This window comes from Mesoplodon bidens (assembly GCF_964165515.1).
Source record: "Mesoplodon bidens genome assembly, chromosome: 1".
Taxonomy (NCBI): domain Eukaryota; kingdom Metazoa; phylum Chordata; class Mammalia; order Artiodactyla; family Ziphiidae; genus Mesoplodon; species Mesoplodon bidens.
Genome location: NC_138176.1, coordinates 183,337,148 through 183,593,310, shown reverse-complemented (window position 1 = coordinate 183,593,310; position 256,163 = coordinate 183,337,148). Strand labels below are relative to the sequence as shown.

The window sequence follows — 256,163 nt, the reverse complement described above, 5'->3', positions numbered from 1 at the left end:
AGCTGAGAAGGGGAATTTTCCAGTAGACAGAAATGTAAGCATTTCATCCTGTTGACCACTTTGTCTGAAAGGAGAAATGGGCTGAGGTGCATGTCACCAACTAATGGTCAGCAGCTGTAGGCTTAGCTTAGTAGCCAGAGACTTGGAAGGATCAAGAATGCAGGGATAGTGACAAAGAGATTTGGGAGAAGAGGTGTACAGGGGATCGCTCAGAATGGATCCAGAGTATGAGAGTATTTGGTTCTTTGTGAATACCCACCAAAGGACCTCCACTGTAGAGCAAGCGCTCAATAATCAGATGAAAAGCTTGACCTATCCTCTGCATGCCAGCCCGCTTCTTTCTCCAGAAGTTCCAGTGTTGCCCAGTGATCTCATGAGCGAAGTGGGCATGGAGGCAGAAATGCAGGCTCCACGTGGGTTCAGCAACTTGGATTTCCCCTCACGAAGGCTGACCTGGCTACTGCTTCTGTGGAATAATTGTCCAGTAATTAAAACCAAACTTGAGTCCCTGATATGAATTAGGCTTGAATGTAACAAAGCCAGGAACAACGTGTCCAGGGAAAGAAATGAATTCTCTCCAGACCACCGCCAACACCATCTTGGCTCAGCACTTGAATGTCAGAATCCTGCCCCAGCTTGCCTGGTAGACCTGGATGCCGCCTCTGGGCTCTCAGGCTTTGGGGCTCCCATGGGCTACCATGTGGGCAGGTATGACAAGTTGAAACAGCAAGGGAGTCAGAGGAAAGTGGCCTGACTAGAATAGCAACCTATTCTGCAATTGGATTTGCTTTCCTGCTTAACAAACTTCTGCCCACACCAACATTCCTACACTTCCTGCATGCTCGTTCACCACCATGGTATCCCACTCAACACTGAAACTCATTTCACAGCAATGGGCTGACACTATGGGTTCATTGCTTCTGTCATGTACTCCATCACCCTAATGTGTCCAGATGCATAGAGTGTATAGTAAAGACTCACTTACAGCCTACAGATTATTGAAATGGGATCATGACAGACCCAGAGGATGAAAGGTCATCCATCACCCAGAGATTCTGTATTTGAAGACAAATACTATAACTGATAAAACTTTGGGATCCAATATCCTTTTAATAAATTCCTTTGATTAAATTATCCAGAGTGTATTCAGAGGGAAAGATCTGGAGGGATGCATTCCAATGAGTAAAGAGTGGTTACTGCTGACTCTATAGGAAGTATTTGTATTTTCTAGGTTCTTTTTGTTAGTCTATATTTTCTAATTTTCCTAACATGAGCATTAACATGTTAAATAAAATAATTTTTAAAAATTTAATGTAAAAATATGTCATCTTGAGTTTCCATTAAACTTTAGGACCCATGACATTATATTACAGGTACATATTTATTATCAAGATTAACATGCCAAAAAACCCTCAGTAAGCTTAATTCAAAATGAAAGAAAATTATATTGTAAAGAAAGAGTAAAGGAGCTATTCACTCAAAACCAGGGAAAATAATACTCTGGGAAAATGAAATAGAGCAATTCTGCTTTTTTATGGTTTTATTTATTTTTACAAATAGTTGATATAACTATGTAATATTGACAGTGCTACCAAAATGTTAGATTACCAAATATGAAAGTGATCTCACGGTTGATAAAATATATAAAATATTGATTAACTGAAGCAGAAGACTATTCTGAAATGTTTGTAAATATTAGTTATAAATTTTATGGATGTTGCCAAGTCAAAATTGTACAACTATGGTGGGACATTCATTATAAATTTTGTTTAATGTTTAAAGAGAGAGAGAAATAGCCAAGTATATAGTAAATGAAATCTGTCTAATCATCTTCCCAAGATTCTTCCGTGCTTGAGTTATTTTACAGAAGTCTTGTTACATTCACATTTACATTCCTTCCTCATATACATCTTCTCAAGGAACTAAAAAAAAAAAAAAAAAAAGATGAGAGAAACTCCTTTAAATTGGCAAACGAAAATTGTAGTCTAGTCACAACCACTACCATACCCGAATTCACAATCTCACACTCTGATGTATATCCTGATAGGACCCAAAATCTCATGTCGATGATAGACCACGCGAGATGGTGGACTTTGGAAGGTAGTTGCACACCATCAGAAATATCTAGATATAATTCACACTTTTTCTGTGGCCAAGTCCAGCCCGGCCCAGCTCGGCACAGCCTTGTGCTGCTCATCTCTGCTATTAAAGGCCTGGGACTTCTGTGTAGCTGAGGGAATGAAGCTGTAGGTAATGCACAGAGCAGTTAATCCAGCAGCAGATACTGGAATGTGTATGTAAGTATGTATGCTCATGTAACATACATAAACATGTATGTATACAAGGTGTACATAGACATTTAAGGGGGTAAAAAGAGAATGAATGCTCACATATAAATTTAAATAAGTAATGATTTTATATATAGATAGATAGATAATTTACCATCATAGATTCCCCCCTCTCTTTTAGTTGAAATCCTACTGATTAAATAGAGGATACAGGATGTAAGAATAAAGGGAGAAAATATTCCAGGGTTTTGAGTGACAGGTGTTCTCAGGGGACTCAGCCATAGCCAGGGGCATCACCTCTCTTTAGTTGATGCAGCTAAAAGAGTAACCAGTGAGTCAGGCATGCTTCCTTTTGCCCAAAATTGAACTAAATGTTCAGCAACAGAATGGATTAAACCAACAGGGGACAAATCAAAATGAATAAAACATCCTCTTTTGCCACTAAAGAAAAAACTATGAGTCACTATAATGTCAAGAGCAAATAGGGATATATATGTATATACATATATCTCCTTGGCAATAAGGATATATATGTCTGTGTGTGTGTGTATATGTGTGTGTGTATATACACATATATGTCACATAATTATATTTATGCTTAAGTATAATTTTGTGTATATTATATAAATATATAATCATACATACAATTATGTTATATAAAATATCTAAGCATATTTTATATATTATTCATATAAATATATAAAATATACTTATGTAGGCCATATATGCAGATAAGGCAGGTACATAAATACATAAGTACAAAAATGTGTGTAAGTATATTAACTATACCTTATATCTAAGTATCTTATATCTAAGTATATAAAATATACTTATGTAGGCCCACTGTTGATGCTCAGAGCTATTGGAGAGATTTCATCCTAGTTCTATAATGGAATCTTCAGGCCCATTAGTCTATTATCGTACTCTAGACTTTCCCTTCACATCGCCTGATTAACTTTGAACAAGTCTGGATCTCAGATTGGTCAATATATCTATTTGCCAGTAAGTGTAAGCTGTTGTTAGTTCTATCGCTCTTAGAAAAAAAGAAATCCAGTATCCTAGTTCCAGGAACTTCTACCATTTTGGCTGCATGCCCTCCTAAGGACTCCACGGGCCGTGAGCACAGGGGACGCTGGACAAACACGGAACTTATCAGCCACGACTTGGGCCCCAGGCCTAGCTGGCTTCCTGCCATGGTGACAGAGCTGGTCTGGGGACAGATCTCCAGGCTGCAGGCCCTCCTGCTAAACGGTCCGCTCTGCCAGCCTCCCACCCCACTCTCGTTATCTGTGGCCTCCCGGGGGAGCCCTCCATGTGGGAGGCCGGGTGGGGGGGAAACAGCAGCACAAGCTCAGGGAGAGGGAAAGACAAAGTGGGAAAAAGACAGAAGTGGCCGCAGGGCTGTCCGGGAAGTGACCTTTTGCCCTAGTCTGCGTCCTCATGTACCCCGCAAATAGCACAATAATAGTCCCCAGCATGGCTCCTTAGAAGTAGAAGTGAAGGAGGCTTGACACTTCTGGAGAATTCATTGTTTTAGTAGCAGGCTCACGCCCTGCACATGGATCCCTTTCACTTTGGCCCCGTTAAGGCCAAACTCAAGGAAGGTGAGTCAGCAGGGAGCCAGCACCTCTGACGGCAGGAGCCAAACAGGCAGAATGAAAAGAGCAGAACGCCAAATCCCATCTGTGGGCCCCTGTCTGGGGAAAGCACACCCCTTCTCCCAGGGCTGAGTCCTGGTGTGTCCCTGTAGAAGAAGTATTTTGATTTTGTCAGGGCGCTGACCCCTTCCCATCAACAACTGTGAGCCCCTCAGCAGGTCTTTCTGACCCTTTACTCACACTCGGCATTCTGTAGCCCCTGCTCAGAATGAAATCCTTAAAGGCAACTGGTCCATGAAGGTCTGCAAGTAACTCCTCCTAAAAGAGGGTCCACACTTTAAAAAACTGGTCAGCTATCAGAAGCTTGATTTCATATTTGTCCTAATGAAAAGCACTTAGCCATTTATCAAGTATGTTATTTTAAACGACTTCCTTCTCATTTAGGAATATGTGTGTAAATAACGTTCAGAAGTTGATGAATACAAAGGCTTTCAAAAGATATCCAACCTTCTCTCCTTTCTCTGTTCTTTTTCTTACCCTTGTATCAAGGATAAGCAACACATTTTACCAATTAGATCATTATTGACCTAGGATGTCCGGAATCTAATCTATTTGAGATTAATAATTGTGATACTGTGATTTATAGTAAGAGACAGATATTTGGTCTTCTTCCCATTCCTGGCACAGAGGCCTTAAACCCTTGGAATTTCCTAAGTGACGAGAGCTTTCCTTATTCATAACAAGCCCCTTTCAACCACATTGCAATTTATCTTAATGAAGTGTTTTTTGGAAAGCCCCTAGATAGCTACTAGATGTGGGCTGGTTGCCAGGGAAACCAACCACGTGATTAGAGGGTTGGCACTTTCAGCTGAACCTCCCTAACTCCAGGGAGGGGAGAGGAGCTGGAGGTTGAATTAATCACTAATGGCCAATGATGTAATCAATTACACCAATGTAATGAAGCCTCTATACAAACCCAAAGGAGGGGGTTTGGAGAGCTTCCAAGTCAGTGAACATGTAAAGGTACCCGGAGAAGGCAAGGAAGCTCCAAGCCCCTCCCCACATACCTTACCCTATGCATCTTCTCCATCTGGCTGCTCCTGAGTGTACCTCTTTATAATAAACTGGTAATCTTACTAGATTCTAAGTAAACTGTTTTCCTGAGTTCTGTGAGCTGTTCTAGCAGATGATCAAACTCAAGGAGGGTGTCATGTGAACCTTTGATTTATAGCCAGTCAGCCAGAAGCACAGGTGACAACCTGGACTTGAGACTGGCATTTGCAGTGGGGGCAGTTTTGTGGGACTGAGCCCTTAACCTGTGGAATCTGATGCTCTCTCCAGGTAGGTGGTGTCAGAATTGAGTAAAATTGTAGGACATCCAGCTGGTGTCAGGGAATTAGAGAATTGCTTGGTGTGGGGAAAAAAACCCGACACATTTGCTGACCAGAATTGAGAGTGGTAGAGGAAGAAACGGGAGTGTTTTCCTACTCAATATATATCCACAAATTTTAGATCTTAACTCCAAAGGGCATGATAATCAAAAAAGATTTGATCCAGTCCCAACATCTTAGGGGTATTCATGCATTCATTTGGCTTTTCCTTTTATTTATTGGAATTTAAAATTTGGGATGTAGAAGTTTATATCATTGTAATTCAGTTAAGACCATTTCACCTTCCAAATGAACTCAATCAAGAATCGTCAAAAGTCATGTGTTTCCAGCAAGACAGCCATGTCATCATAGTGTCCCTTACCAGCACACAACTGCACCCATGTCTTGTGAATTGACTTCAATATGAGGTGGCACTTGCACTGTGACCACCTTCAGCTCAGATGATCAAGTCTCAGCATATACACATACCTGTTCCCATAGCTCCTTTTTAATATTCTCATCTTGAGCTTTATGTAAGACCTTGGGGTCAACCAAAGGTTCATCGGCTCTTTGCTTTTTCCACAACTTGGTGTTCAGATACCATGCTCCGTACCTCATCTTTACCCACTTTGGTTTATGAGGATTCTGTAGAAATAACATAATTCCCAATTTCATTAGTTTGTTTGGTTTGTCATTTCAATAAACCTAAGATTTAGCTTATGAAAGCAGTATCATTTATTTTTAATTTATGGTTACTCCTTGCCAAAGTATTTTATGAAGTTTCAGTGTGCTTTGATTTACAAAGGTAACATGAAAAGTTCATGACTGAGAAAATAATGTGGTAGTTAAGCATGGCTTTCGGATTTAGACAAACCTGGGCTCAAATCCAGCCTTCCCCACTTAGTAGCTATGAGTCCAAGGACAAGTTAGTTAAATTTTTCATTTGTAAAATAGAGATAATAGTATCTACCCCATAGGGTTGTTGGGAAGACTAAATGAGAGAATTATGTAAAGCAGCTAGAACTCATGTAAGAATCACATATTTCAGTGAAGGGTAATGACCTTCAACAATACTCAGTCAACCAAAATAATAAGTTATCAGCCTCTCTATGAGCCCAGCTCTGTACTCAGCTTTGTAAATGGTACACTACTTTTGATCCAAATGCTATTCAACACCAGTCTCTTGCCTCTTTATTTTTTAACTTTTAAAAAATATGTATTTATTTATTTATTGGGCTGCACCACGTCTGAGTTGTGGCACGTGGGATCTTCACTGCCGCCGTGTGTGGGACCTGCAGTTGTGGCATGAGGGATCTTTTTAGTTGCAGCATGTGAACTCTTAGTTGCAGCATACGGGATCTAGTTCCCTGACCGGGGATCGAACCCGGCCCCCTGCATTGGGAGCATGGAGTCTCAACCACTGGACCGCCAGGGAAGTCCCTCTTGCCTCTTTAATTGGAAAAGAGAAAGAGGGGGAGGAAGAGAGAAAGAGGGGGAGGAAGAGATGTCTTTCCTTTCTTTCTCCCATTCCTCAGGAGTGCATCTGTTGGTTCACAGCCTGATGCTGTGATGCAACACCCGCTCATTGTCTCATCATGAAAGGAGGTCTAATGCTTGTGTAGGACAAAGAAACATGAAACACAAAGACCCTGCTCCTCCCTCTTCTCACTCATATCTAAGCTATGAGGTGGAACGTGTGGCCATTCTAGAGTCAAGCCAGAAACACCTGCCTGAAACAGAGATGATGGGACAGAGCAGAGGGGAGGGAAGTCCCTTCTCAGAGCTGGATTCAGCATTATGATCCTTCCATTCCAAGCAGACTGACCTCCTTGCCAATTTCTAGAGCACCTATCACACTGCTGCCTCAGTGCCTTTGCACTCACTGCTCCCTCTCCATAATGCTCTTCCCCAAGAAGCCCACATGGCTCACTCTCTTACCTATTTCAGGTCATCTTTTCAGTTGTATCTTCCCTGACCACCCAATTCAAAAACTGTAACCCCTCACAACACTGCTTGTCTTCTTTCCCTGCCTCACTTTTCTGAACAGCACTTATCACTGCTTGATATGCTGTATATTTTTCTGACTGTTTGTTGTCTCACCTCTCACCTTCTAAAATGTAAGTTTCTGAGCTTGTTCCCTGCTACATCCCCCTGGCATCTAGAACAATACTTAGGACACAACAGGTGCTCAATAAATATTTGTTGGGTTAAAATCAGGTTTCTTAACTTCAGCGTTATTGACATTTTGAGTTGGATAACTCTTTTGGAGGTGGGGGGCAGCGGTGCTGGCCTATGCATTGTAAGATGTTGAGCAGCATTCCTGGTCTCCACCCACTAGATGCCAGTAGCCTCTCCAAATTGTGACAACCAAAAACGTCATCTCCAACGTTGCCAAATATCCCTGGTGGGGTGTGGGGGTAGGAAGGGGGACAAAACTGCCCTGGCTGAGAACCACTGAATTAAAGGAAGGAGGGTAGTAGAGGAAAGAGAGGAAAAAAGAAAGGAAGGGAGAGGAACGCAATCTACATACTGCTCCACTAAAGAACTTGAGCTCTGGAATACGTTAGGTTGCTGGGTACCTGGTGATCTTTCAAGATTCAGTACAAACATAATTTCTTCTGTGAAGTCTTACCTGTACCCACCCTCAGCCCATGACTTGTGGAACTGGTTACTTCTTCCTACAACCCGGATGAACCATGACATCATTTCATTATAGTTAGTCATTTATCCCTTGACCTCACTAGACCGTAAGCTCCTTAAATGCAGGAAACAGTCCTTCATTTGCTCCCAGCACTTTTTGGCACATAGTAACAGATGCTCAGAAGTGTTTGTTGAATTAATGTATAAATAAATGGATGCATGAATATACAGGGCAAAGAGAAACATGCTACAATAGAGGCACAAACTGCTGTGAGAGATTAGAAGTAAGAATAAATTAATGTCAACCGAACGACCTGGAGAAAACTCCACGGAAAAATTGGCATCTGACCTGTGTCTAAAGGAAGATGTAAGAGTGTAGACATGAGAAGAGGGGGACATCAGGCAGAGAGAATAGTGTGAGCAAAGGTAAGGTAGTCGAAAAGCTCAGAGTTTTAAAGAACATCAAAGAGCAGAGGATAACAGGCCTGAGAGTATGTGGAATAAGAAAATAAAGATGGAGATTCCATCCCTGGAATAGGGACCAGATTTATCCTTCTACCTGCAACAACCAAAAAATGAAATATAGATATATATTGCATACATATATATATATATATATATATATAATATTTATAAGACACTAGACATCAAGTAGCAAAGGACAGTGATCCCTGAGAGGCAAAAAGTGAATGAGATAAGCCCCCCAACTGCCCCAGTTCACTGTCTTCAGAGAGTTCCCAGGCCACAGAGCAGGAGAATGAGCCCAGGAGGAACCTAGTGGACCTTCTGAGTTGAGAAGACAGAACTGAGGGACCAGGAAGACCAAGGCAGCTAAAGTTTGCAGCACAGAGTAACAGAAAGGAAAGAGCTGCACAGAGAGGGGACTACAGAGGTTTGCAGAGGGTCTCCATCTGTGTATGTTTGGGAGGAAACCACCTGAGGTCTGGGAAAGAACTAACCAAAAGGATTAGAGAGAACAGTGTCCTGCATGCACACAGGGCCAGGGCCAGGGCCTGTTCCCTCCTGGGAAACTCAAAGGTTCACAGGATACTGGGTAGAAGACACAGAAGGGTCTTGCATCAGTAGTAGGGAGTTAGCCCTAGACTAAACATTATTTTGACCCTTCTCAACAGTTCTTAAAAGCAAGACCCAAAAGGATCAAACTTTTCCAGGCACAAGAAACACGAAGACATATACACCAATGTGTGTAATAATCACAATACTCAAAACCAGTGACAAAGAGAAAGTATTAAAAGCAGCCAAGAAAAAACAGGTCCAGAAAAACAAAGATAAGGATGACATAAGATTTCTCATCAGAAACAACACAACCAAGAGGACGGTGGAGCAACATTTTTAAAGGACTAAAAACAAACAAAAAAACTTTGAACCTAGAATTCTATACCCACAAAAATATCTTAAAAAATGAAGGAAGAACAACGATATCTTCAGACATAGAAAAGCTGGAAGAATTCATCACCAGCAGATCTACACTAGAAATATAAAAGGAAGTCCTCTAGGCGGAAGGAAAATGATACTCTGTGGAAATCTATTTGAACTTTTGCATAGTGATCCTCCATCGGCCAGTCAAAAGTTCGATTTTGGCAATAACCACCATGCTTTATAAAGCAGCATTTGTGCAATTATTTGTAAATACAGAGAATTGAGCAATTTCATTCAGCCCAGATTCAGAACAAGCAGTGGTTCAGGCCCCATGTGTCTGAACCACATGGATATAATTTCCCTGTCCAGCATCATTCTGCATTTTACCCTTTAGAAAGATGAGAGGAGAATGGAAAATGTAAAGTGCTGAATTAGTGATGGAATGCATAGTTTTCATAAACTTTATGCAACAGAGTCAAAGATGGGAAACATCATGAATGTAAAAATAGGTCAGCTGATCATGTTCAATTATGAAAGGACAAAGTTAGTTTGTCAAAAATATTGGAAATATAGTATCAAAGATTATGTGTAAAAGACAGAGGGAATTTATTATCTTCACTTCCAGAGAAACTAACTCTATAATCTCCCTGCTTCCCACCCACACTTAGGCATGTAAATCTGTTGTTGGACTGGCACAATTTGACTTGTGTATATAAATTTGCACTAACACATTGTGTAGAAAAGTACTTAGGGGCCCATAGTACTTCCCTTTAGAACATAGCTTGTTTTTTCTCATCTCTGCTTCCTTGTTCTGTCTTCACAGGAAATTGGTACTGGGAAACTGAGCGATTTGTTAATTATCAGGCAAGCATATGGTCAAGAATGATGGTCTGTGGTCGAAAAGACCGCCGTAAAAATTCAAGAATTCTTTGGACATACACAGTGTTCACAATTGTTAACTGCAGCATTTTACTCTTGCAATTATAAACATTCATGTATATTTCTACTGACTATTAGAATTTCAACATGTAAAACACATAAAGAGATAGATTTCAACATATAAAACACACAAAGAGGTTGTCTCAACATATAAAACACATAAAGAGAGAAATAATGACTGTTCAGATATTAACAGTAATGCTGAATGGCCTGCCTTGTTTGTATAAGTGAGTTTTTAAGATGTACTAAATATTCATTCATTTAACAAATGTTTATTTATTGTATTTTTTACAAATATTAAACATCAAAAAAATTTCAAGAATTTTACTGAAAAAGGTCAGTGCCTTCTGAAGTACCAGAAGTCAAGAATATTTAATATTTTAATACAATTTAATTTCCTTTGATTCTCAGTTCTTCTCCCTTTTTGCAGTTACCTGTGGTTTCTGAAGTCTCTGCTCATAGTGTAGTTTCTGGAAAAACTGTGGCTCCTGCAGTTTATTTAGCCCAATCCTTTTCTTGAGCTCCAGAGGAACCTGGTTGAGTTTCATGGTATGCAGCACATTATAGCTTGGTTTGCTCTGACAGTCAATGTCAAACTGTTTCAGGATGAACTCCTCATCAATGTTCAGGCCCCCCTGGAAGAGTAGCACAGGGCATGAGTCAAGGACAAATGGTGACATGTTCCTTCTTCCTTCTTTAATCTACAGGAGGTATTCGACCATGGCCGGAGAAGAGAGAGGTAGTTTAAAGGAGAGGTAGAAAGTGCTCAGTCACCATTTGTAGGAGACAAGAAGTATTTGAGGTCTGGAGAGCTTTGTCAGTGCATTAAGAGACAACTTAGGACCTACAAGATGCACTGAGTCCTGAGGGAGATAGTGGTGCTGAGGAAAATTCAGTCTGTTTGATCAAAAGCAAACATCTCCAACACTTTATAGTAGGAACATCTTTAGAGGTATTTTCCAGACATGTCTAGAAATGTTAGTGTGTGTTCTTCCCACAGCCCCTTATACAGGAAGCTGCCCTGTTCGGGGCTCCTACTGAAGCCATGGGCTCATTTTAGTCAGCCATGTTTTGTGCACAGAACAAACCCGCCTCCCGTCCCCCAGCCATAGCTGGCAGGAGTACAAATGGTCACATTAAGAGCCCCTAATCTGTAGACTGACCGTGGATCTATGATATGGCAGAAAGATAACTTAGATTTGAAGGATAGTAGAATATAGCACCCCAAAATATGCCTCTGGCTTAAGGCTTATTTTGAGCTGATGATTTTGAGAAACAGCAGACAACACAGGAAATGATCTAGAAATGGAGTAGAAGTCACCCTTTAAGTGAAATTTACATTTATTTTAAAAATCTCCACTTGTAAGGCTGTTTCCCTCTCCATTCCAGGAAGAGAAGGAAGACTTTAAATCATAAGACACTCTTAGCAAAGGAAAAGGCACCCACTTAAATCTGCATAATAAACCATACTCTTGTTCTCCTAGTTCTTCCTGGTCACCTCCCCATTACTGACTCCCCACACCTTTCTCTCTTTGTCTTTGGCAGAAGTTGGTATTTGAGCCTGAATTCTAAGCCACCTAGCAGAGTTAGTCATTTTTCCCTGGGTATCTCCCATGTATATATGAGGTATACTTGTTAATAAACTTCTGTTTGTTTTTCTCTTGTTAATCTGCCTTTAGTTATAGAGATCCCAGAGAGAACTTAGAAGAATAAAAGGAAAATTATTTTTTCCTGCTCTACAGGCTCAACACAATCCTACTTTGGAATATGTAAGTTGGGGAATACAGAGAATGAGGCCATTAGCAACTGAAGCTGATGTTGGAGTGAAATTTATAGACAGGGGTCATTAAATCGAGCCAGGGGTATAAACTAGAGCAAGCAGAATCAATGAGGTAAAAAATAAATAAATAAACAACATGGAAGGAAAGTATAAACTAGTGCTATAGAGAAAATACCACAGGGTGATGTGATCGGGACCAAAGTAGTATGACAGTTATGGGACCTTGGTCATAAGGGACTGAAAACAAGGCTGGTTACCACATCAGTTAAACTATTATCCTAGGGTTCCTTACACTTCCTGCCTTGAAAGAGGAATAGTCTCCAGCAGTAGGAATGGGAGAAGTGGAAGGGCTGGGACTCCGGCAATCCTGTCCAGTCAGCTTGTAGACAAGCAGTGGTAGAGTGGGCATCACCTACCCTGTCCAGCAGCCCTACTCCAGTCACACTCTGGGGAGCCTCCCTCCACCACTTTCAGTCAATCTGTTGCAAATGGGCTGGACATGCCCACCTCTTGGCCTCAGGGTTGGACGTGTGACCTAGACCAGTCAATGAGCATATTCCATCTCCTTACTCATAGTGGATAATTCAGGCACAGGTGTGCCCCAGGTTAGTCTGGTGAGAGTAAGCCCTGGATTTTTCCCTATGGGAAAAAGGTTGTTCTTTTCCCATGTTAGGTTGTTGCCTGGTGGGATATAAGCTTGGAAAATTTAGTGAATACTTTTGATATCTCTTAGGGAAAGACTACAGGAATGTGAAGTCAGAAGAGAGTAGCTAAGTGATAGGGAGAGCATCTAAAAACATTTTAGCACCCAGATCCAGCTGTGCCTGAAGCTCTGAATACTTCTGGTTGATTCCCTTTTCTCACTTAATCTAGTCTGAATTATATTACTTGCCAAAGAAATTGTCCAAAATAATCTATTGACTAAAACTGACTAATACACTCAAAAAATGGGGGGAGGGGGACTGAAAATTCTAGAGAGTCTTAAATTCAGGAAAAAGCATCAGGAATCTAGACATCTACAGGGACTCAGGGACAGGAATAGGTAACTAAAAAGGTTCTTAGAAGGAGAGCAAGAAAAGAACTTGATAACTGAGTCAAAAGTCTCCTCCTGTCAAATATTTTTCGTTAACGACTGTAGTCAAGCATAGCTTTCCAAGTACTTACAGACAAATATAACTGAGAAAAATGAATTGAAGAAAGAGGGAAGGACAGAGAGAAAAGAAGGTCCTAACACTGAAATGAAAGATTAAAATATGAAAAAATGGGGTGGGGGAAATGGGGAGATGCCCAAAGGGTACAAACTTCCAGTTATAAGATGAGTAAGTTCTGGGGAATCTAATGTACAGCATAGTGACTCTAGTTAACAACGCTGTAGTATATACTTGAAAGTTGCTAAGAGAGTAGATCTTACATGTTCTCACCTCACACACACAGAGGTAATTACGTGAGGTGATGGATTTGTTAACTAACCAGATCATGGTAATCATTTTGCGATATATACATGTATCAAATTATTACATTGTATACCTTAAACTTACACAATGTTATATGTCAATTGTATCTCAATAAAGATGGGTGCAGAGAGCCACTTTTTAAAATATATGAGGGCAGAGAGCAGAAGCAAGAAGAACTACAATCCTGGAGCCTGTGGAACAAAAACCACACTCACAGAAAGATAGACAAGATGAAAAGGCACAGGGCTATATACCAGATGAGGGAACAAGATAAAACCCCAGAAAAACAATTAAAAGAAGTGGAGATAGGCAATCTTCCAGAAAAAGAATTCAGAATAATGATAGCAAAGATGATCCAGCACCTCGGAAAAAGAATGGAGGCAAAGATCGAGAAGATGCAAGAACTGTTTAACAAAGACCTAGAAGAATTAAAGAACAAACAAACAGAGATGAACAATACAATAACTGAAATGAAAACTACACTAGAAGGAATCAATAGCAGAATAACGGAGGCAGAAGAACAGATAAGTGACCTGGAAGACAGAATGGTGGAATTCACTGCCACGGAACAGAATAAAGAAAAAAGAATGAAAAGAAATGAAGACAGCCTAAGAGAACTCTGCAAAAACATTAAATGCAACAACATTAGCATTACAGGGGTCCCAGAAGGAGAAGAGGGAGAGAAAGGACCCAAGAAAATATTTGAAGAGATTATAGTCAAAAACTTCCCTAACATGGGAAGGGAAATTGCCACCCAAATCCAGGAAGCGCAGAGAGTCCCATACAGGAGAAACACAAGGAGAAACACGCCGAGACATATAGTAATCAAACTGGCAAAAATTGAAGACAAAGAAAAATTATTGAAAGCAGCAAGGGAAAATGACAAATAACATACAAGGGAACTCCCATAAGATTAACAGCTGATTTCTCAGCAGGAACTCTACAAACCAGAAGGGAGCAGCATGATATACTTAAAATGATGAAAGGGAAGAACCTACAACCAAGATTACTCTACCCAGCAAGGATCTCATTCAGATTCGATGGAGAAATCAAAAGTTTTACAGACAAGCAAAAGCTGAGAGAATTCAGCACCACCCAACCAGCTCTACAGCAAATGTTAAACGAACTTCTCTAAGTGGGAAACACAAGAGAAGTAAAGGACCTACAAAAACAAACCAAAAAATAATTAAGAAAATGGTAATAGGAACATACATATTGATAATTATCTTAAATGTGAATGGATTAAATCCTCCAATCAAAAGACACAGGCTCTCTGAATGGATACAAAAACAAGACCCATCTATATCCTGTCTACAAGAGACCCACTTCAGACCTAGGGACACATACAGACTGAAAGTGAGGGAATGGAAAAAGATATTCCATGCAAATGGAAATCAAAAGAAAGCTGGAGTAGCAATACTCATATCAGATAAAATAGACTTTAAAATAAAGAATGTTACAAGAGACAAGGAAGGACACTACATATTGACCAAGGGATCAATCCAAGAAGATATACCAATTATAAATATATATGCACCCAACATAGGAGCACCTCAATACATAAGGCAACTGCTAACAGCTATAAAAGAGGAAATTGACAGTAACACAATAATAGAGGGGGACTTTAACACCTCACTTACACCAATGGACAAATCATCCAAACAGAAAATTAATAAGGAAACACAAGGTTTAAATGACACAATAGACCAGATAGATTTCATTGATATTTATAGGACATTCCATCCAAAAGCAGCAGATTACACTTTCTTCTCCAGTGCGCATGGAACGTTCTCCAGGATAGATCAAATCTTGGGTCACAAATCAAGCCTCAGTGAATTTAAGAAAATTGAAATAATATCAAGCATCTTTTCTGACCACAACACTATGAGATTAGAAATCAATTACAGGGGAAAAAACACAAACACATGGAGGCTAAACAATACATTACCATATAACCAAGAGACCCCTGAAGAAATCAAACAGGAAATCAAAAAATACCTAGAGACAAATGACAATGAAAACATGATGATCCAAAACTTATGGGATGCAGCAAAAGCATTTCTAAGAGGGGAGTTTATAGCTATACAAGCCTACCTCAAGAAACAAGAAAAATCTCAAACAAACAATCTAACCTTACACCTAAAGGAACTAAAGAAAGAAGAACAAACAAAACCCAAAGTTAGTAGAAGGAAAGAAATCATAAAAATCAGAGCAGAAATAAATGAAGTAGAAACAAAGAAAACAGTAGCAAGGATCAATAAAACTAAAAGCTGGTTCTTTGAGAAGATAAAATTGATAAACCGTTAGCCAGACTCATCAAGGAAAAGAGGGAAAGGACTCAAATCAATAAAATTAGAAATGAAAAAGGAGAAGTTACAATGGACACCGCAGAAATACAATGCATCCTAAGAGGCTACGACAAGCCACTCTATGCCAATAAAATGGAAAACCTGGAAGAAATGGACAAATTCTTACAAAAGTATAACCTTCCAAGACTGAACCAGGAAGAAATAGAAGTATGAACAGACCAATCACCATGAGTGAAATTGAAACTGTGATTAAAAATCTTCCAACAAACAAAAGTCCAGGACCAGATGGCTTCACAGGTGAATTCTATCAAACATTTAGAGAAGAGCTAACACCCATCCTTCTCAAACTCTTCCAAAAAAATTGCAGAGGAAGGAACACTCCCAAACTCATTCTATGAGGCCACCATCTCCCTAATATCTAAACCAGACAAAGGTACTACAAAAAAAGAAAAGTACAGACCAATATCACTCATGAACATAGATGCAAAAATCCTCAATAAAATACTAGCATAAACAGAATCCAGCAACACATTAAAAGGATCATACACCATGATCAAGTGGGATTTACCCCAAGGTTGCAAGGATTCTTCAATATGTGCAAATCAATCAATGTGATACACCATATTAACAAATTGAAGAATAAAAACCATATGATCATCTCAATAGATGCAGAAAAAGCTTTTGACAAAATTCAACAGCCATTTACGATAAAAGCTCTCCAGAAAGTGGGCATAGAGGGAACCTACCTCAACATAATAAAGGCCATATACGACAAACCCACAGCAAACATCATTCTCAATGGTGAAAAACTGAAAGCATTTCCTCCAAGATCAGGAATGAGACAAGGATGTCCACTCTCACCACTATTATTCAACATAGTTTTGGAAGTCACAGCCACAGCAATCAGAGAAGAAAGAGAAATAAAAGGAATCCAAATTGGAAAAGAAGAAGTAAAACTGTCACTGTTTGCAGATGACATGATACTATACATAGAGAATCCTAAAGATGCCACCAGAAAACTACTAGAGCTAATCAATGAATTTGGTAAAGTTGCAGGATACAAAATTAATGCACAGAAATCTCTTGCAATCCTACACACTAATGATGAAAAATCTGATAGAGAAATTAAGGAAACACTCCCATTTACCACTGCAACAAAAAGAATAAAATACCTAGGAATAAACCTACCGAGGGAGACAAAAACCTGTATGCAGAAAACTATAAGACACTGAAAAAAGAAATTAAAGATGATTCAAACAGATGGAGAGATACACCATGTCCTTGGATTGGACGAATCAATATTGTGAAAATGACTATACTATCCAAAGCAATCTACAGATTCAATGAAATCCCTATCAAATTACCAATGGCATTTCTTACGGAACTAGAACAAAAAATCTTAAAATTTGTATGGAGACACAAAAGACCCCGAATAGCCAAAGAGGTCTTGAGGGAAACAAACGGAGCTGGAGTAATCAGACTCCCTGAGTTCAGACTATACTACAAAGCTACAGTAATCAAGACAATATGGTAGTGGCACTAAAACAGAAATACAGGTCAATGGAACAAGATAGAAACCCCAGAGATAAACCCACGCACCCATGGTCAACTAATCTATGACAAAGGAGGCAACGATCTACAATGGAGAAAAGACAGTCTCTTCAATAAGTGGTGCTGGGAAAACTGGACAGCTACCTGTAAAAGAATGAAATTAGCACACTCCCTAACACCATACACAAAAATAAACTCAAAATGTATTAGAGACCTAAATGTAAGACCAGACACTATAAAACTCTTAGAGGAAAACATAGGAAGAACACGCTTTCACATAAATCACAGCAAGATCTTTTTTGATCCACCTTCTAGAGTAATGGAAATAAAAACAAAAATAAACAAATGGGACCTAATGAAAGTTAAAAGTTTTCGCACAGCAAAGGAAACCATAAACAAGAGGAAAAGACAACCCTCAGGACGGGAGAAAATATTTGCAAACGTATCAACGGACAAAGGATTAATCTCCAAAATATATAAACAGCTCATGCAGCTCAATATTAAAAAAACAAACAACCCAATGCAAAAATGGGCAAAAGACCTAAATAGACCTTTCTCCAAAGAAGACATACAGATGGCCAAGAGGCACATGAAAAGCTGCTCGACATCACTAATTATTAGAGAAATGCAAATCAAAACTACAATGAGGTATCACCTCACACCAATTAGAATGGGCATCATCAGAAAATCTACAAACAACAAATGCTAGAGAGGGTGTGGAGAAAAGGGAACCCTCTTGCACTGTTGGTGGGAATGTCAATTGATACAGTCACTATGGAGAACAGTATGGAGGTTCCTTCAAAAACTAAAAATCGAATTACCATATGACCGAGCAATCCCAGAGAAAACCCAGAGAAATATACCCACAGAAAACCATAATTCAAAAAAGACACATGCATCCCAATGTTCATTGCAGCACTATTTACAATGGCCAGGTCATGGAAGCAACCTAAATGCCCATCGACAGATGAATGGATAAAGAAGTTGTGGTACAAATATACAATGGAATATTACTCAACTGTAAAAAGGAATGAAATTTTGTCATTTGTAGAGATGTGGATGGATCTAGAGACTGTCATACAGAGTGAAGTAAGTCAGAAAACAAATATTGTATATTAACACATGTATGTGGAACCTAGAAAAATTTTACAGATGAACCAGTTTGCAGGGCAGAAACTGAGACACAGATGTAGAGAACAAACCTATGGACAGCAAGGGGGGAAAGCCGTGGGAGGTGGGGTGGTGGTGTGATGAATTGGGAGATTGGGATTGACATGTATACACTGACGTGTACAAAATGATGACTAATAAGAACCTGCTGTATAAATAAATAAATAAAATTCAAAAAAAATGTATTGATAATGGCACATTAATTTTTTCAAGTGTACCATACTAATTATTAACACGAGAGATGTTATTAATAGGAGGAACTGGGCATGTGAAATATGGGAAATTTCTTACTATTTTTGTAACTTTTCTGTAAATCTAAGACAATTCCAAAATAAAAAGCTAATTAAAAAAATTATAATGATAAAAAAATTTTAAAAATTTTAAAAATATATGAAACAACAGCAATGTACATATAAACAATAAACATTCAAACATTGGTTATAAGCTTGCAAACTTTCCAGAAATTTCACCTACAAGAAACATTTCTATTTTAAACAGTGGGAGAGTCAAAAGATTCCTTTACGACTCTGCCTATTTGACTTAGATTATATCCAAACACTGTTTTTTAACAAAAGCAACTTTGAGCTCGACTTGTAAGTATTACCAGTAACTTACAAACTTAGTAGCCCAGCTGCAGAAGTCGCTAACTACTTTGCGTACGTTTTCGTGAAGAAATGGACCATCATTGCAGAGCAGATCTGTTTCACTTGGCTTCTTTTCTTCATAAAGCCATTGGCCTGGATGTGACACAGGAGTCTTCTTGGGACTAAAGTTAGTGAGATCATCAAAGAATCACAATATAAAGCACCATGAATCCAGGTGGATTTCAAATAGTATCTTGGGGAGGAGCTCATAATGCAAGTACGTTTAACAGGCAGGCTCTTGCAAGCTGGTACAAATTCTATGTTAATATTTTTCAGAGATCATATTCTCATCAATATCATAAAGACAAGTATATCATATTTATTGAGAACAATTAAAGCTGATATAGAATTTTATCACTGTAAGTTAATTTTTTTTAATTATGAGTACCATTTATTAAGACCTATTTCAGGTAAAAACACAAATTACAGTGCTTGGAATCTGTCAAGACTATCTTGACAAGTAGGAGATATCCTTGCCTTCTCTCTCCCTCAGCCCTAAACTCCAGCCTATTAGTAAATCTGGTAGATTTTAACTCTGTCTCCTTCTCTGGACTGTTGTAAAAGGCTCCTTGCTGGGGTCTCTGCATTTTCTCTTAAGGCCCTAACTGCTAATCCCTAATCCATTCCCAAAATGTAAATCTTGTCTTATCAAATGCAGCTACCCTTCATCCTGGATTAAGCCTCTTCAATAGCTTCTTTTTAAAAATTGAGATATAACTCACACACCCTAATATTTACCATTTCAAAGTATACAATTCAGTTGCTTTCATGTATTTACAAAGTTGTGCAACCATCACCACTAATTCTGAAAAATCTTCGTCACCCCAAAAAAGAAGGCCCATAACCATTAACAGTCACTGTTCATCTCCCCCCCCCACCATTCTCTCTGCTCTTAAAAACCACTAATCTACTTTGTGTCTCTGTGGATTTGCCAATTCTGGGCATTTTATCTGAATGGAACCATATAATATATGATCTTTTATGTCTGACTTCTTTCACTTAGCATAATGTTTTCAAATTTCATACATGCTGTTGCATGTATCAGTAGTTTCTTCCTTTTTATGGCTGAATAATATTCCATTGTATGGAGAGGCCACATTTTGTTTATCCATCATCAGTTGGTTGATGGATATTTGAGTTGTTACCACTCTGGCTATGATGAATAATGCTGCTATGGACATTCAGGTACAAGATTTTTGAGTTCAATAGCTTCTTGTTACTCCTCCAGTAAAGATCTAAGTCTAAAATCAGTTTTCAGGGCTCTTCATGGCCTGTTCCTTGCCTACCTCTCCAGATTCTTCTGTAACTACACACTCCCTCACTCTCTGAGCTCCAAACATAGTGGCTCCCGCTCAGTCCCATGAATTTATCATGCTCCCATCCAGCCACAGGGCCTTTGTACATGTTATTCTAACTGACTGCAATGCCAACTCCATTCCCTCATCCCCATTATGTCTCAACATACATGCCACTTGCTCAGGGAGGTATTCACACAGTCTGTCCCCAGAACCCACATTTTATTCATAGCACCCTGTACCTTTTATTCATAGCACCTATATATTAATTCATCCACCCATCCATTCAACAAATATTTATTAGGCACCAACTATGTGCCAGGCACCATTCTAGGCATTTGGATTCAGCTGTAAATAAAGTTAAGACCCTGTCCTCACAGAGCTTACAATTGAGTAGGGAGAGACAGATAGGAAAGAGCTAAACAAATATGTACCAGCTGATTATAAGTGGTATAAAGAAAAATAAAACAGGGCAGGAGGGATGGAGAATGATGACAGGGGGCTCTTATTTATACAGAAAAGTTCTCTCAAAGTGATCTTTTTTATTTTTTTATTTTTTTTATTTTTTTCGGTATGTGGGCCTCTCACTGTCGTGGCCTCTCCTGTTGCGGAGCACAGGCTCTGGACGCGCAGGCTCAACGGCCATGGCTCACGGGCCTAGCCGCTCCGCGGCATGTGGGATCTTCCCGGACCGGGGCACGAACCCGTGTCCCCTGCATCGGCAGGCGGACTCTCAACCACTGCGCCACCAGGGAAGCCCCTCAAAGTGATCTTTGAGCAGAGACCCAAAAGAAGAAAGGGATTAAACCATGTAAATATCAAACAATGCAGACACCAGGCAGAAAAGAAAAGCCTGTGCAAAGGCCCTGAGGTTGGTGCTAAGCATGTATGAGACACACAAAGAGGTCAATGTGACTGGAGAGGAGTACTTAAAGGATATAATAGTAGAGGATGAGGCCTGAAGAGATAACGGGAACCTGATCATAAGGAACTTGAGAGGCAACTGTAAGGACTATGGACTTTACTCTGAATAAGTAAGCAACTGGAGAATTTTGAGCATAGGACTGATACTGTATGACTTAAGTTTTTTACAGAATCACTTTAGCTATTGTGCAACAAACAAACTGGGGCAGAGGATGGGGGCTGGGTGGAGGCCATGAGGCCAGTTAGTAAACTATTCCAATAATCCAGGCAAGAGATGATGGTATCTTGGAATAGACTGACAGTAGTAGAACAGGTGAGATTCTAGGTATATTTCAAAGGTAAAGGCGTTAGGATTTTTCGGCAGATTGCAACCACTGTTTCAAAAGCCACTGGAAGAATGGAGTTACTATTTACTGAGCTGGAGAAGACAGAAGCGGGTGTAGGTTTGGGGAAGAAATCAAGAGTTCAGTTAGGACTTGTCGAGTCTGAGATGCCAATTATACACTCAAAGGCAAATGTTAAACATCCATACATAGACAGACTGAATGAGGTGACTTAGATTGCATAAACATGCAGAAAAGAAGACGCCAGAGACTGACACACTTTAAGGTTAAAAAGAAGGTGAGGAAGGACCAGCAAAAGAAAACTGGGGGGCTTCCCTGGTGGCACAGTGGTTGGGAGTCCGCCTGCCGATGCAGGGGACACGGGTCGTGCCCCAGTCCAGGAAGATCCCACATGCTGCGGAGCGGCTGGGCCCGTGAGCCATGGCCGCTGAGCCTGCGCGTCTGGAGCCTGTGCTCCGCAACGGGAGAGGCCACAACAGTGAGAGGCCCGCGTACCGCAAAAAAAAAAAAAAAGAAAAGAAAGAATGAAAGAGGAAGTGAGTATGGTCACCTCTTTCAAGGAGTTCTGCTCTAAAGGAAAGAAGAGACTATATAGTTAAAGAAAGTTGTTTTAAAGATGGGAGATATTACCTCATGTGGGAGGCTGCTAACGTCTCTCAGAGAGATCAGGTGCTGATCTTTGCAACCTCTAAAGGTTACTTTATGTGGAAAAAGAGTCTTTACAGATATGATTAAACTAAGGAGTTTGCGATGGGGAGATTATCCTGGATTATCTGGGTGGGCCCTAAACGCCATCACAGTGCCTTATAGGAGAGAGGTAGAGGAAGATTTGACACACACAGAGGAGAAGGTGATGTGAAGACAGGGCAGGGAGAGATTTGAAGATGCTGTCCTTTGAAGAATGGAGTGATATGGCCACAAGCCAAGGAAGGCTGGCAGCCTACAGCAGCTGAAAGAGGCAAGGAATAGATTATTCCCTAGAGCCTCTGGAAGAACATGTACATGCAGATACTTTGATTTCAGCAAAGTAATACTGATTTCTGACTTCAGGCCTTCAAAACTGCAAGATAATAAATTTCTATTGTTTTAAGCCACCAAGTTTGTGTTACTTTGTGTAGCAGCCATAGGAAACTGTGAATACACTGACAAAAAAACCCTCGCCATTATACAATTATACATTCATTTTGTGATATGACAATTTATTATCACATTAATTTTGTTCATTTCCTCTATACTTTACCTTCTCCCCTCTTAAGTAGATAACCCATTAGCTTGAAATTTCTTGCCCTGGAGATTTTTGCAGGGTTGACCAAGAAAACTGCCTAAGTGAAAGACAGATCTTTTTTTTTTTTTTTTTTTTTTAAGATACTCAGGGCTTCTTTTTTTTAGAAGATGTTGGGGGTAGGAGTTTATTAATTAATTTATTTATTTTTGCTGTGTTGGGTCTTCGTTTCTGTGCGAGGGCTTTCTCTAGTTGTGGCAAGCGGGGGCCACTCTTCATCGCGGTGTGCAGGCCTCTCACTATCGTGGCCTCTCTTGTTGTGGAGCACAGGCTCCAGACGCACAGGCTCAGTAGTTGTGGCTCACAGGCCTATTTGCTCCGCGGCATGTGGGATCTTCCCAGACCAGGTCTCGAACCCGTGTCCCCTGCATTAGCAGGCAGATTCTCAACCACTGCGCCACCAGGGAAGCCCAAGACAGATCTTATATTGTGTAGAAACCCAAGCTCACTGAAGTAATTATGTAGGTGTTGAGATGGGATGGGGAGAGTAGGGTGGATGCATAGAGCGTGACAGAAACAGCAAAGGGTTGAGAAAAGAAAGAGTCCCCCAAACCAGAAAGAAATTAAATATCAATTTAATTGCCTCTGCAATTGCTAGAGGCCTATTCCACTTTCTTACACTACAAAAAATGACCACGACTGAATGTTTGCTATTCAGTGGGATGAGGGCTTGGTGTCAGATATAAATAGAAATAAAAGAAAAGTAATATTTCATAAACATATGGCTTTGTGAACAAAGACTTGATGCCCTTGATATTTAATGCCTTCTTCTACACCAGTCTGCAATCACCACGAAGATGGGGTCCTAACTTGTTTACCACTGTGTCCTCAGAACCTAGCACTGACCATGACCCATAGTAGGTGCTTGATAAGTACTGTTGATCTTTTTGCATAAATAGAATGAGCTAGTGGTCCCTGAGGGTCAAGAATTCAAAGATGCTCACAGGGCCACACTGACCCACACACTGTTGGAGTCTCCAAGGGGACCCCCTACTTACAACACTCCTCCCTCTTCCCCACCCACATTCTAAGCACTGAAAAATAATACAAATAGCAAAGCCAAAAGCCAAAATGTCCCCTTTATCACTGGCAGCAGCCATGTTCGAGCACTTGGGTTCAGGTCCAAGAGGACTTGCTAACTGAAATCCAGAAATGGGCAGACTGTCCCATCCAGGCAGCAGTGGCATGGACCAGGGTGGGGCTCCCCTCAAGAAGGAAGGAAAGGGCTTCCCTGGTGGCACAGTGGTTGAGAGTCCGCCTGCTGATGCAGGGGGACGCAGGTTCGTGCCCCAGTCCGGGAAGATCCCACATGCCGCAGAGCGGCTGGGCCCGTGAGCCTGTGCGTCCGGAGCCTGTGCTCCGCAACGCGAGAGGCCACAACAGTGAGAGGCCCGCGTACCGCAAAAAAAAAAAAAAAGAAGGAAGGAAGAGAGGAGAACTCGTGCTTCCATGGGCCATCTTGCTTTGCAGTAGAAGGGGAGAGTTGAGAGGAGTGTGCCCAGTTGTTCTCCCTAAACTGACCAGGGGTACCCTAAGGGGCCAGAACAGTGGGGTTCCTGTCACCTCGTGTCCCACCCTAACCAACATGTGTAATTAATCAGTGGATTCTCTCTCACTCCACTTCCATGTAGCTAACTCGTGTGACTAGCAAGGCTCTCCGTGGCCCCTTCCAAACACCCTGGCCGTGGTCCTGGGTGCTATGTAAGTGTCCTGGGTGCTGTGGCTGGGCTGCCCTCTAGTTTATCCATACGCTTCAGTGCCTGCCAGTGATCTCGTTAATTTCAACAGTCAAATGCATATCCCAAATCTGTTTGTGTCAAGTATACTTATCATGGCATTTACATTTTAAATTAAATAATGCGTGAATGGGGAAAACAAAAGTGTGATATGAAAGAGAGCGGTTTCTATGAAAATTTAGCTTAGTGCTTTGGAAAGGTTCAATGAAGGTGGCATTACTGGTGTAGTTTATGCAAAAAAGATGACTGGGAAACTCCAAGCAGCAGACCCATACTCCAAAAAAAGGCTTTATATTAAAAGACTAGCAAGTGAATGTACAGTTATGTTTTAGGGTAAAGTAAAATGTGTCAAGTACTAAAGTATTATCTTCTACAATTCCCTATGTTAGCCTCTTGGTTGGCTGGTTTGGTTGATTGGTTATTCAACCAACTACTGGTCGCAGTCGTGTTGAATAAAAGGGCTTCTGCCACAGTAATGCAGAAAGCCATTGTGGGCTAATCAAAGTCAATCAGGTTTTCTGCAGTTTTCTTCTTCTCTGACAGCTGTCCTAGAGTCGCACAGATACACCCGTACTCGCTCCATAGCTGGCTATTTCACATCCATTTATGAAGTAAACACTATTCAGAGTGGGACCCAAGGCTCCCTTCCCGCCTCCTCAGGAACTTAGTTACTTTTGCTTCTCTTAATTATTCCTAAAATATTCTAAAGGTGAGAAGCTTTGAGAAGGTAACTACAGATAGTCACTGACTTATGATGGTTTGACTTACAATTTTTCTACTTCATGATGGAGTAAAAGCAAGCAACGTTCATTCACTAGAAAATGCACTTTGAATTTTGAATTTGGACCTTTTCCTGGGCTGGTGATATGCAGTGATGATACTGTCTCGTGATGCTGGGCTGTGAACCACAGCTCCCCGTCAGCCATGTGATCACAAGGGCAAACAGCCAATACACTTACAACCATCCTGTACCCACACAACCATCCTGTTTCTCACCTTCAGTGCTGTATTCAATAAATGACATAAGATATTTGACACTTTATTATACAATAAGCTTTATGTTAGATGATTTTGCCCAACTGTAGACTAATGTAAGTGTTCTGAGCACGTTTAAGGTAGGCTAGGCTACGCTATGATGTTTGGTTAGGTTAAGTGTATTAAATGCATCTTTGACTTATGGTATATTCCATTTACCACGGTTTATGGAGACATAACCCCACCGTAAGTCAAGGAAGATCTGTACTAGAACGTTTTCATCATGGGACAGGAATGAGCGAGAGGTTAAGAACGATACTTACCACCCCAGGTAGACTTGGGTAGAACGTTTTTTTAAAAGTTTTGTGGGTTCCTTCATTCTTTTCCGGATGTCCTGACAATAACCCCATGTGTCCTCCAGCTTCCTGTCAGGATCCAGCACTTCCAGCACCTTTAATAAGAGTTACAAACAGAAAACAACTTTGGAGGAAAGAAAGATGAGCTGAAAAGGGTGCCCCTTGATCCTAAAACAGAATGGACCTAGTCGTCCCTTTTCCTTTTCCTTTCCAGTTGGTCAATTCTGTTCAGCAATTCCAGTGCAAATACAGCACTGGGTGCTGCAGGTAAACGTCGATCACCTAGACATTAGCTATGTGGCCTTTTTACTGAAGTTCCATCTCCTCTAGATGGAACAGTGCCTCTGGACCCACCCGGACCCCACTGCCCTACAGAAAAAAGTGTCTGTAGAGGATTTCTGTTTATTTGACTGCCCACCATCCATTCTTCCTCCTATGAGTAACAGTATCTAGACTTTTCTTTGGAGAATCATGTCTCTCTCCAGTCTCAGTCCTTGTGATCTGAATTGGCCTGACCACTAGTCACTCTGCAGGCTGACCAGGTTAATCAGGCCTACAGTGACTGGCTTAGGAATGGGTATGAGACCCAAGTGAGACCCAGGGAAATTTGGTCCTGGAATTTTGCTGGAACCGTGCAAAAAGAGGTGGTGTTTTTCTGGGTAAAATTTACATCTAGAGCTGCTGGTGGCCATCATAGCACCACAAGAAGAGACCCTGCTTCAGAAGGAAGCCAACACATCTGTTTGAGGAGGTCAGACATGAGAATAAGAGCCACAGTCCCATGTGCCCTCTAAGGAGGTGTGCAAACAATCTCTTTGTCATGGACTCAGAAGCTCTGGCCCGCAGGAGGCAGTGAAGGAAAGCCCAGGGGGCAAATCATTGATTAGAAATTCCAGTTGTCCTTTCTACAGACTTCCCTGACACTAATCCCTTACTCATTCATTCATTCATTATCCATAAATATTTATTGAGTGTCTACCATATGCCAGGCATTGGTGGTACACAGTGAAAGACACAGATAAAATTCCTGCCCTTGCAAAGCCCTGCCCTTGTAGAGCTTTTATTCCAGTGAGCAGCCCAGCGCTGACAACTGCTAGGATGGAAATAGATCATGGTAAGGCACAGAGGATGAGGGGGAGGGGAGTGCCATTTTATGTAGGCCTCTCCAGTGAGGAGATAATTGAGGAAAGAGCTGAAGCAAGTGAAGGAGTGAGCCCGGCAGACATCGGGGGCAAGTGCTCCAGACAAAGGAACAGAGACTTAAACTGGACATGCTCGTTCACGTTTGCTGAGCAGCCAGGAGGCCAGAGTGGCTGCAGCAGACTGAGGAGGGCAGAGGAGTAGGCGGTGAGGTTGGAGAGGGAGCAGGGCAGGAATGGGCTGGAGCACAGAACACGCAGGGCCTTCCAGACCATGGCAAGGACTTCACTCTGAATGAGAAGCTTTGAGCAGAGGCGTTTACCTTCTCAACAACTGTCATGCTTGCTGACATAGGGAACAGACTGCAGTGGGTAGGGGGGTAGCAGGCACTGTTAGTTCCCTGTCCAATACCCATCCTGCCCCCTTTCCTTAAATCTAATAGAATTTTGTCCTGGATTTTGTTCAGTGCTGCAATACCCACCCAAGACATTCACTTTTCTAGACTCCCTAGCAGCTAACAGTGGTCGGATGAAGGAGGTGTTTACTGGGAAAGCTCCTGTTTGCCTCATTGAAAGAGTCAGCTGGCACGCAGCTTGTAAACTCTGCCCTTTCCCCTTCTTGTCTGAAAGACAGACTCGATGCCTGGAGGTGTGGAAGCCGTTTTGAGCTATGAGGACAAGAGACATATGCTAAGGACATTAGACCTGCAAGTTAAAAGAAGCCTGGGACAGAGGTGACACATTGCAGCTGCTGCCCAGCCCTAGTCTTGGCAATCTGGTGAAATTTCCCATGACATTTCAGGTGCTCAGGTGCCTTTCTAGCCATCACTTAATAATTCTCATGGACACCTCCCAAGACCAGGCTAACGTGACAGAAGCAAGACTGAACAATTCCTCCACTCTGTTGTCCCTCTAAAAAGTCACAAGCAAAGTAGACTGGTAGAGCTTCATGGGTAAAGAAGTCAGACACTTCTGGTTTGCTGGGCCTTTATAAGTTGGATGGCCTCATAGGAAGCACAGGGAGAGGGGGTATGTTGCTGCCATTTGCATGTCTTAGAAGGCTGCTCCAAACCCAAGGAGAACTGGCCCCCTGGGGACACATTCATCACCCTCACCCCCTGAAGGGAACTCCCCAGGCATCTAAGGAGCAATATTCCCCAGGCGGTCACCTCTGCGAGCATGTCTTCCTCCAGGTCCGGGTAGAGAGCCAAGGGGTGCGGGGTCGGATGGGCCTCAACGTCCACCCGGAAGTCCTTCCGCGCCTGGCGGGCTGGCGAGAGCGTGGAACACAGGGCTGCTTCCCTAGGCAGCATGTTCTTCTGGCTCCTCTTCGGGGCAGGTCGGGGAGCTCTGTGATAAATCTGGGGGAGAAAGCCCTCCTCAGGGCCCTGAGTGATCACACCTCCGCAAGGCGGGCAGCCTTTCCGGAAGTCATCCAGTCGCGTTCTCACAAATCTCCACCGCCGGCTGTTCAGTGACGTGGGGCATGGCGACCTGCGCCCGTGCTTTGTGAAGCACTTGGGCGTCAGATCTTCTCTGTACCTGCAAGACAACATGCCGGTGTTATGGACCACAAGGGTGGGAGAAGGAGGCTGTGAGCAGGCTGGTCTCCACCTGTTTCAGGAGGAGAGGTGGGGGAAGGGAGGGTCACGTGGCGAAGCCTGAGTTAATCATAGTCCCGGTTCATGGCACGTTATCGCTGGTCTGTGCAAGCCCCCTCCCCTGTTTTCTTTATTCTACGTTATTCCCATATCCCACCATCATTGCCCTCCCCTGCACGAGCAAAACCACTCTAACAGATTTGGAATGTACCCGTTGTTTGCAGACATCCTTCTAAGACCTGTGTATCTTTCATGTACATAAATGGTACTATTCTGTTACTTGCTTACCAAGCAGGATACCAGGAAGGCTCATCCGTGTCACTCTGTGTAAATGTAATCCATTATTACATTTGGTGGTGCTGTTACCACCATCCAGCTATCCAGTCTCTTTGTGAAGAATACTCACAAGTTGTGACCCCTCCTGGGACTCTTTCTTATCCTTTAAAGGGATACAGGGCAGTGGGAAGAACTTGGACACAGTGACAACTCGCCCCTAACTAGCTGCATGACCTTCGCCCTTCATTTAACCTTTGTGGACCTCGATTTCTCCTCTAAACTCAGGGGGTCAAGGGTTGCAAACTGGTTGTTCATGGACTGTAACAGGCCCACATACCTGTCATTTGATCCCATTTGTGTTTTAATAAGAATCATAATAGTTCACATGTATTGAGAACTTTCTATATAACACGTATTGTTCTAAGTGCTTTACATGAATTAACTTATTTTAATCTCATAACAATCCTATGAAGTAGGTACTAATATTATTCCCATTTACAGATAAGGAAATTGAGGCACAAAGAAGTTGAAAAACAAACCCTTGTCAAAGTTCCCACAGCTAATAAGGGGGAGAGCTGAAATTTTAATCCAGGTAGTGTGCCTCTGGAGAAAGGTGTTTAACCACTATGCCAGAGCTTCTGACATATAAAAAAAGTTCACACAAATAATCTGGAACAAAAATCAGGAGCTCTGGGGACACTGGGTCCACCTATCCATGGAGCCATTATTGGTATAAGGGCTGCCATCTTTAGACAAGTCCTATGCTCTCTTATTCACAGTCTCTACCACTCCCGACTGCCTTATATGCAGCCTGCTTCACTCTGTTTCTTTACCCATCAGACCCCTGTTTGCACTGAGTAGTTAGGGCATGAAGCTAAGATGGAAGAGACAGATGGACAAATAGGAAGGAAAATGGGACCTGGATAATCTAATATATCCAGCCATTGCCAAAGTCAGGACTTGGAACCTGAGCAGCTTAATGGCAGGTCTCTCATTATCCTAATACATCACACTGCCCTAGTCAGATATTTCTATATTATTGGTGTCTTTCCTTGAAGCCTCTTCCACCTCCAGGCCCTTCTCATCTATAATTACTCGTTACAGCAAATCTACTCCTTGTTGAACTCATAGGCACAAAACGTTTTTAAGAGGTTCCAGCTTGATCTCTATTCTTTTCTTATGAGTCCTAGAAACTTCTTGCTTGCTGTGCGTGCATGTGTGTTTTAAGGGCTTAACCCATCTCTACTGCGAAGATCTAAATGAAAGGATATAAAATCATGAGTTTACAAAAAGTTGCCCTTTGCAATTAATAAATCACTCAAATAGCTAAGTGGTGGGAATGTCGAAATTCCATCTAATCTTGAGATTTGATGACCCACTCAGTATGACCTGTTAGCAAGTTACCCTCCACAGTATTAAATATCTTTACCAAAGTGTATTTTCCACACATTTACAACAAATTCAAACACCCAAGCACTTCATAAAATCAAATCTGATAACCAATATTTTTACTTAAGGACAGTCATACAACTCAAAATGGGGAAAGTGTGGCAGCTAGCTCAAACCTCATAGATTGTTAGAGCTGGCAGAAACTTTGAAAGAAATCTAGTTCACCTTCCTCAATTTTCAATGAGGAAACTGAGTTCCAAAGAGGTGAATAAGGCAACCAATCTGGCCGGAGGGCTTCCCATGACCCCACTTTACCTCTCATAGCTGATAAGCTTACCACTCTGCATTCTGTTAAGTTCATGAAAAATTTTGCTTGACCCAGAAAATAAAACACTTTTTCTAAACATTTACTATTTTCACAGTCACTATATGATACTTGGATATTTCCATTTTTAAGAATTGCAAAAGAGTGTCAGGCATTTATCCTAAAGAAATGAAAACTTATGTTCACACAAAAACCTGTATGCAAATGTTCATAGCAGCTTTATATGTAATAGCTAAAAACTAGAAACGACCTGAATGTCTTTCAGCACATGAATGGATAAGCCATGGTACATCCATGCCACGAAATACAATTCAGCAGTAAAAATGAACTAACTGTTGATGCACACAATCTCTTGGATGGATCTCAAGGGCTTTCGCTGAATGAAAAAGAGCCAATCTCAAAAGTTTTATACCTTTAATAAAGGTGTTATTCTATTTATCTAACATCCTCAAAAGAACAAAATTATAGAAATGGAGGCCAAATTAGTGGTTGCCAAGGGTTGTGGGTGGGAAAATGCATGATAATAAAGGGATAGCATGAAGCGGTTCCCTTGCGGTGAGGAAACAGTTTTGTATCTTGATGTATACATATGGCAACATTTTACTGAGACACACACACACACACACACACACACACACACACACAATGAAAACTGGTGAAATTCAAGTAAAGTCTACTGTCTAATTCATGTACTGCACCAGTGCTGATTTCCTGCTTTGGTAATGTACTATCATTATGCAAGATGGTACTACTGGAAGCATCTGGAGGAAGGGTATATGGGGCCTCTGCACTATATCTGCAACTTCTTGTGAGTCTATAATTATTTGAAAGCAAACAGTTTGAAAATAGGGGTGGGGAGAGATTCTCAAAGAGTTCATAATTGCTGACATGTATACAGTGCATGTATGTGGCAGTAACTGCTTCACAGGTGATATGTCAGTAAATCCTCACAACAATCCTATAAAGCTGATTCCTTTTATTGTCCCCATTTTCCAGGTAGGAAAACTGAGTCCAGAAACAGCAACTAAGTTGCCTAAGGTCACCAGTCAAACAAGAGGAAAACTGGCCTTCAACTCCAGCCTTTCTGATTCTAGACTTTGTAATCTTAACCACCACATCGTGCTGCCTCCAAGAGAGCCGAATTCCATTCTCATAAGCAGCTCGAGGAATCAGCAAAGGCAGAAAGCCTCAGCTTCCTGTCCTGCGGCAGTGACACTGAGGTAGGAGACAGATGGGCCCCTGGGCTGGACAGCTGGTGTCTGTCACGTGGAGTAAAATTGAAGCTTTGTTCTCCCCCAGACACTCCAAGGACAAAGCTAGTGGCAGAAGCTGAGCTCTGCTGAAGTAAAGAGATAAGATGACCACTCCTGAGGTCAGGAAAACTTCCCTTTCTGCACATGCGCAGGAAGGCTCCTTGGGGGTCAAAAAGGGAGGGGGCGCCACCCCATAGTAAGTGTGGACATGCACCCACAGGCCTCTGCAGTGGGATCCATCTTAGCAAAAAGTTGCACACGCATGTTGGGGAGCATCCTAGGACCAGTCAGGTGTGAAGGAAGAAGCAAGAGCATTGGCCAGATGTAAATAAACAAAGACCTGGAAGGACTGTCCTATAGAAGGGATTTAAATCACCTCTTCACTTCTTTTCTCAATCAGGAGGCCAGCACTCCTCTCCGGTTGTGCACTTCCGCCTAGTTTCTGACTTACTGCCTCCTCCTCATTAAGAGAGGACGCCCATACCCTTTCTCTCTGGGTGTGTATTTCTGCCTAGCTCCTGACTTAAATAAACTGTTTCAGTGTGTGCTCTCCCATACATTGTGCTGTGTCTCTAATAATAAACGCTGTACCTGTTTTTACAGTGTTTTCAATGGGGGTACTTTGCTTCTAGCCTCTAGCCCCTGGTGGCTAGGAGTCCTGGTTTTCATCCAGGCTACCCGGGTTCAATTCCTGGGCAGGGAACTAAGACCTCTCTTCAGGGCAGCTGACTGCTGTCTCTCCCAGATCAACACATTCAAAACGGCAGCAGACCACCCCAGCACCCGAGGTACTCTCCAAACACGGGCTCAGCTTGGCCACAGTTACCAGCTGGGTGGCCAAGGCTCCAGGTGCTGTCTAACACGGAGAAGGGCGGGTCGCAGGCTAAACCAGTCTCCGCAGAGGACTCTATGGCCATCAGTTTCCCATCTGGAATGGGTATATTCATCTACATCCTCTGGGGGACTCAGGATAACAACAACAACAAAAAGTGTCCTTGGCGTTGAGGACCGTCGCGCGCTGGTTATGGTCTATTTTTGCGGGGGACCATGAGGAGGAAAGGGAGTTGGGTCCACCGCGGCCCCTGGCCATCCCCCGTCCCCAGCCGCAGCAAGCAGTGGGTGCAGGCTCCCCCCACGCTCCACCCGCAGGATGCGCACTCGCGCGTGCGCGCGCTTACCAGGGCCTGCAGTCCGTGCGCACCGACACCCGGGCCCGCGCCGGCGAGGCGAACAACTGCTTGCGGTCAGCCGTGCTTCCCCGGCTGCCCACCCGGCCTCCGGTGGTGTGTTTCCCCCGCCTCTCGGGTCGCTAGGAGACCCGCGGAGCTGTGCGCTGCCCAGACTCGCTCGGGGCGCCCCCCTGCTGCTAGCGGGGAACACGCGTCCCCGGGGCGTCCCTGCGTTCCCCAGCCCTCGCCTCACCAGAGCCTTCTCCAACGCCCCGGGGCGTGGACCGTGGCAGGGGAAGCGCGAAGGATCAGGTTCTTGGTTTAATTATGTTTTAATCTGTTGGGAAGGCGTGTTCATGTTTGTTTTGTTCACCACCGTTTCAAAAAATGTGTTGAAGAAATCAGCTGGAGAGAGAGCAAGAGAAGGAGTGGAAAGGGGGCGAAAGGAATAGACTGATTTCTAATGGTGGGAAGGCCTTTTAGCACAGAATGCTTTTCTGGAGGTCTTGGAACTCCGTGAATCTCACCGCCTCAGTAAATCGGGGGCTACGCACTGGTATCTAGCTAGTCACCAGCTGGTTTCCAGAGTCCCTCCCAGCTCTTGTGTTGCTTGATTCTTTTGCCTGGACTCACTTCAGCAGTAAAATTGCCATCCAGTTGGCCGTGATAGGCAGTTGCCCACGTAAATATGGATTGCATGAGGATGTATTTGGAGTTTGCTAAGTTCTCTTGCTGCTTCTGAATGTTGCTGATTTAAATAGTGAGCATTGCTTCTAGAGGAAATAGCAGCAAAGCATTCTCTTCTCTCAAAATTATTGCAGGAGTTAAATTGTGTCTATTATGGTGGGATACTTTTTGTAGTCATTTAAAGATGAGTCTTCTCTTTAAACTCTCTGGGAATAAATTAGCTTCACCTTTGGGCACCTGTTAAATATCTGGATGGTAATAAAGGTGCCCCGACTGGCACTAGCTCTAGCATCTTCACCTACTCTGTGTGTTCAGCTGCCTTTTCTAGGCACAGTGGAAAACCCTGGAGTCCCACCGCTTGAGATAGATCATGATTCTGCCACTTAATAATTATGCACTCCCCACCCCCCACCACCACCCGCGCACAGTTGCTTAAATTTGTTTTAGCTTCATTGATTTCCTAGTCTGAAATGAGGGAAATAGTAGTATCTGCCTATGGGGTTATTGGGGAATTCAATGAGATAATGAATGTAAAGCATTGAATGCTATGCTGGCAAGTAAGAATCCCTCAACAACTACTGAGTAGTATTATTATTATCTCAGCTGTGAACTGGGGATGTTAATATTTGCCCGGCTACTCCACAGAGTTGTTATAATAGGTGATAGAGAAAGCTATGAATGTAATCATGAAAAGGAGCCCTGTTAGTTGTTTTCATTATCTTTGATAATATCGTTAATATTTGTTTGATTCCAAATTCCAGCTTTTATCACTTTGAGGAAGTAGGATTTCTCCTTAGGACTGAGGATTAGGGTCATGTCCACCTTGCTCCTAGTACTGTGCACAGCACCCAGTAGGTCCTCATTCACAAATATTGTTTGTTATGGCCATGCTAGGCACTGGGGAGGCAATGGGGGATAAAACAGACTTGGTCTTTGTCATCTTGTTACTTAGTTTGTAGTGTTGTATGAATTAATAAAAAAACACCTATTTTTCATGACTCCTGTATCCTCACAAGTTGATATTTGCTCCATGTAGTAAGTCTGATTTCATATCTGGTAGGAAATAACTAAGATTCTTTTTATTTCACCACATTCCATGCCTTAATTATAGTCATTACTCAGAATCTCTCATTCATTCTCTTCTCGCTCCCCTTCTTTCTCTTTTGCAACTCAAAGGTAAAATACGTTACGTATAGTAATCCAACAAGCAGATGTTATTTAAGAGGGAGGATGATGGGGTTTTGTTTTGTTTTGTTTTGTTTTTAGCCCTATTGGCAGATAGTGTGATCATTTTATTTCCAAAGAGGGTTACTCAAATACCCATAACAGGGTTGCCAAACACTGGTACTGGATCTTTCCCACTCAAGGACTAATTACTATCTCTGTAACATTTTACTACATACTCAGCAATACTTAGTGCATGGTACTTTCCAGAAAAAAAGCATTTGAACAACAAAAGCCACAGAACTTTAAGCTGAGATATTATAAAATGGTATTGGATTAGTAGAAACCCTTGGCATCTGGACAAGATGTTAGGTTGCTTCCATATGTTGGCAATTGTAAATTATGCTGCTATGAACATTGGGTACATGTGTCTTTTCAAATTAGTGTTTTTGTTTTCTTTGGCTATACCCAGGAGTGGAAATGCTGGATCATATGGTAGTTCTATTTTTAATTTTTCAAGGAACCTACATATTGTTTTCCACAGTGGCTGCACCAATTTACATTCCCACCAACAGTGTACGAGGGTTCCCTTTTTTCCACATCCTCGCCAACATTTGTCATTTGTAGACTTTTTGATGATAGCCATTCTGACAAGTGTGAGGTGATTTCTTATTGTGGTTTTGATTTGCATTTCTCCAACGATTGATTAGCGATGTTGAAAAACTTTTCATGTGCCTACTGGCCATCTGTATGTCTTCTTTGGAAAAATGTCTATTGAGAGGCAATATTTTAAAAGATAATGGCTAAGAATTTTCCAGACTTGATTAAAGATACAAAGTCTCAATTTCAGGAAGGACAGTAGACCCTGAATAAGATAAATAAGAATAAAATCTCACTTAGCATTTCACCATGAATACAAAAGACAAATATTTGACATTAAAAATAGCCAGATAGGAAAGATAGATTACTTACAAAGGAACAAAAAATAGACTGAAAGCTAACTTCTAAAGCAATTATAGAAGTCAAAGACTTTAAATAATCAGGGTTTGAGTAAAAACAACTGTCAATTTAGAACTGCATACTTAGCAGAACTATCTTCCAATAATATGGCTCAAAAACATTTCAGACAAACAAAAAATGGCAGAATTTATCATCAAAAGGCCATAACTAAAGAAGATTATAAAGGTTGCACTTCAGATAAAAGGGGAATGATCCCCAAATTTATATCAACGTGAGATGGAATGTTGAACAAAGAAAACTATAGATACATTGGTATTCTTTTAAAAAGTGGGTTGTATAAAATCATAATACATTCTAATCAGTGGATATTAACAAAAATAACTTATCTAAAATACTGAATTATTTTATTTAATCAATAAGAAGATAAATACATTGATTGAAGAAATATAAAGAAAGATGTACCAGGTAGATATTAATCAAACGAAACCTGATGTAACTATATTAATATCAGACAGAATAGACTTTAAGGCAAAAAAGATCATTAGAGATATATAAAGAGTATTAAATGTATCATTATGCAAAATGATAAAATGTTCAATTCACACACACGCATACACAGTAGATAGAGATACACAATTCTAAATTTGTATGCACGTAATAACATAGGTTAAAATGCAAAAAGGAAAATTGATAGACTTACAAAAGAAATTGATTAATACACTATCCTGATGGGAAGATTTTAGTACAACTCTCAGTAATAAATCAAAGAGACCAAAAAAATCAGTGAGGACAAAGAATTTAAAGCTTGATCTAATGGATATATGCTGAACTTTGAACCAACAATCATAGAAAACATTCTTCTCAAGAACATATACAACATTATATTTGCAAGTTCATAAAACAAGTTTTATACATCTCTGACTTGGTATCATTTAACCCACAACCCTGATCATATAGCAATTAAGTTAAATAATAATAAAATCATATTTAAAAGCACTTATATGAAAATAAAACAAGACAAATACTTCATAAGTCAAGGAATATATCAAGACAGAAACTTAAAAATAAATGTAAAATTATCAAAAACTGGGAAATGAAGCTAAAATGATACTTAGAATGAAATCACCTTTAATTATTAAACTAAAAAAGGAGAAAGGTTAAGACCTAAATAAATGGAAATATCAATATCTCTCATGTTCACGGTTTGGAAGACAACAGTACTACCCAAAGTGATATACTGATCCAATGCATCCCTATCAAAGTCCCAGTGATGTTTTTTGAAGAAATGGAAAACTCTTCCTAAAATTTATATGGAATTTTGGGTTAAGAGACCTAAAATAATCAAAACAACTTTGAAAAGGAACAAAGTTTCCTTATTTCAAAACTTACTAAAAGCTACAATAATCAAAAGCATCTGTATAGACCAGTGGAATAGAATTTAGAGCCTAGAAATGAATGGTCAACTGATCTTTGACAAAGGTGCCAAGACCAGTGAGGAAATAATAGTCTCCTCAGTAAATAATGGATAGCCACATGCAAAAGGATGAAATCGCACCCTTATAGAATATACCAAAATCAACTCAAAAATGGATTAAAGACAATTTTAAGAGCTAAAACTATAACAATCAGAAGAAAATACAGGAGCAAATTTGCATAACCTTGGATTTGGCAATGGTTTCTTATATATGACATCAAAAGCAGAAGTAACGAAAGAAAAAATAGATGAACTGGACTTCATAAAAATTACAGACCATTGTATTGTGCATCAAAGGAAACTGTCAAGAGAGTAAACAATCCACAGAATGGGAGAAAATATTTACAAATCATATATCTGATAAGAGTATAATATCCAGAATATTTTTTTAAAAACTCCTACCACTCAATAACAAAAAGACAAACAACCCAATTAAAAAATAGGCAAAGGGCTTGAACAGATATTTCTCCAAAGATATACAGATGTCCAGTAAGCCCATTAAAAGATGCTCAAAATCATTAGTCATTAGTGAAATATAAATCAAAGCCACGATGAGGTAGTACTTCACATCAACTAGAATGGCTATAACAACAAAGAGAGGGACTTCCCTGGGGGTCCAGTGGTTAGAACTCTGCTCTTCCACTGCAGGTGGCGCAGGTTCAACCCCTGCTCAGGAACTAAGATCTCACATGCCACACGGTGCAGCCTAAAAAAAAAAAAAAGAAGAAGAAGAAAAAAAATTAAAAGGTTGGCAATGATGTGGAAAAGTTGGTACACTTGTGCATTGCTGGTGGGAACGTAAAATGGTGCAACTGCTTTGAAAAGCAGTTTGGCCATTCCTTAAAAAGCTGAACATAGACTTGCTGTATGACCCAGCAACTCCACTCCTAGGTATATACCCAAAAGAATTAAAAACAAGGACTCAGTTATTTGTACAGTATGTTCATAGCACCATTATTCACAATAACCAAAAGGTAGAACCATCCCAAGTGTCCACCAAAAAATACATGGATAAACAAAATGTGATATATGCGTACAGTGGGATACTATTCAGCCATAAAAGGAATGAAATTCTGATATGTGCTACAACGTGCATGAACCTTGAAAATATCATGTTAAGTTAAATGAGCCAAAAGCAAAAGGACAAATATTGTATAACTCCACTTATATGAAATATCTAGAAGAAGCAAATTCATTGAGACAGAAAGAGGTTACCAGGAACTCAAGGGGGAGAGGAATAGGAAGTTATTTCTTAATGAGTACAGACTTTCTGTTTGGGGTGATGAAAAATTTTGGAAATAATCATGATGGTTGCACAACATTGTGAATGTAATTAATGCCACTGAATTGTACACTTAAAAATGGTTAAAATGGTAAATTTTATGTTATATGTATTTTGCCACAATTTTTAAAAATTGTAAAAAATGCAAAAAGAAAGAAAAAAGGTTGAAATTAATGAGCTAAGAATCCAACTTAACAATTTGGAAAAATAGCCAAATAAATCACAAAGGAAGAACATTTTTCATGTTGAGCAAAAGAAACCAGACTCAAAAGAGTACATACCCTATGCTTCCATTTACAGAAGTTTTAAAACAGGCAAAATTAAGTCATAGTGATAGATGTTGGTATTATGGTTATTTGGGGTAATTGATGGAAAGGAGGCAGGAGGGGGCCAGCTGGGAGTCTAAAAATGTTCTATATATTGATCTGGGTGGTGGATACATGGGTGTACACATGTAAAAATTCAATGAGCAGTACACTTCAGCCTTGTGCACTTTACTGTGTATGCTGTAAATGAATAGAAAAGCAAAAAACATATGGAGCATTTTCTATCAGGAATATAATCCTGGAGAATTTTCTCTGCCATCATCACACATAGAAAGGAGTCTCCTGGGAGTCATAGGACACCCAAAAGTCTACAGACTTTCCCCTATGCTTCTTTTGTGATACTCCTCCAGGGGAAGGATATTTAAAATATTTAACAACCAGTAAGCCATATGCAAGAACCAATTGGGAAAGTGGCAAGCCAGATTGCAGCAGCAGAGTTCTAGAGTCCCCTGGCCAGGCCAGACATATCCCTTTAGTTGCTGATCTTGGAGGGAGGGGTGCTTCCAAGGAAGTGGCTGAGGCAGTCAGGGCACAGTGGTCACTTGGCATTGCTCAGAGCAGAGCCTATTTATCAACAAACACAGTGTTTTGACAACCATTATGGTCTTAAACTATGCTTGTTGGCTGAGTATCAACTGTCTCCCTCACCCACAGGCTCTCCCTAGAGATTTCCCTCCACAGTGCCACAAGTGGCTTGTTGAAGACTGCCACCAATGCCGTCTGCAAGCCAAATCATAACAATAAGGGGTAAGGCATGACACCAATAATCAACAAGTATATTTATCACTTGGTCAGTAGCATTGAGCATAATGACAAATAAAACTGATGAGGTGGGGCTTCCCTGGTGGCGCAGTGGTTAAGAATCCGCCTGCCAGTGCAGGGGACGTGGGTTTGAGCCCTGGGCCGGGAAGATCCACGTGCCATAGAGCAACTAAGCCCGTTCGCCGCCACTACTGAGCCAGCATGCCTAGAGCCCATGCTCCACAACAAGAGAAGCCACCACAATGAGATGCCCACGCACCGCAATGAAGCGTAGCCCCTGCTCGCCACAACTAGAGAAAGCCTGTGTGCAGCAACGAAGACCCAACACAGCCAAAAAAACCCAAGAAAAACCAAAAACTGATGAGGTTGCTGCCCTCAAGAGACTATGGCCCAAGCGATGGATGGGTTCCCGAGCTCCAGGAAGCTGCTAGATTTAAGGAGCTACCTGAGGCATCTGCAATAGGCTAGACACATACAAAGGAGGATGGAAGAGATGTCTACTGCTACTTTCTGGAGTATAGTAGACCATGAAGGGTAGATGGTACGTGGGGACATGCTGCTGAGAGGAGTATAGCTGGTGCTAGTTACTATGGAGAGCAGTCTAACAGGACTTAGTCAAATCAAGTATAGGGTGTGCTTACAACTGTCTGCCCTCTCTTTGTTCCTCACCTGTCCCTGCTCTGCTCTGGCACCTGCAGGATGCATTTGGGAATGCAGCAGAAAGCACTGATAGGACACTGGGGATGGGAGAAGGGAAAAGTCAGGGTATTTCTCTCTTTCCCTCTGTCTCCAAGGGGGTATCTATATTTTTTCCTTCTCTTTCAGCTTCCACCGGACCGCTTCCATCAGACTCAGGCTCCTATTACAAGTAATTCGTGCAGTTTGGTTGTGGTAATCGTGTTCCTGCTATTGCTAATCTCTCAGTTACCTCATATCCCCAGTTTGGCTCTCAGCACTTCCATCACCTCTGCAACATGTTCTTTGCATTAAAGTCCCTTGGTTTTGCCTAATTAGAGTGGGTTCTGTTTTCCTGGTGGGAACCAGACTGACACATATATTACCTATACCCCAGTATTTCTGCTGCTGGGGATGGTATAGGAATCCAGAGGGAGTCTCATCTGTAAGGGAAGATGTACGAGGATGTTTGTCGCAGCATTATGAGCAATATCGGTGAGTTGAGGACAATGTGCATGTCCATTTTTGTGATGTAGATGGGTAAAATGGACGGATAACTAGGTATCAGATGCAACAGTCTAGATTTTACTTGAAAACATGGTTAGACTTTTAAAAAATGTAGTAAAGAAAGAGAGTGAGATTTTTTACGATATGATTTATATAAATTAAAAGTGTATGCATCAAAACAAAAATATACATTTTACAGAACGCATACACTTAAGAATGATTGCTTACGGTGAGAGCAGAGGAATAGAAGTAGAAAATGGAGAAGAAAAGGAGTATATAAATGAATGATTAAGAGAGGGCCTTATACACCCAGTTGTTAATGGAGTGCCACCAATTAAAGGATAAGATTAACCAATGTGCTGTACCTGAAGTTGAAGAAAAACGGTTGCCAGAAAAATAGTTACTAGGTGGCACTGAGACATAATTTCCAAGAACACATGGTATCTTGTGGAATGTTGAAACTGCTTCAAAGCCAAGTTAGTCGCAGTAATAAGAACACAGGACAGATGATGAAGCAAGGAGCCAGAACTAGTGACAAGTACTGGATAAAGTGGGGCTGCTATCGAAATTCTGTGGCAAAGTTATGTGATCCGAGCTTGAAGAGGATTCTAGGTCAGATTTTTTTGTCAGTTGCACTCAAGCATGAGCAGAGATTATGACTTGGAGTCTCACAATGGAATATAAACGATACCAAAAATTTCTCTTTCATGCTTTTAAGGATCAGCTGTGGCCTTGAAGAGTGAGCTGCTTTCTCAAGTGGGGCTCAGATTATGATCAGTATATGCACTAAAAAATTAGAAACAAGATGCATTTGGAGTGTGTTAGGGAGGACATGAATTCTCACCAATGTAATTAAATTAAAATGTGACAATAACAGAAAAGAAATACTTTTGCATGGCACCAGGTTTTCCTTTCCCTTGCTTTTATGTTTAGAGTTGGTATGATTTTCTTAGTCCAAAACAATTCAAGTTCTGGAAGATTCTTTGTGTAAGAGGTTGTAAGAATACTTGAAAAATGATCATATGTAAAACACCCAATCTAGTCAATATTCAAAACCATAATGTATCTGTTATTCATTAAGCTTAAAGTGAGCGTTGCTCTTCTCTTTTTACAACTGGAAACGTTAAAGTGTGTTTTGTTCATTCATTCTGGTGTTACTCCAAACATAATTAACTCCCTCTCAGGAATTAACATATTTGATGGTGTTTATTTGGGCTTTTTCACAATTGTACATAGTGATGTTAAGGAGACATTTGCTAAGTTGAACTGAATCTTTGTTTCCATAGATTGTGAAGCCAAAGAAGTGATTCAAACAAGACAATAATGCATTATTGACTTATTAGAGGTATTAGGCTCCTGTCTAATGACATGAAGAGATTAAGATAATCACTCAAGCTCATGCAAGCAATTAGCGGGGGAGACCACATTCTAACCCAGAGTTCTACACTTGAGTCACCCAGAAAAATACTGACATAAAGCAAGCTGAAGAGGCAGTTTATTATAATATAGTGGTTAAGACCAACCCTGGTTTGAATCACAGCCCTAGCACTTAATAATGCTGGACAAGTACCTTGCAGTCTCTACACCTCAGCAATTTCTTCTTCAATAAACAGACCTAGTAATAGTCTATGTTATAAGGTTGTTATGGGGATGCAGAATGGAGATCATCTAAAGCTGTGCTCTCCAATAGAAATACAATGCAAGCCACAAGTGTGAACCATTTATGTAACTTTAAATTTTCTAGTAGTCATATTTTTAAAAGTAAAAAAAAAAGATAAAATTAACTTGAATAACATATATAACCCAGTATAGCAAAAATATTATGATTTTAAGATGCAATCAATGTAAAAATATTAATGAGGTATTTTACATTCTTTTTTTCATACTAAGTCTTCAAAATTTAAGCACATCTCAGTTTAGACTAGCCACATTTCAAGTGCTCAGTAGCCACATGTGGCTGGTGGCTACCATATTGGGCAAGACAAATATTAAGTATTTAGCCAAGTGCCTAGCACAGAGGGAGCACTCAGGGAGTACTGACTCAGAAACATTCCCTGGGTTTATCCACAGATTGGTTGCATTCCTTACTGTTATAAGCATAGAAAATATTTGTTAGCAACACAAGCTTGAAATCACGTACTTCCTCCATTTCAGTTATTCTTGTACTGTTTACTCCAGGGAATTTTTCCTTCTGACATGGGCTGAGGGTTGCTAGCCCTGTTAGCTTTTTCAGATGAGGGACTTTCCCTGAGAACCAAGATGAAGAGTGTAGCCTCCGTAAAGGATTTCACAGGACTTTTGTCCTAGTGAACAAACTGTATTTGGCCGGGTAGTTATTTAATGTGCTCTTATTACCACTGGAGTATGCCTAGAGTCAAAATTATAACATTTATTTCTTTGAACCTGACATGGGTAAACACCTTCCTTTTATCCTTCTCGTCAGATTTCTCCTAGGCTTCCTTGGGAATCTGGCCCCAAACGGTACCATTAATTCATTTGAATTGCCTCTTTTACGTCTGCTTGTGACGTCATTGTTGCCTTTACCTGCTGAATTCATGGTGATCAGTAGGCTGAGCTAGGAACCCTGCCTTCTGCTAGTGGCTCTGCTGAAGACAAGTGTAGAATGAGGGGCCAGACTCCCCATGGCCCTGGCAGGATCTCTCAGAAAGCCCACAGGGCAGTTTCCAGGTGTCTTGGAAAAATAGCATTTATATTTGTAGCATGGTAGAAACAGGTTCCCCAAGCAAGATCCAAGTGTGCAGGCAAAGGAAACTCTGTCCCTAGTCCCTGAAGGCTGAGCCAGGCTTGGAAACATCATCCTACACAGGGTGACCTGGAGACATTCAGCCTGACCCGGATCAACGGCTGATGCAGAAAAATCTTTAGAGTCTTGGCAAGCACAGACTAATAATGCCATAACCTTCCTTAAAACCTTGCACAGCTACCCATTAGATACAGAATACATTCAGGCCGACCTTCAAAACCTTCCAAATCTGGCCTGCTCACATAGTTCTCTTCTCTCCCACTATATTATTCTACTTTCTATTTTTCCCTTCCATATTCTTTTTTTCTTAATGTTGTTCATGTTGTACTTTTTACCTAAAAATCCCTTAGTAGTTGCTCTCCACCATTATCTTTGAAATCCCACTGTAATCACACATCTTTCCAGAGATGGAATCCTTCCTTCCCCCTTTGACCTCCAACAGAGCTCCCTTCTATTAAGTATCAAGCATTTAGCGTTCTTATTGGACATTATAGATGTTTCTTCAGTAATTATCCTACCCCTTCCCCATTATGTAGCCGTCACTCATTTGCAGAGAATGACTGCACCAGCTCTAATGATTGACTCCGATGGATAGAAACCACTATAATTGAATTCTACCTATGACTGATTCAGGTATGGACAGTAACCCAGTCCGAGTCAATCAGTGCATGGCATTCCCTAAGGGTCTGGTTCAGACTGATCCAGTGTTTGATGTAAGTTCAATGGCTGGGGGAAGGGAAGACCTTTCTCATGCTCCCAGTGGTATTTGTCGTTATAATTGTTTTATGGAAGCATAGTTGACTCACAATATTGTGTTAGTGTCAGGTGTACATCAAAATGAATCCAGTTACATATATTTTTTCAGATTATTTTCCATTATAGGTTATTTTAAGATATTGAATATTATTTGCTGTGTTATATATAGTAAATCCTTGTTGCTTACCTCATTATAATTTATAATTAATTTTTTTATTCACCAAAAGTGTTTGGGATGGTTGACTTTACCATTGAATTTGAGCCATCAGAGGCCATAAAGCATTTACCATCCTTCCTAGCTCCTAGCAGAGTAGCTTACAAGGAGCTCTACAAATGTTGGTTGAATTTACGTGCAGTCTCTGTGGACTTGGAGGACACATGCCAAACTCATCTGTGGACCCAAACTCCTGGGTCTGTCCTTAGAATGGCTGGACTTTACTTTCTGTGATACTGGCAATAGATGGAACAGGATTGTGACAGACAGGCATCTAAAGGACTAAAATTAACCCTGAGTCATACATACTTTGGCTCTTTTTCCTACCAAGTAAGCCAATTTTGACCTAAATGTGGACTCTACCAAGCTGTAGCAGTTTCTAACCTGTGTTATTACATGTCACCTTTGATCATCTCATTACATGAAACAAAGATAATGTGGAAAAGCTCCAGACTTGGTCAAGGTCACAAGACATCTAGATTACTACAGAAACAAAGGAATGTAGATAATTGTGCTTATACTGGGGTGAATCATCTAATGCCTATTTGTTTTCATTATTTTCCTTTAAAATTCTTGTGATAGCTAGAAAGTGACTTCACTTGAATAGACAGCCTGACAGGTTTCTGTCGGTTTGGGACAATAATTAAAATGTTCCTCAATCTCTCCAAACCACTCCATATATGTACAACGTTCAAACTGATTGTTCCACTTTGTTTTGGTGTCAGAGCTTATAAAGAAGAGTGCTGAGAGCACGAACGGTGGTTCCAGACGGCCTAGATTTGAATCTTGGCTCTACTGTTTACTAGCTGTACAATCTCAGGAAAGTTATCTAAACTCTCTATACCTTATAAAATAGATAACTAATAAGGACCTAAAGTATAGCACAGGGAACTCTATTCAGTACTTTGTAATGGCCTGTATGGGAAAAGAATCTTAAAAAGAGTGGATATATGTATAAAAAATAAAATAAGTAAAGAACTAATAGAACTGGAGTGGCATGGACATATATACACTACCAAACGTAAAATAGCTAGCTAGTGGGAAGCAGCCGCATAGCACAGGGAGATCAGCTCTGTGCTTTGTGACCACCTAGAGGGGTGGGATAGGGAGGGTGGGAGGGAGGGAGACACAAGAGGGAAGAGATATGGGAACATATGTATATGTATAACTGATTCACTTTGTTATAAAGCAGAAACTAACACACCATTGTAAAGTAATTATACTCCAATAAAGATGTTTAAAAAAGTAAATAAATAAATAAATAAAGATGTAAGGACTGGAAAAAAAAAAAGAACTGGAAAATAAATAAACTGACTCTCTATACCTTGGTGTCCTCATCTGGAAAACTGAGAATAGTACTAGCACTGTGAGGATTAAATGAGTTATCACATATAAAGTGCCTGGAACAGTGCCCAGCATGTAGTTAAGCTCCCAGTAAATACTAGGGCTATAATTCAGAGGATTTCTGAAATGGGGACTCTAAATAGAACTAATCAGTGAGTTGCAGTGATCTGTGCATCTGGAGATTCCCAGGCCAGTTTTGTTCAACAGCAGGACACGGTAACAAGGGAGTAATATGAAAACAAAAACCACTTTCTTTCCCTCAGCAGGTTGACAGTCTCTCTTGAGCCCTTAACTGGGAATCCATATCTGTGCCTAGTTACTAGCTTCATGATCTTAGGCAAATTATTTAATCTCTCTGATATTACCCCCGTCTTTTTCAAATGTAAAGTGGGGATATAATCCCTACCTCACAGGATTCCTGTAAAGGAAGGAAAATATGGGGAGTGCCAACCACTGCCCCTGGCACACAATAGAGGCTTCTCTCCTCCTAATGCCCACCTTAAATTTATGAAGGAGAGATAGCTTGAAATTATATATTTAAAACTATTTCCCTAAAATGAAATTGATCTTAATTTAATTTTACTATTTGAATCAGCCACAAGACAGTTTTAAAGAGAGACTAACATTCCCCAAAATGAAATAATGTTGGGGCATCATTTAAAATTATTCACTTAAACAAATCCCAGTGGTCCATCGTATATGAACAAAAACTATTTACACATACACACACACAAAGATTGTAACTATTGCTTAATTGACTTTATAATTCAGCATTTTATTTTTTTTCCCTTTTTAAAAAATTTATTTACTTATTCATTTTTTTTTTTTTTTTTTTTTTTTTGTGGTACGTGGGCCTCTCCCTGCTGTGGCCTCTCCCATTGCAGAGCACAGGCTCCGGACGCGCAGGCTCAGCGGCCATGGCTCATGGGCCCAGCCGCTCCGCGGCATGTGGGATCTTCCCGGACCGGGGCACGAACCCGTGTCCCCTGCATAGGCAGGCGGACTCCCAACCACTGCGCCACCAGGGAAACCCTCATTTATTTTTTATTTTTGGCTGCATTGGGTCTTCTTTGCTGCGTGCGGGCTTTCTGTAGTTGTGGCGAGTGGGGCTACTTTTCGTTGTGGTGCATGGGCTTCTCATTGCAGTGGCTTCTCTTGTTGCGGAGCACGGGCTCTAGGCATTTGGGCTTCAGTAGTTGTGGCACGCGGGCTCAGTAGTTGTGGCACACGGGCTTAGCTGCTCCACGGTATGTGGGATCTTCCCAGACCAGGGATTGAACCCATGTCCCCTGCATTGGCAGGCAGATTCTTAACCACTGCACCACCAGGGAAGTCCCAATTCAGCATTTTAAAAGAAAGTTTCTAAGTTATTTCATTTCGTACCTATTCAGCATTTCTATGTGTCAACTTTTTAGGAAGGCATAAAAACAATTTGTCTTATCTAAGTGAAGCTTCTTGCCTTTTATAAAGTTTCAAATGAGAGCACCAGCAAGTTTTGTCCCGCCTTGTAAACCTAATTTCTGTCCTATATAGAATACTTAAGAATGGTAATAATATTTATTGAACACTTATATAGTGCCAGGCACTTTATATGCTTCATCTCACTTAGTCCTTAAAACATCTCCATCAAGTAAGTACTATATATTATTCCCATTTTATAGATGAAGAAACTGACACACAGAGAGGTTAAGTAATTTGCCTAAGGTCACACAGCTTCTACATGATGGAAGTAGGATTCAAACACAAACGGGCTTTAGTGTCCACTGACAACATTGAACTTTGTCTGAGCCCTGTGCTCCTAAAAAGCAATTGAGATATCTCCCGGCCTTTTTGCATTTCAGCTAACCGCAAAGGACCACCCTGCCTATGGGTGATAAGACCTGTCATCACCCTTCCTCAGGATTCTCTTGTTTACCTGCCTCTACAAAACTCCCGACATTCTTTCTTTCTTCGAGACATTCATTCCTCCTTGTTGAGCACTTTCCCCATTGCAATAGCCTGAATAAGATGATCTCTTTAATTTTCCAGTGCGTTTTGTCTTCACACTAGAAACTTACCCACTCAGGACAAGTTCCCCAATACCTGAGAAAATAAAATCCAGTTGGGAGAGTTCTAAACTGTTGTCAGGTACATAATGCCTTTTCTGGTAGAGTGGCCTACACACATTTCACCCAGCCTCTCATGATCAATTCAGAAATTTTTACCAACCGGGAGAGAAGGCAGATCCCTGGGATCCCCCTAGAGAATCTGGTGATTACACAGGACCTGAGAGGCCTGTCCAGGACAAAGCTGGGGTGCAGGGCAGGGGGGAAGGGAAAAGCTATGGAGATGACCAGAGAGATATCCCCAGAGGTCAACGAACTGCATTCTGTTTGGAAGAACTAGAGACTCAATTTAAAAAGTAACATTTTGCACCATCTAATTTTAAGATTTTATTTCAGGGAAAGGATTGGGTCTGCTCAGCCTTCTGAAGTCCTATTTAAAACTCTGGCATTATATTTGGCTAGGACCCTCATTCCTTTTTTTAAAACCACTTTATTGAGGTATGATCAACTACAAAAAGCTGTACATATTTAATATACACAACTTGATGAGCTTGGAGATAAGTATACACCCAGTTACCATGATCTGTGCCGTAAAAATATCCGCCTTCTCCAAAAGTTTCCTTCCTCCCTGTTTATTATTATTATTTTTCTGTGTATGATAAGAACACTTAACACAAGATCTGCCCTTTTAACAAATTTTTAAGTATCCAATTGGACTGTTTTAAGGAACAATCCAAGTATTGTTAACTCTAGGCTCCATGCTGCTCAGTAAATCTCTAGGATTTATTCATCTTGCGTAACTGAAACTTTGTACCCTTGGATTAATATCTCCCTGTTTCCCCATCCCACAGCTCCTAATAACCACTGTTCTATTTTCTGCTTCTATAAGTCTGACGATTTTAGATTCTTCATATAAGTAGTATCATGTGGTATTTGTCCTTCTGTGACTGGCATATTTCACTTAGCACAATGCCCTCCGGGTTCATCCATGTTGTCTCAAGTGTCAGGATTTCCTTCTTTTTCTTAAGGCTGAATAATAATATATCCATTGTGTGTGCATACCACATCTTCTTTATCCATTCAGTGATCAATGGACACTTAGGTTGTTTCCATGTCTTGGCTATTGTAAATAATGCTGCAATGAATATGGAAGTGCAAATACCTCCTTGAGACCCTGATTTCAATTCTTTGGTATATAACCCAGAAGTGTGACTCTTGGATCATATGGTAGTTCTATTTTTAATATTTTGTGTAACATCCATACTGTTTTCCATAGTGGCCGCACCAATTTACATTCCCACCAACAGTGCACAAGGGTTCCCTCACCAACACTTGTTATTTTTGTTATTTTGATAATGGCCAAGGGCCCTCATTCTTTTTTTAAATTAAAGTGTAGTTGATTTACAATATTGTGTTAGTTTCAGGTGTACAGCAAAGTGATTCAGTTATATATATTTTGTTTTCAAAATAAGTTCTTACAAGATAATGAATATAGTTCCCTGTGCTATACAGAAAATCCTTGTTGTTTATCTATTTTGTATATAGTAGTGTGTATCTGTAATCCCATACTCCTAATTTATCCCTACCCCCCTTTCCCCTTTGGTAACCATAAGTTTATTTTCTATGTCTGTGAGTTTGTTTATGTTTTGTAAGTAAATTCATTTGTATTATTTTTTAGATTTCACAAATTAGTGATATCATATAATATTTGTCTTTCTCTGACTTCACTCAGTATGAGATTCTCTAGGTCCATCCATGTTGCTGAGAATGGAAAAATTTTATTCTTTTTATGGCTGAGTAATATGTCATTGTATATATATATACCACATCTTCTTTACTCATTTATCTGTTGATGGACACTTAGGTTGCTTCCATATCTTGACTACTGTAAATAATGCTGCTGTGAACACTGGGGTGCATGTATCTTTTCAAATTAGAGTTCATCTTTTCTTGATATATGCCCGGGAGTGGGATTGCTGGATCCTATGGTAACTCTATTTTTAGTTTTTTGAGGAACCTCCATACCGTTTTCCATAGTGGCTGCACCAATTTACATTCCCACCAACAGTGTAGGAGGGTTCCCTTTTCTCCACACCCTCTCCACCATTTATTATTTGTAGGCTTTTTGATGATGGCTCTTCTGACTGGTGTGAGGTCATACCTCATTGTAGTTTTGATTTGCATTTCTCTAATAATTAGCGATGATGAGCTTCTTTTCATGTGCCTCTTGGCCATCTGTATGTCTTCTTTGGATAAATGTCTATTTAGGTCTTCTGCCCAATTTTGGATTGGGTTGTTTGTTTTTTGTATTTTAATTTTTATTGTTATTTTTATTCTGACTGCGTTGGGTCTTTGTTGCTGCGCGCAGGCTTTCTCTAATTGCGGTGAGCGGGGGCTACTCTTCGTTGTGGTGTGTGGGTTTCTCATTGTGGTGGCTTCTCTTGTTGCAGAGCACAGGGTCTGGGTGCTTGGGCTCAGTAGCTGTGGCTCGCAGGCTCAGTAGTTGTGGCGCATGGGCTTAGTTGCTCCACAGCATGTGGGATCTTCCAGGACCAGGGCTCTAACCCATGTCCCCTGCACTGGCAGGCAGATTGTTAACCACTGTGCCAGCAGGGAAGCCCGGGTTGTTTGTTTTTTTGAACAATTTCTCTTTTTTTTTTTTAATATTTGGCCATGCTGTGTGGCATACGGGATCTTAGTTCCCCGACCAGGGATTGAACTGGTGCCCCCTGCAGTGGGAGTGCAGAGTCTTAACCATTGGACTGCCAGGGTAGTCACTGGTTTTTTTTGACATTGAGTTGTATGAGCTGTTTGTATATTTTGGAAATTAAGTCCTTGTCGGTCACATCATTTGCAAATATTTTTTCCCATTCTGTGGGTTGTCTTTTCATTTTGTTTATGGTTTCCTTTGCTGTGCAAAAGTTTATAAGTTTGATTCGGTCCCATTTGTTTATTTTTGCTTTTATTTCTTTTGCCTTGGGAGACGGACCTAAGAAAACATTAGTAAGATTTATGTCAGAGAATGTTTGCTTATGTTCTCTTCTAGGAGTTTTATGGTATTATGTCTTATATTTATGTCTTTAAGCCATTTTGTGTTTATTTTTGTGTATGGTGTGAGGATGTGTTCTAACTTCATTGATTTACATGCAGCTGTACAACTTACCCAACACCACTTGCTAAAAAGACTGTTTTCTTCCCCATTGTATATTTTTGCCTTCTTTGTCAAAGATTAATTGACCGTAAGTGTGTGGGTTTATTTCTGGGCTCTCTGTTCTGTTCCATTGATTCACATGTCTGTTTTGGGGCCAATACCACGCTGTTTTGATTACTGTACCTTTGTAGTATGGTCTGAAGTCTGGAAGGGTAATGCTTCCTGCTTTTTTCTTTTTTCCTCAGGACTGCTTTGGCAATTCTGGGTCTTTTATGGTTCCATATAAATTTTTTTTTTCGGTATGCGGGCCTCTCACTGTTGTGGCCTCTCCCATTGTGGAGCACAGGCTCCGGACGCGCAGGCTCAGCGGCCATGGCTCACGGGCCCAGTCGCTCCGCAGCATGTGGGATCTTCCCAGACCGGGGCACGAACCCGTGTCCCCTGCATCGGCAGGCGGACGCTTAACCACTGCGCCACCAGGGAAGCCCATGGTTCCATATAAATTTGAGGATTATTTGTTCTAGTTCTGTGAAAAATGTCATAGGTAGTTCGATAGGGATCATATGTACTAAATCTGTAGATTGTTTTGGGTAGCATGGCCATTTTAACAATGTTAATTCTCCCAATCCAAGAGCATGGGATATTTTTCCATTTCTTTGAATTATCTTCAATTTCCTTTATTAATGTTTTATAGTTCTCAGCATGTAAGTCTTTCACCTCCTTGGTCAGGTTTATTCCTAAGCATTTTTAAATGGAATTTAAAAAGCTATTGTTTTTTACACTCCCTTTCTGATATTTCATTGTTAGTGTAAAGAAATTCAACCAATTACTGTATGTTAATCCGTGTCCTGCTACCTTGCTGAATTAGTTTATCAGTTCGAATAGATTTTGTGTGGAGTCTTTAGGGTTTTCTATATATGGTACAATTTGCATACTTTTTTTTTTTTTTTTTTTTCTTTTTTTTTTTTTTTGCGGTATGCGGGCCTCTCACTGTTGTGGCCTCTCCCGTTGCGGAGCACAGGCTCCGGATGCGCAGGCCCAGCGGCCATGGCTCACGGGCCCAGCCGCTCCGCGGCATATGGGATCCTCCCAGACCGGGGCACGAACCCGTATCCCCTGCATCGGCAGGCGGACTCTCAACCACTGCGCCACCAGGGAGGCCCCAATTTGCATACTTTTATTTCTTCTTCTTGTCTGATTGCTGTGCCTACAACTTCCAATACTGTGTTGAATAGAAGTGGTGAGAGTGGGCATCCTTGTCTTGAGGCCTCATTGTTTTGTTTTGTTTTGTTTTTTGGCCAAGCCACTCAGCTTGTGAGATCTTAGTTCCCCAACCAGGGATTGAACCCAGGCCCTGGCAGTGAAAGCATGGAGTCCTAACCACTGGACCACCAGGGAATTCCTGAGGACCCTCGTGGTCAAATGTGCAGTTTTTTTTTTTACGGTTTCACACATAGATATTAGCATGCCAGATAGATCCCTTCAGGTTGTCACCTATTATTAAAGAGTTTGGAACTAATTCCACAGTATCACCCAGCATAGGTTAAGGAATAGGCTTTATTGGTGAAAAGGAAAACTCACAACACCAGGGTGAAGGCTGTTGGACAGCTTCTCCCCACCACCTTCCCCTAAATCCCCCTCACCCTCCACAATGGATCTCCCTTCCAGTAAGGCAAGTGTGAGAAAGTGGCCTTTATTCTCTGTAAGGGAATAAACAGATTGCTTGGTGTCAGGCAGTCAGGATTTAGGGCACTGGCTCTCTACAGGAGTTGATTAGCAATGCCAGCTGCCTTGCCTCCTGGGGACCTTGGGACATACATACCTGTGGGATGTACAGTGCCCCGTGGGGAAGTAAGGAAGGCTTAGAAGAAGTCACCAGTCTCATGGAAAGCAGAGTACTGAGTGCCATCTCTGCTGAGAGAGAATGAGGGAGCCCCCTTTTATTTTCTCCCTGAAGAAAAAGATGCTAGACCTTTCCAGAATTCTCTACCATCACTGAATTTTCAAAAGATCATATTCCAAGAGTGATTATCACTGAAATCAGAAATGGTATATGAGAAATAAAAAAAAATCCTTGGAAGTATTTGATATCTATACATCTCCTTCTTATACACTACCATCTCCTCATAAAATTCCCCTGTGATTTGCAGTTTTTATTGAAGTGAAATCCACATAACATAAAACTAACCATTTTAAACTGCACAATTCAGTGACAGTATAATTGCATTGTTGTACAACTACCATCTCTGTCTAGTTCTGGAACTTTTTTTTTTGTTTTGTTTTGTTTTGTTTTGTTTTGTTTTTTTGCGGTACACGGGCCTCTCACTGTTGTGGCCTCTCCTGCTGCGGAGCACAGGCTCCGGACGCACAGGCTCAGTGGCCATGGCTCACGGGCCCAGCCGCTCCGCGGCATGTGGGATCTTCCTGGACCGGGGCACGAACCTGTGTCCCCTGCATCAGCAGGCGGACTCTCAACCACTGCGCCACCAGGGAAGCCCTAGTTCTGGAACTTTTTATTACGCCAAAAGAAAACCCCATACCCATTAAACAGTCATTCCTTATTCCCTCAACCACCAATCTGTTTTCTGTCTCTAAGGATTTATGTACTCTGGATATTTTACGTAAATGGAATCATACAATATATGGCCTTTAGAGTCTGTCTTTCACTTGGCATACTGTTTACAAGATTCATCCATGTTGTAGTATGTGTCAGTACTTCATCCCTTGCTGTGGCTGAATAATAGTCCATTGTACATATTCCCACATTTTGTTTATCCATTTGCTGGCTGATAGACATTTGGCTTATTTCCACCTTTGGCAATTGTGAATAGTATTGCCATGAACATTTGTATACAAAGATTTGTTTGAGTACCTGTTTTCAATCCTTTTGGGTACCTACCTAGTCATGGAATTTCTGGAATATATGGTCATTCTATGTTCAACTTTTTGAGGAACCATGGTTGGTATCTTTGTCTCCTCTGGTTTAATTAGAAATGCAGAAAAACAGTGCTGCTCAAGATAGCCTGTAATGCAGTTGAAGCAATCCCTTATCCTGAATATCCTGAAACATTCTTCACTGAGGCTAAAAAGAGAGAGTGTTTGTTGTTTATCAGAGAATTGGAAATGTTTCTAAACCAGTAGTTAACTGATTAACAATCTTCTTTGAAGTTGGACACTTACAGGAGGCTTCTGAGTGATAATTTCAGAGAGACTCAGGGAATGTGGTCAGTGCAGTGGCCAGGAGTCCTGTGGGCACTAGGCTAGAGGTGAGATGCAGCTCTTATTTTTACCCTTTCCATAGGCTAATTCCTTGACCTGCACCCCCACCCTTACCGCACCCTGTCCCCAGCCGAACACTGACCCTCACGCAGTCCCCTCTTCACTGCCCGTTGCCCTGTTCTACTCCCACTCAGAGATACTGAGTAAAGTTGACTTTCTCATTTAAGATAACTTCTAACCATGGAATACATCATTAAGGAATAACTGTAAACTTTTGTGTGGTTTACTTAGCACGGATTTCATAATGTGCAGGAATCAGACGGCCCTGATATTTCATAATACACTGGCTTGCCACACTGAGTTGAACGGCTATCTAAACACACAACCCAAGCTTCGTTTGCTTATAGAAAGTCCCACCAAACCACCTAAAGTGACGACAGATTAGAATGCTTTTCACATGAGAGCATGCGTTGAGGATTATATCTTTAGCCATTTTGTGGTTGAGGGGAACCTGCGGCTCATTCCTGGCTCGCTATTCTAGTCCATCACGTCCAGGCAGGCGGAAGTATTGTCTCTCAAACCGTGAATTCTGATCCACTGCCGCCCCTGAGGGGCATGGTTGCCCCTGTGACTGAGAATGATGGTACTGCCACAGCTTCTTCAATTTTCCCTGCTTTCCTTTTGCTCTTAGTAAACACGAGGCCAGAAATCCCAAGCAATGGTTAAGTGGCTAAGAGCCCAGCTTAAGTGTCTGACAGACTCAGACTTCAGGACTAGTTGGCTTCATACAAGCCATGTGACTTTGGACCACTTTGTCAACCTCTCTTTGCTTCAGCTTCCTCATCCTGACAAAAGAATGTCTGCTTCAGGGGGCATTATGCGTGTTAAATGAAGTAACGCGAGTCCAGGATCTAGCACAGTGCTTGGCACATTGTCCAAGCAGCAGGTCGAATTGTTGACACAGTAACCAATTTTTGCTCAATATTTCTTTTTTCTTATTTTGCTCCCCTGCCTCCCCCTCTACCCACCCCGCTGCCCCGCCAGCCAGTCTCAGTTAGAAGAGACTTCGATTATGGTTTCAGGGGAGGGAAGGGAACAAGACAAAAAAGTTGTCTCTTCCTAGTTGTTGTTTCAAATACTCTGCAGCCTTAGAGGAACAACAACAACAAAAAAGAAACATGGATTTGAAGAGGGAGGTTTTTCCCACAAACCCCAACAGAATCAGACCCAAACCCAAACCCAACAAACTAGAAAAGATTCCCCTCACTTGGGGTACAAAGATGATAACAGGGAAGCTGTAAGATTTCTTGGTTGGATGAGGCAGCAGAGGGGCCAAGGACAACCTCCCGGATTCCCTCTGCCTTGGTTTGCTGTGTGATAGCATATGAATGGTAAAGCAGCTCTAATCCAGGAGCCTGTAACTTGTCTCCTAAAGAAGTTGTGCACATGTGAGAAGTTTGGGGTGCTTGTTAAGTGGGAAGGAAGGTGACAGAAGTTCTTTCTTGTGGATCCAACATTGCTCAGGGTTAAGGATGCTCCACAAACATTTAGAAATAAAAATACCAGATCGGGGCTTCCCTGGTGACGCAGTGATTGAGAGTCCGCCTGCCGATGCAGGGGACACGGGTTCATGCCCTGGTCCGGGAAGATCCCACATGCCACGGAGCGGCTGGGCCCGTGAGCCATGGCCGCTGAGCCTGCGTGTCCGGAGCCTGTGCTCTGCAATGGGAGAGGCCACAGCAGTGAGAGGCCCGCGTACTGCAAAAAAAAAAAAAAAAAAAAAAAAAACCCAGATCACTAGGGTGTCATGGTACCTTTTCTAGATCATCTTCAAATCATAGTAAGAAAGCTAAGAGTTTAGATACCTCTTGGAGCCAGGCCGATCACAAAGTAAGTAAGGCCTAGGGCCACCTGCATCCTTTTTCAGGCTCCTAAAATAATGAATAGATAACAAAATATGGTATTTCAGTTATCCATTATGGCATAACAAACCACCCCAAAACGTAGTTGCTTAATACACAGCCATGCATTGGCTCCCAATTCTGCAACGTGGGCAGGGCTCACAGGGACAACTCATCATCCCTGTTCCATGTGGCATATGCTGTAGTCATCCGGGAGCTTGGATGAGCTGTGATTCCCCTCTCCTTCTCCAGGGTCTCTTTCCATGTGGCTTCTCATCACCCAATGGTCTAATCTGAGCTTCTAACATGGCAATTGGATACCAAAAAGGTAAAGGAAGGAGCTGCCTAGACCTAGAATGGGCACACTCCCATCAATTCTGGCACATTCTACTGGTCAAGGCAGGGCACAGGGCCAGCCCAGATTTAAAGGTAGGGGAATAAACTCCACCTTTGACTGGAGGAGCTGCAGGAGCCTACAAAGAAGGGAAGACTTGCTGACAGTCATATCTAGAAATTATTTCCCACACAGGTTTGGAAAAACTGTGGTATATTCTAAATGTTTACATTTAACACATCTACACTTTTAACATAACCGTGTACAGTGACTACATAATTAACCCCCTTTGAGTATAATATCAATATTTTAAATTTAAGGTGGGGCCCAAAGAGTCCTTCTTGCTTCTCCCTGAGTTGTCCTGGCGCCTGTCTTAGACTCTGTGAAGGAAGTTCTTTCTTTTCTGAGTCCTGAATGATTGTGTAATTTGCAGCGGGCACCAACAGTCATTCATTCACAAAGGCACTTGTTCTTCTCAAGTTCTTGTGCTTCTGATTTTAGGTGTAGAGGGGTCACTGGGAAAATTCCTGACTGTCTCCCTGCAGGGCATCAGTATCCCCATCCAACCAGTAGCACCAGTAACCCCTTCCTCCACCGTCTGACCCTCCAGAGTGTGAGAGGAGCTTAGTAGTCTGTGTACGTGCCATGCAGCAACTACCCCTTGTATGTAGAGATGAGGCTCATCTGGAAGGAGAGATGATTCAACAGCACAAAAAAAACCCAAATGTAAGAGTGCCAATGAGCAAAGGAGGTGACACATCCTACAGATCAGAAATGAGGAGGAGGTCTCAGGAGCTTTGGAAGCTTGTATGAGAATGTGGGGGGCTTTGGGCAAAGTCCCTGTCAGTAGCTGCCACAGGATGGAGAAGATGAAACCGAACAGAAAGACAGCCAGGCCAGGAGCTCAAAAGTTTCAGCTCTTTACATTGCGAAAGAAATTGCTGTGGGATCACAGATTGCTATTTTGGGAACATGAGTTTGTTTGTTTAAGCTGTTTATATTTTCTGTAATTTAGGTCCTTTTTGTTCTCTCTTAGTGTTTAGTACATTTTAAAAATGCTAGTCTGGTCAGCTGTGCTAAGAGGAGCCAAGAAAGAGGTTTTTGTCCAGTTTGGACCAGAGTTTTAAAGGGGAAGCAGCTTACCAACCACGTGACAAGGTGGAGACAAGTGCCGTTGCCCGAGTGAGAGAGCCTCAAAGGGAAGGTAAACCGAGAGCAACTGAGTTGGAAACTGTGGTTTAGATGCTCCCCCCACCCTGAGATGTGTTTATCAAATCTGGGTCCATCTCTCCATCCCCGCTGTCTGTTACTCCCCTAGTGGCCCAGACAAGAGGCAAGAAGAGACCTCAATGAACAATGAGAAGGAACAGCACCCTGGGATTGGTGGCCCAGGGCTGGAGTGGGCGGGTCACCATGGAATTTGCCTTCCAGAATGCAACCAGCAAACAGAAAAGCTGGTCTTAGTCTGGAGACGGGGGAGGGGTGTTCAATGTTAGCAGGAACCGCTGGGTGCCAAGTACTCAAGCTAGCAGGTTACCAAATCTTTTTTCTAGTTAATGCAGGAGAGGACACACACAGGCTGCAGAGGACCCCAACCAGTGCCTAGGAAGGGGATGAGTGAGGGTTACTGGGGCACAGGGCAGAGCTCAGGTAGATAGGTGGAATCTAAAGCAGAGACAGGGTCAGAACAGGCCATGATCACGGCAGAACTGGGGGTAGGGAAAGGCTGCTGATGGTGGCGTGAGGACTGGGGACCACCCAGGCATCCTGGCCATGAGGTTTGGAGGAGCTGAGTCATTCCAGGCTCCACCCAGGCCTGGTTCTCTGGGACTGCTGCTCGAAGACCTTTGGTAGCTACAGATGGGTAGAACTGGGAGTGGGCAGCCACTGTCACTGCCAGAGTCATGGGCTCAGGCCTGCCCTCACGGTCTGCTCCAGTTATCTAAAACCTAGTAACATGCCGAAACATAGTGGCTTAAAACAATAATAGTCCTTTATTTTGCATTTCAAGCAGGGCAAGGCGGAGACCATCCGGCTCCACGTGTCTGGGGCCCATGACTCAAATGGTTGGCGACAGCAGGGGGCTGGCAGGGCATCTCCCTGTGGTCTCTCCCCTGTTCTCTCCAGCATGGAGGCCTCAGGGTAGCTGAGCTTAGTGGTGGCTCAGGGCACCCAGAGCTACCATTTCCAGAGGCCCAGAGAGAGGCTGCAAGGTGTTTATGATCTATCTTAAGAAGTTCCAGGATATAGTGATTTAGTGCTTTGCATCCCTAAATCCAGCCCAAACTCAAGGGAAATAGTATAGACCCCACTTCTCCACAGAAGGAGTGTCAAAGAATTTGCCACCATTTTTAATGCATCACAGCATCTCACCAAGTCATCAGCAAAGTCTCCCAGCTGAACCCCCTGTTCCCAGATTCTCACTGATGGCAGCTGGGAGGCAGCAATGCACTGGGTAGAAAAAGTGAGGGCTTTGGAAGTCACCGGGCCTGCATTCTGGTCGAGGCAGGATTCACCACTCAGCAACTGGTTGAGCTTGTTAGGTTACTCACCTCTCAGAGCCACGGTTTCCTTGTGTGTAAAACGGGAATAATACTACCATAGTGGCCAAGAAAACGTACTCTCAGAACTTGCAGGGCAGAGCATAGCTGACCAGTGGCCCTGTCCCAGCTGCTGAGCCCTAAAATCTATCCTTTGATTCTCATCCCCAGCTTGGTGCAGAGGCCAGTTTCCTAGGGCTGCTGCCAGCCCATGCCTGATGACAAGAAGCCTGTAACTGGGGGATGCTGGACTCCTGGGACAGGGCAGCTTGGCTTAGGATCCCCGAAGGCCTTGCTGAACTTTCTTACAGCTTCACTGTAGCATAAGATGCTTCCTTCCATTCAGCCTTCCCTCCTCACCTCTCTCCTTCACAAAGGCCACACCTGCATCCCAGGTCCAGCTTCCTGTCCAAGTGCCCTCATAAATCTCTGGCACAGTGCTCCCATCTGGCACTGCTTTGGGGGAACTGGGACAAACAGCCACAAGGCTGCTGTGGGTATTAAATAGGTGTGTGTAAGCACCTAGCCAAGGCCTGGCATATAATTGATGTTCATTCAACTAATACTTACTGAGTCCCTGCTGAGTGCGGACTTTAGCCTGGCTGCCTTGGGACATATTGGTGAGCAAAGCAGATGAGAACATCAGGGCCACCTGCGTGAAGCCTCTTGCTGACCCCACTGAGCAGGGATAAAGTCTCAACTCTCCTATAGGACACAAGAGCCCTTCAAAGTCTGACCCCAAGGGGCCTCCACACCTCTCATCCTACACTGCACACCTGAGTCTAGAGTCAAAAGTAACTTCTTTCCTCCTACAATCTTGCTTTTTCACCCCCAGTGTCTGAACACAGCTTTTTCTTCTCCTCCAAACGCTTCTTCCCTCCCTTGCACCCCCCTCACGTGACAAACCCTTACCCATCCCCCAAGGCCCAGTTCAACTGTGAGGTCCTAGGTCGCCGGGGCAGAGGTGTGGTAGGCACAGATCTCAGCACGCACCTCGTAAAAGCACTTGTTACGTTGCGCCTTAATTGCGGTTCCCAGTGTCCCCGCTAACTTGTGAGCTCGTTTAGAGCAGGCGCAGTGTCGTATCCATCCTGAATCCCCCGTGCTTGGCCCGCAGCTCGTATCTGAGGAGGGGGTAGAGCCGGGGAGGGTAAGCGATTTTCCGGGGTGGCCGCGGGGCCTGCGACGAGGGGGCGGGGGGCGCTGCCGGGCGGGGATCAGGGAGCCGCTGGCGCTGGCGGGCCGCCGGGACTGGCCGCGGGTCGCGCGGGCCGAATCGCGGCAGCCGCTGCGGGGCACATGACTGCGGGCTCAGCCTCCGCCCCTCCCGCTTCCCCGCGCAGCTGCCGGCTGCCGCCTCCCGGGGCTGCGGAGAGCCCGGCTGGCGAGCGTCCCCGCCCTGCGCGCTCCCTTTCCCTCGCGAGCTGCGCCACAAGGGCGTCGCAGCTGCCCCGGCCAGGGAAAGCGAAACCAAAGCGGGCCTTCCACTCCCCATCGGCCGGCCGGGGGCAGCGGGGCCGCGCTCGCTCGGCCGCGGAGCCGGGCGCCGGGCGCATCGGCCGGGCCGCAGGCGCCCGAGGGTCCCGGGTCTTCCGGCCGCTACTGCGGCGGCGCCTCCCTCCCTCCCTGCTTCCCGTCCAGTCGCCGGCCGCCCGGCCCGTGAGCGGTGCGCGGAATGGGCAGGTGCTGCTTCTACGTGGTGGGGACGCTGTCCCTGCTTCTGCTGGTGACCAGTGTCACGCTGCTGGTGGCCAGAGTCTTCCAGAAGGCCGTGGACCAGACGATCGAGAAGGTGAGGCGTGGCCGGCTGTGTGTGTGTGTGTGTGTGTGTGTGTGCGCGCGCGCGCGTGTGTGTGTTGGGAGGACACTTCAGCCCACCCTCCCTCTGCAGGGGGAGGATCTGCATCCCGGCGAACCCTCTAGACTAGAGCCCTGCTTTCCTCCTTGTCTTCTTGGGGTGGGTTGGTAAGGGTTAAAGAAGGAGGAGAGGAATGAGAACGCTTCTGTTCCTTTTAGAATAATAAACGAGACTAATGATCTAGACTTTTAAAGAATTCACTTCTGTCGTTTGCATCCCCGCCCACCCCGGGCCCTCCCTACGCCCCGATTTCTGTTGGGCCCAAACTCATTTTCCTCCCACTTCTTGAAGAAACAAAACTAAATGAAAGACCCCACAGGTGTGTTGGCTGCTTGCTGTGGCCTTGGAAGCGATGTGGGGTGGGATGAGAAGCGGCTGTGTGGTCTATTGTGTCCTTGCCTTCCTGGGCTGAGCCCACGCTTGGTAGCCAGGCCAGGCCTCTGGGCTGGGTGACTTTCCAGTCCATCAGAGTCTGTGCTTACCGGCCGACTTAGATGTTTGATATCTTGTACCAGCAGCCTGTGTTGCTTTGTTTCACCGTGGATTCTTGCTCTTCTCAAGCAGCCGTAAGCTTCAGGCAGAGATACATTTAGATCCTTAAAAGAATCTGAGCCCATCTCTTCCCCCTAGATGTGTATGCTGGAGAGCTGGTCATTTCAGATTTCTCCATCCTATGATTTCACCAGTAGTCATTTCTCCTGCCCTTTCACCCACACCCACCAACCTGTGTGGAAAGAGGAACCAGAGAGAGTTAATGGGATCGCTTTTTCCTTTAAAAAAAGATTATTGGAGCAGCCTTTCTTGTTAGCACCCATAACTGCATGCCTAATTTCTTCCACTGGTTGACACTTGCTGTTGGCCAGATAATAAAAGCCTGGGGCCTCCTCCAAGATTGATCACTGCACTCCCAGTTAGCAAAACTGGTTCGTTTCAGGTGGCAAAAGACATATTCCTTTAATAGAGGCTTTTCTAAAGGCCATCAATTACTTGAAATCTGACGGTTAAAGGCAACTTAAAAAAAAATGCCATGGCAAAGCATAGTTTAATTTTTTAAAAGTTCACATTGCCATTGGGAGACAAGGCCCACTGTCTGAGCTTCTCAAAGGCCATTGTTTTCTCTGAGCACCCACGTTCAAAGAAAAAACTAAACTGAATCTCTCCACGCTTGTCCACCTGCAAATCCATGGCGAGATTGTTTAAGGATGTAACCTCTTGCTTGGGTGACTAGAGTTAAGCAATCCAATTGCAGTCAATTGAATTTTCTTGTGTGGCTTTGAAAGGCTGTTTCAGGAGAGCCCTGTAGGTTGAGTGATCTCTGCCGTGGCTCAGATATTATCAGCCTTCTGATGCTCTGTGGGTCAACATTCATGGGCGGTGCGCAGGGAGGATGCCGGGGGATGTGGGCTGTAAGGCAGCTTGGCTGGGACTTGAGTTGGTGTTGATATTTGGTAATTGGCTTTTAAAGGTGGTTTTCTCCATGAGGAATGGACTCTGATCTGACTGATAAATTATAGTGCAGAGGAAGTGAACTTTCAGAATTGCCTCACCCTGTTAAGGAATATCGCACCATGTGGTGTGTAAAACTAAACGACAGGGCTAGTTTCTGTGGACAGGTGTGGGAATATTGTAAGGCAACCAGAGGTCACGCATTACCATCATTACCATTCTGCTTTCCTGGATCACCTGTAGGATGGTAGCAAGAGATGGCGGGAAAGAGTAAGGTCTCTGCAGGTCAATTCGTGGGCATGAATCCTGGCTCCACTGTCTACTAGCTAGGTTACCTCTGGCTGGTGCTTAACCTTTCTTGATTTTAGGTTCTTCCATCTGTAAATGGGGATAATAACAACTCCCATAGACAGAAGGACTATAAGAATTATTAGAGAAAATGAGTGTACTTATCATGGGGTATAGTTAATATGTATAGTTATTTGTAAATGATAACAGTTTTAGTTTCGTTAGAAGGCATGTAAGCAAAGAAAAAATACATGAGATTTGAGGTCAGGCACCCTATGTTCAAATCCTAGCCCTGACATTTCCAAGCCTTTTGACTTTGGGCAAGTTACTTCTCTGAGCCTCAATTTCATTCCTTGGAGAAGTGAGGATGTTAGCCATCTTGGGCACAGCGGTGCATTTCCCATGAAGCTCACAAAGCTCAAGCTTTGGGTCCCTCACTTGCATAGGCTCTTCCAAAGCCTTCTACCTAATTCTGTATCCAAAGTTTTCTTTTCTTAGGGAGGGCCTCCACACCATGTATAAGCTTCACACAAACCCAGGATCTGCCTCTGTGTGTGCTGTTGCGAGACTGAGTGAGGTCATCTGAGCACAGTATCAGGCACGGAAGAGGTGATCAGTTATGGCTGCCGTCATTCATTCCGTTAATGTTGTTATGGAAAATTCATTCATAACTTGACTTTAATATACTTGCAATATAATCCACTCTGATACTCCCAGTTCTTCATTTTTTCATTTGAAGACTGTGTCCTGTCTTGTCTACATCAAAAAGAGAAGAGAGAAAAAGGATGAAAATCCAATGAGTAGGTTGGGTTAATTGTGAGAAGCTTAGTCACATAATTCCTATGAGAAGAAGTTGTCTCATGTGATAATTATCTTTGATCCCACAGTAGCCAGGGGTGACTGAAGGGAGATTTTAATTTTGGCCATTGAATAGAGTGGAAGGAACCAAGGCAGTTTGGTTCCATTCTTGGCTTGTGATATTATGCCTCGCATTGGGCAAGCCCTGTAATTGTTTCTCTTTACTTTTCTCAATTGCAGAAGTGGCAGAGTAATGCTTCCCTCCTTGGCCCACACCCGCATCCTGGGGGATACTCTGAGCACTAACCAGGCCTTCCCTGTCGAGCATTTTAACCTCCGTGAAGACAGAGCTTTGCAGAGACCTAGCAACCTCTTTTCCTCCCTAGAACCTGGAAGGGCAGGATTTTCTGTGACATTTCACCTGGTAACCCTGCTAATTGTTCTGGCACCTAGTGGAGTGCCTGGTACATGGAAGGTAGCTAAAAAGCTTGCTGCCTCACTTTTGATCATTTTCCTTGAAAGAACAGTGTCCTAAGAATCAGCAGAGCTTGGTTAAAACTCCTTCTTCTGTCACTAACAAATACTTGGATTAAACTGGACAAGCCAAGTAGCAAAGTATTGAACCTCTCAAACCCTTAGTTTCCTCATCTTGAAAATGGGGGTAATAAGAATGCCTACCTTTGGGTTGGTGCAAGAATGAAATAAAAGGATTGATGGAAAGCATATAGCACGGTCCCTCCCAAGCACCTGACTTTGTTATTGTTATTTGTATAGGCAACATATTTGTACAGACAACAGTAAACGTTTGTTATTGTTTCCAGCTATTCGCTTCTCATCTAGGAACTGAAGCTTATATAGTAGATCAGTTTCCTTCTAGCTTCAAATTTCTGAGATTCTCTGACACAGGCATACGACCTGTGCTTGAGAACAACTCTGCAGCTCAGGATATTAAATTTGCCTTTAGGCTTGTTGACGGTTTAAACATCTCCCAGAAATGAGGACACAGAGCTGGCCAAAGTCAGGGCTGGCTAATAAGAGATGGGCTGGCAAGGGAAGCAGTGAGAGGGCAAGAGACTGTTGACACTTTGCTTCCTATTCACAGACCAAGGACGAACGATAGCCTTAGGTCTCAGCGATGAGACAAACAGGACAGATTCCCTTACCCTTTGCCAGAACCTGAGGCTCTGGGCAGGTACCAGCTGGCCTCCACTGGGAGCCAAAGCAACTTTGGAGTTGTTCTAGTGCCTCAAGAAATAAAATATAATCACTGATAATTTAACCAACTAACATTGATTGGTGAATATGTGGGGTCTTTTTAAAAGTCAAATGAGTAAAACATCTTCATTGTTGTTTATGTAAAGACAATCAAGTATATGTAATCTTAAAGGGCTCCTTCTTGCCCGGCTACCTCATCTCCTTACCTGTCTCTTTTCAGAGTTAAGAAGACATAGAATCTTAGATTAAGAAAAAAACCTTAGCCATCACTTAATCTGTTATTTTCTAGTCAAGGAAACTGAGACTGTGTCAATTTTGAAATGGATGGTGGTGGGTATCGAATTACCTTTCACCTATATGGCACTGGATACGTAGATAAGTGACTTACCAAAGTCCAAATGGAGAGGCTTGGGGGGCAAGCTGGGTCTCCTAATTCACTTTTCCCATCCTGAGGATGACCCTCCATCCCATTGCCTGTGACAGTTCTGGCTTATTTACACCTGTTATCCCGGAGCAGTTACTAGCACCTTCTTTCCTTTCAAAAGATTCCTGGTGACAGTAAATTCTACCCTCACATATCACACTATCCTCCACTTCTTGGCATTAAAGAGGAGCAATGCTCTCTGAGGAAACGAGGCACCCTCACGCTAGCTCAAGAAAGAGCTAGCCGTAGGGGCTTCCCTGGTGGCGCAGTGGTAGAGAGTCCGCTTGCCGATGCAGGGGACACGGGTTCGTGCCCCGGTCCGGGAAGATCCCACATGCCGCGGAGCGGCTGGGCCCGTGAGCCATGGCTGCTGAGCCTGCGCGTCCGGAGTCTGTGCTCCGCAACGGGAGAGGCCGCAACAGTGAGAGGCCCGCGTACCGCAAAAAAAAAAAAAAAAAAAGAAAGAAAGAGCTAGCCGGCTTTTTATAAAGCCGGAAGAGGAAGCTCATAGAAAGGGTGAGAACCACAGCACAGTCAGGCCTCCTCCTGCCAATCCAGTAGAAACTGGAAAGCCAGCAGGACCAGGCACACTCTGTGTCTCCCACGCGTTCCTCTGCTTTCCCCACCAACCAGCTTCCTCTGTTTCCTCGGGCCCAGGCTGTTTCCTCATCTGGAGCTTCCCCAGCCCTGACCCTATATGACTCTTCAGCTGCTGAGCCTCCCATGAACATGCTTCATCTCCCAGTTCCTTCTTTCCAGATTCGTGATAGAGTCATGTGATTGGCTCAGCACAAGCAGAAACCATAGATCTGTAAACAGAGGCCGTATCCTTGCCAGATTCTTTAACTCGTAAGCAAAATTATCCAACTCCTCCCTGGCTTTTAGAAACATGATCTGGTGACATCAAAATCATATTATGTTTCTTTCAGCTGTTACTAATTCATGGTGACCGTGCGTGCATTCATTACTAATGGTTAAGACAATGGAGTAAACCAGTAGTTCTCAGTGTTGTCCCTAGACTCTAGGGAACCACATCAGAATCACTATGGCAATTTAAAAAATAGAGACCCCACCAGCCCTGCTGAATCAGAGTCCTTAGGAACAGCACCCAGGTCAAAGAGCTAACCATGAAGTCTATGACTGGTTTGGATGGTGATTACGTTAACCCATGTCTTCACTCCTTGGGATGGCAATTCTTTTTTTTTTTTTAACTTTGTATTTTATTCTTTATTTTTGTTTATTTTTCTGGTAAAAAAAATACATGCCATTGTAAAAAGACAACAAAAATTAATAAAAGAAAGATAACCACTGTTACATATATTGTTGATTAATCCACATTTTTTCATTGTGCCTATATAGTAATACATATACTTTACAGAAATGGGGTGCTTCTATTTATTTTTAATTTATTTTTAATTTGCCGTATTTATTTTTAATTTCAACTGGTATGACTAACATATAAAAGGGTTGATAATTCTAGTTGGGGCTATTACTCTTAGTAATTACTATTATTCTGCACGTTTACATTAAAGGAGATATCTTTAGGGAGGGAGGGGAAGGTTCTAGCTTGTGAGAATTGTTTTTGTTTTCTTGTTGAATAAAGTACAAGATTTCATTGTCAGGCCGCAGTGAAGGGGCCATCTGTTCTGCCAGACACTTGCTTGTTTCCCAGGGAAGAATCGGCGGGTGGGATTATAAGATCATTAATGAAAACACAGGATGTTGGCCAAGTGACTGGGCATTAATGGCCTATATCATCAAGATATATACTCTAGGGGCTTCCCTGGTGGCGCAGTGGTTGAGAGTCTGCCTGCCGATGCAGGGGACACGGGTTCATGCCCCAGTCCGGGAAGATCCCACATGCCACGGAGTGGCTGGGCCGGTGAGCCATGGCCGCTGAGCCTGTGCATCCGGAGCCTGTGCTCCGCAACGGGAGAGACCACAACAGTGAGAGGCCCGAGTACCTAAAAAAAAAAAAAAAAAAAAGATATATACTCTATATACATGATACATTACATGAAGCGACTGTTTTTTATCAAAGCTGGTAACTAGTCAGAAGCAACTGAGGAAAATAAAGGCTACTTTCAGTGTTGCTCTCTATATCCAAAAGCACTTTTAGGTATATTCTTTGGCAGTCATCTGTTTATTTAGCAAATATCAATATTTAATGAGTGTGAACCATTTGTGAGGCAGTGTGCTAAGAGCTACAGATACAATAGTAAATGAGACACAGTCCTTACTCTTACGGAATTTATGATCTAATTCAGACTTTTGGGGCTCAGACCCTTTTATTCTCTTAACAATTATTGAAGACCCCAAAGAACCTACATTTCTGTGGGTTATATCTATTGATATTTACAGTATTAGAAATTAAAACGGATACATTTTTAAAACACAAGAGTACACAAACACATATTCCGTTAGCTGTCAGAGTGATGACATCATTACAAGCTGTGCGACCTCTAGAAAGCTCCTCTGTATGCTCATGAAAGAATGAGAGTGAAAAAGGCAGACTGTGTCTTAGTATTATTATGGAAATAGTTTTGACCTTGGGGAACCCCCTGAGAGGGTCTTGGGGACCCCCAGAGGTCCTCAGACCACCCTTCGAGAACTACTGATCTGGTTTTCATTTAATTAATTTTGTTGATTTTTAGAATAATTTAAAAAATAGCATAATGTCTCTGCTTTATTTCTGTAAGGCCAATTTGGAAGCTATATTATTAATGTTTTCAAACCACCAGGATTTTGTTTAGTTTGTTATTGGGTTGGCCAAAATGTTCATTTGGTTAGTGAATGTTCAATAAAGTTCTTGGTGAAAATGAAAAATGTGTCTTTTATGTGTACTTAAAACCGAACGAACTTTTTGGCCAACTCAACATACCTTCATATGTCTTTTTAGTTTCATTAGTCCAGTGTGAAGGATAGTAGTTTGGGCCATCGGTGATGCAGGTTCAGCAAATCTCCTGTCTTTTCCTGCATGTGAAACAAACTAGACTAGAACATAAGTAGCTCCATAATTGAATTCCTTGATAATTCCCCTCTAACCTCAGCCCTGCCAGGGAGTTTCTATTCATATGACACAATTTAGTATTTAAAGCTAGCCTGAAAGCTCTCTTTGAAGGTAGGGAGTCCTGCCTTATGTAGCTTTGTATCCTCTTCCCAACCTGCTGAATGAATGTCATACAAAATAGGTGGTCATTAAACATTGCGTGGATGAATGGAAGAACGAAAACTTATCTTCAGGATGATTTTGTTTCTATATTGTTATTTAGCTTCACATTTTTGTTCCGCTCTGTAGGCCAGTGGTCACGTTTGCCTCACTAATAGTTTATACCTTTAAAATCTGGAAAATTCACCAAATAATCCAGCTTACCAGCTTCTCCGGAAACATGTGGCTGTTTTGCAGTGCTGACCCCATCACGGTCCTGTGTGTAGCAGCCTGGGCAGAATAGAGGCTGCTAACCTCCCTCCCTGTTCCCACCACGGTCACACGCCTGTTGTCCCCTGGCTGCAAGGCTCAGTGAAGGTGCCCTTTGTCATGGTGCTTGCTCTGCTGTCTTTCATAGAGTAGAGAAATATCTGTTTGTGTTTGATGCTGTTTACCAAAAGAAGGAAAATGAAAGATAGCCTGTGTTTAGCAAAACGTGTTTAACAAAAATGGGAGAGGGCATATTTTTCTGTAGAAGTGAGTATTATTGCTGGGATTTGGCTTGCAAATATGTACAAACCTGTACCTGCTTCACTCATTGACCTTTCCCACGGGGCTCCTTTGGCATCTGAGTTTTATACTCTTTCTAGAGAAAGCAAGGCAGAATGCCATTGTTATGGGAATGTAATCATTACTCTTGCAAATCCCATTTGAAGGATATTACTTTTAATACTCTATTTCTGATAGTCCACAGTAATGGAGGGAAGAGGAGACGTAGAACATTACTTATTTCATCTTTGAGAGATATAATCACAACCAAACAGGTTGTAAAAGAATGACTGGCTCCACAGGTTATACACAGAACCCAGCATTATTGTCATGGCCACACTTCTTATTTATTCACATCTTAAAATACTTTATCTCATCCACTCCTTCAGCCTCTTCCCCCCAACACCCCGCTGGCTGGAATCCACATATATTTCCCCAATTTTCACCTGGTCCTTTTGATTAAGTTTCTGTCTGGTGGCTGCTTTTTCTTTAGGCTGGCAGGTCTCAACCTTGGTTTCACATTTGTAATTATCTGGAAGCGTTTAAAAAGTACTCTAGTGTGTATTTTGAGGCAGGAGCTTTTTCAGGATAACTGTTCCACCTTCTTGTCTTGTATGTAATTTTTTTTTAAGGGTCAAGTTTTTTTTTTTATAAATTACTTATTTGCTTATTTTTGGCTACATTGGGTCTTCGTTGCTGCGCGCGGCCTGTCCCTAGTTGTGGCGAGCGGGGGCTACTCTTCATTGCGGTGGCTTCTCTTGTTGTGGAGCATGGGCTCTAGGCACGTGGGCTTCGGTAACTGTGGCTCACGGGCTCAGTAGTTGTGGCTCGCGGGCTCTAGAGCGCAGGCTCAGTAGTTGTGGCGCACGGGCTTAGTCGCTCCGCGGCATGTGGGAATCTTCCCGGACCAGGGCTCGAACCCGTGTCCCCTGCATTGGCAGACGGATTCTTAACCACTGAGCCACCAGGGAAGCCCCCCTTGTATGTCATTTTATAGTCAGAGTGGCAGCTTACACGTAAACTAACATTTGAACCTCAACTGTCAGATCTCGTTAGCCGAAGTCCTTGGAGTTGCAATTAAAGCAAAATGAGTTCAACAACCGTGACATTAAAAAAAAAAAAAAGCCAAGGCATTTGTTCTTGAGTTAAAATAAGGTCAGAGAACAAGGGTAAAATGTTAATGGCAGCGTATTTCTTTTACCTCAACAGAGAATTTAAAAAGGTAAATTCTCTGTTGCATTGAGTCTGCATTGGGTTTGCTTAATTTCAGGGAGAAATTTTTAAAATAATGCAAACCAACTGGTGTTTTGATATATGGTGAGTTTTATTAATCTGGAATCCAATGAGAATCATCCACATGCTATTGGATGAGGTTCTCAAAGTTGGTCTGCATCATCTCTGGGTGAATTTAGACGGTGTAGATGGCAACATGGATGCTGAGTTTGTGTTTAATTATTAAGTAGCACTTTGTTGAACTAAAAGAACCACCAGCAGTGCTCTTGAAGCCTGAAAGTTTCCTTTAAAGTATTACTTACTCCCATCAAGCCCAATGCAATTCCCTGAGTGCTTATTTTGATCATCTGGACGTGGCTTATACCAGGACAGCCGGTTCAGCAGCCATCGTTGTGCTGCCTTCCCAAAAGATCTCTGTCAGGCTGGCTTGGATGTGTTGTATCTTGTGGCTGTACCAACTCATGTCAGCTCTCAGCAGAAGCAGCCAATCCAGCCCATACCTGGGGGAAGGTGGGCAGTTGAGTGTTGCTGGTGCTTAAATGATCTGTCAGGGGATGACAGAGGATGGCAGGTGATGGGCTGCGTCAGGTCAAGAACCTCAGACTTTATCCTGGGAGCAGTAGGGAGAGTGTCTGTCCTGATAGAACTCTCTGGAAGCTGATGTGGATAATAGCTTTGACAGGGCCAAGGCTGGAGAGAAGGAGACCAGTTAGGAGACGACCTGTTACCTAATTACCTATTAGGAGACTAGCTAATACCGAACAGTATTGTCTCAGTCCAGGCCGGTGATGAAATAGGGACAGGAATAGACGTGGAGAAGAGGACGAGGTAAACTCAACAGGACTGAGTGATTGATTAGGGGAGAAGATCATGAGTCCCTTTTCTGGTCGCGTTGATGTTGAGCAGCCTGTGAGGTATCCAGATGGGTGTTTTAGGATGAATCCATACAATTGAAATGATCCAAATAATTTCAGGCATAAGCCCCTCTTTGGGCCCTGCACTGTTACATACAGGTCAATTTTGTGTCCTTAGCTAAATGTCTTCTTGAAACAGGGCCTATGCTTGTTGGGCACAGAGAAAGCTCTCATTATATACATATTGGCTAATTAACTGAAAGGTAAGTTTTTCAGTCCAAATGATTAACCTGGCTGTTGACACTACAGATTGACCACGTAACTTGATCATCTTTCCAATACCTCTTTTGATGGTAGTGCTACCATATTATGCCTGGAACAATTCATCGTGTTTTGCAGTATCCAAAGTCACATTGTAAAACTGATTTGGGACCTTACGCTGATGGCTAATTTAGCACAAGTGGAAAACTCTGCTGGCTACAGGGTTGCCTAGTGGCCCAGGAAGGTCTCGGGGTGCAAGTGATGGTTCCTCTATACAGTTTCACGGTCTTTCTGGGGTAGGTTGCCAGATAAAATACAGGATGTCTAGTTAAACTTGAATTTCAGGTAAACTACAAATAATATTTTAGTGAGTATGTCTGTGCAATATTTTGATTCATTTCAATTTATCAGTTGTTAGTATCCTCCTACACAGACATCATCTCTCTGTCATACACTTTTTCTTGAATTATTTGAATGCAAGTTGCACTTTGCCCCTGAATCCTTCAGCATTGCATCCTAAGAATTAAAGCAGTTTTGACATGGCCTATGCAATATTTGGGACATCCTTGGGCATCCTTTGTTTTTATTCACTAAATCTGGCAGCTCTACCCTGAGGGTGTGATGGTGGGGCAGCTGCTAGAGTGGCCAAGCATGGGCTTTGCAAACCCACAGACCTAGACTTGCTGGGATTTCACTTGACTTACTGGCTCTGTGAGTTTGGGAAAGCCGGTGCCAACATTTCCTTATCTGCAAAATGGGAATTCTTACCTTGCAGGGCCAGCGTAAGGCTTAGAGATCCTGTCCATAAAGCCCTAGCACAACACCTGATTCCTGGAGACTTCCAGTAAGTAACATTTTAGCAATGATAATTGTCCTTCTCTGAGCTGAATGTCAGGGAAGGAGATAAAAGTAAAGAAGCAACTGTTTTAGAAATGTTGGCAGCTGTATTTATAAACTCCCCTCTGTTCTCTCATTCCCCTTCCCTACTTAATGTGTACACACACACACACACACACACACACACACATGCACACGCACCACCCCCACACCATCCACTCTGGGGTTTACAGTGGGTTCCGTAACAGCTGTTTAGTAGGGGAAGAAAAGAGACATGTTAAAGGTACAGGAAAAACCAACACTCTTGAGAGCAAGATTTGAATGGAATCAAAGGTGGTCTGAGACTTGTTTGAGTGTTGACTCAGCTAAGAGTAACCAGGGAGAGGCCGGTGATCGGGGTGGAGGAGAATCCCGGGTTGTCACAGCACCTGCTGTCACTGTGGCTCTGGCAAGCTGCCAGGGATCGTTCCTGTTAGTAGGTTTTCATTTGCTTTGTTTAGCGAAGGACTCCAGTCTACCAGATGTTTATTTCCATCCCGGAACTTCGTCATCCACTTGAAACTTGGAGGAACAAGTTCACATCAGACTGTCATGAGAACAGCTAGTCTTACCCTCCCTTCTGGGAAAGATTTTGCCTTCCTTCTTTCTGGGAACTCTTCCCCTTGTCTTTGGACTTTTTTTTTGGCTAAGCTGGATACAAACCAGGCAAGATAAACTTGGGCATTTAACCATCTGTTCACTCACACTGACTGGCTCTTTTGGGGTTCATAATTCTGAGATGATTTTCTTCACTCTAATAAATAAATGAGGTTGCAAATCCTTTTTTTTATTGAAGTATCATTGATTTACAGTATTGTGTTAGATTCAGGTGTACAACAAAGTGATTCAGTATTATATATATATATACATACACACATATATATATCTATATTCTTTTTTTCAGTTCTTTTCCATTATAGTTTATTACAAAATATTGACTATAGTTCCCTGTGCCATACAGTAAATCCTTGTTGTTTATCTATTTTATATATAGTAGAGTGCATCTACTAATCCCATACTTCCAATTTATCCCTTCCCACTCTGCCTTCCCCTTTGGTAACCATAAATTTGTTTCTATGTCTGTGAGTCTGTTTCTGTTTTGTAAATAAGTTCATTTGTACTACTTTTTAGATTCCATGTGTAAGTGAAATCATATAATATTTATCTTTCTCGGACTTACTTCACTTAGTGTAATAATCTCAATCTCTAGTTCCATCCATGTTGCTGCAGCAAACCCTTTCTCACTGTGAAGTTCTTCACACACTGTGACGCTTGTCAGGAAAAGCTGGCGAGGAACACAGAGTGTTCCATCAACCGTTCTGACAATAATAGGAAAAGAAATACTGTACAGCCCAGTGTGGCGGGTGGAGGCCCTTGGCGCTTGTGAGGGAGAACTGACCACAGCTGAGGAGGCATCAGCCTTACCTCTGTTTTACAAGGACAGAGGAAAAGCTAGATGAAGCTGGTTCTCTGTATCTGCTCCTTCTGCCTTCCCTTGGGGTCTATTAATACATTTTGTGGAATCTGAGTTTCTTTCTTAGATTTTCACTTAAAAAAATGATAAGGGAACAGTTATTTTTTCTGCTTACAGAATTAGTTTACTTCTGTTGTAAAAAAAATCCAAACAATGCAGAGAAACATCACAGAGAGAATGCAAGACCCTTCATAATCCTGTTGCATAGAGATAAATGCTATTAGACATTTAGTGTGGAGGCTTAGTGATTTTGAGGGTAACTAAAAGATTGAAATTGTAAAATTATCTATATATCACCCCCCTGGTTTCATGTTTGCATTTTATCTGCTAGTCTTGTCCACATTTATGCATATTTTACATTGTCTGCTTTTACCATTTAACATAGGTTATGAACATGTTCCTTAGGTCTTTGTAGTTTTTATAATTCTAATTGCTTTCTACTCCAGCCTGTGAATTATCATAATTCCCTAAGTCATTCTTGTCCTGTTCAACATTTTGGTTATTTCCGATTTTGTACTACTTCCTTGCTGTTTCAACCTAAACTGAATTTTATGTAGGGCTGGAAGAGAGAATCATGACTAAAGACTTTTTCTTTCCCCCTCTTTCATTGTTAACATTTGTTGGGTTATCTGTATTTGAGCAGACTCATGGAAGCGACATGATTCCTTTTTTCCTTTAGACTAAGTCCTGGAACCCTCTCATCCCCAACCTGAAGATGGTAATAGTCAAGATCGCAGTCACCATTTACTGAGTATTTTGAGCATGGCCTGCGATAAGCGCTCTGCTGAATCTTCATTTCATCCTTACAACAATCTTAGCCAAACCCTCCTTCCCACGTATGCCACTGTAACCTTCTGAAACACCTCTTGCCTGTGTCAATGCAAAATAGGCAACGTGGCACAATAGTTAGGAGTGTCAAATAAAAAACAAATCTGGGGCTTCCCTGGTGGCGCAGTGGTTGAGCGTCCGCCTGCCAATGTAGGGGACGCGGGTTCGTGCCCCTGTCCAGGAAGATCCCATATGCCGCGGAGCGGCTGGGCCTGTGAGCTATGGCCGCTGAGCCTGCATGTCCAGAGGCTGTGCTCCTCAACGGGAGAGGCTACAACAGTGAGAGGCCCGCATACTGCAAAACAAACAAACAAACAAACAAAAAAACCCAAATCTGATTGTAAAGGGGAAAAGACTTTGCAGTAGGGGCAAGGGGACTTGCATTAGGGAGAACCTCTGTGTGGTCTGCAGGGCCTCAAGGCTTAGCCAAAAGGGTCTTCCTTTTATAGGGAGGAGTTCATGGGGCTGGGAAGGAGGGAAACCTAACCAAAGTTTGGTTAACAAACATTTTTCCCCCCAGCTTTATTGAGGTATGATTGACAACTAAAAATTGTATATATTTCAGGTGTACAATGGGATGCTTGATAGGCACCGTGAAATGATTACAACAATCAAGCTAATTAATATATCCATAACCTCACGGAGTTAATTCTTTGTGTGTGTGGTGAGAACACTTGAGATCTACTTTCTTAGCAACTTTCAAGTGTCCAATACAATGTTATTAACTATGGTCACCGTGCTGTACCGGCATTTCACTCCCATTGATCAGTGGGGTCAAGCTGTTCAGCTAATCATGGTGAGGCAAAAAATGGGAATCTGGAGGGTCATTGCCTAGCCTTGTCTTAGGGAAACAAGAGAGACATCTGAGAATCTAAGTCACTGGGGGAAGGGTGTTTCTTTTCAGTCAACCATCTCCCGGAACACGGAAGCAGAGATTCCCGAACCATTACTGTTTTCCAGGGGCATGAGGCTCTGGTAAAATTCAGCCTTGCCAGAAGCACTGGTTTGCAGTGAGTCCTGGGGTGGGAGGCTGGCTGCACCCTCTGCTAGCAAACCTCAGGCATTCACCTAACCTCTTTGAGCTCTGGTCTCCTAAGGTGTAAAATGGGGACGATGATTTCCCTCTTGTAGACTATGAAGGGGATTCGATGAGATAAAGTGGCAACAGAATGCCTGGCTCTTGATAGTATTCTGCAGCTCAGAAACCTTCCATACCCCCTCCTTATATATCATATAAAAGCTAGACTCCTGGGACCCCAACCTACCTCTCTAAATCAATCTCCCTACTCCCTAGAAAACCCACACCCAGTCACATCTAATACCACCTCTCCTCTGTATCTTTTACTGTCTCATTCTCCACATCCACTCTCTCTGATTAAGCAGAGGGCTCCAGGAGAGATGGACGTGGAACAGGCAGGGAGGAAGGGCTCGCTCTGTCCAGCCACACAGGAGAGTCGAACCAACCCCAGCTATCCATGAGGAACCCACCCCCATGACCTCCTCTGCTCGCCAAATTTTTGTTCATTCTTCCTCGCTCACTTTAAGCACTACCTGTCTCCACCTCAGTTCGTAGAATCCATTGTCTGAACACCACGGAGACCATTGCCTGGTATACTCATTGACCATTTATTACGGGCTACTTTCCATTGTTGGTTATCTTGCATGTGTGAATCACCACACCACAAATAGAGTAAACTCCTGAAACACAGAAACCATATCTGTGTTGCTGGGTATCTCCTACCTGCAATGCCTGGCACAGACAGTGTTTGGATGATTTGCATGTATAGTTCTACACTTTGCAAGAAAACCATGGGTATAGCACTGCTTTAAAAAGTTGTTAGGGGCTTCCCTGATGGCGCAGTGGTTGAGAGTCTGCCTGCCGATGCAGGGGACACGGGTTCGTGCCCCGGTCCGGGAAGATCCCACATGCTGCGGAGCGGCTGGGCCCGTGAGCCATGGCCACTGAGCCTGCGCGTCCGGAGCCTGTGCTCCGCAACGGGAGAGGCCACAACAGTGAGAGGCCCTAGTACCGCAAAAAAAAAAAAAAAAAAAAAAAAAAGTTGTTAGGAAAAGTTGTTAGAGACACACAGATTTTTCTTTCCACCCACAAAAGGAACTGGCTGCACTTAGCTCTTTAGTGCTGGATTACCGATAAGACACACAAACTAATAGGTGCTAGATCTATGTGTTTCTGATTCTAGTGAATCTGTATCTGAATTGCTTTCTCTGTATCTGAATGTGGCTGAAATGGCTAGGGAACAACCACTTCCTCTGGGTACACGTTAAAGGCTCCCTGGACTTGTAGCTGTCGAGCTGCTGTTATAGGCCCTTGACCGTGGCTTTGCCTTTGACTGATCATGCCTTTCTTCTGCTCTTCTCTGGTTGTCTCACATCAATTTCTTCTCTCCCAGCATCTTATAAGCAAAGTTGACGGAAAATATAGTTTTCTAGTACTACATTTTGTTGATTGAACCAATATTTCTCCAAAACCTGCATTGTCCTTGTGGAGTGGAGAGGAGTAAAGAAAAAAGAAAAAAAACCTACTCTTTTTTTGTAGGTCAGCACCTTCCATTTTGAGAAGCCAACTGTTAACCTAATATGTTCCAATATAGTAGCTGCACTTTCCTTCTAATTTTTGGTTGCTAATATCACTGCTTCATGTAGATTCCAATTAACCTCAATTTTTGGAAGATGTTTTCTGTCCTGAGCACTTTTTTTCCTAAGAAATTCCTATGTAATTGTGTTATAGGGTTCAAAGGAAGGGATGATCCATCCAGTTAAGGGGAGGGTACTCAAGGAATTCATGGAGGAGGAGAAATTATTGCCCTGCCTTTTTCTGGAAATTTCTGGATAAGAAAAAGAGGTTCTTTTTTTTTTTTTAATGTCTGTCTGTCTGTCTGTCTGTCTGTATTTATTTATTTATTTATTATTTGGTTGCACTGGGTCTTAGTTGCGGCAGGTGGGGTCCTTAGTTGTGGCATGCGAACTCTTAACTGCAGCATGCGTGTGGGATCTAGTTCCCTGACCAGGGATTGAACCCAGGCCCCCTGCATTGGGAGCATGGAGTCTTAACTACTGTGCCACCAGGGAAGTCCCAAAAAAGAGACTCATTTTAATGAAATCAGATGACTTTGAAGGTATCTGTGGGCCTTCAAAATCCTCTAGAAGACAAATAATTATTATTTATGTGTTACACTTCTCATAGTTAACATGCTAGTTTTAGGTAGGTTATATTCATGTTACTGAGCTGTTTCGAGGTGCTGTGTGTATACCTATACCAGAGAAACTCTACCATATAACTTGTATAACTAAAATGTGTAGTAGGTTTATACCCATTTTATTAAAATGTTGTATGCTGAGGTGGGGTGGGAGAGTGGAGTAAAGGGGCACTGGGTTCCAGACCCAGTTCTGACATGAAGCAGCTGTACAGCCTTGACCACAGGCCCTCCTTACCCTGCCAGGGCCTCTGGGTTCCATCTGGTAAGCCTCTCCAGTTATGCTGCCCTCTCTCTCTCTCTGGGCCCGACTCTCTCCCTTGTTCCTCCTCAAATAGCTAAGACTCCTGTTTAGAAGATAAGATAAAAGACCACGAAACTCTTTAAAAAAACTGCCTAAAATGATCGGTTAGGCTGCTTTATGGCCAGGGCAGGGAGAGAGTAATGTGTGCAGGGGCAGGTGGGGAGGGCTTCACAGAGGAGAGAGTCTGAGCTGGATCCGGAGCTTGGAGGAAAGGGGTTTCGTGGTTTGTCTTTAAATTTTTCTATCTCAACAATCTGACCTCAACTCAGAAAATCAGTACTGATAGTAAAGGCCAAGAATATTTCAATAATGTGTTGTTTGGCTAGAAATCTGATGATTAGATGTTCCGAACTGATGCCAAACCACAGAGAGTGCCCAGTTCTATGACACGGCTGACTCATGGATGTGAATTGACTTCCAGCCCTCCAGATGACTGTTTTTGCTTTGACAAGCTTAGGTTTTCTGCATCCATTTATTCCGGTGCCACTTTGTTTTTCCCTGCAGAGATTCTTGGGATATTTTCCATTGAATAATAGAGTTATATCATTAAGTTCCCTTGCGACGTTGCTTCTATTAAATTGGAGGCCTGGACTATTAAAAATTGGCATCCTGTTGTGTTCTGTGTCACAGGATGTTTTAGCATGTGATTTCTGTCATGTTTTGAAGCGGTCCCTCTGTTGTTTGTCATACAAATCCTCACCGCTAGAGGAGTGACAGGTGATATCAGGGGATGCTTCTCTTGCAATCTAGTTATTGTTTCACTAGTGGCCCTACATTGTCTTTATCAGCAGATCCCATTTTCCTCTTGTAAAAATTTTTCTCAGTGTGAATTTTTTTTATTCATTATAAAAATTTGGAAAATACAAAATCTCATCCAGGAGAAAATAACAATGATCCAAATTCCAACATGCCGAGTTAGTCACTGTTTGCGTTCTGGTTTATTTATTCTGTCTATGCTTTTATCCTTCTCAAGTACTTCAGTAATCTTAACTTTAAAAATGCAGTTTTTCTTTAGTAACAAGTTAACTACTAGATATTAGCTTTCTGTCTATTAACTTTGGATGCTGTATTAATCAGGCTTCTCTTGCAATGCTGGATAACAAACAACCCCCAAATCTCGGTGGCTTATAATAGTAACATGTACTCCATACTCCTTACGGCCAGGTTGGCTGCAATTTGAGCTTAGCTGGGTCAGCCGACTTAGGCTGGACTCCTGGCTTCATGTCTGGTCTACACATTACCATTTTAGGGCCTTGGCTGAAGGATCACCAACTACCTGGGACAGGGCAACAGAGGGTGGCTGGTGGAAACTTGCCATGCCTCTTAAGGCCTCAGCTCGAAGTTGGCGCTTTGCCATTCCACTCACGTTCTGTTCATCAAATCAAGTCACTTGCCACATCTGAAGTCTGTAGGGTGGGAAGGATTCTTCTTCCATAGAGGGGCCGTGGTATATTAGTTTGCGAGAGCTGCCATAACAAATACCACAGACTGGGTGACTTGAACAACAGAACTTTATTGTCTCACAGTGTTCTGGATGCTAGAAGTCTGAGATCAAGGTGTCAACAGGGTTGATTTCTTCTGAGGCCTCAGTCATGTTGGATGACAGCCCACCCTGATGACTTCATTTAACCTCTAATTTCTCTTTAAAAACCCTATCTCCAAATACAGTCACATTCTGAGGTACTAGGGGTTAGGACTTGAATATATGAATTTTTGGGGGGGTGAGGGGGGTGGCAGGGACACAATTTAGACCATAATCCATGGTAAGGGTGGGAAACAAAGGAAGGATTGTAGACAAAGAATACCCTAAGCACTTAACCTCAGTGTGGCTTAGCTTTCTCACCATTAAAACAAGGATATGCAAACCTATGTTAGGGGTTTGTTGGGGATTAGATGAGAAAATGCGTGTGAAGGCCCTGGTGGTGAAAGTGGTAGAGCTGGGTGTGGTTCTCCCTCAAATGGAAGAAGCAAAGTAACCTTCTGGGGCCTCTCTTCCTGGTCGCTCACGTGGGCGAGCTGGGAGTGCGTGGAGCTTCTCAGAGTGGCCTGACTTCCACGGAAGCTGTCCGATCAGTGGACTATTTGTGACGAAGCAAATAAGGCCTTTCAGGTACTCAGACTGTGGCCTTGGTTTTGGTGACACCATGTTTCCACCCATGAGCTAGGGCTCTAGCATCCTTTCTTTACCACAGATATTTATAGAAAACCTGTTATGGCTTCTGAGGGCTGTGGGCTTCATATTGGCCTAAGGCATGTCCCTGCTCCCAAGGGACAGCAGCTGAATGCCTGTGGAAAAAATAAGTGAGCCGGGAGGTCAAAGGACAGGGTGTCCCTCGTTCTGCCTCTGTGTTCAAAGCCAACTGCCTTACACTACGTAAATCCCCTTTTGGTTTTCTCCCCCAGAATATTGTGTTAAGGAATGGCTCGGAGACCTTTGAGTCCTGGAGGAAGCCCCCTGTGCCCGTGCACACCCAGTTCTATTTCTTCAATGTCACCAATCCAGAGGAGGTCCTCAGAGGGGAGACCCCTCGGTTGGAAGAAGTGGGGCCCTACACCTACAGGTGAGTCCCGACCCCCTCCCTGCCATACCAGCGAGAAAATGGAGCAACCCCCTGCTGTGGCCTGAGCCCCCGTCTCTTCCCACGAGCATCCTCCGTGTGCTGCGTGGGGGGCACATGTTCCGGCTACAGTTGTCTGAAATGCTGCTGGTGTTTGGCACACGTGTGTCAGTAGCTTTGTGGACCTGGCCAGTCTCAGCCTGTTACGTTTAGAAACGCAGCTGCTTGCTCCTAAGGTGGCAGAATGTGGTTACTAAGCTACGGAGAGCTGCCCTCCACTCCCTACCCTTTTAAGGTCGTCCTGCGATTTTCTTTGGTGACTTTTAGGGTCTTTTCCTATTTCTCTCCGCCACATACCTAGTTTTAGACCAGGGCCTAGAATTCATTGTTGGCCTGGAGACAGGACTTTCTGTCTCTTCTTTTTCTTTTTTTTTTAACTGAGGTATAGTTGACTTACAATGTTGTGTTACTTTCTGCTGTACAGCAAAGTGATGCAGTTATACATATGTATGTACATTCTTTTTTATATTCTTTTCCATTATGATTTATCATGGGATAGTGAATATAGTTCCCTGTGCTACACAGTAGGACCTTGTTGTTTTTCTGTCTCTTCATATTCACTCCTTTTGCCACTCCTCCAGAGTACAAGAGATAACCAGGTGGCGGGGTGGGTTAGAGTCTTTGGCAGTGACCGTCAATTCCAAACGCTGGGGGAGTTAGGAGCATTGCTTTAATCATTTTTTGGAAAAGATTAGTAGAGGGAGGTGCTGGGGGATGTTATGGTCAAAGTATTTTCCCCACTGTTGCCGTATCCCTGCAACCCGCTAGGACAGTAAACTGCCCCACACGCCTTGCAGTCATCTTTCCAACAAAGTTTCTCCTTACCAAGTTAAAAAAAAAATAGTAGAGGAAGCAGACAGCGAGATCTTTCTTCTTCAGAACTGCTGCATGGTAAAAATGCCTCACAATTCTATTGTAACCGATTGCTCAATAAATGGTTGCCAACTGAGTCATTTACTGTGAGTCAGCACTATCTCAGCGCTGGAATTGAGAGATAAAAATCCTGATCCCTGCCTCAGGTGCTCATGGTTTGACTCTGGAGTCGAATGACCTGTTGTGAACCTCACCTCTGCCACTTACTAGTCCTCCATGCCTCAGTTTCCTTATCTATAAAGTGGGGATAAAAATAGGACATCCACCATGGGATTGTTATGAGGACTAAGTGAGTCAAGTATCTATAAAGTGCTTAGACTAGTGCCTGGCACAGAATTAACGCTAATTAAGTGTTTGATGTTATTATTAGTCTTAGGGGATTGTCTTAGTCCGTTCTGTGGAAATCAGTACCCAGAATTGTAAAGATGAGCTTTATCATTATATAGTAGAATTTAAAAAAATAAACAACACTTGGGTCCTCATTTTCAAAAGCATTTTTATACCTTGAAAGCCTCGAGAAACTCCAGGAACTGGGTAGAACCAGGCTTGCATTTGAGGCTGTCCAGCTGGGTGACAATTAGAAGTTGAGCCAGAGTTAGGCTCTGAGCGTCCTGTTTGTTTGTTTTGCAGTTTTAACCATTTTTACGGTGATTAAAAAAAAACCCACATAAGATGTACCATCTTGGGCTTCCCTGGTGACGCAGTGGTTAAGAATCCACCTGCCAATGTAGGGGACGTGGGTTCAAGCCCTGGTCCGGGAAGATCCCACATGCCACGGAGCAACTAAGCCCATGTGCCACAACTACTGAAGCCCGCACGCCTAGAGCCTGTGCTCTGCAACAAGAGAAGCCACCGCAATGAGAAGCCCACGCACTGCAACAAAGAGCAGCCCCCATTCGCCACAACTAGAGAAAGCCCGCGTGCAGCAGTGAAGACCCAATGCAGCCAAAAATAAAAGAATAAATTAATTAATTAATTTAAAAAAATTATTAAGTAAAAAAAAGATGTACCATCTTTACCATTTTTAAGTGCAGTTCAGCAGTGTTAAATATATTCACATTGTTGCAAAACAGACCTCCAGAACTTTTTCATCTTGCAGATCTGAAACTGTATAGCCATTAAATAACTCCTCTTTTCTCCCCACCCTCAGCCCCTAAGAACCAACATTCTACTTTGTTTCTATGAATTTGATTGCTGTAGATATCTCATATAAGTGGAATCGTACAGTATTTGTCTTTTTCTGGTTTTGTTTTGTAACTAAATTCCTTCTGGCGAGACGGATGACTTCCTCCCTGCAAGAATAAACTCACCTGAGAACTAAAGGAAAACCCCAACAAACAGTCTTCCCTCTGGGTCTCCTGGGCCTGATCCTGTGGTCATTATCCTCATCTGAGAAAAAGACATGGGTTCTAATCATAACCCAAGGAAACCCAATGTTCCATTAAGACATCTTCTGGGCCATTGTGTCTGCTGCCTTAATATGCTGTTGTAGATGTGGTCATGGGAATAAATAAATCCTAGAAGTAAAATAGCATCCAACTGTTACCATACTCCCTGCATGTTCCCGTCTTAGAGGGACCTAAACTGACTGCTGAGGGAAGCCTGGGAACATCTCACAAGGGTCCTTAACCCTTGATCCATGGATCCCTAAGGGGTCATGGATAGAATTCAAGGTGGTCTGTGACTTGGGGGGAAAAATTACAGTTCATTTTCATTAACCACTCACTAAAATTTAGCATTTCCTTTGAGTATAAATGTAGGCAACAGATCACAGCAGTGTTAGCAGTACCGTGGCTTCACCACTAATGGAAACACAGATATCGTTGTGTCTCATGATAGCTGTTGCTCAAAATATCATTCATGTTCATAAATACTTCAAAATTACAGTAATTGTGGACTTCCCTGGTGGCGCAGTGGTTAAGAATCCGCCTGCCAGTGCAGGGGACACGGGTTCCAACCCTGGTCTGGGAAGATCCCACATGACGCGGAGCAGCTAAGCCCATGCACCACAACTACTGAGCCTGCACTCTAGAGCCCACGAGCCACAACTACTGAGCCCATGTGCTGCAACTACTGAAGCCCGTGTGCCTAGAGCCTGTGCTCTGCAACAAGAGAAGCCACCTCAGTGAGAAGCCCAGGCACCACAACAAAGAGTAGCCTCCGCTCGCCTCAACTAGAGAAAGCCTGCATGCAGCAACGAAGACCCAATGCAGCCAAAAAAAAAAAAAAATTACAGTAGTTGTTAGACCTGCTGCTACATCTTATTTAAAGTGTCAGCAAAGAAGCACACATATTGCCATATCACAGATTTTTACAGTGACACCTGTATTTCAGTCATTGGTTTCCTTTGTAATCCTGGGTACTTTCTTTTCTGTATGTAAAGACATTTATCTGAGAAAGGATCTACCAGGCTTCCACAGGGCCCAAGGCACAGCGAAGGTAAGAATCCCAAGAGCAGATCCTGTAGGTTGGAAGGCAGATTGGTCACTCACTGATATTTCATTTTTGCTCCATGAGTTTTCCTGCCTCCGGTTTTCACCCTGCCCTGGTCTCTCCCATTTCACTGCCACAGTGATCTTCCAACGCACACAGCTGATATTTCCTTTCCTTCCCTGCTCAGGGTCCTAGTGACTCTCCCTGTGTGATGTTGAAGGCCTGAGCACCCCGGCTTCTTCTGTATATATAGCCTCTTTGTTTGATTTTAATTTAAGTTTTTGGCACTCTCAACCTAGAATTTTATTCTCTAACCAGAGCTAACTCTATGCTATAACCACAACTGTCCAATAGAAATTTAATATGAGTGTCAACGTAAAAAAAAAAAAGCGCAACATAAGAGCTGTGAGTTGAGTTTATACTGTGTCTTATGGAGGACTAGAGCCTGAGAGACAGCCTCTCAGATAGCTCTGAGAAACTGTTCCAAAGAGGTAAGGAAGGGGAACTTCCCTGGTGGTCCAGTGGTTAAGACTCCACGCTTCCAATGCAGGGGGCACGGGTTGGATCCCTGGTCGGGGAACTAAGATCACATGCCACTCAGTGCAGCAAAAAAAAAAAAAAGAGGTAAGGAAGGAGTCAGAATATATGTGAATTTTTTTTGCAGGAAAAAGAAACATGTAGTCAAAACATCAAAAGATTACTTCTAATCACAAAAACAGACATCTCAAGTTAATGATTTTAGTGCTTTTCTATGTATGGGAAGATGCAAGAATCTGAGGTCATTGAAATATTTCCTTAGGTATGTACCTTAATTATCTAGGGGCTGGTATCCAAAGCACAAAATGCTTCCTGTTTTTCTCCATCCTGAATTCCCCTCCGGCTCAGTTTTGGTGGGCAACTGCAGGAGCTAATGGCTTGATCCTATAGAACTAAAAGGGCAAGCAATATTTTTTTTGTTGTTTCCAGTGCCCCACGTTGGTCATAAATTTGACCAAGGCTTGGGAGGCATTTCATGACCAATTTGTCCCACAGCCCTAGGAATGCTTATTCCTAGGTCAGGCAAGGATCTTAGTGATAGGCCATTCATATGCTATATCTGGCTTAGGCCCTATTAACCTAAGCAACCTAAAATCCACTGGCTCTTCTGTTTTACTACTCTATTATGATCCAGGAAATGTTTTCCCCTTGTTGTTTCTTCCCATATTTAAAGTTGCACTATTGCAATTAACTTTATCTGTATATATGTGATATATTTGTGATCATATATATATGTGTGATCAATTGCCTCAAGATATTTAGCCATCATTAATTTTGTTGGAGGCCTGGTTACACATCAGGTAATGCAGGACACAACAGTCTTATAAAATAGAATATAAGTAATATAACAAGTAACATTAATAAGATAGTATAGCAGAGAGACAAAAAGTATAAATAGTTTGAAAACAACAAAGAGAGAACAAATTAAAACAATGATTAGTATAACTAGTTGTAATCTGGATCTCAATAAGCCATCAAGTCCAGAGGGGAGCCAGTTAGAGAAGCCAAATTCTGGAGAGATTAGGTAGAGAGAAAAATTCATCTTCATTTGCAGAGGTATACTTCATCAACTTGCCACATATCCTAGTTAGCATAAGAGGAAGGGTTTTCTGGAACACAAAGACTAAAAGCCAGTATATTTCAGAAAAAAATCATAAGATTATAAATCATATTTATTAGTTCATTAAGTTCCATATAATTAATTCTTGTTGATCTTGATAAATGCATCAGGTTTTCTATTAGAGTTTTATAATTTCTTACCCAGTTCAGTGGTATGATCTAAAAGTCATCAGAAACCTATATTTGTCAAAAAATCCTTTTTATGAATTTTCTTGAAGATTTTCATTTTTGTGAAAGCATCAGAGTAAAACAATGACTGTCTATAAATAACAAAAGACTTAAAATGGCATGGTTAAAGATTTGATTACAATGCAGTTGACAAAGCAACTTGGTTATTTCTGTGACAATACAACATTTTAAGGAATAATTAGAATCATAACTGATAATATTACACTAGGACATATCAGGTTGTTAAGAATTCCATATAATTTCTAGAATATTTATGTTAATGACACTTACCCATGCAATATAACCTAAGAAGGTTTATCACCACTTATTTGACAATGTTTCCCATGTAAGTTAACATATCAAATAAACCTAATTAGTTTAATATCTCTTTTGAGGATGCTTTGGGATCTTCTCTCTGAAGCATCCGAAAGTTAGCTACAGGTCAAAAGGACTTCATTTAGAATTGACTTGGGGAAGTTTGTCAAAGGTATCAAAAGGTTTAAAACACTTGGTCATACAGGATCATAGGTCACTGTGAAACTATACTTATTTACTTAACCCAAATGACAAAAGATTTTAAAGGCAAATATAGAATGTTACAACAGATCATTTAAAAGGTAGAGAAACTTTTTATAATCTGTTATCAAAAGCAGATCAATATTCTAAGAAAACTTTGTTCTCTTAACATAGAGAAAAAAACAAATTCTAGTATTGTACCAGCTTACTTTTATTTTTTATTTTATTTTATTTTATTTTATTTTTTTTCTTTTTTTGCGGTATGCGGGCCTCTCACTGTTGTGGCCTCTCCCGCTGCGGAGCACAGGCTCCGGACGCGCAGGCCCAGAGGCCATGGCTCACGGGCCCAGCCGCTCCGCGGCATATGGGATCCTCCCAGACCGGGGCACGAACCCGTATCCCCTGCATCGGCAGGCGGACTCTCAACCACTGCGCCACCAGGGAGGCCCATGTACCAGCTTACTTTTAATGTTAAAATTTATTTACTCAATTAAATTTTATTTTAATCCTAGCCAGTCCTGACGATGTACAAACCTTTTTCTTTTCAGGGTTTCTTTCCCACAAAACTAATAAACTTTCTTTTTTATCTTCAGGCTTTGTCCTATGCCTTCCTTTTGTTTCTCTCTCTCCAGGACAAAATTACCTTCTTTTCCCTTAGCAATATGCATTTCCATTCCTTATACTTTTTTTTCCTTTCATACAAAGATGTTTTCCTTATTAATTTTAGTATTTTTACTTACATATATTAATTAGAATGCTTAACCTTTAAAACCTTAATTTCTTTCTCCAAAGAATACATACAGATGGCCAACAGGCTCATGACAAGATGCTCAATGTGGCTAGTTATTAGAGAAATGCAAATCAAAACTACAGTGAGGTCAAAATGGCCATCATCAAAAAGTCTACAAGTAATAAATGCTGGAGAGGGTGAGAGAAAAGGGAACCCTCCTTTGCTGTTGGTGAGAATATAAATTGTTGCAGCCACTATGGAAAACAGTATGGAGGCTCCTTAAAAAACTAAAAATAGAGCTATTGTATGATCCAGCAATCCCACTCCTGGGCATGTATCTGAAAAAGATGAAAACTCTAATTCAAAAAGATACAAGTACCCCAATGTTCACAGCAGTGCTGTTTACAATAGCCAAGACATGGAAGCAACCTAAATGTCCATTGACAGATAAATGGATAAAGAAGATGTGGTATATACGTACAGTAGAATACTACTCAGCCGTAAAAAAAAGAATGAAATATTGCCATCTGCAGCAACATGGATGGACCTAGAGATTATCATACTAGGTGAAGTAAGTCAGACAGAGAAAGACAAGTATATGGTATCACTTACATGTAGAATCTAAAAAAAATACAAATGAACTTATTTACAAAACAGTAACAGACTCGCAGACATGGTTACCAAAGGGGAGAGGCGGGAGGGTGGGATAAAATAGGAATATGGGATTAACAGATACCCACTACTATATATAAAATAAACAACAAGGACTTACTGTATAGCACAGGGAATTACAGTCAATATCTTGTAATAACCTATAAAGGATAAAAATCTGAAAAAGAATATATATATATATATATATATACACACCTAGAAAGAATTTATACACCTATAAATTCTTTCTAGCTGTGTGTGTGTGTGTGTGTGTGTGTGTGTGTGTATATATATATATATATATATATATACACATACCTATAAAGGATAAGAGTCTGGAAAACAATCTGAAAAAGAACCTATTGAAGATAAGAATCTGAAGAAATCTGAAAAAGAATATATATCAATATGTATATATAGAGATATATACATATATATATATATATGTGAATCACTTTGCTGTACACCTGAAACTGACACAATATTGTAAGTCAACTATACTTCAATAAAAATTAAAAAATTTTAAAACCTTAATTTCTAGTGAAAACTAAGAAGTAAGCAATTATGTACTTCTATGTTAGCATTCTGTAGATTGGCAAACTTATAAATACCATTTATGATTTTTAAAAACGTGCCCTTGGGGCTTCCCTGGTGGCATAGTGGTTAAGAATCTGCCTGCCAATACAGGGGACATGGGTTCGAGCCCTGGTCTGGGAAGCTCCCACACGCCGCAGAGCAACTAAGCCCATGCACCACAACTACTGAGCCTGTGCTCTAGAGCCCACTAGCCACAACTACTGAACCCACGCACCACAACTCCTGAAGCCTGCGCACCTAGAGCCTGTGCTCTACACCAAGAGAAACCACCACATTGAGAAGCCCACGCACCACAGCGAAGAGTAGCCCCCGCTTGCTGCAACTAGAGAAAGCCTGCATGCAGCAACGAAGACCCAACGCAGCCAAAAATAAATATATTTTAAAAATTAAGATCTTTTAAAAAAATAATTAAAAAATAAAAATAAATAAAAACATGCCCTTTTATGGAAAAATTTTCAATGTGACACAAAACATTTATTAATGGTGCTAAACATCTTTAATTTCTCTGTAAAAGGAAGCCTATTTTCAGTAATCAGTTTTTCAGTATCTTTATTTGGGAATGATCTAGATATTTAGTACATTTCCATCATTTAACTTAGCAAAACTCTAAAGTTTCCAGTTACCAAAAATCTGGAGAAACTATTTTTAAGTAGACATACCATAAAACATAATAATTCTTAAACAGTACACTAAATGGCTCTTATCCCATGTATATCTATTTAACTCATTTGTTTCCAACAATTATATTTAAATTACCCATGAAAACTTCAGGAGACATTAGACCAAGTCAGCCATCATTCCAAGCTATTTTTCTTGCTGATAAATTTTAAAACAAATAATATGAACATTTTGACTAGGTTCAATAAAAGTAAGACATGTCTGTATTAATTAAACCAACAAACTTAAGCTTTAAACCAAATATTAATTTAATATTGAACATTTCCCAGATCACATGAACTTGAAATTCATTTGGGTTGGTTTCTATTACATTCAAAAATATTTAATTTCAAGTGCCTCATTTAAGTCAGTTAAATAGGGCTCCTTTATAAATTAATATTGATGATACTGTCTGGAGGTAGAGACATATCTATAATGTACACACAGACATATAACAGACATAACCAGAGGTCTCATAACTTCATTTTATAACTTAGTCGTGAATCAGGTATTACAATATAAACTTACTAGTTTATAAATAACAGTTGGCGTAAGTTAAATTTATTTGCTTAGATGACTTAGCCTTTTTACAAAGACAGTTGCTTTCAATTCCCCAAAGAACTGGTCTGCCTAAATGATATCAAATGATTGATTTGTGCAACTACATTTTCTTTAATTTGCTTTTTTATATCAATGAGAAGATTTCCAGCTAAACTGGAAATTAGGAGTTCTATGTTCTAGAACTTTAGGGTTCATTTTATCATGCCTTCAAAAGTTTGCACAAGGCATTCAACAAAGGCCCTCTTTCTGAGTGCACAAGTCAAACCCAGACCAGTTTACCCTAGGGGCAAAAAAAGTCTCCACTCTTGCTTTATTAGGCCCTGAATATTAGCCCCCAGTTTTTGTTTCATATTGTGCAGGCTCAGGTAACTCTGTTTCCTTTAGTATGTTTAATTAATACTGCCTTAGGGGCAGATTTATATGCTCTGTATTATAATACCAGGCAGGAGAAGCACTCCCCAGTGAGACATAATGTCTATCCCACAGTATGATCAGGCAAAAGAGATGTAAGCATCTCACATAAAGCCCATTCAAATATGCCAATTTTTTTTAAAATTTATTTTTGCCTGCGTTGGGTCTTTGTTGCTGTGTGCGGGCTTTCTCTAGTTGTGGCAAGCGGGGGCTACTTTTCGTTGTGGTGCATGGGCTTCTCATTGCTGTGGCTTCTCTTGTTGCGGAGCATGGGCTCTAGGCACACGGCTTCAGTAGTTGTGGCACACAGGCTCAGCAGTTGTGGCGCACAGGCTTAGTTGCTCTGCAGCATGTGGGATCTTCCCAGACCAAGGATTGAACCCGTGTCCCCTGCATTGGCAGGCAGATTCTTATCCACTGTGCTACCAGGAAAGCCCCAAATATGCCAATTTTTAAAATATAAATTTTTATCTCAATTCTATCAACTCTTATACCTTTAACTTTAGCCAAGTGACCCAGGCCCTTTTGTCAATCTTTAACTTGATTAGTTGGCCTAACTGTTGCCTCAAGCAATTGCTGGTTAGGTATCTTTGTGTAATTTTATTCCAGCCTTTAAAATTTTTTTTTTCACTGGGCTAAATAAGCCAGACTTGTTTGGGGCCCTTTAATGTTGGGGGACCAATAGTGGGTCTCTTTGGCCCATTCAACTTTAGGTAATGTTGTATCAAAGCCTTTCTTTTTGTTTTTTGTTTTTTGGCCGCGCTGTGCGACTTGCAGGATCTTAGTTCCCTGACCAGGGATTGAACCTGGGCCCTCGGCAGTGAAAGCACAGAGTCCCAACCACTGGACCACCAGGGAATTCCCTGAAGCCTTTGTTTTAATCTCATCAATGTCCATTTTATTTATCGCATTTTAAAATCACCATCTAAAGATTTCTATCCTGCTGGGACGAGTCCCTTTAAAATTTCCACCTTGTTGGGAAGCAGTCTCTTGACTTTCCCCTCAGCATTTCCTATTCCCTTGTTAATCAACCTGATTAACATTAATTAACGTAATGTTTTTATTAGTATCCTAAGACCCATCAAGGGAAAGCCAAGACTACAAATAAGGCTTCCCAAATCCTTTTGTTTTATTTTGTTTTAAACTATGGGAATTCTTAAGGTTAGAATCTTAAGAATTCCCATAGTTTATTCAGAGGTTGTTAATTAACCTCTGTATCTACCTTTTAATTTGCTCTTTTCATAGGTACCAATAAAACAGCTATTTATAATGAGAGCTCTCTAAAAATTTACCAATTTAGAAGTTTCTTCAATTTAAAGGATCCATTGTCTGGCCATTGATGAGTAGTATCTTAATAGTGATAACCAGGAAGATGCAACAGGCACCCGCAACAAGAGAGTGCAAAGGATGCAGCCTTCAGAAGATCCAGAAAGTTTACTCCAAAAAATAGTCTAAGAAAATAAAGGCCTTTGTTGTACAGGTGGACGCAACGAAGGTTGAGAAGACAAAGGTCCCTTATGAACTGGGACCCCTTATGACAAATTTTCCTGAGAGCTGGCACAGCCAGACAAAAAGACTGTTTGGAATCCCAGTCTATTTGACGGGCTGTCAAATGTACATCATATGTGTACTTTCCTGATGGTGGACACTGTGCTCTCAAAACACAGAACAAAATGCCTAAGATGATCAGGTAGAACATTTACATCTCAGATGCATAGGGAGAGAAATGCAAGTTCCTCCTAAGTCCTAAGAGGGCTTTTGTTCCTTTAAGGTCTGAAATCTGAAAAGATATTTTATCAAGCTGGCTTTCTCTAACTGGGTATGCAAAAACCAGTATTGGAATGTCAAAAAGAGCCCCATCTCAGCCATTTTTAGGGTGAGATTTCCTCAGTAACTCTCACTTAAGTACTTGCAAGTATAAATTCTGTACATCCCTAAACCTGGCTGGGTTTTAGTTGTTAGTTGGAGGTTGGCTTTCTGATACCCCTCATTTCTCTGTTTGAGAAACTGTTTCCTATTTTAAAGTTGAATTTGTCAGGAATAAAATTTACTAATGAAATTGTGTGATGGGCAATGTGCTGCTTGTGAGCTTAACCCCTCTAGGTGTTACCCTAGAGTCACTTCTGCTCTTCTACGGATCTCTTCTAAAACCACCATTGGTGCTGGGATCAGTGAGTGGCCAGCTCTCATACATGGTCCCCAGACAAGCACGTTTTAAACTAATGAGTGGGTTTCCTTATGGGACTCTGCTTCCATCACTCCCATAAATGTCTTAGTTGCCTGAGAAAGCCATAAATGACTGGGAGGACCCTCGTCCCTCTTCCCCTGAGCAGAGCTTTCATGTGATATCTTCACTTTTATCCTGACAGAGTCTGTTAAGGTAGCCAAATTGAGGAAGGATGTCAGGTCAGCTTCCTACTTAATCACCTAGTCCAAGCCTCCTTAGGGTCTTTCAGCTGAGCAAAATCATCCCAGTGTTTCTCACCTGAGGGTAACCTCGGTGTCTTTCAGTTGAGCAAATATAGGCACCTCTTCTGGAGCCTAAGTTCAAGGATAACCTACCCCTCATAGTGAGGAGTTTAACAACCTCTGAATAAACTCAGGATCTTCAGCTAAGAGTGGGAGATCCGGTACCAAGAGAGACTCACTTAAATTTGTCTGGACTCATTGAGGAGGCAGACTGGCACAAGGGGCCCTGCTGGTGTCAAGGCTCTGGAGCCTTGTAGAATTCAGGCGAAGGAGCGAAGTCTGCTCTGGGTCTTCATGGTTGCCAAAACTGCTGATAAAAAAAAAAGGCACAACATAAGAGCTGTGAGTTGAGTTTAGTCTTACTGAGGTCTGTAGCCCAGGAGACAGCCTTTCAGATAGCTGTGAGAAACTGTCCCAAATAGGTAAGGGAGGGGCCAGGATATATGTGAACTTTTTTGCTGGAAAGAAACACATAGTTGAACATCAAAAAATTATTGCTAATCACAAAGAATAGACACTTCAAGTTAATGATTTAAGTTGTTTTCTATGTATGGGAAGATGCCAGAATCTAGGGTCATTGAAATATTTCCTTAGTTATGAACCTTGACTATCTAGGGACTGATATCCAAAGCACAGAATGCTTTCTGTTTTTCTCCATCCTGAATTTCCCTCAGGCTCACTGTCGGTGGGCTACTGCAGTGGCTAATGGCTTGATCTTTGTGGAACTGTAATTGCAGGCAACATTTTTTTTTCTTTACATGAGCCACATATGTAATTTAAAATTTTCTAGGAGTCACATTTAAAAAAAGTAAAAGGAAGCAGGAGAAATTAATTTGAATATTTCATTTACCTCCAAACTACTTAAAATAGTATCATTTAAACATGTAATCAATATTCAGAATTATTAACAAGGCACTTTGCATTCTTTTTTTCATATGAAGTCTTTGAAATCCATGTGTATTTTACATTATAGCACGTTGAATTCAGGACTAACCACTTTTCAAGTGTGTAATAGCCTCATGTGGCTAGTGGCTGCCATAGTGGACAGCACGGTTCTAACCAAACTCCAATTAATTTTACAGCCCTAGACACCCTACCCTGTCAGTAAGCATGCCGTTCCCTCAGTCAAGAAGGAATTCCTCACCACCTCTCTCCATTCTCCCCTAGATTTTCCCTGACTTTGAATGTACTCTGCCTGGTATGTGATAAAGTGAAAGGAAAGAACCAAATCCTTTCATCTCTGAGTATCCAGTGTCCAGTGAATATTTATAGAATAAGTGAATGAAACATCCTCAGCCATGGTTTAAATCCACAGGACACACGTTGCTCAGCTGGAACCCCAGGACTGAATCATGGAGACCCAGGACCCAAGGACAGGTTCAGGAAAGGGGAATAGGGTCCTGAAAATGAGTGACTTTGTTTAGGAACGGCTACTCACATGTGCATTACAAACTGCTAAGTGGGCTATAAACTGGGATTTGTAGGAAAACCTGGCTTTTTAGGGAGCCCTAAAAAGCCCCTCTAATGGGTCTTTTGTAATCATTTGGTGGATCTGATCTCTGTCACTTGTGACTTAATTATGCTATTGTTTAGCTACACGGGAAAGACAGAACATTCCAGTGGCTCTGCCCCAGTATTTGATAGTCCCATGGGTTCCCTCCAGACTGAGTCAGCTGTGTGTGTGCAAAGAAGGGGAGGGCATGCGGCCCCCCATTGGTCAGTGTGGGTTGGCCTGGGGTGGGAGTCTCTGAGATGGGGAGGCCACGCTGGGCAGTGCAGGGCCTGATTGATTGGACACACAATTTACAGTGGCACATTCCCCATGACTTTCATGTATTCATGAGTTCAGAATATTAGTGTTTTTGGAAAAAGATGGTGGAAGTTCCACATGTAGATAAAAAACCAGTCAGTCTGGTTTAAGGAATGTAGTGCGTTGTTTACATTTTTATTAAGCTGTGGATGGAGCAGCCCTGGAACAGGTCTGTTAACACAAAGCTAATTTGCCTCATGATCCTGTTGCTTAGTGACCTACTTGCCTAAAATTGTGTATCCAATGGCTTCTGCAACCTTTTTGAGATTTTTCATTTTGTCCGGTTTCTTTTTCTATTTTGCCTACTATTTAGCATTTCAAGAATTTTTTTAAAAATTAATTTGTCCAAGGGCTCTATCAACTAACTTTCATGTTTCTAACATGTATGTGCTGAATATACAATATCCCATTAAACATCTTCTCCTTGACTTTCTTAGTTTTGCTGTTTGGATTGTTAATTTCTTTTATAAAGTCTTATTACTGCTTTGATAGTAAGGAAAAAGATGTGAGGGACAAATATTTCGTAAGTGTTTTTTAATTATTATTCACTGACCATTAAGTAATACTGGATTATAAAGTAATCAACATGTACAACATCATATATAGCATTACCTTTAAAAGAGTAAAATATATTTTATAAAAATAATATATATAAGCAGCAAAGATAAAGTTGAAAGTACAGGAAAGTAAAATAAAAAAACTGCTACCCTCCATGGTTTCATTGTCTCAAAGATAACCAGTGCTAATGGATAGATTCTCAGTCATTTTCGCATGGTCGTGTTTTACTTTTACATGGTTATACTGTATATACTTATGCATGTTCATACGTGTATATTCTACTCACTTAATATTACATCAGAGGTATTTTCCCATGTATGTGTTAGTCATTATACAAATATATTTTCGTGATGATAATATTCAAGAGATAGAGGGAATATATTACTATACTTAACCACTCCCTTCTTCTTGGATATGTCTATCAGTTCTCGTTCCATCCTTTGATTACCACATCGACTGAATGTTCTCCTCATGTTTGCCAACCGATTGTGTTTCCACATTCTTAGTTCTTGTCCTTTGCCAGTTTGCCTGTCTGGGTTCCGGTGTGTTCATGCCACTCCGTAAGCTTTTTATATAATAACGATGTTAACCCTGTGTCACAACTGTGGCAACTGTTTCTCTGTTGTTTGCATTTTTAATTTTAAAATTTATATGTAACCAAGTCTATTCTTTAATGAACTTTTCTATCATTTCTGAGTTTAAAAAGTCCCACTTCCTTCAAAGGTTTGATATTCAAGTCTATTTTCTTGTAGTTCTCTTTTTTCCACATTTAATTTCTTATGGATCTAATTGTCTCCTTACAATTTCGCCAAGATAGGAACTTAGTTTAAAGTTTCAAATGCTGTACTGTTATTCCTTTGGTCCTTTACTCAACTCTGAGCCAAGCTATATACGTATTTTTTTTAATACCAAAGAGATGGTAGAAAAAATTGAAATGCCATGGTTTTTGTTTCCATTATTGTAAGAGGATGCTTATCTCTTTTTCTAAACCTGACTCACTCTACTCTGATAGGACCGTTTTTCTCAAAATAGAAACAGAAATAGCTTTAGATAAATCAGTTTTTTAAAAAATCAAAAGTGAGAAAAATAGAAAAGATCTGCTTCTTATCCTGTACAAAAAGGTGGTGACCAGGTGGGTTTTAAATGCATGTGGAGTCCTGGGTGAGCCAGCAGGGTCAGGGTAACACTTGGGAGGACAGGGGACCATTTCCATCTTCAGCAGTGAAGCTGTTTCTTATACATCGCCAACAAACATGGGCCACCGCCCACCCCCTACCCAGTGCTTTTTCTCCGAGTCCTGCTCTGGACTCTGGGTTTTCAGTCTTTCTCCTAGTTGACAAGGCAGTGGTGATAGACAGTTCAGCAGCCCGCTGTTCAGACTCCGCCTTTGGCTGGCTTTCCTGCTCTGCCCTCTCTTCTGGGTCGTCCCATCCACTCTGACTGCACTTCACTTCCCTGCCATGCCCTGAGCTGCAGGCTGCTCTTGTTTTTTTTTAAACATACACAAAGTTGGAAGAAGCTTTTTATTTATTTATTTATTTTTGGCTGCGTTGGGTCTTCATTGCTGCGTGTGGGCCCTCTTTAGCTGTGGCGAGTGGGGGCTACTCTTCGCTGCAGTGCGCGGGCCTCTCACTGCGGCGGCCTCCCCTGCTGTGGAGCACAGGCTCAGTAGTTGTGGCGCGTGGGCTCAGCAGTTGTGGCTCACGGGCTCCAGAGCGCAGGCCCAGCAGCTGCAGCACACGGGCCTACCTGCTCCGTGGCATGTGAGATCCTCCCCGTCCAGGGATCGAACCCGTGTCCCCTGCACTGGCAGGCGAACTCCTAACCACTGCGCCACCAGGGAAGTCCAGGCTGCTTTTTCTAAACCGCCTCTGCAGTGCGTCATCCTCTGCCCCACCGCAGTTTTCTCACCCTCCACTCAAGAAACACATCCTGTGCTGTCGTGCGATGCTGCCTGCCTTGCTCTCCCTCTGCCTCTGTCTGGAAGCCCCTCCACCCTCCCACCCCCGGGAAGCCTACTTCTTCTGGAACCAAGTGTGCTCCTGCCCAGTGTTCCCTCAGGACACCCATTCCAGTTGCCCACCCCCCCTGCCCCCGACCTAGCACCTTGGGGTCAGCTTCAGAGCTCTTTCTACATGTGAGGTAGCCCTTTAAACAGCAGCCTGCTCCGCTCTGCTGTGGATTCTTCGAGGACAGGACCCAGGTCTTAACATCTCTCCATCTCAAGAACTTAGCACAAGCCCCCTCCTACATGATATTAATAGCTAATGTTTCCTAAAGCACTCAGTATGTGCCAGGTAGTGTTCTGACTGGATGACAAGCTTATGTGGATTTAATTCTCACAACAACCCTACAAGGAAGGGATGCTGTTATTTCCATTTCACAGATGAGGAAACTAAGGCACAGAAGTTAGTAAGGGATGAAGCCAGGATTGAATGCAAAGCCTGACGGTCAGATCTCAACCCAGGCTGTACCCAGTGTGTTCAGTCACTTCTTATAGGGATCCTCAACAGAGAGCATTGGGTGAATGGAGAACAGAAATGACTTGGGACATTGGATTATGTGGTGGTATTGAATGTATCTAATTTATCCAACACCTGTGAGGAATTAGATATTGCAGAGATGTTAGTTTTCCAATTGATTAAAATTATTCCTTTTGGTTTCTTTATCTCAGGCGTATTTTTTGCCTTCTGTGATGGTGAGATTTTGCCTAAACATTCAGGAGATTAAAAATTCTTTTTTGTTTTAAAAAGTAAGAACTTCTTTTAAAAAAAGGTTTTAAATGAAATATCTGTAAAATCAATTATGTATTTTCCTGCCAGATTGAACAGTTCATGGGGCATAATCAACCTTTTCTTAGTGACTAGGGCTATCATTGTGATTAACAAATAGTAAACTGTATTCTGAGCCTGTGATGTCCTGGGACGTTTGATATCAATCAGTAGGATTAATTAGTATCTACTAAGTACCAGGGACTATACCAGGCACTTTCAAGTATGGTTCCTTAATTAATTGTCTAGGCCTGCGATTTTGCTTTGCCTTTTTGTTTTTTAATTTTGTTTCTGTTTCTGGAAGCTTCTTTGGTCTTCTCCGATACAGTAAAGCACTAATCCATCACTTCTTGCTCTCGGTCTGCTGTTCACCAGGAAAGCATCCTGCCTCTAGCTGACTGTGGTTGATCAGCTATGGGGAGATTTGGGTAACGAGACTTGTTGCTCTTGTTACTAAACTCCCTCTCCTTTTGCTGTGACCTCCCTAGGGTCACCAGCATGACAGGAGTGCTTGGAAGGGAAAGCCTTTTGGGTTTCCTCTGACTGTCACATGTTGTTTTGAGACGGAGGTCCCTTGCCATCCCTCCCCTCGGTTTTCCTCTGCAGAGCTGGAGGCCACTCCTGACAGCCCTGTGGCACTGTCTTCCTTCAGTTAGATGGCTCAGCAAAGGCTGTGTGTCGGTCATGCCCGAGGATGGCTGGTGGCTGGGGGAAGTCACCTGGTTAGCTGTGAGTGACCTGACATGAACCCTTTGTGCCTGCCAAGGGAATGAAATGTTTCTGTGGTTCGGGAACCCTTGGCTTTGACTTTTTGAAGTTTATTGAGAAACCAAGTCAAGTTACGAGGCAGAAAGCGATTGGAACATCCATGTGCAATTTCCCTTTAAAACATCAGGTTCTTACAGGGTAAGCAATAAAGAAAACATTCTAAAAGTCATCTTCAAAGTCAGTAAACATACATAGGCATAAACGAAGCAGGCTGTAGACTTGGAATTACTCAGGCCTCTAGGTGTATGACCTAAGGCTCAGTGAAAACAACAAAAAGTCTTGGGAAGGTCATCAATTTTCGTCATCAGTTAGAAAACTTGGCAGTGTTGGTCCCTGGCTTCTGAATCTGTTGAATCCCAGCTCTTGACTGCCTGGCCCAGCTTTCTGTGAGTACAAGGAAACTGGCGTTCACCCTGGGGTCGCTTTTTCTACTTGTAGTTCCCTGGTGGTCAGCAGGGCCAAGCTGGGATCCTGGGCCCCGATTATACACAGCTTCTCCTGGAGAAGTCTGTCCTTTCCCCTTCCCTGCAGGGCGGCTCTGGGACTAGAGAGGGGGCGGGGCCCTCTCTGCAAGCACCTGCCTTGGCTCAGGCAGGGATTTGCCTTTGAAATTTCTTCTTTTCCTCCAGCTTCTAACAAATCCCTTTGCATTCACTTAGGTGTAGACTCAAGGAAGACCTTGGACATGAAGTCAGGCTACCAAGAGTCTAAACCCAGGTCTGACACTTCTTGGTTAGTCCTGGGAAAGTTACGTTAGCTGAATCTCTGTTTCCTCACGGGTTATGATTTCTCTGTGAGAGGGTTTTTGGTTGCAAGCAAGAGAAACCTCTCTTGAGTGATATCACTCATCTGTGGAATCTAAAAAATACAACAGACTAGTGAATATAACAAAAAAGATTCATGGATATAGAGAACAAGCTAGTGGTTACCAGCAGGGAGAGGGAAGGGGGAGGGGTCAGGGAGTAAGAGGTACAAACTATTAGGTATAAAATAAGCTATAGGGATATATTGTACAACACGGGGAATATAGCCAATATTTTATAATAACTATAAGTGGAGTATAACCTTTAAAAATTGTGAATCACTGTATTGTACTGTACACCTATAACTTATATAATATTGTAGAGCAACTATGCTTCAATTTAAAAAATAAATAAAATAGTATCATTTCAACATGTAATCAATATTAAAAAGCTGAGATATTTTACATTCTTTTTTTTTTTTGGTACTGGTTTTGAAATCTGCTGTGTATTTTACCCTTACAACACATCTCAGTTCCAATTAGCCACAGTTCAAGGGTTCAGGAGACACAGGGCTACCAGGTGAGACAACACAGCCCTTGATGAAACAGGAAGAACAGGTAAGCGGCAGAGAAGGAATAGACATGGCAATTTAGTGACCATCTACTATGGACCAGGCAGGCTCAGGACTGGCATGAGGCATTTGATGGACAAAACATCAGTCCTGTTTTTATGTAAAATTTTGATATTTTGTTCATCATAAATTTTTAGCATTAATTTTGATCTTTTTAAATTGCGTTAAAGTATTATTTGTTTTGACTACTGAGTGTTCGGGCCCTCTTACATTTTGTAGCCAAGGCAGGTGCATCACTTCCCTCACCCTAGTCTCAGGCCTGGCACCAGACACTTCCTACCAACTTTGCTAATACCTCATGTGGGGGCACTCACAGGCACCAAGCTGAAATGGATATCAAAACCAGGAGTGAACTCCTCTCATTTACTAAACCTTAGGCATTCGTTTTGTTAAATGGATTTTTAATTGAATTCAACTTAGAAATAAAAAGACATTGGTAAACGCATTGAAATTGAAACTGAATCTATGAACTGAAAAATTTGAAAATATTTCAGGACCAAACTATAACCCAGGAGAGAGTTCACTGGCTTTGATTCCCTAGTTAAGGTGACCCTTGACCATTGCATTTCCCAAATTATGGGGGGAAAGAATGAAAACAACACTTTTTGCCCTCTCTCCGGGGCCTCATTTCCTTTCCACATTATAGCTTAAGTCTCCAGTGTTTAGGGAGTCAGTATCTGCAGTCTCCCCCAATATGGGTTGTATTGGGAATGTTATATTGAAAATAACTTTGATGCTGAAAGAAAGGAAAAGTATTACTTAGTAAAGTGTTGCCTATTTTCAAACAAAATCCTCTTCTTTTAGGGAACTCAGAAACAAAGAAGATATTCAATTTGGAGATAATGGAACAACAATATCTGCCGTGAGCAACAAGGCCTATGTTTTTGAACGAGATAAATCTGTTGGAGACCCTAAAATTGACTTACTTAGAACATTAAATATTCCTGCATTGGTAAGTAGGCATTTTAAATCTCATTATTGTGGATTTTAGAAGAAAGGAAAAAGCTAAGTTAAGGCCATTATGGTTTTACCTTTAGGAGCTATTAAGTTATATATATATGTGTGTGTGTGTATATACATATCCTGTGGTAGTCCATTTTAAATGTTTATATATATGTGTGTGTGTGTGTGTGTGTGTGTATATTTATATTTTCCCCCCTTCTTTAAAGTTCGTTTCAGACTTTTTTTGAGGTCTTTCAAATGTGGTCTTTTCAAATGGTGACAAAATGTAAGTTTTAGGATTTTTTTTACAGTTTCCTCCTGTGTGTTCACATGAGGCCCAGGAGACTTCTTCTATCCCCTCTGAGGTTCCCACTCCAACTCCTGGGTGACCGCTACATATGCAGCTGGACACTTATGGTGGACCCAGGACCTGGAAAGTATTAGATCCCAGGTCTGGCCCTGCCCAGCTGGCTAGTGGGGCAGAGTTTATGGGGACCCAGCCTCTAACCCTGATCGGGAGGAAGATGGTACCACCCTGTGGCTAAAGATGCCAATATATTGCAAGAGTTTCTCCCCTTCCGTGGTGTTGGGAGAACTCAGAGTTGCGAGTGAGGATGCTAAGATGACAGTTACAAAACGTAATACTGAGAAAGGACAATAAGTGAAGAGTCTTATTCGTCACACTCAGCCAGAGAGGAGCTCTTTGGTTAACCTCTCAGCTGTTTGATCTCAAGGTTTTACATTTACGTTTGCAGCCCCCTTTGCTGAAGGGGCAGTAGGAGAGTGGGGTGGGGACACTGCTCTCTGAACGTGCCTGTGTTCCTCAGACCGCCATGGAATGGGCCCAGCTACCCTTTCTCCACGAGCTCATCGAGGCCCTGTTGAAGGCCTATCAGCAGAAGCTCTTTGTGACCCACACGGTGGATGAATTGCTCTGGGGCTACAAAGATGAGATCTTATCCCTCATCAACATTTTCAAACCTGACATCTCTCCCTATTTTGGCCTGTTCTATGGGGTAAGTCAATTTTTCTTTTCAGAGATTCTTTGTTCAGCTGAGGAGGAGAGCATTCCAAGCCAGATTTTATCTTCACTTGGGGTTTCTTCTAGGAGAAGACCAAAGTTGCATGGAATCCTCGATCTCTTGTAGAGTATGTGAAAAATAAGAAAGTGCTTTAGTAGGGAAAAAAAAAAAAAAAAACCTCTCCCACAATTTCAACGTGCTACCAGTGCTGACTTTGAATGAGTGTCACTATGAAAAATATATAGAGTGTGCTGTGCCATTAATCAGGTGCAGTCTTTCAAAGTGTCATAAGTTTCAGTGATCAATGCCGAGTCTTGTTTTGATGACTTGGAGGCTAAACCCATGGATCAGTCTGACAGAGGCAAATAAGAAACTAAACTGGGACATGATAGTCCATTAGGGGTGGGAGCTACTTGTTCGATTTTTAGACATCTTATTTGTGAAAGAGGCTGGATAATTTGAAACTCTTTGTGTCCCTCGTCTATGATTTCTTTTGTTTATAAGTGGAATTTTGTATCATTTTTTGTAGATTTTATTTACTTTGGCTTGAACCCCAAAATATCAGCATTCAAGTAATTATTATTCAAAGCATATGTTATTGCTGCCTGAGCTTCAAATGAATTAAAATTAAAAGCAATTAAAAATCTATCCTCCCCCCCCCAAAAAAAAAAAAACTTGATTAAAATGGATAGTTGGAAGGTTGGTAAATGACAAACTTAAACTCAGGAAGAGATGGAGGTTCAGGACAGGATGTGGAATTATGATGAATTTCCCTATCTTTAAATTTGTGGTTATTCTCTGGGTCTAACTACTGGAGAACCTCACCCTCATCATGTAATCTCTTAGCATTTCAGTTGCTTAGTGGTAATAATACTGCCCCTCTACCTTCAGGGATATATAAACTTAAAAACTGTTCAAACGAAATGGTAAACAACTTTTAAATATTATCTTTGCAAGAGGAGGGTGGTCCTAGGAGTAGGGCCCCACCAACCCTAAATCCTTCACTCTGGGCAAGCAGACCCAACAGATGTTCCCTAGAAGCTTCCATCTCACAGGAGCCAGCTTCCACAGGACCAGAGGAAGCACCGATTTCTTGTTAAGCTGTGACTAGACTCCCTTCTAGAAATAATTTCCGGGAAACTTCCTGCAGAAGGATACAAAGGTTTCCTTAAGCCCCCTTTGGTCCCGGTGGCTACCATCCATCTGCCAAGTAGATCCTGTTCCTAATACCTCAGTATTTCTCTGATAACTTTTATTGTATAGCTTGCTTTTTGTTTTTACACTGACCTCATCAAACTTATAACTAATATCCTTAAATACCTGTTAAAAATGTAACTCACATTTACAGACAGATTTAAAAATTGGCACTTTTGCTTTCCCGTGGCAAGGATGTGTGGTTTTACTTTATATTTTTTCTCTCTCTGCCTCTCCTCGCAAGCACCACTGTAGCTCTACAAGGCCCTGTTAGTGAAAAGCCCTGGCATTGCTCAGTTAGATTAGCACCTGGTATAGATTTCCCACATGCAGGAACAGAGCATGAGACTTAGACTCAGAGGGCCTGGATTTGCATTCTGACTTTCTCGCTCAATAGCTATGGGACTTTCCTGAACCTCAGCTTCATCATTTGTAACTTGAGGCTAAAGGTATCTACCCTTCAAAGATTGCTTAGAATGGCCAAATGAGAGTCCACAAAAGTGCTTTGCAAACTCTAAGTTGCAACACATTTTAGGAACCATTATTCTTCTTCCTCTCCATGACTGGCTCAAAATAAAGACCCTGAATTAATATGAATGACTGGTATATGTTTCCATTTTGGAACCAAATAAACTGTGTCTAGTGTTGTTGGTACAAAGGCAAAGGTGTTTCTTGTTCAGTTTTTCATCTGCTCTGGCCAATCCTGACTCTGTCTCCAGCAGCACAGAGGTCCATACTTGGGCCGTCATTCATTCAAGACTGGGACAGACCACGGGCTTCTGCGCCTCACTGGCCCCTCCTGCTCTGTACCCGTCTGAGCCGGGCCTCAAATCTTTCCTTAATCCCAGTGGCGTCTGCCACATTCCGCTCTGATCCCCTAGGCCTGTGTGCCCGTTCCACCTGCTCCAATACACGTTGTGATAAAAAAAGAAAACCTTAGTTAAGGCTGTTGAACACTTTTCCTTCAAAGACTTTAATGATGAAACAGCCAAACAATTAATGGTGCGGGACAGGGTGTGTGAGTGAGAAGGATGAGGTAATACAGACAGTGTTGGCACAGAGCTCCTGAGAACAAGGGACCTGGCTGAATATCAGGTGCTCTTCTTTGCATACTGGAAAGCAAATCAGCAAATCTTTACCCGTTGATTTTAGGGTACCTCTGTTTTCCTTGGCATAAGAGAGTTCAAGCACCTCCCAGTGAATGTGGGTTCTTGGATGTCTAAAGCGATGGTGGCTGGGGAGTATCCTTGAGAGGTCAGCCAGTCCAGCCAGTTGTACTGGGAGGAGGGATTACGCATGTATTACGCTAGTGGTATGAATGTTGTCTTATTCTTAGAACATTTCTCAGCCTCCTGCAGTAATATGTTCCTCGTATTCAACCCACAACCCTACTGCAATAACACAAAACCTATTTATTCCTGCTTGTTCTCAAATAACAAAAGTTCTAGCAAGTAACAGGGAAGCATTGACATTCAGGGTCTGACTCTTGGGCCAGTAACAGCTGGGGAGGACTCTTGGACATACTCTGAAATATTTAAATGCTTAACCACTTAGCTTAACCCACATCTGAGTTCATTGGAGAACTTCAAGAAGTAGCACAAGCATTTTTTAAATTTGGTGGTTCAGCACTTTTTATGTGAATTCGCTTCTAAACTGTTGTACGTTCATATTGTTGCCCTTAAAGAGGAGTCCTTTCTCATACCTTAAAGTCATGTAAAATTTCATATGTGGAACACAACATGACTATTATGTATGTGGACCATGTTGATATATTGACATAGCTGGTGAAGTAGTGTCAAGTGATAAAAAGAAGAACCCAAGTAGGCAAAAAAATTGAAAAGAGAATTCACAAATGGTATGAATGTTTTTTTAAGGAAAATGACTGAATGAAAAAAAGAGTTCAACCTTAGTGAATACAGAAATTCGAAAAGACATAAGAAACCCCTTTTTTGTTGATCCAATAAGCAAAGTTTAACAAAAGGCATTTGGAGAATGTAAACTGATTTATCTTGCTGTTTCCACTGGGTGACCTTGAGCAACTTGATACTATGTTTCAAAAGTTTAAAAAATGTTCATGTTCTTTTATCTGGCAATTTCACTTTTAGTGATCTATTTAGAAAATAAAAGCACGGAAAATGTTTTTAGTCATAAAGATATTCATACATTATTTATAGTAGCAAAACAATTCAAAACTAAATATCCAATAATAAGAAAATGGTTAAATTATTTCCACATAATATTATGGAGTCATTAAGCTGTACCTAGGAAGAACTTTCGATAATACAGGCAATGTATTATACACATAAGTAAAGAAATTGTATATATGTATACACAATTGTATATATGTATAAAAATTGTGTATAGAAGATACTATATGTGTATGTTATATATAATATATCTTAGCTCTATAAACAAATTTTGTGTAGAAAAAAGACTGAAAAGAAACAGACCAAAATACTAAAAAATAAATACATGTATGTTGCTTCTTGAAGTCCTCCATTTAACTCAGATGTGGTCTAAACTAAGTGGTTAAGCATTTAAATGTTTCAGAGTAACCCATGCTATTTCCCAGAAATCAAAGCTCCATCCCAGATGAAGAACTTGTAAGAATGTACAGTGTGTCTGTCTGTGCCATTAAGAAGTGTAACTTGGACAGAATATACAGCTCAAGAAAACGTTAATTGAAAAATGGGATTATATTAATACCACTTTTTTTCTATTCAAGTATGATTGGGTCCTGGCCCTAGATTTATGCTTTTTTATTTTTTAATTGAGATATAATTCTCTTAACATAAAAGTCACCATTTAAAAGTGTACACTTCAGTGTTTTTTAGTATATTCACAAGGGTGTGCAACCACCAGCACTTTACAATTCCAGAGCATTTTAATCAGCCCCTCCCCCCCAAAAAACCCACAACTTGTTAGCAGTCATTTCCATTCCCCCCTCCCACCAGCTCCTGGTAACCATGAATCTACTTTCTATCTCTATGGATTTGCCTATTCTGGGCATCCATATAAATGGAATGAAATTCATATGAAATCATATAATATATGATCTTTTGTGTCTGGCTTCTTTTATTTAGTATAATGTTTAGAAGATGCATCCATGTTGTAGCATGTATCAGCACTTCATTCCTTTTTATGGCTGAGTAATATTCCATTGTATGGCTATACCACACTTTGTTTATCCATTCTTCAGTTGATGAATATTTGGTTAATTTCTGCTTTCTGGCTACTATGAATAATGCTGCACATGAACATTTGTGTACAAGTTTTTGTATGACCATTAGATATAAACCTTGGAGCGGAATTCTCTTGGGTATATCCATAGGAGTAGAATTTTGGAGTCATCTGGCAACATTATGTTTAACTTTTTGAGGAACTGCCAAACTGTATTCCACAGCAACTGCAACATTTTACATTCCTACCAGCAATGCAGGAAGGCTCTAGTTTCTCCACATCTTCACTAACAATTGTTCTTTTCCTTTTTTTTTAAATTGCCATCCTCATGGGTATGAAGTTGTATCTCATTGTGGTTTTGAATTGCATTTTTCTAATAGCTGACAATATTGAGCATCTTTTCATGTACTTATTGGCTATTTGTATATTTTCTTTGGAGAAATGTCTCTTCAAATCCTTTGTCCATTATTTAATTGGGCTCATACTTTTTAAAACCATAAAGTAATAATATGGTTAATATGGGATTTAGCAAAACAGTTACTACTGTATTCCCTAGTTGTGGTTCAGTCTCATGAGGCAGTTAGGCCCAACTAGGGCAGTTTCATACAGATTAAATGTGTTAGTTACTGTATCAGTTAGGGTTGTCTAGAAAGACACAATCAATGGAGATCTATATATCTGTTCAGGAATTTATATTAAGGAATTGTCTTATGCACTTGTGGGTCCTGGCAAGTGGCAAGTCTGAAATCCGTAGGACAGGCCAGCAGGCTGGAAGCCCAGGCAGGATTTCTATGTTTCAGTCTTGAGGAGAGAACTCCTTTTTCTCCAGGAAACCTCAGACTTTGCTTTTAAAGGCTTCAACTGATTAAATGAGCCCACCCACATTATCAACAGTAATCTCCTTTACTGAAACCGAACTGATCACATCTACAAAATACAGCAACATCTAGAGTATTGTTTGACCAAACAACTGGCCACCATAGCCTAACCAAGTAAACACATGAAATGAACCATCACAGTTACCATAAATGACCATATTCTCTTATTTTCAGAAAAATGGGACTAATGATGGAGACTATGTTTTTCTAACTGGAGAAGACAATTACCTTAACTTTTCCAAGATTGTGGAATGGAATGGAAAAACGTAAGTCTAATGATTTATTGGTGTGATTATTTTTTCAATTTTCATTTAATTGAACGTCCACTTCTGCTTTATTTCAAAGAAGTTTAGCACTATCACTTTTTGGATGAAAAATCTATAAATTAAAAAAATCTATAATTATGTAAAATATCCTATAATATAAATAATATGCTATAAATATGTAAAATTATTATCTTGTAAACCAAGATTGGGGTAAGGTACTTCGCAAATTAAATATTAATGATAGGTAGGTTTCTCATGGTTAGTCATGAATCACAAGCCAATGAAAAGTTTTGCTCTTCCACTTAGTCATTGAATGATATGTAGCTGCAGCACAAATACTTCTCAAATCACTGCTTGTTTTGGGGGAAGGAGAGAGGTTCTTTTTTTAATTTAATTTAGTGATTCTGCATTGTTTGTGTATTTTTTTTAAGATGAAATACATTTGAGTTCAGCATTATAGCATTTCAAAATATTTTTAATGTTTATAATTTATAAACAAACTACCTCTAAAGAGGGACTGAGGCAGCTTGCAATAAAGCCACACATAAAGCAGAATGATATTTTTAAGTCATAGAAATTAGAAATCTTCGAGAGAAAAGGAGACTAGTTCTTCAGGAACTATGGTAAGAGGAATTTTGTTCTTGAACATTAAATTTACTTCGCAGCTTCCCAGAAATACAGGCAAGAAAACTGGCGTGGAATATTATCTGCACAACTTTTCTGTAAAGCAAAAACTGTTTTTAAATTTCAAGTTTATTTAAATTTTTTAAAACACACATATCCATGTACATACACATACATTTGCGCATGCATGAGGGTGCGCATGTGTGCACACACACACATTCCCGAGGATATAAGAACCCTAAAAGAATATGAGAAACTGGCAACAGTATTGCCTTTGGAGGGTTAACTAGATGACTGGGTACTGAGCTGGGAGGGAAATTTACTTGTAAACAGAATATAGCTGGATTTTGTTTTAAACCCAATCTGTTATTTTCTTTCCACATTTTGTTTCCATATTTTCTTTCTCCTTTTAATAGGAGAGTTTAATCCTTTTATATACATGTTGTAATTACTGATACATTTACAATATAATGATATATTATTTGATATATTTAGACCTATTTAGACATTATTATTTTTCACCCTTAGCTGGTTTATATCTATTCTACCCTTTGATTATCTTTAACAATTTTTTTTCTAACAGAATCTAAGGCTATCTATTATCTCTCTTCTTCAAATGAGACAATAACTTTACCCATTTCTTAATACCCACACCTTTTATGTTATTCTTGTCTACAACTTGTTTCACCTTCTTCAGAAGCCAAATTAAGTAAAATTTCATTATTTTTGTAGTAAATAATTAAATATACCAACATATTTTATTAATTTATTATTATTTTTCCTTCTCACATCTTCCCCTTGGATTTAGTTTTCTTCTTGCTGAAGGTCATTAGTACAGTGGTTCTTAAACAGGGGCAATTTTGCTCTCTAGAGGACATTTGGTGATGCCTGGACACATTTTTGGTTGTCACAACTGGAGGTTGCTACTGGCATCTACTGGGTGGAGACCTGGGATGCTGTTAACCATCCTGCAGTGTACAGAACAGTCCCCCACAAAGAATTAATCAGTCTCAAAATGTTACTAGGTTGGGAAACACTCTATTAGTAGTTCCTTCAGTGAGGATCTGTGGGTGGTAAACTTTCTTAGATTTTGCATATTTAAAAATATCTTTATTGCACTTTCAGCTGTTAATGGTTTTAGTTGGGTATAGAATTCTAGGTTGACAGTTCAGAATTATGAAGATGTTACTCCATTGGCTTTTGATATCTATCTTCTTCCTTGGCCTTTTGCAGTTTTACTGCAACATATCTAGATTTGAATTTATTTTATTTATTCTATTTGGCCCTTGGGGCATACTTTCAATCCAAGGTCTCGTATCTTTCTTAAATTTTGGAAAACTTTCAGCAATTATCTCTTAAATTATTGCTTCTCTGTTATTCACTGTGTTCTCACTACCCTCCCACAAACTCCTATTAAATATTTATTGGAGCCTCTTGATACATTCTCTGTGTCTTGATGCTTTAATTTTTAATCTTTCTGAGTTTATATTTGTATAAATTCCTTAGAGTGATCTTTCAGTTAGCCAGTTCTTTCCAACTACCTACAGTCTAGAGCTTATCCCTATATGGAGTTTTTCTTTCAGAAAACTTTTTTATTCTGTTTTTATTCTGAAGCTTTCTATTTTTCATTCTTTGGGTCTCTCTACTCTTATCTCATTCTTTTTTGTTTGTTTTTAATAATTTACCATTCTTTTTTATGGATGTTATTCTTCCATTTGTCTCTTTGAGGATACTAAACAACATATTTATTAGCCAGATTGTTCAATTATTTTAATTTCTTCTCAAGTGAATTCATTTTATTGTTGATTTTGTTGCCTATCTCTTAGTATAAGTTTCTTTCATTAAAAAAAATGTTGACCTGCAGAATAATTATTTGGGAAGTCTGTCTGTTATCTATCTATCCATCTATCCATTCAACCATCCATCCATCCTCTCACCTCTCCCTAGGTAACACTTTTGCAGTTGCCTCCATGCAGCCTACCTAGGAACCCCAACACCAGCACACATGGTGGGTCTCCACCTCACGATTACCCAGGGTTCATCACAGATCTGGCCAAAGAGGCAGCAGGCAGCTTGACTCAGGTTCTGGATGTGAGGCTGTGCCTGGGGCTTTCTGCCTCCCAGCAACTCAGCTTTGCTTTCTTCAGCCTCTCTCGCTGACCAGAAAATCCCTGCCCCCAGATCCTGGTTTCACACCCTTGATGGACCACTCTTAATCCTCATTAACCTCAGGAGCTAGACTTGTAGATCTTTCTCCTGGCTTCCAGACCTGCAGCCCAGTGGGCCGGCAGTTGTAGCCCTACTCACAACTTGGCAGTTAGCACCTTTCATTGTCTACGGAGATGTTCTTTTGTGTTTGAGTAGGGTGTAGACCTTTTAAATGTTCTCTTTTTTGTTCTATCAACCACTGCTCTGGAAGATGTCCTCAATTCACGAACTTAGAAGGCCACCTTGACCAGAAGTTAGAAGAATTACTATTTATTGCCTGTCCTTTCCTGTCTTTTGCACTTTATACCATTTTTCAAGGAATTAACTTTTAAAAACCCGCCATCTCAACTGTGCTGTCAGTGAGCATAAAGTTGATTCAAGGTTAAACTTTCTTGTGACCCAAAAGAAATCCTCCCTTAGTTGTTTGGAGGGGGAGACAGTTAATGCTCTGTCACAAATATTATCTCCCTGCAATATCTGTCCAGGGCTCATCTGTCCACGGGCTGGCTGTGAACAAAGCTACTGTAAATGCCAAATGGATCACTGCTTTAAGGAAGTGTGTATTCCCAAACCTCTACGTGAGATACTCTGTTTTAGAGGAAGGGAAGAAGGATTTTTGGCTGTTGCCTCTATCAGAATTGACTGGGGATCAGGGGCCTGCTTTTCCGCCTCTTGATCCAGTCCCCAACCAATACCACCCTTGTGTCTGCATATGAATAAGATTCTGTGGGTAGCCAGCTCCCGGTTGAGTCTTGAAAAGTCCTGACCATTAAAAAAAAAAAAAAAAAAAAAAAAAGCCTAAAATCAAGTGTGACCCTCTGGACTCTTTCTTGTCTCCCAATGACAGGTCTCTTGACTGGTGGACAGCAGACGAGTGCAATATGATCAACGGAACAGACGGAGATTCTTTTCACCCATTAATCACCAAAGACGAAGTCCTTTATGTCTTCCCATCTGATTTTTGCAGGTAAGAACCTGAAAAATAAGTCCTTTGACTGTAAGACCACCAAAAATGTGAGGAATTATATATAGTTGCACTTATTTGGTGAGGATATGTATGCTTAGTGAGTGATCAACGATGATGGCATATTGAGAAACAGTGAAGTGTAGTGGTTCACAGCACTAACTCCAGAGCCCGGCTGTGTTGGTTTGAATACCAGCTCCACCACTTACAGCTGTGTGACCTTGGGAACATTATTTAACCACTCTGTGCCTAACTTTCCTCATTTGTGAAATAAGGATAGAAAGAGTTGCCTACCTTGGGAGTTGTTTTGAGGACAAACGAGTTACTTTAATAAAATACTCAGCCCAGGGCCTGTCACACTGTAAATAACCTTAAATGTTAGCTCTTTGTTATTATGGTATGCTCTGTCAGGTGTGAAATTTGCCCTGGTCTTCTTCCGGTCAACAGGTGATCGCTCCATAGAAGGTAAAGAAAGCATACTGCGGTCCATATTTCAGAGATCATAGGTCTTTGCTGAGCTCTGACCTTCCCATTGATCCCATCTGCTCACACGTGGCCCGCAACCTCTCCCTGGCTCCCACCTGCTGTTTCTCTCCAGATGCGTGTGATGAAGTCCCCTCTGTGGCAGGAAGGCCTCCTGCTCTGTGACCTGATTCCCAGCTCCCTGTCCTCACTGCTGCTTCTCCCGCCCTTCACCCTAAAACCGCTCAGCTGAGAGGCTGATCACACAGCCTCCCTTTCCTCTCCCACTCACTCCTGCAAGGCTTTTCGTGAGACTTCTCCTCCGTCAGAAGTAATCTAGTTGCCTTTGATGCTATGGAGTCAATATTCTCAAGGTCAGCTGTTCTTCTGGCTTTCATATCTCACACAACTGAGCACCTCAGTCAGCCCTGCCAGAATCACTATAAATCTCCCTCCTCTCTTGCACTGAATCAGTCACCAAGTGGGATCCGTCCTCAGAAAGAGCTCTGCTTTCACTCCATCCCTGCTCTCTGTGTCGCGGTGCAGACCCTTTCCAGCTTTCACGCGGGATATCTCAGTCCCCTTCCATCCAGCTGCTCTCTTCAGTCAATATTTGTGAAAGGACTGAAGGAAGAGAAAATATGTTTGGGTGCAATGGGTGAGACAAAGAAATTTCGGAGGGTAGTAGGAGGCTTATTAAAGATAGGGCACAGAGGAAACTCATTCTTGTTTGGTACCACTACTTCTGAAGAGCCACTTGGCAACGCTTGGTAAAGCCAAAGACGTGCAAACCCCATGATTCCGCACTTCTCTCCTGTGAAGGTTCCTTGACCTGAAGAACTAATGTACATACATGAAGGAGATTTAGACAGAAAAGTTCACTGCAACATGGATTGTAGTTAGGAAAAATTGGAAGTGTCAACGGAAATAATAAACGGTCTATAATAGGAGTGGAAAAGAGTTTTATCTGAGCCAAACTGAGGACTGTAGCCTAGGAGACACTGATTCAAGGAGCACTTGAATTGTGTTTTATCAGACTACAAAATGGGGGAGACGTACAAAGGCAAAAACCTCAAGGTTGCAGTTAGTTACGTGAGTTGTTTATCAAGAATTATAACTGGAGCTGGCAAGAAGTAAGAGTGCTTGTTAAGCAAGGATTGGTTAGGATCTGAAATGGTTGCATAGTTACCCGGGGAGACCTTGGTTGCAGCTGGCCACTGCTAGCAGATACTGTTTTGAGAATGGCTAGTGGTGTCCTTGAGTTTGATGCAGTTGAGAAAATTCAAGTTCTCAGTGATGCAGGAATGTGTCTGAAGCCACATCCACAATGGCAGCGCAGCTCCATCCTGAATGTGTGACCCACAATTACTCCATTTTGATTTTTAAACGCATTCTTTTCTTTAATGGTTAAAGCAGATGTACAATGCGTGTTTGACAGGCTATAAGAGAGGCTGTTCTCATTAGCATAAAGTTTAAGTTAAATCATGTGTAAGCCAGAATAACTTCCCCATATCTCAATATGTGAAAATTCCTTCCATCCAAAGCAATCTAAGTGCCTGTGGAAGGGAAAATATAAATAAATAATGGGGCTTCCCTGGTGGCACAGTGGTTAGGATTCTGCCTGCCAGGGCAGGGGACATGGGTTTGAACCCTGGTCCGGGAAGATCCCACATGCCACGGCAGAACTAAGCCTGTGCACCACAACTACTGAGCCTGGGCTCTGTAGCCGCGAGCCACAGCTACTGAGCCCACGCACTGCAACTACTGAAGCCCGCACACTAGAGCCCGTGCTCCGCAACAAGAGGAGCCACCACAATGAGAAGCCCGTGCACGTCAATGAAGAGCAGCCCCTGCTCGCCACAACTAGAAGCCTGCGCGCAGCAACGAAGACCCATCGCAGCCAAAAATCAAACCGAACAAACAAAAAGTTTAAAGATAAATAAATAAATAATGGGGTATTTGTTTGATAGAATATCATATTAAAAGTAAAATATAACAACCAGAGCCATGTACATTAATGCAATAAATCTTAAAAATATAATGTTGAAGGAAGAAGCAAACTGTAAAAGAGAATATGGTATACTGTTTATATAACATTTAGAAATAACAAACAGTGCCACAAGTTGTTTATGAATATGAAAGTATAAAGACCTGCATGGGAATGATAAACCCCAAATTCAGGATAGCGGTTACCTCTGGGGATGCAGAGGACCAGAATCAGGAGTGTTATGCAGAGAGCTTCAGTTGTGTCCGTAAATATACATTTTATTGATCTAAGTGGTATTTGTTATAAAAGGTACTTACTATAGTATTTTCTCTGTTTTTCTGTTTGCTTAAGATTTTCATGAAAAAATGCTATGGGGTGGGATGCGCAGTGGAAGGCAACTCCTGTAAGTCACAACCCAGGGAGAGATGTGTGCCCCCTGTGCTTCAGAGATGAAAAAGTGAGGCCCCAAAAGCAGTTCCCCTCAGCCTTTGGATGCCTTCAGATGCAGGGCTGAAGGATCAGTTACCACAATGTATGTGAAAAGTGCCTTGGCTGTCACTCAGGTGCTGTGCAAATAGAAGGGTGGTTAGTATCATAAGGGACCACTGTTTGAAACTCTGTAACCACTGAAGTCAGAATGACGTTGAACACCATTGAAATAAGTGACCTAGGCAAAATATGGAAACTATTTTTATTTGGGGGACATGGGTATCAAAGTATGTATTCTAATCAAGTATCTGTCTAATGGGGCACTTTTCCAGGCCTTCAGAATCTACCGGGCCACACCCTTTGCCAACTCTTCTGCTTTTGCTTTGCCTCTGCCTCACCCTGGCTTCCTCTGCTTTGCTTCTGCTTCATGCATACTGGCACGTGTCCATGCTAGTCTAGGCGACTCATTTCTTTCAGCACAAATATCCATTCTAACTCATTTTCTTGATTTCCTACCGCACATTATGTTTTTTTCTAAGCCTTGTTAAGATGTTAGCATAGTTGCTGCCTTTTTTTTTTTTTTTTTTTTTTTGCGGTACGCGGCCCTCTCACTGTTGTGGCCTCTCCCGTTGCGGAGCACAGGCTCCGGACGCACAGGCTCAGTGGCCATGGCTCACGGGCCCAGCCGCTCCGTGGCATGTGGGATCTTCCTGGACCGGGGCACGAACCCGTGTCCCCTGCATCAGCAGGTGGACTCTCAACCACTGCGCCACCAGGGAAGCCCTAGCTGCTGCTCTTAAACATCTTTCATTATAATCTGTCTCCTACTTTATTACATATTCAATGGGTTGAGCTCCTTTCAAGCTTTCTTTTGCCTCTTCATTTTCCACTTATCCTGTAAGCTTTTAGCCACGTTATACCCAAGAACGGTTGGCTAACTCACTGGTACGGGCAGATCATGCTGATGGGAGCTCACATTGACTTTTAATTCTTACTTCCTAACAGGTCAGTATATATAACTTTCAGTGACTTTGAGAGCGTACAGGGACTGCCTGCCTTGAGGTTTAAGGTGCCTGCAGAAATATTAGCCAATACCTCAGACAACGCTGGCTTCTGTATACCTAAAGGAAACTGCCTGGGCTCAGGAGTTTTGAATGTCAGCATCTGCAAGAACGGTAAGAACTCAGAGAGGGGACATGGGCAGGAGGGTCTGGATGCAGGATTGGTGTTCTTCAACAAAGAATGTTGTCAGCCCAATAGAAAGAGCGATTTTGACCTTTCAAGAATAACATTTTGTCAGAAACAGACTCACAGACATAGAAAACAGACTTATGGTTACCAAGGGGGAAAGCAGAGGGTATAAATTAGGAGTTTGGGATTAGCAGATACAAATTACTATATATAAAATAAAATAGAACAAGGTCCTACTGAATAGCACAGGGAACTATATTCAATATCTTGTAATAACCTATAAAGGAAGAGAATCTAAAAAAGAATATATATATATATATGTGTGTATAACTGAATCACTTTGCTGTATACCAGAAACGAACACAGCATTGTAAATCAACTGCAATTAAAAAAAAACGTTTTGTAACATGGCTATAGCATAGTTTTTTTTTTTTAAAAAAAGCATTGGCTTTCCTGTAATGATTTTTATTCCTAGATTGCTATGTTATGTATTTCCTGGGCAGTAGTTTAAGAGTTTGTTTTTCTTTTTCTTGAAACCGGTCCAGGGCCAGTGTTTCTTAATGTCTGAGCTAATCTGCTCCTTTCCGTGAATGAGGGAGAATGATCAGGGGTGCAGCTGACAGAAGCATTTTTTTCATCACGAGGACTAGTTTTTGCAATCATATGCTGCATAATATTCACAGTAGCCTTGCTAGATGGACAGCCAGTACCCTCTTTTCATAATTGTGGAAACCAGGGCTCAGAGAAGGAACAGGATTTTTATAAAATCCTTACTTCTGAGCAAATTCCTGCTAGAACTTAGGGTCTTCTCATATTTGTACTGTGATCTTTCTTAGGCTACAATTCTTGTTTAAAGTTTCTCTTGAGAAACTTTGTAACTCCTTTCTCTTGATTAAAGTTGTACTTTTTTCCTGAATAATGTGCTAACTTTTGCCCCCTTGTCCATTTGGTTTGAAAATCTCCTTTGGGGATAACCCTCCCTTTCCTTGTCTGATGCGGTCATGGCTCCCAAGCCTGACCTCAGAACTGTCTGGAGAATCATTAAAAACATCTGTCCCAGGGCCCACCTGCTAGCACCCCAGAATCTGTAGTTTTAATGAGCTTCATGTGATTCTCATGAAGGTGGTACCTGAGAGATTGGGAACCACTGTTCTGGGGAATACACACCCCTGACCTAGAGATCAGACGTCTCCTGCTGGCTCACTGGGAGATGGTCCTGAAATGGCACCTGCCCGATCAACCCATGTTTCTGTGGTTCAAGGCACATATGTAGACACATTTTTCTTGTTGTTTTGTTAACAGTCTGCTTCCTCAAGACGTTGATGTCAGAACCAACAGAAGCATTCTACTTTGCAACAGGCATACCTCTTGCTATAATCCTTTTCCTCTTGCCTGTTCTGTGTTCCCAGATGTGGACTGAAATATTACCCTTCAGGACTATCCTCAAGTGTTTTGCATTCCCCAGAGGAACATTCTGGCTAGTGGGATGAGTGAGCGTTCTGGAGTCAGGGGGATCTGGGGTTGAATTCTGTTTGTTAGCAAATTGGCCACATTGCTGAAGGAGGGTTCAAGACCGCCGTTTTCTCATCTGTAAAATGGGGGTGATTATAACTTCCTTGGAGGGTTGTGTGAAGGTTAGAGATAATGTATGTAAAACACTCAGGACAGTGTCTGACCCTTATTAAGTCCTTAACAGATCTTTAAAAATACATTTTAAAGGTCAGTGTAGGAAATTCCCTGGCGGCCCAGTGGTTAGGACTCTGCCCACTCACTGCTGAGGGCCTGGGTTCAATCCCTGGTCAGGGAGCTAAGATCCCACAAGCCACGTGGTGCAGCCAAAAAAATAAATAAATAAAGGTCAGCGTAGGTCACAAAGAAGGAAATCGTGTCTTCGTGAAACTGTGTAGCAACAGAGAGCAGAACTGTGTGTGTGACAAGTGAGGTGTCTGAGCCATGGGCTGGAGTATATGTGAGCAGACTTAAACTACTTGCCGTTAAGCTAATTTCTCCCAAAATGTATTTTCCTGGCAGCAGTTGTTGAGTCCCCCTCCTCTTTTCAAGAGCAAAAGCTATCAATAGAATAGGTTTCCTTTAATAACTTGCTTCTCTATTTGTTCTTTAAAATGAATTAGGAAAAAAAATTTTTTTAAAAAAAGGAAGGAAAAAAAAAAAACAGTGTCTTCCTGTGGGCAGACCTTGATCTAGTCAGAGGCTGCAGATGGCAGGACCAGGCAAAGGCTTAAAAAAATTCTGCATTGGGAATTCCCTGGCGGTCCAGTGGTTAGGGCTCCGTGCGTTCACTGCTGAGGGCTGGGGTTCAATACCTGGTCGGGGAACTAAGATGCCGCAAGATGCCTATTTTGGGTAAAACATAAACAGGAAAGCAGAAAAATAAGGGGGGAAAAAGTCCATTTACTGGTAGAGAATTACAGTTGAAACAAGTGCTTTAAAATGAGCCGTCCCTTATTCGATCAGAATTCTGCCTCCATCGCCTGAAAGCTGGATGTCTTGGGGAAATTTTATAACTTCTCTGAACCTCCCTTTCCTCAAATACAAAAGGAAGGAAATAGTTCTAACTTCATAGGACTGCTGGGAGCGTTAATTTAAATAATGTGTGTAAAGCATTTGTCTATTATAGGTTCAGCAAATGTTTGTTGAAGAATAAATGATTTAGCCAGGACTTCATTATCATATTATGATATAAAATAATGTAGGGGTAAATGAGATGTCAGAAGATGAAGTATAAATCCCAAGCTAAGAGATGTAGAATATACTTTTAGCCTGCCCCTCTCCCAAACCCAACTTTTCTGTGTATAGCTTTCCCCCTACTGAGGAACTGGATTTGTGGTCAGGAACTTTATATTCACCTTAGACTTTTAAGAACCTCACCATTCATTTCTGTTTTCCTCAAAATGCAGGTGCACCTATTATTATGTCTTTCCCACACTTCTACCAAGCAGATGAGAAGTTTGTTTCTGCCATAGAAGGCATGCACCCAAATAAGGAATATCATGAGACATTTGTGGACATTAATCCTGTGAGTACACACGTCTTCTTGGTTAAAAAACATACATTTTATTCTGTCTATACGGTGTTCACCAGCTTAGCCCTGGGTACTCTTGAGAAGTGTATTGTCTTCCTTCCATTCACATATTCAAGTGGAGGGAGATCAGCTCAGTGTGATGTGATGCAGAGTCTCATAGCCCTGTAATTGGAACGCTGAGTTGTATTGAGCTAATACGCAGAAATATCGGCAAACCCACTTTAACAAAAAAGCAACAGTGAAAGTCCCATCATTGGAAACAACTGGAATCGGACCGAGGTAACCTGGTCAGTCTTCTGTTGCCAAAAGACTGGACCTGAACATACACACATTCCTCTCACTGGGCCACGGATCAGCAGGGTGAAGACATTCCTCTGCTTACTCGCTGCCAGGAACGTTTTGGTTGAAATTTAAATGTATATATATTAGCTTCAGTCACTTTTGGCAAAACTCTTTATACAGGTGCTTTTGAGAGTTATGATATGACATCATTAATTTAAAAAGCATCAAATATATACATATTCCAATCCCGTATTCATAGAGGAGAAAACCTAAAAACCATGTTGAAAGGATGTGAGTATCATTTCACAATGTGAGAACCTTTCACTGTAGGGACTGAATTAAAGGTGAGCTATCTTCATTCTTGGGATTTTGAACACATGCATGGAACAGTCATGAACACATGCATGGAAGAGCCAGAACATTCTTTGAGCACAGCAACTTATGGGCATTTCACTCTTATCTACACTCCTTGCATTTATATTTGAGAAATCGGTGCTCTTATCCTTTTGTGAATAAGGTCAGGTGTGGTTTTCTCCCTTTTCTCTCTTAGATATCAGTCAGTTCCTTTTCAGTAGCCAAACCTTTTGTCACCAGGGTGAGGCACAACCCCACCCGCTTGGTGCAAAAGGTGGCGTGGCCATGGGTGGACAGTGCTGCGTCTGTCCTCCAGGCTCTGTTGGGTGCGCCTGGCCACACGTGGGCACCATTCTCTGGCTGTGACCACGTCCTCCTTGTAGCACTCTGGCCCTCCACCTGGAAACCCAGAGCCGACAGGGTATCTGCTGGATCTCCTTCCTGCCCGGGTCCTCTAGGGCTTTGCTGTTCACAGTGACAGCATTCTGCCCGATCTCAGGCCCCACCCCAGACCCACCAAATCAGAATCTGCATTTTAATAAGGTGCCCAAGGACTCGCATGCGTAGTAAAGTGTCAGAAACATTGGTCTACCAGGCAGCTAACACAATCCACAGTTCTCATTCTGTCCTGGGGAACAGTTTTCCCTCGTCCCACTCTGCCTAGCAAATGTGGCAGTGGCCGCCCTGTTTATCAGAACCACACAGAAACGGTGCTCTATCGACAAAAACGGTGTGTGTGGTTTTAATAAATCCTAACGTTTTCTTTCTACTTCTCTGATTCACAGTTGACTGGAATTATCCTAAGAGCAGCCAAGAGGTTCCAAATCAACGTTTATGTCAAAAAATTAGATGACTTTATGTAAGTTTTGCTTGTTTCTGCAGAGGCAGAGGGTGGTTTTGCTACATTGACTTTCTGGTGGGGTTGATGTCGAAACGGGTACAGCCCACTTCTAAGTCTGTTCACCCTGCCCTTCAGGGATGAGGCACGATCAGCATTGTCATGGGCAGCCTTGGTCTTGGAAGTTACTTATTTTACTTAACCAAACACTTATAGAATGCTTTCCATGGATCAGCCATTATTCTAAGTAGTTTACATACATTAACGCATTTGTTCCTCACAATAACCCTGTATTACCCCGTTTTACAGATGAGGAAACTGAGGCACAGAGTCTGCTCTTACCCACTCTGCTAAGCATTTCCCTCACCAGGACTCTGGCTGCCTCCCTCCCTCCCTTTGTTTCCACTGCTCCCACCCAGGCCCGCCACAAACCCTCCTGTGGATGGTTAAATACTCTGTGGAGTCCAGTGTACCCCCGCTCCATCTACTTAATTAGGATTCTCGAGTATAATCTCCTGCTCAGACTTTTCAGTGGAAATTGAGAAAATGATTTTATTCAATGTTGAATGAAAAAACAGAATGCAAAACTGTAATACATATCTATAATATATCTGTATTTATCTAATCTTTCTGTCTGCCTATCTATCATTCAAACTTGGTTGGCTCCCCCCATAAAATTTGCCAGGTTTAAGCAAATGTGTTTGGGATCTTTCTAGGAAGCAAATGTGATTTGTAGGGATGCATTTTGTGTGTGTATTTCTGAGGGAGTATAATTTAGTAGTTACAATCTAGAGCCTTAGAATCAAAGTGGAATTCCAATCCTAGCTCCACCACTTATTCATGGTGGTCCTGGGCAAATTACTCCGAGCCACCATCTCCTTGTCTTAAACCTGGGACAGTAATGCCTACTGCATGGGACTACCATGAGAATTAAGTGAGATAATGTTCCCAAGACACCTGGTACAGAGCTGGTGCATAGTAAATGCTCAGTAAGTGATTGCTCCAGGCTCTTGTAAAGACAATACTGAGTAGCCCGATTATAAAACATTCTGAAGAATGACAGCATTGTTCTGCTGGAACCTCCCCTCCAATAACTCTTGGGAGTACAGTAATCATTTTGATGAATTTACTTTTGGCATCTTATGTTTTGGTTAAACACACTTTACATAAATATGCAACACTTTGAATTGCTAGACTGTTTGTGATCTAACTGCTGATTATTATGTTTGCAGATATAATAAGAGGTCTGCATAAATTCCAGGTAATTTAATGAAATAACTGGGCTGGCATTTTCATATAAACTTGTCTTGCCAGGCCAGTGTGCCATCATAATGAGGATGTCTATAAAATAGTCTCTTTTTTTGTGTTTGTAGTGAAACGGGAAATATTAGAACCCTGGTTTTCCCAGTGATGTATATCAATGAGGTAAGTCCTGGGAGGGAGCCACAGGTACGTTTTACCTGTGGAAGCTTGGGGAACTTCCTACTTCTGCGATTGTAGCTATGTGTAATTTAAGATGTGAGAAAGGGGCAAAGGTGATTTTTTTTTTTTTTTTTTTTTGCTGTGCGCGGGCCTCTCATTGCAGTGGCCTCTCTTTGTTGTGGAGCACGGGCTCTAGGTGCGCGGGCTTCAGTAGTTGTGGCTCACGGGCTCCAGAGCGGAGGCTCAGTAGTTGTGGCTCACGGGCTTAGTTGCTCCGCGGCATGTGGGATCTTCCCATACCAGGGCTCGAACCTGTGTCCCCTGCACTGGCAGGTGGATTCTTAACCACTGAGCCACCAGGGAAGCCCTTGGTAAATTGTTTTTAACTTGCTTCATTTTCCTCAGCAATATGTTGTAAAATGTTTTTTCCAAAACAACTATGTAAAAAATAATTTGACATTTCGCATTTTGTAAAAGTAACGTGCTCTTTATAGAACTCGGGAGATTAAAAATAGTGTTTAAAAAGTGAACTGCTTGATAAGCAAGCCCATCCCTCAGAGAAAAGTGCAGCTGACATCTGCTTATGTGGCCTCAGTATTTTTCTGGTTTTGATATTACATAGTTGAGACCATACGGTAGATACAGTTTTATATCCTTTTTCAACTTAGCATTGTATTGGTAGCCACACTGATAAACTTTTCAAGGGTTTGTGATTACAGTTTTAAGACAAGGCTTTTATTGTTTCATAGGAAGAATTCAGGCAATATTTACCATTTATGGGACCTATTTGCAGTTGCTTCTGGGTCATTACGGCTATTGTTTGTGGGGAGAGCCATGGAAGGAGGGCTATTTTTTTAAATAAATTTATTTATTTATTTTTGGCTGTGTTGGGTCTTCGTTTCTTTTTTTTTTTTTATAAGTGATTGTCTATCATCTATCACTCTCTGTTTTTTTTTTTTTTTAGATGTTGGGGGTAGGATTTTATTAATTAATTAATTTATTTTTGGCTGTGCCAGGTCTTCGTTTCTGTGCGAGGGCTTTCTCTAGTTGTGGCAAGCTGGGGCCACTCTTCATCGCGGTGCGCGGGCCTCTCACTGTCACGGCCTCTCTTGTTGCGGAGCACAGGCTCCAGACGCACAGGCTCAGTAGTTGTGGCTCACGGGCCCAGTTGCTCCGCGGCATGTGGGATCTTCCCAGACCAGGGCTCGAACCCGTGTCCCCTGCATTAGCAGGCAGATTCTCAACCACTGCGCCACCAGGGAAGCCCAAGGGTCTTCGTTTCTGTGCGAGGGCTTTCTCCAGTTGCGGCGAGCGGGGGCCGCTCTTCATCGCGGTGCGCGAGCCTCTCACTGTCACGGCCTCTCTCGTTGCAGAGCACAGGCTCCAGACGCGCAGGCTCAGTAGTTGTGGCTCACGGGCTTAGTTGCTCCGTGGCATGTGGGATCTTCCCAGACCAGAGCTCGAACCCGTGTCCCCTGCATTGGCAGGCAGATTCTCAACCACTGCACCACCAGGGAAGCCCCAAAGGGGGGCTTTTTGAAAGTGTGGAAGGGCCCTGTTCTGCCAGCTTACATTCATTGTTGCACCATATTTGAAGTCCCCTCTACCTTAACTTCTGCTTTGACTTTTTGTTAAAGACTAGATTGAGTCCAGGGAATGATGGAGTGAAACCTTGTGCTTTTACTCCCTCCCAGAAAGAACTTGACTTTTCTCTTCTCTAGAAAAGGAAAACATTAGACCTGGAAGTGGCTTTGGAGACTGCTCTCCCACCCCTTTTCTTCCAGAGGTGGAGACTCTGACCATGATGGGCCTTCATCTGCAAATTGAGCCTAAATTAAGCCCAAAGTCCCAGTTGTTGCTAATAATTTTTACAGAATTAAGCTCTTCAGATACCTCACAGTTTAAGGTGATAATACTTTTGCCCTTAGTTATCTGGAATTCTGGTTAGCCTCAAGACTTCCCTGAACACTTTCTGTCTAAACCTCTGGTCCCGATCAGTATAGATCCAACCAAGAGAGAAATGATGCTTTCCACATGCCATTGTTGGAATATTGCATTGACTCTCATTCATTTATTCATTCATTCATCTAATCAAGCGACATTAATTGAGCATCTACTGTGTTTCAGGCGCTATACCCAGTGTTTAGTTGACTGAAATAAAAGTCTTGCCTTCAGGAACCTCACAGTCAGGAGGAGACAGACAAGTAAACAGACAGTTATAATGCAGAATGTGGAGACAGTGATGGAAGATTTTAGAATGTGAGATGGAAGCGCAGAAAAGGGGCCTTGAACCAGGCCAAAGGAGACTTCTGGAAGGAAGTATGCTGAGTTGGATTTTGAAGGGTGCCATGGAGTTGTCTGATACAAAAGAAAAGCTGATATTTTCTCAGTATTTCTGCATACTTTCCCCCTCCTTTTTCCCACCAATTTTGAGTAAAACATGTCTTCAGGAGAAAAGAGACATCAATGAATAAGTGCCCCCCTCTGGTTATTCTAACTTATAAAAGGATTTTCAGTATCTCTGGTTTGCTAACAGGAGGACATACCCAAATTGTGTTTAATGGTTTGGAAGAAAGATAGAGCAAAAAACTTTACACCCTGGATATTCAGTAATCAAGGGAATACTATTTTCTTGCCCCTCCCCGCAGAGTGTTCTCATTGATAAAGAGACTGCAAGTCGACTGAAGTCTGTGATCAACACTACTCTGATCCTCACCAACATCCCCTACATTATCATGGCGCTGGGTGTGTTCTTTGGTCTGATCTTCACCTGGCTTGCGTGCAGAGGACAGGGATCCACGGATGAGGTGAACAGCGGCTGGAGGAATGTCTCCCTTACTGAATAGCGTTCCCTGAGGACTTCAGCTGTGCTTCACTGAAGGGCTGTCAGCAGGCTTATTAGGGTGGATTCTGAGGTTTTATGCTGGGCACAGTGATTTCATGGTTATATTACTGCTGGGCCAAATGAGAGGCAAGGGAAGTGTGTCAAAGGTGGAGGGGTGATAGAATGGTATTTTCCAGTATTTCAGGCTTTCTTGGTGGGAATGGAACCCCTGGGAGAAAGCATTGTCTTTGCAAATAACCTGAAAAAAAGAGGAAGAATATAAAACAGTTAAGCACCCGGGCTTTGGTGTCAGACTGCCCAGGTTCAAATCCCAGTTTGGCCACTTAGTAGCTGTGTGACCCCAGAAACTGTGCCTTGGTTTCTCTATCTGTAAAATGGGATGATAATTGAGCCTCACTTAGGAGTTTTTTTGTGAGGATTTGATGATATTTTAAACATAAAGCACTTGGTCCAGTGTAAGCATTTAGCAAGAGCTCAATAAGTATTAGTGATATGATGAAATAGCACCATAATTTATAGAGCAAGTCAGCCAGAGATCTGCTTGGAAAGAATCCCTGGTTTATCAGAAGATACCTACCACTGAGTCGTCATTGCATAATAAATGATGGGCACAGGGGAGTAGTTCCTCTCCTGGAGGGGTGGGAACAGCCCCAAATGGGTGGGATAAGTGGTTAGGTTGGCTTCCCTAAGTGACCAGCAGGCCAACCCAGGGGTCTTAACACCTTCAATGAGCCCTTCTTAAATTCTCACCTGCCTCTCTGTTTGCAACAAAGGCTTTTTTTTTTCCTGTCTTCACTGCCTCCATTATGTGTCTGAGGCAAATGTGACGTAGGAAATGAAATAGGCTGAAACCATCTAAATCATATAAGCTCAGATTTCCCTGTCTTCTGCGTGCTTCCAGTATGCCTTTCAACCCATGCCCATCACATTAGCGTGAATTAGGTGTGAGGCAACGATTTTTCCATTTCTATCTATGGATTGATCTTACAGTCACTGTAAGATGGATTGTACTGTCACTGAGATTTTCATAGGCACAGATGAAAACCCACGTAAATATTATGACTGTTCCTACAATTAGCCGTCTTCACATACTCAACAAGCAAGCATTACTGAGCACCCATCACCTCTGAGACATTGTTCTCTGATGGGCCTCCAACTGAAGGAGAGAAATTCAGTAGGGTGTGATGAGGATTATGGTCCAGGTCAACAGAAGGAGAAGGGCTCTGGTCCAGTGTCAGGGTTGGGGTGTCAGAGCAGGCCTCCTGGAGAGGATTAGGGCTGAATGTTAAAGAAACAGCAAGAGGAAGCAGGCCAAGAGAAGAGAAGGTGATTGGGATGACAGTCTTCCCATCAGTTTCCCCTCCTTGCACCCCTCTCTCCACTTTTCACATCCGGGGAGAAGTTGGTCATGTGATCTCCTAACCTTACTGTCCTCTCTCACCTGGTCTCAGGGAACTGCAGACGAAAGAGCACCCCTCATACGAACCTAACCTAACCATGGGCTGCGCCTGGGGAAGGAAGCGTGCGAGCTGTCGTGACCTGGACCACGACAGTGGGGCAACTGTCTGCATCCTCACAGGCTTGTCAACTGTTGCGAGAGGAGGAAGGAGACCCCATGCCTGCGTGTGATGAGCACCTTCTGGCAGAGGTTCAAGAACAGGCTGCTTGGTTGGCCGTTAGGATCCTGTGGTCCCTGACAAATTGTTTTGTTTTTCATGTGTCTAGCAAGTATTTAATAAACTCTGGTATAGTAATTTTTTTGTTGCTGGTAGCTCCAGAATTCTGTGACCACTGTCGTGGTTATAATGTCTGTGCATCACTTGTTAATGCTACTTGGTCTAACCTTATTCACTACTCTTCATTCACCAAACTTTGTGCTCAAAATACATAAATACTATTTGATGTTGTATTCCTCCATTCATTTCATCCACAAAACAGAAGTAAATAAGATTTGGGGATGCAGGGTAAAATGGTAAGCCTCATTCAATATCATTCAAATGCATCTAATTTCCTCTTTTGAAAAGGTGCATATTGCATTTCTTGCTAATCTTCAGTTCATAATTCCTCCAGGAAAATAATTCAGACAGCTTTCATACAGGGTAGGAATCAAGCAGGGAAGGGGTTTGTGGAGGTGGTACCCATGAGTTGATAGTGACAAGCGCCTGAGGATTTTTGACTTGTACTTTCGTGAATTGAGAGAATGCATAAATGATGTTGGTGAGGACAAGTACAGATATTTCATATGGAATAGAATACTAGTTATGACATTTGTGGGTAGTTTGTTATTTTTTTAGTCAAAATGATCTTAATGTGGAAAGATGTTTCTGGGAGAATGTAATCAGTAACTGATTTTTTTTCCCCAATCACCCTTGCCAAATGTGACTGTTCCAATACAATTACAATACTATTGAGTGATTATTTGTAAAATGATTTATAAATATAGGAAATCCATCTATCCACAGCCTAAGTTACACTTAAATTTCAGGAAGTCTGACTACACTAAAGAGACATTTCTTCTAGGGCAGTCTTCTTGGTAACTTTGAAATTGTTTTTATAAGTTGTTCTTTTCTCAGATTCAGTTCCTTCTGATGTTTCGTGGCTCACTATCACTCACTGAATAGAGAAAAATGTGCCCTACACTTCCTGTGACAATCATTTTGCTGACAGAGTGATGGTCTTTTAAAATATTGCACAGGAAGTGCCTTTAAGAAAGGTCCCTTGGGACCAGAAGCAGAGCCACCTCTCTGCAGAAGACCTCTTGGCTTTCAATTGTAACCTAAGTCAGGCTTGGGAACCATCAGCTGTCACAGAATTCAAGCATACTTAAGGGCAGTTTCTTTGATTCTCAACGTTCACTATTCATTTTTGATTGAGAAACGTGTACAGTTAATGTGGCAAAATGCACAGATAATTTCTTAACAACTGAATCATTCTGCAGGATTTTTTTGTTTAAAACTGGGTTTCAGTGTAAGCAAATGAAGGAAAAAAAGCCACAGATTTCACAAATACAACTTCTGATCCCTGTATGGAGGTAATAAATCATTTCGTTTCCTTGCCCCAATTTTCCTACTCTCTATACTAAAGCAGTTTGTAATGTTTCCCTTTTTGAAGGGGCAGTTCATTAAACTCTCAATTTCTCTATAAATTAAGATAGAACCCACAGATACCCCAAATCACCGAAATGTGAAAAGCTAAATTGAAGATATTTTGTCTTCAATAATGCCAAATATCTAGATTTTTAAAAATTTATCAATATTTAACTAGATAATTGGCACATCTTACTCTGTTATGCACCCATTTATTCACACTAATAAAACTGATAAGTCAGTGCGTACCCACTGATTCATTCTCTTACCAGAATATAATCATCTGTGAGGAGGAAATTTTTAAACACTATGAGAGATAATATTACAGTTAGTGATGTACACCTTTTGATTGAATCCCACACAGTCAGGGAGGCCAAAAGCATAATATTTTCATATGATTCTTAATAGTTACTTGGCTTAAAAATCACATTTGATATTTTCTTTCTGAAAAATCTGTGGCAAACCCATACACTGCAGTCAAGGTTATAGATTGGTTAAGAAGAATGAATGTACCTATTTGGTTTTAGGTTGAAATAACAAACAGTTCCTCATGCTTATTTTTGTGGAGCCATTATCCTAGAAAGGTCCCCAAAAGCTTTGTGATTGTCACAATCAAAGAATACGGTGTCCTGTACTATGATACTCAATTTAGGGAGAAACCAAACAGAGAGGTTACCTCACTTCTCTCAGGGAAAATCAGGAGTTGAACACAGGACAGGAAATGGTCTTTGCCACTTTCAGCTCCAGGCTTTTCCCACTAGACTTTATTCTAGAAAGCTCACTAATGGTCAGGCAGACCAAGTACTACACAACTAACCTTTATCGGGGTTTTTACTTAAGAGAGGCTAATTTTTTATTTCAGTTGCTCAAGATAAGAGTTCTGTAAAAGATGACCACCATCCTTGGCCCTCTGGGCATTATCACTAGGATTAATTGCTTGTGGCTATTAAAGAGAATGCTGACCAGAATAGTTTATACCGCTGGTTCCTTTCATGTGATTCTTGACATGTTTATTTCTACCCTTAATGCAATGAAATATTTCACTAATAAAAAAACTTTCTATGAAATTGCACTGGAAATTGTATGTTATATCATCAGATGTTCAGTGGTCTGTGGAGTTTCATTTGAAAGATGCTCTTTGCCCTCCTGACGGACTCAGGCCTGAGTCACACCCTTGGGCCACCTCTGATTTCAGCTCAGCTGCAGTTATAGGCAGCCTGACAAGCCCCACTTCAAGCAGGTCCCACACTGTGCTCTTCTGCCTCAGAGCTTTCTCCAGACCCCCGGAAGCCCCTCAGGAGCATGGGGGTTGATACTCCTATGTATTGACGCTCAATCAAAGGGGGAAAGAGTCAGCTGACAAGGGCTGCAGTCCTCAGAGGGACAGTTCTCAGGCTCATTCTACTTGGTTCCTCAGCTAGGGTTGCCCACACCAGAAACTGTTTCCTGTCATCATTTCTTCATGCCCTGTCTCACTCTACCCACCCCCTCACTGCTGCTTCCAACCAAATAATCTACCTGCACTAACATCCTTATTCAGGCCTGCTTCCAGGTAAATGCAAACTGAAGTGCAGACAAGTCCACCCAGAGGGCTCAGCAAGATCAGAGAGCTGTTGGAGAAATACCAGACCTTTGTTTCTGTGGACATTTGGACTGAAGTTATTAGTCCAAAAGTTTAGATTACCTTTAAAACCTTTCCCATCCCAATAATATTGCAACTTATTTCTGAAGTCACAGCAAATCCAGGTCAATCATAAAATATTTAGTTCAGTGTTACAAATGTCCTTATGTATTAAGGACACTTGAACCTCAGCATAAGTGCTTCCTAGGAATCCCAAATCTGCTTAACTGGCTCCTGTCATAGGAGAAGCTCCTTGTTTGCTCATAAAGGTAAACTTTCAACTAAGTTTCATGATGCTCTGGGAACCTGACTCGGAGTTGAGGAAAGGCTTGCCCAAGGAAGTAACATTTAACTGAGACTGAAGAATAGGTGTTAATGAGGCAAAGCGAAGCATTTCAGACAGAGGTAGCAGGAGGTGCCCAGGAACATGTTACAAGCGACTGAGAAAATATTTGGCTGGGATTCAGAGAAGGAAGAAGAATAGTGGGAGATGAGGCTGAAGAGAAAGGCAGCCTTACTGAGCCATGTCAAAGGTTTTGGTCCTTTTGGCAAACGGGAAACCATTGAAGTATTGTGAACCGGGTTGTTGGTCAGTGTGTGTGTGCGTGTGTGTGTAGCGGGGGGGGGGTGGTGGAATGGGAGATATGACAGGTTTGTTTAGAAAGACTCACTCTAGTTGCAGGGTGAATAAATTGGAAGAGAGCGTGGATACAGGGAGGTCAGTTAGGAGCCTGTTGTGTTAGGTGGTTCCTTTAGGGTCCCCACTGGATCTTGTCTGGGTGTCATGCACTAGCCTGCAGGGTGAATTCCACAAAGCCACATACATAGCACAGGTCAAGTAATGGCTTTAATGGGGGAAAAAAATTCTGGAAAAAGGAAGGCACAGACCCTCCATCTTCCTGTCATCCCATGGTGAGGCAAGCTGAGGGCCAGGGCACTGTTTGGTCTCAGTGCAGAGGGCATATTCCTTCTAGTCCACCTTTTTATAGGGCAAAGTATTGTCAATGGAGGAATACACAAGCAACTGAACAAGCGGCAGTTTCGACTTGGGCTGCCCATGGAACGTTGCAACCTCCACTGCTGGGGTGAAGAAGACACCAGTTACGTGGGACATAAGGTTGGCTGCAGCCCCTTCCCCTCCCCTAGGAGAAGGGGGAACCCCCAGCCACAGCTAGCTCATTTGCCAGGCAACCTAGAATGAATCTTGCTCATTGCACTGTGGTAGTCTAGGTAGGAGCTGGCAAACTTTTTTTCTGTAAAGGGCCACTTAGAAAATAGTTTTGGCTTCGCAAGCCTCTCTGACACAACTACTCAACTCTGTACTTGTAGCATGACAGCAGTCATAGACAACATGTAAGCAAATGCATATGTCTGTGTTCCAACGAAACTGTGTACAAAATAGGCAGCAGCCCACATTTGGCTCATGGGCTGTCTGCTGATGCCTGGTCTAGGCAAGAGATTACGGTAATTTGAATCAGGAAGATGGCAGTGGAAATGAAATATTTTAGAAATATTTAAAAGATAAAATATATAGGACTTGGAGATGAAAATGGGAAAGGCAAGGGAGAGAAACATGTCAAGGAAATCATTCATTCATTCCACAGTACTGAATAAGGGCCTATCATGTGGGTGGGCACTCTGCTAGCACCAGGGACACAGCCAGTAAATAAAGTTTGCTGCCCTCATGTAGCTAACATTAAATGGGGGCTGGGGGGCAATAAATAGGTGGTGGTTATGCTAAGAATATTAAAGCAGCCAGTGACAGGAGTGGGATGTGCAGTTTTAGAAAGGGTGATCAGGGATGGCTTCCTACTGAAGAAATAATCACCCATTCTTTTCCATCTGAGATCGTTCTCCCCTTCCATCCATAATTTCTGTGATTTGGCTTGGCTGCTGCTTCTTCTTTCTCGCAGGCTCTCTTGAGGGCTGTCTCCTGTGGTCTAATTACTGATGCTCAGCTGCATCTTCTCACTTGATCCTCTCTCCCTGACAATCTCATTGGCACCCAGACTTCAATTACACCCTAAACATGGGCCTCTCTGTTCCACCTCAGTCCCACATATCCAAGTGCCAGCTGGATATCCTCAGTCAGTTTGTCCTCAAATCCAGTAAGTAAAGAAAGGAACTCATTTTTTCTTGTCTCCCTCCCAAATTCCAATGGCATCACAGTGTACAAGCCAGGAACCAGGGACCCTTGCTAGACTCCTCTTTGCCTGCCTCTCCACACCCCATCAATCAAGTCCACCTGCTCCTCAGTCTTCGTTCCTGCTGTCCTCATCCGTATATCAGCGTTCTCACTGGGACTTCTGCAGTGACCACTATTAGCATTATTTAATTGTATGAGTAGGTAACCCATTTACATTTTCAAAAACTAAACGGGGTTTATACTGCAAAGTCCTCCTCCACCCATCTTCTTGCCACCCAATTCATCCTCTCAGAGGCAACCGATGTTATTCATTTAAAAAATGTATCTTTCAGGCTTCCCTGGTGGCACAGTGGTTGAGAATCCGCCTGCCGATTCAGGGGATACAGGTTCGTGCCCCGGTCCGAGAAGATCCCCCATGCCGCGGAGCAGCTAGGCCCGTGAGCCATGGCCGCTGAGCCTGCGTGTCCGGAGCCTGTGCTCCGCAATGGGAGAGGCCACAACAGTGAGAGGCCTGCGTACCGCAAAAAAAAAAAAAAAAAAAAAAAAAAAAAGTATCTTTCCAGGAATATTTCATACAAATGTATGTAATTACATATTCTAGCCCTCTTTTTTCCCCACCCAAATTGTAGCATACCATATAGTGTTCTAAATTGTGTTTATATAATTTACCTTTGAGATCTTTCTTTTCAGTACATAAAGAGCTTTACTTGGCTGAATAGTATTCCTTTGTATAAATGCAACTATTTAAGCAGAACACTGTTTCCAATCATTTGTTATTATAAATAATGCTGTAACCTATAACCTTGTATTCCATTAATTTTGCCAAATCATTTACAAGATAGATTCCTATTAGTAGCATTGCTAGGTCCAAAGAAAATTTTAATTTCGATAGACACAATGACTTTGTTTTTATTTTTATTAAAGTTACAGAAGCACATTGATTTAAGAAGCAAATAATTCTACAAAGCTTCTACCAAGAATTCTACAAAGCCAAAAACCTAAATGGACATCATTCTCAGAGGCACTTCTTTTAGCCTTCTTTTTTCTTTCTTTCTTTCTTCTTCTTTTCCCCACCATTACCCATGACTTTAAGTGACATGCTGCTTCGTGAATTTTCAGTTTTAGTGTTACCCACTGTCTCTCCACTATGGAGAATGAGGATTTAGCTTTCTTTCCTACCCTGTCTTCATTGGGCACTGGTATTCAGCCTGCTGCACATCTTTTCCAAGGGGTCTCCCTAAAGCAAGTTTTTAAGGGCTCTCAGGCAGCACGCCAGGGCGAGCTTCCCAGAATCTCACATTGGTTGCGACGCTCCACACCACGTGAAGCCACAGGCCCCCGGAAGCAAGCCCGGCCGGGGGCGTTCCCTCTCCACGCTCCACCCCCTACGCCTTTCAAGCGTTCCGGCTTCTTAGGCTAGGCCGGAAAAGAGGCGGAACTCCGAGATCCGGGGGTGGTTTCCCCACGGATCGAAGAGCGGCGTGCACCGAGTGCCGCGGGAGCGGCACCCTGGTCCGCTGCTCCCGCGACATGGCCTTCAACTTTGGGGCTCCCTCAGGCACCTCTGGTACCGCTGCAGCCACCGCGGCCCCCGCGGGTGAGTGAGTCCCCCGGGCCTTCTCCCGGGGAGGAGGGAAGGCCTTTGGTCCAGCCCTTCGGTCCGAGACTCTTCGGCTTGGGGATCCTGGGGTCTCCTGCCCGCGCGGAGACTTTAGGGGCTTCGGAAAAGGGCGGGCGGCAGCAGAGCGGGCGGAGGCGGCTCCTGAGGAGGCCGCGGGGAGAATGGAGGCCCAACCTGGAGCTCGCGCGCTGCGGTTGGGTCCCCGCAGGGCCCTCTCCTCCTAGGGCTCGTTTCCCGCCGCCCGGGAGTCGGACTCGGAGAGACCGGAGGCGGCTCCTCTCACCCTTTGCCGGAGACCCATCCTTCCCTCCCCAACCCTACTCACCCCTCCCCACCTCAGCGTCCGGGACGGGCGCGAACGCTCGCTTGGTTCCCGCTGCTGGGCTCGGCGAGGACAGGGCTGGGGAGCCTTGGGCGCTGCTCTGCAGCTCCCTCGGCCGTGGCCCCTTCGGTTCTTGCTGCGGGACTACACGTTCCTGCTCCTCCTTCCCGTCCCCGCCTCCTCGGCTTTCTTAACTCGTGGAGCAAAGTCAGGGTTTGTCTTTGTTCACTTCTTTGAAACCTCCTGCAAACTCTTCCTTACCTTGCTTTCTTTTCTTTTTCTTCTTTCTTCTTCCCCCCTCCCCCTTTTAAAATTCTGTTTGTTTCTTTGCCTACACGCCTATCAGGATTTGGTGGGCTTGAGACTGCCAACTCCACCGCCAGTGGGTTTAATTTTGGGGGTTTCGGATTAACTGCTAATCCTGCAGTGAACTTTAATATTGGGAATTTCGGTGTTTCTACTACCTCGGCGACTCCGTTCAATTTTGGTAACAGTCTGGCAAGTGCAGGTAGATATGCGGGTCGTCTGTGTAACGAATGTTGGGAGCTGGAGTCCAAGAATATTTGTGGTTCCAGAGTTTGGGAAAGAACAGCGACTTGTCTAACAAGGAAAGGAAATTCATTTCTTAATGTCGAATCAAAAACATTTGTACCAAGTTTTGACTCTCTTAAAAGATTTGGTTTGGGAAGTCTTGCAAGTTATAAAGTTCCTGTGTTAAATTTGCATTTAATTGAACAGAATATACCTTCCAAGTGATAAGTATCTGGAATGGATTTTTATTTTGAGTAGAATATGGCTTCCACATTATTAGATATCTCTTTCGAAGTATAAGCTCAACAGTCAGGCCCATTTTCCTGGAATTCTTGGACTCCTGCAGTCATTTTTTTCCATTTTTCCTGCATCTTTCATTGGAATTTCATTTGATTGTCCTTGTGTTTCCTGAGAGAAACAAGTCTTATACGAACAGCAGCAACCTGTCTTGTTTTTTAACCTGTACAATAATAATAATGTGTTTCTTTGGCCAACTGAGCAGATTAGGATACATTTCTATAAGATAACGCAATTATAGAAAGAATCCCCAGTTCTTTACTGGATATTTTGAGAAATGATCAGAGAGAGCAATTTAATTTATTGTCAGATAGTATTAGCTTCTAAAAGATAGGCTAGATGTCTCTGTACTCAAAAAGGTAATTATGAAGATTCTGGTATCTATATGGATTGTTTGAAGCTCGTTGGAAATTCTGCAAAACACAAACTAACGTGTGTGTGTGTGTGTGTGTGTATATATATATATATATATATATATAAATTTAAAATAGGTCTATATGTACCTTGCATACAGTGACCCTATAGAAAAGCCTTGTTCCTCAGCTGCTCGTATATGAATTTATTATTCATATTCTCTTACATATGCCACTTATGCCCATGCCAATTATATGCATTTGGTAAGCATGATTTATTCCCTACGACATATTTGGGAAGTGTGGCATTTTGTGCAGTTACTTGTTACTGCAGTATGAATATGACCTTGGCAATCTGATTCGAAAACGTTTTGAAGAATACTTGAAATTCCAAAGATTAAACAATCCATTATCACTAAGGTATATTTAAAGTGATCACATATCACTGTTGTTTGGTATGTTTACTTTTCCCTGTTTGCTTAAAATTGGCACTGGGTAAAACAGAAACATTATTTTGAAGTTTGTGTTTCCGAACAAACCCACCCAGCTCATAATTCAACAATAATAAATAAACCTGTTGGTATTTGCTTGATTTCATGTTCATTTGGAGTTATCACTGTGAAGTTTTGAGTTGTGACAATATAACTATTTTAACTACTTTTATGTATGTTTATGTATGTTGATCAACTTTGGCAAAAGGCTGATTGAAATTCTCGTTTACTTTTTTATTTTATATCCTTGCGGATCCATTTTTACTAGTAAACATGTTCATATTATGGAGCATGTTAATATACCAATGTCTTTATTGTATAGCCAATTCAGAATATATCTTAGTTTTTCTGTGAAAATTAGAAGTAATGAAAAAGATTAGGAACAATGTTCAGTACTTTAGGTGATTTTTATCAAAATGTTTACAGTTTGCAGTACTGCAATAGAACCTACAAGTAAATAGAGTATTGGGTTGTGCCTGCATGCAGCATGTAGGCTATTCTTGAGTAATTTTCCAAGTCAGAGTCATATGATGACTGTCAGTGGGTTGGGTTTTTTTCCTTCTTATATCTTTTATGTTACAATATTGATGAATCTCTGTCTCTTATGCCAGAAATATATGAGACTAAAAGTTAGAATCCCAGAGAGTCTGCAGCATATCTCAGCACTAATGGTTCAAACATTTGTCTTAAAAGTCTTTTTTGACACCACATTGGTAATCAGGTAAAGACTGACAGTAAGGGGAAAAAAGCCCTTGTGTATTGGCCAGACTTCCATTCCATTCCTATGTCAGCTTCGATATGGTTAAGATTAATTTTGTCTCTAGACTTATCTAAAAGTGAACTTTGTGGACCTGTCAGTGTTGTGGCGCAGGGCCCTGTGATAGCTCTGCTCTCCTTGCCGGCCGCTGCTGCCTTGTGATGTTTTTCCCCCTTATGTCTTCAAGAAACACATGCTTGTTTGCATACCAATATAAGAGTCAGTATATTGGTATGTTTCATTTGAAAAGTTGCTCAGTCTTGATGGAGACTAAGTAGAAATATAAGCTAAAGTAGAGTATAAATTAAATCACTGAAGCCAGGGTTGCACACTGGCAGCACAGTCTGCCAGTATGATCTGTTTGTCACTGTTTTAAAAATATTTGAATTAGTTGCAAAAAAATCAATTGACTTCAGGTTTAAAATTGTGTAAATTTCACACAGAAAATCTAGATTTTCTATTTCTCGGGAAAAATGGGAATGTATAACACTACTAAACTACTGCTACTAAATTCTAAATTCTAAGGCCCGCGCACTACTAAATTCTCCTGCAGCAGTAATTTGCTGGAATTTAGGAACTACTGCCATTTTAAAAAAAACTTCACACTGATCCGTTCTGGCAGTCAATAAACACCGTCTATTTCATTCATGAATGTTATCAGCCTGTATCTTGTAGGCATTTGAATTTGCAACCCCTGCTGTAAAAATACACAGTCATTTTAGCGTTAACACTATGGCAATAGGCTTATTAACATGTTTACTCAGCTGTAGCTTAATCACCTCTTTAGTTGAAAGGTATATATTGCATTGTGGTATTTCTACTTTAAATACTTGGTGGCTCATTTCTTGCAACATATTGACTTCTTGATTAGTAGTATAGTTTTTTTTTAAATTGACATTAAAGTAGAGAAAGGAAAAGTTAGACCAATATATTTTGTCTTTATATGGAGCAATTGCTTATTATGTAATTTGAAAAGGAGATTACCTCATATGTATACAAAAGATTCTTCCTTGCTATTTTATTTATCCTTTTTTAATTAGGTGGGTTTAGTGGATTTGGGACACCATCTACAACAGCAGGTTCTGCATTCAGCTTTTCTGCTCCAGCTAACACGGGCACTACCGGTAAGAGGACATCGTTGTTTTTTTTTTTTTTTTTTAATTTTATTTTTTATTTGGCTGTGTTGGGTCCTCGTTGCTGTGTGCAGCCTTTCTCTGGTTGTGGCAAGCTGGGGCTACTCTTCGTTGCCGTGCGCGGGCTTCTTATCGCGGTGGCTTCTCTTGTTGCAGAGCACAGGCTCTAGAGCTCAGGCTCAGTAGTTGTGGCTCGCGGGCTCTAGAGCGCAGGCTCAGTAGTTGTGGCTCACGGGCCCAGCCACTCCGCAGCATGTGGGATCTTCCCAGACTAGGGCTCGAACCTGTGTCCCCTGCATTGGCAGGTGGATTCTTAACCACTGCGCCACAAGGGAAGCCCAAGAGGACATCTTATATCATTTGTAGAAGCAAATGAACTACGAGTCAGCTTTTTTATGCCTTAAACAATTTAAATTTTTCATTCAAAGGACTCTTTGGTGGTGCTCAGAACAAAGGTTTTGGATTTGGCACTGGCTTTGGCACAACAGCTGGAACTAGTACTGGTTTAGGTACTGGTTTGGGAACTGGACTTGGATTTGGAGGATTTCATACACAGCAGCAGCAGCAGCAACAAACTAGTAAGTATAAGAGGTTTTCATTTTCAGATATAAAACCATAACAATGTAGGCAACATTGTTGAGTGCACTGTTCAAAACACTTTAGTGGATATCTTTTTTTTTTTTTTTTGGAGGAATTATAAAGTATTCCAAAAGCTACTTCTTGTGTTTATATATGATGATAGCACCTGGGAAAGAGACAGGTTGGCATGATTCTGATTATAAGGCCTCTTGTGTTTAGTATCATTCCTTTAAAATTTTTGTTGTTGTTGAGAAAAATAACACAAATATAGAAAGCGGCACAAAAGTACAGCTTCGTGAATTGTATATAAGATGAACGCCATTGTAACCACTGCCCATGTCAGGAGGTAGACCCTGGCCAGCCACTTCAGAAGCCCTCCACGTTTCCCTCCTAGTCACTTCCCCATCAGAGGAAATATAGTTTTGCCTTTTGTGTTGATCACTTCCTTACTTTTCTTTATGGTTTTGTCTTGTATTGTTTAGTTTCATTTGTCTTAAATCTCTGTAAGTTCCCCTTTTAGCTCTTTCTTTTTTATTTATTTTTCAATTTGTTGAAGAAATCAAATCATTTGTCCTGTAGAGGTTGTCAGTCAGAACTTTACTGATTGCATTCCTATTGTATAGTTAGCATATCCCTTTGTATAGTTAGCATATCCCTTTGTCCTCTGTATTTCTTGTAAATTGGGTTGAATCTAGGGGCTTATTTATGTTGATAGTTCAGTTTTTTGTTGGTTTGCAAGACTACTTTATAGGTAGTGTTGTATTTTTATCAAGAGGCATATAATGTCTGATTCTCTATTTTTTGTGATGTTAGCAGCAGCCATTGGTGATCATTACCTAGATCCATTAATTCATTAGGGGTTGTAAAATGGTATTATTCCAACCGTCTGATTCCTTTGTCATTTATTTGTTGAAATACTTCTATAAAGAGAAACTTTACCTCATCCACTATTTGGTTGATTCTTTCCCTTTATTCTTAGCTTTCAAAATAAAGAGTTGGTTCCCTGTCATTCTCCAGAGGTAACCAATTTTTTTTTTATGTCAGGAATTCAAGTGTTTAAATTATTTGATATTTTTCAGTCCATTGCAGTTTTCCATATTGATGTTTAAATTGTTCCATCTTTGGCCAGTGTAAGCCTCTTTAGGTTGGTTCCCAGGTCCTTTCAGACAAGTGTAGAATTAGTCTTTGATAGCTTCCTTACTAGCTGGTCTGGCAGTATGTTCCAGGGTTATCTTGTACGGATTAGTTTATTTAATTATCGCAAGAACTCTATGAAATAGAACTCTTGTTACCTCCATTTTATAGGTGAAGAGAGGTAACTGAGAAAATTGTGACATTTCCATATATCTTCCAAGATGTAGTATAGGAACATAAATTCAAGTTCCTCGACTTCCTTTGTAATGCTTCTTTTGCTTTTCCATAGTTTGCTACCTCTTAAAATCACTTTTGTTTCATTTTTCTTAGGTAAGTTGATTGATTGGCTGAAATTCACCCTACTCAGTCATTGAAGATTAGTAACACATTAAACATGAATTTCAAGAATTATCTAACCAATAGGATGAAGATAATAGAATTATTCTTTCTGGTATTACAATTATATCTTTCTTACTGTCCTCCTGCAACAATACAAAGTTTGATGGAAATCCAAGTAGTTAAGGAGAAGAAAGGAAAAGTGAAGTTTTTTCTTTGTTTCTTGACATAAAGTCTCTTCAACTATAAGTTATTATAGTTGTGCTTACTCTTGTTAGGAAAAATGGGAATTTGAATCTGGTGCTGTTCATTTTCAGAATGAAAAGGGCTCATTCTGCTGAGTGTATGTTTTATGTCAGGCACTGGGTATATAAGGTATAGGTACTGGGTATATAAGGTATAGGTACTGGGTATGTAAGGTATATGTACTGGATATATAAGGTATATGTACTGGGTATATAAGGTATATGTACTGGGTATATAAGGTTGCTCATAGTCTATAAGGAGATAGAATAACAAACATCCAATTAGATAGAATAATAAACATTCAATTATAAAAAATATATATGTGTGAAAGCACTAAAATAGACCCATACAAGGTGCTTTGGAATGTAGAGAAAGAATTGAATCTTAAGGGAATTAGCCAGTTGGATAAAGTCAGGAAAGGGTATTCCAGGCAGAGGGAATAACAGTGACAAAGGCACGAATGCATGGCATGGCATGATGAATTTGGGACCTGCTGTTGAAAGGAGTTTGAGTTTAATCTGCAAAGATTGTGGAGCTTTTGCCTCATTTTTAAAAACTCCTGCTTATATGAGGTGCTTGCTGTCTGGTTACACCATCTCTGATATGTCTAATCTCTGTTATCTGCTGATTTCCTGGACAGTACCTTTTGTTCATTGAACACTTTGGCAGCTGGCTCTGAGTCCTGCTTTTCTTTCCAACTTGTACTATCAATCTGGGTTATTTTAGCATTCACATGGCTATGTACTCAGACGGCCATACCATCTACCTTTTATTCCAAAGACCTTCCCCATTTCACTTTAGCCACAATTCTTACCTTGGACTTTGGCAACATCTGAAACTGTTCTAATTCCATAATCAATCAATAATCTAATTCCAATCATCAATAATAATCCATAATCAAACATCCCACAACCTATTGCTCTTTTAGCCTGCCTTTTCAACTACTTCCAACATAGCTGTTCTTAGACCTCATTAGGATCTTAGAGCACTGACACTTTCTGCTCTTCCATCAGCTCCTTCCTGTCTCACTGTCCTTTCTAATTAGCTTAGAGCCCTTGTCCTTCCATTTCAGTCACTCTTGCCAGTATGGTGAACTTCCTTATCCTTGTATCATGTCTGCTGGAAAAAACAACCCCAAGCCTCTGTAAGCCCAACTGTCTGTCTAGATACTGCTTGAGAAAATCATACAGTACAGAAGATTGAATCTCTAAATACTTTTTTTTTTTTTTTTTTTGCGGTACGCGGGCCTCTCACTGTTGTGGCCTCTCCCGCTGTGGAGCACAGGCTCCAGACGCGCAGGCTCAGTGGCTGTGGCTCACGGGCCCAGCCGCTCCGCGGCATGTGGGATCTTCCCGGACCGGTGCACGAACCCGTGTCCCCTGCATCGGCAGGTGGACTCTCAACCACTGCGCCACCAGGGAAGCCCTGAATCTCTAAATTCTTAATCACCAACCCAAGTTGGGGCTCAACATTGCCTGGTAATCCTGTTAAGTTTTTATTTTCAAATTTTTCTCCCACTTTCTGTAAGTTATTTTAAACCTTTATTCTCTTCAAATCTCAAAGTTCTCTGTTCTCACTTTTAGTAGATGGCCTTGACCTCTGCTTCAAAGAGAAAATAGAATCCCTTATTGTAATTCCTTCAGTTGCCCACTACCGAATCTTATTTATCTACCTACCGCTGTAACCCATCCTTTTCTCTTTTCGCCTGTGCTCTGGATCTCATATCCTCCCACCTTCTGGGGCTCCTTGTGTTGTTGATTATTTTTCCCAGCAGACCCCAACCCCATTCCACCTTTCACCCCGCACCAAAAACAAAGTCTTCAGCTTCTCTATCCAAGGATTATTCTCATTCACATTTAAACGTCTGAAGTTTCTTTTTTCTTAAAACAGAAACAAAAAATAAAACTACTTTAATTTCACATCTCACTTCAGTTATCTCTTGCTATCACTCTCTTCTCCCCTTCATAAACTACTTGAAATAGATATAGAAGAATGGGATCCCCTGCTGCTGTCTTCTGTTACCTCTTAGCCCACACTAATCTGTTTTCTTTCTTTACCCAGTCAAATAGTTATGGTCATTAATCATCTCAAATCCAATGAACATCTACTGTTCTTTAATTGTGAAAAATTCTAACACAAAAATAGTAAAATAACCCCATGTTGTACCAAATAGATTCAACAAAAGTCAGAACTTGCCACGTTTGTTTTATCTATATCCTCCTTCCTCTCCCCCTCCTTTTTTTTCTGAATTGCTGAAGTATCAGTACTTTAAAGCAAATCCCAAACATGTTATTTCACCCTTACCTTACTGCTTTACTGTGCTTCTCTCTTTAAAAACATGGAGTCATTCCAACTCACAATTACTAATTCCTTGGTATCATCCTTAATCAGATTTCCCCATATGTCTCAGTAAAGTTTTCTTCAGTTGGTTTATTTGAATCATGATCTAAACAAGGTCCACACGTTATGTCTCTTAAGCTTCTTTTTAGTATAGAGAATTCCCTGCTTGGGTTTTTTTTTACCCCACTCATGAATTGTTACAGAAACTGGACCAGTTGTCCTGTGAAATATCCCCCAATCTAGATTTGCTTCCTTGTAGAATCATTTGACTTTATGCCCCATATTTCTGGTAAATGAAGTTAGCTTTAGGTACTTTATTAGGTTTAAGTTTGACTTTTTGGCATGAATACTTTGCGGGTGGTGCTGTGTGCTTCCTATTGTATCATGTTATGAGGCCATCTCTTTTAGAGATGCAAAGATTGATCAGTGGGTTCAGGTGGTGAGAGCCAGTCTGTCTTGTAAAGTTCCCCATCAGTCTTTAACCTAATGGTTTCATTCATTGACGGTCATTGCCTCAATCAGTTATTTTATTAGGAGTTGCAAAATTAGGAGTTAGTGATTTTCTAATTCTGCCCTCTCTTCCACACTGAAAGTCTTCTGTAAAAGGAGTTTTTCTTCATCCCCCCCCAAGACTGCTTGGTCACCCTGAAATGAAATCTGTATAGGAAAGGCAGGATAAATTCTTTCTTTTTAACTGACAGTTTTTGTAAGAAGTTGTTGGTGGCCTGATTATTTCCAATGGTGTCCAAGGTGTTGAGATTTTTCTGAATTTTTGATTTTTACTTTTAAAAATTATCATTTTGAATGCATGAGATTTAATAAATTGAATGTGTTTGAGTTGGATGCATTCATTATTCTTTTTGATGCTCAAATTGTCACATTTTTGGCCAGTGTGAGCCCTCAACTTCAATCATAGTCTGGTCTTTTTTTTCTCTTACCCTGTTGTTTAGTACTCCATATTCCTTTTGCCAGCTCATCTTCCCCTCCTCTTTGACACAGAGATTTTGCACATGCTATTCTTCTTTGAAACTACCCCATGGCCTGGCTGACTACTTCCTTTAGACCTTAGCTGAAGTTCTTATGGGACAGCCTTCTCTTAACCTTCCTGCCCCAAGCTTGATTAGCTTCCTCATTTAGGACTCTCAGAGCCTGTACTTCGAGGCACTTATCACAACTGTTAATATTTGTTTGATATGCTCAGTTTGTTTAAAGAACCAGTCTCGTTTACCACCGTATCCTTAGTGTTTGCCTCTATGTCTGACATTTAAGGGGTACTCAGTAAATATTTGTTGAATGAATGCATGGTGAATGAATGAATGAAAATATGCATGTATGTATATATGTATGATATGTAAAACCAGGAGAGACTGTATTGTCAGGAAATCTAAGGGAGAAGAGTTTTTCAAGAAGGATGTGTATTCAGTGAAAGTTGAAGATTTTCTTTGAGGATTGAAGGAATGAATAATCAACAACATGAGGGCCTGAGAAGGTAGAAAGATGTGAGAAATCTAATATGCTAAGGCTTTAAAAGCGTCTGTTGGATTTTGTTATTTGCATTTCTCAAATGTCAGCTAGTGAGCTCTGAGTAGACTAGTGTGGTTGGAATCTAGTGTGAAGTGTAAATTAGTATAGATGATAGTTTTGTTAATCTTATTTAAAAGTTGAGGAAGATAAAACCTAGGAATTTCTTGTCGGAAGCTACAAAGTGAGCATGTAGCAAATCAGGATTCAAGTCTTCTGGCTTCTAATCCACTTCTTTACCATTTTCATAAATGCCCATTTGAGAATTAATAATACTCACGTTGAGGGTAATAGCAGCCCCTCTCTAGCCCTGTAGAAGCCGCATTGGCCTTGTGGTACTTGCAATCTTTAAAGCTGAAAGAAAACTTAAATATCATCTAATATAGTGGTCCTAAAACTCAGGTCATTTTGGTGTTCATGATTTTTCTTTTATCTACATGCCATTTGTATTATTAGAGAATTTTCTTTAAATCAATTTACTTTTAAACATTAAATGTTTATTTTGAAAGGAAAATCCAAACTATTGCTATAAATGGAAAACCAGTATCACTTGCTATAGCTATTGTTTCTTTCTAAAGAAACAATAATTGAACTTAAGTCCACAGAAAATATAATAGTGTTAATAAATTCTAGCTAGATACCTTTGCTTTAAGCTCCTAGTCTTAGATTTGTTCTCCCCTTTGTTAAAAAGTGAGATAAGTGATGACACGAGGCATTAAAGGCATACTAGCACCAAACTGAGACTTTAAAAATATATATAATCAGGGCTTCCCTGGTGGCGCAGTGGTTGAGAGTCCGCCTGCCGATGCAGGGGACACGGGTTCGTGCCCCGGGTCTGGGAAGATCCCACATGCCGCAGAGCGGCTAGGCCCGTGAGCCATGGCTGCTGAGCCTGCGCATCCGGAGCCTGTGCTCTGCAAGGGGAGAGGCCACAACAGTGAGAGGCCCACCTACCGCAAAAAAAAAAAAAAAAAAAAAAAAAAAATATATATATATATATAATCAGATAATTAAATGAGAAGTTTTTGTCATATGATTTAGTCCATCTGCTGGTGACTCAACTGTTGCTTGACAAAATAATTTCATGTACCAAGGTTATTTACTTATCTAGCACTTTGGAAATACTGATCTGACCTAACAACTCAGCCCTTCTTTTATTGGAGAAATTTTAACACAGAATAAGTAACTTGTCCAAAGTTACACAGCCAACTAAAGCTTTAGCTTAGGATTTGCCCATTTGTTGTTGTTGTGTTTTTTTTTTTTTACTATATATTTCTTTGCACTAAGAGAAGGAAATTGTTTATTAAGCTGATATTGACATAACATTGGTATAATGATTCTTTTTGCTTATTTTGTATCCTCCAATTTGTATATATTACACAAATATAACAGTAGTAAAGGTTGTTTAAAAAAATAATTCTGCAACTTCACAGACTTTACCCTTTTTTTGGTGTGGGTCTAATATTAATATCATGGATCTAAATTGTTTAATGGAATTAATTGTATTAAGATGATATCAGAAATGCAAGTTTAACATTATAAGGGTGGTTCTGGCGTATTACTTTCCTATTATTGCCATAACAAAGCGTCACAAACTTAGTCACTTAAAACATATTACCTTACAGTTCTGGAATCAGAAATCCAGAACTAAATTTCACTGAGCTAAAATCAAGGTGTTGATAGGACTGCATTACTTCTGGAGGCTGTGGGGAGAATCCATCCCCTTGCCTTGTCCAGCTTCTAGAGTCTCCATTTCTTAGCTTATAGCTCCTTCCTCCATCTTCAAAGCCAGCAGCATAGCATCTTCAAATCTCACTTCGACTCTGACATCCCTCTTCCCTTTTTTTTTTTTTTTTTTTTGTCGATACACGGGCCTCTCACTGTTGTGGCCTCTCCCGTTGCGGAGCACAGACTCCGGACGCGCAGGCTCAGCGGCCATGGCTCACGGGCCCAGCCGCTCTGCAGCATGTGGGATCTTCCCGGACCGGGGCACGAACCCATGTCCCGTGCATCGGCAGGCGGACTTTCAACCACTGCGCCACCAGGGAAGCCCCTCCCTCTTCCCTTTTAAAGAGCCCTTATATTATGTTGAACCCACTCTGATGATCCAGGATAATCTCAGTTTAGTTGATTTAATCACATCTGCAAAGTCCCTTTTGCTATACAAGGTAACATATTTGCAGGTTCTGGGGATTAGGATGTGGATCTCTTGGGGCAGGGGATATTATTCTGCTTATCATATCTAGGACCTGAATTGATTGATTCTTTTTTTTGAAAAACTAACTTTGGGGTACATTTTTAGCATTAGGTGGTCTCTTCAGCCAGCCTACACAAGCTCCTGCCCAGTCCAACCAACTGATAAATACTGCAAGTGCTCTTTCTGCTCCAACACTACTGGGAGATGAGAGAGATGCTATTTTGGCAAAATGGAATCAACTACAGGCCTTTTGGGGAACAGGAAAAGGATATTTCAACAGTAACATTCCACCTGTGGAATTCACACAAGAAAACCCATTTTGCCGTTTTAAGGTATTAATACTGCTTTTGATCTTCACTTGAAGAGTGTATGAGGAAATGTGATATTTGGATTAAAATAATACTAAGAAAACAATTGCTTGGTTTTTTAGTACTCCTTGAACATGGTACAATAACACTTTCGTTTTAAAAGTACAGAAACTATAAAATTGAAGTGATTTCTTACATATGTGTGATTGAGATGACTAGAATATGACTGAAGGAAGATGTGACTAGAATGTAATTTATAGCAGGAAAAAATGTTAACACATTTAACATTAACCAGAAATGGTCTGCTTGGCACCTATAAAGGGGAGACCCAAAACTAGAATTTAGTGGTTTTCATCTAATATTGTCCTGGAAAGTACAATAACCAGCATATCGGAGTAACTCTTCTGCTTGGCATGTATACTGTTGCCACTATTATAGCTGACTGCCAAAGCCAGTACTACAGCAGCATAGTATGTTTTCTTTGCTCTGATTCCATGCCTACCAAAAAACTTTCTCATTTGAATTTAGCTTCTCAGAGATTCTGCTTATCAGCCAGTTAGATTTAGGTCAATTTGGTGATGTATTTTTCATAAAAAATTAACGCATTTCAATCCAGTTTATACGTCAGCCTCTTTTAAGTTTTGTTGGCCTTTGTCAGTCTCTTAAACTTAATTAGTGTGTACATAGGCTGGTGTTTGGAGTTGCAAGGCTGAGGATCAGATCCTTGAACATGGTTAAACAACAGAAAGTGACCAACCCATCTTGTTAGGGAATATCTCTTTATCTCATCACTCTACAAAAAGAAAGTGTACCCTTTGAGTGTATACAGTTAAAATTTTAATGCTTTTGTGTAGTGACTAAGAGGTATATAGTAGACGTAGGTTGAATATAACAATTTAAATTTTTTCTTTTTTAATTGATATATTAACATACAATGGTAAAATGCGTAATGAACTAATACAGAGTGAATTTAAATTCTTTTTAAAAAATTGCATTATAAGTGGTGACAAAAGAGAAAAAAGGCTTCTGTCTAAAAGAGTAATTCTTTAGAAAGGTATAGTTTGTCATTTAATATATGTAAAAAACTAACCTGTTTCATAAAGTTTTATATTACATGAAACCATAAAATAATGTCGACATTGTTTATAGCATTTATAAGTTGACAGTGTTATTATGGTACTTTAAAAGTATTTATTTGGTAAACATTTCTTTATATATCTATATATAAACTTCGCTTAAGATTCCATGAGTCAAATATATAATCAAGTAAATTACATTTTGGTCCATGACTTCTGCAGTCATTTTTATGGCATTCAGAGTTGTTTCCACAGTGTTCGGAAACACCCAACAATGATGGATATCAAAGTTTTTCAGAGGAGAAAGCTATTTAGTTACTCTGTGGAAGAGGAAATTTTAATTTCTCTCTCTAAGTTTATGTTATTCTTGGGTTAGAAAGTTTCTCTTTATAACTGTGTGACCTCCTAGGGCACAGAGTTGTGGAAAGAATCATTACATATTCCCTTCATTACCAGACATTAAGCTGTTTTAGCAGATGTTAAGCTGTTAATATTAAACACGTGATTTGAGATCTGTACATGTTTTTGATATTGTTTGTTTTGTCATTCCACAGGCAGTAGGTTACAGTTGTATGCCCAATAATAAAGATGAAGATGGGCTAGTGGTTTTAGTTTTCAACAAAAAAGAAACAGATGTTCGAAGCCAGCAACAGCAATTGGTAGAATCATTGCATAAAGTTTTGGGAGGAAACCAGACCCTTACTGTAAATGTAGAGGGTATTAAAACATTGCCAGATGATCAGTAAGTATACATTAAATATACTATATATTTCTGTGTGCCTTGGTCCAAAGAGAGTAATCAACAGTGTTTTTGTTGCTAAAGCACAAATTAAATCTCAAAGCAGAATATTTCTCAGCTAGTGATTCTTCAGTATTTATAGAAGCATTTGTTTAAAAGCTTTTTTCTTAATCTTGGGTTTCTTGTTAGATGCTAGTAATTTCTTAGATTTCTCATTCAGAAACAGGAGGAAACTTAATTATGGCTGTGTGCAAATTAGGGGCCACAAAGACATTGGAATGTTTTAACTGATTACTGTACATGTTCATTCATGGATAAATATGATTAACTTCCCTTGTCCTATGTATAATTATCATGCTTAGTGGCAAGACATTTGCTTTAGGATATCCTGGGTTAGAAGAATTATTGTTACCAGTGAGATATAATAACTGAAATCAGATTTTACTTTTTGGACTAAATTGCAATGAAGCAACCCATAAACTTCAACAGAATCTCCAAAGTACGTCTCAATTCTGGGAAAAAAAAAAAAATTTTACATAGGACTTTGCAGCTAAGCATACCTTTTATAGATAATATCTTACTTACCTACCTCATTTTAACTTTATTTAGCACCCTTTAATTTAGAAGGGTGCTTCTGAATTCAGCTAGCACCCTTCTAAAATCACATGCTGCATTGATATTTGTGGCTGTGAGTTAATGTGCTCCATATTTTATAACTTGGTTATCTTTCCCCCAGGACAGAAGTTGTCATTTATGTTGTTGAGCGTTCTCCAAATGGTACTTCAAGAAGAGTTCCAGCTACAACATTATATGCCCATTTTGAACAAACCAATATAAAAACACAGTTGCAGCAACTTGGTGTAACCCTTTCTATGACTAGAACAGAACTTTCTCCTGCACAGATCAAACAGCTTTTACAGAATCCTCCTGCTGGTATGTTTCCAGAGTCATGGAGTTGAGGAAATGAAAAATTTAGAAATACACGCTTCCTCTATTTTGGGAGGTGTTGCTTGGTTATTAATATTAATAACACCAGTGTCAGCTTATTGTGTCTGCTTATTTGGGACATAGTTTTGAATGTTTTTATTGTATTCATTCATTTAGTTTTTTCTATTATATAGCTAATATGTTTGTTAGAAATTTGGGCAATGATGAACTAAAGAAAAATAGTCCATACTCCATCTACCCAAAGACAATGTAATCTTAGTATTTTATTTTTGTCTAGCTTATCTTATTTTAACTAAGTATTCAAGTAAAACCTGAATGTGTTCTCACCATAAAAGTTTCTAGATTGACTGTGTGATAGATCTTTACCTCTCTTCCATAGAAGTAATTATTATCAATAATTTATTGAACTTGATTAATCCTTTATCTGTAATTTTAATGTAAGCATATGTATACTAAGTCCTTGAAAAAAGTATTCTGCACTATAGCCTTTTTACTTATAGTATTTCTTAGTGTTTTCCGTGTCAGTACATAAAGATAAATCTTATTCTTTTTAAAAGCTGTGTGGAATACTGTGGATGTACCTTACTGAATTTAACCTCTAGGTTGTTTCTACCTTTTACTATTATAAACTATGCAACAATTAACATCCTTGTAAATACGTCTTAGCACACATAGGCGTGTATTTTTTTAGAGTAATCTCTGGTACTGAAATTTTTGAGTCAAGATTATGTATACAGTCAGCCCTCTGTATCTGGGAGTTCCACATCTGCAGGTTCTGCATTTGCACATTCAACTAACCACAGCTCCAAAATAGGAGAAAAAAAAGATTTTAGGAAGTTCCAAAAAACAAAATTTGAATTGCTGCGCCTTGGCAGCTATTTACAAAGCATTTACATTGTATTAGGTGTAAGTAACCTACAAATGATTTAAAGTGTATGGTAGGATGGCTGTAGATTATTTGCAAATACTACGCTATTTTTTACAAGGGACTTGAGCATCCCCAAGGAGTGGGGTGGGCCTGAACCCTATCCTCTGGATGCCAGAGGCATGACTGTACTTAACATATTGTTAGAACTGCCAAATGGCTCTCCAGGGGAAGTTCTACCATTTACATTCATAACAGGAATGTGTTACTTTTCCTCATATTTAAAATTTTTCTAATGTTTTCTCATTCTGCTCTATTTTTGCCAACAATGGAGATTATCAGTCTTTAATTTTGCCATTCTGATGGCAAAAAATTAATACTTATTTTCATTTGCATTTCCCTGATTACTACTAAAGTTGACCAGCTTTTTGTATGTTTATTAGTCCCCTGTTTTATAATTTTTGTGAATTACCTATTCATGTCATTTGCCCATTTTCTGTTAAACTTTTTGTCTTTCTGATTTAGAGGGGCTCTTTCTATATTCTGGAGGTTAATCTATTACCCTATAGGTTATAGATACTTGCTTTCAAGTCACTTTTTTTTTTAGCTTTATCCTACAATTTTTTGTTGTTGTGGTCATATTTTGGGGGTTTTTTTTTTGTGGTACGTGGGCCTCTCACTACTGTGGCCTCTCCCGTTGCAGAGCACAGGCTCCGGACACGCAGGCTCAGCGGCCATGGCTCATGGGCCCAGCCGCTTCGCGGCATGTGGGATCTTCCCGGACTGGGGCACGAACCCGTGTCCCCTGCATCGGCAGGTGGACTCCCAACCACTGTGCCACCAGGGAAGCCCTTGTGGTCATATTTGACAATCATTTTTCATTGCAGCTTCTAGGTTTTGTGTCTTTCTTTAGCAGGGCTTTTCCCATACAAATATAAAAATGGAAAATAGTTCCTTTTAGAAAAAGTATTTCTTCTTTGTGGTAGGTGTTGATCCAATTATCTGGGAACAAGCCAAGGTGGATAACCCTGATTCTGAAAAGTAAGTGTATCTTCATCTTGCTTTCATATAAGAACTAATATATACTACCAAGGAAGCAAACAAATGCAAGCTGTTAACTATAATTCTTACATTCGAGGTGAGTTTATTTTTCTTTTCATTGCTTTTTAAAGAATGTTGATTATGGTAAAGCAGCACAGTGTGGTGAAAACATTAAAATCTGAGTACTAGTGCCCTAATTATATATTTGCATTTAATAATGCAGTTTTTGACCAAACTGTATTTCCTCATTTGTAAAATGAGGTTAGATGAAATCTCTGTGGTGTAACATTATTGATTTCATAGTCATAGATCTGCCTTTGAACCCTAGAAATATAGTGAAATTACATGAGTGTTATTATGAAAACCTTACCGTGTATTTTGTAATAATAGGTTTAGGTCTGAAAATTGACCACTTGTATTTCTTCAGGTTAATTCCTGTACCAATGGTGGGTTTCAAAGAACTTCTTCGAAGACTGAAGGTTCAAGATCAGATGACTAAGCAGCATCAGACCAGATTAGATGTAAGAATCTAGCTTCATTCTCTGGCCCTAGGAGTAGTATAAGGGTTACAGACCTTTATTTTTACCATGTGTTTTAGTTACTGTTCTGTCTTAGGGGAAACAATATAGTATATACTGCAAATTAACAATTATACTTTTATATAGTTTCTTTATTATGGAGCCTCCAAAAACATGTAAATCTGATTTGATATATTTTAACAATGAATTTAGAATTGTTGGCTTTTTTTATATAATATAAATTTATTTATTTATGTATTTATTTTTGGCTGCATTGGGTCTTGGTTGCTGTGTGTGGGCTTTCTCTAGTTGTGGCAAGTGGGGCTACTCTTCTTTGCGGTGCACGGTCTTCTCATTGCGGTGGCTTCTCTTGTTGCAGAGCACAGGTTCTAGGTGCACGGGCTTCAGTAGTTGTGGCTCGCGGGCTCTAGAACGCAGGCTCAGTAGCTGTGGCGCATGGACTTAGTTGCTCTATGGCATGTGGTATCTTCCCGGACCAGGGCTCGAATCTGTGTCCCCTGCATTGGCAGGCGGATTCTTAACCACTGCGCCACCAAGGAAGTCCCAGAATTGTTGGCTTTAACAGATTAATTACACTGTTATTTTCAATTCCAACCAGAGAATGCATATTATTTTATTAAACACTTTTGAAAATGAAGGCTACAATTATGATTATGTTGTCATAGTGTATTATAATTTGTAGGTTAATGAAGCAAATTTAAATTATTGAATGCTTAAATCTACTTAATATTTTATGAAGTAGACTTTTGTAATCAAATGCCTAAAGGTGCTTAGACATCACCTCCATGTTCTCTTATATGGAATTCCTAATTAGATATTCATTTGGACTCTGTTTGAGTAATGAAAAGCTTACTGTTTTATGAAGCAACCCATTTCATTGTCAGCTCTAATTGATACAGGTTCTCTTTCTTACATTGACCCAGAATCTGCCTTGCTATAATTTACACCCGTTTTCTCTGGCATGTTTTGTAGGTAATCACTATGTTCCTATGATAGCCGTACAGATATTTGAACTTCATAATCGTTCTTCCTTTTTAGTATTATTTTCTCTGGCTAAAAATTCCAGCATGGTTTTTTAATGTGACATGATACCCAGGCCTTATTACCTTAGGCTGGATACACTGAATTTATTGGCATCACTTTTAAAATGAGTTGTCCATAGTACTATAAATGGGGTGTGACCAAAGTTCTTCAAATAAAGCCAAAGAAGCTATTATTTCTCTATATTTTTATCAGCCTCGCTAGAGGTTTGTCAATTTTATTGATCTTTTCAAAGAAGAAGTTCTTGGTTTTGTTGATTTTTTTCTTCTTCTGATTTTCTGTTTACAGTTTCATAAATTTTTGCTCTTAACCATTTCCTTTATTCTGTTTGCTTTGGGTTTTTCTCTTCCTTTTCTAGTTTCTTAAGGTAGCAACTTAGGTTATTGAGACTTCTAATAAAGGCATTTGGTGCTGTTAATTGCCTTCTAAGCGCTGCTTTACCTGAATCCCCCAAATTTTGATAATGTTCTATTTGTCATCTTTGATTCATTAAAAATATTTACTAATTTCCCATGAGGGTTCTATTGGACTATTGGATTTTTTTGACTAATGGATTTTTTTTATTAGTTTCTGCTTTATAACAAAGTGAATCAGTTATACATATACATCTGTTCCCATATCCCTTCCCTCTTGCATCTCCCTCCCTCCCACCCTCCCTATCCCACCCCTCCAGGCAGTCACAAAGCACCGAGCTGATCTCCCTGTGCTATGCGGCTGCTTCCCACTAGCTATCTACCTTACGTTTAGTAGCGTATATATGTCCATGCCTCTCTCTCGCTTTGTCACAGCTTACCCTTCCCCCTCCCCATATCCTCAAGTCCATTCTCAAGCAGGTCTGTGTCTTTATTCCTGTTTTACCCCTAGGTTCTTCATGACATTTTTTTTTCTTAAATTCCATATATATGTGTTAGCATACGGTATTTGTCTTCCTCTTTCTGACTTCACTCTGTATGACAGACTCTAGGTCTAACCACCTCATTACAAATAGCTCAATTTCGTTTCTTTTTATGGCTGAGTAATATTCCATTGTATATATGTGCCACATTTTCTTTATCCATTCAGTGGATGATGGACACTTAGGTTGTGTCCATCTCTGGGCTATTGTGAATAGAGCTGCAATGAACATTTTGGTACATGTCTCTTTTTGAATTATGGTTTTCTCAGGGTATATGCCCAGTAGTGGGATTGCTGGGTCATATGGTAGTTCTATTTGTAGTTTTTTAAGGAACCTCCATACTGTTCTCCATAGTGGCTGTACCAATTCACATTCCCACCAGCAGTGCAAGAGTGTTCCCTTTTCTCCACACCCTCTCCAGCATTTATTGTTTCTAGATTTTTTGATGATGGCCATTCTGACTGGTGTGAGATGATATCTCATTGTAGTTTTGATTTGCATTTCTCTAATGATTAATGATGTTGAGCATTCTTTCATGTGTTTGTTGGCAGTCTGTATATCTTCTTTGGAGAAATGTCTATTTAGGTCTTCTGCCCATTTTTGGATTGGGTTGTTTGTTTTTTTGCTGTTGAGCTGCATGAGCTGTTTATAAATTTTGGAGATTATTCCACTGTCAGTTGCTTCATTTGCAAATATTTTCTCCCATTCTGAGGGTCGTCTTTTGGTCTTATTTATGGTTTCCTTTGCTGTGCAAAAGCTTTGAAGTTTCATTAGGTCCCATTTGTTTATCTTTGTTTTTATCTCCATTTCTCTAGGAGGTGGGTCCAAAAGGATCTTGCTGTGATTTATGTCATAGAGTGTTCTGCCTATGTTTTCCTCTAAGAGTTTGATAGTTTCTGGCCTTACATTTAGGTCTTTAATCCATTTTGAGCTTATTTTTCTGTGTGGTGTTAGGGAATGATCTAATCTCATACTTTTACATGTCCCTGTCCAGTTTTCCCAGCACCACTTACGGAAGAGGCTGTCCTTTCTCCACTGTACATTCCTGCCTCCTTTATCAAAGATAAGTTGACCATATGTGCGTGGGTTTATCTCTGGCCTCTGTATCCTGTTCCATTGATCTATCTTTCTGTTTTTGTGCCAGTACCACACTGTCTTGATTACTGTAGCTTTGTAGTATAGTCTGAAATCAGGGAGCCTGATTCCTCCAGCTCCGTTTTTCTTTCTCAAGATTGCTTTGGCTATTCGGGGTCTTTTGTTTTTCCAAACAAATTTTGAAATTTTTTGTTCTAGTTCTGTGAAAAATGCCAGTGGTAGTTTGATAGGGATTGCATTGAATCTGTAGATTGCTTTGGGTAGTAGAGTCATTTTCACAATATTGATTCTTCCAATCCAAGAACATGGTATATCTCTCCATCTATTTGTATCATCTTTAATTTCTTTCATCAATGTCTTATAATTTTCCGCATACAGGTCTTTTGTCTCTTTAGGTAGGTTTATTCCTAGATATTTTATTCTTTTTGTTGCAGTGGTAAATGGGAGTGTTTTCTTGATTTCACTTTAAGATTTTTCATCATTAGTGTACAGGAATGCCAGAGATTTCTGTGCATTAATTTTGTATCCTGCTACTTTACCAAATTCATTGATTAGCTCTAGTAGTTTTCTGGTAGCATCTTTAGGATTCTCTATGTATAGTATCATGTCATCTGCAAACAGTGACAGCTTTACTTCTTCTTTTCCGATTTGGATTCCTTTTATTTCCTTTTCTTCTCTGATTGCTGTGGCTAAAACTTCCAAAACTATGTTGAATAAGAGTGGTGAGAGTGGGCAGCCTTGTCTTCTTCCTGATCTTAGTGGAAATGGTTTCAGTTTTTCACCATCGAGGACGATGTTGGCTGTGGTTTTGTCATATATGGCCCTTATTATGTTGAGGAAAGTTCCCTCTATGCCTACTTTCTGCAGGGTTTTTATCATAAATGGGTGTTGAATTTTGTCTAAAGCTTTCTTTGCATCTATTGAGATGATCATATGGTTTTTCTCCTTCAACTTGTTAATATGGTGTATCACGTTGATTGATTTGCGTATATTGAAGAATCCTTGCATTCCTGGAATAAACCCCACTTGATCATGGTGTATGATCCTTTTAATGTGCTGTTGGATTCTGTTTGCTAGTATTTTGTTGAGGATTTTTGCATCTATGTTCATCAGTGATATTAGCCTGCAGTTTTCTTTCTTTGTGAGATCCTTCTCTGGTTTTGGTATCAGGGTGATGCTGGCTTCATAGAATGAGTTTGGGAGTGTTCCTCCCTCTGCTATATTTTGGAAGAGTTTGAGAAGGATAGGAGTTAGCTCTTCTCTAAATGTTTGATATAATTCGCCTGTGAAGCCATCTGGTCCTGGGCTTTTGTTTGTTGGAAGATTTTTAATCACACTTTCAGTTTCAGTGCTTGTGATTGTCCTGTTCATATTTTCTGTTTCTTCCTGATTCTTTGATTCAGTCTTGGAAGGTTGTGCATTTCTAAGAATTTGTCCATTTTTCCAGGTTGTCCATTTTATTGGCACAGAGTCGCTTGTAGTAATCTCTCATGAACCTTTGTATTTCTGCAGTGTCAGGTGTTACTTCTCCTTTTTCATTTCTAATTCTATTGATCTGAGTCTTCTCCCTTTTTTTCTTGATGAGTCTGGCTAAAGGTTTATCAATTTTGTTTATCTTCTCAAAGAACCAGCTTTTAGTTTTACTGATCTTTGCTATTGTTTCCTTCATTTGTTTTTCATTTATTTCTGATCTGATCTTTATGATTTCTTTCCTTCTGCTAACTTTGGGGTGTTTTTGTTCTTCTTTCTCTAATTGCTTTAGGTTCAAGGTTAGGTTGTTTATTCGAGATGTTTCCTGTTTCTTAAGGTGGGATTGTATTGCTATAAACTTCCCTCTTAGAACTGCTTTTGCTGCATGCCATAGGTTTTGGGTCGTCGTGTCTCCATTGTCATTTGTTTCTAGGTATTTTTTGATTTCCTCTTTGATTTGTTCAGTGATCACTTCGTTATTAAGTAGTGTATTGTTTAGCCTCCAAGTGTTAGTATTTTTTACAGATCTTTTCCTGTAATTGATATCTATTCTCATAGCATTGTGGATGGAAAAGATACTTGATACAATTTCACTTTTCTTAAATTTACCAAGGCTTGATTTGTGACCCAAGATATGATCTATCCTGGAGAATGTTCCATGAGCACTTGAGAAAAATGTATATTCTGTTGTTTTTGGATGGAATGTCCTAGAAATATCAATTAAGTCCATCTTGTTTAATATATCATTTAAAGCTTGTGTTTCCTTATTTATTTTCATTTTGGACGATCTGTCCATTGGTGAAAGTGGGGTGTTAAAGTTCCCTACTGTGAATGTGTTGCTGTCAATTTCCCCTTTTATGGCTGTTAGTATTTGCCTTATGTATTGAGGTTGAGTGCATAAATATTTACAATTGTTATATCTTCTTCTTGGATTGATCCCTTGATCATTATGTAGTGTCCTTCTTTGTCTCTTCTAATAGTGTTTATTTTAAAGTCTATTTTGTCTGGTATGAGAATTGCTACTCCAGCTTTCTTTTGATTTCCATTTGCATGGAATATCTTTTTCCATCCCCTTACTTTCAATCTGTATGTGTCTCTAGGTCTGAAGTGGGTCTCTTGGAGACAGCATATATATGGGTCTTGTTTTTGTATCCATTCAGCCAATCTGTGTCTTTTGGTGGGAGCATTTAGTCCATTTACATTTAAGGTAATTATCGATATGTATGTTCCTGTTCCCATTTTCTTAATTGTTTTGGGTTTGTTATTGTAGGTCTTTTCCTTCTCTTGTGTTTCTTGCCTAGAGAAGTTCCTTTAGCATTTGTTGTAAAGCTGGTTTGGTGGTGCTGAACTCTCTCAGCTTTTGCTTTTCTGTAAATGTTTTAATTTCTCCATCAAATCTGAATGAGATCCTTGCTGGGTAGAGTAATCTTGGTTGCAGGTTTTTCTCCTTCATCACTTTAAATATGTCCTGCCACTCCCTTCTGGCTTGTAGAATTTCTGCTGAAAGATCAGCTGTTAACCTGATGGGGATTCCCTTGTGTGTTATATGTTGTTTTTCCCTTGCTGCTTTTAATATGTTTTATTTGTGTTTAATTTTTGACAGTTTGATTAATATGTGTCTTGGCGTATTTCTCTTTGGATTTATTCTGTATGGGACTCTCTGTGCCTCCTGGACTTGATTAACTATTTCCTTTCCCATATTAGGGAAGTTTTCAACTATAATCTCTTCAAATATTTTATCAGTCCCTTTCTTTTTCTCTTCTTCTTCTGGAACCCCTATAATTCGAATGTCGGTGCGTTTAATGTTGTCCCAGAGGTCTCTGAGACTGTCCTCAGTTCTTTTCATTCTTTTTTCTTTATTCTGCTCTGCAGTAGTTATTTCCACTATTTTATCTTCCACCTCACTTATCCGTTCTTCTGCCTCAGTTATTCTGCTATTGATCCCATCTAGAGTATTTTTAATTTCATTTATTGTGTTTTTAATCATTGCTTGATTCTTCTTTAGTTCTTCTAGTTCCTTGTTAACTGTTTCTTACATTTTCTCTATTCTATTTCCAAGATTTTGGATCATCTTTACTATCATTATTCTGAATTCTTTTTCAGTTAGACTGCCTATTTCCTCTTCATTTGTTAGGTCTGGTGGGTTTTTATCTTGCTCCTTCTTCTGCTGTGCGTTTTTGTGTCTTCTCATTTTGCTTATCTTACTGTGTTTGGGGTCTCCTTTTTGCAGGCTGCAGGTTCATAGTTCCTGTTGTTTTTGGTGTCTGTCCCCAGTGGCTAAGGTTGTTTCAGTGGGTTGTGTAGGCTTCCTGTTGGAGGAGACTGGTGCCTGTGTTCTGGTGGATGAGGCTCGATCTTGTCTTTCTGGTGGACAGGTCCACGTCTGGTGGTGTGTTTTGGGGTGCCTGTGGCCTTATGTTTTTAGGCAGCCTCTCTGCTAATGGGCGGGGTTGTGTTCCTGTCTTGCTAGTTGCTTGGCATAGGGTGTCCAGCACTGTAGCTTGCTGGTCGTTGAGTGAAGCTGGGTGCTGGTGTTGAAATGGAGATCTCTGGGAGATTTTCGGCGTTTGATATTATGTGGAGCTGGGAGGTCCCTTGTGGACCAGTGTCCTGAAGTTGGCTCTCCCACCTCAGAGGCACAGCACTGACTCCTGGCTGCAGCACCAAGAGCCTTTCATACACCCGGCTCAGAATAAAAGGGAGGAAAAAGTAGAACGGAACAATTAGTAGAAGAAGAAAGAAAGAAAGAAAGGGAGTAAGGAAGAAAGAAAGAAAGGAGGGAGGGAGGAGGGAAGATAGGAAAAAGAGAAAGAGAGAAGATAAAATAGAATAAAGTATGATAATAGCGTTATTAAAATAAAAAATAATTATTAAAAAATTGAAAAATAGAAAAAAAACGGACGGATAGAACCCTGGGACAAATGGTAGAAGCAAAACTATATAGACAAAATCTCACACAGAAGCATATACATACACATTCACAAAAAGAGGAAAAGGGGAAAAAATCGTAAATCTTGCTCTCAAAGTCCACCTCCTCAATTTGGGATGATTTGTCGTCTATTCATGTATTCCACAGATGCAGGGTACATCAAGTTGATTGTGGAGATTTAATCTGCTTCTCAGGCTGCTGGGAGAGATTTCCCTTTCTCTTCTTTATTCTCACAGCTCCCAGGTCTCAGCTTTGGATTTGGCCCCGCCTCTGCGTGTAGGTCGCCGGAGGGCGTCTGTTCTTTGCTCAGACAGGATGGGGTTTAAGGAGCAGCTGCTTCGGGGACTCTGGCTCACTCAGGCCGGGGGGAGGGAGGGGTACGGAGTGTGGGGCGAGCCTGCGGCGGCAGAGGCCAGCGTGACGTTGCACCAGCCCGAGGCACGCCGTGCGCTCTCCCAGGAAAGCCGTCCCTGGATCCCGGGACCCCGGCAGTGGCGGGCTGCACAGGCTCCCCGGGAAGGGGGCGTGGACAGTGACCTGCGCTTGCACACAGGCCTCTTGGCGGCGGCAGCAGCAGCCCCAGCGTCCCACGCCTGCCTCTGGGGTCCGCGCTGATAGCTGCGGCTCGCTTCCGTCTCTGGAGCTCCTTTAAGCGGTGCTCTTAATCCCCTCTCCTCGCGCACCAGGAAACAAAGAGGCAAGAAAAAGTCTCTTGCCTCTTCGGCAGGTCCAGACTTTTTCCCGGACTCCCTCCCGGCCAGCCGTGGTGCACTAACCCCTTCAGGCTGTGTTCACTTCCTGCGCTCCAACAGAAACCCAGCCTCAGCTCCCAGCACCGCCTGCCCCGGCTGCGGAGCAGACAAGCCTCTCGGGCTGGTGAGTGCCGGTCGGCACTGATCCTCTGTGCGGGAATCTCTCCGCTTTGCCCTCCGCACCCCTGTTGCTGCGCTCTCCTCCGCTACTCCGAAGCTTTCCCCCTCCGCCACCCGCAGTCTCCGCCCGCGAAGGGGCTTCTAGTGTGTGGAAACCTTTCCTCCTTCACGGCTCCCTCCCACTGGTGCAGGTCCCGTCCCTATCCTTTTGTCTCTGTTTCTTTTTTCTTTTGCCCTACCCAGGTACGTGGGGGAGTTTCTTGCCTTTTGGGGGGTCTGAGGTCTTCTGCCAGCGTTCAGTAGGTGTTCTGTAGGAGTTGTTCCAAGTGTAGATGAATTTCTGGTGTATCTCTGGGGAGGAAGGTGATCTCCGCGTCTTACTCTGCTGCCGTCTTCCCCCAGGGACCTAATGGATTATTTAAACTTGTTTCATATTCAAGTGTCTGGAGATTTTGCTGTTACTCTATTGTTATCTAGTCTAATTCTGTATGGTCAGAGAACTTTGTATGATTTCAATTCTTTTAACTTTGTAAAGGGTTTTTTTTTTTTAATAAATAAATAAATAAATTTATTTATTTATTTTGGCTGCATTGGGTCTTTGTTGCTGCACACGGGCTTTCTCTAGTTGTGGCGAGCGGGGGCTACTCTTTGTTGTGGTGCGGTGGCTTCTCTTGTTGGGGAGCATGGGCTCTAGGTGCGCGGGCTTCAGTAGTTGTGGCACACAGGCTCAGTAGTTGTGGCTCGCGGGCTCTAGAGCACAGGCTCAGTAGTTGTGGTGCATGTGCTTAGTTGTTCCGTGGCATGTGGGATCTTCCAGGACCAGGGCTTGAACCCATGTCCCCTGAATTGTCAGGCAGATCTTAACCACTGCGCCACCAGGGAAGTCCTTAACTTTGTAAAGGTTTTTAACCCACATGCCTATGAAAAGAATGTGGATTCTGCTATTCTTGGAGTTTTCTGTTAATGTGAGATCCATTTGATAGATTGTTCAGTTTTTCTATATTCTTACTGAATTTTCTGTCTACTAATTCTATTGTAAGAGGAGAGTTGAAGTCTCCAGCTACAATTATGCATTTGTCTTTTTCTCCTTTCATGTATTTTGAAGGTTTGCTGTTAAGTACCTAAGTATCTAGGATTGTTACATTTTTTTGGCATATATACTTTTTATTATTCCATAATGTTCCTCTTTATCCCTGGGAATCCTCTTTGCTCGGAAGTCTACTTTCTCTGATATTAACATAAAGCTACTCTAGCTTTCTTTTGATTAGTGTTTGTATGGTATGTCTTCCTCCGTCCTTTTACTTTTAACCTTCGTTTATCATATTTGAAGTACGTTTTCTGTAGACAGCATAAAATTTAGATTTAGACCTACAATCTTATTAACTGTTCGCTCTGTTTTTCCTTCCTCTCTTTCCTCTTTTTTGCATTCTTCTGGGTTATTTGGACATTTTTTAGTATTGTTTTTAATTTATTGTCATTTCAACTATCAGTTTTTTTAGTGGTTGCTCGAGGGCAGTAGTTCTCATTGGGGGTTGTGGTGGTGGTGATTTTGTCCCCCAGGGCACATTTGGCAGTATCTGGAGACTTCTTTGGTTGTTACAGCTGGGGGGTTGGGGGATGCTACAGGCATCTAGTGGGTAGAAGCCAGGATTCTGATAAGTATCCTACACTGTACAGAACAGTAGCACTCCAACGAAGAATTATCTGGCCTGAATTAATAGTGTTAAAACTGAGAAACTCTTTTCTAGATACCATAATGTATTTCCTTGCACTAGAGCTAGAGCTGGGTTTCAACACAGCCCAAAACTTCCAGGTTTTGGGCTGTGTTGAAACCAAACTTGGGGGGCTGCCAGAGAGGAAAATAATGGTAAACTCACCACTAGTTCAGTGGGACTTCAAATTCATGTCTTCTTCCTCCTGCCACTTTTCATTTTTCAGAGTCCTCAGGTAGTTGCCCATGCATTCTGTTCATTTTACGGCTGTCTTCAACAGGAGAGAGAGAATGGCATGTACCTAGTCTATCTTGTCCAGTTTTTCTATTGAGCCTCATATCTTTCCTTTTTGAATTTCAGGAGCTCATCGTTTATTATAGATTTTAACCCCTAGTCTGTTTATAACATTTTAAATATCTCCTACTTTTCTCATCTCTCTGCTCTGTCTTTAGTGTCCATAGTTGAACAGCAAACCTTTATTTTGTTGTTGTTGTTGATTTACAATGCTGTGTTAATTTCTACTATACAGCAAAGTGATTCAGTGTTACATATATATATATATATTGTTTGTCGTATTCTTTTCCATTATGGTGTATCACAGGATATTGAATATAGTTCCCTGTGCTATACAGTAGGATCTTGTTGTTTATGAAAACCTTAATTTTAATGTAATGATATCCATTGGTTTGTTTTGGCCTTGTGTTTTCTTTTTTGGGAATTTGCTTAAGAAATCATTCTTCACCCAAGGTCTTAGAGTCTCCTACATTTTTTTTTTCTATTATTTTAGACTTTAACCTTTCACATTTGAGTCGTCTGTCCTCATGGAGTTCACTTTATATATACTAAGTGACATGAACCCAACTTTCTCTAAATTGTGGGTCAATTTTTCCAGTGTCATTCACAAAAAAACTATTTTCCTCAATGATTTATCAAAGCATTTATCAAACCAAGTTCCCATATATATGTGATGTAGTCTGTTCTTAAATCAGTTTCACATTATTTTACTCTTATGGCTTTGTAGTATATCTTAAATATATGTGGTAGAGTGAATCTCCAATCTTCGTTCTTTTCAAATTTTTAAGCTCTTTATGGATCTTCATTCTTCTACAACAGTTTTAGAATGAGTTTGTCAAAATGCTAGAATTTTAATTGGAATTACATTAAATATATAATTTGTAGATAATTGAATCTTAATAATATTAAATTATTCCATCATGAACATGTTTCTTTACTCATTGAGGTCTCCTGTGTCCTTTGTAACAGATTTAAAATAACCTCTTTAAAAATCATAGGCATTTTTTCTTGGTTAATTCCTAGACTGTTTTAGTGTTTGTCAGTAAATACTGGGAGTGGTAACATTTCTATTTTTCTTAGTATTGCTGGTATAGAAGAATAATTACTTTTTTGTCTAGAAGCCCTGCCAACTTTTCAAAACTGAGATGGGGAGGGTGCCTGGGTTACATAATATAAAATATGGTCACCTAATTTTGTCCCTTCAACATGGCCTGGCATTGGAAAGTTTCCTTAAAAGGTGACATGTGTAGGTAGACATGCTAAAATATGTCTTGTACGATCTTCTTACCCTCTTACTTATAACATCTCAATATAAGCCAGTGTCACAGAATGATTAATTATGATAGGAACAATAGTGGGGTTAATTTTGATTGGGAAGCTATAATAAAATAGGATTTTAACTCACTCTGTAAGGTTAAGACTTTCATAAGGTGGAACAGTAGGATTTCAGGCTAGGGAAAGAGCAAATCAAAGATCCAGAGACATAAAAATGTCTTCAGTTGTATAATTAATATCCTTCCTTTTCCCCTCCACTGTGAGCATATCCCTCCATAATATTCTGTTACAGTTGATATTGGACTATATACTATATTTTAGGCCCCTCCTGCATGTCACTTTATAGATCTTAACTTTTTCCATTAATGGCCTGGTTGTTGGCTCTGTTCTACAGTATTACTTCAAGTTCCTTAATTATTTCTGAAATATATTATTTTTCTATACACTTTGCCTCATCACTAAATTTTCTGGAGCTCTAAAGAAATTTTTGAATGGTACTTTCTAATTTTTAGATGTACAAAAGGGGAAAAAATATAAAAGATTTAAAGAAAAAGCTTATATTTTGAAAGATGAATCTTAGGCTCATTTTTTGCATATAGGTAAACCTGATAAATAGTTGTGATACCTATATTTGATTTACCTTAAAAAAATTTTTTTAAAAACAGATCATATCTGAAGATATTGGTGAATTACAGAAGAATCAAACTACAACTATGGCCAAAATTGCACAATACAAGAGGAAACTCATGGACCTTTCCCATAGAACCTTACAGGTAGTAATTTGGACTTTTTTCCAACATTTATAAGACTGTATACATGATGGAAATGCTAAATATGGATTTTTGCAATAGAAAAAAACAGACTAAAAGGAAATAATAATAGTCTGAAACTGAAAGTACCAAACTTTCTCATTAAAACCTGGAAGTTGGAGGAGACATCTTACAGGACTGGGTGAAGAACGTGAAAATGTCCTAAAATTAGCATTTTATTGAGAGGGTGGTGGGAAAGCAGTGGAAAAAAAAAATCATCTTGGTGCAAGAAAAGTATGCATCAGATCATTAATGTCTGGTTTTCATAAAAATAGTAGAAAAATACAGTTTTGATTTTGAGTGCTAGAAAAGGGAGTGTAACTGTTAATGAATGAAAAGCAATAGAACTTGCAAATTAACAAGAGGAAGTAAAAGAATGAATAGCAACAAAAGTTGAAATTATCATGAAAACAAACATTATATAGCAGAATCAATGGGATACAGCAAAAGCTGCACTCAGAGGACAATTTATAACCTTAAAAAGTCTCCATTTTTAAAAGTACAAATGCAAAAAGTAAAGAACTTAGTACTGATCTTAAGTTAGAAAAATACTACTGCTAAGCCAACAGAAACCAATAAGAGAGAAATAAAGATAAAGTGAAATAAGTAAAACAAAAAAAATTAATCATAATAGAAAGATTAAATGGAAAAGCTGTTTCTTTGAAAAGACCATTAAGGGACTTCCCTGGTGGCCCAGTGGCTAAGACTTCCACACTCCCAATGCAGGGGGCCTGGGTTTGATCCCTGGTCAGGGAACTATATCCCATATGCTGCAGCTACGGGTTTGCATGCTGCAACTAAAGATCCTGCATGCTGCAACTAAAAGATCCCACAGGCTGCAACTAAAAGATTCTGCATGCTGCAACTAAGACCCGACGCAGCCAAATAAATAAATAAATAATTTAAGGAAGAAAAAAAGACCATTAAAACGGCGAAACATGAGTCTGAAGAAGGAAAAAAAGACTCATCTCATGAGCCTGAAGAAGGTAAAGAAAAATTAGAAGTGAGAAAGGAGACATTACCACAGATATACCCAAGAGAATAAGAAAATACTGCAATGGAATTCACGGCAGTAAACTGAGAAGTTAGAGAAAACATGATTTTCTAGCAAAATTGATCTACAGAGAAAAATCTTAAATAGACAAATACCATAGAAGCAATTGGGAAAGTTATTAAAGATCAACCATGGAAAAAGCACCAAGGTCAGATAGTTTCATTGCTGAATTTTGTCTAACCATTAGAGCTAATTCCAAAGTTACTTTATTTCAGACAAAATGAAAAATATAGATTTTTTTTAAACAGTTTCATTGAGATACAATTCACATACCATACAATTCACCTATTCAGTGTAATTCAGTGATTTTTAGTATATTCATAGTTTTGTACAACCATCACCACAGTCAGTTTTAGAACATTTTCATCACTCTAAAAACAAACTCCATACCCATTAGCAGCAACTCCCCATTTCATCCCAAACCCCCCCAGCCCTAAGCAACCACTTTTTGTTTGTATGGATTTGCCTCTTTTGGACACTTCATATAAATGAAATCATATGGTATGTGGTATTTTTTGACTGGCTTTCTCTCACATAGCATAATATTTTCAAGGTTCATTCATGTTGTAGCATGTAACAGCACTTCATTCCTTTTTATTGATGAATAATATTTCATTGTATGACTATACAACATTTTAATTTATTCATCAATTGATAAACATTTTGGTTGTTTCCACTTTTTGGCTAATATGAATAATGTTGCTATTAATGCTTGTGTACAAGTGTTTGTGTGGATGTATGCTTTTGCTTCTCTTGGATACATAAACCTAGAATGGGAATTGCTTGGTCATGTGGTAACTCGTATGTTCAACTTTTTGAAGAACTACCAAATTGTTTCTCAGAGCAGTGGCAGCATTTTACATCTGTTTTTAGTACCCCAAAACAAAAATGTATAAACAGATAATTCTAGTAGAGATGCAAATTACACTAAGCAAAAGAAGCCAGACTGAAAGGGCTACATATGGTATGGTTCCATTTATATGATTCACGCAAAAGGTACAACTGGAGGTGGGAAACAGATCAGTAGTTGCTAGGAGCTGGAGGTAAGGGAGAGGAGGCTACAGGAGGCAGGAGGGAACTTTTTGGGGTGATGGAAATGTTCTGTATCTTGGCTGTGGTGATGGGAACTTGTTTGTCCAAATACATAGAACTGTCCACCTAAAAAGGGTCAATTTTGTTGTATGTGGATTATACCTCAATAAAGCTGACCAAAGAAAACAAATGCAGAAATTCTAAATGAAATACAAGTAAAGAGAATCCAGCTATTTATCAAATTCTAAAGGAATATACTTTGAGTAAGGTTTATTTCAGGAATGGAGGGTTGGTTTTGTAACAGGATATCTAGCAACGTAATTTATCATAGCAACATGTGGAAAATATATAAGTTTTCACAAGTGTAATGAGCAGGGTAGTTAACTAGTATAAACATTGAAAAGAGATCATCTCTTTTTGCTGATGACATGATTGTATATCTAGAAAACCCAAGGAAATAAACTATAGAATTAATGTGGCAAGATGGCTCAATATGAGGTAAATGTACAAAAATCAGTGTTTCTTTATACTATTAATGGAAATAGGAAAATATTTCATTCACTATTATGAAAAAACTGTAAAATACTTAGGAATAAATTTGAGGAAAATATACAATCTGAATTAAGGTTTTCACAAATAGATAAACCATATTCTTAGATGAGAAGACAATATCTACTTTATAAAATTTAAAAATTAATTACAACTTTAAAAAAATTGATTAAAATCTGTCAGTTCATAAATAAAGATAACTGTTTTGAGAATAGCTTCTGGGGGGAAAAAGATAGTGAAGGGGACTTGCCTTATCAAATTTTAGAACCTATTTAAAGCTCTTATAATCAAATCAGTATGGGTGAAGGATTGGATATAAAGATCCATAGAAAAGAATAGACAATCCAGAAATAGATGCACATGTATCTTAATATGACAAAGGTGGTATTTCAATTCAGTGGGTTTATTTAATAAGTAATGCTAGAGTAATTGGCTATCCATCTGGAAAATAAAATTAGACCACTATATCACACCATATACAAAAATAAGGTGTATTACAGACTTAACTCTAAGAAATTTATGAGGCTGCATGTACAACCTAGGGACTGGAGAGACTTTTAGCTAGAAAGCCAGAAACTGTAAAACAAAATTGACTATGTAAGAATTAGAAAATTTTGTATAGTAAAAGGTAACAGAAGCCATTTGTCAGTAGTCAAGTGATTTCAGAAAAAGAAAAATTTGAATTTGCAAACAGCACTGATTTCAGTTGTAGTGTTTGCATTATACAGATATCCTATAATTTGACCTAAAAAAACCCCAAGTGAAATACGGGCAAAGAATGTATAAAGGCAGTTCTCAGAAGAACAAATGCAAAGTAGTTCTTAACCGTTAAAAGACGATCCTTTAACATTCAAGGGGGGAATTCCTTGGTGGTCCAGTGATTATGACCCTGCGCTTCCACTGCAGAGGGCCCGGGTTTGATCCCTGGTCGGGGAACTAAGATCCTGCTAGCCGATCCCACAGGCCAAGTGGCACGGCCAAAAAAAAAAAACAAAAAAACACACATTCAAGGGAATGCAGGTTTTTAAAAAAATTTGTGTGATCTCTTTAATACTCATCAGGAGGATCTTTGGGAAGGCAATCTAGCAGCTTCTAAAGACTGAACACACACACTTTTAAACCCAGCAATCTAATTCCTGGGGGTCTATACAAGTAAATAAAGTTATGTATACAAAAATGTTTATTACAGTATTGTTCATAGTGTCAAAACTAGAAATAAAATATACGCCCCTCAACATAAGAATACTTGAGTTTATTATTAATAATGCATGAAAATTATGTAGTCATTAAAAGTAAATTAATGTAACTTGCCTAATAAAAATGGGCAAACATAATTCAAATCTTGAACTGTTAATGATTCTAACTATTGTTAGTGTACTCATCTAATTTCTTTCAACAATTGATGTGTAATAAAATTACTTGCATAACTGAAAAGAGATGATTCTATCGTTATCGGTGGGTTTTCTTTGTATAGGTCCTAATCAAACAGGAAATTCAGAGGAAGAGTGGGTATGCCATCCAAGCTGATGAAGAGCAGTTGCGAGTTCAACTAGATACAATTCAGTGTGAACTAAATGCCCCTACTCAGTTTAAGGTAAGCACTTATAAGACCATAAAGCTAGAATTTGTTTCAGGTGGATCTGCAGAGAAATGTTACTTGGGTCTTCAAAAAGAGGAATTTTGTATACTTGTTTTTTATTAAGTATTTGTTCTCTTTAATCAAAACTTCCTTTTTAAAGTAGACTCTTAATCATGATGTTTTGGGCTTGTATTAGTGTTTCAAATAATGTACAGAGGGAGAATTGACACCTTTAATTATAGTAGTACCTATCCTTTTAAAATAAAACATTCTCTTTTAGAAATGGTTGCTGTTATGAGCAGTTGTAATTCAACTCAGTATTTTTATTTATTTATTTATTTATTTATTTGGTTGTGCCGGGTCTTAGTTGTGGCAAGCAGGCTCCTTAGTTGCAGCTTGCCAGCTCCTTAGTTGCAGCAGGCGGGCTCCTTAGTTTTGGTATGCAAACTCTTAGTTGCGGCATGCATGTGGGATCTAGTTCTCTGACCAGGGGTCGAACCCAGGCCCCCTGCATTGGGAGTGCCGAGTCCTATCCACCATGACACCAGGGAAGTCCCTCAACTCTGTATTATTTTTAGGGCCGACTGAATGAACTGATGTCCCAAATCAGGATGCAGAATCATTTTGGAGCAGTCAAATCTGAAGAAAGATACTACATAGATGCAGATCTGTTACGAGAAATCAAGCAGGTAAGTGTTGCACTAGAGTCACCTTTTAAAAAGGTGAATTCACCACTTCACATCCATTAGGATGGCTATTATCCAAAAAAAAAAAAAAAAAAAAAAACCCAGAAAATAACAAGGGTTTAGAAGATGTGAAGAAAATAGAACCCTCATGCATTGCTAGCGGCAATGTAAAAATGGTGCATGCAGCCACTGTGAAAAATGATTCCTCAAAAAATTAAACATAGAATTACAATATAGTCCAGCAGTTCTGCTTCTGGGTGCATACCTAAAAGAATTGAAACTAGGAACTCAAACAGATTATTTGTATAGCCATGTTCATAGAAGCATTATTCACAGTAGCCAAAGTGGAAGCAATCCAAGTGTGCATAGATGGATGAATAAACAAAATATGGTATATATACAATGGAATATTAGCCTTAAAAAGGAAGGAAATTCTCACATGCACACACTACATGGGTGAATTTTGAAGACATTATGTGAAATAAGCCAGTTTAAAAGGACAAAAGTTGTATGATTCCACTTATATGGAGTACCTAGAGTAGTCCAATTCATAGAGAGTACAGTGGTAGTTGCCAGGGGCTGAGGGGAAGGGGGATGGGGAGCTAGTGTTTAACGGGTACAGAATTTCAGTTTGAGAAGATGAAAAAGTTCTACAGATAGATGGTAGTGATTGTTGCACAACATGATTTACTCAGTGCTACTGGACTGGACATAAAATGGTTAAAATGGACATGTTATGTATATTTTCCCACCAAAAAAAAGTTAATCGTTCTCTTCCCCTGTCCCCCACATCGATGAATTCCGAGGTAATACAGACAACTGAAGTACCCTAGACCCTGCTGCTGTGTGTGGGCAGCAGCAGCAGCACCTGGGGGTCGTTAGAAATGCAGACGCTCGGGCCTCCCTGGTGGCGCAGTGGTTGAGAGTCCGCCTGCCGATGCAGGGGATACGGGTTCGTGCCCCGGTCTGGGAGGATCCCATATGCCGCGGAGCGGCTGGGCGCGTGAGCCATGGCCTCTGGGCCTGCGCGTCCGGAGCCTGTGCTCCGCAACGGGAGAGGCCACAACAGTGAGAGGCCCGCATACCGCAAAAAGAAAAAAAAAAAAAAAAAAAAAGAAATGCAGACGCTCAGTCCGTACTCCAGACGTCCGGAAGCTATATTTTTCAAGATCACAGAGTGATTTGTATGCACAGTTAAAGTTTGAGAAGTAACTGCTCTATATCACATATTCCCAACTTATATGATGCCACATATCAATTATACATATGTAGAGTTACTGATCCTGTCAGCCCTCAGGGGACCTGGGTGTAGGCTGGGGTAGCCAAAACCTCCAACCACTTGTCTAAGGCTCACTTTCTATGAAGAAGTTGGGACATACTGCTCTAGCTTAGTTTCATTAGTATAAATATAGATTGGTTTAATAAAAGCTATCCAACCATCAACTGTGTCTAAAAAAATATATTAAGATGGTAAACTTTGTGGAACATATTAGGTAGGATTAATTGGCGTGGCAGGTTGGTATGACCCTGAGGATCTTAGGTAGTTTTAAATGTCATCAACAAATCTGATTTTATTATGTACTTTAGAATGGATATTGCCGTTACATGCAACTAAAAACTAGTTTGGCTTTTGGGTTCTCGAAAAGTATACATACACTTGATTATATTCATATTTACAATAAAATTAACTGAGAAAGATTCCAGCATATTGGAATAAAGAACTATATAAAAGAGTTTATGTATGCAGTAAAATTGGGAATAATATAAACACCTACCTAAAACGATGAAAAGCAGTATATTGTTTTGGAATTGAAGCATCATGGCTCATCACCTGTATCTCAGTTTCTTTATCTGTAGAGAAGAGGTAATAATGGTACCTCCAAAGTGTGTGCTCAAAGGGATTTTAAATGAGTTAATACCCATGAAACTCTTCAAGCTGCCTTAACATCTGGGAAGGACTCTTTAAAATGCTAGCAATTGTAGTTATCACCATTATCATCAGTTTATACTTTGTACTTTCAAACATGGAAATCCTCAGTTTTCAGAATTATTATTTTGCTAGTCATCTATATTTGAGTACCTTCTTGCATTGTTTTAATATACCTTTGTTTTTAAAGGAACCTTTAAAACTCTGCATCTTTTGTAAAATTTCTGTTACAGATATTGTTCATTGTATATTTGATTTTATTGCTTTTTACAGTAGTATTTTACTGTATTTAAAAGTGTTAGCAAAAGATATAGTACAAATGTTTAAATATGCAGGTAATGAGAGCAGCCACTAAGTGCTGTGTTGATGGTAAAACAGTGAAAAACAGCCTTTTTCCTGTGAGTAGCGTGCAGTTTAATAAATACATTGATATTTTTAAAATTCCTTCTAGCATTTGAAACAACAACAGGAAGGCCTTAGCCACTTGATTAGCATCATAAAAGATGATTTAGAAGATATCAAGTTGGTAGAACATGGATTGAATGAAACCATCCACATCAGAGGTGGTGCCTTCAGTTGACAGTTCACAATCTTGTGTTAAAGGTTTGTGAAATACGTTTTCTTGTTATATCAGACCTTCCTTAAGAATGAAACTGACCACGTGGAGGGGAAAAGAAAGAAAACAGTCCTCTCTCCTGGCTTGGTTTTTGAGAAGGTTCCTGACAAATTATTATTCATCAAATCTGAAATAACAGTCACTTCACTGCTCTTCAGAGATAGCCTTTGAAAGATTTACATCTAAAAGCTGTAATTACTTTAAAAAAGAAGTACATAATTACCAAAAATATTTCCTATTGCATATTTTTACAACAGCATTCTTCTTAAAAATAATCATCAGTTGTTTAATGATTATTCTCCATTGAGCCTGTACTCTGCTCTCCATAGCAAGTAAATAGGAAATGTCTACTTTGCACATAACAAACTGTATAATTACTTGGCTGTTGGAGATTTGTACTTCCGAATGTAAATGTATGTCAGTTTTTATATTTGTGAATTCATCTGTGGGAGGAGTAAAGAAAATCCAAGAGTATTTAATGATTAATGTGGTTTTCTTTTCATTCTATAAAGATTTGAAAATATATTTTTATATTACTTTACTTATTTGGAATTTACAGAACACACCTAAGCAATTAGGATATAACAAAATTACATTTTATCATTTTTACAACTTTTTTTTAAACCTTTTTATTTCTAAAAAAGATGAAAAGTTATAAATAAATTCTTGATTATAATTACTTTTTATATAATTCTGTCTGGTGCTTTATTTGGCTCTGGGAGAATGACCATTCATGTCCACACAAATATTAAATCATAATCACAGCTCAAGAATTTCAGTTTTAACCTGGATTTAAGTCTGACTTTACCCTCTAAGGAAAGTATATCAATACTGATATATTTTGACTAGGGTACAGCAAATAAAAATTACTTACTATATCATCCAGGATAAAGAATTCTCTAATACATCATTAGTATCTGAAAACACTGGAAAATCTGAATTAGACATGATAATGTGCAACAGTGATTCTTAAACAACTAGATAATTTTAAACAATTCTTCTGACTACAAACTGCACACCTGGGCTGCATCATGTTGGCCCTCTTGGAGTGCTTTAACTGTGCATTTCTGCGTAATGCTTTGTCTTATGATGAGAGGTGTTAAAAGAAACAGCCCCATGAACCGTGCCACTGTGTTTATTATGAGGATGGCAAGGAGTGTGATGCACTGTATATCCAGAGGCCTCCCTCTGAGATCCCACTGAAGGAATCTGTCAAGATGCAGACTAGCTACCTAACAGTTGTGTAGGAGACACAAACAAGGTTCACGGGGCTGTTTCTCATAACACCTATCATCTTTCTCATCCATGTAGCCAAATGTGGAAGGAGTTGGCCCCTCTGCACACCCTCTCACTGTAGGAAGAGTTGGTGAGCTAATAGATGAGAACTGTTACTTATTGAGCCACATTCTCTGTTGGGCAGATGGCTAATCATGCATACCATGCTTCTCTAGCCTTTCATTTTTCGTCCTCTCGTATTGTTAGGTTTCTAATTTCACAAGCCCTAGATAGGGCTTGGGGTCTGCCTTTTAAAGACAGGCCCAGTTAGCCTCCTAAGTTTTGATCCTGCTGGTGACTACATGTGTAAGGCAAGACCTGTGGTCCTTGTTCATGTAGCTGGTTAGATAACTGGACTTGGTCTGTACCTGAGTTGTGTTCCAAGCAACTGATAACCAAGTTCTAGATCTGGGTGGAAATGAGAAGAAAAGACCAACTTTGGCCTCTGGACTAAGTTGTGTTCTCCAGCACAATTTATAGACGTTCTGTGAACTGGCTTATGGTTCTTGTGGTAAGTCCACTCAAAATTCTGAACATGAAGAGAGGTAAATGGTAGAATTAAAGCACACTGAACCCCTAACACCTAGTTGAGATTTCATGTAGTTTTTCTGAATCTCTGAAAGTGGCCTTAAGTCCTTTTTTGAAACACTGGCAGTGTAAACAAGTGTCAGTTACCAAAGCCCATGCCTAAATCAATTACTTTTCAACCACCATAATACCTGGGGTGAAAGACTACTGTACTGTACTCATTTTCCTAGCTTATTGAGCCCACATATTCATTCAGTACTGTCTGCCTTCCTGGGTTAACAGGAGGTTCAAGTTAGGGACTACGTATTTGACATACTTGGTAAACTGTTGTGTTTATAAAAATATAAGGTGTTCATATATAGAAGGAAAATGAGACTGAATACACTCTTTGAAGTCAAAGTTTGATCCTTTAAAGATAAGTAGAACACCTTTAAATTCTAATTAGGAATTAAATTCATGTTAACCACTAGCATTACTGACATTTTAATATCTAGCAATTCTACTGAAATTATAGCTAATAATTTTAAAGTCACTGAATTAAACCAAAAGTATACAGTTTTTTGCAATCATAAGATTAACATAGAAATAAGTGAAAAATGAATTCTGTGACATCTGGGTCAGCTACCTGAATTTGCTAATTACATTAACAAATATGTAATTCTCATTTTATCAAATGACTTTGGCCAACAAGTGAAAAATACATCATTCCTTTTGATGATTTCTGTGGGATGCCTGTAGCATATTTCAAGTAATAAAGAATGTATCAAAAAGCTAGTCTGTCTTGAAACTTGTTTACCTTGAAATTATCAGAATCTCAGTGTTTGAAAGTATTGAAGCACAAACATCTCTGTACCGTTCTGTACTAAAGCACTTGAGTCTAATAAATAAATAAATCAGCGCCCCCCCCCCCCAAAAAAAAATTAAAAAGAATGTATCAGACTACAGAGTGACAGAGATTTACAGCAGAAACACTGATTAAAATGATGAATGTCCCAAACGGTAGAAGGAGCATTTTGCCAGAAGATGCAGGGGTATGGGTTTTGGGACCTGGAACTGGACCTGGAGCTGGAGCTGGAGCTGTTAATGAGAAGACATAGTCATTGACACATGTCATTTTTAGTATCAAGTGTCATCCACCTACACCATATATCCTGAATATGTGAACATTCAGGTTGAGTTTTACATGAAGTAATTCTAACCAGGACAACTTTAAAATAAATATAGTTCATTACAGATTTGGGGCTATATTTTCATATACATCATCAGGGTGTGCTGATCTAGGTTTTATCTAAGATTTCACAGGCTTTTTAGTATCTTTGTAGACAAGGTAGTTTTTTGTTCCAAGTTCTCTAGAATTTCTTGGCAATTTAAAATTTTCATTTTCTGTATATGCAAGTTTAATTCTGTGTCTTTTCTATTTCAAGATAGTCTATTTCATTTGCATATTCTACCAATATACAGTGTAATATTTTACAGTGTAAAAAATTGCATTGCATTTTTAAACAGCTCTGCAAGCTGATAAATTTTTTTCCCTCTATACATAAAACACTACTCTGGAGAAAACTGCTTCCCTTTCACCTGAACTAGTGGAGAGAGGTACAGTGGAGTCCAGCCATCTCAGGATGGTCTGTTTCACACTGCCCTTAACTCAGATATCTGACTTCTGGCTGTGTTTTGGTTTAGACTGTACAAGGGAAGACTGATTGGAAATTTCCAAATGGCATCACCACTCACATAAGTGAAACCAAGAGAAACAGCTAGTAAATGTTATAAAAACCTTCAACTCATAAATTTACTTGCCATAATTATAAACGTGCAGTTATATGTATACAGGTGGGGAAAACGGACAAGCAGATGCACTCATACATTGGTTTGTTACTAGAGAGCAGTGGTTCTCAAGGGGGCTGCATTGCCCCCTAAGGCAGTTTGGAAATTTGTCAGAGTATATTTTTGATTGTCACAGCACTGGAAGTAGAGGGCTAGTATCCTGCAGTGCTCTCGAGAGTCTTGCACAATGAAAAATCGACCCACTTGCACATAAATTTCAAATGCACTGCTAGACATATATATGTTAAAAACCTATTTATAATGCTCAAACCCAGAACCTAAGTTTTACATATATGCAAAATATTTTTGGATAGTTTTAATAAACATTGGTTTCTATTCCAGTGCTCCTGGTATTTCTTCACTTTCATTTTCTTATATCTGTATAGAATAGCTTCCAGTCCTCTCTCTTAAATCCAGATTTCTCTGTGTAAATAAAAACAATCTACTTCATGACGTCTTCTAGAATAATCTAGGCATTTACATATTGAAATGTATATAATTTTGTTACATAGTTGTTAGGACATATTGATTTTTTTATGGTGCAAGTGGGACTTATTTATGAATCTTATTTCAGGATACCTTTATAAAATATTTGTTCTAAAAAGACAGAATTGGGTTGCAGGGTTGAGAACCATTGCTCGAAAAAGTACAGTCTATATACACAGTTGAAAATGAGTGCTTAAGAAGCAAAATCAAGTTGCCCCCCCCATTTGCAAATACAAGCATTTGGATGTGACATTCTACTCTGTTATGATGCTTTAAACTCTTGAGATTTTGTTCCTTTTATTGAGAGAAAATAAATTTCTCAGTTTTTCTGTATTGCAGAAACAGACATTTATCAACTAAGGAAATGAGATATTTCTTACCAGGACTGTCCATATCTTGACTTTTGTCTTCTAAAATATAAACAGATTTTGAGTTAACTGCATTGTACACAGATTTATCCCAAAGAAAAAAATCTGGTTAAATGATTAAGCTAACTTGGTTATCTCTTCGTGTGGGACTGAGGGGCAGGGCATTAGTTGTAGAGGTATAGGTGGGACTGGGGGAAGGGTTCAGTGTTTACAGGTTTGCATGCTTTGAAATTTTTTACCATGTGTGTGTGTTTCCATTAAAAGAAAGGTTAAACTTTGTTAGAAAAGGTTAAACTTTGTTAAAAAAGAAAAGTCTTTTTTCTACATATTGAACTCAGATTCCCAAGCACAACCGTAACACTAATCATTTATTGAATGCTTACTGTGTGTCACACGTTGACCAAATGCTTTATGTACATTATTACCTTTACTTGTTACACTCCTAGTAGGTAGTAGAGTTATCCATATTATACAGAAGTTCCCCAAAATTTGCATAAAATCACAGAGGTAATCAGTGGTAGGAATGCCTTTCAAACCCTCTGCTCTTACTTACTATGCGATTCTAACTCCAAGTATGTTAGCATTGAAATATTACAATATTGCCATATTCTGACGGCTTTGAAGCCAAATGCCAATTCTAGGAGCCCAGGTTAGAGGTGTATTTTCTATAACTACATCTAGCTGGAAGACAAGTGTCATGTGACAGAAAATGAACAAAACTTAAAGTTTGGGTCTTGACTGTCTCATTCTAGCCTTTGACAGGTTCCTTAACTTCCCGTATTCCATGTTTCCATCTCTCAAACGGTGATAACAATATTTCTTTTATTGGATTATATGAGATCCTGTGGAAATGGTTTGACACCACTTTTTAAAAAGCCTGCACTGCACACAGCTTTCTAGGAGAGGGCACAACACAAAACAGTCCCAGCAAAACTGAGTGGCCTATTTGTTGGAGGACATGGAGATAAGGGGCACAGAATGGATGGTCCTACACTGTACGGTTCTCACACACACCTCTTTGATGATGCTATTCCTGTAACTACAGATTCTCTCACGGTAACCTGCGCACCCTGGGAAGCCTCCTGTCCCATTCTGGAATAGACAGGCGCAGCGGGAAGCCAACTGTCCCAGTTTCAGGTCAACTGCCTTTTTCTCTGCCTGACCCAGGGAGCCATAATAACAGTCTGATGCACACACTGAAGGGAGTTCTCAACATTTCCCCATCTGGCTTGCAGCCTGGGGTGTCAGAAGCTGTGCAGCTCAAGTGTCCTCTCCCCATCCCCCTTAAGATGGAGCTAACTGAACGATTATGGTAAAGGACTCAGAACCCCGTGGTGCCTCCACCCCCAGAAAAGAATTTATTACCAGGTTTTTCACCCGGTTGTAACATTTTTATTCCTAAATGAAAAACAGATTTTCAGATACTAATAAAGGCATCTACCATTTACTACTATTTTAAAGCACCATTCATTTTGCCAGTACTTTTATCTCATTAGGACGTTCATCAGTCTTGCAAGACAGAAATTTTCTCCCTTGTACAGACGTGGGAGCAGAGGGGCAGGAAAGTGAACTCACGTGACCTCTACACAAAGCTGCCCAGAGGAACACGGCAGAGGACAGGCTTCATGACGTTGGGTCTGTCTGTCCACACAGACCAGACCGTGGTCATCCTCCACATGCCGCTCAGCAGCTGCCTTTCAGGCTGCCGGGGCGCCTAGTAAGGTGCCAGCGAGAGTACTATGCAAACTCAGGTCCAGCGAGCGGAAGAGTGTAGACACACAAAGTGTGTCATCAGTGTCATTAGAGGTTCACTTCAAAGTCGCGGCCAAATAAGTCCAACAGTTCAAATCTGGGTGAATATAAAAGTATTGCTGGAACCTCTCTCTCTGAGTCTGTCAGTGCTTTAGATCATGAACTGGGAATGGCTGTTTCTGTACACAGCACACAATATCCAAAGGCAGCACTGTGAGGCAAAGCTCAGTACTGTGCGGATGGATGTCATTTAGCAGATGCCAACCATCTAATTTCCTTAACAGATGATCATTCCATAATAACAAAACCTAACACAAATTATTTTCAAAACACTACATGAACTCGGAAGCAGGATTGAACCATTAGATAGGGGCTTGTGCCCTGAGATTTTGTGTTTATATAGTCCTTACAGATATCCCTATAAGGTAACATGACATGTGTTAGCCACCTTTGAAAGATGACAATTCTGAGGCCTAGAGAAGTCTTAATTACTGTCCATAGCTCTCTGGTAAAATATTAGATAATGTCCACTTTTTTTTTTTAACTTCTCCTTGTCTCAGGAAAAAAATTAAGTTTGAGGGCCGTTTCATTTTTTTCCTCCCCTGTAAGCGTGAGTTCTGAGGCCCTTTTGACTTGACAGGAGTCATACTGTTCAGTTTCTCTGACCACAGAAACTCAAGGCCCCACACTCAGCAACAGCCTCATACTTTTTGAATACCTGCTTTCATGGTTACATCTTGAAGGTAGGTTAAATGTGTCATGATAAGTATACTGGAAAAACACTAGAGGAACCACAAGTTTTAAGAAACAGGTACTTAGTCATAAGGTAAGAGACCTGGGTCCTTCACTCACTCATGTGATCTTGCTGTGCAAAGTACTTAGCCTCCCTTGCATATCTAATGGTGACAATTATATCTATACTCCCCAGATTGGCAGCTTCCCCTCCAGCATGCCTAACATTGCTTACCAGGTAGTGAAAAAGGTTCTGGAGTTTTCATTCCTACGTGAGAAAGAAATTTTCAGTGATTTGCAGTTTGTTCCAGTGAGTACAACTTCCAAACTCCTTCTTGTCTCATGAACTCGAGATACAAGCACCAAAGGTCCCACTGCACTGTAGTTTCTGGCTTTTTACTTGAAAGTTCTGGCTACACGAACCTTCACTGTGCAAATCCATGCCAAACTCAGAGAAGCCTTCTGCCCTGGCGCCTCATTAAGTCTGCCTCTATACCAGGAGAGTACTATGCTTAGTTACCTGGCAATCCTAGATGCTGAGATGTTATTAGCCAAAGCTAACAGTTAGCTTCTGCATGAAGTTGAAGTTTCTCTTGAGTACCTTTAGCTATAGAATCTAAGGCTGGACTGCATGCATCCAGGTCCCAGAAGCCTTGCCTTCAGCCATGCCCCCGGCAGAGCTAACTTTCCTGTTCCAGGAAGGCATGAACACTAGGGAGGAAAGGTACTTTTCTACTCTCTTCCCCAGCTAAATCTTTGTAGAATGACTGGCAGGTAGCTGTAAGCGAAATATTAATGAATAATAATCTCATGACAATATTCTCTTTAATACACGGGGGGATCCTTCTCTTCTCATACTTTGGCCAAGAAAGTAAATAAAGCTGTCTTACCAGGTATTTGGGTGGCTTCTTGGCTCTTCACACCTGAAGACAGAAATGAATATTGGTTAGTGTTCATCAACTATCTTGCATTGTTAATGCTCCCTTTGGTCTATACCTCCCCCATCTTCAACCCCACCCCCACCCCCCAAAAAAGGAAAAAGAAAACAGTAACAACAGAAACACCTTTCAATTGCTCTTCATTCTCTAACTGGACAAAGCCCAAACTCCTATGGTGGAGTTCAAGAACTTCATTATCTGGCCAACCTTATCTTCATAAGGCAGTCAGTCCTAGTACATCGGTTTTTAAATGAAATAGTACTGGGTCTAAGACTCTGCTTGGTTTAGCTCTATTGTCATTATAGTTATTAGCTCTATGATTGGGCAGGCTTAATCCCTCTGACCTTCGTTTCCTTATTTAGGCAAAAGAAATACTTTGTAGGTTTGTAGTAAGTGGTGATTAAAGGTGATACATTATAAAACTGCTTAGTACATTACTGCATGGAACATAATCTCTCAATAACTAGAGTCCCTCTGTTTTGACTTAACTTATTCCTCAAACTCTCCATGTCCAGTAACGTCCTTAGTTCTAGGAGTCCTCATGCCTCCTTCTAACCTTGTAGCTGGTCTCTGAGAGTAAATAAAAGATCACTTACCAGGTAAGACTGTGGGCTCCTGGCTTTTCTTTCCTGAAGATGAGAATAGGAAATATTTAGTGATAAACGCAGTAAGCTTGAAATTTTAACCTTATATTTATATAGCTATTTACAGTGGAAAACTCTAAAAGCTTTGAGAGATGACCCACTCTCAAAGCTTTTAGAGTTTTGGGTAAAAGGGAAAGAGATTTAACCCACTGGTGCCTAACTTACTGTGAGAACTATGGCTAGTGATCCAGGCACTCTCCTAGATTAAGCAAAATATCTCTTGTTGATTCTTTTTTAGACTCTGACCTACATTTGTCATGATTTATTTTTAAAAATGAAACTTCTTGATTATGTAAGTAATATAATTACAGATACTTTGGAAAAATATAGGAAATTATTAAAAATTACTCATAATCCCAGATATCAGAGCTATTCAATCTTAACATTTTGGTATATTTCCTGTCTCTTTGCTATATATATATATGTACATGCTCATATACATTTTTTACTATTTTTCTCAGTTTTATTGAGATATAATTGACATAAAACACTATATAAGTTTATGGTATACAGCATAATGACTTGAGTTACATATATTGTGACAGGATTACCACAATAAGTTTAGTTAACATCCGTCATCTCATACAGGTACAAAAAAAAAAAAAGGAAAAAATGGTTTTCCTTGTGATGAGAACTCTTAGGATCTATTCTCTTAACAGCTTTCAAATACACCACACAGCTGTTAACTATAGTCATGTTGCACATTACATCCTCTGTACTTATTTATCTTATAACTGGAAGTTTGTACCTTTTGACATTTTAAAATAAATTTGATAGTATACTCTATATGCTGTTTTTATCCTATCTTCTAAAAAATTTTTATTGGAGTATAGTTGATTTACAATGTGTTAGTTTCAGGTGTACAGCAAAGTGAATCTGTTATATATATACATATATCCACTCTTTTTTAGATTCTTTTCCCATATAGGCCATTACAGAGTATTGAGTAGAGTTTGTTTTTATCCTATTTTTATTGTCACTGTATTATAAGTACTTTCTCTTATCTTTAGATATTTTTCAAAAACATGGTTTTTAAATTGGTTAGTGTTTCATAGTATGGATATAACTTATTTAACAATACCCAACTGTTGGATACTAAGGTTATTTATAAATTTTGGCTACCATAACACTGCATAAACATTTCTGTACATATTTTGTACACAAATTTTTATGTTTATTTCCTTAGGACAAATATCTAAAAGTGTTATAGCTAGGTTAAAAGGTATGGACATTTTTAAGGCTAGTGATACATACTATTGAAATTGTCCTCCAGAAAAGTTCCAACTTATAATCTCACCAGTAATTTATGAGAGTGTTTCTGTCCCAGCACCCTTGAGGAATATCATTTTTAAGAAAGACAAAAAAAATTGGGAATGAGTCATACTTTGGAATATACTAAATAATCAAATGGATATAGCTAATAGCATTTGTTACTCAGATTGCTAGAAACAGAAATATATACACATATATAAAATCATTTTAATTTAGGAAAAAATGCCATTTTTTATGCTCCTGATGAACACCCTATGTTACAGAGTTTGTGGAATAATTAGTCACACCTTCCTCTATCCATGTAACCGCTAGCCTAAAGCAGAAGATAGTAAATTCTCTAGAACTAGTTTCTTATGTCATGTCTCTAACTGCTCCGCTGGGATGACCTATGGATTGTTAGATAGGAGACAGACAGGGCTGCTGGGTGGTCCTTATAAAGAAGGATATCTGGAACTCAGGAGCGTCTCTTATATACCAAACTAGTAAGCTAATGTGGGTTCTGCCTTCTTCCCACTTTTCCTTACCATGCCATGCCCACCTGCTCCCACCCCTAAGGAAGCTGTCTTACAAACGTAAGCCCCTAGAGTTTATGAAAATGTCTTACCAGGGTCTCCAAGTTTCTGGTTTTTCTCACTTAAGTTACAAAAAGAAACTTACCCGTTTTAATGATAGAACAAAGTAATTGGGAGTTACCACAGTTGGAGCAGAACTATTTTCAGGTAATTATGGCCATAAAGATCCACTTGATATATCCAGTAAGCTAATGCTACTAAATTTAAGTGTCAGCCACAGTCTAAATGCACCTTGGCTAATTGGGCTGGAACATTCCTCTGGACCCTCCTACTAAGAGAAACTGTTATACACAGTAAGTCTCCTAGCGATCTCCACAAGCTAGAAAAATGTCTGTTGAAGAGTTAGCTGAAGTCCCTGTGAAGTGACCAGTAAAACTTGTGGCTGCCCTGCCAATAAGAAGTGTTACTAAGCAAGTCCTCAGAGGCATGAAATGTTTCACACAAGGACAGGAAATATCTTCCAAACGTCAGGTAAACTGCATACTTAAGGAAAGGCCAGATACTTTTCTCTCTTCAATAAAGAAAAACTTATTGTAGCTACATGGGCCAAATACATAACAAGGAACTTAAATGCAAAGAAGTGATTTGGGCCATATCACCATAAGTGGAAACTTAGGGGCTGGGGAAAGCGTCTAATCACTCAGATGTTTTAGTCAAATGATAACAAACGTCACCTTACTTGAAAAACGCAAATGACTAACTTTTTCTACTTTCATCTGGATGTTTGGTGTCACACAGGCTAATCTCAATGACTGAGAATAGAGCTATACATAAGAGGCCTCAGACCTGTCAAGAGTGCCTAGCTCTTCAGGTCTGCCCAGCCTTATTCCCCAGAATGGTTCCATATTGTTCAGATCTCCAGAGAGCCAACTCTCTCATTTGCAAGGAGGTAAATTTCCCCAGAATGGATTCTTTTTTTCTGCCTCATATCTGCCAGGTTACTCCTTCATATGTGCAAAGTACTCTTTTTTGTCAGCTAAGAACTGAATTTGCTGAACAGGAAAGAGCTATTAAACATCCGTGTAGCTAATAAACATCCATTATTTTTAGAAATAGAGCATACTTACCAGAGTTGTAGACACTGATGTGTTGAAAATATTCTGAAATACAAACATGTTTTCATTACATAGTACTACACTTAGATGTGAATGTCAGGTTCGGTCAAGATACATGCAAAATATGGCAATATGAGAAATATAAAATTTCAGTCTCAAAAATAAATGGATATAAATTCATTTTAATTACTTTAAGAAGAATTCAAAGAAAAAGTAGCCAGGAAGACAGCTAGAAATGGACCCTTATTTTCAAACTATTTAAATAAAACTTCAAAAGGATCCACCCAAAGCATGCATCAGTCCAAGGCATTTCCTGTCAACTTTGGTTCAGATCTGTTGAGCCTAATTTGATAAAGTTGTTCCTGAATACTCTTAGAATTCCTGTTTACCTTCCCAAATCTTTTCCATGGTCCTCTAAGAGAGACTACTTTTGTTATATTCTCCATTTTTCCCTGAGGAAGAGGAAACAGACCACATTACTGTTCTGTCCCCCCAGTCTTTTCCCTGATGAAGGAAGGAATCCTTCATCAGTCTCCCAAATATTACTTCCCAAGATGTCAAAACAAAGGAATACAAGTATAACTCTGTGCATAGGAGTCATGTAGGAGTATTCAGGAGTCAAACTCCTGTAATGATAGGCTAGGGTCAGAGTGGCATGGTCCCTGCATGCCCAAGGCAAATGCAATGCTTGAGAGAACAGCCACAGGCAAGGCTGGGATAGGCTTAGGGTGGGCTCCTGTACCCTCCCCCTGAAAAGGTAGTAGCAGTAGCACAACTCAGCCTTGAGAAGACAATGGCTGACAGTATGACAGTACAGTGGGGTGGCTCTGACCTATTCCTGTGAGAAATAACACTGGTAAAATTCCCATTACAGAGATAATACTCTAGAGCATATCTTACCCATGTTCTCAACACAATTTGCAGTTTTTAGTCCTGAAACATAAAGATAAAGTTTTATTAGTTAGACACAGTCTACCTTAGTAAAGATTTCAAATTGGTCTGTGCCTACTGGTAATCTAATCTGTCAGCTCCTAGTCTATCAGACTCATAATTTAGCGGGAAGCAAATTACATTTTTGTATTCATAACACAGTCACCAAAGAACAGTAGCTCTAGATAAAACATCGAACTTTTCTGGAATTCAGTTCCCTTGTGTGTATCTTTTATTGGGAGATTGCTTCAAATGACCTCCGGAGTCCCATCCAAAGCTAACACTTTATTTATTTATGCATTTATTTTTAATAGATCTTTATTGGAGTATAATTGCTTCACAATACTGTGTTGGTTTCTGCTGTATAACAAAGTGAATCAGCTATATGCATACACATGTCCCCATATCCCGTCCCTCTTGCGTCTCCCTCCCACCCTCCCCATCCCACCCCTCTAGGTGGTCACAGAGCACCGAGCTGGTCTCCCTGTGCTATGCGGCTGCTTCTCACTAACTAACTATTTTACATTCGGTCGTGTCTATATGTCGATGCTACTCTCTCACTTCGCCCCAGCTTCCCCCTCCCACCCCATGTCCTCAAGTCCATTCTCTATGTCTACATCTTTATTCCTGCTCTGCAACTAGGTTCACCAGTACCAATTTTTTTTGGATTCCATACGTATGTGTTAGCAGACGATATTTGTTTTTGTCTTTCTGACTTACTTCACTCTGTATGACAGACTATAGGTCCATCCACCTCACTACAAATAACTCAATTTTCCTCCTTTTTATGACTGAGTAACATTCCATTGTATATATGTGCCACATCTTCTTTATCTGTTCATCTGTCGATGGACATTTTGGTAGGCTCCATGCCCTGGCTATTGTAAATAGTGCTGCAATGAACATTGTGGTACATGTCTTTTTGAATTACGGTTTTCTCAGGGTATATGCCCAGTAGTGGGATTGCTGGGTCACATGGTAGTTCTATTTTTAGTTTTTTAAGGAACCTCCATACTGTTTTCTAGTAGGTTTCTGGTGGCATCTTTAGGATTCTCTATGTATAGTATCATGTCATCTGCAAACAGTGACAGTTTGCTACTTCTTTTCCAATTTGTATTCCTTTACTTCTTTTTCTTCTCTGATGGCTGTGGCTAGGACTTCCAAAACTATGTTGAATAAGAGTGGCGAGAGTGGACATCCTTGTCTTGCTCCTGATCTTAGTGGAAATGCTTTCAGTTTTTCACCATTGAGTATGATGCTTGCTGTGGATTTGTCATATATGGCCTTTTTTATGTTGAGGTAGGTTCCCTCTATGCCCATTTTCTGGAGAGCTTTTATCATAAATGGGTGTTGAATTTTGTCAAAGGCATTTTCTGCATCTATTGAGATGATCATATGGTTTTTATTCCTTAATTTGTTAAGGTGGTGTATCACGTTGATTTATTTGCATATATTGAAGAATCCTTGCATCCCTGGGATAAATTCCACTTGATCATGGTGTATGATCCTTTTAATATGTTGTTGGATTCTGTTTGCTAGCATTTTGCTCAGGACTTTTGCATCTATGTTCACCGGTGATATTGGTCTATAATTTTCTTCTTTTGTGATATCTTTTTCTGGTTTGGGTATCAGGGTGATGGTGACTTCGTAGAATGAATTTGGGAGTGTTTCTCTCTCTGCAATTTTTTGGAAGAGTTTGAGAAGGATCAAACTCTTGAGAAGGGTCAGTGTTAGCTCTTCTCTAAATGTTTGATAGAATTCACCTGTGAAGCCATCTGTTCCTGGACTTTTGTTTGTTGAAAGAGTTTTAATTACCATTTCAATTTCATTACTTGTGATTGGTCTGTTTATATTTTCTAATTCTTCCTGGTTCAGTCTTGGAAAATTGTATCTTTCCAAGAATTTGTCCACTGCTTCGTGGCTGTCCATTTTATTGGCATATAGTTGTTTGTAGTAGTCTCTTATAATCCTTTGTATTTCTGCAGTGTCAGTTGTGGTTTCTGCTTTTTCATTTCTAATTTTATTGACTTGCATCCTCTTTTTTTCTTGATGAGGCTGGCTAAGGGTTTATCAATTTTGTTTATCTTCTCAAAGATTTTAGATTTTAGTTTTATTGATCTTTGTTATTGTTTTCTTCATTTCTATTTCATTTATTTCTGCTCTGATCTTTATGATTTATTTCCTTCTACTGACTTTGGGTTTTCTTTGTTCTTCTTTCTCTAGATTTTTTTTTTTTTTTTTAAATAGGATTTTGGTTTTTAAATTTATTTATTTAGGCCTGTGTTGGGTCTTCATTTCTGTGCGGCGAGGGCTTTTCTCTAGTTGTGGCAAGCGGGGGCCCCTCTTCATCGCGGTGCGCGGGCCTCTCACTATCGCAGCCTCTCTTGTTGCGGAGCACAGGCTCCAGACGCGCAGGCTCAGTAGTTGTGGCTCACGGGCCTAGTTGCTACGTGGCATGTGGGATCTTCCCAGACCAGGTCTTGAACCCGTGTCCCCTGCATCAGCAGGCAGATTCTCAACCACTGCGCCACCAGGGAAGCCCTCTCTAGATGTTTTAAGTGTAGGGTTAGATTGTTTGAGATTTTTCTTGTTTCTTGAGGTGAGATTGAATTGTTATAAACTTCCTTCTTAGAACTGCTTTTGCTGTGTCCTATAGGTTTTGGGTCATCATATTTTCGTTGTCATTTGATTCTGTGTATTTTTTTATTCCTTCTTTGACTTCTTCACTGATCTCTTGGTTGTTTAGCCTCCATGTATTTGTGTTTTTTACAGTTTTTTTCCTGTAATTGATTTCCAATCTCATAGTGTTGTGGTCAGAAAAGATGCTTGATACAATTTCAATTTTCTTAAATTTACGGAGGCTTGATTTGTGACCCAAGATGTGATCTATCCTGGAGAATGTTCCATGAGCATTTGAGAAGAAAGTGTATTCTGCCACTTACGGGTGGAATGTTCTATAGATATCAATTAAATCTATCTGGTCTATTGTGTCATTTAAAGCTTGTGTTTCCTTACTTATTTTCTGTTTGGATGATCTGTCCATTGGTGTAAGTAGTGTGTTCAAGTCCCCTACTATTATTGTGTTACTGTTGATTTCTCCTTTCATGGTTGTTAGCATTTGCCTCATGTACTGAAGTGCTCCTATGTTGGGTGAATAAACATTTACAATTGTTATATCTTCTTCTTGGATTGATCCTTTGACTGTTATGTAGTGTCCCTCCTTATCTCTTGTAACAGTCTTTATTTTAAAGTCTATTTTATCTGATACGAGTACTGCTACTCCAGCTTTCTTTCGATTTCCATTTGCATGGAATATCTTTTCCCATCCCTTCACTTTCAGTCTGTATGTGTCCCTAGGTCTGAAGTGGGTCTCTTGCAGACAGCATATATACGGGTCTTGTTTTTGTATCCATTCAGCCAGTCTTTGTCTTTTGGTTGGGGCATTTAATCCATTTACATTCAAGGTTATTATCAATATGTATGTTCCTATTACCATTTTCTTAATTGTTCTGGGTTTGGTTTTGTGGGTCTTTTTCTTCTCTTGTGTTTCCCGCCTAGAGAAGTTTCTTTGGTGGTACTGAATTCTCTTAGCTTTTGCTTGTCTGAAAAGCTTTTGATTTCTCCTTTGAATCTGAATGAGATCCTTGCTGGGTAGAGTAATCTTGGTTGTAGGTTTTTCTCTTTCATCACTTTAAGTATATCCTGCCACTCCCTCTGGCCTGTAGAGTTTCTGCTGAAAAATCAGCTGATAACCTTATGGGGATTCCTTTGTATGTTATTTTTTTGTTTTTCCCTTGCTGCTTTTAATATTTTTTCTTTGAATTTAATTTTTGTTAGTTTGATTAATATGTGTCTTGGTGTGCTTCTCCTAGGGTTCATCCTGTATGGGACTCTCTGTGGCTTCCTGGACTTGGGTGACTATTTACTTTCCCATGTTAGGGAAGTTTTCCACTATAATTTCTTCAAATATTTTCTCAGACCCTTTCTTTTTCTTTTCTTCTTCTGGGACCCCTATAATTCGAATGTTGGTGTGTTTAGTGTTATCTCAGAGGTCTCTGAGATTGTCTTCAATTCTTTTCATTCTTTGTTCTTTATTCTGCTCTTTGGTAGTTATTTCCACCGCTTTGTCTTCCAGCTCACTTATTCATTCTTCTGCCTCAGTTATTCTGTTATTGATTCCTTCTAGTGTATTTTTCATTTCAGTTACTGTGTTGTTCATCTCTGTTTGTTTGTTCTTTAGTTCTTCTAGATCTTTGTTAAACATTTCTTGTATTTTCTCAATCCATGCCTCCATTCTATTTCCGAGATTCTGGATCATCTTTACTATCATTACTCTGAATTCTTTTTCAAGTAGATGCCTATTTCCTCTTCATTTATTTAGTCTTGTAGGTTTTTACCTTGCTCCTTCATCTGTGACTATTTTTTGCCATCTCTTTTTTTTTTTTCTTTTAATGAGTGTGATTGTGTTCCTGTCTTACTGGTTGTATGGCCTGAGGCTTCCAACACTGGAGTTTGTAGGCTGTTGCATAGAGCTGGGTCTTGGTGCTGAGATGAGGACCTCCATGAGACCTCACTCTGATGAATATTCTCTGAGGTGTCTGAGGTTCTCTGTTAGCCCAGTGGTTAGGACTCAGAGCTCCCACCACAGGAGCTGTCGCTCACCCCCCAGCTTGTGAACCAAGATCCCACAAGCCACGTGGGGTGGCAAAAAAAAAAAAAAAGAACAATAGCAAAGTAAAAAATAAAATTAGACTGGGAAACTAACAGATACGTTAGAAAGAATATAAAAATTAAAATATAGATGAAACAACAACCAGAAGGTACAACAGTACCACAACAGTAAAAGAGGGGAGGAGAGAAAAGAAGAAAAAAGCAAAAAAAAAAAGGGGGGGGTAAACACCTTGGCTCTGGAGGGTGGGGCCTAAGCAAGGGCAAGGTTTGGGCATTGGGCAGGGCCAGTGCTCAGGACCCACAGGGCTGGAAAAGGCCCTGGGGGCTGTAGGAGGTGGGGCTTAGGCTCAATGGAACAGAAGGGGCCCAGGCATGCCCCCCACCCCTAGTCTCAGAGGGTGGAGGACCTCACCTGGGAGCCCAGCAGGCTTCATAGGCTTGAGTGAGAGGGGCAAACGCCTTCCTCTCCCGCTCCTCTGGTCCTGGAGGGCTCCTCCTGACTGCCTCTCCTTATCTCCCCTGCCTCCTTCCTATGTCCCCAGGACCAATGCGGCTGGGGTTGGGGGGGCCTTGGAGGGCAGGGGACTGGCCTGGGAGGTCAGCAGTCTCCCCAGGCCTGAGTGGGTGGGCAACTGCCCTCTGCTACTCTCCCAATCCTCCTGGAGGGCCCCTCTGCCTGCCTTTCCTGATCTCCCTGGCCTCAGGGGCGCCAATCTGGCCTCCACTTCTCCTCTCCCCTCAGTCCCCCCACGTCCTACCAGTTCGTTTGGGGGTTCTTCCCATCTCCTTGGCCGTCAGGGTCCCCCATCAGCAGCCAGCAGGCGCCCTAGTTGTGGGGAGGCCTAACTCAGCATCTTCCCACACTGCCATCTTGACTCTGCCCCTGCAAGCTAACACTTTATGATTATATGATTAGTCTGAAAAAATTAGGAGAAAATTTATCTGTCTGTTTAACTAATTCTCTCTTCAGATACTAAATGTCCTTCTCAACAGTTAACCTAACGTTTTACTATGGCTTGCTAGCAATCAGGGTGGAGAGAGGCTGGTGCTGACAGCTTCCACCTTGCTGCACTTCCCAGCCTGAAAGGCCTGCTGGGTGGGGCTGCTAGTATTTGCAGTGGCTAGGCACTGAAACTCAGGGAGATGGACCCTGGGAGAGGACTCTGTGTAGCTGTGCAGAAACAGCCCGGAGGGCCTGGGGTGTGATCTGGGCCAAACCAGAGCTCATTGTCAGTGTGCATGGCAGGGCTTGGCTCCAGCAGTTGTCTCTGTTGGTGTGCACAGTAGGTGACAGGCAGCATCAGAGAATCACACGTGAGGAGTACTCAGATGTTCCTTTCCCGGCAGAAGGGCTCCAGTTCTGCCCACCTCACACAGCAGCTTGGAGCCGGATTTGGGGCAGACAGGTCCTGGGAGAGCCCTACCATAGAGGTAGCCCCAGTCCCAGGTGGCAACGCAATCACCTTGATTCCTGCAGTCACAACACCCCAGCCCCCAGCACCAGCCTAGCACTAGGCAAGAAAGGGATGGGACTCCATGGAACAAAGAGGAGGCCCCACCCAAATCCAGTGCAGGCTCTGGTCACCACAACACCAATCACATGCCCTATCAAGGGGATAACGCTCTGAGGAAAGATGTGACTAGCATCCATACCAAAAGTAGCCATTGCACCAAAATTATTGGACTCATACAGTCTACTCAGGAATGCTCCCACATAAAAACCAGCCCTTCAAGACAACAGTAGATAACTGTTCCTCCTAAATTTATAGAGACATATATTTAAGTAAAATTTAAAAAGCACAGGAACTGCTCCCAGTTTAAAGAACAAGAGAGGGGCTTCCCTGGTGGCGCAGCGGTTAAGAATCCACCTGCCAACGCAGGGGACACAGGTTTGAGCCCTGGTCCAGGAAGATCCCACGTGTGGCGGAGCAACTAAGTCCGTGCACCACAACTACTGAGCCTGCGCTCTAGAGCCCATGAACCGCAATTACTGAGCCAGCGCATCACTACTACTGAAGCCCACGCACCTAGAGCCCATGCTCAGCAACAAGAGAAGCCACCACAATGAGAAGCCCACACACTGCAATGAACAGTAGGCCCTGCTCACTGCAACTAGAGAAAGCCTGCGTGCAGCAATGAAGACCCAATGCAGCCAACAATAAATAAATTAAATAAATAAATATTTTAAAGTTATAAAAAAATTTTTTTAAATAAATTAAAAAACGAGAGAAATCCTCTGAAAGAACAATGAAACAGACCCCTCCACTTTACTTGACCCTGAGTTCAAAAAGGAGGTAGTAAATATGCTAAATGAATTAAGAACGATTATTGATAGAAATGCAGAATCACTGTAATGAGGAATTAGAAACTATAAAGAGGAGCCAATCAAAAACAACTCAATTACCAAGATAAAAACCAATCTAGAAGCAATGAATAGCAGACTAAATAATGTAGCAGAACAAATAAGTGATCTGGAAGATAGAATAATGGAAATCACCCAACCAGAACAAAAGACAGAAAGACAAATGAAAAAAAAATGAAAGCAATATACGAGGTCTATGGGATGATATAAAACGTGCCAAACTTAAGGTCCCACAAGCTGCATGGCAAGGCCAAAATATATATATATATATGTATATATATTTGAAGAAATTATGGCTGAAACCTTCCCAAACCTAAAGAAGGAAAAAGATATCTAGGTACAGGAAGCACAGAGGGTCCCAAATAAGATGAACCTAAACAAACCAACACCAAGACATATTATAATTAAAATGGAAAAAGTTCAAGATAAAGAGAGGAATCTAAAGGCAGCAAAAGAGAAACAAAGAGTCAGTTACAAAGGAACCCCCATAAAGCTCTTAGCTAATTTCTCTGCAGAAACACTGTCAAACAAAGTCATGAAAGGGAAAAATCTGCAACCTAGGATACTCTACCCAGCAAGACTATCCTTTAGGCTAGAAGAAGAGATAAAGGATGTCTCAGACAAGCAAAAACTACAAGAATACAGCGATACTAAACCTAACCTAAAAGAAATATTGAAAGGTCCTCTCTAAATAGAAAAGAATCAAAAATCTATAGGAAAGGGAAAGTCACAATAGGAATGGCAAATGTATAAAAGGATTGAAGACCACTTAAATAAGCCAGTACACAGATTAAAAAACAATCAGAAAAATTCTGTAAAAGTGTTTATAACTACAATTAACAGCAAAAACATAAACATTAAGATGTAAAACAGGACATCAAAATCATGAAATATGGGGGAGGGGATTAAAATTGTAGATCTTTTAGAATGTGTTTGAACTTATATGACTACCAGTCTAAAGCAAGTAGATATAGTTATGGGTTAACATACTTGAAAACAAGGGTAACCACAAGTCAAAACCATATGATAGATTCACCAAAAAAAAGAGAAAGCAATTCAAGCATAATACAAAAGAAAACCATCAAACCATAAAAAAAAAACAAAAAGAAGAAATGAACAAGGAAGAACTACAAAATCACCTTGAAAACAAGGTTTAAAATGGCAATAAATACATACTTGTCAATAATTACTTTAAATGTCAATGGACTAAATGCTCCAATCAAAAGACACAGAATGGCAGATTAAAAAAAAAAAAAGAACCTACAATATGCTGCTTACAAGAGACTCACTTTAGGGCAAAAGACATACATAGATTGAAAGTGAGGGGATCGAAAAAGGTATTTCATAGATTGAAAGTGAGGGGATGGAAAAAGGTATTTCATGCAAATGAAAACAACAAGAAAGCGGGGGTAGCAATATCCATATCAGACAATACAGACTAAAACAAAGTCCATAAGGAAAAACAAAGAAGGACACCATATAATGATAAAGGGATCAATACAAGAAGAGGATATTACACTCATTAACATATTCACCCAGTATAGAAGCACCTAGATATATAAAACAAATACGAACAGACATAGAAGGAGAAACTGACAGGAACACAGTAATAGTAAGAGACTAACATTCTACTGACGTCAATAGACAAATATTCCAGATGAAATCAATAAGGCAACAAAGATTCTAAAAGACAGAATAGACCAGTTGGATTTAATTGATATCTACAGGACATTACATCCAAAAAAAACCAGAATGCACATTCTTTTCAAGGGTGCATGGACCATTCTCTAGAATAGACCACATACTAGGACACAAAACAAGCCTCAACAATTTTAAGAGGATAGAAGTTATTTCAAGCATCTTTTCTGGCCACCACAGTATGAAACTAGACATCAACCACGAAAAGAAAAAAAAGGTAGAAACCAATCACATGGAGACTAAACAACATGCTACTAAAAAAAACAATAGGTCGATGATGAATTCAAAGAGGAAATCAGAGAACACCTTGAAACAAATGACAATGAAAATACAGCCTTACAAAATCTATGGGATATAGCAAAAGCAGTTCTAAGAGAGAAGGTCATAGCAATACAGGCCTTCCTTAAGAAACAAGTCTCAAATAAACAAACTGTCACCTAAAAGAATTAGGAAAAGACCAAACAAAACCCAAAGTCAGCAGACGGAAGGAAATAATAAAGATCAGAGAGGAACTAAATAAAAATAGAGATAAAAAACAATAGAAAAAAATCAATAAAACCAAGAGTTGGTTTTTTTAAAAGATAAACAAAATCGACAAACCTCTAGCCAGGCTCACCAAGAAGAAAAGAAAGAGGACCCAAATAAACAAAATAAGAAATGAAAGAGGAGAAATAACAACCAATAGTGCAGAAATACAAAAAAATCATAAGAGAATACTATGAATGGTTATATGCCAACAAATTGGACAACTTAGAAGAAATGGAAAAGTTTCTAGAAACATATAGCCTGCCAAAATTGAGTCAAAAAGAAACAGATAATTTGAACAAACCAATCATTAGAAGTGAAATAAAATCCATAATTTAAAAATTCCCTGCAAACGAAAGTCTAGGAATGGATGGCTTCAATGGGGAATTCTACCAAACATATAAAGAAGAACTTATACCTATCCTTCTCAAACTATTCCAAGAGACTGAAGAGGAGGGAACGCTCCCAAATTCTTATGAAGCCACCATCACCCTGATACCAAAACCAGACAAAAACACTACAAAAAATGAAAATTACAGGCCAATATCTTTGATGAATATAGATCAAAAATCCTCAATAAAATATTAGCAAGCCTAATCTAACAATACCTAAAAAAGGTCATGCAGAATGTTTAAGTTGGATTCATTCCAGGGTCACAAGGATGGTTCAAATAAGTAAATCAATCAATGTGATACACTACATCAACAAAAGAAAAGACAAAACCACATGACCATCTCAATAGATGCAGAAAAAGCATTTGATAAAATTCAACATCCATTCAAGAAAAAAACTCTCACCGAAGTGGGTATAGAGGGAACATAGCTCAACACAATAAAAGCCATTTACAACAAACCCACAGCCAACATCATACTCAACAGAAAAAGCTGAAAGCCTTCCTGCTAAATTCAGGAATAAGACAAGGCTGCTCACTCTCACCACTTCTATTCAACACAGTATTAGAAATCCTAGCACAGCAATCAGACAAGAAAAACAAAAGGTATCCAAATTTGAAGGGAAGAGGTAAAACTGTCACTATTTGCAGATGACATGATACTCTATATAGAGAACTCTAAAGACTACACACAAAAACTATTAGAACTAATAAATGAACTCAGCAAGGTAGCAGGATATAAGATTGATATACAGAAATCTGTTGTATTTCTTTACACTAACAATGAAATATCAGAAAGTAAAAGAAAAAAAATCCCGTTTAAAATCATGTCATAAAAAAAAACTAGGAAAAAAACTTTTAAGCAAGGAGGTGAAAGACCTATACATTGAAAACTATAAAACACTGATAAAGAGACTGAAGATGATTCAAAGAAATGGAAAGTATCCCATGCTCTTGGATTAGAAAAATTAATATTATTAAAATGGTCATACTACCCGAAGCAATCTACAGATTTAATGTAATCCCTGTCAAAATATCCATTCCATTTTCACAATACTAGAACTAATAATCCTAAAATTTATATGGAACCATGGAAGACCCAGAATTGCCAAAGCAATTCTGAGGAAAAAGAACAAAGCTGGAGGCATAACCCTCCCAAGACTTCAGACAATACTACAAAGCTACAGTAATCAAAATAGCATGGAATTGGCACAAAAACAAATAGATCAATGGAACAGAATAGAGAGTCCAGAAATAAACCAACACACCTATGGTCAATTAATCTACAACAAAGGAGGCAAGAACATACAATGGAGAAAAGACAGTCTCTTCAACAAGTGGTGTTGGGAAAGCTGGACAGCTACATAAAAAAATCAATGAAATTATAACACTCTCCCATAGCATATACAAAAATAAACTCAAATGGTTTAAAGACCTAAATATAAGACATAATTCCATATAATTCCTAGAAGAGAACACAGGCAAAACATTCTCTGACATAAATTGTAGCAGTATTTTCTTAGATCAGTCTCCCAAGGCACAAAAAAAAAAGAAAAGAAAAAATTAAAGCAAAAATAAGCAAATGGGACCTAAACAAACATAAAAGCTTTTGCGCAGCACAGGAAACAATCAACAACAAAAAAAGACAACCTACGGAATGCAACTGACAGGAGTTAATATCCAAAATATACAAACAGCTCATACAACTCAACAGCAAATAAACAAACAATCCAAACAAAAAATAGAAAGAAAACTTGAATAGATATTTTTCCAAAGAAGACATACAGATGGCCAACAGGCACATGAAAAGATGCTCAACATCATAATTATTAGAGACAAGTAAATCAAAACTACAATGAGATATCACCTCACACCTATCAGAATGTCTATCATCAAAAAGTCTGCAAACAATAAATGCTGGAGAGCGTGTAGAGAAAAGGAAACCCTCCTACACTGTTGGTGGGAATGTAAATTGGTGCAGCCACTATGGAAAACAGTATGGAGGTTCCTTAAGAAACTAAAAATAGAGTTACCATATGATCCAGCAATCCCACTCCTGAGCATATATCCAGAAAAGATGAAAAACCTAATTCAAAAAGATACATACACCTCAATGTTCATAGCAGCACTACTTAGAATAGCCAAGACATGGAAACAACCTAAGTGCCCATCAATAGATGATTGGCTTAAGAAGATGTGGTATATATATCTATATACCACATATATGTATTATAATATATTATATATATAATATTCCATTGTGTATGTATATGTATAAACACAATGGAATATTACTCAGCCATAAAAAAGAATGAAATATTGTCATTTGCGGCAATGTGGATGGACCTAGAGAACATCATACTAAGTGAAGTAAGTCAAACAGAGAAATACAAATATTATATCTCTTATATGTAGAAACTAAAAAATAATACAAATGAATCTATATACAAAACAAACAGATTCACAGACACAGAAAACAAACTTATGGTTACCAAAGGGGAAAGGGAGGAGGGGGTAGGGATAAATTAGGAATATGTGATTAACAGATACAAACTACTATATATAAAATAGATAAGCAATAAGGATTTACTGTATAACATGAGGAACTATATTCATAATGTCCTGTATAACCTATAATGGAAAATAATCTGAAAATATATATATATATAACTGAATCACTTTGCTGTACACCTGAACCTAACACAATATTGTAAATCAATTATACTTCAATAAAAAAAAAGTAGGAGGGTTAAAAATGGGTAAGAGATTGATCCAGAAATAAATGGGAGAAGACACAAATATATATAGGGATTGAAAAAGGGAATATAACCATGGATTCAGCAGGTGTAAAAAGACCTGAGATTACTGTGACTAGCTTTATGCCAATAAATTTGAAATGTAAGACAAATGGACAATTCCTAGAAAAATGTAACTTATCAAAAATAACTCAAGAATAAACAGAAAACTCACATGGTATTATAACTATTAAGCAGTTTAAACTTTTTCCACAATGAAAAATACCAGGATAGTTTAGTTTTTACAGAGTACTAAAGAGAAAGGAGCTGCACAGAGAACCCCAGAGATCTTCAAAGGGTTTCCAGTACTCAGCAAAGTACTGATCAGTTTATACTTGTCTAAGGAAACTACCCAAGGCCAGGGAAAGAACTCAAAGGATGAAGAACAGTGACTATTCCTACCAGCCACACTGGAAAACCTTATAAGTTGTTATTTTAGCAGGGTGCTCTACAGTAAGAAGCCTTGGAAGCAGTTCAGACAACAGTAAATAAAGCCCTCCCAGGAGTTCCTATCTCCTTCAGATCTCAAGAAATTACAGATGTCTGTGACCAAACTCATAGCTGATTGGAATTTCTGGCAACAAGACTACAGCAGTATTTGTTGGCCACTGCACTTTTGGACGCAAGGACCCCTCCCTTTGTAGGCCCTGCTACTGCTAGCCTGTTACTGGGCCTAATGAGACAGATGGTCTCACCAAAAGAAAAGTCATGATTCTCCAACCTAATAACTTATTGTGCAATGGGTTCTCTTTGAACTAAATTCCCATGAAGTAGGACAAACTCCCAAAAGTTCCACTGTCACATGGAAATTTTACCTCCAATTAAGGGCCAAACCTGGCTCCTAAAGCCTTAGCCACTTCCGCAAATAAATGGCTGCCCATCCATTAGACCTGCAGTTTCCAAACAGTGGTAGAGGTGTCCCTGCACGCTCTAGCAAATTCACAGGGGTACCAAGGGATATTTTAAAATTTCAAGACAAACACAGCCCGACGTGATATCTTTCAGACACTGCATGAACTACTAGCTTTAGATAGAACACAGTTTCAAAGTTAGGTTACATTCTATTCGATAACATCATATATTTGCAAAGCTGAGTTTTTAGCAATTGTTGTGATAAAAAGCAAGTATATGTGAAAAATCAATGTGGATCAGGAAATAAGATGGTATCTAATCTGATACCAAGGTTTGAGAAGCTGTGCAGTCAGCGTCCAATAGGTACATACATCCCATTAGCAAGTCACTGTGGTTAAAAATGAAATAATAGTTTTTAAAACTTTTTATATATATTACTTCTTAAAAATAGCTACTAAGATATTAGGACATAAATACTTATTGAGCTGTTTGAGTTTACTTAATAAATGGAATTTTTAGGCATTTATTTTAGCCTAGGGACACTGAAAAAAATTATGACAACACTAAGGACACCATGAACCAAGAAAGTCTGAGAACCTCTGCATTAAACAGTACAAAGCCTCACCTACTACTTTATCCAAACTATTGGCTCAATGGGGGCCTTACCTGTAAGATTTCACACCTGCAAAGACAGCTGCCATGCTGTGAGACAGTCTATGGAGAGGCCTATGTAGTTAGGAACAAGGGAGGCCCCCAGCCAACAGCTCATGAGGAACTAAGGCCTTAGTCAACAACCCACTAGGAACTGAATCTTGCCATCAATCATGTGAGTGAGCTGGGAAGCACATCTTCCCCGGTCAAGTATTATGATGACTGCAGCCTTGTGAGAGATCCCGAGTCAAAAGACCGAGGTACACTGAACCCAGATTCCTGACACAGCAACTATGAGACAATAAATGTTGTTTTTAGCCACTAAATTTTGGAGTAATTTGTTATGCAGTGATGGATAACTAATACAGGTGTGAGGGTCAGTTTTATGTATCAACTTGTCTAGGATACAGTCCCTAGTTATTCAATCAAACATTAATCTAAGTTGTTGCCTTGAAGATATTTTGTAGATGGGATTAAAATCTATAATTAGTTACCTTTATATAAGGGAGATTATCCAAGATAATCTGGTGGGCCTGATACAATGGGTAGAAAGGCCTTAAGCACTTAGGCTTCCCAAAAGAAGAAATGCTGCCTGTGGGCACAGCTTCAGCTCATACCCAAGAGTTCCAGCCTGCCCTTCCTGACAGCCTGACCTATGGATTTCAGACTTGTCTTGCTAGCCCGTACAATCATGTAAGCCAATTCCTTACAACTGATTCTGTTTCTCTGGTTGGAAACCTTGACTGATACAATCAGCATGAACAAGTCTGGTGGGTGAAAGTCTGGAGGGGGTTGGTAACGAAGAGTTCTCCCTTTTCCTATAAATATGGAATAAACAGTCTGAACAGCCTTCCAAATGTTCTAGGCACTGATTCATAATGTGAATTTCTCGAGGTGATGGATATGTGATATGTCACTTCCTATCTGGTTTATCTATACGGAATCTTGTTGAATCCCCAATCCCAGACAACAACACAGAAACTTCGCTACTTCCAGGGAAGGCTAAAAGAGTGTCCATCAGAACCAATGAAGGTACTTATATTTGATGAACCCTTAAGTGCTAGGGGTGGATTTATAAAAAATAAATCTGGATAGCTCTGTAGGTTCATCTTCTTTCCCCCTTTTGATGGCTTAGCAGAGAGTTGCCTCAAAAGGTCTGAGTAAGCTCAACAAAATAGACTAACACCAGCCACTGGAGTTCAGGGCCTCTTCCTTTCTAACAAGATTACTTTTGCAGTCAGGGAACACTGATATTCCCTGCCCCCATGACTCTATTAACATGTAAAATATATTTACATATATACCGTCTGGTCCCTCTCCATGGAAATACTGTCCAAAATACCAGATGATCTATGACCAGCCTGTTCAGTAAAATGATGAGAGTTCAGGGGATGAGGTATACTCTACTATTTCTCTGCTTATAAGTTTTCTTCCAATAAATCATATTATATCTACACTGTAAGGTGCATGAAATCTCAAAGCTATGGCTTCCTACCAGGTATTTATAATTCATCTATAGTCCTCCCAATCCAAGTGCAGTTTTCAGATGGGGTCATTTTAAACGATGAGGAATGTAGCCTGATTACACAGCTGACAGTCTACTTTTATCAAGTTTTCTAGAAAAACAGTATAAAAGAAGGTTAACCTGTGGTAATTTTCCCATAAGGACGGATCAAGGGTTTTGTTACCATTTACTTACTCCCATTATCTTGGATTAATACGAGTATCTTTGACCACCAGGAATTATCCTCTCCACTTCCTAACCAACTGAACTATTTTCTTTAGCTAACTAGTTTTTGTAAGGCCCACATACATTTTTATCTTGAAAATCACAAGCAAGTTTAAAGTAACAGCACAGGACTGTGTTAGCACACTAAATTTAGCACAGTATAATTTTTTAATCACTTTCATAAATGCTGCCTTTTTACATCCAGAGGTATATTCAGTCACAATGGAACAAGGTTCTGATTATATCCTCCTGGCTTGAGCTTTTAAAACCCCTGGTTATTATCCTTCATAGTGTTTCAAACAGCCTAGCTTTAATGATCACTTCAGGGTGTTTTTGATCCTGAGTTCCCATTTGTTATCTCCAGATGGCAGCAGAGGACATTGGTCAGACTCCAGTTTAGAGGTAAAGCAACACAATCAAGTGCAGTGGCCTGACTCTGCCAGAGCTCTCCAAACAAATAGTACAGGTGAGCCTCCACGGAGGTTTTCCCTTGTGGCTGGTCTGGAAATTAACCTGCTGCGTAGCCTCTGCCTGACTTTCTGGGCAGGCCTGCAGAAGTTTGCCCACTCTCCTCCCCTTTCCTCACACTGGGCTCATAACACACTTCCCCATGTAGGTCTGGGACTTGGCTCATTCTGAATCAACCCAGTGGCTCCACCCCTTTTGTTTATCGTAATGCTACTCACAAACATGAACTCTGTGGGCTCCACTGCCCACCTCTGTTCATCAACCAGATACGAGTGACTGATCTGGCCTACTGCAGCTACCGTAGCCAGGGTTTCTGCAGAACCAATGCCTCCACAAATAGCATTTGGCTGAGTGCATTAGAAGCACCAAAAGTGGTATCATTTTGTCAGCCCAGCTGCAACTGGGTTTCTGGCTATAATGTGCTGGTAAAATTGAACAGGTTCTGGGGTGGAGAATGGGGGTTCTGATTTGTAGGGTTTGCTGATGTCCATGGTATAACTCTCATCCACGGCCAATTTCAAGCCATCGTGACGTATGAGGAATTGCCAAGAGATATATGCCCACAGTCAGCTCCCGTAAGCTGGCATGAACTGACTCCAACTGGCTTCGGTTTTGGTCAGGTCCAGTGTATGGTTGGGCGAGGGAAATGGGCACTCTTCCTCTCAACATAAATTTGCTCACTTCAGTCTTCGTCTGCCCCCTCAGGGAGAACAGTTGGTCTAACTTCCAACTCAGGGCCAGGACTAAGGTGAGGCAAATGAGGTGTTTAGAGTGCAAAATTTAAGGAGGCGCTCACTCTTAGGATCATGCAGGTGCAGGTTGTGCAAGTATATGACCCTAGGTATGAAGACATCCTTAAATTTTGTGCCCCAGGGATCTCAATGGCCACATAGCTTCTGCCATTAAATCAAAAGTGGACCAGCTCCCCTCCCCACTCCATCTCACAGGTATAATCTCATCAGCACTTCTCTACCTGTTCTTTTTTATCTCATAATGCGCTGGCACATTTGAGTCAAGGTCTAAAAGTCTATCCCACTTCCAAGGCCCTACTTCAATACTCGCTCTGCTTGACCAGCAGCTACAGTTTTGGGTTCAGCTAGACAATCATACTCATAAGACTCCAAAAGGCATCCCCTCACCAGTTTACTCAGTTTTGCAGAAGAATGCAAGGCAGGGAACACAGCATACCTATTAAAGGGTAGCATGAGTGATACACCTTCAATGCAAGTCCTCACAGCAGTCCAGGACTATCCTTCAGTCCCCAGAATGACATCTCAAATACAAGAAAACAAGGTTACACAGATGGGTGCAGGAACTATCCTAGCTTAGTAGCCTCATGCCACACATAGAAGACAACATCTCTTATATCAATCACGCCATGAGTATACTCCAGGACTCAGCAAGAAGAATACCTCAGTATGTCACACCACATTCAGGAATGCCCAAAGCTATGGCTTCCCTCCAGGTATTTATACTTCATTTACAACCTCCCAGCTCAGATGCACTGTAACAATCAACGGTTATGTTTACCATTAGGCAGTGTTGTATGGTTACACAGTTGTCATTCCACCTTTAGTAGATTACAGAGAAATAGTGCTAGAAGAAGATCAACAAGAGGCCATTTTCATAAGAGGAAGGAGAAAGGGTTTTGTTAACCCTTTACTCATATAACCCAAAGCACAATACCATAAAATTTCAGAACACTGGCGATAAAGAAAATATCCTAAAACCTCCCAGAGGGAAAAACAAGTCTCATTCAAAGTTTTAGTAATTAGAATGGCTTCACACTTTTTTTTTTTTTCGGTACGCAGGCCTCTCCCTTTGTGGAGCACAGGCTCCAGATGCGCAGGCTCAGCGGCCATGGCTCACGGGCCCAGCCGCTCCGCGGCATGTGGGATCTTCCTGGACTGGGGCACGAACCTGTGTCCCCTGCATCGGCAGGCGGACTCTCAACCACTGCGCCACCAGGGAAGCCCGGCTTCACACTTTTTAACAGCAGTATCAGAAACTAAAAGACAATGAAGGAACATCTCCAAAATTCCAAGGAAAATAATTTCTAAGACAAAAATACAAATCTACAAACTATTATTCAAGGTCTCAAAGATAGATTTTTCAAGTATACAAAGTCTCAGAAAATTTGCCTCAATATCTCTTTTCTCAGAAAACTTCTGAAGAATCCCTACCCCTTCCAAACTAAGGAGTAATTCAAGAAAGAGAAGGAAATCCAAGATATAGGGGATTCCTCATAGGGTAGAAGCAAAAGAAAGTCTCAGAATAGTAGTGAGGAGAGATTTCAGGATATTTTCATAAAGCAAGATGATGGAATCCAGGAGTATATCCAGAAAGAAAAAAAAAAGAGAGAGAGAGAATCTGATATACCTAAATGTATTAAGAGGAGATTTATATTTCTAAGCATTCAGGGGGTGAATTATTGATGGGATATAAAAAGCTAAGGAAACAGAAAATCATACAACTAATAACTCTGAGGTAAAAGTAGTACTTAAAAACAAAACGGTACCAGTCTTTACTACACTGCGAGAATGGGAAGGGGAAATGCACAAATGTTGAGGAGGGTGGTGGTGATCAGATTCTTCTAATTCCCTTCTCCCCTGCCTCCCCACACGACAGAGTCTGGAAGAGCTAATTACCCTCTTTTCAAGATTTTCTTGTAGTTACAGACGATCAAGTAGCTGTTCTGGTAATGATATGCAACCAGAAGTCTACTCGGAATTTCTGGGAAAGCTTTTACTCTCCTGATTAAACAGGCAGATTTGGCTGGATCCTCCTATCCTTTCTTTTTGTCTTGAACATGGATTGATGCCTACAGCTGCCAACAGTCACACTGAAAACATGAATCAACAAACCAACATGCTAAAATTGGTGGATGACAAAGAGTCTGAGTTACTCATGATGTAGTTGAGCCCCTGTACCAACTCTGGACAGCCCACCTCTAGACTTCCAATTAAATGAGAGCCGCCAGGCAGGTTTTGTTCCTTGGCCTATACCCACTAGATGCTAGCAGCAACTAAAGATAGTCGTGACAATTAAAAATGTTTCCAGTTATGGTCAACTGACCCTAGTGGGCAAAACTTCTAGTTGAGAACCATTACCTTATATTAGTATTTCATTTTTTTAACTTTCAATAATACCGTAAATGTATTACTTTGATACAATTAAATTATGAAAAAAAGAAACTAACAGTATGAAAAGAGCTAGACGAGAGACCACCAATGTTTTGTCTCCTTTCAAAACCTCCCAATTTTCTTCCTGACCTCTCCCTGGGCCTAAGAGTCTCACTCCTTCTTTCCCAGACAAGCACAGACAGAACAGAGACACTTACCACCTAGAAATGCACACTCATAATGGCTGCAGGTCTTGTTTGTGCTTTGAAGGATAAGGTTATTGCCAGCCCCATCCTGTGACACATGAAAAACCTCATTCAGAGGTATTAAAATAATTCTTTCACTTTCTTTATCAAAAAATTTTTCAACAGCAATTCCAAAGCATGTGTTGATGGTTAACAGAACGTCTTGGTCATTAGCAACTTGAGGTTTGGTTGAATATGCCAAGGTGAAATGGCCAAATCGGACTTGGTTTAGTCCTCCAAATGTAAATAAAGTAGTCTGCCTTACGCTATACACCACATTTTTGTAACTGTTCTCACAAGATCTTCTCAGCAACTGCAGAGCTTTTGTCAGGTAAAAATGAAAAGCTTTGAACTGGAAGCCATAGACATAATCTTTTCGAGACTTGCCAGCCATTTTCCCAGCTTCATTGAACAGATGGTAAAAGGAAGTTTGCTCTTGAGCTTCAGAAATATATGCCATCAGGGCTATTCCATGGTTATCCTTAAAACCCATAGGGAGAAGGAGCTGAGTCTTCCGAGCTTCCCACTTGGCTTCTGCATTTTCCCACACATCTTCCAAGAGCTGCAGGCTTGCTTTTTCCTCCTTGAGCAACTGGGGAACATATTTGATTTCCATCCTGTCAGTGCATTTCAGGTATTCATCATCAAATGCATTAGCTGCCATATCTAACATTTCAGCTTGTACCTTCAAAGGAAAAGGGCATTAATACTCTTGAAATAAAGATATTTGGTGTACATCATTTCTCTCAATTTATCGCATCCACCCCCTCATGCCAAGACTCTCTCCCTTGCTTACAATGAACTTTGGATATGTTTTTACGTAGGAAGTATCTTCCACTGCTAATGATAACTTTTCTCACATATTTGTATGGAAGAGTAAATGACCATGCCTACAACTCATTCGTTTGAACTCTGTGGTACAGAGGAAAAGAACAATGAGGGTGAAACTGAAGAAAACAGGTGGCAGTCCTGGCTTTGAACAATATTCTTAGCTAATTTCCTCAACCACTCAAGACTGTTGAGTGAATTTGAAATACCTTGTGTGAAACACTTTACATGAAGGATAAATATATAAAGGCAAATATTACCCCTTCTGCTTTGAGGATGCCCCCTCCCCCTTGTCTGTGTGGTTCGGCTAGGACTGATTCTGCATCTTCAGCCCCTATGATAAGCAACAATGCAGGCTTAAAAACCAGAGCACTCCCAGAAAAACAAAAGGTTTTCTTTCCCTATAACCATAAGCTCTAAGGATAATACTGGCTTGCAGCAGCCAATAGTTATCCATTTAGTCCCATGGAGAATCCTGTCTACAAATAAAGCCAACAAAGGGAGGTTTGCAGAGCTGAGAGGTGAAGAGAGAGATGAGGCCCTGATAACATTACTTAAGGCCTGAGTCTAGCTTTACCTGGAAACTGTATTTTACTTCAGTCATAAGAATCAGTAAATTCCCTATTTATCTGAGCTAGTTTGAATTGTCTTTCTGTTACAAGTAACTGGAAAAGGACTAAGCATCTTTCAATGACACACATAACGTAAGAAGCAGGGCAGTGTAGTGTAACGAACACTACTAGCTTTGAATCAGATAGATCTGGGTTCAAATTCCATTTCTGTTACTAACTAGGTACTAATTACTTATGGGAAAGTTACTTGACATTTCTGAGCTTCAATTTTTTTCATCTAAAAAATGGGGATAACATGAGGAAATAATATCTTAATTGCAGGATTGTTGTGAGGATTAAATGATATAATGAATATATGCAAAGTCCTTAGCCCCATGCCTGGCACATATCAAGCCTTCAACAAGCTGTGGTTATTCTTATCATTTTGTAACAGGAATATATGTACAGTCTTCCCTCAGTATCCATGGGGGATTGGTTCCAGGAGCCCCTGCAAACACCAAAATCCACAAATGCTCAAGTTCCTTATAAAACTGGCATAGTACAGCCTTCCCCAGTGGTCCAGTGGTTAAGGCTCCGTGCTTGCACAAAGCAGGGGTGCTGGTTTGAACCCTGGTCGGGGAACTAAGATCCTGCATGCCATGTGGTGCAGCCAAAAAAAAAAGGCACAGTACAATGAATACAGTGGGCCCTCTCTATCTGCGGGGTCATGTAAGTATGGATATGGAGGGCAGACTGTATTATACTGTAAGTTCCTCAAGGGCACGATATGTATCATATTTATCTTCTGAATTCCAAGCATCTAGCATAGCAACTGGCAAAATATTTAGTTCAAGTGAACTAAGTAAGAACCCTGTGCTCAGGCCTACGGATCAAAACACAGGATGAGCACATCTGCCCAGAGACACCATCTAAGGGTTTCTACAAGTAAAAGGGTAATGCCCTCCATATCATTGTCTCTTTCCACTACTCTATACTTGTATGGTACACTGACTGCATAAGTTGCAACCTCAGTTGGAGACTTTATAGAAACACTTAGCCAGGCTCTGTTAAAGTTGCAGGCTCCATGTGAATGATTCTTAAAGTGTGTGAGTGTGTGTGTGGAAAGGAAGAGGCGGTGCAGGGAACCAACTTAAGAAAGCAAAATATAACTTGATTCCATATCCCACACTATCTCCTTCTCACTATCTTCTCCCCTCATAGTCAAACTTCTTCAAAAAGACATCTATCTTTGCCATCTCCGTTTCATTTCCACTCATATCCCAACCCTCTTCAATCCGGTTTCCCACCCCCATTCCTCCATCCAAACAGCTCTCACTAAGGAAACATTTCTTCTTAGACTCCTTTGCAGATCTAGCACATTTTAGCTGGCCATTAAATGCTGGTGTTTCTCAAGGCTACTTATTTTCCAACTCTCAATTCTACCCTTAGGCAATTATATAAGACCCATAGTTTCAGTTATCATCTGACCTGTCCTGTAAGTGCAAGATCTGTACAGCAACTGCCTACTTAATAACTCCACTTGAATTGCTCAAAGACCCTTCAAACAAAACAATCTAAGACCAATACAAAATTTAAAATCTTACTGCCTACAACTACCATGAACCTAGTCCTTATATAAAACCATCTATTCATTTGTGAAATTTTCTTAGATTTCTCCTTCTCAGTCACCCCTGTGGCCACTTCATCATTAAGGCCTAACAAACTTCTCCAGAGTGCTTTCTGTATGTGAAGCACTAAGTGTTCATATATATTAATTCATTTAATCTTCATGGTAACCCTGTGAGGTAGGTAGGTACTATTATTTGTTCCTTTTTTAAGGATGAGGAAACTAAGGCACAGAGAGATTAACTTGTTTGGGATCGATATTTGAACCCAGGCAATCTGGCTCCAGAGTCCGTTCTCTTAACCAAAGTGTTGTGTTTCTGATGATGATGATCACTGACATTTATGTAGCACTTTTTTTAAAAAAAAGTTTAATTTTGTCCTCTTAACAACCCTTATGAAAGGCTGGGCAGACAATTTACAACACCTTTTTATGAATGTAGGAATTGTGCTGGCATCAGAAATTGTCTTGATTACCAGCCACAGAATATTCTGGGGACGTCACTGAGACCCCTGAACTCCTGGGTTTGTAGGTCACTTTCTTGAAGTGGAAATTTGAGCTTCATGAGATCAAATCATTGCCATCTCCTAGCCAAGAAATGCACTTTCCTCCACAGCACAGAATGTACCAGAGTGCATCTTGGGTGCCAATGCCTATTTTATCTTCAAGACTTCAACATCTTACAAGACATCACACCCTGAAACCACCACCCCACATTCCTCACATCATATCAAGGGTTGATCCAATATGATCCTGTCTTTCCCCCTGTGCTTCTAACCAGTCTCTGCATGTCTAATTTTAGACATCAAGTCTTTCTGGCCAAAGGCCACCATTGATTGTGTGTTCTGTATAGTGAGTACCTTGAGCACTGAAAAAGCCCACAAATGCCACCACAATTCAGGGGAAACTGAATGGACAAGGAACAGGTACAAAGGCTAGGTGAACACACTGATTATATTTTCTTCCTCTGAGTTATCCATTGAAACAAAAGCCTATATGGATGAAATTCAATTACCAAAAGTTTATTACAAAAATGTAAAAATGCCCTAAATGGTTAAAAAAGAAATTGGTTAAACCAATTATGAAACATTCATAAAACAAACACATCAAATTTATGTTGCAGAAGAATATTAAAAAGGCAAATCAAGGGCTTCCCCGGTAGCGCAGTGGTTGAGAGTCCACCTGCCGATACAGGGGACACGGGTTCGTGCCCCGGTCCGGGAGGATCCCACATGCCGCGGAGCGGCTGCGCCCGTGGGCCATGGCCGCTGGGCCTGCGCGTCCGGAGCCTGTGCTCCGCAACGGGAGAGGCCACAACAGTGAGAGGCCTGCGTACCGCAAAAAAAAAAAAAAAAAAAAAAAAAAGGCAAAGCAAAACCACAGTGAGATACCACCTTCACACCCATTAGGATGGCTATAAGGATAAGGAAGAAAAAGGAAAATAGGGACTTCCCTGGCGGCACAGTGGTTAAGAATCTGCCTGCCAAGGCAGGAGACAAGAGACACAGGTTCGACCTCTGGTCTGGGAAGATCCCACATACCTCGGAACAACTAAGCCCGTGCGTCACAACTACTGAGCTTGCATTCCACAACTACCGAAGCTCACGTGCCTAGAGCCCGTGCTCCGCAACAAGAGAAGCCACCACAATGAGAAGCCTGTGCACCGCAACAAAGAGTAGCCCCCGCTCACTGCAACTAGAGAAAGCCTGCGCGCAGCAACAAAGAGCCAACACAGCCAAAAAACGGAAAATAGCAAGTGTCAGCAAGGATGTAGAGAAATAGAACCCTCATACCCTGCTGTATAAGTAATTAAAATGGTACAGCCACTGTGGAAAAGTTTGGGGCACTTAGTCAAAATATTAAACATAGAGTCACATGACCCAGCAATTCTACTCCTGGGTATATACCCAAGAGAACTGAAAATATATGTTCCCACAAACAAAAACCTTTGCATGAAAGTTTGTGGCAGGACTATTCATTCATAAGAACAAAAAAGTGGGGCCAACCCAAATGTCCATCAGTTAATGAATGGATAAAAAATAATGTGGCATAACCATGCAATGGAATATTATTAAACTATAAAAAAGAAGGATGTGCCAATATACACTGCAACATGGATGAATCTTGAAAATGTTATGCTAAGTAAAAGAAGCCACACAAAAGGCCAGATATTGTATGATTCCATTCAGATAAAATGTCCAGAATATGCAAATCCATAGAGACAAAGTGCATCCCAGGGGATGCAGGGAAGAGGGAATTAGGCTGACTGCTAATAGCTACAGGATTTCTTTTTTGGCATGATGGGAATGTCCTAAAATGAGATAGTGGTGATGGTTGCACAGCATAGTGAATATATGAAAATCACTGAACTGTACACTTTAAAATGGTATATTTTGGGGACTTCCCTGGTGGAGCAGCAGTTAAGAATCCGCCTGCCAATGCAGGGGACACGGATTCAATCCCTGGGCCAGGAAGATCCCACATGCCGCAGAGCAACTAAGCCCATGCGCCACAACTACTGAGACTGCACTCTAGAGCCCACAAGCCACAACTACTGAGCCCGTGTGCCACAACTACTGAAGCCCGTGTGCCTAGAGCCCGTGCTCTGCAACAAGAGAAGCTACCACATTGAGGAGCCTGCACACCGCAACAAAGAGTATCCCCCACTTGCCGCAACTATAGAAAGCCCACGCGCAGCAACGAAGACCCAACACAGCCAAAATAAATAAATTAAAAAAAAAATTTTTTAAGTAAAATGGTATATTTTTATACGTGAATTATACTTCAATTTTTAAAAAGTCACACTGCAGACCAGGTAACAGAATATACAGTGATTCTATAAACAATATATCAGAATATTAAATTTAAAAATGGGTAAAATTTTAAGAATTTAACACATTTTTAAAGAATGTACTTCAAGTCAGTGGACAAACACTCATTCAGTAGTGATGTGAGAGCTAACAATGTGGCGGGAAATATCAAGTGAGATACCTGGCTCATATTTTACATAAAAATATGATACAGAATGTTTAAAGATTCAATTGTAAAAAATAAAATCATAAACTCTCTATCAGAAAAAAAAAGAATACTGAATGTGGGAAAATAGTCACTATATAGTTTAACGGAAAACATGTAGATAAACATTGCAGTGTCATCTGAAGAAAAATACATATTTTTAGAATATCTGATGCCATGGACAGACATCTGTAGCACAATATTAACTTAAAAAGGTAAAAAAATACTATATATAGCTATATATAGCTATATAGTTATATATAGCTATATATATTTTTTAGCTATATATAGCTATATTTTTTTACTATATATATATAGTAAAGATATCATATATATATATATATATATATATATATATATATATAGTGTGAATCCATTTTTGTAAATTACAAACATAAACACATAGAAGAAAGCTGAGAAGAATACACACCAACAGACTGAGTCTTTCCCTCTGGGTGGAAGATTGTGGATGATTTTTACTTTCCTCTTTTTGATTAATTTTAATTTTTCAATTTTCTACAGTTAACACGTATCAGTGTGTAACAGATAAGATCTACTTGTAAAAAACTAATTTACCTACTGTCTCTGTTCTCATTTCTATCATCAACCCACACAAATGCCTCAGGCAACCTTATATCAAGAGTTCCCATTCCAGTGACCACATGCTTCCCATTCCTAACATTACCTGGAAGATGTCCATTAGAATCATAGGTCCCAGCAGCATGGTGACCATTTCAAAATGTCCTGCCTTCATTTTTCTCTTCTAAATTAAAAAGAAAAAATTCCAATTTAGTAGACTTAAAGACAAGGTTTAGGGAAGTAGAACATGATGACACACTATATATATTTTTTCATTCTGGGTAAGAGTGGGTATCATAATGGTTAGGAAGTGATTATTAATAAATTTCCAATGGCTGGAAGGGTCATTAGACTTTGTCTGGTGGTCTAACACCCTCATTCTACAGATGAGGAAACCAAAGCTCAGAGAACTTCAGCAGTTTGCTCAAGATTAAATCTGTCCATTTCCATTCTCTTTTAGACATGTCGTCTCTCCCACCATAGTCACTGGTAGTCATTTTTTCTTCCTATCTCTAAATCTCCCCTCAGCATACAAAGGAAATCACAAACTAAAAAACAACCATTTCAAATTGGTCCCCTAGCTCCCAGTCTCCAAGAATTCTCCAGGAGTTAGTATCCACGCATGTCATCTATTCTTTGATCCTCTTTGCAAACCAAGTCATGCCCATTTGGCTAGGATGGAGGGCCAGTAGTGGTAAAAACCAGAAGGTTATCCGAGGCAGTCTGCTTCTCCCAAATATTCACATTTAAGAGAAGCGAAGGATAAAACAAGTGTTTTGCATAACTTTCTGAAGGCAGGAATAAGAAGGAAATGGGTAGGAAGCAATTCTAGTAAGATTATATAATTCTATTGGCTGAATGCCCAATATTCATCCCAAAGTTCATGAGACAGGAGCAGGTAAACAGGAGGGTAAGAGGCCATCAAGGGCTGAAGCTGTCCCAGAGCCATTAACTGATTCAATTAAAGACTGGTTTATAGTTCCTTCCACATACCTACAACAAAGTTGACATGGCTGGAACTGAACTGAAATCTCTTTTTTTATCCTACCAATCACCGTATTATGGCATCTGAAAATGGGGAAGAACAGCACAAGGGAAAGAAGATAGTCTTCCCTTTGGCCCCAGATCCCCATATTTATTCAGGAGCAGTTTCTTTCACTAAAGATATCAAAAGATAGTACAAACATGCCACTTTTGTGTGAAGCTTCCCTTTAAAAGAAGATTTGGAAAATAATACTTGACAGATAACTGTCACAAGGCAGTATGTACCAAGCAAGGTCTGAATCAGGATTTTCTTGAAAATTCTTCACTTCCATAGTCTGAGTGTAAATAAGTCAAAATGTTTACCTGGCTTTTCTGCCTGTGGAGGTTTAAATGATGCTAGGTCTCAAACTGTTTCCCCAGTCTCTCAGTGGTGGTGAGCGTGTCTTCAGGATAGGAGGCTGTTGACACTGAGAGCTGAGAAGGGAATGCTTTTCTTTTTATAAACATCCCCAGCAATAGCTTGGCAGTGGCACATTACCTCATTTGTGTTCTGCTATTTATACCTGTCCCCCAGACTATCCCTTGGAATCATTACTGTTAACACATGAAATCTCCAAGAGGCTTGTAAAGCCACAGCAATTCCCTCTAACCACACAGCATGTTCAGCTCTGAGCCCTCAGTTCTGGGCTTCTCAGAGAGTGATCACTTCCCATTCCTAACCCTTTGAACCTTTGACCCTTTGACTCTGAGATGTCAGACTAAAGCAAGGATTTTACCCTAGCTAAATGGTTCACATAACTCAGGGGACTTGCTGTGTTAATCACTGGCAATGGTGATGGCTATCACCATTCACTCAACCAGCTTACTGTATTTTAGGTACTATGCCAGGTGCTGGGACACACAAGTAAGTAAAATAAAGCTGAAAAGCACTCAGACTAACAAAAGACATGAGTATTCATACTTAACCAGAATACATGTCAAGAATCTTACTTACAGGCAAAGCCCAGTGAGAACACTAAGAAGGGAAGGATTTGGTAATATCTACAACTATAGCTCTCATCTGAGTAAAGTACACCTAGTAAATATATTGACTGCAGTGCTGAAGAATACTTAAGAATTCACAGACTAGGGATATAAAACTGTGAAATGTCCTAGGAAGTTCACGCATATGTGTATCAAAATTAATTAATAGAATATTTAGAAAGTAGCACTATTCATAAAAGCCCCAAACTGCAAACCATCCAAATGCCTATAAATAGTAGAATGGATAAATTGTGGTGTATTTATACCATGGAATTTTGTATAGTATTGAAAATTAATAAACTCTTAACTATATGTATGTGCATAAATACCACAAATTTTAAACCTATGAACAGATACAAACATCTACACACTGAATGATTTAATTAGTATAGAGTACAAAATCAGGCAAAACACTTCTATGGCATCAGATGTCAGAATAGTACCCTGAGTGGGAGGTAGTAACTGGAAGAGGCACAAGGGGAGCACCTGGGATGCTGGTTAGGTTCTGTTTTTGGTTCTGGGTCTCGATTACACTGATATATTGTTTATGAAAATTCACCAAGCTATTACACACTTAAATGTATTTTTCTCTCTGTGTGTGTACATACATATTTACTCAATGAAACATTTTAAACTGTCATGAAGTGAACCTACTTTTACAAAACCCATCTCTCCTCCTCAGACTCTTCCAGACGTCTAGCCTCTACCCACCTCACTGGCTAAGCAATTTAAGATTAAATACACTGAATAGGCTCTCAGTAATTGTATCATTTAAAAAAATAGAGTTTAGTTAGAAAGGAAAAAGTTTGCACATGTTTTCAGTCCTTAGGCTCACAATGACCGGCATTTTAGGCCCAGGCATATGGGCCTACAGGGAATGAAGTAGTGGGATTTTCCTGTATTTGGCCCCCTAAAGCTTATCAGATTCATCAATAAATCACACAAAAGACTAAGTCTACCAAAAAGAGCATAACAAACACTGCATGAAGTTCAAGGCAAGTTTGACCTTATTTATTCCCAGTATGCTTTTGCTCCATTCTTGTTTTCTTTCAAGAAAATATAGTGACTTGATATTTGTATATACTGTGACATGATCACCACAATTAAGTCTAATTAACATCCATTACCATACACAGTTACAAAATATTTTTTTGTGTGATGAGAACTTTTAGGATTTAGTCTCTTGGCAACTCGCAAATGTGCAATATAGTATTATGAACTCTAGTTGCCAATTAGATCCCCATGACTTACTTACTTTGTAACTGGAAGTTTGTGCATTTTGACTCTCTTCACCCATTCTGCTCAACCCCCACCCCCCGTCTCTGGCAGCCACCAATCTGTTCTCTGTATCTATGAGCTTGGTGGTTGCTTTTGTTTTTAGATTCCACATATAAGTGAGATCATACGTTATTTGTTTTTCTCCATCTGACTTATTTCACTTGGCAAAATGCCCTCAAGATCCATCCATGTTGTTGCAAATGACATTATTTCATTCTTTTTATGGCTGAGTAATATTCCATTGTATATAGGTGCCACATCTTCTTTATCCATTCATCTGTCGATGGACACTTAGGTGGCTTCCATACCTTGGCTGTAAATAATGCCACAAAGAACATGGAGGTGCGGAAATCTTTCCAACTGTTTTCATTTTCTTTGGGTAAATACCCAGAAGTGAAATTGTTGGATCATACAGAAGTTCTATTTTTAATTTTTTGAGGAACCCTCATACTGTTTTTCATAGTGACTGCACCAATTTACATTCTCACCAGTAGTGTACAAAGGTTTCCTTCTTCATATCCTAACATCTGTTATTTCTTGTCTTTTTGATAATAGCCATTCTAACAGGTGTGAGGTGATACCTCATTGTGGTTTTTTAAATTTTTTTTTCTTGGCCGCACTGCACAGCATGTGGGATCTCAGTTCCCTGACCAGGGATTGAACCCATGCCCCCTGCAGTGGAAGTGCAGAATCCTAACCACTGGACAGCCAGGGAAGTCCTTCTCATTGTGGTTTTGATTTGCATTTTCTTGATGATTAGTGATGTTGATCTTTCCATGTGTCTGCCAGCCATCTGTATATCTCATTTGAAAAACTATCTATTCAGGTCTTTGCCCATTTTTTATACAGATTGTAGTTTTCCTATTGAGTTGTATGAGTTCTTTATATATTTTGGATATTAACCCTTTATGATATGTATGATTTGCATATTACCTCCCAATCAGGCTGTATTTTCATTTTTTTTCCTTTTAACCAGGTAAGTCCCTGGGGGCCTTTTTAAAAAATTAATTAATTTATTTATATCATTTATTTTTGGCTGCAGTGGGTCTTCATTGCTGCATGCAGGCTTTTCTCTAGTTGCAGTGTGTGGGGGCTACTCTTCATTGCGGTGCACGGCCTTCTCATTGTGGTGGCTTCTCCTGTTGCAGAGCAGGGGCTCTAGGCATGGGGGCTTCAGCAGTTGTGGCTCACGGGCTCTAGAGAGCAGGCTCAGTAGCTGTGACGCACGGGCTTAGTTGCTCCACGGCATGTGGGATCTTCCCGGACCAGGGCTCGAGTCCATTGGTAGGTGGACTCCTAACCACTGTGCCACCAGGAAAGTCTCCTGTATTTTCGATTTTAGACGGTTTCCTTTGCTGTGCAGAAGCTTCTTAGTTTGGTATAGTCCCACTTGATTTTTGCTTTTGTTGCTTTTGCTTTTGGTGTCATATCCAAAAAATCACTGCCAAGACCAATGTCAAGGTGCTTACCACTTATGTTTCCTCTAGGAGTTTTATGGTTCAGGTCTTATGAGTTGGCCAAAAAGTTCACTCAGGTTTTCCCATGTTATGGAAAAACCCAAACAAACTTTTTGGCCAACCAATACATTCAAGTCTTTAATACATTTTGAGTTAATTCTTAGGTATGATGTAAGATAGTGGTCCAGTTTCATTCTTTTGCCTGTGGCTGTTCAGTTTTCCAAACACCATTTACTAAAGAGACTGTCCTTTCCCCACTGTATACTGGCTCCTTTGTCATAAGTTAATTGACCATATACACATGAGTTTATTTCTGGGCTTGCATTCTATTTCACTGATCTATGTGTCTGTTTTTATGCCAATACCATACTGTTTTGATTACTATAGCTTTATAATATAGTTTGAAATCATGGAGCACAATGCCTTCAGCTTTGTTCTTCTTTCTCAAGATTGCTTGGGGGTTTTTGTGGTTCCATACAAGTTTTAGGATTTTTTTTTTTTGGTCCTATTTCTGTGAAAAGTGCCATTGGAATTTTGAAAGGGATTGCACTGACTATGTAGATTGCTTTGGGTAGTATGGACATTTTAACAATATGGATTCTTCCAGTCCAAGAGCATGGGCTATCCTTCTATTCATCTGAGTCTTCTTCCCCTTTTTTCATCAATGTCTACAGTTTTCAGCATACAGGTTTTTCACCTCCTTGGTTAAATTTATTCACAGGTATTTTTTTATTTTTGGTGCAATTATAAATGGGGTTATTTTCTTTATTTCTCTTTCTGATAATTCATTATCAGTGTATAGAAACACAACAGATTTCTGTGTATTGATTTTGCAGCCTGCAAATTCACTGAATTTATTAGTTCTGGTTTTGGGAGGAGTCTTCAGGGTTTTCTGTATATAATATCATGTCATCTGCAAATGACAGTTTTACTTCTTCCTTTCCAATTCAGATGCCTTAATTTATTTTCCTTGCTGGATTGCTCTGGCTAGGACTTCTAATACTATGTTGAACAGAAGTGATAAGAGTAGCCATCCTTGTTTGAACATGATTTTAGAGGAAAAGCTTTTGGCTTTTCACCACTGAGCATATTAGCTGTGGGCTCTCATAGATAGCCTTTACTATGTCGAGGCACATTCCCTCTATACTGACTTTGCTGAGAATTTTTTATCAAAAATGTCTGTTAAAATTTTGTCAAGCGCTTTTTCTGCATCTTTTGTGATGATCACATGATTTTTATCCTTCATTTCGTTAATCTGGAGTATCTCACTGATTGATTTGTGAATATCGAACCATCTTTGCATCCCTGGAATAAATCCCAATTGATCATGGTATATAATCCTTTCAATGTATTGTTGAACTCAGTTTGCTAACATTTTAAGGATTTTTGCATCTATGTTCCTCAGGGATACTGGCCTGTAATTCTCATTTTTGTTGTGTCTTTGTCTGGTTTTGGTATCAGGATAATGCTGGCCATAAACTGAGTTGTGAGCTCAGAAGTGTTCACTCCTCTTCTATTTCTTGGAAGAGTTTGAAAAGGACTGGTGTTAATTCTTTTCAAATGTTTAGTAGAATTTGCCAGTGACACCATCTGGACTTTTATTTGGGGGAAGTTTTTAATTACTGATTCAATCTACTTACTAATAATCAGTCTGTTCAGATTTTCTGTTTCTTCCTGATTCACTCCTGGAAGGTTGTTTGTTTCTAGGAATTTATCCATTTCTTCTAGGTTGCCCAATTTTTTGGCATATACTTTATTTGTAGTAGTCTCTTATGATCCTTTATATTTCTGTGGTATCATTTGTAATGTTTTTTCTTTCATTTCTGATTTTATTTATTTGAGTCCTCTCTTCTTAGTGAGTCTAGCTAAAGGTTTGTTGATTTTGTTTATTTAAAAATAACAGCTCTGAGGACCCTGGGAAGATGGCGGAAGAGTAAGACGCGGAGATCACCTTCCTCCCCACAGATACATCAGAAATTCATCTACACGTGGAGCAACTCCTACAGAACACCTACTGAACGCTGACAGAAAACCTCAGACCCCCCAAAAGGGAAGAAACTCCCCACATACCTGGATAGGGCAAAAGAAAAAAGAATAAACAGAGACAAAAGGATAGGGACGGGACCTGCACCAGTGGGAGGGAGCCGTGAAGGAGGAAAGGTTTCCACACACTACAAGCCCCTTCACGGGCGGAGACTGCAGGTGGCGGAGGGGGAAAGCTTCGGAGTAGCGGAGGAGAGCACAGCAACAGGGGTGTGGAGGGCAAAGCGGAGAGATTCCGGCACAGAGGACCGGTGCCCTCAGGCACACACCAGCCCGAGAGGCTTGTCTGCTCGGCCGCCGGGGCGGGCGGGGCTGGGAGCTGAGGCTCGGGTATCGGCTTTCAGTCGGAGCGCAGGGAGAGGACTGGGGCTGGCGGCAGGAAGAGAGCCTGAAGGGGTTAGTGCACCACGGCTAGCCCGGAGGGAGTCCGGGGAAAGGGTCTGGAGCTGCCGAAGAGGCAAGAGGCTTTTTCTTCCCTTTTGTTTCCTGGTGCGCGAGGAGAGGGCATTAAGAGGGCTGCTTGGGGAAGCGCCGGAGACGGGCGCGAGCCGCAGCTAAAGGCGCGGACCCCGGAGACGGGCGTGGGACGCTGGGGCTGCTGCTGCCGCCGCCGCCGCGGGGCCTGTGTGCGAGCGCGGGTCACTGTCCGCCCCGCCTTCCGGGGGTCCTGTGCACCCCGCCACTGCTAGGGTCCCGGAACCCGGGGACGGCTTTCCCGGGAAAGCGCACGGAGCGCCTCGGTCTGGTGCAACGTCATGCCGGCCTCTGCCGCCGCAGGCCCGCCCCTCAGTGCGCGCCCCTCCCTCCCCTCTGCCGGAGTGAGCCAGAGCCCCCAAATCAGTGGCTCCTTTAAACCCGTCCTGTCTGAGCTAAGAACGGACGCCCTCCGGCGACCTATGCACAGAGGCGGGGCCCGGTCCAAGGCTGAGACCCGGGAGCTGTGAGAGCAGAGACAGGGAAATCTCTCTGTGCAGCCTCGGAGGCAGCAGATTAAAGCTCCACGGTCCACTTGATGTGCCCTGCGTCTGTGGAGTGCATGAATGGACAGCGAATCATCCCAAATTGAGGAAGTGGACTTAGCAAGATTTCAGACTTCTCGCCCTTTTCCTCTTTTTACAACGAAGTATCCCAAATTGAGGAGGTGGACTTGGAGAGCAAGATTTTTTATTTTTCCCCCTGCTCTCTTTTTGTGAATGTGTATGTGTATTCTTCTGTGTAAGATTCTCTCTGTATAGCTTTGCTTCCACCATATGTCCCAGGGTTCTATCGGTCCGGTTTTTTTTTAATAATTACTTTTAAATTTTAATAACGCTACTATATTTCATACTTTATTCTATTTTACTTTACCTGCTCTTTCTTTTTTTCCTACCTTCCCTTCCTCCCTCCCTCCCTCCGCCCCTCCTTTCCATCTTTCTCTCTTTCTTTCCTTCCTCCCTCCCTCCCTTCTTCCTTTCACTCTCTTTTTCTTTCCTTCCTCCCTCCCTCCCACCCCTCTTCCTTTCACTTTCTTTTTCTTTCCTTCCTCCCTCCCTCCCTCCTGTCTTTCTTTCTTTCCTTCCTCCCTCCCTCCCTTCTTCCATTCACTCTTCCGTTTTCTTTCATTCCTCCCTCTCTCCCTCCTTTCTTTCCATCCTTCCTCCCTCCCTCCCTCCTTTCTTTCTTTCTTCCTTCCTTTCTTTCTCTCTCTCTTTCTTTCTTCTACTAATTCTTTCTTTCTACTTTTTCTCCCTTTTATTCTGAGCCGGGTAGATGAAAGGCTCTTGGTGCTGCAGCCAGGAGTCAGTGCTGTGCCTCTGAAGGGGGAGAGCCAACTTCAGGACACGGGTCCACAAGAGACCTCCCAGCTCCACATAATATCAAGCAGCGAAAATCTCCCAGAGATCTCCATCTCAACACCAGCACCCAGCTTCAGTCAACGACCAGCAAACTACAGTGCTGGTCACCCTATGCCAAGCAACTAGCAAGGCAGGAACACAACCCCACCCATTAACAGAGAGGCTGCCTAAAAACATAATAAGGCCACAGGCACCCCAAAACACACCACCAGACGTGGACCTGTTCACCAGAAAGACAAGATCGAGCCTCAACCACCAGAACACAGGCTCTAGTCCCCCCCACCAGGAAGCCTACACAACCTACTGAAACAACCTTAGCCACTGGGGACAGACACCAAAAACAACGGGAACTACGAATCTGCAGCCTGCAAAAAGGAGACCCCAAACACAGTAACATAAGCAAAATGAGAAGACAGAAAAACACACAGCAGGAGAAGGAGCAAGATAAAAACCCACCAGACCTAACAGATGAAGAGGTAATAGGCAGTCTACCTGAAAAAGAATTCAGAATAATGATAGTAAAGATGATCCAAGATTCTATTTCCAAGATCCAAAATCTAGGAAATAGAATAGACAAAATGCAAGAAACAGTTAACAAGGACCTAGAAGAACTAAAGATGAATCAAGCATCGATTAAAAACACAATAAATGAAATGAAAAATACTCTAGATGGGATCAATAGCTGAGTAACTGAGGCAGAAGAACGGATAAGTGAGGTGGAAGATAAAATAGTGGAAATAACTGCTGCAGAGCAAAATAAAGAAAAAAGAATGAAAAGAACAGAGGACAGTCTCAGAGACCTCTGGGACAACATTAAACGCACCAACATTCGAATTATAGGGGTTCCAGAAGAAGAAGAGAAAAAGAAAGGGACTGATAAAATATTTGAAGAGATTATAGTTGAAAACTTCCCTAATATGGGAAAGGAAATAGTTAATCAAGTCCAGGAGGCACAGAGAGTCCCATACAGAATAAATCCAAGGAGAAATACACCAAGACACATATTAATCAAACTGTCAAAAATTAAACACAAAGAAATCATATTAAAAGCAGCAAGGGAAAAACAACAAATAACACACAAGGGAATCCCCATCAGGTTAACAGCTGATCTCTCAGCAGAAACTCTACAAGCCAGAAGGGAGTGGCAGGACATAATTAAAGTGATGAAGGAGAGAAACCTGCAACCAAGATTACTCTACCCAGCAAGGATCTCATTCAGATTTGATGGAGAAATTAAAACCTTTACAGACAAGCAAAAGCTGAGAGAGTTCAGCACCACCAAACCAGCTTTACAACAAATGCTAAAGGAACTTCTCTAGGCAAGAAACACAACAGAAGGAATATACCTACAATAACGAACCCAAAGCAATTAAGGAAATGGGAATAGGAACATACATATCAATAATTACCTTAAATGTAAATGGACTAAATGCTCCCATCAAAAGACACAGATTGGCTGAATGGATACAAAAACAAGACCCATATATATGCTGTCTCCAAGAGACCCACTTCAGACCTAGAGACACATACAGATTGAAAGTAAGGGGATGGAAAAAGATATTCCATGCAAATGGAAATCAAAAGAAAGCTGGAGTAGCAATTCTTATATCAGACAAAATAGACTTTAAAATAAAGACTATTAGAAGAGACAAAGAAGGACACTACATAATGATAAAGGCATCGATCCAAGAAGAAGATATAACAATTGTAAATATTTATGCACCCAACATAGGAGCACCTCAATACATAAGGCAAATACTAACAGCCATAAAAGGAGAAATCGACAGTAACACAATCATAGTAGGGGACTTTAACTCCCCACTTTCACCAATGGACAGATCATCCAAAATGAAAATAAATAAGGAAACACAAGCTTTAAATGATACATTAAACAAGATGCACTTAATTGATATTTATAGGACATTCCATCCAAAAACAACAGAATACACATTTTTCTCAAGTGCTCATGGAACATTCTCCAGGATAGATCATATCTTGGGTCACAAATCAAGCCTTGGTAAATTTAAGAAAATTGAAATTGTATGAAGTATCTTTTCCGACCACAATGCTATGAGACTAGACATCAATTACAAGAAAAGAGCTGTAAAAAATACAAACACATGGAGGCTAAACAATACACTACTCAATAACGAAGTGATCACTGAAGAAACCAAAGGGGAAATTTAAAAATACCTAGAAACAAATGACAATGGAGACACGACGACACAAAACCTATGGGACGCAGCAAAAGCAGTTCTAAGGGGGAAGTTTATAGCAATACAATCCCACCTTAAGAAACAGGAAACATCTCGAGTAAACAACCTGACCCTGCACCTAAAGCAATTAGAGAAAGAAAAACAAAAAACCCCCAAAGCTAGCAGAAGGAAAGAAATCATAAAGATCAGATCAGAAATAAATGAAAAAGAAATGAAGGAAATGATAGCAAAGATCAATAAAACTAAAAGCTGGTTCTTTGAGAAGATAAACAAAATAGACAAACCATTAGCCAGACTCATCAAGAAAAAAGGGAGAAGACTCAAATCAATAGAATTAGAAATGAAAAAGGAGAAGTAACAACTGACACTGCAGAAATACAAAAGATCATGAGAGATTACTACAAGCAACTCTATGCCAATAAAATGGACAACCTGGAAGAAATGGACAAATTCTTAGAAATGCACAACCTGCCAAGACTGAATCAGGAATAGAAAATATGAATAGACCAATCACAAGCACTGAAATTGAAACTGTGATTAAAGATCTTCCAACAAACAAAAGCCCAGGACCAGATGGCTTCACAGGCGAATTCTATCAAACATTTAGAGAAGAGCTAACACCCATCCTTCTCAAACTCTTCCAAACAATTTCAGAGGAAGGAACCCTCCCAAACTCATTCTATGAGGCCACCATCACCTTGATACCAAAACCAGGCAAGGATGTCACAAAGAAAGAAAACTACAGGCCAATATCACTGAGGAACATAGATGCAAAAATCCTCAACAAAATACTAGCAAACAGAATCCAACAGCACATTAAAAGGATCATACACCATGATCAAGTGGGGTTTATTCCAGGAATGCAAGGATTCTTCAATATACACAAATCAATCAATGTGATACACCATATTAACAAGTTGAAGGAGAAAAACCATATGATCATCTCAATAGATGCAGAGAAAGCTTTCGACAAAATTCAACACCCATTTATGATAAAAACCCTGCAGATAGTAGGCACAGAGGGAACTTTCCTCAACATAATAAAGGCCATATATGACAAACCCACAGCCAACATTGTCCTCAATGGTGAAAAACTGAAACCATTTCCACTAAGATCAGGAACAAGACAAGGCTGCCCACTCTCACCACTCTTATTCGACTTAGTTTTGGAAGTTTTAGCCACAGCAATCAGAGAAGAAAAGGAAATAAAAGGAATCCAAATTGGAAAAGAAGAAGTAAAGCTGTCACTGTTTGCAGATGACATGATACTATACATAGAAAATCCTAAAGATGCTACCAGAAAACTACTAGAGCTAATCAATGAATTTGGTAAAGTAGCAGGATACAAAATTAATGCACAGAAATCTCTGGCATTCCTGTACACTAATGATGAAAAATCTGAAAATGAAATCAAGAAAACACTCCCATTTACCATTGCAACAAAAAGAATAAAATATCTAGGAATAAACCTACCTAAGGAGACAAAAGACCTGTATGCAGAAAATTATAAGACACTGATGAAAGAAATTAAAGATGATACAAATAGATGGAGAGATATACCATGCTCCTGGATTGGAAGAATCAATATTGTGAAAATGACTCTACTACCCAAAGCAATCTATAAATTCAATGCAATCCCTATCAAACTACCACTGGCATTTTTCACAGAACTAGAACAAAAAATTTCAAAATTTGTTTGGAGAAACAAAAGACCCCGAATAGCCAAAGCAATCTTGAGAACGAAAAACGGAGCTGGAGGAATCAGGCTCCCTGACTTCAGACTATACTACAAAGCTACAGTAATCAAGACAGTGTGGTACTGGCACAAAAACAGAAAGATAGATCAATGGAACAGGATAGAAAGCCCAGAGATAAACCCACGCACATATGGTCACCTTATCTTTGATAAAGGAGGCAGGAATGTACAGTGGAGAAAGGACAGCCTCTTCAATAAGTGGTGCTGGGAAAACTGGACAGGGACATGTAAAAGTATGAGATTAGATCATTCCCTAACACCATACACAAAAATATGCTCAAAATGGATTAAAGACCTAAATGTAAGGCCAGACACTATCAAACTCTTAGAGGAAAACATAGGCAGAACACTCTATGACATAACTCACAGCAAGATCCTTTTGGACCCACCTCCTAGAGAAATGGAAATAAAAACAAAGATAAACAAATGGGACCTAATGAAACTTCAAAGCTTTTGCACAGCAAAGGAAACCATAAACAAGACCAAAAGACAGCCCTCAGAATGGGAGAAAATATTTGCAAATGAAGCAACTGACAAAGGATTAATCTCCAAAATTTATAAACAGCTCATGCAGCTCAATAGCAAAAAAACAAACAACCCAATCCAAAAATGGGCAGAAGACTTAAATAGGCATTTCTCCAAAGAAGATATACAGATTGCCAACAAACACATGAAAGAATGCTCAACATCATTAATCATTAGAGAAATGCAAATCAAAACTACAATGAGATATCATCTCACACCAGTCAGAATGGCCATCATCAAGAAATCTAGAAACAATAAATGCTGGAGAGGGTGTGGAGAAAAGGGAACACTCTTGCACTGCTGGTGGGAATGTGAATTGGTACAGCCACTATGGAGAACAGTATGGAGGTTCCTTAAAAAACTACAAATAGAACTACCATATGACCCAGCAATCCCACTACTAGGCATATACCCCGAGAAAACCATAATTCAAAAAGAGACATGTACCAAAATGTTCATTGCAGCTCTATTCACAATAGCCCGGAGCTGGAAATAACCTAAGTGTCCATCATCAGATGAATGGATAAAGAAGATGTGGCACATATATACAATGGAATATTACTCAGCCATAAAAAGAAACGAAATTGAGCTATTTGTAATGAGGTGGATAGACCTAGAGTCTGTCACACAGAGTGAAGTAAATCAGAAAGAGAAAGACAAATACCGTATGCTAACACATATATATGGAATTAAAAAAAAGTGTCATGAAGAACCTAGGGGTAAAACGGGAATAAAGACACAGACCTACTTGAGAATGGACTTGAGGATATGGGGAGGGGGACGGGTAAGCTGTGACAAAGCGAAAGAGAGGCATGGACATATTTACACTACCAAACGTAAGGTAGATAGATAGTGGGAAGCAGCGGCAGAGCACAGGGAGATCAGCTCGGTGCTTTGTGACCGCCTGGAGGGGTGGGATGGGGAGGGTGGGAGGGAGGGAGATGCGTGAGGGAAGGGATGTGGGAACAGGTGTATATGTATGAGTGATTCACTTTGTTATAAAGCAGAAACTAATAAAAAATAATAATAATAAAAAAAATAACAGCTCTTGGTTTCATTGATCTTCTCTATTGTCTTTGTTTCTTTTCATTTATGTCTACTATGATCTTGGTTATTTCTTTCCTTCTACTAACTTCAGGCTTTATTTATTCTTCTCTTTCTAGTTCTTTGAGGTATAAAGTTAGGTTGTTTTTTTGAGATTTTTCTTGTTTCTTGCAGTAGGCATTTATCACTATGAACTTTCCTCTTAGAACTGCTTTTACTGCAGCCCATGAATTTTGGTATGTTATATTTCCATTTTTGTTTGTCTCAAGGTATTTTTTGATTTTGCTTTCAGTTTTTTCTTTGACCTATTGGCTGTACAGGAGCATGCTGTTTAATATTCACATATTTATGAATTTTCAGTTTTCTTCTTATAATTGATTTCTAGTTTTATGCCACTGTGATTGGAAAAGGTGCTTGATATGATTTCAATTTTATTAAACTTGTTAAGACCTGTTTTGTGGCCTAACGTATGATCTATCCTAGAGAATGTTCCATGTGTACTTGAGAAGAATGTGTATTCTATTGATTTTGGATGGAATGTCCTGTATATTTCTGTTAAGTCCATCTGGTCTAATGTGTCATTTAAGGCCAATGTTTCCTTATTTATTATCTGGATGATCTATCCACTGATGTAAGTGGGGTATTAAAGTCCCCTACTATTGTTGTACTGTTGTCTATTTCTCCCTTTAGGTCTGTTAATATTTGCTTTATATATTTAGGTGCTCCTATATTGGATGCATAAACATTTACAAATGTTACATCATCTTGTTGGACTGACCCCTTTATCACTGTATAATCCCCTTCTTTGTCCCTTATCACAGTCTTTGTTTTAAAGTATATTTTGTCTGATATAAGTGTTACCAAATGCAACTCTGTATGCTTGACGCACAGTGAGGCCAAGCAATACCAGAACGTCAGATACATAGGGGCTCCAGATGGAAGTGGTGCCAGGTCCCAGGCCAGGGCTCTGCTGCAAGCCTGGCAGGTGGCTGGATATGAACCGTGGCTTCACGCACCACATCCGATTGAGCCAGCTTGCCCAGTGCTGCCCCACCTCATGCCACTGCCGCTGCCCCCAGCCTGGCCTGGCCTGGCAGTCCCTGACTCCTGCTGGACTCCCTGCTGGGACGACTATGACAGGAAGGTGAAGCAGGCAGCCAGGAAGAGGGGAAGGAGGTGGCACATGCCTGTGCCCACTTGGACGTGAGAACCTGACCTGCAGATGTACCTGCCGCTGTAACGGGCAGGGCAGGCACACAGCCGTTAGCTCATGACCATTAGCACATGGCAGTTAGAGGTCCAGCTCCACCAACAGTCAGCCGAAGAGTGGTCCTGGGGCAGAGAGTGTGGTGAGAAGCAGATCACAGCCTTCTCCAGGCCCTCCAGGTCTGCTGGCCTCAGGCTGAGGGCTGTGTCCTGCAGACCTCCAGAGCCCTCGCTACAGCCACCCACTGGCCGGCCCCAGGCCTTGAAGCAGCAGTGAACCTCTCCTCCATCCGCACCTCTGCAACCTAATGGTGGCAGCAGTCTCCATGGGTTGCAGCCCAGGGAGCCCTCAGCAACTGGAATATACAGACACTGCCATTAAGGTAACAGCAGTCTCCATGGGTTGCAGCCCAGGGAGCCCTCAGCAACTGGAATATACAGACACTGCCATTAAGGTAACAGCAGTCTCCATGGGTTGCAGGCCATGGAGGCCTCAGAGCCTCTCCAGTTTAAATGAAAAGCCTGAGAGCTGGCTGGATCCTGGGTGCCTTGCTCCCTTAGTAATGATGGCTGGGCAGGGTTTGGGAACCTGGCCCTGAGGGTGCCGCCAGCTGAGATCTGCCTCTTCAGCTGGGCCTGGGCACTGGTGGGAGGACCCAGGCTGGGTGCTGGATGAATGCTCCCGGGCAGGGTAACCCACCTGTGTAGGGATCCCCTTCTCTTAGCCAGGACCTGGAACTTGGTGGGTGAAAGTTGAGACTTGACACCTTGCCCTTTCTTGTTAGAACAGAGAATAACATTTGTTTTGGTGGTTTATAGGAACATTGTGACCTGACCATGACCTGACCTCAAGAACAAAGGATCTGACACCAAGAAGTCTGCAACAACGAACCATGCCCCTCCCTCACCTTTCCTATAAAAGGGCTTTGCTGAAAGTTTTGGGGGAGTTTGTGTTTTTTTCAGGCATGAGCCACCCATCTCCTTGCATGGCCCTGCAATAAACCAAACTCTGACGTTTTGGTATTATTTGGCCTCACTGTGCATCAGGCACATAGACTTGTGTTCGTAATGTAAGTATAGCTACCCCAGCTTTCTTTTGGTTTCTATTTGCATGGAATATCTTTTTCCATCCCTTTACTTTCTTTTTTTTAAGTTTTTTTTTTTTTGATGTGGACCATTTTTAAAGTCTTTATTGATTTGTTACAATATTTCTTCTGTTTTATGTTTTGGTTTTTGGCCATGAGGCATGTGGGATCTTAGCTCCCCAACCAGGAATGGAACCCGCACCCACTGCACTGGAAGGCAGAGTCTTAACCACTGGACTGCCAGGGAAGTCCCCATCCCTTCACTTTCAACCTGTGTGTGTCCTTAAGTCTGAAGTGAGTCTTCTGTAGGCAGCATATAGATGGGTCTTGTTTTTGTCACTCAATCATTTTATATCTTTTGATTGGAAAATTTAGTTCATTTTACATTTAAAGTGATTATTGAAAGGTATGTTCTTATTGCCATTTTGTTCATTGTTTTCTGGCTGCTTTGTAGTTCCTCTGTTCCTTTCTTCTCCTCTTGGTCTCTTCCTTTGTGGCTGATGATTTTTTTAGTGCTATCTCATATTCCTTTCTCATTTCCTTTTGTGTATCTAATATAGGTTTTTGCTTTGTGGTTATCGTGAAGCTTACATATAACAGCTTGTAATAGTCTATTTTAAGACGATAACAACTTAACTTTGAATGCATTCTAAAGTTCTACATTTTTATTCTCCCATCCCCCACAACTTATGTTTTTGATGTCATATTTTACATCTTTTAATGGTGTGTATTCCTTAACTAATTATGGTAGTTACGGTTACTTCTACTACTTTGTCTTTTAACCTTCATACTAGCTTTAAAAGTGACTAATCTACTACCTTTACCATACAGGAATACCTTATTTTATTGTACTTCATTGTGCTCCATAAATATTACATTTTTTTTTTACAAATCAAAGGTTGTGGCAACCTTGCCCTGACCAGTTCTGTAGGTGCTATTTTTCCAACAGCATTTGCTCACTTCATGTCTCTCTGTTATATTTTGGTAATTCTTGAAAAATTTCAAACTTTTAAATTATTATGTCATGGTGATCTGTGATCTTTGATGGTACTACTATACAGCTTGCTGAAGGCTCAGATAATGGTTAGCATTTTTTAGCAATAAAGTATTTTTAAATTAAGGTATGCATACTGGTTTTTTAGGCATATGCTATTGCATACTTAATAGTCTATAGTACAGAATAAACATAAATTTTATATGCATTGGGAAACCAAAAAATTCATGTGACTTGCTTTATTGTGATATTCACGTTTTTGTGGTGGTCTGGAACCAAGCCACCATATCTCTGAAGTATGCTCATATATTTATCTTTAGCAGTGAGTTTTATACTTTCATGTGGTTTGTTGTTACTAATTAGTGTCCTTTCTTTTCAGCTTAAATATGTCCCTTTAACATTTCTTGTAATGACAGTTTAGTGGTGATGCACTCCTTTAGCTTTTGCTTGTCTGGAAACTCTTGTCTCTCCTTCAGTTCTGAATGATAACTTTGCAGGTAGAGTATTCTTGGTGGTAGGTTTTTTTCCTTTCCTTGCCACTCCCTTCTGGTCTGCAAAGTTTCTGCTGAAAAATCTGCTGCTGGTCTTATGGGGGTTCCCCTATAAATAACAAGTTGTTTTTCTCTGTTTTAAGATTCCCTCCTTGTCTTTAACTTTTGACATTTTAATTATAATGAGTTTTATTGTGGGTCTCTTTAGGTTCATCTTATTTGGAACTCTCTGGGTTTCCTGGATCTGGATGTCTGTTTCCTTCCCCAGGTTAGGGAAGTTTCAACCATCATTTATTCAAATAAATTTTCTCCCCTTTCTCTCTCTCCTGTCCTTCTGGGACTCCTATAATACAAACGTTAGTCCACTTGATGTTGCCCCATAAGTTCCTTATGCTATCTTCACTTTTTTGCATTCTTTTTTCTTTTTTTGCTACTCTGATTTGGTGAGTTCTTCTACCCTGTCTTTGAGTTTACTGACCCTTTCTTCTGTTTCATCTAGTCTGCTGTTGAATCCACTGGTGTATTTTTCAGTTCAGTTACCATATTCTTTGCTCTGTGACTTCTGTTCACAACTTTTAAATATTTTCTATGTCTTTGTTGAAGTTCTCACTGTGTTCATCCATTCCTCTTCTGAGTTCAGTGAGCATTTTTTTCAAATTATTATTTTTTTATGTTTTTAGCACTTTTATTGGAGTGTAATTTCTTTACAATGGTGTGTTAGTTTCTGCTTTATAACAAAGTGAATCAGCTATACATATACATATATCCCCATATCTCCTCCCTCTTGCGCAGTGAGCATTTTTATGACCACTACCTTTGAACCCTTTATCGGGTTAATTACTTATCTCTATTTTATTGATTTTTTCCTGAGGTTTTATCTTGTTCTTTCATTTGGAACACACTCCTCTGTTTCTTCACTTTGCTTGACTCTCTATGTTGGTTTCTATGCATTAGATGAAAGAGCTGCTTCTCCCAGTTCTGAAAGGTTGGCCCTGTGTAGGACACAAACCTTATCATTCAACCCTGCCCTAGCACTCTTGGTTGTTTCTCAACATGTTTGTGATTATCCAAGCAGCCTATTTTATATTTAATAGCTCCCAGTAGCTGAGGGTGCGCTAAGACTAGTTAGTGTCCCAAAGGGAAGGATCTCACTCAGCATCTAGTTCAGGCTGATTACAAGCCAGACCCTCAGGCAGCAGCTTTTAAAAATATAAAATAAACAGTTTTTTCAGACCACAAGTGCAAGCCCTGCTGGCCCCCAGAGCCAAGTGATCTGGAGGTATCCCCTGGGCAGCAATCATAAAAATCAGGGCTCCAGATTAGTGTGTAAGCTCCTTTCTGGGAGATACCAGTAAGCTGTCACAAGGCAGAGGGAGGGCAAAAAGATGGTATTCCCCAGCCTACATTCCCTGAGAGCACCTCTGTAGCCTCTGAACATGTTTCATACCTGAGGCCTGTCCCTGTGGCCAAAGTTCCAGGACTAGCAAGTAGGCGTCTTTCACAGAAAGACTAGGGGAGTGTTTTAGTCCACTGTCTGTGCAGTGCCCTGGGGATGGTAGCCTTCCAAGAACTAATTGTTACAATCCTGTGGGACCTAGGAACGTCATCCCCCCCAACCACCAGAGTTAGGCAATCAAGGGATACTCCCTGGGCAGCAGCTGCAAAAACCAGGGCACCAGATGCAAAAACTGGGACCCCAGACACTTATAAGAGCTCCCTTTCAAGAGATGCTGACACTCTGGGGTACAGCAGGAGAAGGGGAAGATAATGCCTGCCCTCCGAGTTCTCAGGAAAGGTTTACAGTCAGCCCTTAGCTGTGTGTTTAATTAGAAGCCTGCCCCTCATGTTGCAGCAATAATGATAAGCTAATAGGCATTTTTCACAAAAACATTGAGCTCCTGAGTCTGTCACCTCCTGCTGTGCCCTGGGGGTAGTTGCTGTTTAAGAATTCTTTCTCGTTGGTTATAGTCTCGTGGGGCCCACAAGCTAAACCTGGCTGGCCACCAGAGCCAAGTGATGTAGAGGTGTCCCCTGGTAGCATCTGCAAAAATCAGGGCACCAGAGAAGGGTATAAGCTCCTTTCTGGAAGATAGCAGCGAGCTGGAATAAAGCAGAGGGAGAGCGCAAAGACGGAGTCTACCTGCCTCCATTCCCTGAGAGCAGCTCTATAAGCCCCTATAAGTATGCCAAACCAGAAGTCTGTCCCTCAGGCCAAAGTGCCCGGACAAGCAAATAGGTCTCTTCCTCAGAAAGACTAGAAGTGTGTTTTAGTCTGCTTTCTGTGCAGTGCCCTAGGAGTGGTAGTCTGCCAAGAACTGAATCTCTGATTGTTACAGTCCCATGAAACCCAAGAGCACAAGTCCTCTTGGCCTCCAAAGCCAGGTGATCCCCCAGGTGGTAGCTGCAAAAACTGGGTCACCAAATATGAAAACCAGGGCACCGGATGTATACAGAAGCTCCTCTCTGAGAAATACGAGTGTTCTGGAGTGCAGCAGGGAGAGAGCACAAAATGGCACCCACTGGCTAGAGGGAGGTGGGTGGGGGGAGGGTGTGCCAAAATGGCACCTGCCAAAAAAAGGAAAAATAAAGAAACAAATTTTTTAAAAGTCGGGGGAGATGGCTCCCACTGGTTTCAGCAAGACAGAAAGGAATTGTGAAAAATGGCACCCACCGACTGGAGCATAAAGATGACACCCAAGGGGGAAAAAAAGAAATAAGAATAAAAGATGGCACCCGTGGGCTTTAGCAAAGGAGAGGGAGGGCATGATGACGGCGCCCACTAGCCTCCGTCCCAGGAGAATATTCCAGCAGGCCCCTGCTCCTCAGACCAATTGCTTTAAAATTAGCAAATGAGTCTTCTACATATAAGTCTGGGCGATTTTCAAGGGCTGCTTCTGTGCTGCACCCTAGAGCAGGTGAGTCTGCACACGGTCCCTTTACGAACTGCACCTCGGTTTGCCTCAGCCCCATAGGTCTTGTGTATGTGAGCCCTGTTGGTCTTTAGACCCCGGTGTTTTGAGGGCTTGTCTCTCAGGTGACTGTCTTTAAAGTTGGGGTGCCCAGTGTGCAGTAAGAACCCTTTACTCCTCAAAGCAAAGCTCCAAGTTCTGAGCTACCTTCCAATTGTGGGTCGCAGCATCAGAGGTGGAATTTATGGCAAGATTGTGCCTCAGCCTTTCCTACCCACTTAAATGTGGTTTCCTTCCCATTTGTCTAATGTGAAGGATTGCTCCACCTGTTTTTAGCTTTTACCCAGAGGAAACTGTTCCATATATGGCTGTAGATTTGGTATGCCCATGGGAGGAGGTGAGTTCAGGATCTTTTTAGGTCGCTATCTTGAACTGGAACCTCCAGTTTTCAACTCTTCATTTCATTCATCCATCCATTCATTCAACAAATATTTGAGTCCTCACAATGTTCCAGGAACTGTTTTAGGTACTGGAGGTATATCAGTGAACAAAATAAACATCTTGCCCTTGTTAAATGCATTTTGTGGGAGGGGGGCCGTCAAATAACAACTAAAATAAATAAGTAAATTATGTAAGTATGTTAGAATATAGTAAGGTTACGTTTTTTAAAAAGTAATACAAGAGAGACTGGGAGTACATGGAGAGTTTGTCATTTAAATTGGATGGTTGGGGGAATCCCTGAAAACGTGATATATAAGCAAAGACTTGAAGGAGATGAGGGAGATCAGCCATGTGGTGGAAGAGTGGTCAGGCAGAAGGAATAGAAGAGGCTGATATGGCTGGAACAGAAGAGTCATTAAGTAAGGGAAGAGTTGTAGGAGATAAGGTCAGCAAGGTAAGGGAGGTAGTGGGAAGATAAGTCTTTGTAGGCTATTTTAAGAATCTAGGATTTTACTCCAAGAGAAAGGGAGCAAATCACAAGGTTTGAATGGAATCATGAAAAGATTTGACTTATTTTTTAAGATGATGACCCTGGCTGTTATGCTGAGAATAGTCTATAGAGTGAAAGTCAACCAGTTTACAGGTTATTATAATGCAAGCAGAGATTATGGTGGCTTGAACTAAGATGGCAGCAATAAAGGCGGTGAGGTTGTGACTGGCTTCTTAGCATAACGCTTTAAAATCTACCCATGTTGTTGCACGCATCAATAGTTCTAAAACTAACTACAGTGATGGTTTCAAAATTCTTTGAATGTACCAAAGACCAATGAATTGTATACTTTACTTATTTATCTTATTTATTTATTTTTTTGGCTGTGCTGCACAGTTTGCAGGATGTTAGTTCCCCGACTGGGGATTGAACCCGGGCCCTCGGCAGTGAGAGGGCAGAGTCCTAACCACCGGACCACCAGCGAATTCCCTGAATCATATACTTTAAATATGTGAATTTCATGGTATCTGAATTAAATCTCAGTAAAGCTGTTTTTTAAAAGAGGAATGAACTGCTGATACAAATAACATGGATGAATCTGAAAAGCATTACACTAGTATGATAATATTGGGTTGGCCAAAAAGTTCGTTTGAGTTTTTCCATAACACCGTACAGAAACTTTGTCATTCTAGAACTTTGTCATTCCAGAAAAGACAAAAATGTAGTGACAGAAAGCAGATCAGTGACTGCCAGGGCCTTGGATGGAGGGAGGAGACTGACTACAAACCTTTTGGGGTGACAAAATGTTTTATATTATGATTGTATTGGTAGTTACATGATGATACACATTTGTTAAGGGTCATAGAATTGTACACTTAAAGTTGATGAATTTTATTTATATAAATCATAAATACAGTTAATTTTTAAAAATAACAATAACAACAACAACCTTGCCCACATACTCCCTGGAATGTTTTCATGACCTCCAGACTTATATGTATCCCAGTTTGAAGGCTACTATTGGAAAGCATCTGTAATGTTGCAATGGCTAAAGGAAGAGGCTTGAAAGAGAGCTAGGAAATCCAAAGGAGCTCAGGGTTGTGATCAGATAATGCAAAGGACATGTTATCTTAGAGACTGGAGCCCAAGGCAGGATATTAAGCAGAGAAAGTAAATTACAGATTACCATCATCCAAAGACCAGCAGGATCAGACACTTCAGTGAAGGCCAGAGACCACTAGAGGTCAGCACCAGAACAAGTTACCTCTCACCACAATGGCAGGACTTAGCTTGCTGTTGGGAAGGACAAAGAGGAGAAGGGGAGAAAATAATTCCGAATTTAACTAATTTTTGCCTAAAGAAGACTGCTTCAACTCAGAATTAACTAAATTTTAATTGGCAAGATTAATGTTCTACCATTAGTGGACATGAGAGTTTGTGAATTATGTTTATTTCCAATATAGACAAATACGGTTTCCTTTTTGCACATGGTTCCCCATCTACATTGTGGCACTCTGCTGTTGGGGAAAACTGTACTGTGTTCTCTGCTGGCTCTAGCTGTTGGTATGGTCTCCAGCAATGGTGACATTTAATTGCTGGTTTAATGACTTAGTATTTTCTACAGCTTGTTGGGTGCCCTGTCGGTCAATGCCCCCATCAGTAAATCCCCCCATTACAGCCTCCTGACCCTGGGGATTCTAAAGAACAATTTCTATGTCCTCTCACCTGTATTGGGTGGTCCTCCCACAAACTCTAGATGAGCTTCCTTGGCCTTGCTGGGTATCTTCTTACAGAAGATTATAGCTGGTCTGGGCCCCAGTTACCTTCATAAGCCCAAAGGGAAACCTAGGACTTCCACCATAACACCTTGATTTTGTAGAAAACTGGAGAGAAGGAACCTTTGTCTGCTCCCAACTCATTCTGTTACCTTGCTATTTCCAAATTATTGCTTGGGTGGTCTCATGTTATACAGGATGGTTTTCTAAGAGACCTTGAAAATGGCCCAGTTTGCCCAAGGAGAGGCAAAAGAAAACAATCACTACTGTGCCAGGAGCCCCTGAAACAGGTTGTTTCTCACCTCCTACACCAGCCCTTTCCAGAGTTTCGGCCGGAGGAGCCAGGACACAGGAGTCTGATCTTCCCCTTTTCCTTTTCTTTCTGTTTCACTCTTCTACTCCCAGTTCCTGTAGGGGACTTCCGACATGCTATTTCCTCCTCCTCTAGCCTATGAACCTCCTTGTTCTGCATTTTCTACCTTTTCCTTCCCTTGGACTACTAATGACTTAATCTTTTTTTTTTTTTTTTTTGCGGTACCCGGGCCTCTCACTGTTGTGGCCTCTCCCACTGCGGAGCACAGGCTCCGGACGCACAGGCTCAGCAGCCATGGCTCACGGGCCCAGCCGCTCCGCGGCATGCGGGATCTTCCCAGACTGGGGCACGAACCCGTGTCCCCTGCATCGGCAGGCGGACTCTCAACCACTGCGCCACCAGGGAAGCCCTAATGACTTAATCTTAAAGGTGTTTGGAGAACAGACAGAACAGAATCTACAGAGGGAATGAGAGCATATTTATTTAGTATTTTCAAAATAATCCAGAATATTACCCCTATAACATTCAATATACAATGATTAAAATATATTATTATATTTGTAGATATGTTTCTGTTGGTAAATTTTAAGTCTCTAGGCTTTAATCCTCAACTTTTTTTTCTACTACAACTAGAGACACATTCTTATCAAGGACAATGGATCTCTATGGCAATGATTTAAAAGTGTTTATGTGTATGAGTGGAGTGGGTTATAATACAGTGTGAGAGACACAGTATTTTTTTAAAATGCCTTCAGATATTTTTCACATGTCCTTCATGACATATGTTAACTTATCTTTGAATCTCCTAGAATTCTCCTTAGTATATGTCTTTTACACTATGAGAGCTTCAAAAATGTTTATGAAACAAGGAAAGAGAGGGACGGAGAGAGAGAGGAAAGAAAGCCTTACTAAGCTTAATGAGATTTCCAGGATGAACATTAGCAGTAACAGTATCAACATCTTCAGACACTAAGGCAAACTATTTAGTTTTTGTAACTAGATCTAATGTGCCTACTTTGGGGAAGATGCTTTACTCATAGGGACTTCCCAGTAAAAGTATTAATTTGTCCTGGTTTTGGTTACCTGGACTTACAATTTAGGCTTCAATGAACACTTAGATGAACTATGACTTGAAACCATATACTTCAGCAGTCTTGTACTATTCGGAGCACAGGCTCCGGACGCGCAGGCTCAGCGGCCATGGCTCACGGGCCCAGCCGCTCTGCGGCATGTGGGATCCTCCCGGACTGGGGCACGAACCCGTGTCCCCCGCATCGGCAGGTGGACTCCCAACCACTGCGCCACCAGGGAAGCCCTTGTACTATTTATTTATACCTATTACACACACAGACACACTCAGTCGCAAGTTCACATATAACACTACGTTCCAGGCCACAGAGTTCAATGTCAGTGCTCTAATATTTGCAAATTAACTTTATTTTCTTCACCACTGTGATAGGAGCACTTGCAAGTGGGAAGCACTAAGCTATCTGGTGAGTATTTTCCTATATGCTGGAAGGAGGCTAAAGCCAAGTGAACTGTGACTGTACTTAGCTAACCTGTTATGGTGTTACAAATCTCTTTTGCAGTACTAGGAATCACCCCAGGAATATTTTTTAGTACACTGAAATCTACAGGCAGCCTTTATTTGATTATTTAAATCAGATAATTTGGCTGGTTGTCAAGAAATCTAGACCAAGATCATGAAGTTATTAGCAACTGTCTTTTTTGCAGAGTAAAACTCCAGAGTCCAACCCACAAACAATCACCATGGAAAAAGAGTAACTGAGACTACTGTGGCATAAGTTTTAAAAAAAACTATTTAGAGAATCGTTTTACTGAGCACCCAAAATGTCGTAAGCAGACATCACTCAACCAAGTATGAATGAACCCATGGTAACTGCTGAGGATTTGGTTTCTCATATACTAATCACTGACTTGGATAGTAAAGCACCTCCGAGGAAAAGAAATAAGAGCGTATGACAATTCCCCCTTGCATTCCATGCTTTCAGAAGACCTCTAAAACTTGCAAACCAAGATTCTGGGACAATGGACTGTAAATAGAACTTCTGACTGAGAACAATATTTATACTAAAGTAGAAAAGCAAAAAATGAAATATGACATTAGTAAAATTAGAGATTCCTTTGAGCTCATGAAGTACTTTAAAAGAATGAGAAAAGGTATCAATAATCTAGGAGACGACACTTAAAAGATACTCTGTAGAAAAGGGAGATGCAAGAACACAGTACACAGGAGTCAACTACATCAGAATTCTTCTCCAGGCAAGGGCCCATTCCTGAGTGACTGACTGATTACACAGGTAACTCCAGAGATTATATTTTTGTGGGATTCTCTGTATCCATATGATTCAGCAAAGGTAGTCGTTCATTTATTCATTTGTTCATTCACTCAAATACTTAATCAAAAAAAAAAACCACTTGAGGTGTCTACTATATGCCAGACTATAGTGTTCAATGTCAATGTTCTAATATTTGTAAATTAACTTAATTTTCTTCACCACTGTGATAGAAACACTTGTCAATGGGAAGCACTGAGTTATCTGTTAAGTATTCTCCTAGGTGCTGGATGGAAACTAAGGCCAAGTGTATGTGACACCTCTATACCTCACTCTGCCTCTGAATAGGGTAATCTGAACCTTAAGTGCATACAAGGTTTACACAAACAAGCAACTTAAATATTTATTGAGTACTATGTGTTAAGTCAGGTGAAGGATACTAAAAATTTTAAGAGAGTTCTTGGCCTCAAGATACCATCTGGTGATGGTAACAGATTTAAGATGAAGAAGTTTAGGATCATAATATCACTAGGAAGGAACAGAGAAGTCTTGGTAAGAAGAATTTTTCTTTCTTACAGATATATAATTTGGTTTTCCTCCAAAGGATATTGCCTTATAATGATCCTCTCTTCTGAATACATCAATTTTAAAGTGTCTATTATCCAAGGCCTCATAAAGTTAACTTTTTAAGTTAAATTTTATACAAGTAATACATATAGCTTAAACATCAAATATTTCAGAGGCTATATAGATGATAAACAATAACCAGTGCTCCATTTGTTCCCAGAAATAATCACTTCTATTTCAAGTTCTTCTGTTTTATACTACTAATATATCAACTTGAAAATAAATCTACTGACTTCTTACTATTATAGACAAAAATTTTACACTATTCCAACTCCCTTCTTCCTCCCAATACTGATAATTTTAAAAGTAGTTTTAGTATATTTAAAAGGATCAGCTTTCAACATTCTCTTTCTGGAACTCATTTTATAATAGGAGGACATTAGCACTCCTATCCTTCCCTTCATCTCTTTACTGCCTTCTACCTTCCAATTCCTGTCAGTAATTCTTTTATCTTTACATTGTTAAAATTTAATAATATTTGCTTTCTATTCTACAGCCATAATAAAATCTTCCATATTTTGATTATAGGTCTATTCTAAAATTAAAAAAAAATCCATCTATGTGCTTGCAAGAGACTCACTTCAGAGCTAAAGACACAGAGACTGAAATGAGGGGATAGGAAAAGATATTTCATTCAAATGGAAATGATAAGAAAGTGGGATAGCAATACTCAGATCAGACAAAATAGACTCTAAACAAACTCTATAACAAAAGACAAAGGAAGGGCACTATGTAACAACAAAGGGGTCAATACAAGAAGAGGATATTACACTCATTATATTGGGTTGGCCAAAAGGTTCATTCAGTTTTTTCCGTAAGATGGCTCTAGTAGCACTTAGTTATCTTTAACTTCATTTGAAACAATTTTGTTAGACTGTATGTGACAACTGTCATATCGGCATGCATTTAAAAAAAGACATCAAAATTGGTTAATTTTTGCGTATCCATTTTAATATGGAAGATGGAAGAAAAAAAGCAACATTATGCTTTTTATAATATTATGCTTTATTATTTCAAGGAAGATAAAAACGCAACTGAAACACAAAAAAAGATTTGTGCAGTGTATGGAGAAAGTGCTGTGACTGATGGAACATGTCAAAAGCGGTTTGCGAAGTTTTGTGCTGGAGTTTTCTTGCTGGATGATGCTCCACAGTTGGGTAGACCAGTTGAAGTTGATAGTGATCAAATCAAGACATTAATTGAGAACAATCGACATTACACCATGCAGGAGATAGCCGACATACTCAAGATATCCAAATCAAGTGCTGAAAATCATTTGCACCAGCTTGGTTATGTGACTCGCTTTGCCATTTGGGTTCCACACCAGTGAAAAAAACCTCTTGACTGTATTTCCGCATGTGATTCTCTACTTAAATGTAATGAAAACGTTCTGCTTTTAAACAAATTGTGACGGGCGATGAAAAGTGAATATCGTACAATAATGTGGAATGGAAGAGATTGTGGGGCAAGCGAAATGAACCACCACCAACCACAGCAAAGGCCAGTCTTCATCTAAAGATGGCGATGGTGGGATTGGAAGGGAGTCCTCTATTATGAGCTCCTTCCAGAAAACCAAACGATTAATTCCAAGTACTGCTCCCAGTGAGACCAACTGAAAGCAGCACTCGATGAAAAGTGTCCAGAATTAGTCAACAGAAAACGAATAATCTTCCATCAGAATGACACAAGACAGCATGTTTCTTTGATGACCAGACAAAAACTGTTACAGCTTGGCTGGGAAGTTCTGATTCAACCGCTGTATTCACCAGACATTGCACCTTCGGATTTCCATTTATTTCGGTCTTTACAAAATTCTCTTAGTGGAAAAAATTTCAATTCCCTGGAAGACTGTAAAAGGCACCCAGAACAGTTCTTTGCTCAAAAAGATAAAAAGTTTTGGGAAGGTGGAATTATGAAGTTGCCTGAAAAATGGCAGAAGGTAGGGGAACAAAAGGGTGAATACATTGTTCAATAAAGTTCTTGGTAAAAATGAAAAATGTGTCCTTTATTTTTACTTAAAAACTGAAAGCACATTTTGGCCAACCCAATATATTATTAACCCAATACAGGAACAGCTAAACATATAAAGCAAACATTAACAGACATAAATGGAGAAACTGACAATAATATAATAAAAATAAGGGACTTTAACAGCCCACTTATATCAATGGAGAGATCATTCAGACAGAAAATCAATAAGGCAACAGTATTCTTAAATGACACAACAGAGCAGTTGGATTTAATAGATATCTACAGGATATTCCATCCAAAAACATCAGAATACATATTCTTTTCAAGTGCACATGGAACATTCTCCAGGATAGATGCTAGGCCACAAAATAAGTCTCAACAAATTTAAGAGGATAGAAATCGTATCAAGCATTTTCTCTGACAGCAACAATGTAACTAGAAATCAATTACAGGAAGAAAAATGGAAAAGCACAAACACATGGAGACTAAATAACATGCTACTAAAAAACCAATGTGTCAATAAAGAAATCAAAGAGGAAACCAGAAAATACCTTGAGACAAATGAAAATGAAAACACAACTTTCAAAATCTATGGGATGCAGCAAAAGCAGTTCTGAGGGAAGTTTACAGCAATACAGGTTTATCTCAAAAAACAAGAAAAATCTCAAATTAAAAACCTAACCTACCATCTAAAGGAATTTGAAAAAAAACAAAATCCAAATTCAGCAGAAGGAAAGAAATAATAATGATCAAAGAGGAAATAGACAAAAAATAGAAAGAAAGAAAAGAGAAGATCAATGAAACCAAGAGCTGGTTTTTGGAAAAGATAAACAGAATTGATAAAGCTTTAGCCTCACTCATTAAGAAAAAAAGAGAGAGGACCCAGATAAATTAAGTAAGAAATGAAAGAAGAGAAATCACACCTAACACCATAGAAATACAAAAAAATTCATAGAGAACACTACAAAACAGTTATATGCCAACCAAATGACAACCCAGAAAAAACTGACAAATTCCTAGAAACATACAATCTGCCAAGACTGAATAAAAAGAAATAGACAAGCTGAACTGACTATTCCCTAGTAGTGAAACTGAATTTATAATTTAAAAATTCCCAGCAAACAAAAATCCAAGACTGGATGACTTCATTGGGGAATTCTACTGAACATATAAACAAGAGATAATACCTATCCTTCTCAAACTTATTCCAAAAAATTAAAGAGAAAGGAATACTCGCAAATTCATTCTATGAAGCTACCTTTACCCTGATACCAAAACTAGACAAAGACACTACAAAGAAAGAAAATTACAGGCCAATATCTCTGATGAATGTAGATGTAAAACTCCTCAACAAAATATTAGCAAATGAAATTCAACAGTATATAAAAAGGAACATACACCATTCTCAAGAGCAATTTATTTCACGGATGCAAAGAGAGTTCAATATTTGCAAATCAATCAATGTGATACACCACATTAACCAAAGGAAGGATAAAAATCACATGATAATCTCAAGAGACACAGAAAAAAGCATTTGACAAAATTAAACACCCATTTATGATAAAAACTCTCATCAAAATTGGTATAGAGGGAATATACTTCAACATAATAAACACCATTTATGACAAACTAACAGCTAACATCATACTCAATGATGAAAAGCTGAAAACCTTTCCTCTAAAATCAGGAACAAGACAAGGTACCTACTCTTGCCACTTCCACTTAACACAGTATTGGAAGTCCTAGCCACAGCAGACAAAAAAACAAACAAAAAATAAATAAATAAAAGGCACCCAAACTGGAAGGGAAGAAGTAATCTTCAGATCTGCAGATGACGTGATACTACATATAGAAAACCCAAAGTTTCCACCAAAAACTATTAGAATAAATGAATTCAGTAATTTGCAGGATATAAGATTAATGCACAGAAATCCGCTGCTTTTCTATACACTAACAATGAATCAACAGAGAATTCAAGAAAACAATCCCATTTACAATTGCATCAAAGAGAACAAAGTACCTAGGAATAAACTTAAACAAAGAGGTGAAAGACCTATACTCTGAAAACTATAAAACACTGATGAAGGAATGTGAAAATGATACAAAGAAATAGAAAGATATTCTATGTTCTTGGATTGGAAGGATTAATATTACTAAAATGTCCATACTAACCAAGGCAATCTACAGATTTAACACAATCCTCATCAAAATACTCATGGCATTTTTCATAGAACTACAACAAATAATCCTAAAATTTATATGGAACCCCAAAAGACCCCTAATTGCCAAAGCAATCTTGAGAAAAAAGAACAAAGCTGGTGGTATCACCCTCCCTGACTTCAGACTACACTACAAAACTACAGTAATGAAAACAGCATGGTACTGGCAAAAAACAGACACATAGATCAATGGAACAGAACAGAGAGCCCAGAAATAAACCCATGCACTTATAGTCAATTAATCTACAAAAAGGAGTCAAGAATATACAATGGAGAAAAGACTCATCAATAAGTGGTGCTGGGAAAACTGGCAGATACATGTAAAAGAGTTAGATTAGAACATTTCCTCACACCATATACAAAACCAAACTCAAAATGGATTACAGGTATCAGTGTAAGACTGGAAACCATAAAGCTAGGAAGAAAACATAGGCAGAACAGTCTCTGACATAAATTGTAGCAATATTTTTTTGGATCTGTCTCCTAAGGCAAAAGAAATAAAAGCAAAAGTAGACAAACAGGACCTAATTAAACATAAAACTTTTGCATAGCAAAGAAAATCATCAACAAAAGAAAAAACATCCTAAAAAATGGGAGAAAATATTTGCAAATGATATCACCAATAAGGGGTTGATATCCAAAATATATAAAGAGTTCATACAACCCAATATCAAAAGAAACCCATAACCAAATGGGCAGAAGACCTAAATAGACAATTCTCCAAAGAAGACATACAGGGCTTCCCTGGTGGCGCAGTGGTTGAGAGTCCGCCTGCCAATGCAGGGGACATGGGTTCATGCCCTGGTCCAGGAAGATCCCACATGCCGCGAAGCGGCTGGACCCGTGATCCATGGCTGCTGAGCCTGCACGTCCAGAGCCTGTGCTCCGCAACGGGAGAGGCGACAACAGTGAGAGGCCCGCGTACCAAAAAAAGAAAAAAAAAAAAGAAGACATACAGATGGCCAAGAAGCACATGAAAAGATGCTCCACAACACTAATCATCAGAGAAATGCAAATCAAAACCATGATGAGATATCTCTTCACACCTGTCAGAATGGCTACATCAAGAAGTCTACAAATAACAAATGCTGATGAGGATGTACATAAAAAAGAATCCTTGTAACTGTTGATGGGAATGTAAGTTGGTGAAGCCGCTGTGGAAAAAAGTACAGCAGGTCTTCAAAACACTAAAAATAGAACTACCATATTATTCAGCAATTCCACTCCTGGGTCTACATCCAAAGAAAACAAAAACACTAATTTGAAAAGATAAATGCACCCCAATGTTCAGAGCAGCATTATTTACAACAGCCAAGATATGAAAGCAAACCTAAGTGTCCATGAACAGATGAATGGGTAAAGAAGATATGGTATACACAGACAATGGAATATTACTCAGTCATAAAAAAGAATGATATTCTGCCATTTGCAACAATGTGGATGGACCCACAGATTATTAGCAAAATAAGCCAGATAAAGACAAATACTCTATCACTTATATGTGGAATCTAAAAAATAAACAAATATATATAACAGAAACAGATTCACAGACATAGAGGACAAATTAGTGGTTACCAGGGGTAGAGGCATGATAGGGGTATGAGATTAAGAGATACAAACTACTATGTATAAAATAGATAAGCAACAAGGATATATTGTATAGCACAGTGGAAGTAAGCCATTATTTTCTAGTAACTTTAAATGGAATATAATCTATAAAAATATTGAATCACTACGTCATACACCTGAAACTAATACTGTAAATCAACTATACTTCAATAAAAACAACAAAACCCAAAAATATTGTTTATAACATTGCAACCACATAAATATTCTTTAGGATAAAGCCAAGAAACACCTAGGATTGTACTTCCATCTCTGCTGTTCTGTTCCAATGTCAAGATCACTATCACACACAAAGTAAAGCATTTTAGTGTTAAGATCAAATGAAAAATCCTTTCTAGTGGAATATACTCCACTAATCACTTGAAATCATGCCCCATTTTGGTCTGTTTCATATTTGGATCATTACAATTTTTTTATTTTTCCTTGAGTTTCCCAGGGACTTTGATGTTGCTCTTAGGAGAAATAATGCCTCCATCATATCTCTAATGTATTTCTGTTTCCAATTTTATTGAATGAAATCTATTCTGTGCTTGTTCTTGAAGTCTAATTTTAGTCTTCCCCCATGTCTTTTCAAAGCATGATAACTCATTTCTTTTTAGGGAGGAATATTCCATTGTCTGGATGTACCCCAGTTTATTTATCCATTCACCTACTGAAGGACATCTTGGTTGCTTCCCAGTTCTGGCAGTTATGGTTAAAGCTGCTATAAATATCCATGTACAGGTTTCTGTGTGGACCTGAGTTTTCAATTCATTTGGGTAAATACCAAGGAGTGTGACTGATGGACCATGTTGTATATTTAGTTTTGTAAGAACCCCCCAAACTGTCTTCCAAAGTGGTTGCATAATTTTGCATTTCCATCAGCAATTAATGAGAGTTTCTGTTGCTCCACATTTTTGCACCAGCATTTGTTGTCATCAGTCTTCCAGATTTGGCCATTCTAATAGGTGTCTAATATTTCATAGTTGTGTTAATTTGCATCTGATGTGAGATGATGTGGAGCATCTTTTCATGTGCTTTATTTGCCATTTGTATATCTTCTATAGTGAGATTTCTATTAAGGTCTTTGGCCCATTTTTAATCAGGTTTTTTGTTTTCTTATTGTTGAGTTTTAAGATTTCTTTGTATATTTTGGGTAACAGTCCTTTATCAGATGTGTCTCTGCAAATATTTTCTCCCAGTCTGTGGCTTGTCTTCTTATTCTCTTAACATTATCCCTCACAGAGCAGAACTTTTTAATTTTAACTAAGTCCAACTTAACAATTATTTCTTTCATGGATTGTGCCCTTTAGTGTTATAGCCAAAAAATCATCACCATACCCAAGGCTATCTAGGTTTTTCCTTATGTTATCTTCTAGTTTTATAGTTTTCCATTTCATATTTAGGTCTGTGATATATTTTGAGTTAATTTTTGTGAATGGTATAAGGTCTGAGACTAGATTCATTCTTTTGCATGTCTATGTCTAGTTGTTCCAGCAACGTTTCTTTAAAAGATTATTTTTGCCAAATTCAATTTTTAGAACTGAAATTATTCTCTCTTTGTCATTGTTCTATCTAGTTTTCAAGTGTAGGTTTTATAATACTTTTAGTTTTTCTATTTGTTGTGTTCAAGTCTTGTCAAATGATAAACACATAAATATATATATAAATATATATTGAGAAATTCTCAAAGGAATATATGCAGCACAACTAGAGGCACCATATTTCAAGTCAATTCTCTAATGTTTGCAGCAGAATGCATCATTTTTCATATTTTCTCTTTTTTGTGAATCAACTTTCCTAACTAGATTATAAACTTCTTTTGTACTCCTCATTTCTCTTCCCACGACTCCCAGATTAAAACAATATAAGGTACAAAGAATGCATTCAAGATATATTTAAGCAGAATTTGGTCAATAATGCTTTTTAACTCTGTCTGAATTATATCTAGAACCTAATATGTATTTATTAATAAATTCAACAAGTTTTTATAATGATTCATTCATTGAATAAATTTGATCTAAATGTTTATTGAGTACCTGTTATAGGCTAAGCACTATTCTAGGTATTGGGATATATCAGTGAACAAAACAAAGATCTCTGCCTTCAGGAAGCTTCCATCTAGCAAGTAGTAGAAGAAAGGGAGGGAAGCAACTGACAATGAAAATAATAAATTAGCAATTATACAAGAGAGATGAAGTAGGGTGGAGTACGGCAGATTAGAAGTATGGAGTATGGTGAGTTATGGGCACATTGTAGTATTAAGTAGAATGGTTGGCAGGCCTCACTGAGAAGGTGAGATTTGAGAAAAAACTTAAGGAGGGAAGGGAGTTAACCAAGCCGTTATCTGCAGGAAAGCATTCTTTACAGAGAGAGAATAGTTAGAACTGCACTGTCCAGTAACAACTATGCCTACTGAACACTTGAAATGTGACTTGGTGGCTAAGGAACTGAATTGTTTTTACTGTGTTTCAACTTATTTAATTTAAACTTAAAAGCTGATAATGGATTTATTTGAAAAAATTTAAGTTATATTTAGAATAACTAGGATATGTGATTCTATGCTTCAACTGTAAACTTTATAAAATCTAAATACAGATCAAGTATCTCTGATGAAAATTCAGTGTCCAAGTGAAATGTGCTGTCAGTGTAAAATACAGATTTCAAACACAGAGTAGGAGAAAAAACAGGAAAACTTCTTATTTAGATATATTGGGTTAAATAATTCATTAATAAAATTAATTTCACTTGCTTCTTTTAATCTTTTTTAATGGTGCTGCTAGAAATTTTAATTTATCTATTTACTTCCTTTTTTTTTTTTTTTTTTTTTTTGGCCACACTGTGCTGCATGAGGGATCTTAGTTCCCCAACCAGGGAGTGAACCCATGCCCCGTGCACTGGAAACATGGAGTCTTAACCACTGGACTGCCAGGAACGTCCCCCTTGCTGCTAAAAAATGTTAACTTGCACATGTGGTTTGTTTTATATTTCTTTTGGACAACACTGAGCTAGAAGAGGCAGCCTTCCTCCTATGGCTGAGGAAAGGTAATTGTGGCTGGCTGATGGTGGGTGAGTGAAAAGTACAGCAGATGATGAGGTCAGAGAGGTAAAGGGTCCATATCATGTAGGTGCTCATATACCTTTTAAACCTAGGGAAAGGATCCCTGATCCAGGGCAGCACTCACCCTCTCTCTCCCTGAAGAAACGGGAACCTCCCATTTTGTTCAGTCCTTCTCCTCAGGGTGGGAGACTGGGGGGGAGGGGGGGGACTTATTAAGACTTCTTTTATTAAAAAAATTTCAAGAGCAGCTGAAGCAATAGCCATATCTTCATCTGCATTTTTTCTCCATACAATACAAAATTGATTAATTAACATAGATTTAGAAAGAAAAAAAGCTTTTTAAATCAGATGGAAAATAAGCTATTTTCATTCACTTATCAGCTATAAGATGTCCAAAATTGTGTGGGATCTTGTGGACTGAGGACACAAAATAAGGGTAAACAGGATCTGATTTACTGGTTGGAAAATCCTGTGGAAGTTACGCATTCCTAAATAAGAAGGGGAAAATAGGAAGAATAATGTTTACTTTCAAGCCTGTACATTTTTAAAAAATGCATAGGAACATTATTAAAAAGGTGAGCATTTTATATAACATGAAGAATAGAGAAAAATTCTGTCCCTAGGCATGGCTAATGTTGTAATCAAGAGTTTAGTTATTAACTTTTTTGTCAAAGCTGGAAACCCCCATGAAGCAACTACTGTTGGAACATCATTCAAACTTAAAAGAAAACTGAAGATAACCTAATGCTTTTCAAATTAAGCTTACTCTCTTCTGGAACAGAAAATCTTAGCTTTTAAAAAAAGGGAAGCAAAACTAAAAGGGGTGGTCCCTTAAGGGGATGAGAGAAGTTAATGATTACATGAACAGGTCTGGTAGCTTTCTTATATGTGACTCGACATCCTTTCTAGAGGCTCTAGGGGAGAATCCATTTCTTTTCTCATTCAGGTTTTTGGTAGATTTCTGTTCCTTGTAGATAGATGTAGGACTGAAATCCCTATTTCTTTGCTGGCTGTCGGCTGAGAGCTATTCCCAGTTTCTATAGGACACCACATTCCTTGGTTTCTGGCCCCTTTCCTCCCTCTTCAAAGCCAACAACAGCAGGTGGAGTCCCTCTCACACTCGAGTCCCCCCTTCCTCTTCTTTTGCTGTATCTCTCTAACTATTCTTTCTTCCTCTTTTACTCTTAAGCACCCATGTGATTACATTGATTCCACTTAATATATGTATGTATATATTTTAAGGTGCATAACCTTAACTCCAACTGCAAGGTTCCTTTTGCCATATTCACAGCTTCAAAAGAGTAGAGCATGGACATCCGGGGGGCAGGCATTAGTCTGCCTATCGTATCAGACAAATGGTGTGGTAGACTTGAATCAGGGGATAATGCCCTGGAAAACACTGGTACTTAGGTGCAGCTGGAAACAAGGTTCAAGATGGAAATTAAGAAGGAGACTAAGCAGAAGTTTCAAGAAGAGAGATTTTTTAGAGCTACCAGCAATCCCACTCCTGGGCACATATCTGGAAAAGATGAAAACTCTAATTCAGAAAGATACATGCACCCCAATGTTCACAGCAGCACTATTTACAATAGCCAAGACATGGAAGGAACATAAGTGGCCATCAACAGATGAATGGATAAAGAAGATGTGCATAAAAAGAATGAAATACTGCCATAAAAAAGAATGAAATATTGTCATTTGCAGCAACATGGATGACCTAGAGAATATCATACTAAGTGAAGTCAGTCAGACAAAGACAAATATTATATGATATCACTTACATGTGGAATCTAAAAAATAATACAGGGAATTCCTTGGTGGTCCAGTGGTTGAGACTCTGTGCTTCCACTGAGAGGGGCACAGGTCTGATCCCTAGTCAGGGAACTAAGATCCCACATGCTGCATGGCCAAAAAAATAAAATAAAAATTTAAAAATACAAAATAATACAAATGAATCTATTTACAAAATAGAAACAGACTCACAGACATAGAAAACTAACTTATGGTTACCAAAGGGAAAAGGTAGGAGGGGGAGGGACAAATTAGGAACGTGGGATTAACAGATACACACTACTATATATAAAATACATAGGCAATAAGGATTTACTATGTAACACAGGGAACAATATTCAATAACTTATAACAACCTATAATGGAAAATAATCTGAAAATATATATACATAACTGAATCACTTTGCTGTACACCCGAAACTAACAAAATATTGTAAAACAACTATACTTCAATAAAAAAAAGAAGAGAGATTTTATGAGGGAGGAAAAGTTGACTTTCAAGGACCACAAAGTCAAGCTATATAAGACACAAAAAGAGTCTTTTGAACTTGGTTATATAAGAATAACCAGTAACTTATGACAGTTCCACAACAGAAGAAATTCTGACATCAGTAGATTAAGGAGAAAATGGGAGAAAGGATGGGATCCTTACTGAAAGAATGGGATGATGATGATGATGGTGGTAGTGTTGGTGGTGGTGTTAGTTCACTCGTGCTGCCATAACAAATAGTACACACTGGGTGGCTTAAACAACAGAAATTTATTTTCTCACAGTCCTGGAGGCTGGAAGTCCAAGATCAAGGTGCCAACAGGTTTTGTTTCTCTTGAGGCCTCTCTCCTTGGCTTGCAGATGGCCACCTTTTCTCTATGTCCTCACAGGGCCTTTTTCTTTGTGCACATGCCCCTGATGCCTCTTCCTTTTCTTGCAAGGACACTGTTCCTATTGGATTAGGGCCTCCAGTCTTATAACCTCATTTAACCTCAATTATCTCCTTAAAGGCCCGATCTCCAAATACAGTCACAATGGGTTTTAGGGCTTCAAGCTATAAATTATGAGAGAACACAACTCAGCTTATAACTACGATGATGACGATGATGACAATAATGATCACTGCTAACGTTTATGGAGTGCTTACTGTATGCCAGGCATAGTGCTAAACATTTCACATGTATTGTCATTTGATCCTCAAAGCAAACCTATAAAGAACCATTATTTCTCTCATTTTATCATTTGAAAAGCTGAAGCAAAGTCATACATCTACAAGTGGCAGAGCTGAAACTTGAATCCTGGTCTTTTAGCTTAAGCCCATGTTTTCAAACACAATGCTATCTCTACTTTTTAAATAGCTGTAATGGAACAGAAACAAATAAGACAACAGCCAGGTAAGAATATGAAGATGAGGAAGGTTTTTTTGTTCTTTCCTTTGCTTTTGTCTTGTTTTTACTAGTCCAAAGCTAAGAATGGCTTGAACAAGATAATACGCTAAATAGGAAAAAACTCAGAGAAAGGGAGAGGTTGAAGAGTGATTCTACTGTTCCACTTTTAGCTTCTGCCCTGATCTTGATGAAAACTGAAAAATAAAAGTTACAATGCACAGCTATTTAAGTCATTCCCTCTACAAATAATTCTTAACTACTTATCATGTGACAGGCACTATACAAGAATCTTATAACAGTGAGCAAAAACCAGAAACTGTCCTTGCCCTTATAGTACTTACAGTCTAGTGGGGGAGGCAGGACTAATTAAATAATCAGGAAGGATTATGTAATAATAAACTGAGATAAGTGCTATGAAAGAAAAGAACATACTTCTAAGAGAACACTTAATAAAGGAACCTGATCTAGATTGGGGGTGGTCAGGGAAGACTACTCTAAAAGAAAGTTACTACTGAGCTCAAAACAGAAGAACGAGTGATATGTGCAATGGGGAAGGGGATGGGTCATATTCTGGGCACAAGGAAGAGCAAGGCACATACCCTGTGGGAGGTGTGGGAGGGCTATGGCATACGTGAGGAAATGAAAGAAGGTTAGTGTGGTTGGTGTTGAAATAACAAAGCACAGAATGGTGGAAGATGAAGCTGGGGAGGCAGGCAGGGCCATGATAATGCATTTGGTCTTAATCTTAAAGGCTGTTGGAATATTTTAAGAGTATCACAGAGACACAAGATTAGATCTGCCTTAAAAAAAATCCCTCTGGCTCCACTGTAGAGACTAGACTAGGGGGAAAACAGAACAGATGCGGGTTGATCTATTGAGACTACGGCAGACTCCCATGTTTCTGGCTTGCACAACTGGTTGTAACTGATGGGTGATGGTGTCACACACTCAGATTAGGTACACTGTAGAGGGAAAGATTTTATGAGTTTGGTTTTGGGTATGTTGAGTTTGAGGTGTCTCTTAACTACTCAAATAGGGATGCTGAGTAAGCAGTTTATACACAGGTCTAGAACTCAGAGAAGAGGTCTAGATTGGAAATATAATTTGGGAACCACTGACATATATACATAATTACTGAAGTACGATCATTGACTACTCTGTCTAAGATATAGCTAGTGTTATAGGATGGAAGATATAGGATAGAAAGTGATAAAAGAATGCCTAGGCCTAAATCTTGAAAATATACACAACATTTAATTATCAGGGAGAGGAAGATGAGCCTGCAAAGAAGGAAGAGCAAGGGAGGCAGGAGGAAAACCATGAGTATCACAGACACCAAAGGAAGAGAATTTCAAGGAGGAAGGGTTCAAAAGTATAAAATGCTGCTGATAGACACCAATTCACAGACTATCAGAGTTTAAAGGGAACTGAGACATCATCCAGTGTCCCATTATTTCCCAAATTATGGAATTAGGATTCAGGTAATACACTAGTTAACTAGTAGAATCTAGATTAAACCCATAATTCCCAATACATAGGTCAATACTCTTTTCATACACTCATTTGCCTGATGACGATTACTTGACACTGCTTTTCCTTTCTAATTAAATCACCTCTACTACTTTAGTCTTTCATCAAACCTCTGGCTATTTTAATGCCATACTTCTGAAGGTTCTCCAAGTCCTTAAATCATAATCCATTCTAAGAGAAGTCTTCACTAAACCCTAAATTAGGTTGTTGATTGTTCTGGCTCTTGCAACCAGAAAATAAGTTGCCACCCCCAGCCAACCCCCCCACCTACCTCAGCACAGCATCCTACACTTTGTATTCAAAGGAAAGACTGCTTAACTGGGAAACAATTGGAAGAAAGACCTGGAACCTAACTCTTTGTCAAGTTGACATACTCAGTCATCCTCTCTTGCGCAGGTAAAATGAAAAGTTCAGCCCCACAGAGATAAAGGGAGGGAGAAATAAAGGAAGGAGAGGTGGAAGGACTGCAGGAAGATGGGACACAGTCTCTTTCCTCCCCCTTTTATTCAGTGATTTTACATGACAGAGACAATTGAGGCAATTATTATGAGTACCATATAGCCAATTTTAAATTATCTTTTGAATGAAGGGAAACATATTCCACAATCAATTCGACAGTGGATAATTCAAAATTCATTTGTTTTTGGAATATATTTCATTTTCAAAGTATCTTAACATCTGAATTTGGTTTATGACTGATAACCAGGAGCCCATAATACTTTAAAATAAAGAACAATCCTGTCAAAACACATCTCAAGATGGGCTGGAAAGATTGTTTTAGTGTCTGTCCCAAACCCTGCTCCTCGCTCCATGCTATTAAAGAATAGCATCACCTTTTAAACTGATGCATTGTCTCAACGCAGCTGCTGGGATTTTTGATGTCTGTTTACATTTATAGATGCCCTAGTTGTTTCACACTGTCAATACCAGTCTCTGAAGTAGATGGTTAATCAATTTTTTTTAATTTAAGAGGCTTCCTTCCTAAAGTTATATAGGATTAGAATGAATGAAGACCTTTTGTGTATCCATGAAAGCCTTAGAATATATGACAATGCTAATAAGTTTTGGAAATAGATATTTGATTCTGTAACACAGGATTACCATGTGGGTTAATCCTAATGCACCTAATTAGCGTAACTGATAATTACGGTACATCCTTTACATACCACCTCAGCATCAGTAGACTGGTTGACAAACCAGAAAGGTTCTGTTTTCCAACCCAGAAACACAGCACGGGATTCTGAGGTTTCCCGCTTCTTCACACCTCCCCTTCTCTATCCATTGCATATAATAGGTTTTCCTGAGATCAAAATTGTCCCAATTTACTCTTTCTTGCCCTAGGCTAGGTGCAGGTACAGGTATGCAGTGGCTAGTGGCCAGAAAAAGGACGTAAGGAGAGAGGGAAGTTGTGGCAACACCTTACAACAACTTCCAAAGACATTATTATTATATAATGGCTAAGTTCTATAGTACTTTTGGGCTTGAATTTAAAAGTACTTTAAAAGTTAACTACATTTTGGAGGCCAAGGATTACATAAATATATTTATTAAGACTTTACTTGATCTCAATTATATGTGGAATCTAAAAAAACCAAGCTCATAGATACAGAGAACAGACTGGCTGCCCGGGGGAGGGGGGTGCAGGGAGGGGGCAGGGGGGGAGAATGGGCAAAATGCATGAAGAGAGTCAAAATATACAAACTTCCAGTTATAAAATAAATAAGTCCAAGGGATCTAATTCACAGCATGGTGACTATAGTTAATAATAATACTGTATGGCATATTTGAAAGTTCCTGAGAGAGTAGATCTTAAAATTTTTCATCAGAAGAAAAATATTCTGTAATTATTGTATGGTGACAGATGTTCACTAAACTTACTGTGGTGATCATTTTGCAGTATATACAAAAATCAAATCATTATGTTTTACACCTGAAATCTCAATTATTTATACACACACACACACTTTACTTTATGCAAGGCAAATAAATAGGAGATAAAAAATAAATCAGACAAGGTTCCTGCCCTGGAAGGACCTCTCAAGTTTAACAATCACCACCATCATTTTAACATCTATAGGAAAGTAGGTTCTGATTTCCTAACCAGTATCTCACAGATATCTTGAATATCACCCCATCAAAAACCCTTTTCCTAATTTTATAAATGTTAGTGATGCACATTTAACTCATATTTAGCTAATGGTTTATTTTGGTGAGAGATGAATGGTGTCCTTCATCTCTCTTTGTCATACATGCACAAATATAGTAGTTCTCCAGCTCATATTTCTATAGTCTACTCTCTTAATTCCCTTGTCCTTAATGCTACTGCACTTCACACTTATTCATTTCTCTAAATAGTCAGTCACTTAGTAGTTTAATTTAGTTATTCACACAATTTGGAATGGCCTGAATATGTAATGAGAGTACTGAGCCGCAAGTAAAAGACATTTCTTTTTCCCTAAAAGGGGAAAAATCAATTGAGAACAATTGAGAATATAAGTAAAAAGCCACTTAATTCAAGTTTTTAGAGAAATAAGAAAGGTTCAACTCACAACCTTTTAAATTTAAAACACAGAAATAACTTTTTTTCAAGAAATAACTTTTTAAAAATAAATTTTACTGATATTTTAAAAAATTTAATTCCATATTACAATCAATTAAAAAGTAAGGATGAAGAAAGATAGAGATATGAATAAATTTTGAAATAAAAGTAAGAGAAAGGGAAGGAAAGACACTAAGAAAATTAAAAGAACTTTGACCTTTGGACTTTCCAAAGCAAATATCTGCTATGAGATTCATCCCCTGCACCATGAATACAAAGCTAACAGGAAAGAAGTCACTATTGCTGCTGTTTACAAATTTAATTCAAAACATAGGAAAAAATGCCCTAACCATGGAAAGAAAGACAAACACTAGTTGCTTCTGCAGCAAAGACTATATGTACATAAATAGGCAGGAAATTCCTACTCTTTTTATCACCTTTTAAATAACTAGTTTCTCTTCTTTTTGGCCAAGATGAAAGGTAGAAATGAATTTCTTTAAACATATGCATCAGCAATGATTAATTCCTAGAATTATAAAGCTCAGTGAGTCAGTAAGTGTTAATATATGTATTTTATCAACTTTCTATTTCACTCAAAGATAAAATCTTTCTTCAGAGTAATATGTTCTTTGTGAAACCCTGTACCTCTAGCCATTACAGGAAGCTCAGGTTCAGTCTCTACCTTATCTGGTAACCAGACTCAAGTAATTCATGCAGACTCCCAAAGGGCCTATCTACAGTATTCCATATATAATAATCTTTCTTTATTTTCAAAGAATACAAACAAAGCTATTGTTACAATGGCTACCAAGTTGGGGTTTTTAAAATATAAATAAATAATCTCAATACTAAGATAAAAAAAACATTTATACTAATTAAAGCATTCATGAGAGCGACAGCAGAACTTCTTGGCTAAATTCTGAACTAAGTTTGGTTCTACTTAATCTTATCATACAGAATGCACCTTGTAGTTATGAGTAATTAGCACCTTATTCATAAAGGTTTCCTGTCCAACCATCTCAGAAGGGATTCCCTAAGTTTCCAATACAGTTGCTATCTCTAATAGTCAGCATACCACAAGAAGCTTCTGAAGAGAGAACAAAACACTGAGACAGCGCAACTCTGAATATTATGGATAAAAACCAAAATGGGCTACTATCAATGTTCAAGAGTAAATTCTTCTCTGAAGGTTTCAAACAAACAACAACGAAAACCTTAGTAACAAAGATTGCCTCAGGGGAAGGTAGACCTGTTTTCTGTATGTCTGAATTATTTTTAAACTGTGTGTGTGTGTGCGCATACACACACACACATATCACAATGAAAGCCAGTATAACATAATGGATTTCTGGATCCAGAATGCCTCAGTTCAAATCCCAACTCAGCCACTTTCTAGCTATGTGATCACTTAATAACTATGTGACAATGGACGTGTTTCTTACTTCTCTGTATCCAGTTTCCTCATCTGTCAATGGTGATAATAGTTCCCCTCACTGGGTTGAGAAGAATCAAAGAGTTAATAGATATAGAGTCTGGCGCACAGTAGGCACTATGTAAATATTAGATATCATTATGTTAATTTTTAACTTTCTGAGTTAATTTTAGACCTATAGAAAGTTGCAAAAATAGTACAGGTATCCTTATCTCCATCACTTCCCTTCCCCTAATGTTAACATCTTATATTACCATAGCACAATTATCAAGAACAGGAAATGAACATTGGTACAATATTGTTAACCACTAACATTTTTTTTCTAAGATCCTATCCAGGACCCATATTGTATTCCTACTTAGTCTCCAAATGTGATCGTTTTTCCTTGCAGACACAAACTTAACCAAATGATCAAAGTAAATATCACTAGTCATAAGACATATCAACAATAAAAGTTCCTTGATATGATACACTAAAAAGGACATAACAGCATTTGGTTGTTTTCTTGCCAAAAATGCATAACCTCATTCCAATTATGAGAAAACATAAGTTAAGCCAAAATTGAGGCACATTCTACAAAATGACTGATCAGTACTCTTCAAAAGTATCACTATCATTTTTTAACTTTTTAAAAATTAAGAGTAAATTATATTTTTAATGAATATCTGTAAACCATGATAACACCTCAAAATTTGGCTAACTTTAATTCTAATTTACAGGTAGTTCCCCACTTATCAATGGAACCTAATTCAAAAGTTCATTTGAAGAACCATTATTTTCCACCAAGATGATTTTTTTCATGACAGAGCCTATGTTTCAAGTTCATTATGAGGTAACTCTATCTTAGCAGGCTAGCCTAGAAATCTAACTAACCTAATATATATTATTTTTCTAGAGAGAAGGGTATTATGGGTCTCAACTAGAGATGTCAGGAATACATCTCTTTCTCTTATTTACTCTGTCCCCAACCTGATGAGCAACAGGAACTCCGCCTCTTTCCTGGTCTATCTAAACACATGTAACACCCCATTACTCTGCTGCTGTTAAACAATAATGCTGGTTCTTGGTAATTCCCAGGATGGCTCCCCTTTTACTCTAGAACTACTTCTCTTTTCCCTTTCCCAAACTCTTGGATCCCTGGCAATTTGAGACCTATTTCTGGAGCCCTCAGTTTTGGCAATATGTTCACATGCCTCTTTCCTGAGGCTTCCCAGACTCAGCTCTGGACTCTTCACATTCTTCAGGTTTTGAGAAGACTCCACAGGTATAAGTAAAAGTCTCCCTCCACTAGTTTAACTCTTACAGAACTCCATCTACTAGCTGGGCTGATCCTTGGCATCCTTCCAAATATGTAAATTCAAACTTAGAGGGTTCCAGAAGGGACCTGGGATGAGGAGAGGTAGCAACTAGTACTCTAGAAAGGATTTAGAATATAGGCTAGAGAAAAAATGTTAGTGGAATGGAGGAATGAGAATAAGGGAGCAGCACTGCAATAATTAGTGCTAATGTCCTAAAGTAGTTTCCTTGCCTCCTACTCTATCCTTCCCTGTTTTCCCTGGAAGAATCTAAGGCCTTCATCTGGTATAAATTCACAGGGACAGGGACTGCTGGCTGCCTAGTGCACTGAAATCAACTACTGCCTCTGACCAGACTTTCTGTCCATCTCAGCTAATTGTAGAAAAGAATACAGTCTTCTTCCCTTTTTCTCTCTCCCTGGAATAAGCAAAGTTTTCTAATGGTTATGACTACTAGTCATGACGGGGAAATAGAGTATAAACATGACTAACAAAGGGCAAGTTTTAAGTCACAATAACCGTTCTCCTGGTATTCAATGAAATATAAATTAAATGGGGCTCTACACTTTCTCAAGCTTTTCTGATTGATTTCTCTCACCAAAAACCTCAGATTCTGTTTATCCCAAATTGTTCCATACTTGGTCCTCTACTTCAATATTCTGAGCTTTCTATTTTCTGGGGAGGTTTGGGTCTGGAATTATACAAACCTCTGAGGTTCCCTTTCACTCCCCTGTTTCATCACAGAAGAAGGGAACTCAAGTAGGCTTTTTCATTGCTCTTGTCCTCTGACTCTAGTACTTATTAAATGTATTAAATGACTTGGGGAAGAGTTACATAATCTTGTGAAGCCTCATTTTCTTCTTCTTTAAAAAGAGGATACCAGTGCTCTTTCCTACAGAATTCTTGTAAAGACTAGTGAGACACTATGTACAATATACCTGGCACATGGCAGGCATCCAACAGATGATTGCAAATATTATGGTCTCCATCACCCATCCTGCTACCACCAACTGGCACAGATGCAAGGTGAGAAGTAGGAGACCACAGCTGAGGAGTAAGCCATGTTTCCCTGACCACACCTCTTACTGCTCAGCTACCCACACATTAAAATTAAAAGACTAAGGGGGGTCTTCAAGATGGCAGAGGAATAAGATGTGGAGATCACCTTCCTCCCCACAAATACATCAAAAATACATCTACACGTGGAACAACTCCTACAGAACACCTACTGAATGCTGGCAGAAGACCTCAGACCTCCCAAAAGGCAAGAAATTCCCCACGTACCTGGGTAGGGCAAAAGAAAAAAGAATAAACAGAGACAAAAGAATAGGGACGGGACCTGCACCAGTGGGAGGGAGCCGTGAAGGAGGAAAGGTGTCCACACACTAGGAAGCCCCTTCGCGGGCGGAGACTGCAGGTGGTGCAGGGGGAAGCTTCAGAGCCCTGGAGGAGAGCACAGCAACAGGGGTGCGGAGGGCAAAGCGGAGAGATTCCCGCACAGAGGATCGGTGCCGACCAGCACTCACCAGCCCGAGAGGCTTCTCTGCTCACCCGCCGGGGGTGGCGGGGGCTGAGAGCTGAGGCTCAGGCTTTGGAGATCAGACCCCAGGGAGAGGACTGGGGTTGGCTGCATGAAGACAGCCTGAAGGGGGCTACTGCACCACAGCTAGCCAGGAGGAGTTCAGGAAAAAGTCTGGAACTGCTGAAGAGGCAAGAGACCACTGTTTTGGGGTGCACGAGGAGAGGGGATTCCTTCCCAGTGTGCCCACAGAAGGCAGAGCACCACCTAAGCCAGCTCCAGAGATGGGTATAAGCCGCAGCTATGAATTCGGACCCCAGAGACAGGCATGGAACGCTAATGTTGCTGCCACTGCCACTAAGAAGCCTGTGTGCAAGCACAGCTCACTACCCACACCCCACCCCGGGAGCCTGTGCAGCCCGCCACTGCCAGGCTCCCAAGATCCAGGGACAACTTCCCTGGGAGAACACACAGCATGCCTCAGGCTGGTGCAACGTCACGCCAGCATCTGCCACCACAGGCTCGCCCCACATTCCAATTATGACTACCGTACCCCTCCCTCTCCCCAGCCTGAGAAAGCAAGAGAGCCTTAATCAGCCTCTGCTTTAACCCCCTCCTGTCTGGGTGGGGAACAGACGCCCTCAGGTGACCTACACGCAGATGCGGGGCCAAA

General features: G+C 40.3%; 4 protein-coding genes across 4 annotated transcripts; 2 read left to right on the top strand and 2 right to left on the bottom strand.

Annotated features, from left to right (window-relative positions):
• Nucleotides 1–3,911: 3,911 nt before the first annotated feature.
• Nucleotides 3,912–40,547, bottom strand: FAM47E (family with sequence similarity 47 member E; the record flags this gene model as incomplete). The annotated part of the gene is made up of 8 exons (XM_081257826.1): nucleotides 3,912–4,204; nucleotides 5,746–5,901; nucleotides 10,650–10,850; nucleotides 19,140–19,245; nucleotides 26,003–26,130; nucleotides 28,344–28,716; nucleotides 33,197–33,327; nucleotides 40,512–40,547. The coding sequence occupies 8 exons, from the start codon at nucleotides 40,545–40,547 to the stop codon at nucleotides 4,058–4,060; spliced, it is 1,278 nt and encodes a 425-aa protein (XP_081113952.1). The 3' UTR covers nucleotides 3,912–4,057.
• A 20,130-nt stretch (nucleotides 40,548–60,677) lies between these two features.
• SCARB2 (scavenger receptor class B member 2) lies at nucleotides 60,678–127,968 on the top strand. Its single transcript, XM_081245133.1, has 12 exons — nucleotides 60,678–61,084; nucleotides 80,467–80,624; nucleotides 100,489–100,636; nucleotides 101,454–101,642; nucleotides 107,075–107,166; nucleotides 110,846–110,965; nucleotides 114,846–115,015; nucleotides 117,950–118,068; nucleotides 119,496–119,569; nucleotides 120,922–120,973; nucleotides 123,619–123,777; nucleotides 125,267–127,968. Exons 1-12 carry the CDS (start codon nucleotides 60,968–60,970, stop codon nucleotides 125,303–125,305), a joined length of 1,437 nt encoding a protein of 478 aa, XP_081101259.1. The 5' UTR covers nucleotides 60,678–60,967; the 3' UTR covers nucleotides 125,306–127,968.
• Nucleotides 127,969–132,114: 4,146 nt separating this feature from the next.
• Nucleotides 132,115–172,441, top strand: NUP54 (nucleoporin 54). Its single transcript, XM_081245120.1, has 12 exons — nucleotides 132,115–132,265; nucleotides 136,081–136,164; nucleotides 136,602–136,751; nucleotides 144,632–144,858; nucleotides 146,465–146,652; nucleotides 147,386–147,582; nucleotides 149,449–149,503; nucleotides 149,931–150,024; nucleotides 162,291–162,398; nucleotides 166,544–166,663; nucleotides 167,227–167,337; nucleotides 169,713–172,441. Exons 1-12 carry the CDS (start codon nucleotides 132,199–132,201, stop codon nucleotides 169,839–169,841), a joined length of 1,530 nt encoding a protein of 509 aa, XP_081101246.1. The 5' UTR covers nucleotides 132,115–132,198; the 3' UTR covers nucleotides 169,842–172,441.
• Nucleotides 172,442–172,614: 173 nt separating this feature from the next.
• ART3 (ADP-ribosyltransferase 3 (inactive)) lies at nucleotides 172,615–208,546 on the bottom strand (the record flags this gene model as incomplete). Its single annotated transcript, XM_081257691.1, has 8 exons — nucleotides 208,469–208,546; nucleotides 201,739–202,450; nucleotides 182,227–182,259; nucleotides 178,380–178,412; nucleotides 177,736–177,768; nucleotides 177,081–177,113; nucleotides 175,727–175,759; nucleotides 172,615–172,757 (listed from the first exon to the last, which is right to left on the bottom strand). Exons 1-8 carry the CDS (start codon nucleotides 208,535–208,537, stop codon nucleotides 172,615–172,617), a joined length of 1,089 nt encoding a protein of 362 aa, XP_081113817.1. The 5' UTR covers nucleotides 208,538–208,546.
• Nucleotides 208,547–256,163: the final 47,617 nt, after the last annotated feature.

Excerpts from the sequence above, each read along its gene's own strand:
- SCARB2 (XM_081245133.1), top strand. The coding sequence starts at position 60,968 with ATGGGCAGGTGCTGCTTCTACGTGGTGGGGACGCTGTCCCTGCTTCTG. Across the intron at positions 107,167-110,845 it reads GTGGAATGGAATGGAAAAAC|GTCTCTTGACTGGTGGACAG; the intron begins GTAAGTCTAATG and ends TCCCAATGACAG. Across the intron at positions 119,570-120,921 it reads AAAAAATTAGATGACTTTAT|TGAAACGGGAAATATTAGAA; the intron begins GTAAGTTTTGCT and ends TTGTGTTTGTAG.
- NUP54 (XM_081245120.1), top strand. The coding sequence starts at position 132,199 with ATGGCCTTCAACTTTGGGGCTCCCTCAGGCACCTCTGGTACCGCTGCA. Across the intron at positions 136,752-144,631 it reads GCAGCAGCAGCAACAAACTA|CATTAGGTGGTCTCTTCAGC; the intron begins GTAAGTATAAGA and ends GTACATTTTTAG. Across the intron at positions 144,859-146,464 it reads ACCCATTTTGCCGTTTTAAG|GCAGTAGGTTACAGTTGTAT; the intron begins GTATTAATACTG and ends GTCATTCCACAG.